This window comes from Girardinichthys multiradiatus, chromosome 8 (genome assembly GCF_021462225.1).
Source record: "Girardinichthys multiradiatus isolate DD_20200921_A chromosome 8, DD_fGirMul_XY1, whole genome shotgun sequence".
In the NCBI taxonomy this organism is placed as follows: Eukaryota; Metazoa; Chordata; class Actinopteri; order Cyprinodontiformes; family Goodeidae; genus Girardinichthys; species Girardinichthys multiradiatus.
The window spans coordinates 16,458,865-16,702,657 of NC_061801.1; the positions used below are offsets into that span (position 1 = coordinate 16,458,865).

General features: G+C 39.9%; 6 protein-coding genes and 3 long non-coding RNA genes across 26 annotated transcripts; 4 read left to right on the forward strand and 5 right to left on the reverse strand.

The window, feature by feature from the left end:
- Positions 1 to 82,134: 82,134 nt before the first annotated feature.
- On the reverse strand, positions 82,135 to 109,115 carry LOC124873101. Of its 2 annotated transcripts, none has more exons than XR_007039439.1 (3): positions 109,009 to 109,115; positions 108,778 to 108,936; positions 82,135 to 82,589 (listed from the first exon to the last, which is right to left on the reverse strand). It is a non-coding gene; the product is annotated as an uncharacterized LOC124873101 (long non-coding RNA). The 2 variants fall into 2 exon arrangements; XR_007039438.1 differs by having other exon boundaries at positions 108,778 to 108,911; positions 109,009 to 109,103.
- On the forward strand, positions 108,943 to 109,338 carry LOC124873102. Its single transcript, XR_007039440.1, has 2 exons — positions 108,943 to 109,203; positions 109,289 to 109,338. It is a non-coding gene; the product is annotated as an uncharacterized LOC124873102 (long non-coding RNA).
- A 20,058-nt stretch (positions 109,339 to 129,396) lies between these two features.
- Positions 129,397 to 180,793, forward strand: rapgef1b (Rap guanine nucleotide exchange factor (GEF) 1b). Of its 9 annotated transcripts, none has more exons than XM_047372257.1 (27): positions 129,397 to 129,668; positions 154,226 to 154,371; positions 155,502 to 155,680; positions 158,003 to 158,159; positions 158,251 to 158,339; positions 158,421 to 158,579; positions 158,975 to 159,025; positions 159,559 to 159,673; positions 160,002 to 160,182; positions 161,208 to 161,729; positions 162,938 to 163,140; positions 164,943 to 165,104; positions 168,520 to 168,666; positions 170,144 to 170,236; positions 172,771 to 172,856; positions 173,010 to 173,115; positions 173,742 to 173,817; positions 174,091 to 174,175; positions 176,506 to 176,598; positions 176,726 to 176,911; positions 177,081 to 177,165; positions 177,271 to 177,365; positions 177,452 to 177,530; positions 177,613 to 177,714; positions 177,791 to 177,888; positions 177,989 to 178,117; positions 179,575 to 180,793. In XM_047372257.1, the coding sequence occupies exons 1-27, from the start codon at positions 129,641 to 129,643 to the stop codon at positions 179,723 to 179,725; spliced, it is 3,603 nt and encodes a 1,200-aa protein (XP_047228213.1). In that variant the 5' UTR covers positions 129,397 to 129,640; the 3' UTR covers positions 179,726 to 180,793. The 9 variants fall into 9 exon arrangements, with proteins under 9 accessions (XP_047228213.1, XP_047228211.1, XP_047228209.1 ...); XM_047372255.1 differs by lacking the exon at positions 129,397 to 129,668 and adding an exon at positions 135,846 to 135,942; XM_047372253.1 differs by lacking the exon at positions 129,397 to 129,668 and adding an exon at positions 152,950 to 153,058.
- A 49-nt stretch (positions 180,794 to 180,842) lies between these two features.
- Positions 180,843 to 185,814, reverse strand: uck1 (uridine-cytidine kinase 1). The gene is made up of 7 exons (XM_047372266.1): positions 185,642 to 185,814; positions 185,069 to 185,228; positions 183,735 to 183,831; positions 183,510 to 183,652; positions 183,349 to 183,443; positions 183,217 to 183,265; positions 180,843 to 183,127 (listed from the first exon to the last, which is right to left on the reverse strand). The coding sequence occupies exons 1-7, from the start codon at positions 185,729 to 185,731 to the stop codon at positions 182,934 to 182,936; spliced, it is 828 nt and encodes a 275-aa protein (XP_047228222.1). The 5' UTR covers positions 185,732 to 185,814; the 3' UTR covers positions 180,843 to 182,933.
- A 436-nt stretch (positions 185,815 to 186,250) lies between these two features.
- On the reverse strand, positions 186,251 to 189,974 carry dnlz (DNL-type zinc finger). Its single transcript, XM_047372267.1, has 3 exons — positions 189,587 to 189,974; positions 189,303 to 189,442; positions 186,251 to 186,472 (listed from the first exon to the last, which is right to left on the reverse strand). Exons 1-3 carry the CDS (start codon positions 189,881 to 189,883, stop codon positions 186,322 to 186,324), a joined length of 588 nt encoding a protein of 195 aa, XP_047228223.1. The 5' UTR covers positions 189,884 to 189,974; the 3' UTR covers positions 186,251 to 186,321.
- Positions 189,975 to 191,484: 1,510 nt separating this feature from the next.
- Positions 191,485 to 192,247, reverse strand: LOC124872367. The gene is made up of 2 exons (XR_007039271.1): positions 192,217 to 192,247; positions 191,485 to 192,054 (listed from the first exon to the last, which is right to left on the reverse strand). It is a non-coding gene; the product is annotated as an uncharacterized LOC124872367 (long non-coding RNA).
- Positions 192,248 to 194,625: 2,378 nt separating this feature from the next.
- On the forward strand, positions 194,626 to 223,219 carry lrrc8aa (leucine rich repeat containing 8 VRAC subunit Aa). Of its 4 annotated transcripts, XM_047372264.1 has the most exons (5): positions 194,626 to 194,806; positions 194,874 to 194,986; positions 196,278 to 196,325; positions 208,632 to 210,750; positions 217,918 to 223,219. In XM_047372264.1, exons 4-5 carry the CDS (start codon positions 208,642 to 208,644, stop codon positions 218,191 to 218,193), a joined length of 2,385 nt encoding a protein of 794 aa, XP_047228220.1. In that variant the 5' UTR covers positions 194,626 to 194,806; positions 194,874 to 194,986; positions 196,278 to 196,325; positions 208,632 to 208,641; the 3' UTR covers positions 218,194 to 223,219. The 4 variants fall into 4 exon arrangements, with proteins under 4 accessions (XP_047228220.1, XP_047228221.1, XP_047228218.1 ...); XM_047372265.1 differs by lacking the exon at positions 196,278 to 196,325; XM_047372262.1 differs by lacking the exon at positions 194,874 to 194,986.
- Positions 223,220 to 229,287: 6,068 nt separating this feature from the next.
- Positions 229,288 to 238,264, forward strand: phyhd1 (phytanoyl-CoA dioxygenase domain containing 1). 3 transcript variants are annotated; one of them, XM_047372432.1, is made up of 12 exons: positions 229,296 to 229,449; positions 230,588 to 230,746; positions 230,852 to 230,857; positions 231,622 to 231,697; positions 231,786 to 231,833; positions 231,906 to 231,961; positions 232,046 to 232,108; positions 232,196 to 232,217; positions 233,770 to 233,898; positions 233,973 to 234,089; positions 235,316 to 235,442; positions 236,925 to 238,264. In XM_047372432.1, exons 1-12 carry the CDS (start codon positions 229,417 to 229,419, stop codon positions 236,971 to 236,973), a joined length of 885 nt encoding a protein of 294 aa, XP_047228388.1. In that variant the 5' UTR covers positions 229,296 to 229,416; the 3' UTR covers positions 236,974 to 238,264. The 3 variants fall into 3 exon arrangements, with proteins under 3 accessions (XP_047228390.1, XP_047228388.1, XP_047228389.1); XM_047372434.1 differs by lacking the exon at positions 233,973 to 234,089 and having other exon boundaries at positions 229,288 to 229,449; XM_047372433.1 differs by lacking the exon at positions 230,852 to 230,857.
- A 1,147-nt stretch (positions 238,265 to 239,411) lies between these two features.
- dolk (dolichol kinase) lies at positions 239,412 to 243,430 on the reverse strand. Of its 4 annotated transcripts, none has more exons than XM_047372430.1 (3): positions 243,152 to 243,430; positions 242,977 to 243,082; positions 239,412 to 242,579 (listed from the first exon to the last, which is right to left on the reverse strand). In XM_047372430.1, exon 3 carries the CDS (start codon positions 242,432 to 242,434, stop codon positions 240,863 to 240,865), a length of 1,572 nt encoding a protein of 523 aa, XP_047228386.1. In that variant the 5' UTR covers positions 242,435 to 242,579; positions 242,977 to 243,082; positions 243,152 to 243,430; the 3' UTR covers positions 239,412 to 240,862. The 4 variants fall into 4 exon arrangements, with proteins under 4 accessions (XP_047228386.1, XP_047228387.1, XP_047228385.1 ...); XM_047372431.1 differs by having other exon boundaries at positions 242,977 to 243,100; XM_047372429.1 differs by lacking the exon at positions 242,977 to 243,082.
- Between the last annotated feature and the right edge of the window lie 363 nt (positions 243,431 to 243,793).

A 243,793-nucleotide genomic window follows, 5' to 3' on the forward strand; every position in this document is an offset into this window, starting at 1 on the left:
GTTTTTGAGTCATGCTTCAGTTTATTATTTTTCTGGTCATGTTTTAGTCTTGTTCATGTTTTGTCAAGTTTGGTTTTTGGTTCTGCTCATGCTTTAGTTTTTGTTTGTATTCAAGAATCTCTGTTCTTGCTCCAGCCACGTTCTGTTCTGTATGTTAATTATCTTTATGCGGTTCACCTGCTCCAAACTAATCTGTCTCCTGGCTCCACCTGGTTTACTCTCCATATATACACACACTCCTGTTCAGTTGTTCATTGCGGAAACATTATTCAGATAATGCCCTTGTCCTGTAGTCACGCCACGCCTGTCTAGCCAGCCTGGCCAAGTCTGTTTTTTGCCTGTTCTGCCTTCCCGTTCGTTGTTTTGTTCCTGCCTCTTAGAGTGAATTTTTGTTAATTAAATTTTTACTTACCGACATGCTGCCTTCTAGTCTGCATTCTGGGGTCCTATATTTCGCAAATCCTAACAGAATGTTTCCGCAATGAACAACTGAACTGGAGTGTATATGGAGAGTAAACCAGGTGGAGTTAGGGGACAGATTAGTTTGGAGCAGGTGAACCGCATAAAGATAATTAACAGACAGAACGTGGCTGGAGCAAGAACAGAGACTCTTGAATACAAACAAAAACTAAAGCATGCCCAGAACCAAAAACCAAACTTGACAAAACATGAACAAGACTAAAACATGACCAGAAAAATAATAAACTGAAGCATGATTCAAAAACTGAGAGAGAAATATAAGAAAAACCCAGAAACCAAAAACCAAACAACCCCAAATCATAACAGTAACTGTCAGAACGTAGTCCAGAAAACTCAGTGACATAGATCCAAAGCTTAGGCTTTCAAAATCTGCAGAGGAGCAAAAAACAAAGTTAAACGAGGTCGAAGTACGAAGCATAACTTGGAGTGTGGCTGGAGTTTGTACCACTGTGGCAAAACACTCTCGCATTGAAGTGCTGGCAGCCTCTTGCTTGAGTACTCCTCCTGGCAATCAGTGGAATAAGTCACCCAGCACCCAAGAGCAACAAAGGAGGTGGACTCAGCTCCGGAAAGTTGCAGCAGCATTCCTTGGCAGACAGACTCAAGGAGGACTTCCCTTGTTGGGAAGATTTAGTGGCAGAGGTGATAGAAGCTAATTGCTTTTGTGCATAATCTAAATCATTAGTTTAAAAGTTGGGAGTGTTGAGCAAAAAGTTAGACTAAATGGAGGAAATCAGAAAACAGGGCACAAAAATGTAAAAAATCCTTAATGGTCTCAACACAAAAGTAGCTACAACACACATAAAACTATATGCCTTTGACCCCAATTTTAGGTTTATGCTGTATAGACAGAGTTGGGTTGTTTTAATCAAACATGGGCTCAGAATTGTGTCCATGTTTGATGAGTGAGAGAAGAGAATAAAATTTTCCTCACTATACTTCACAGATTGCTGTTTCGAACTATGCAACAACCATGGTTAGACTTCACTGAAACCATTTCACAGAATAAAACAGGAAATGTTAAGAGGGTACAATATACTGTAAAATAATGCTAATGTCAATGGGTTGTGTTTTTGACCTTATTACACATAAGAAAAAGTTTACCCGCTTACATAGCATTAACCTACTGTCTACTAAGTATTTAGCACAGGTTAGTGCTTGATATGTTTGACATTCAAAAATTTAGCAAATAATTTTTCATAAAGTCACAAAAACAGACCATATTTTATAAAATGTCATAGACTGATTGATTTTCATTTAATTTAACCCAATTATTACTGGTTTAGTAATCCAGGTTATTCTTTTTCAACCTCTCTTTTGTAAACTTAATGTTAGACATTAGTCAGTTTAACCCATTTTTTTAACTGAAGACCCAACCCAGGGCTGGATCGGTCCATTTTTGACCCGGGAACGGGTTAGTAAAATAACCCAAAATGTGTATTTTTTAATCCAGCAGTTTGTAGAGTGTAAGGTACAGGAACAACATGATTGTGCAAAACTACTCTAAGTACAGATTTGCATAACAGTAATTTCTAAAACAGTCTACTAGCAGCTATTTGCAACATGTTTCTTGTGGAAATAAATCTTATTTTAACAGTTTCTGACAAATGAAAAATGTAGAACCTGTTGAAGATGGGGTAACTCGCAGTTGATGTGGAGCCTTTTTACCTCCAAGCTGATTCAGTGTCAAAGAAATATGTCTCCCATTCAGCACAAAGCAGCTGTTGGAAACATCAGCACCTTGTCACAATGATAACAAAAGCCTTAACAGGTTGTCACAAACATCTCATTTGAGATTGCATCCATGTACAGAAGCATGCTGCTTAAAGGGGGTTATAGAAAGCATGCCATTTTTTTTATTTTAAGTGGTCCTAGTAGTTCTACAGAAGTGCTTGAAATAACCAACTATCCTTCTCTCTATCCCCACTGGTTCTGTGATGCTGTGCAACCATCTGAAGTGCATGTGTGTGATGATCATTCATTGCTTTGTCACATTTCTTGTACTACCACATGAAATGATGTGGAAACACTCTTTGTCAAACATTCGATTGATCGCTTACTTACATGCTCTGCAGTATGAGATCCAAAAAAGTGCTGGGCCTACAACAAACAAGGTTTTTTATCAATGTAGATTCTATCCAGTGTGTAGTGTAGCCATGATCGACTTGTGGTGGCCATTTTATTGTTCCGCTGGCAGGAAACAAGTTTTCCAGTTTGCACTCTCTTGCTCTGCCTCTTTGCTCTTAAAGTTCGTTGGAGAACTCACCCTCAAGACTCCCTTTGTGAATCTCATTACCGCTCCGCTGGCTGCTGCGATGGTTCTTGCTGTCAGGACCCCTTACCAACAATCCACCATTACTTATCTGTCTGTCCACCCTCCAACGCTTTACAACGTCTCACGTCTCCTCCTGGAAAAAAGAATAAGAAACTCTTTACCAACAATTTTCATTATATAGTTTCATTCTAAGTAAGAAATGGAAGTAGGGATGTACCTAGTGGGTGGAAAATATCTCCGCCTCAAGCAAACGAGTATACGTTTCTTGTCTTCTTCATAAGCCAAAAAGGAAAGTTCTTAATTTACTAGTCGCTCTATGTTCCAACCTTGACCTGTGATCATGATAAAAAGAACAAGACCCTGAACACCGGCGGCTGAAATGAATTTACTCTGAAAAGTGGAAGGACTCATCCTAAGGTTATAGTTTTAGGAGCTTTAAAGTCCAGGGGGTGCTTGGAGCAAAGCCGCAGGTCCGCAACATCCAAAGGAGTCAGTTGAGGTGGTCTGAGTGACTGATCAAAATGCTGGTTCCTCCCATAACCAGTTTTCTGAGTATGTCCCAGTGGAAAGAGATCATTGGGCAGACCCAGACCCTCATGGAAGTACTAGATATCCATGTTGTCTGAGGACAACTTTGGATCCCAGAGCATAGATGGATGGATGGATGGATGGATGGATGGATGGATGGATGGATGGATGGATGGATGGATGGATGGATGGATGGATGGATGGATGGATGGATGGATGGACGGACGGACGGATGGATGGATGGAAATAATAAAGTCTGGGCATGAAATAGGGTTCCGAATAAGCAAAGGGACAAATCATCCAGGAGTGTCAGGGTGGACACATCAGCAATTCTCTACTTAAGATCATGGACCCAGTCAAACCACAATTTAAAAAACAAATATACATTAAAATGTGTAAAAAATCAGTCTGTGTCCAAAATGCTCTAAACCAGCCTAAAGAGCAAATTCTCAAAAAGATAATAAAAAAAAAAAAATACAAAGAATCTGAACAAACAAGGGAAGTCTTAGGACTTTTTTCCGCAGTGCTGACATTGATAGAAATAGCTGGATTTTCTTCTGTCACTATGATCTGCAGGTCGAACTATGAAAGTGGATCTCTCATCTGGCCCGGTCCACTGTAACAATATGTATCTACATTATCTCATTTCCATGTACACCGATATCCTCAAATTCTCATTAAGACGCCAGACTATTCTCTAAATCCACCAGGGTTTCTTCATTAGGACATACAGGAAGAATCAATCCAGCGACTAAATTCACATCACATACACCTCCAGCTCTTTTCAAATGACCTTGACTGCTGCCCCCACCAGGTTCCCTGGGTTTTAGATGAGAGGCTAAGTACGATAGTAAGATGTGTGATGTTCAGATGAAGTGTGCTATTGTGCATAAGTGTGTCAGAGGAGTATAAATTCAGCCAGGCTAATGAATATGCCATGCTCACTAATTTAAAGTTCAGCCCCTATGTAAAGGTATTGAGAGCCTCTGCACTTGCAGTTTTTCACCGCAGGCCCAGGTCGCTGATTTTCTGAGGTTAGACATCTGCAGTCTGCTCGAGTGGACACGAAGGCGGTATGCAGAGTCTTAAAGCTGTTCGTTAACCCCATAGTCCAATATATTTGGACCCTGGTGGGGATTACCTCATCAGTGTGACACCACCTGATCTCTAGAGTCAGCTCTGAGATTGTAGAGGCCACATCTCCCACCATATGGAATTACAAAGACATGCAGCCTTTGCATTTTCAACAAACACACTGTCTGGGTGAGATTCCCCAAGCCTGTGCTGTTACCAACCTGGAATCTGAGTTAGCATGTGTGCCTACCTAAGCTCAGTGTCTTCATACGCAGCACATTCTGCTGATGGCAACAAGTGCAGGTTGTTTGCAACCGAGTTATTTTTGTAGGGGAAGGATGTGATAGCCAGCAGCTCTAACGTTGCAGGTGTTTTGGAGGTTGAGATGAACGTGCTTAAGACTGGACAAATGTCGCCATTACACAACTGAAGACTGATACCTGTGACAGGGGCCAACGTATCAGCTTTTCTTCTTCTCTGCTGCTCTGCACAGGAGACCAGGCAGAGTTTCAGAGCCTCCCATTTTCTCACTCTGACTCAGATAGAAGAAGAGAGAGGGAAAAAGTGTCACATGTACACAGGAAATGTCCTTTTTTCTGTGTGGACCGAAGGATTTTAGGAGCACTGTTCAGGACAATGTCACTCCCTGCGTGCCTCGACTGTTATCATTCAGTATATTGCACGTGGACATCAAATCTTAATATCGTAAAATAATAAATAATTGCCTCTTACTCTGGTACTTACGCCGCATGGGGAAAATAATATATATAGCGTCCACACAAAATACTAATTCATTCCCACGAAATACCAATTCATTCCCACGAAATACTAATTCGTTCCCACGAAGTAGGCATTAAGTGGCCTGTGTTGCAGGAGATATGTATCTCATTGGTGATGGAGCTCAGTGTATAGTGGGGGTGTAAATGTGTATTTGTGCATACGTGCGGTGGCGCAGTGCGCTGTCAGATTGGGACCACGAAGAAGAGTGCAGAGAGAGAAGAAGAGTGTGCATGCGGTTGTGTGTTTTGGCAATATGCATGACGGCAACCGGGGAGGAAGTTCAGCTGGCCACGGTACATTTAATGTGCAATCAGTGTGCAGTACAGTTATTAAAAACCCCGCTGCTTCAACAATCCAGTCCCATCAATATTATAGAAGTCTCACCCCCGTGACACGTAAGTACAGGGAGTTACGGTGAACAACCATTTCGGCCCTGGAGGAAGTATCCTCCCCTGTGTTTCCCGACCACAGTCAGGAAACGGAAGCAGGAAGGGTTAACACCTGGCTCTCAATATTCTATTTATGACTAATGACTCTACTAATGACTCTACTAGCCAGGCTTTTCAGAATCTCTTTGTAGCTCCTCCCCAGCCTAAAATAAAATTCGATCAGACTATCCGTGTCCATCTAGTTGTTGTTTTGTTCCTCCGTGTGTTTAAGAAAGTGCGCTGTTTTAGTATTTTGTGCACACGCTATATATTTTTCTTCCCCCATGTCAATTCCCGGGCGCCATAGGTACTAAATATGGCATAAGTGTTGTTTGCAAACACTTTAATAAACACTAATGCAATCGCTATAGTACCTTGCATAAGTATTCTTACCCCATGAACTTTTTTCATCTCACATTATATTCACAAACTTCAGTGTATAAGGTTAAAGATTTTTCTTTGATGGACTTACACAAATTAGTTCCTGAGCAGTTAAAAGCTGGTTTAGGTTATACAGCAATTTCTCACTCTCCAAACATCTCACAGTACACAATTTACCATAATTTGAGAGTGAAAGAGTATGGTTCAACTACAACTGTGGGAATATTTAAAAGTTGCTGTTAATGAACATTTTCCATCCAATCTGACTGAGCTTGAGCTATTTTGCCAAAAAGAATGACAGGCATGTCAGTCTGTAGATATTCAAAGCTGTTCAGACATACCTATTTAAAAGCAATGAAAGGTATTTCCACAAAGAATTGACTTGAGAGGGTTGAATATACGTATCATACTTTTCAGATTTTGTATTGTAAAAATATTTGACCATCATTTTCCTGTTACATCACAGTCATGCCCTAATTTGTGTTGGTCTGTTGTATGAAGACCAAATAAAAACATTGAAGTTTGTGCCTGCAAATGTTAAGAAGTTCAGAATGTATTAAGACTTTTGTAAGTTATGTACCCATCTATGCATTAAGTATTCCTTGGCTTTGTGTAATATGTGGCACCACATGATCCTTTTGAGTATAAGACCCACAGTTCTCTGACACACAGCTATGCACGCTGCAGCAAGATGTTGGGTTAGTTTTAACTATGCTCATTAGCTGCAGAAGGCGGCACAGGTTAATTAAAGTAATTCCCGGTTATCGCGCATGCTTCGGTCAGCCAAATGATACCGGGGGACTGCTATGCAGCACAGGCTGCTCTCAGACGGTGAACAGCACTACTCGACTGCAGCTAGCACCTAATTAGTGCTGGAGGAGGAATATTTTACAGCGAATTAACATGCCGCACTTCGGCCCTAGCTCTAATTGATAAGCCTCATCTGAGAGCTGATAGAGGAGAGCAGTTATGCATCGGCTCAACAGGAAAACACGCATAGAATGTTTAAGCATTTCATAATTAGAAAGAATCAAAAAGCTGCTTGTTTGGTGGCAGATTTAAGCATATTTTTCACGGGTGTTGCATACTGCCTCAAAAGGGCCTGCTTATACTCTCTAATGACCTCCACTGCATTTTACAGCGGATAGGGATGTTACACAAATTACAGGTCAGCAGTGGTAAATATCCTATAATATATGTTCAGTTCAAAACTCAAAAGATTCTCTATATAGTGAATGAGCCACAATCCACTTCAATAGGAAATGATCAAATAAACTGTCCTCTCATCAAGCTACTCTGATAAATAACATTAAAATCCACACAACCTTCAAAATACATATTCAAAATCCTGAAGTCAGCAGTAGCACACGGCAGTATTTTAGGAGAAAATTCCCGCTGTGCTAATAGTTCACTGAAGTTTCTTGAAGGGCAGAGGGATATCTTCAGGCTTTTAATAAGACGGTGGGATCAAACCTCATGATCAGGGTCGAGCTTTTCCTAAACCATCTTTCATATTCCCACAGATAAACTATCAGTGATGTGTTGTTAGACAGGCTTTAGAAAGTCTGAGTATTTATTGACAAGAAACAAAATCAGTCACAGAAAAGTAAGAATAATACATACTATACAAATTACAGGGATTCCAGAGACACAAGGTAAATCTGTCTGAATTTTGCAAGCAAAGACTACTGCTTATAGCTGGACTTGTTAAGGTATTCTCATGGGGTTAAAAGAACTGCTCATGAGAAAATTAAACGTTACTTAGAAATCAGCTGTTACTTAAAAAATATTTCTTCATTTTGGAATAATTTTGACCTTGTTGGGGTTAGAGAAAATAATCAATAAATGAAAACTTGTACAACTAAATCTCTTTTGAAATCGTTCCCCCATAACAAAAACACAAATAAAATGTATAAAGAAAAACCCTAAAGGAATTTGGTAAACAGTCATTCTATTGTCGTTGTCATGCCTATTTCAATCTGAGGTGGTCCTGATGCCAAACAAAAAGCATTGAATGTTTTCTTTTTTAATATTTTTCAACTAATAGGACAAAGGTCTGTTTGTGTGTTGTGTTTTAAATCATTTATGTTCTGTGCGAAATAAATCATTTCAAGTTTGACCCATCTAAGTATTTCGGATATTAAACTCAAGATTTAAAAACTGTGTTAGCCCTTTAATTTATCTTCTAATAGGATTTTATATATTAGATAATGGGCATGCAAGTAAGCAATAGATAATTCGTTAGGGGCACAACTGACATAGGCTATTTCATTTTTTGACTGCTGGTGCGGTCCTCTGATGGAGTTGTGCCCTGACTTTTGAGCCATATCACCCATTAAAAAAAAAACAACAAAAAAACACCACTGCTGGTAATTATACCACTGATATGTGTATGTAAACGTCTGACCAGTGTGGCATAAAAAGGTTAATTTAACTGAATGCATTGTGGAGTAATTGTTAGTTAAATTACTTTTGGTTTTGGTACACACTTCACTTTAAGTGCTCTCTTAAAGGGAAGTGTGTGTGAAGTGAGTTAAAGCAATTTTGTAAAATTTGGGGGATGTAAAAAGCTTATTTTTAAATTCTAAATCTAAGCAACATATTGTGAAACATCTTGAACCTTGAAGGCTCCAACCAAAATTGTAACTGAACTTCTGGTCCTACTGGGAAAGAGCTGTGCAGAATCATGACCAGAAACATCTCATGGTAACCACAGCCTGCATGTTTTTTAGGATATACGTAGGTGAGGTAATCTTGACAGGTCACAGGTTTTACAGTTACTCTGAAAGTGAAGCAACTTTCATTACTTTTTGATTAAGGGATTCATTAACAGTACAAGCACACTGTGTCGTCTGCTGCGTCTGAGAAATATTAGGGCAATATATTCTTCTGTTATAAGTTTAGGACCTAAAACCCTTTTACTAATATAATAAAAATAACAATATCATTTTAAAACATTGCTTATTTTACTAGAACCTATGTCTCTTTCTCTTTCCTCAGCTTTGTCTGGATGCAGAGCTGTAACATTTAAAGCATTTAAAGCAAGTGCAGACTCATTTTTCATCCATCTATTTGTGTGGCGTATTGTTTGTTCTCAGCCCACTAATCCAGCAGCCAACAGGTTTGAAACCCAAAGTGTGTATTTCAGAGACCTGGGGATCTTTTGATCAAACCTGGGGTGCCCGCAGAGCCGAGCCCCTCTGCAACCCCACAGAGACTTGTTTGCAGCTGTTCGCCTGTGTAGATGTTCTCACACTGGGACTCCATGCATTCGCGTAGGCTCACACACCTGAGCATTAGCATGTCGGAAAAATTAAGTTTCTTTAGCAGTGACTGAGTATTTAGTTTCTTGTTTTAGGAATTGCTCACATTCCTTCAGTAATTCTGCTCATCCAGAGCCTTTGTGAGATTTAAGCTGACGGGAGCCTTGCCCAAACCCTTTGCTATCCCCTCTGAAGGGACTACTCTGTGGATTTTGAGGTGTTTTGTATCATTATTCTGCTGTAGAAGCTATCCTCTTTACCTGTTCAGCATTTTAAAGACCTGTGTGTGATTGTTGTATCCAGTGAGTGGTGATATTAAATTAGTTCTCTCTGTGACACAGACAGCCTATTTCTATTTTAACTTCATCTGTGCACATTACCAAATTGCAACAAGCTCACTGTTTAGTGTTACTTGGGATCAATGGAGGATCATTTAGGATAAATTCTCCATGGAGCTATTCTTGGTGCACATATTACTCCACAGGGCAACTGTGTAATAAGTCTACCTGAAAGGGTTTAGTATTTGGGTTTAAACTGTAAAATTTAAAGTGTTGGTCTAAATTTAGAACATTTTGAAAAGAGATCAATGTGCACTAGTTTTGCATCCCTATCTCAAGTGAGGAAAAGCTGCTCATCCCACAGAATTTTTCAACATGTCCAAAAAAAATCATTAGCTACTTTGCCATGCTAGAAGTTAAATTATGTACAATATGCTACTTTATCAGATGCATAGAAAGATATTCCTGGACAATTTTTAATCAAAAGCTGCAATAGTAATGACAATGGTTTGTTGAAGCTTTTTATGGAAATTACTTTTTCTATTTTTTCTGTTTTCTACTGAAACAGATTAAGGTTTTTCATATTTGTTGCACATTTTTCTATGGTATTTTCCAAAGAATTTCAACAGAACTTAGATCAAGACTTTCATGGCCAGTTCAAGACTTCCTATTTTTTATTAGATGTGTGGTTTAAGTCCTTGTCCCAATAAAAGATCAATTTATGCCTTAAATCCGTTTTCAAAAACTTGTTTTCATGTCATTTTTTTCATTGGTATTTGAAAATATTTAATTCCTCATGTATTACAAACAACTTGATAACACATCCACATCATTTGCATTTTCAGTTTCCACATTTCTATCCATAAAGAAATATCCCAAAAAGACCGTGACCCATCAATTGTTGTTTAGCAAAAAAAATCTTTCTGCCTGATTGTGCTTCTTAAAATTAAAAACTGGTGTCTCTATTGGATTATTACTTAAGGATGGCTAGATTATTCTGTTAAAAAGGGTATGCCACTAAATGATACTGTCATGGTCAAAAGTTGAAGTTATTATTCAAAAGCATTAAAACAGTGTGAACCAATGAGGAAGGTTAAAAATGAAGTTTATTAAAAAAGTTTAAATAATGTTTTGATGTCTGAGAGAAATCTCTGACCTTATTCAGCAATGAGGAGAATGTTCTAAAGAAGACAAGAGAGAAAATAGTGAAGCACTGGATAATTAATCAAAGTTTAATTATTTTTTGAAATCCTTTAATAATTCTTCCCTGCTGCAGACCCAACACAGGTGAAGAACTGTTATTCCCAAGGTGGCTGAACCAGTCAATTGGCAGGTTTGTGGTGGTGAGTGAAATATCTGGCTCCTGGCATCTGTTTGGTTTTGCTACTAAGGAGCAGACAGGTATGGGAGTTATGGTGGGTTGAATTGATGAGCTGGACCAGTGACAAGTTCCTGTGGAAAGAGGTGAGTTTCCCAATTGAACATTAAAGGTGTGGACTGAACCCGAAGCTGCCCCGAGGATTTGTGGGACACTCTGGTGGAGGCTTGAGGTGAGTTTGAAGTAAGTGACTTTAGGACACAAAGAGGAAACAGAAGTAACAATCAATCACTGAAGGATAGTGAAAAATGGGTCTGGAGCAACCAAGATGAACAATCTGGCAGTGAATGGGAATTCTGCAATGTCCATGTACTTTGGCTTTGTGGAGCGGAAGGGGTAGAGAGGAGAAGAGAGACAACACAGAAAGGAACTAACAGGGCAACAACATATTGGTTCAGGACAATGGTTCTGTAAATTCTGTGTGGTCTAACAACATTTGCAGACTTCTATTATGTCTTTGTACTACAATCAAAAAATGCTTTATGACACCAAATAACTGAAGTGTCATGTTGTATTTAAATGTACTTTAAAATGAATGTTTTGTGTCAGAATAAATATCCAAAAGAACCAAAATACATAAAAGTTAAATTAAGAAACCTGCTGTTGGACAGAAACTTCCAAAATCTCAGAGAACTGAACTTTTAAGGTAATAAAACAAAACATCTTGCTTCTAAATGTAAATTCACCCTGTTTGGTCAAAGCTACATATGTTTTCACTGAAAATGTGTTGATGAAACAGACAGATGTCAAGAGCTGATTTTCCTCTGGAAAACAAAAATCACCACAAATGGGGATACAAGGCTTTTGTCCGTCAATAACGAGAAATACCAAGTATTCACTCATTAAATCAGGTTATATGAACCTTAAAGATCAAGACAATGTGTTCTTTATTTGATTCATTATTTTCTCATTCATTTGTCTATGTAGTTAAGATGTCCTCTTTTTAGTTCAGGCATTTTAGAATTGCTTACCAATTTAAGAAATAAGCAGACAGATTTATACACGGTACCTCTGTCTTCTAACTACCCTTGAATTGGAGACAAGCAACGTTAGACTACAGTTTACAGTGTCAAATTATTTCATTTTATATTTGCATTTAGGAGATAAGTACAAGCAAACTTCAATCATTTGTAGTATCACAGAAGTACATTTATACACACTGACTCATTACACACAAAATAATATATTTTAGGCATTTCTTTCTGTTAATTTTAATGATAGGATAATGACTTAGTTATGGCTTGCATCTAATAAAAACTAATCATAGGAAGGACGGATGCCTTGACAGTTTTCCAGCAGAGAGTCACTGACACGCACCGCAAGGAGCATAATCCACAACATCTCATTACTATGGAAGCTAGCCATTCACATAGTGCTGATTTCAAGCATATTTATGGAAAGTTGAGTGAAATAAAGAAGTTTGGTAGGAAAATGTGGACAAGCAACAGGAATAACAGCTTGAGAAGATTTTCAAGCAAAACCAGTGGAAGAGTAGTGGGGAGATTCACAAGGCTTGGACTGCAGCTGGAGTCACACACAGACATCTCTAGAACTCCAGTTGGGTGACAACTCTTGCATTTCTTTTATTAAACCATTCCTTAAACAGAGATAGCAGAAGCATCTTAAATGGGCTACTTAGAAAAAGGCTCAGAAAGGTTAGTCGTCCAAAATTTGGCACCAGCCCAAATGGCTAAAAGTATCAGTTCCTAGTTTAATGACTGTTATGTCCCTGTGCTTCGTTGACCAACAAACTCGCCTGACCTTAACCCCATGGAGAATCCAGGGATCGTTACTGTGTGTAACAGAAAATGTATTATAATATACATTTTCATGAAATTTTTATTTATTGAGATTGACTGAGCTCCAGACTTCATCCAGAAAACGCAGACATTTTTAAGCTTTACAATATTGTTATCAGTTCCTGGAAACATGGAATACATATGATAGGTAAAAAAGGAGAAATAAAGAATCACCATGCTCTCTTTGTGGGGTGGACATCCACAGCTGTACACGTGCTCATTAGAGCCCACTCACTGACACATGAAAGTAGACACGGAAACGAGCAGATCTCCGTGGGACTCGGAGAGCTCTAATGGCCTTGCAGAGTGCAGTCAGAGAGAGTGAGGGTGAAGATCAGGGCAAGGTGAAGGTGAACAGATCCACTCCCTGGGAAAACATACACACACACGCGAGAACATCTGTGCGCTAGAAGCTCAGAAACAGACACGGCGAAACATACAGGGAACGAGCTTCCAAACGTGCCACAACAGGCAGAACTCAGCACATCACTTACTCTCCTGCACAAACTCACACCAACACGCACTGCATTGCTACAGTGAAGCATCCCTGTCCTGATGAAGCTGCTGTTTCTAAAAGGAGCAGAACATGAATAATGCAGGTTCGTCTTCACATAAGGCGGTTTTTCTCCTTCTTTGCCGCATTCCTCTCAGCCAGCTGTTTTCTGTTTCTTCTCTGACTTTCCTCCACACTTTCACTCATTTAAACTTGTGTTCCAGTTTCAAACACTTCTGTGTCTTTCACTTTAACTCATGTCTTCCAAAAATCTGCAAATCCCCCTCCTTTTGCCTGCATGCTGCCCCCAAGGCTCCCTACACTTCTCCTTCTCTGCTCTCAGCTGCACCCGCTAACCCTTTTCCATCTCTTTATCTTTGTCTTGATGTTACACACACGCACACACACTGCCTTTTCTCCTCTTCTTTCCTCCCCATCATTTTTTGCTGTATTTATGCTCACTTATCCCAGTGGATGGAGTGCTAAGCAGAGGAAGAGAAGGAGGCCAGTGCTGCTCCAGTGGTATTGGATTCTCATAAGTGTGTGAAATCAGAGAAGCGGAAGTCTTCTGCTTTGTCTCCTGCCCCCTCTGCTCAAGTTTCCCTTTTAAAGAGGTCTCTAAGAGACATTCAGGGTGGTCCAGTGCCATCAGATTTTGCAGTGTTTGTTTGTGCAGAAGAAGTGCGCAGGCTGATAAAGGTACCGTCAAAAAAGGTTAAAGATGTGACATCCTACACAGCAAATCTGAAATCGCAAATTTAACACCCTCAGAGTTAAAATGAACACTTTCCCAGGGTTTATATGGGAACCACTGGCAAAGTGTTAAATTAACACTTTTTATTTAGTTAAAATTATTAACACTGTGACAGTGTTGTCTAATAAACTCTTACAGTGTTAAATATTAACACTACAGGAGGACTTAAAATTATTAACACTGTGACAGTGTTGTCTAATAAACTCTTAAGGTGTTGAATATTAACCCTAACCCCTAACCCTAACACCCGCTACACGACCGAGGACGTTTAGAAAAAACATTTAAAATTAATTGGCTACTTAACCTAAATTGTTCAAAACTATATTTTAGAGAGGAATTTAGTTTAATGTTAACCCACGATGTCTTAACATGACATGAAATAAACGCTAACGTTCGGGCAGGTCTGCTTAAAGTTAGTAAAAAACGGCGACGAAAGCTTGTTATAAATGCCAATAAATTTTAATCTGTCCCCAAATTTAGAAACAACAAGTCAGCGTAAACACATTTTAATAAAAGTAGCAATGGCACGATGACTAATTTGTGAAATTTTACTCACCAGTCTCTCCTTCTCATGCGCCATGTGAGTGTGAGAAATTGGCTGCTGACAAATTCCTTCACGGGGGGTACCTGTCCAAGTACCCGGATGTTCAAAGTGTCACTCATTAGTGTTAAATACCGTCAACTCCGTGATTTGACACCAACACTCTTATGTTTCATTAGTGGAGAGTTGATACTACCAAAATCAACACCAATACATCAACACTTCACTCTGAAAAAGCCTAACACCAGCTTATTAACACTGATGAATTTGCTGTGTACAGTTTAAGTTGCAAGTACAACGTGCATGCGTTAATTTATGTTAAAGGAATAATAACTCCTCGCAAATGTGCATTGTACTGCATTGTTGCATTGTAGATTTAAAGCATCACAACATCTAAACTTCTTTCTGGGATTTAACAATATCTCAAAGCAGATTTTGCAGGATTATGAGTGGATTCAGCTGCAGATGCAGCTGCAGAGTTTGGGGCCCCTAATTTTGACTATTTTTTGATTATTTATACTTGAATCTACTTAAAATAAACTGAAGTTAGCCTTGATATGATTTCCAGAACTGCTCCAGTTTATTAAAATGTATTTTTATCCACCAATCAACGAACTTGCTTTAAAGAAAATGTTATAAATATATTTGAAAACATTTAGCCAATCAGTCGTCTGCATACCATAACTCTCTTTTAGATTAACCACACCTATGCAGACAGGTGTACTCATAAAATTGCCTCACAGACGAATGATTACTTTAAAATTTAAATAAAATTTTAATTAGGATGAACCAAAGGGAAAAAAAATCTTTGAGTTTACAGCATTGTTAAAGATTGGAGCAACTATTTTTGCAGATTTAACAGTGTTAAATTAAACCAAATCCACAGTTGTGGAGCTTTTATCTTGTTCTTTATGAAGGCAAAGTAGGAGACAGGGCAGAAAGAGAACACTGCACTCTTTTATTAAAGAAGGTTTAGATGCCTATCTCCAGCAGTCTTCAGGTGAAAATGGAATATAGCTCCTCACTGCACAGCTATTTTGGAAAATGCATTTAATGTTCGTGTAAATTATGAAAAACCTGAAAATAACCTGTGTCCCAAACAGCATTGACCATAAATAAATGACCAGAAAACGTCTAAAATTTAGTTTAACATGGACATGTTGACCATCAAGTACGAGAAAAAACATGCTCTACGGTCTCTTGCAAATGAATTCATAGATCTTGAACACTTTCATATTTTGTCATGTGTATAACCACAAACGTTTGTATATTTTGTTAGGATTCATGCAACTGACCAATGCCATGTAGCTCATACTGTATCTATTAAGTGAAAAAAAAATTATAGATTTAAAAATCTAAAAAGTGAGGGATATGTATGTATTCAGGTCCTTTCACGCTCATAATTTCCAATGATACACAATGTAAACAACCAAATACAAAAGTCACTATTCAAATACCTTAAATTGTAAACAATATATTACGATCTGGAAACCTACAAAAACACAGCTGCCCACCTAAAATGACAGGTTGGGCTAGGAGAGCATTATTCAAAGAAGCAGCCAATAGACCAATGGAAACTCTGTGCCAGCTGCAGAGATCCAGAGCTCAGGTGGGGGAATCTTATTACCATACGATTATTAGTCATGCAGTTCACAAATATGGATTTTATGGAAGAGTGATATGAAGAACACATTGTCAGGGTTAATTTTGTCCAGACTCAACTTTCCAAAGTTTTCCATCCTTTAGGGAAGGAAATTGTGGTCATAAGGAAGGGTAGGGCACAATTAAGGAAGAACAGAACTTGATTGATTTAGAAAGTTGATTTAGAAAATATATAAGATATGTATGAAGGCAATATTTATGGGTATATAATAAATGTATTCCACTTTTGGTGTCCCAAATAATGAATAACGCCAACCTTATTTCATGTTGTTTGTCATGACCTTGCACTTTGGTGTAACACATGCAGTAAAAACAATTCACCTCCACTGCAAAAGTTTCACAGACACGAGTTCACCCCCTTCCCACTGCTGTGGTGGAAAGGCACCAGTGGGCCACTCACCAGGGCCATTTTCATCTCACTCTTAAAGCAGCAGCTGTGTCCTTGTGGGATCGATCTTCTATGCCACTGTCGGGTCGGTTCTACTGTGCCCCTGTCAGCAGTGAATCCAGGCGTTACTAACCAGAGAACGTCACATGAAGGGAGGCCGGACTAATTCCACAGAACATGTGGTCTGACTTGTGGCCAACTCTGCAGCAGCAGCAAAACATACAGGATCATAGTGAGTTCCTTGGTCTGACAGTTTGTGGAAAAAATGTGACAGAAGGCCCTCACATTGGAAGCCTTCTGTTCTTAAAACGGGTTCACTTAAATTATTTCTATACAAATTCTTAGCTGACTTTTGAGGCTAATTTCCAGACTCATGTTTTTTTTTTTGTAAAGCTGCTGATGCAGGTGTTAGCCAATTTAAGAACAGCATTAAACATATTTTCTTGCTTTTCTGCATGAGTGGCCATAACTAGTTATATTAGGAACAAGGCTATGGGCTGACCTGAGCTTCTTTTATTAGCAATTAGTGTGGCTGGCATTCCTAAAAACATCCTTAACGTTTGGATTTCTCCAAGATTTAGGTAATATTAGCAAATTGTCTGTTATTGATCATACTAAGAGGTGTAAAGCTCAATGAAACAGGAAACAGAGCCCCTTTCTATACTTCTTTCAGCCATCCTGTGGACTGCTGAAAGTCTTGCTGTCTCCCTCTTTGTCACAGCCTGAATTAACCGCAGACATGTCTCCACAAATTGTACAAAATACAATTTCTATTTAAAGAGCTTGTTTTGCTTCTTTTGTACTTACTTCCTAACCTTCGGTTGTACTTAAAATAGCTAATAACTTCTGGTCCCAAGATAGGACAAATTGAGATATTTCCGTGATGGGGTTGATTAAGAAGAAAATCTGCCAATTCCAGTCACCATCGTTTTTATTAGTGCAGTGCTGATTATATCTCAAAGAAAATGTTAAGACTTTTGTCGGACCTCTGCCATACAGAGATGTTATGGCAATAAGTCATATAGGGGTTTAACAGTGATTGTCAGGATTGCCTGATTGTTGTCCTGTCTCCTTGAGATAGGGGTGGGGAAGGTTAGATGAAAGACTGAAGCTGATGGTGACGATCTCTGAAGTGGTAACCTCACAGCACCCCAGTTGGCTCCACTGGGATTTAGACATTCTGCTTTCTTGTTTGTTCCATTAGGTTCCACTGATGCACTGTTGCCCTAACAATCTCAGCCACATGTCCAATTCATCCAGCAGAGTTAAGAGTTTTCTGCATAGGTTAGAGACAAAAGTATTGGTGGACAAATGTTGTTTTTAATCCCCCCCACCCCCACCCCCGCACACACACACACACATTTTATCTTGTTCTGCTTTTTTACCTTCCTCTACTCTTTCCCCTCTCCCTAACCCACAAAGATCCTCCCATGGCTATCTCAAGACCTGTTGCGTAAGGGACAGTAGTTTTTTTCTAGCTCTCGTTCGAACATCTTTTTGTGTTTAATCGTAGGAGATTGAAGGGATTAGGCTGGAGATTACATATGGCAGAGTTACACTGATGATAACAGGAGCCCTGTGAGGCGATTTGAGGGGAAAAGAGATGCGTGAGAGATGCATGAGGGAGGGAAGCATTTGACTTTCTGGGTAGTATGAGGGTGGAGTAATGACAAGAAGGATGCAGAGGAGAAAGATTGAGCAGAATCCAAGACACAGAATTGCTGTTAAGAATTAAAAGTGTTGAAGGTGGGACCACAGCAAAACAATCCACACAAAAGAAGAATAAGAATTATGAAGAACCCTTCATTTTGAAAGAGTGTGGCCTAAAAAGTGTGATCTTAACTGTTCTATTGTTGAGCTGGTTGTAAGGTTAAGGTCATTGCCCTGTTGGATGGTTAAATATCCGCCCCAGTCTCAAGTCTTTTGCAGTCTCACAGGTTTTTTTCAATTATTACCTTGTATTTAGCTCCATGCATCATCCCATCATCACTGCTTAGCTTTTGCACACCTGCTGAAGAAAAGTATCCCTACTGCATGATGCTGCCACCTCCATGTATAGCGGTGTGTTCAGAGTGAGATGTAACATGGTCTTCCAAAAAGGCAGTATTTGTAAAGTACATGACTAGTAGTTGTCCTCTCAACAGATTTTCCCACCTGAGCGGTTGATATCTGTAGTTCCTCCAAAGTTACCACGGGCCTATTGGCTTCTTCTGTGATTAATGCTTTTTTTGCCTGGCCTGCCAACTTAGTTCGACAACTATGTTTTGGTTGGTTTACAGTTAAGTCATTAAAAGGACATTGGAAAGCAGACTGTTTTGCTTTGAAGGAAAAGTCTAATCATGTGGGACTGTGGTAGAGGTAACAGGAGCTTGTTTGGCATCATGTGTCCTAAATGTTACGTCACCACTGCAAATGTGATGAGGTGACAATGTGTAGATTATTTTTTGCCTTTCATGTCAGATGGTATGTTTCCCTGGTCAGAAGTGATGAGAAAGTTTGGACTGACAAACAACTGCCACAGTTACCTCTGTATAATTGGTAAGAAACCAGCCTGATTACAATGAATTAAGTTTCCCCAAGGTTTTTACAACATGTGCCATTACACGTTCTACGAAGCGTGCTGATGCAGATTCTGTTCTGCAGAATCAAAAGTAAAAAGTAGCAGAGTTGCATGTGTTGTCTAACTTGCCTCCTAAAGTTTCCAAGGAAGACCAAAAAGCTGAACAGCAAGCAGATCATTCACTAGGTGGTTTGTTTCAGCAAGTGCTTTCCTTAATAGAAATTAAAAACAGTTCTCGAAGTTATTTTTTGCACAATGGGTTGTGTGGGATAATTACTAGAAAAATGGGTCCCTCACAATTACTGTTTTGTAGGAGATCCTGTTATTCAAGTTGTTTTAACAGCTACGTTTTGTGCCTCTGCCCTGAAAATGGGAAAACGGCTCATGATGACCATAGACATTGGGTGTCAAAAAACATTATGATGACATTTTGCGACCTTTAAGTGCAGGCATCATTGCTTACATTAAGACGTGTCAAACATTCCTTCTGCTCCATTGATTCCAATACCAGCTATCAGAGCCTTTTGAACACCTCATTAATGATTGTGTGGGCCCATTGGCCCCATTCCAAGTTTGGTGCAATATATCTTTTAACGCTTATGTGTCAGAGTACTTTGGAGTACTTCCAGCTGCATATTTGTTGTGGAAGATAACAGCAAGAGCAGTTGTTTGCGTTTCATTTTGGTTTTTGGTATTCTGAAAATTTTTCAAACTGATCAAAAGTTAAACATTTGTTTGCATTTGTTTGCACAGGTTTTGAAACAACTTCATGTTAAGAACTGGCAATCATCTCCTTATCATCCAAAAAGTCAAGGTGTTTTAGAAAACTTCTATAAGTCATTATTGCATTCTTATTGAACTTATTGAAGAAAGAGAAGCTGACAGGTTTCTCCTGTCAGCTTCAATGATGGAAACTCCAAAAGTAACGCAAGAGAGCACTGGGTTCAGTCCAAATGATCTAATCACTGGGCATGAAGTTTGCAGTCCACTTGCATTGTTGGCTGTTTACTGGAAGGAAGTGGAATCTCCTAAAAATGTCATTGACTATGTCAGTGTTTTTTATCACAGCTAACTGCATCTATCTGTTGCTGTTGAGTATGCTGCATTCTCTCATCCTGAGCAACAACGTGGTGACAGTAGAGAGAAACCGCCCCCTTTAATGGAAGACATCTTCAGCATAACATGGCTCAGTGTAAGCGGCCATCTAATGTGACCAACCTGTGGCAGAGAGGATAGGAAGGACTTCAAGAGAAAAACACAGAAGCACTTGTGCAGAAGTACTTTTTATGAGAATTAAAAACAAAGAGCATGTAGAATCAAGGATAGAAATGCCATAATCCAATGCTTCATCCAGGAAAAAGCACAGAGTAAGGAGTAAACTGCAAAATAAAAAGAGCACACATAATCTAATGGTAATGCTTATACATCAGGTGAAGTTTTAGAAGAATCCCAGGATGCTCTCCTGCAAATCAAGACGCCTGATCGGAAGGTCAGCAAAAATCTTTAGTAAAATTGTAAATTCAGCATTCTATTGCTGCAGAGTAAATTTATTCCAATCCCTTAAAGTTTCCCTTCATCATTTTTTAACCTTCTAGGCTTGTTTAATCGTTTTACTTCATGTGTATTAGGAGAAAATTACACATTGTCATTTTCTCCTATATTTTTTTTTAAATTGAGAAGTGATAAAAATGAAGGTTGATTGAACCTTCTAATCTCTTATCAGAAACAATGCCTGAATATGTTTTTCAAAGTCCACCACCTCATGTTCTATTCAGCTGCCTTTTCTCCTTTAAAAGAAAGAGGTTAGATAAAAAATTATCTGCACAAAGATCTGCATACGGTTAGTCACTAGTACATGGCAAAAATTCATTCGGTCATTTTGTTTGTTGCCGATTTGACCCACATGCAGAAAACACTCAAAAAGATTATAAAGTTTAAAGCATTTATTTTATCACAAGATCGTGGAAGGCGTGGTCCGGGACAGGAACTCCTCGGCTGCATGGAGAGGTAACAGGTAAGTGGTGGATTGTAACGGTTAGGATTTGCTGTGTAATGTATCTCACAGTTGTAGGTGTGGATGGCTCACTGGAGGAGATAAGGTTCCGGGTCTGGTAAGCTTGGTAAGCCTGGTTACGTAGGTTTGACTGATCCTTCCCAAGGACTTTTACAATGTTTTTAGTGCGGGAATATAACTGTGTAGACGTGAAAAATCTGCTTGATTTATCAAGACATTGCTTAATTTCAAACGTACTCCGACGTGTTCGGAGTTTTCCTCTCCCGCCGTATTAACTCCCGGCTTGCCTCGCCAGCCCTACCGGCGGTGGGGCGAGCTAGCCCGGTAGAGATCGGACGGGACTATCGGCACTGAGCTCCCGCTGCCAGTCATCACAGTGAACGTTAAACACAAGTGATTTCTAACAGTTTATGTTAGTATTATTTTAATGTATTGTGTCATTTGTTCCTGTAAGTCGATTTGACATTGCAGGTGATATTAAAGTTGAATAAATGGACAATTTTATGTAATCCTACCATATCGTTGGAGAGTGTGATTAAGAATAAATAAGCTTTTAAATATTCAATTTTGGTGAAGAAATGTGCTATATGTGTTTTTAAAAGTGTATTTATAACTCAGCTAGCATTATAATTCGTGATTCCAGGTACAGCTGAAAAGAAATACAATTTCAAATGCAAGCAAATCTCAGTAAAGAAGTTAAAAGTTTGAAAGAGCTTGTTTTAGGCATTTGCATAGAAATATTTTAATATGTTCTGCAAATTAAGACAAATGGAAAATAAAATAAAAAAACTTTTTTTACACTGATATTAAGCAAGATAGTTTTTTTTGTTGTTTTTGTTGTTTAGGTACAAAGGAGCAGAAGGGCCAGTTTATTAAGCTCAGGGGAGAGGATGACCACCTTTTTACTGGAGCTAAAAACTCAGCCACCGTGGCTTGGAGGTACAATAACAACATTCTTTGCAGTCAGTTTCTGTCCAGTTTCAATAACTCCTATCTTTCTAACTTCCATAAATATCCATCCAGTGATTAACATACTTCTTTTGGTTTTCCTTCTTTCCTTTTGTTTGTTTAGGACAATTCTGGAGAAGATGGTCCAACAGGGGAAGGCCAAAGAAAAGTGGGACAATATGAAAAAGAAATATAAAGTGTGTTCAGAAGTTCTCGTGTCACACAGAAATAAAAAATATTTCTAAAGGTCTTATTGGTTTCTCTGTTTAGTCAATTCTTCTTTTATTCCTTCTAACTTTAGGATTGCAAGTATCCAGGGTCAGGAGAGGGAGTCAGTGAAAAGCCCACTGCTGCTACTTGGCCCTGGTTTGTCCTTATGGATGAGGTGTTGGGACAGAGGTCTTCCACAATGCATCCTGTCCTAATTGCCTCCATCCCTGAGGACACTCCAGGGCCAAGCGGAGCGGTGGGCAACCAGATGGAGAAGGAAGAGATTGAGCCAGCAGGAAGGGGTCAGAAAAGAAAGAGGGACAGAGATGATGCAGTTGATCAGGGAGGACATGAGGGTACAGAGAATGGACAGACTGTTTTCCATCTTAGAAAGATTGGTACCGAAATAAGGTGATATATAATAAATGAATAAATATGTTTTGTTCAGATAGTTTCTTAAAGTTTTAAGATGTTCTAATAAATTTCTAAATTGTTTTTGTCACCAATGTATTTTATTTCCATTTGACCTAACAATACATTAACTTCATTTAAATTTCTAAACACAGTTTATTTTGAAAATTACAAATAGCACTTTAAACAGAATGTAGAAAAAAAAGAACATTTAAACAGATCAAGATTACAAGACAAAAGGCATAAAATAAAACTATGTACAAGTATTTACAACAGCGACAGCAGGATCAACCTGAGTGACCGGTTCCTGGAAAAACCTCTTGAACAGAACAAAAAGGCAGATGTCTTTCTGAACAGAAAGTGGCGGTGTGGCTAAATCTCTCGCAAGGTCAGAGACTTGGATGGGATGCTGCAACTGAGACCTGTGGTTAGTCTTTCTGGATGGTGAGCGAAGCATCACACAGGTGGTCTGCAGATGTTTGTGATGCCTCTTTCATCCATCAAGTTTAAAGGGCTGGCTGGACCACATCACTAAGATGTAATCAGAAATATGCAGAATTAGAAGATGGTGCTCACAAAATATGACAATTAGTTATACCCCTCAAACATTAATCACATCTATAATATTATACTTGCCTGCATACAGTAGTCATGTTCTGGTGGTGTGTGTATATATATATATATATATATATATATATATATATATATATATACACTGCTGAAAAAAATAAAGGTAACACTTAAACAACACAATATAACTCCAAGTAAATCAAACTTCTGTGAAATCAAACTGCCCACTTAGGAAGCAACACTGATTGACAATCAATTTCACATGCTATTGTGCAAATGGAATAGACAACAGGGGGAAATCTTTGGTGATTATCAAGACACACTCAATAAAGGAGTGGTTCTGCAGGTGGGGACCACAGACCACTTCTCATTACCTATGCTTTCTGGCTGATGTTTTTGGTCATTTTGAATGTTGGTGGTGCTTTCACACTCATGGTAGCATGAGACGGACTCTACAACCCACACAAGTGGCTCAGGTAGTGCAGCTCATCCAGGATGGCACATCAATGCGAGCTGTTGCAAGAAGGTTTGCTGTGTCTGTCAGCGTAGTGTCCAGAGCCTGGAGGCACTACCAGGAGACAGGCCAGTACACCAGGAGATGTGGAGGAGGTTGTAGGAGGGCAAAAACTCAGCAGCAGGACCGCTACCTCCACCTTTGTGCAAGGAGGAACAGGAGGAGCACTGCCAGAGCCCTGCAAAATGACCTCCAGCAGGCCACAAATGTGTATGTGTCTGCACAAACGGTTAGAAACCAACTCCATGAGGATGGTATGAGCGTCCGACGTCCACAAATGGGGGTTGCAGGACGCTTGGAAGGAAAAGGAAAGGAAGGAAAAGGAAAAACAAAATATATATATTTCTGCTTTTATTTTTCATTTTGTCAGGATCGGTCCTCCATAACTGACATCCTTCAGGTTGTCAGTTGGATTGACACACACACTCACACACACACACACACGCACACACACACACACGCACACACACACACCTCTGTTTAGTGTTTACTGTAAAGGCTCTGTTTTGCATTGGTTACAATATCTTGATGTCACCCATCGATTGTCAGCAGTTAGAGAGACGTGCACTATGCCCTGATTTGCATACAATTAGGACTGACCTGCCGCCCCTGGGACCGGACTAAGTGTGGGATGGATGGAGGTCTTCTGAGGGAGTGAGAGAAGGAGAGACGTAGGATCAGCCTGACACAGTGGCTTCTGTTTCTGCTGACATTTGCAGGACAGTGCTGGGGTCTCAAAGGGCACTGTAGGCCTAGGTGTGCCAAACCTGTATTGACATCTGGGAGAGGTGTCTCGACCGTGCTGACGGACGCCACTGTGAGGGCTTAATGATTGCCCCAGTCAAGGAAAAAGATGTATAAATATGCTTGCCTATATTCCTGTGGGGAACTTTTAAACATTACTTTTTCCTCAATATGCAGAGCTTACTAAACACTTTCAGCTTATTGTGGGACATTAACAGTTTTTCTGTATTCACTGATTTAGAGTTGAAACCAGATATTTGCATATACTTTATAACAGGACACATTTTTCTCACTAACCCTTTCCTGTTTTAAGTCAGTTAGGATTTCCTTAATAATTTCAGTTTGATAAATGACAGAATAATGCAAGAGTTAAGTTATTAGAAAATGTTTTTTTTTAATCAAATTTCTTTAAAGTCAAAACCTTGCATACACTAAGATAACTATTTATTTAAACAATATTTGGAAAGCTCATATTATGTCATGACTGTAAACTACAAATACATTAATTAAAATCATTGTATTTTTAAGGCATACCCTAAACACACTGCTTTCCTGTGTGACGAAAGTCAAAAGAAATCAGACAAGATATCTCGAAGGGAATTGTAGACATGAATGATTTTTGGGTATAATTTCCAGTTCCCTGAAGGTGATTCAACTGTATTAAACTATTAAACACAACTGTAAACACCATGGGTATGTCTAGCCATCATAGTGTTTAGTAGCTTGTCCCACAGATGAATGTGTTGTGATGTAAAATGTGTGTATCAACTCTGGAGAAAAAGGAAAAGATCTTGTGAAAATGCTAGCTGAAGCTGGTGAAAGGCTATTATCATCCACATTGAAACAAGTCCTGTACTGATAAGGGCTGAACGACCACTCAGAAAGAAAGAAGACATTACTCTAAATGCGACATTAAAATTCACACTACAGACTGCAAATGGAATGGTGAACAAACACATTGACCTATTGTCCTATTAAAACAAAAATTAATTTAACGTTTTCTGTCACAAAGACCATCATTACATTTTAAGGTAAAATGGGGAATGCTTGTAAGCTTGAAAATAACATCCAAACTGTGAAGGCAGAAACATCATCTTGTGGGGGCCATTCGCTTCAGGAGAGACTGGGGAACTTTACAAATAATAGTCAAAGTAGTGTCCCACGTCTTAAAAATACCAAACTAAGTGTTTTGGTGTTTGTTACAATGGACTGATCTCAGTCACATAGAAAATTTGAAGAGCTATAAAGGTCTGTGCAACCACCTAATACAGTGCTGGTTATATTTATTGCCACCCAGGGAAAAGAAGTGTAAAAACTCAGAATAAATTAATATTTGTCCCAAATCATAACACTATCTACATGCCAAGCAGTTGTTTTGGAATGATGCCAAGACAAACCATTTGCTGTCCTAGCATCACAAATATAAACATGAAGTCTGCTAAACTGTTCTGGGACTTGAACTCAAGCTGGGTTTGGTGTGAAAGAATTGATGAACATGTAATGGCCAATTAGCAGGTAAGAACAGTTAATGAGTACAGTTTTTTTGTTGTCTAAGGTCTGAAGTTTGACAGGACAGAATGTCTAAATGTTTCTTTAAGTGGGTGCGACTCAGCATATTTAAAGGCAGCTGGCACGTAGCCTGAATTAAAGGAAGTGTTTATTAAAAACAAATAACCTAATAGATTCCAAAAAAATCCTTAAAAAATGAGCAGGAACACTGTCTACAGAAGAGTTTGTGGGTCGCAGATGTTTCACAATGTCAGTTAAAACTGATAAAGACACAGGTTCTGTGGAAGAAGGGCGGTCTTATTACTGAGCTAAAACAATTAACACAAAACTCAAAGAAATCTCTCTTCCCAGCCTTCACGGGGGGAACTTTTATTTCTAACAACGCACAAAACATCATAAAAAATTCCCGAAGTTCCCTGCTTTCAGTCCTTACAGGGCGGTTTTTATACAGATACAAAGCATATATGTGTATTTGGTCCTCTGACCAATTGAAATCATCGTACTCATTTACGTAAAACTTTTGTCATCCACAACATTGATTCTTGGTCGCAGTTCCGGGAATACAACTCCAGCCAAACATCTGGAAAAAATCAGATTGGCCTACGTGATAGTTTACAATAACATTCTCATCATTTTGGTCAACTCCTCATTCCTGAGTTAAACTGGACTGCTGAATTGATGTCACAGTGACCTGGCTGGAGTCATGAGATTTCCTGGCTGAACTGCAATAACAAGCCCATCAATCATTTCTCACGGCAAGAACTTTTCCCTAATGTAATCTGTTTCCAGACGGCTTGCATGTTTACTCAGAGTGAACAATTCTTCACAGAATTCATCTTGTAATGGTATAAACAATAATAACACTTTTAATCTAATCAAACAAAGCTTTGAGCTTCCACAGTTCAAACTGGTAGCAGCAGATAACAATGGATAAGTAAGACACGCCCCAGCCAAAATGGAGGGATCAGTAGCTACTACACATAGTTAAATTGACAAAAGTCCTTCAATCTTATATATTCGCCACGAACAACTGTAGAAATTTTCACAATGTTCAAAAGCAGCTGTGAAGGCAAATAATTCAGAAGGATTTAAAATAAAGTTTTTAAACACTGAAAATAATTTGAGGCCTATGGCTGATTGAAGAGAGCAGGATCAAGGGAAAAGCTTGATTTAGAGCATTTGGATATTTATGCAAACAGTCTTCAAGATTCTTATAGACACATTAAGTTTGTCTTTTTTCCATCATCTCCCAGCTCATCTTCATTCACTCCTGAACTGACTAATTGATTCATTTAGCCAGGGCTCTGGTGGTGGTATATTTATTTTGTTCTTAAATGGAGCAACAGTGTTCAACATTTCTAAATGGTTGAAAATGAATTCTTGGTGAATACCTTCCAAGAAGCCCCATGGTAATTTATTTTTTTTTCAAAACTGCAAGAAATGTGAAGTGAATCAACCGATGATCATTAGCTTTTTACATTAATTCATATGAGCAGAGCCTTTCGAAATGTAAAAACATTCCTCTATAGAGCAGCCTTGCTCTGAATTATAGAAATTCATTCTAGCCTAATAAAGACCTCACATGACTCCAGTTGAACAGAGATGCATTTGTTTTAAACATGACCTTTCTTTTATCAAGGTGTTATCTTTGTCATCTCACCCCTCTCTTTCTCTTCTTCTCTTCTTACACACCTAGATGGTCAATCATCCTCTGTACGTTGCAGCATTGCAGCCTCAATAGGAGGTGTGTGTGTTCATTTTATTGAACCCAGATGTCCCATGGCGTCTCTTCTGGTTCATTGATGCACTATTGACATAAACAGCATGGCCAGCGGTGACAAATTAAAATGTCAGCAATGGCAAAGGTGAGCCTGTCCTGTCCCCTCTGTGTTCTCAAGCTGGGGTGATGGGCCATCGGGAGAACGGTTGGTGATAAAACGCTGACACCCAACTCAAATATATACACACACACACCAACAAGGACATCAGTGACAAGGGGTGCTGCCTGCTGGAAGAAAGTAAGCCAAGTGAGAGGACAAGAGGATGAATAACTGCAATGAAGTGGATTAAACATACATTTCTGGTTAGTGATTTTGGTTATAACAGAGTGTCCACTAAAAGCAGCTCCTGGTTCACTTATTACACCATGAATTACTAATGAGCCATTTAGGAACTACTTTGTGACTCAATAAAACAAAATAATGCAGTGATTACGCAAAAGTGAGCATTTTCCCTGGATTAGACAAATAATCCTGCTTATGAGATATTAAGCATGAGTAGGCCTGATGCACATTGATTTTCTGCAGAGTGTTTGGAGGAGTGAGATGAAATCAGGGCACAGTGACGGAGGACATGAGTCCTAGGCATGCTGTCAGCATTTAAATATCAGATCTGTTGGTTCACTCTCACCCATCTACCCACACAAAGAACACATACAGTGAGAGTATAGAATAATTTGAACAAAAATCTCTAATAAAGCCTTGCAAAAATTTAAATCTCTATGGCCAATCTGGCTGTCTTTAGACTATTTTGACACTTGTCTGCAAGTAATTGTGGCTGCTTCTAACTGTATGTGTGAGCACATTAATCTGTCAATGTCATTCCCCCAAAGTTCCAGCTGTTCTTAGGTTTTAATGGTGCTGCATTGTTGATGCCCTCAGTTCTGACAGTCAAATGTCCAGAAAACCCGGAACAGCCACCGCAGTCCACCCTCAAGAGAATCCTCATCAACCAACAGGGGTCAAGGACTCCCACTGATTGACAGCTCTGTGTTAGTCCGATCTGCATTTAGTCGTGTTTACATGACGGGCATCCTAACTTCCAGGGTGTAATGAGCGCCTCAACTGTGTAGGTGTCTAGTTTCCCAAGCCTGAAGACTGCTATATTTAATGGATGGAGGATGGGGTGGGGGGGGGGCTGTTCGTATCAGATATTTGGTTTATTCATGTTCTCTGCTGCAATATTAAGCCTGATATCGAGCCATCCTTGACTGACCTGAGCTCACTGGTGCCTCAGCAAAGTGATCAAATAAACACCTCGCCCCTGCAGCCATGATTCCACCTGATCATCACGTTGATGCATCTAATTTCTGCATCAACGTGCGGATTACACAACAGCGATTTGCATAGCATCTGTGAGGACAGTCCTGTGCATCAAGACAAAAATATGTAATATGCATCCATGTCATCCAACCTGTAACTTGTAAAATAAACCTGATGCAGACGATTTGTTAACAGAAAGCATTTTGCCATTAGAGATATTCCTTAAAAAATAGAGTACAAGCTGCTGCTTCCCTTCCCCCCTTAGTCTCCATTAGACAAACACATCAATTGTTCTGTCCTCTGTTGAAAGTCAGGTGTTGCTGAAAGTTTGGCATCATTCAAATGAATCAATTAAAACAAATAGGCCTAGTATTAAAAGGAAATTAGGCATTACACCATATACAAATTAGAAAAGCATCCATGTAAGCCATGTTGCTTTAACTTTACTTATTTACGTATTTGCAAGTGTTTGGATATTTAAAGGTCACGCCTTAACAGTACTCAATACGATGTAGTTTAATAGAGAACCATGTTCATCTTTGGGTTTGCTCAAATTGTGAGGGTAAAGTGAATAATTGTTTGCATCCTAAAAAATCTGACAGGAATATTAAAGATTTGAAATATTCAACAATTTTTTATTTGAAAGTAATATGTTAAGGCATGTACAGTCAGGTAGTAGACAAGGCCACAGCACAATTACTGCCATCACATCTGTTACATTAACATAATAACATACATCAATGGTGCATTCCTGGTAAAATAAAATACAGGCAAAGTAGGGACCTGTTGACTAATGTAACCCCAGACTGGGGTTGCCGACTTTTAAAATTTGCTATACATTCCTGTGATGAGCAGTCTTTTTACAGTACAAAATTTGTCTAAAATTCTATTTAAGGTTGGAGATTATTATATTTCCTCATCTTTGGTTTTATGTGATTTTTTTCTGTTCACCAAAATTGCAATAGTATTGTTTCCTTCTCTAATTAAACAGTAAAATGATGCTGGAAGAAGAAGCAGCAAATGAGTCATTGTTTTATAAGAGCTTCAGATTCCAATGTGTGGTTGCTTTTGGACTCTGTCAACACATTTGTGCTCAATGTTTCAAAGACTTTTTGGCTGTGAAATTTGCTGGCTTTGTGTGACTAAAATAGATTTAAAAAAGCAAGCTTTATTTCATCAGAGCATGCACAGTGCCAGCAAAGTGGCTTCCTGTGCCATTTTATACATATTTCTGCTTCAGTTTTAGGGACATTATGGTGTGAATTCTGATTGGTCCAGTTAGAGGACACCAAATCTCCAACAGCTTCACATCTTATTGCGAGACAATCAACAGATGCTCAGCTCATTTTCCACAGAAGTCATAGCTGTGATAAAGACAACTGTCATGTGTATTTCTCTTGCTGTTCTTCATTCAGTTTGCTTCACTGCCATATTGAAAAAGAGACACCACATAAGACTAAGAATAATTTATCAGCACCAATTTACGCTGTTTGCAGTACTTTACACTGCAACATTTTGTCTTCAGCATTCCCAGTCATCATGTTTTTCGGCAGGAAAATTATCCGGCTTCTATGCTTTATTATTATTTGTCCTGTTTGTATATTATCTTTATGATTGACTGGTTGGCTTCAGGATCCTGTGAGTAAATACTTCCAGTTCTAGTTTTCTGACTGGCCATTTCTGGTTTTGAACTAGTACCCCATTTAAAGTTGAGTAAAAACCCTTAAAACAAATAAATTTGTTAGCAGTAGCATAAACTCAAGCTTAGAATCTAAACTACATACATTAAATACATGAATTCAATAGTGGTGGGGGGAATCACACTAAAAAATGTTTTTACTTAAATACTGTTTCACTAATTTGTACCCTTGGAAATGTCTATAAAAGAAGCAAACTTATTGTTAAAATGCATTTTACATGTTTTAAATTGATCAGACTCTCTTGAAACATACCTAATAATCCAATTATAATCTTGTAAAAATCTCTATTTGGAAAGATTTGGAAATGTTATTGCACTGATAAAACAAGTAAGCTTTTTGAGACATTATTCAATATGTTCCTGCTAATTATTAGCTATGAAAACATTTACAGTAAATAGACCTGATATCAAACCAGTCCATGAAAACATGAATCTACAAGATATTTCAATTGTAAAGCAATTCCAACTCTGAGTGCCAATAACATTTTTGGGCAGTTGGATGGACTTTCACTTTATGCTCACACCTGAAATAGCTAGTTAGTAACCAAGATACTAAAGCTCACAGAGTGTGATGGAGGAAAAGTGTGAACTGTGTGTTAATTACAACCAGTGTTGGCTTCACAATGTGAAAGAATTTAGCAGTTTCACAAAATTGTTCAAGGGATTTGTAGCATTTAGCATTTCATACCTGTAAATTGGTCTGCAACAGACAGATAAAAAGTACTTTTTTGTAAATATATTGTTTTCTGAAGGAGAGCAAGCAGAGTGAAAAGTATGTTAAGTTTTTACACTTTTATTAAAACTTGATTGTTTCACAGATAGATCAGGTTATAAGAGTCTAGGTAGTGTTCCACAAAAAAAGTTGACCTTACTTTCTGATAAATGTTGATGTTCTAGAGTCCTATAAACCCATCAACAGGTGACATAACTGATATTTATATTTCATTATCACACATTATGTTTTTTTAGTCATATAAACTTCCATCCACTCAGTTTTCAACTCCTTCTGGGATCAACAGCCACTTGAAGGTTGCAGGCATCCAATGATATTTAAAACTAGTCACATGGCAGCCCATGAGCAAAAACAAAATCCAGTAGTAATTATTTACTATTCACAGAATTGTGCACTTGAGTGAAGAAAAATCAATAACCTAAACATTTTTTTTCCTAAACTAGGTACACTCCGCAACCACATTATCAGAAACATCTGTTCAATTTCTTGTGAATCAGGAAATCATACAGCAGCAATTCACAAGTCCAACCTTCTCATGTTTACATAGAATGGCCTGAAAAAGAGAAATTATCTAGTAAGGGACAGTTGTTTGGATAACAATGCATCGTTGATGTCAGAGGTCAGATGAGCATAGGTGGTTTGAGATAACGGAAAGGCAACATTAATGTAATGACTTGTTACAAACAAGGTATGCAGAATTCAAAAGCCTTGATGGAGATGGGCTATAGCAGCACAACTCTAAAGCAAGCGCTACTCCTGATAGCACACAACAGGAAACCTTGCCATCAATGTCTCAGGTTACTGGTGGTGGTATAATGGTATTGGGGTATTTATTTGACATGCTTTGAACCCATTAGTTGAGCATTGTTTAAACACCAGTCTGCCTGAGTATTGCTGCTGATCATGTCCATCTCTTAATGACCGCGGTGTAGCAATCCTCTGATGGCTACTTCCAGGAGGGTAATACAAGAAAGCTTAAATCATTTGAGTCTGGTTTCTTGAACATAACCAGAAGTTCACTGTGCTTCAGTGGACTCCACTCAGTGGAATTAATCCAAGCACCTTCAGGGCATGGTGGAAGGTGACATTCACATCATGAATGTACAGCCAACAAATCTGTATGATACTAACATATCAATATGGATCAAAATTCCTGAGGAATGTTTCTGATACCTTGTTGAATGTATGTCTCAAGAATTAAAGCAGTTCTGAAGGCAGAAAGGGCTCCAACTTGGTACTAACAAGGTGGGGCTGCTAAGATTAAACAAAGGTTGTTCTAGACACCTGTTTGTTGGAAATATACATTTTAACCTTGTCATTATCAACAAATGTAAAATTAATGTTGGCTAATGAAAATACAAATGTTAGCCAAGGATGTTTCTTTATAGAGTCCCTCTTGAGCAGGGGTGAAAGTAGTTTTAAATTCTTGCAGGTACTTAGGGGCGGAGCTAGAGGTTGGGGGAGCTAGAGGCTGGGGAGGCACTGGGGGCATATATATATATATATATATATATATATATACATATATATATATATATATATATAATGTGTGTGTGTGTGTGTTCCTGTCTTGGCATCACAGTGAGAACCATTTTCCCGATTTCACCATCAAATTGAGGACCGTTTGTACCAAAGTGAGGACATTTTGCTGGTTCTCACGACCTATTTTGCTAACAGTTAGGTTTAGGACTAAGGTGTGAACTGACTTTAGGTTAAGGTTAGGGTTAGGCATGCACTGGTAATAGTTAGGTTTAGGGTTATTGTCAGGGTTAGGGCATAGAAAGGGTTGAAAATGACTGAAAATCAATGGAAGTCAATGGGAGTCAACACATGGTCCTCACTACATTTAGCAAAACAAGAGTGTGTTTGTGTGTGTGTGTGTGTGTGTGTGTGTGTGTGTGTGTGTGTGTGTGTGTGTGTATGTTAATTGTTACTCTCATCTGTGGCCCCTCAAGACCTCTCTCTCTCAGCAAAGTCCAAACTCAAAATAATTAAAATGTAAATAGGCTGTCTGTATAAGGCAGAAATTAGAATCACTTGACAATGTAGAATATGTATATATATATTTCAATTGTTAAAGAACTGCCATGTATAATACAATGACAAACCATTTTCTGATGCATAACTTAATCTTCAGTTTCCGTCTTTTCAAACGCACCAATCTCCTTGGCAAGCGTTCTGTTTTGGAATTAAGCGCGCATGCGCTCTTGTGTAGTGTATGTGAAATCTCTGGTCATAAGCGGTGTTTTCGGGCTGTACTGTGTTGCTGTAATTCAGCAAAATAACATGAAACACAACTAGTTACTCTCTCTTTGCTTTTAACTGGGGTATTTAGCAGTGAGCGGACAGACATTAAACGTAGCGGTGCTCGTTTTAAAGGCTGGCCGTTCACAACAGCCTCGAGCAGAGAAGCAAAGCAAGAGCATTGAGGCTCCATCATAGCAGAACAGTTCAGAAACAATTTGGAATGAGGAGAAAATAACTATATTTATAGGCAGATTAAGTCGTGTTTTAGACTGCCTATTGGTAGTGGATCTGATGTTCTTTGTGTGCTCGTGAATTTTTCTGGATGATGGCTTCATAGCAGACAGCTGTTCTTCCCTCTTCCCGGTACGGCATACCGGCGCAGAATCTTTTAGTGGTACGCAGTACCGGACCGTACCGGCTCACTTTCACCCCTGCTTTTGAGTGCAAAACTAATAGTTCTGCAATCAACATATTGCCCCACCTGAGCTGTGGATCCTTCAGAGTTACCATGAGCCTCATGGCTGCTTCTCTGATTAATGTTTTTTTTGTCCAGCCTGTCAGATGTGTGAGATGTTGAAAGTGTGAGTTATCGTTATCCCTGCCCTGTTGGCTCTATTCATCGGTGTCCATAATGCTTTTTTACTAATGTTCTCCAACAAACCTCTGAGGACATAACAGAACAGCTTGATTTTTACTGACATTGACTTACACACAAGTGGATTGCATTTCCTAATTAGGTAACTTCTGAATGTTGCAGTGGGTTTTATTTTAATTAAAATTGATTCTATTAAAAAGAAAATCTTTGACATACTCCCGAAGATGATTACTTCGTCCTCAGCAAGTGACACAACATTGGAAGTAACTGCAGAACCTGATTTGTGTTTGGACTGTTTTGATCCTGAGAAGCTTCCTGAGTTATCAGAAATATTAGCTTCATCTAAACCTTCAACTTGTATGTTAGACCCAATCCCAACCAAATTATTTAAGGAAGTGTTCCCTCTGATTACCAGCCCCATTTTAGATATGATTAATCTCTTTAGTAAATGGATATGTACCACAAGCTTTTAAGGTAGCTGTAATTAAACCTTTACTTAAGAAACCTTCGCTTGATCGAGATGACTTAATAAATTACAGACCTATATCCAATCTTCCATTCTTATCTAAAATTCTTGAGAAAATAGTTGCTAATCAAATGTGTGAGCATTTACGCAGCAATGACCTGTTTGAAGAGTTTCAGTCAGGCTTCAGAGCTCATCATAGCACTGAAACAGCTCTGCTGAAAGTCACTAATGATATTCTTATGATCTCAGATAAGGTACTTGTGTCTGTACTTGTTCTGTTAGAGCTCAGTCCTGCATTTGATACAGTCGACCATAATATTCTCTTAAAAAGGCTGGAATATGCTGTAGGGATCAGGGGAACCGCGCTAGGCTGGTTTAAATCTTATCTGTCTGACAGATTCCAGTTTGTTCATGTAAATGATAAATCATCTTTAAACTCCAGGGTTAATTGTGGTGTACCACAGGTTTCAGCACTTGGGCCAATTCTCTTTACTATATATATGCTTCCAATAGGTCAAATTATCAGGCAGCATAGGATAAATTTTCACTGTTACGCTGATGACACTCAGCTTCACTTATCCATGAATCCTGATGAACCCAACCAGTTAGATAGACTACAAGCATGTCTTGAAGATATAAAAACTTGTATGACTTTAAATTTTGTGCTTCTAAATTCAGACAAGACAGAAGTTGTCGTCTTTGGACAGGAGTCTTTAAAAAAGAAACTGCTTAGTCAATCACTTAACCTGGATGTCATTAAATTGACCTCCGGTAATAAAGTAAAAAACCTTGGTATTATTTTTGACCAGGACATGTCATTTAAATCCCATATTAAACAGGTTTCTAGGATTTCCTTCTTTCACCTCCGGAACATTGCCAAAATTAGAAATATCCTATCCAGGAGTGACGCTGAAAAACTAGTCCATTAATTTGTTACTTCAAGGCTGGACTATTGTAATTCTTTACTATCAGGATGTCCACAAAATGCAGTTAAAAGCCTTCAGCTGATTCAAAATGCTGCAGCAAGAGTTCTGATGAAAATTAAAAAGAGAGATCATATTTCTCCTATTTTAGCTTCCCTTCATTGGCTCCCTGTTAAATTTAGAATAGAATTTAAAATTCTCCTCCTCACATATAAAGCCCTTAATGATCTAGCTCCATCATACATCAGAGATCTGATTGTTCCATATGTTCCTAACAGAGCACTTCGTTCTCAGACTGCAGGTTTACTGGTGGTTCCTAGAGTCTCTAGAAGTAGAATGGGAGGCAGATCCTTTAGTTATCAGGCTCCTCTCCTGTGTAACCTGCTCCCAGTTTTGGTCCGTGAGGCAGACACCCTGTCTACTTTTAAGGCTAGGCTTAAAACTTTCCGTTTTGATAAAGCTTATAGTTAGAGTGGCTTAGTTTGTCAGGGAGGGAGTCTTCTTCCCTCCCTGTTGGTTGGAGTAAGGGGCTCAGTTATGGCTGAGGTGCAAACGCACCCTCCATTTCTGCTACCTGAATGACCCCTTCTCTTTTCCAATGGTTATTATTAGTATGACAGAGAGAGGCATCCCAATCCTTGTGGTTTTTAGTATAACAATGACCATCAGTGGGACCCTTTGTGGGGTTCCTTGAGACGACATTGTTGTAAATAAGCGCCGTTTAACTAAATAATCTGAACTGAAACAATCTCTGTAGTTATGCTGCTATAGGCTCAGGCTGTTGGAGGACATAATGACCACTTTCACCCTCTTCGCTACATTCTCACACTACTCTCCAATTTTGCATTATTTGCTATTATTTCAGCTTTTAACTTTGTTCTCTCTCTTTTCTTTTCCTAGAAGCTACACCTGGCCTGACTCTGTGTCTACCTGTGACACCTTTCTGGAGAGGGGAATCGTCCGAGCTTCTGCTGGCAACAACTTAATGCTCACCCTCTACTGATGATCCACAAGCCTTGTCTTTTAGTGTTTAACTCTTTCTCTCTCCTAGACATGGCGATTGACTGAGCTTAACTGTAACTAACTCTATGTGCTCTCTTTCAGACTCTAACCTTGAAAACTGGCTCAGAGTTTATCTGTTCTTTCTTTCTAGGTGAATCGACTAAAGGAGCTACATCCATTAACATTTACTTTTCCTTCCCATAGAAAGTACTCCTGGATCAGTGCTTCTTTGTTCTCTTTGTGTCTCTGCTCTGTTCTCTCAAACCCCCAGTCGGTTGTGGCAGATGGCCGCTCACACTGAGCCTGGTTCTGCTGGAGGTTTCTTTCTGTTAAAAGGGAGTTTTTCCTCTTCACTGTCACTACATGCATGTTCAGTATGAGGGATTGCTGCAAAGTCAACGCCAGTGACTGTCCACTGTCTCTTCATGCTCATCCGGGAGGAGGGAATGCTGCAAGTCACTGACTAGATGCAATCTGCTGGGTTTCCTTAGACAGAAAAACTTTTTATCCAATTTGAATAAATAACTGAATCTGACTGCACTGTTCAATGGTTAGGATTAATTGGATTGTATGTACCTGACTGTTGTGAAGTGCCTTGAAACAACATGTGTTGTGAATTGGTGCTGTATAAATAAACTGAATTGAATTTGAAAATTAAATTCAAAAATACATTCCTAATCTTAAAGGGAAATTTTAAAAATGAATTTAGGGGCATCAGATTAAAGGTGGTTTGATACAAATCCATGCCACACTTTTTTATTTGTAAAATGTTTTGAAAACCATGTGTTAATTACCTTTCACTTTACAGTGATTCCCATTACATAATTTCCCAATAAAACACATTAAAACTTGTAGCAATGCAAAGAAAATTGTGAAAATGTCAAAATGTTTGCAAGGCGTTCTATAGACACCAAAAGCTTACATTTGGATGCATCAGCATATGGCTTTTTATGGATCTGCACAGTATTAGGCTACTCTTGCAAACAATCACTCTTAAAAACTTGGAGTGAAACCACTTATCAGTACTTACTTAACTACCATTTCCTTAATTTAACAACAAAGTCAGCTCTTGTTGCAGTGATTTATTTCTCCCTTTTCACCCTTTATTCCCATCATTTCACATTTATTACCATCTTTCTCTCATGTTTCCTACCTGCCTTGTCTTCATTACCGCCCTCTCATCTGTACTTTTCCCTCTCTAACTGCATTTTCCTCCTCTCATCCTGGTGGAAGAGTTACGGCCCGGACCGGAGTGGTCATGAGGTTCCAGATGGTCTGACCGGCAGAAGGTTCTGAACTGACCCTTCTGCAGCTGATCCTGTCTTACCTCAAACCCCAGGGGCTCTGAGTGGGAACTTGCATCTTAGGCAAGATGAGAGGCAGAGGACAGGAGTAGGACCGAGGCTGATTACACAACAGCCGAACCTGTCATACTGCAACTCATCCACAAACACTCTGAGATGGCTTCTTTGAAAGTGCTAGTGCTTCGGAGTTGTTTGAAATGCAAGCATGCACATTTTGAATTCACTCAGTGCTGTGTAATAAAAAAAAACTGGCTTGAACGTAGAAAAAGGAAGAAAAAGCAGACAGATCACATTACAGATAGAAATGTGAGGAAGAATTTAAAACAACGAAGGAGGAAGAATGAAACCAGAGACGCAGCGAGGCATAGATGACAGCTTGTGATGCTACATTAGTCATTGTACAAGAAGACGGAGGTGTCTACACAGCCTCTTTAGCTCCGTCTCGTCTAATGGTGGTGCCTGTTTGAGAAGGTGCAGTGCCAACAGCCTGTGTGGCGCGTCCTGTGCTGTTTAGACAGTGGCTGCAGCAGTTTTGATGGAAGCACACAGGGGAGGGATGGGAGGGAGGGAAGGGGGAGCAGGGCAGTGCTAATTGGGACAGAAGATCGGGGTCAGGAAGAAAGAAGGAGAAGGCAAGAAGAGAGATGGGGAGTCCTTGAGCCTTTCGGTGATGCTCTCTGCTTAATGATGCGTCCCTCTCGTAATTAGCAGACGGTAATTAACGGTTGTATCACCTGGGACTCTGTGGGTCACATACTCTCCCCTACCACTCAGCATCCACTCCACATGACAAAGCGCCAGCTACGTTCCTCTGGGCTGGACCGCCGGACTCCCTCTCAGACTTTGCTAATAAAAGCATCCTTTTCCATATGGGATGCACATAAATTTATGGCTCTGTCTAAACCAGCTTGTGTTTATTTGCCTGTTGCTACCTCTCTCTGTGTGTGTGTGTGTGTGTGTGTGTGTGTGTGTGTGTGTGTGTGTGTGTGTGTGTGTGTGTGTGTGTGTGAGTCTGTGTGTGTCTGTGTGTGTGTGTGTACTTAAGTGAGTTTGTACAGGAGGCAGCCAGTGTTTTGTACACATGGTTTGCCAGTCTGTGTTAGACTGGGCCTCACCTCCGGGCTGGTTTAAATATTAAGACCGAGCGGTGGCCCAACATGCATATTTTAATGCAGGCCTTGTGTGTATGCAAGACGTGGCACTTAACTGATTATTCTGTACAACAAATGTTTTTTATCGCTCAAACTTTTTCTTCTTAAAATCCTCATTCAAACTAGTCAAATTTTATTTTCTTACCTGAACTCAGTGGGCATGATTGGCAGAAACAGACTCCTGTAGACACACATTTGATCAAACACACAAACACATGCAAAGAAAAATACACACAGATGGTGGCGCAAGAGACAATATGCTTTTGCTGGCTCTCTGCGCGACCGTTAATAAAACATGTAGTTGCTGAGACATTCTTTCCAGGCGAGCCCATCTCCAAGCAAAGCAGTGTCCTTAATATTACAGATAAGAATCGTTTCCACATCCTGTCTGTTTCTTCATTTGTGTGCCCTGGGATTAGGTCGTGTTGAGGTTTGTCTCCCCCAAGGGGGTGGCGACTGCCCCTGGGACGTTCACTTTCTTATTAATTGAATTTTAAGGTGACCTTCCAGTGATATTGATCTGCATTTGATGAAACCCACAATGACACACACCAAGAGAGACACATCAATCCTGCCTTATGCATCCTTCACAAGCTCAAGGTTACCGTAGTACCAAAGTAAGCAGCAAGTCAGAGTGCTTCCTTGTGTGGAATATTTGTCAGAGTTGCGTGATGGCTGAAGTTCAGAAGTTGTGCTGAGCCATGCAATAAAAAGGAAGAAGGGGTCAGCTGAGGAGACAAGAGAGGAGGAAACTAGGAGGAGGGGAACTACGTCCAAAGTGCTCTGCAAAGCCTGAATGACTATGCTGGGGACAGGATATGGAATTGAAAGAGAAGGGAAGGGGGATTCTCTTTTTTTCCTTGATTCAAAGTAAGCGTAAAGGAAGGAAGCCAGGTGTGAGAAAGGAAGGAGACTGCTCTGACCTACTTTTCTGAGTTTGGATGCTGCTTGCCCTCAAGTCCTCCACTAGCAGCACCCTCTACTGGTTTGAAATTAGCAGCACACCAAGAAATTAGCTTTTATTAGGTGTTTTTATTCCTTATTAGTTGCAATGAGAGCTTTTTTTTATTTTTATTTACAAATTACTTGCATTGAAGCACATTCATCCATCTCTTTCCCTGTTAACAGCAGCTGCCAGAATTGATTCTAGCTTTTATCAGTGAAGCAGATGACAGCTGGGTCTGATTGCAGGGAACAGCTCAGAGCTCTACCTACATGACCACTGGGCTTCCAGATTCTTGTCCAGCTCATTTCAACCTCAATGCCACGATCATGTCTGACCACACGTGAAAGCGTGCGGGGCAAGTTTGCTGCATCTTTCAGTATCACACCTACGACTGCAAAAACAAGGCAGTGACTGCGTGTGCCTGTGCGTGGGGGTGTACCCAGCTGTCTGCATGGGGGTTTGAGGGCAAGGAGGGGGAAAAACATGGCAGCAGTAATTGGGATATTTTTCAAATTCATCCCTTTTGGTTTGCCACCTGTTTCAAGTCCAATAATGTCTTTTGTGGGTTCCTTCTTCATAATGACAAAATCTATTAAACTAATGTACACAAGAAAAGGCAAAAGGGAGAAATTAGAAACTTTCTCTTTGGAATGGCTCTGTGTGATAATATTTTTATTTTGCATTCAGTGACATGTTCAAGCAATCAGACACCTTTAACTTCTTTACGTTACCACAAACTTCAATGTATTTTCTTGGGATTTTATGTGATAAACCAACAGAAAGTAGAGCTGTGTGAAGAAAGCTGAAATAAAACCATTTTACATGTAAATACCTGAAAAGTGTGGTGTGTATTTGTATTCAGCCTTCCTGAGTAAACATTTCGGAGAGTCAACTTTCACTGTAATTACAGTTTTAAGCCTTTTAGACTATGTCCAGCTTTGCACATCAAGATGTTAAATGTTTGAATATTCTAGATGTAGATGTAGAGCATCTGTGAACATCAATCTTCAATTCTTGCCAATGATTCTCAACTGGATTTAGTTCTAGACTTTGAGTAGTCCATTTGAGCACATAATTATGTTTTGATCTAAACCATTTATGTTTTGATCTAAACCATCCCATTACAACCTTCAAGCTCAGTCTCAGACCTTCATCTAACTCCTACAGTTTTTCTTCCAGGATTACCTTTTATTTAACTCCCGCTTTCCATCAACTCCGACAATCCTCCCTGCTGCTGCTCCAAGAAAGCATCTCCACTACACAATGCACCAAGGTATGTCACAGTGGGGATGTTGTGTTCAAGAGTATATGTAATGTCAGTTTTGATTGTGGGCCTTCTTAATTGTGTTAACTTTGTCCCCTTGGGACTTCTTAAAGCGTTCTTTCAAAACCAACTTTTTTCTTCTCTTCAAGGATTCTAGGATTCAATGATTGTTATTGTCATTCCAGCTGACATTTACATGTTAAGGTCCGAAATTCGGACTCAGGTCCTGGTTAAGAAGCCTGGTACACATTATTGCCACTCTCTTGTAAGAGACCTCTTGGCTGCTTCTCTTATAAATGATCTCCTTGTCCTGCCTGTGAGTTTAGGTGGGCAGCAATGTCTTAGAAGATATGCACTTGTGCCATACTGTTTTAATTTTCAAAAGATGGATTGAACAGTGCTCTGTAAGGTCATGACATTTTAACACATGGTTTTATAACTTTTCCCTGATTTGAACCTATTCCCAACTTTCTCCCTGACATTTCTGCCATGTTCTTTGGTCTTCAAGATACTGTTTGTCTACCAAGTTGTCTAATATATTATATATTTCTACTGTAAATAAATTACACACAAGTGGACAAATGGATTTTCTAATCAACTGACTCCTGGAGGCAATAGGTTGTAATTGATTTTATTTAGGAGTATCACAATATTTGGTACTTAATAAAAAAGCACACCATTTGATTCAGATTTATTATTAGTGAATGAATTTGACAACAATGTGTAATTTTTCTTCCACTTCACAGTTATTCACTGCTTTGTGTTGATTTATCATCATTAAAATTTGACAATATGTGAAACAGTTGCAAGGGTACTAATGCTTTTGAGAGAGGCAGTCGGTCGGATTTGGAAACAGAGGTAAACTGAGTCAAACACAGGGCTCAACATTCTGCTTGTTGACATTTACAGAGACAGAAACTTGTTAAAGAGCCTCCAATAATTTCTGACATTCATCACAGAGTCAGTCCTGCTGATTGTGTGCTTCACTGCTACATGCAAGGGTTAATAGCCATTGATTACCGGTCGTTAATCACCGTCGCTCACGGTTACATGGCAGGGCTTATTGATTTCCCATTGATCAGCGAGGCTCCACCACTTCCACCACTTTGCCTGTGAGCTCACTGTCATTTAGCACTTTGCTGATGCAATATTGTCATCATGACACCCCAGGTATATGTATTGCTCAGTCACTCCCCGGTGGCACATGTCTGCTGCATTACAGAAGCACCATGGGCCAGTCAGCAAAACTCTGATTTGCACAAAAAGTAGAGTGAAAACCCAACAAAGTGAAGTTAATGTACCTGAGCTGAGCTGCATGTTTGTCTGTGGCCTTCAGGCTCACCTCTACTGGCTTGTAAAGGTGGAAGTTAAAGGCTTTGTTTCTTGACTTCTCAAAATTCAGCTCTCCGTCCAAGCACACTGAGATCATGGTGTGAATTAAGAATACAAGTTTACTGTCGTCTCCCTCCCTTTCCGTCTCTCTATCTCCATCTCTTTCTTCTCTGTTTTTTGGTGTGGCTCGCTCTTGCCTCCAATAAAACCTTGTCCAAAGTAATGAGTTTATAGTCAGGGTGTGTGTGCCTGTGTGACTAGTAAGACTTTGAGGTATCCTTTGACAGCTGCGAATTTAATAAGCAAATGTTAAAGGTAGGGAGGTGGGGGTGTGCGAGGCTGTGCTAATGAAATATGAATGACTGTATCTGGATCTTCTTCAGCAGGCCCCAGATAGTCTCTGGTTTGCATTTCCCCAACTTCTTGCTGAACAGGATGCAGCTTTTTTAGAAGTGATGCTGTACCCAATATAAATATCTTTTCATGACTTGACTAAATGAGCTGCAAAGAGTTTTAATAAGCTGCATCATGCTTTAGCATAAAGGAACGATTCACCTTGGTTTCTAACTTTTACATTTAGCTTAGTCACAACAATGTTAATCCACGAGAACAACGTCCAAAACAGTCAGCTCTTTAAACTGACCAGAATTGATAAATTTTCTCAATCTATGATTTGCAACAATATAGAAGATACCTTTAAAAATTAGATATGCCAGAAAAATGCTTAACCTCTTAAGCCCGAGGGTCTATTTTCCCAAAAATGCATACTCATATTTTACAAGGCATTTCTCAACTTCTACGATGCCTAAACTGCGGATCTTGGTATCAACCAACCGAATGGTCCTGGAGGATGATGTGGATGTGACAATTGGAGAGTAAATTATTCTGGACCTGGGAAAATGAGGTTAAAATGCCCAAAAAATAATTTCCACCTTTAAAAAAAAACAGATGTTTACATACAAAAGCTCTTACTCTTGCTGTAAAGAAGGAAATAAACACAATAAATTGTAACTAAAACAACTGAGTGACATCTGTAGCCAGTCTGGAGATAACACAACAAGCAGTTGAAAAGTTATACATGTTTAGACTGAAACAAATCCAGGCGGACCCCTACTGTGCCATTTTGGCACCGTTTGGCACAATTATTGAAATTTTGAACTTATTCTTGAAATTGAAAATGTGGGTTGCTATTATATATTTGGTTTAGTTTTTTCAAAACAAAACACAATTTTTATTTTTCCAGTACCCTTTATTTTCACACTCTGGTTCCAAACTATATATACAAACAAACTATAATGAAAAAGGATGAACAGAGAAAATGAAAAACAATTTAAAACTTTCAATCATGCCACACTGCAAAACAGTTCTTGGTCATAAGTTGCATTTTGGCTATCGGCTTTTTTGCATGGCGTTTGAGCTGTGGTCAGTGGATATAAGAATGAAGTAGATACTTTTGTAGAGGAGTCTCAGATGAAGATCTGGATATATGATAAGTGTGTGTCAATCTGAGAGTTAGTCAGCTAAAGCGGCCCGGGCTTAAGAGCTATGAATTTGTTGAGGGGATAAAACAATATGACTTGTGATAAAACAGCAGACACTTAAGTTCAGAATTTTAATGTCTTTCCACTTTGGGCTCAAAATTATTTTAATGCAAAACATTCATCTGGGGCCTGCACGGTTACGCAGCTGGTCTCTAAATTGCCCTTAGATGTGGTTGTGTGTGTCTGTTTTGCCCTGCGATGGCCTGGCGACCTGTCCAGGGTATACCCTGCCTCCACCCATAGACTGCTGGAGATAGCGCCCCCCCCCCCCCCCCCCCCCCCCCCCCCCCCCCCCCCCCCCCCCCCCAATTATAGAAGAAGTGGTAGAAAATGACTGACAGAAATTCATCTGGCTACAGTTGCTGTATCGGCAATGGAAACTCCTATTTGCATGGCAATACATTCTTATTGATTTGTTTATAGAATTATAGAATAGAACAGAGGAAGTTTTCAGTTTCAATCTATTTAGCAAACAGGAAAAATAAATTCTGTTTCTTATTGTAGGCTGATCATGACTCAAAGCTAACCATGGAAAAATTGGACAATATAAATCTCTGACTAACTGACTGGTTATTTCAACGTTAGAGTACTGAAATTGAACACAGTAATATTGCAAAGCCTGTATTTATTCTACATATTGTGCAGCCCTATTACCTCTATATTAAAATAGATTATTGGTTCATGATTTATTGATGGTCCACCTCTTGTGTTTTTGTTTTTTTGTTGTTTTTTTCTACCTTGATATATCATAGTGGTATCATTTAAAGGTATTTCAAGCCATTTGAAACTTTGTCCAAACTTTTGTCAGCACACCTGTTAATATAAGAAAACTGCTTTACTCTCAGAGACAATAATCCAAAGTTGAGGAGACAGTTACTTCCTTTATTTTTTGATAATGCTGGTTACAATTAACATGCTTTGGTCAAACACACAAGCAAAATTATTATTTAAATATCTCTGGTTATAATTCATTTTTTGGGGGGATATTGATTCTTCCTAGACACAAATAAACACCCAATGCACACACACACTCTCACACACAAGCATTTTTAAAAAGAGCCTGTCTCTGCCATTTATACCTGCGGCATGAGCACAAAGCTACCCGATATACTGTACGTCTAAAAGGGCCACCACAACCAACTGTTTCCTACATAGCTATTCATAAATAAGATTTGGAATAAATCAGAAAGAAGGCAGCTCTAATATTAACATTAGCTAATCACTTTCATCTTAATGAAAGGTAATGTTAGCTACAGCTTTAATATTTAGGACCATTGTTTATTTTTTTTTAAACAGAAAAAAAGTGATCAGAGGATTTGTCCAGTAAAACCCCAGAAGGGAGAAGCATACATCCTTTTTTATCTTATTCATGAAGATATTAAATTTTTTTTTGTTCTTCAGTCTGCAAACAGCCTGCGAGTGACTGCAAACAGAAGCACAACAATTTTGCACTTTCTAAAGCCATTTCTCCAGAAGCATTAATAACCTCTATACCCATTTGACCCTAAGCACGTTGTACAGTCAGACAGAGGGAGGGAAAATGAGGACTGCTAAAGCCTGAAAAGCTTACTTGTGAATTAATCTTTAAGTTTGCAAAAGTTCACACAAACACCAGAAATGCTGTATGTAGGTGTAAAATGTTAAATATTTAAAGAAAGCATCATTAGAATGATCACAGCATGTAAATTCACCTTTAGATGCAGAATACATTATTCTGATCTGTTGAGGCATGTACTAAAGTTTTTATCTTGAAGGCCACTTAATGTGTTTTAGCTGTTTGCAAACTGATCCTTATTTGATGTGGACAAGGTTGTAGATTAATTTTCTGCAAAATACCTGCTTTGGATTTCACCCTAAAAAATCTAATGATGCTGCTCCTCTGTCTTATTCTCCCTCCCTACTACTGATCCTTCCAGATGTTTTAATTTTTTTAAACAATTTATTGCAGAAAAGTAAAAGTGAGGTCTGCTTCATAGCTGTAAACACAAACACTCATGATGCATACACCAAGGATCCTACACGAAGCTACGCTGTCATTGTAACGTCCTGGTTTGACTCAGAAAAATCTTTTACACCCTGAATATTTATTGAAAAGTGTAGCTGTTGACCAAGAGAAGCTTCTCTTTGCAGCGGTGCCTAAAAACTACATAGGAGCAGAAACACTGATACACGAGAGTATTTCTTGGGTAGGTGTTAGGTTGCTCTGTATTTTAACATTTAACAACTTTGCAAAGTTCCTGAGGTTTAGAGAATAGTTTTGAAAATGTGAATAAGCCTCAAATGAAAATACTTCATTAACTGTCATCGTTTTTTAAAGGCCGATTTGACCCACATGCTGCGAGCACTCAGAGAAAATAATTTATTAACTACTTGTGAAATGTACAAGGAGCGAAGTTTCCAGGAAGGCTGTCTGACTGGAAGGGAAAACAACAAGGTGAGTTCAAATCGGGATACAGACTTGCTAATTCTGTGGTTAGGCTTACTATTCGGGTGGGGCGATCCACCAGGGGGAAGATGGTTGCGGGTCTGGGACACTGAGGTAGTGCTGATTCTGTTGGGGCTTCTTGATGATCCAGGAGGAACCATTGGAGGGTGGACAGGGTTTGCTTAACCTGACAGAGAGGTATCCAGTGCAGCCCGCTGCATGGAATGAATCCGTGACCAGAGGTTTTCTTGAGATCTCCAACATGGAGCAAGGCTGAGGTGCCTAAGACAAGGTAAACAGACTGTCAGTAAAAATCCTCGTAAAACAATCACCCATCAGTCTTCAATGACTATAGACCTGTTGCCCTGACATCCCACATCATGAAGGTCCTATAGAGACTCCTGTTGGCCCACCTGAGTAAGCAAACAGTAAACCATCAGGACCCCCTTCAGTTTGCTTATCGCTGTGGAGTTGGAGTTGAAGATGCCATCATACACCTGCTTCAACAAACCCACTGTCATCTGGACAAAGCCAGCAGCACTGTGAGGATCATGTTCTTTGATTTCTCCAGTACATTTAACACAATCCAACCTGATTTGCTTTGTCAGAAACTCCAGAAGACTCAGGTGGAGGCCTCAACAATCTCCTGGATCAAAGACTACCTGACAAACAGACCACAGTTTGTGAGACTGAAGGGTTGTGAGTCTAACCAGGTAGTCAGCAGCACAGGAGCACCACAGGGGACTGTACTCGCACCATTCCTCTTCACTCTGTACACCTCAGACTTCCAGTACAAGACAGACTCCTGTCATCTGCAGAAATACTCGGATGATTCTGCAGTCGTGGGGTGGATCAGAGATGGACAAGAAGCTGAGTACAGGAAGGTGGTGGACCGCTTTGTGGCATGGTGTGGAAACAATCATCTCATTTTGAACGTGACTAAAACAAAGGAGATGATTGTAGATTTTAAGAGAAATAGGAATAAGTCAAAAACTATTTCTATCATGGGAGAAGAAGTGGAGGTGGTGGAGGAGTATAAATACCTCGGTGTTCACTTGGACAACAGACTAGAGTGGAGATGCAACTGTGAAGCCATCTACAAGAAGGGACAGAGCAGACTGTACTTCTTGAGGAAGCTTAGGTCCTTTGGTGTTTGCAGCAAGATGCTGCATATCTTCTATAAGTCTGTTGTGGAAAGTGTGATCTCTTCTGCCATCATCTGCTGGGGAAGCAGCATCAGAGCCAGGGACTTAAAAAAGCTCAACAAGCTGATAAAAAATGCTGGCTCTGTTCTGGGGACTCCTCTGAAACCTCTGGAGATCATTGTGGAAAGACGGATTCTTCATAAAATGAAGAACATTATGGAGAACCTTGAGCATCCTCTTCATGAGACTGTCCTACAACAACAGAGTGTCTTCAGTCCTGCTGTAAGACGGAGCGCTACAGGAGATCCTTCCTGCCCACAGCCATCAGCATCTACAACGGCTCTTTGAGGAAACCCTCATAATATGAGCTACAACAACATTTAATTTCCCTTTGGGATTAATAAAGTATTTTTGAATTGAATTTGAATTGAATTGAATTGAATTGAATATAGTCCTCTGAACTGATGAGTCAATGAAGAACACTTGTCACACCTTAGGTCCTCCAGCTCCGTGGCCCCTAGAGGTGGAAAATGGAAGCAGCAGGCACAGAGACAACCAGTCTCTGACAAGTAACTGTATAATGGTATTATTGACTGAAACGTTGCTTGACAAGAAATAAAGATTGAATATATTTCAGTAAACTACAATGCCTTACAAAAGGATTTAAACCGCTCAAACCTTTGTACGTTTTTTTTTTTTATTTAATGTAATTTATTTTATTGGGATTTTATGTGATAGACGTACAGGTCCTTCTCAAAATATTAGCATATTGTGATAAAGTTCATTATTTTCCATAATGTCATGATGAAAATTTAACATTCATATATTTTAGATTCATTGCACACTAACTGAAATATTTCAGGTCTTTTATTGTCTTAATACGGATGATTGTTGCATACAGCTCATGAAAACCCAAAATTCCTATCTCACAAAATTAGCATATTTTATCCGACCAATAAAAGAAAAGTGTTTTTAATACAAAAAACATCAACCTTCAAATAATCATGTACAGTTATGCACTCAATACTTGGTCGGGAATCCTTTTGCAGAAATGACTGCTTCAATGCGGCGTAGCATGGAGGCAATCAGCCTGTGGCACTGCTGAGGTCTTATGGAGGCCCAGGATGCTTCGATAGCGGCCTTTAGCTCATCCAGAGTGTTGGGTCTTGAGTCTCTCAACGTTCTCTTCACAATATCCCACAGATTCTCTATGGGGTTCAGGTCAGGAGAGTTGGCAGGCCAATTGAGCACAGTGATACCATGGTCAGTAAACCATTTACCAGTGGTTTTGGCACTGTGAGCAGGTGCCAGGTCGTGCTGAAAAATAAAATCTTCATCTCCATAAAGCTTTTCAGCAGATGGAATCATGAAGTGCTCCAAAATCTCCTGATAGCTAGCTGCATTGACCCTGCCCTTGATAAAACACAGTGGACCAACACCAGCAGCTGACACGGAACCCCAGACCATCACTGACTGTGGGTACTTGACACTGGACTTCTGGCATTTTGGCATTTCCTTCTCCCCAGTCTTCCTCCAAACTCTGGTACCTTGATTTCTGAATGACATGCAGAATTTGCTTTCATCCGAAAAAAGTACTTTGGACCACTGAGCAACAGTCCAGTGCTGCTTCTCTGTAGCCCAGGTCTGGGGAATGCGGCACCTGTAGCCCATTTCCTGCACACGCCTGTGCACGGTGGCTCTGGATGTTTCTACTCCAGACTCAGTCCACTGCTTCCGCAGGTCCCCCAAGGTCTGGAATCGGCCCTTCTCCACAATCTTCCTCAGGGTCCGGTCACCTCTTCTCGTTGTGCAGCGTTTTCTGCCACACTTTTTCCTTCCCACAGACTTCCCACTGAGGTGCCTTGATACAGCACTCTGGGAACAGCCTATTCGTTCAGAAATTTCTTTCTGTGTCTTACCCTCTAGCTTGAGGGTGTTAATAGTGGCCTTCTGGACAGCAGTCAGGTCGGCAGTCTTACCCATGATTGGGGTTTTGAGTGATGAACCAGGCTGGGAGTTTTAAAGGCCTCAGGAATCTTTTGCAGGTGTTTAGAGTTAACTCGTTGATTCAGATGATTAGGTTCATAGCTCGTTTAGAGACACTTTTAATGATATGCTAATTTTGTGAGATAGGAATTTTGGGTTTTCATGAGCTGTATGCCAAAATCATCCATATTAAGACAATAAAAGACCTGAAATATTTCAGTTAGTGTGCAATGAATCTAAAATATATGAATGTTAAATTTTCATTATGACATTATGGAAAATAATGAACTTTATCACAATATGCTAATTTTTTGAGAAGGACCTGTACATAAAATTGTGCAAAATTGTAAAGTAGATTGAAAACTGTGCATCCTTGTGTTACAAATAAAACTCAAAGCAATTGTAGCATTCACATTTAATCAGCTTCCTTTACTGTGATACTTCAGCCAGTGGCCTTCAGACTAATTAATAGTAGAGTCCACCTGTGTGTAGTTTAATCTCAGTATAAATACAGCTGCTCCATGAAGGCCTCGGAGGTTTATTAGTAAATATGAGTGAACAGATAACATCATAAAAGGCAAGGGACGCACATAAGTCAGGTCAGGGATAACGCTGTGGAAACGTTTAAAGCAGGGTTGGGTTATACAACAACATCCCAAGCCTTGGATATCTTAAAGAGCTCTGTGCAATCCATCATCCAAACATGGACATCCACCTAAATTCACAAGCCAGGCAAAGAGAGCATTAATTAGAGAAGCAGTCTAGAGGCCTATGGTAACACTGGAGGAGCTGCAGACATCCACAACTCCGTTGGAGAATCTGATGACAGGATTACTGTTTGTCGTGCAGTCTACAAATCTGACCATTTGATGGGAAGATGGATGGAGTTAAACTTAAGAGTTTCGCAACCTCTAACGGGTTTAGAAAGCTGCAAACCTGTAAGAGATTGAGGCTGGGGTGAAGGTGATGACTTCCAATATAGATCAGGATAGATTCATGTGCTGGATTGGCCCAGTCAGTTTTGCAAGACTTGAAAATTATGTTCACAGGCACTCACTCTCCAGTCTGACTAAGCCTTTGTTATTTTTAAGAAGACAAGGCAAAATGCTGAAATTGCATGAAATGCTGGTCATTTTTCCTTAAATAATCCAGCAACATAGCAGTGTACTGTAAAGGGTTTGTCAGTGTATAATGACAAAGTGTGGCATTGAATTCAGACTGATTCTGTGAAAAATTCATTACTGCATTAGGAAATGCACATTAGTGCATTAGGAAAATAGTAATGAAATGTGAAAGACAGGGGCAAAGAACCAGGACCCAACTTCCCTGTGCCGAGAAAAGAGTTTTCTCTCATCTGTTCTACCACATATCGTAGTGCTCAGTGGTGTTTTAACCCCTCTACTGCTCTTTTTCGACCTTAATTACACACACACACACACACACACACACACACAACAAGGGATAATTTAGGCATGTTTTGGACTGTGGGAGAGCATGCAAACTCCTTGCAGAAATATCCCAGGTTGGGATTCAAACCCAGGACATTCTCTCTGCAAGGCAAAAATGCTACCATCTGTGCCATGGTGGCACAGCTGTGGCAAAATGAGGTGGTTTTTTTAAATGTTTTTTTTAATTAACTTTTACCCTGCCTCGTTTTTCTATCAAGCAATTAATCATTAAACATAAAATGGTTTCAATGTTCTTTTATCAGTACGTGCCTCACATGTTGGTGGTGCACTGCCACCCCTATAAATATGCTGGCCAGGCCACTGCCCCTTCCAGTCTTATATATAGATTTTATTTGTTAATATGAATTTAGAATAATCAAGTACCTATTTATTTATTTAATGAATTATTCTTGTGTCATTTATTTATTTTTTTGCCCTTTTTAAATATCTATCACTCATTTATGGCTCTGTCCCCCAACCCTCTATAAGACAACAGCATCTTAAAACCCCTGAAATTCTGGTCTTGTGGTTTTGGTGTGCCACCCCATCTCCAATCTAGCCATTCCTTTGAAAACTAATCACAGGCTCCCCTGTTAAACCCTGCAGTGAAACGTTGCTCTGTCTCCCAACATATATCATAAGCGGCTGATGCAGACAATCAAACAAACAGTACATACACATACTAACTTGGTTTTGGCCTCCCTTCTCTTTCCCACTCAATTTCATTCTCTCTGAAGTATTGCACTGCATCAGTAGCGGGTGTGCTGCTTTGAAAAGAAGCCAGGTACAACGTGAAGGCAGAGAAGACTAACACTAGCCTTCAAAGGATGAAATGTTTGGACAGCTTGTGAGAGCTCAAACGTTTGCTCGGTTCTGGTATGAGCGAGTGTTTGTGACATGATTGAGTGGACAAATGTGCATGTGGAGTGCAGGCCTGTCATGTAAAATCTATAACACAAAGCAAGAGGTCACTATAACATGAGGCTGTCTGTTACATATGACTTATCCATCACACGGTAGCTCCCCTAAGACTCAGTTTTTTTTTTTCCTTTTTGTTAAACTTCCCTTGCTTTTCCTGTGTGGTTTTGACACAATATGACCAAGGAATAGAAAAGAAAACAGAATATAAATCCTACATGTCCCTATGCTCCTCTTGTTGTGCACAGAGGGAGAATAGAGTTGCCAGAAAGTAACATACAGCTCAGCCCTGCTTATACAGCTTACCTCCCTTTAATGTATTTGATTGGGATGTTTGATGACAGACAGATGGCCTGCTAGTCCTGCTCATCACCTGTTCTCTGTGGGCCGTCTGAGGTCATTGACTGATGTAAATGAACAAATATGTGTTTAAGCCCATCTATGGCGTGTTTGCCCACAGGTGAAAAGACATGGACAGGAAGCTTGTTGTTTGACCAGCTGATCAGGTCAGCCACTTGGAAACAAAGCAGAAAAATACAGTTTTAAAGCTGTTACAGCTGAAAACATGTAGTCTGTTGGTGAATTCAAACCTCCCCATTGTAGAATTATTTTGTGTTAAATTTGACAGACCTTTGTAATCAGAGAGAGTTTTCTGAATAGGCAAATTCTCTATGTAATAAATTCTTTACGAAAGTGAAACATGCAAATGTTTATACTTTTAAATGTAATTATTAATTGTTGTTATAATGTTAGCAGCAAGAACATTAAATTACAACATTTTTTATTTTTTTTAAACGGGAAAGTTGCCCTTATTTTTGCAGTTACTAAATGAATTAATAAACCCCTTTGCAAATTTTCAATCATTTTTTTCAAGGTTTCTACTTCAATGTGCTCATGGAAAAGGTTTAAAAGACATTTCATGTTGATGTAAAATAGCTTTTAAAGTTTTTCATATTTTCTCACATTACAAGTGCAAACTTCAGTGTGTCTAACTGGGAGTATTCGCAGTAGACAAACACAAAGTTTCACAAGGAGGTGGCTGCGGCTCAGGGGAATGAGTAGTCGTCTGGTAATCTACGGTTTGGGAGTTTGATATCAGATTCCCCCATTGCATGTCAAAATATTTTACAAGTAAAGTTTTGAAAGGTGTTTGTATTGAATTGTTTGTATCATTTTATTAAAAAAGTTGTTTTCAGAACACATTGTTCTGATAAAGATAAAAGACTGGAATGCAACCAACTGACTTGAGAAGTCAACAAAGTTGTAAACAGAGGCAGAGAAGCAGAGTTGATGGGAAGATGGATGAGCTGAACACAAGGAAACCTCTAAATGGAAGAAAAGCTATTAAGCTTGGTAGTTCAAAATACTTTACTGGGATAAAGGTTCACCTTCCAGCAGCATAGCCACAGCCAGAGTTACAACTGAATGGTTTTAGATCAAAGTATATTCATAGGGATACGTTTGTAAGGAACTGTATGTAGAGCTACAATCTGCTCAGCTGCATAAAGTATGACACATTTGAATGTTTTTGATAGCTGTATAATACATGCTACAGTAACATATCATTTACATTTTAATACAGAGAAAACTGAAACAGTTTGTTATTCAAACCAGTTAATATGCTTTTTAATTCTGCAGCCACTCGCTTCCAAAACAGCCGTGTTGCAGGGCTGCAGATGGTTGCCACCAAAATGGCATGATTACAGAGGAAAGCTGTGGTGTAATTTGGATGCAGATCACTTTGAGGGCCAAAATAGCTGTACTGGTGATAAATAGATGGAAATAGCCTACAGTGTCCAGTTCAGAGGCCCCCTGCCACACTCTTTGATCTCTGGTCCTAATGAGTTTTCAAAACACAGCCAAAGATGAGAAGACAGGCTTTTTTTTTAAGGAGACATGGGGTAAGAAATGCTCTAAGCAGGCCAGAGATGTTGCTTCAGCTAACATTAGCATTCCCTTAAGTATTACCAGCTACATTAGTAAAACCTGCCTAAGCAGCTCTCCAGATGCAAGGTCACTATCATCATTACAGTACCAACAAAGTTTTAGCCTACAAAGGCCTTACAGGGAATTGAAAGCATACATTTGTTGATGATACAAAACATCTTTTCCACTGTAAACAGATAGCTTAATACTGTCAATAATTCCCTTTGTAGAGATGGCATCTCCCCGCCCACTGCTGGGTGGATCTCTTAGTTGGATTTGTTGGGAAGGATTAAGTACTAAACCACCAGTGGGCTGAGACGTTGCCAGGGGAGAAATATTTGTTAAACTGCAAAGTGCTTGTGTACAGCACATTCTGTTAAAAGCAAAAGCCCTGTGTGAGAATATGCAGCTGGATATGAAATCAAAAGGAATATTTAATGTATTTTTCCCCCTCGTTCAGATTCAGCATGCAGTGCACTTTGGAATGCTCACGCTCTCCTTTTACTGGGGACAGGCAGGCATTAGATCCCCACATATTAGCCTCATATCACTCACATGAATCACGCAACCACAGAGGTTTCAGTGATGAAGCAGCAAGAAAGACAGGGAAGGGGTGGGTTCTCTTAATCTTTTTTTAAACCATGTTCAAGGAATATAATTTAGCTAACTCTGGGCCAGGCTTTTTATGGGCAAATAAGTAAATTACAGTTAACTGCGGTTCCTGGTTGTGGGGGAAGCAGGCTCATCTTTACTGATGATGAAAAAAATTAGGGATCCAGTCATCTCTCTACATGGAATTCATTGAACGTGCCTAATCATATCCAAGCCCCCTCAAAGGCTACAGAGGAGGAGGGACATCAAAGAGCAGTTGACAGACAGATTCAGGGTTAAAGATGGAATTAAAATAAAACCAAAAACAAAGGGCAAACAGGCACACTGCCACATAACAAGTGGAACATGGTCTCCACCTTAAGATGTGCATGTTCCTACCATCCATCTTTCGTCAAATCTTTTTATTTCTCTTCTTTTTTTTTCTTCTTAGCCATCAAAAGGCTCATGCTCAGGCACAGCCAGGCGTTTTTTTGCATCATTAGAGCCAGTGGGTGTATTCTGAGACAGACTAATGACAGCTCGGCTTTTCCGCATCAAACTGAGCCATTGCTCATTCACACAAACATACACATATAGATAGATGGGAGTTTTTGCAATGATGGAGCCTTATCAAACATTTCCCTACACAAACTGAATGACATGACATTGTGGCTAAACTGTTTAAATTGTACATTTATTATGTGGGAAGTGTCGGTTATGTTAACATGGAAATCATACAGACATTGCTGTATGTGAGTGGCTTTCTCATGGATCAGATTCTATGAATTAATAGGAAAATTACCTTAAAAATTATCTCAACCCCCCAGTCGGTCATGGCAGATGGGCACTCGCACCGAGCCTGGTTCTGCTGGAAGTTTCTTCCTTTTAAAAGGGGGTTTTCCTTTCCACTGTCGCTACATGCACGCTCAGTATGAGGGATTGTTGCAAAGTCAATGCAAGCGACTGTCCACTGTCTCTACATGCTCATCCAGGAAGAGTAAATGCTGCAAGTCACTGACTCGATGCCATCTGCTGGGTTTCCTTGGATAGAAAAACCTGTAGTCTCTATACATGGGTTGCGCGCTTAACCCCTACACCACCTGCACCGCATCTAGAAAAACCTTTTAACTAATTTGAGTAATAAGCTGAATCTGACTGCACTGTTTGATAGTTAGGATTAATTGGAATGTATGTATCCGACTTCAAATCTGTATGATTCGACTGAATTAACTTTGTAAAGTGCATTGAGACGACGTGTGGTGAATTGGCGCTATATGAATAAAACTGAAATGAACTTGGTGTGTCGTACGTGATGAATCTGTCTCATGCTTCATGACTTCTCTGTGAAAACTCTAAACTCTAACCATTAATTTGATTACATTTATTTACTTGTATTTCTATGCTGTTTTGGCCAAATTGTCTTGCTGAAAGCTTCCAAGATTTTTTCAGTTTTTTGGCTTAGGCCAGTTTTTTATTTAAAATAGTCTGGAAAGAGTTAATTATTCTATGCACTATAACAAGGTTCTCAGGTCGGGAAGAGAAACAGGCTCATAGCTTTACAGATCCTACACCATACTTAATGGAGGGCATGAGGTGTTTTCCACATACTGCTAAATCCACCTGGAGTGTTTCTTGTCAAAAAAGGGCAATAAAGGGGATAAACCTGGATTCTCACCCAGTCCTGTTTCTCATGGTGCCACTTTAACATTATTATTGATTGGATATGATTAGTGTTTGCAGGTAGACACACATTTGCCTCACTTGAACTTCATGTTTATTTGTCTTTCTCATTTAAACTGTGGCTATGAGAATTGGACCTCTGTTTCAAGACATATTCATAATTTAGGGAAACAGAATTCACAAATTACTACTTAAGAGTTCCCAGATACTTGGATCAGGTTAAAAAAAGACTAAAAAGTATAAAAACTTTATATATTATTATTGTATTTAAAAATAAGGCATTAGTTACATTTACTTTATTGAAATTGTTGGAGGTGCCAATAAGTGTGGCATCAGTGATTTTGTAAAAAACAATAACACACAACTGATTTGTGTGGGTTTATTTTTGCAACAGAATAAATTACTCAAATTAAAAGCAGAATTTTCTCAATGTTTCAGTATGATTATACTTAAAATAAGGATATTTTTACTTTTAAAAGGAGTATCAATAAGTGTGGCGGTGATATATTTCCCATTTTGCCTACAGAAAGTTAATCATCGTAAGATGACGTCCTCCAAACCCTTTACATTCTAGTATTGTGCTTTACAATCTTTTTCTCCATTCATTTTCCTTGCTCTTGCTTTGCTCCGTTCTCCGCCCTAATTCCAATACAGTTTGCATGCCAATAGCAATGCTCCCCAAAAGAGCAAAAGTGTCCACCACTGCCATAAATCAACACATATTGTTACCTCACTCCCCTGCTTTGCAGTATCTCAGCTCTTTATCTCTCACTTTCGATCTCAAAGATGCTTGTTGAACCAAAATAACAACCTGTTTCAGCAGCCCATCAAGACTGTCCCAGTGGATAACCATGCAGGTGCAAACACCTCAAACCAAGTGTGCGCTCTGACCTGACCCGTTATAGAATATTAACAATCAAATGCAGTGGCCCTATTTTCCTGTGCCAGCTCCAGTTGGAATAACAACATGTTGATAACACTTCATAGACTCTCTCCCTTCCTTCCACCAACCCCAACCCACCAGACCTCTGCATTTGCTGCAGCCCACGGCGATACAGATTAGATCGTAATATGGACTGATCCCTGCTCCCGCTCCCTCCCACCTCTCATGCTCACACACAAATTATGAGTTTTTGTGCATTTCTGTGCCTCATTATTTGTGTAAAATTTGTGAGCTGCATTCACCAAAAACCACAGCCCGTTTCCGTTCCCTCCCCAGCTTTCTGTTTGGCTCCACTCGCCATTTATTATTTCCGCATTCTGGGCCTTTTTCATGAGATTAATTCCTCTCTTCCCATCTTTGGGCTGTCAGCTCATGGTATAGAGTCATTTTTTAAAAGGCTGCTGTTGCTGGGGACGGGAGACTGATTGAGTCGTGGCCTTTTTCTGAGTGGGTAAAGAACAGGATTAATGCGGAACTCTTGAAACCAACAAGTTGGGAGAAAGAAAATACACACGCCGAGAAAATGTCCTCTGGGAAAGACTTAAGTAATGAAGGTCTATAAACGAAAGAATTATGCAATGTATTATTAATTCTTCAAGGGAATACAAGTGCATGAAAATAACAGTGCAACCTTTTAAAATGAATAAATGATCATCAGACTGCTGTGACTTTATGAAGTGCTGAAGGTGCAAAATGTAACTGTGCTGCTTACCTCTGCAATTGACTTTTCACTAAACTCTCCCCGTGAACAGTGATTGTCCCATTGTGCCAGAGGGTTGCTTTTAAAGCTTTCTCTCCATGCCAAAGTGCTACTCATGGGGGAATGCTGAGAGCAGTGATGTCACATGGTTAAAAATATTAAATTTAGTTAAATTCTTTTTTCTCTTTCCTAAACCAGTTGAGGATGTACATTGCCTTGCAAAAAGACCCTTAAACTTTTTCACATTTTGTCACAATACAACCTTCAGTCTATTTTATGATGTAAGTAATGCGACACACCATGAGAAAATAGTATGAAAGTTAAGTGGTAGGAAGGTATTATCCGGTTTAGAATTTCAAAATGTGGCAAAAAAAAAAAACAACAACACCGCTGGTGATGGAATACAGATGAAAAGTATATTCATGTGTTAAAATGACAATGTCCAGGTCAAAGTTCAATTGAAAATCTGCAACAAGACATTAAAGGTTCCAAGTATCCTTTTTTTTGACTTCACAGGTTTGTCTCATAAAATCCCCCAAAAACACATTGTGTCTGGCTGTAGAGACAAAATGTGAAAAAGTTCAGAATTTGTGAATACTTTTGCTAAACGTTTTTAAGTTTCTGCGACGAATGTACACCTCATTGTCTAATATGCAGAAAAGAGTAATAGGCGGGAGCTGGGCAGGGGTCACCCGGGTCTGGGCAGTACCAGCGCTGTCTGCTTGCCTCTGCCCTAGGAGGGAAGGGGACCATCTCCTGGGTCCGGGGGCTGGTTGCCCTTAGGGGGTACCAGCACCTGGACCTGGGAGTATAGAGTATGCATGGGGCGTGTGAATGAGTGCATGACGTCCATTGTTGTTTATCCTTACATTGGGTGTGAGTGATTTTATGTGTATGCATGAGGGTGGGAGTCAGTGATTGTGACTGTGTGTCTGTTTTTTTTTTGTTTTTTTTGCGACAGGTTGGGTCTTGGACTGCTCCCTCTCCTGGATCAGCTTCCTCCCCGTCACACCGCCTACCGGTGGTTGGAGTCTCTGCCCGCTGGTGTACTTGTGGTTCTCGATGTCCGGGGCCGGGTGCTTTGGTGTGTGCTGGTTCACTCCCGGTGGCTGCTTGCCGGGGCCTGGCCCCCTGGGCTCTGTTGGGCCTCTGCTTGGGGGGTGGTGTGTCCTGGGGTCTGGGTCCATGGCTGGATCTGCTCGGGCATGGATGGCTGTCGGCGGGGCCAGTGGGCTCGTCACTGCGGCTCCCTGGGGCTTCTGCACTGTCGCTGCTGGGTGGTTCCCCTGGGACTCTCTGCTGCTCTTCTCTTGGGGGGTTGCGCTAGTCCCGGCGGTGGTTCTCCTGGGGTTCCTGTGCTTTGGAGGACCTTTAGATGTCTGTGGCTCGGATCTCCTCAGTGTCCGTCCAGGGACCATGGGGCAGGCCTGTCGGTCCTCACACTCGCTATTGCATATTTTTGTGAAGTGTAGAATATAAACTATCTATGTGTGTAACTGGAATGTGCAGATAGAGGAGAGGGGAGTAAAGCATAGGGAGTGAAGATAGAGGTCATAAATTGATGAAGGACAGGGGATTACCGGATGGGGGTTAAGAAGATAGGGGAGGATAAGCTTGCTAGAAGAAAATAACCAGAAGCACTCCTTATTTGGACATAAGGAACTGTTATGCTATACATGAGTGACATCATATATGTATATGTTGAACACACCCTTGAGACTGAATAAAACGAGCTGGAACCAGAGGGTAGCAGAGTTGTTGCTCGCAGGTGTTTGGCTGGGGCATCTTTCTCTCACTCTGCATAGAGGCGAACTTAAATTGATTGAACTTTGTGTTTATTTCACTCTTTTGAAACCTGTGCCCAAATCAACGGACCCGGGGAAGCAGAGACGGCTTCGACAGGAGAAACCTTGTATACCAAAGCGCGTCCACACCCATACTCACAGGTGTTAAGCTTCAGGTGTTGACAGATACACAGATGTTCTATATTGGGCTGCACCTCTCACTAAGTACATTTTACATTCAGAATTACCGTGTACTATTTTGTTAAAAAAAAAAAAAAACACAGCTGCAGGTGTATAAGCAAGCAGGGTCTTGTATTCTCTTAATCCTTCTTTCTCTCCTCCACTCTTTCCTCCTTTTCTCTCCTTTTTCCACCATCTCTCTCTTTTTTGAGCTTCTTTTTTCCTTTTCAATTCAGTCTCTGTGTCCGTAACTATTGAAATATTCCCAAAGAAGTTTATAATAAAGTTTATTTTATAAATATCAAGCAGAGCTTTAAAGCATTAGCTGTGATGCTCTGCTTGTGAAAGTAAATCTGTTGGGCAATTTCTTGGCACTCAGACAACAATTCTGAGCGATACTCTGCCGGACAGGACACGGTAAAAAAACAAAAATAGAAAAGAGTATTATGAGAAATATGACACTTAATGTTAGTTTTTGTAAAAAGTTTTTATCATATAAATGATGAAGTGAAATCTTTTCAAAACTCAGCTTCAAACTGTGCCAAGTACAGGTCCTTCTCAAAATATTAGCATATTGTGATAAAGTTCATTATTTTCCATAATGTCATGATGAAAATTTAACATTTATATATTTTAGATTCATTGCACACTAACTGAAATATTTCAGGTCTTTTATTGTCTTAATACGGATGATTTTGGCATACAGCTCATGAAAACCCCAAACTTCCTATCTCACAAAATTAGCATATTTCATCCGACCAATAAAAGAAAAATGTTTTTAATACAAAAAACATCAACCTTCAAATAATCATGTATAGTTATACACTCAATACTTGGTCTGGAATCCTTTTGCAGAAATGACTGCTTCAATGCGGCGTGGCATGGAGGCAATCAGCCTGTGGCACTGCTGAGGTCTTATGGAGGCCCAGGATGCTTCGATAGCGGCCTTTAGCTCATCCAGAGTGTTGGGTCTTGAGTCTCTCAACGTTCTCTTCTCAATATCCCACAGATTCTCTATGGGGTTCAGGTCTGGAGAGTTGGCAGGCCAATTGAGCACAGTGATACCATGGTCAGTAAACCATTTACCAGTGGTTTTGGCACTGTGAGCAGGTGCCAGGTCGTGCTGAAAAATGAAATCTTCATCTCCATAAAGCTTTTCAGCAGATGGAAGCATGAAGTGCTCCAAAATCTCCTGATAGCTAGCTGCATTGACCCTGCCCTTGATAAAACACAGTGGACCAACACCAGCAGCTGACACGGCACCCCAGACCATCACTGACTGTGGGTACTTGACACTGGATCTCTGGCATTTTGGCATTTCCTTCTCCCCAGTCTTCCTCCAGACTCTGGCACCTTGATTTCCGAATGACATGCAGAATTTGCTTTCATCCGAAAAAAGTACTTTGGACCACTGAGCAACAGTCCAGTGCTGCTTCTCTGTAGCTCAGGTCAGGCGCTTCTGCTGCTGTTTCTGGTTCAAAAGTGGCTTGACCTGGGGAATGCGGCACCTGTAGCCCATTTCCTGCACACGTCTGTGCACGGTGGCTCTGGATGTTTCTACTCCAGACTCAGTCCACTGCTTCCGCAGGTCCCCAAAGGTCTGGAATCGGCCCTTCTCCACAATCTTCCTCAGGGTCCGGTCACCTCTTCTCGTTGTGCAGCGTTTTCTGCCACACTTTTTCCTTCCCACAGACTTCCCACTGAGGTGCCTTGATGCAGCACTCTGGGAACAGCCTATTCGTTCAGAAATTTCATTCTGTGTCTTACCCTCTTGCTTGAGGGTGTCAATAGTGGCCTTCTGGACAGCAGTCAGGTCGGCAGTCTTACCCATGATTGGGGTTTTGAGTGATGAACCAGGCTGGGAGTTTTAAAGGCCTCAGGAATCTTTTGCAGGTGTTTAGAGTTAACTCGTTGATTCAGATGATTAGGTTCATAGCTCGTTTAGAGACCCTTTTAATAATATGCTAATTTTGTGAGATAGGAATTTTGGGTTTTCATGAGCTGTATGCCAAAATCATCCATATTAAGACAATAAAAGACCTGAAATATTTCAGTTAGTGTGCAATGAATCTAAAATATATGAATGTTAAATTTTCATCATGACATTATGGAAAATAATTAACTTTATCACAATATGCTAATATTTTGAGAAGGACCTGTATGTACTACAAAACTTCATTTCTGTAGCTATGTTTTTTGTTGCTAAGGTGTCAGTAAAAGTATGTAAATGAAAATAACTAACAAAATTTGTTTTCAGCATGTATTTTAAGATTATGCTTTGCTTATGATGCACAGTTAGACAAGCTTGCCCAACCATCCTATTAAATTCAGTTCAATGTGAACAGCCTTTCTATTGTGATCTAAAGTAGCTGGATTCTTGCAAAACAAGGAGAGAAAAGGAGAGAAATTCTTGAGAAAATCCTTGTAGCTAAAGTACTGGGGGTGCTTTGTTAATCTAAATGAAGATCAGTATTTTTTAACAGGCTGTGTTTTAAAATAATGGTTACTTAAAAAATATTGTACATCAACAAACAACGTCTGTACTTTGGCCTTTACTTTGCATTGGCACAAAACGAACTAACCTGAGAGGCCAACTTTATTTCAGCACAGTGTAGAATATAAACTATCTATGTGTGTAACTAGAATGTGCAGATAGAGGAGAGGGGATTAAAAGCATAGGGAGTGAAGCATAGAGAGTGCTAGGTCATAAATTGGTGAATGACAAGGGAGTAGAGGATAGAGAGAGTTGGGTGGAGGACAGGGAAGGCCGGAGATAGGGGAGGACAAGCTTGCTAGAAGAAAATAACCAGAAGCACTCCTTATTTGGACCTAAGGAACTGTTATGTTATACATGAGTGACATGATATATGTATATGTTGAACATACCCTTGAGACTGAATAAAACGAGCTGGAAGCATAGAGAGAGCAGAGTTGGGCTCGCAGGTGTTTGGCTGGGGCATCTATCTCTCACTCTGCGCAGAGGCGTACATAAGCTGATTGTACTTTGTGTTTATTTCACTCTTTTGAAACCTGTGCCCAAATCAACGGACCCGGGGAAGCAGAGATAGCTTCGACAACAGTCGTATCAAAATTACTGGTGAAGCAATGGAAAAAATGCCAAAGAAATCATTGTGTCAATATAATTAGGTGATTGCAATGAAAACAGTTGCTGATGTGGTTGAAATCATCGTCTTTTGTTTTCAATCATTATTTCCAAAGAAAAGTGTCATCAATGTTTTTCTACATCACCAAGAACTTCAGGGTCAAGTAGACACACAGACCCTCACCTCCTGTGAAGTTTGCTACAGAATCGTGATGTCACCAGTTCAAAGGTTTTAGGCAAGATTCATAAATAAAGAGTGGGATCCATTTTTAACCATTTTTACCATTTTAATGAAAAAATTATTATTTCAGACAAATTTAGTGATCATTAGCTTATTTACCAGGATGATGCAAAAGTGTGCCACTATTTTTTAAATCCGTAGTAGAAAATTGTTGTCTTATTCATTTTCTAAAAATCCAGATCAGTTGGTCCCAGTGGCTTAAGTTAATAGCTAGTCCAAAAGCTAGTCCAAATTTAAAAACAGACATAGTGACCTATGATAACTGTAACTTACTGTAGGAACCCTTAAATCATAGTGACATTGTTCCGCCAACGATCTTCCTGTTCGAAATACTTACTGAGAACTGAACATCTAAAACACTTCTAGTCCGGGTGACTGTCTGATGCATAAATAAAGCCATCAAAAGTATTATAAAATAATATAGTGATTTAAGTCAGTGCTATTTATTTTTACACTGCATTAGTTTCAGGGCAAGAAGAAAGACAAGAACAAACAGACTGAAAAAACAACTTCCACCCAAAAGCTGTTGTTGCCTTGAATGCTGCAAATTCATCCAAAACCTAAACAATTATAATGTTCATTTTCTTAATGCAATATTAATACATACAAGTGTAATATTCTAACATCTTGAACAACACATTCCAGTTGTTTGTTTATTATTTGCTTCTATCTATATTATGTGTATGTATGTATGTTTGTGTATATGTCTATGTACGTATGTATGTATGTACAGTACAGACCACAAGTTTGGACACACCTCATTCAAAGAGTTTTCTTTATTTTCATGACTATGAATATTGTAGCTTCACACTGAAGGCATCAAAACTATGAATTAACACATGTGGAATTATATACTGAACAAAAAAGTGTGAAACAACTGAAAATATGTCTTATATTCTAGGTTCTTCAAAGTAGCCACCTTTTGCTTTGATTACTGCTCCACACACTCTTGGCATTCTGTTGATGAGCTTCAAGAGGTAGTCACCTGAAATGGTTTTCACTTCACAGGTGTGCCCTGTCAGGTTTAATAAGTGGGATTTCAAGCCTTATAAATGGGGTTGGGACCATCAGTTGTGTTGTGCAGGAGGTGGATACAGTACACAGCTGATAGTCCTACTGAATAGACTGTTAGAATTTGTATTATGGCAAGAAAAAAGCAGCTAAGTAAAGAAAAACGAGTGGCCATCATTACTTTAAGAAATGAAGGTCAGTCAGTCCGAACAATTGGGAAAACTTTGAAAGTGTCCCCAAGTGCAGTCACAAAAACATTAGACCATCAAGTGCTACAAAGAAACTGGCTCACATGAGGACCGCCCCAGGAAAGGAAGACCAAGAGTCACCTCTGCTGCGGACGATAAGTTCATCCGAGTCACCAGCCTCAGAAATCGCAGGTTAACAGCAGCTCAGATTAGAGAACAGGTCAATGCCACAAAGAGTTCTAGCAGCAGACACATCTCTAGAACAACTGTTAAGAGGAGACTGTGTGAATCAGGCCTTCATGGTAAAATAGCTGCTAGGAAACCACTGCTGAGGACAAGCAACAAGCAGAAGAGACTTGTTTGGGCTAAAGAACACAAGGAATGGACATTAGACCAGTGGAAATCTGTGCTTTGGTCTGAAGAGTCCAAGTTTGAGATCTTTGGATCCAACCACCGTGTCTTTGTGCGGCGCAGAAGAGGTGAACGGATGGACTCTACATGCCTGGTTCCCACCGTGAAGCATGGAGGAGGAGGTGTGATGGTGTGGGGGTGCTTTGCTGGTGAAACTGTTGGGGATTTATTCAAAATTGAAGGCATACTGAACCAGCATGGCTACCACAGCATCTTGCAGCAGCATGCTATTCCATCCGGTTTGCGTTTAGTTGGACCATCATTTATTTTTCAACAGGACAATGACCCCAAACACACCTCCAGGCTGTGTAAGGGCTATTTGACCAAGAAGGAGAGTGATGGGGTGCTGCAACAGATGACCTGGCCTCCACAGTTACCGGACCTGAACCCAATCGAGATGGTTTGGGGTGAGCTGGACCGCAGAGTGAAGGCAAAAGGGTCAACAAGTGCTAGGCATCTCTGGGAACTCCTTCAAGACTGTTGGAAAACCATTTTAGGTGACTACCTCTTGAAGCTCATCAACAGAATGCCAAGAGTGTGTGGAGCAGTAATCAAAGCAAAAGGTGGCTTCTTTGAAGAACCTAGAATATAAGACATATTTTCAGTTGTTTCACACTTTTTTGTTCAGTATATAATTCCACATGTGTTAATTCATAGTTTTGATGCCTTCAGAGTGAAGCTACAATATTCATAGTCATGAAAATAAAGAAAACTCTTTGAATGAGAAGGTGTGTCCAAACTTTTGGTCTGTACTGTAATATATACTGTAAATATATATGTGTGTGTGTGTGTGTGTGTGTGTGTGTGTGTGTGTGTGTGTGTGTGTGTGTGTGTGTGTGTGTGTGTATGCATGTGTATATATGTATATGTATATGTATGTGAATACAACGCTTTATAATATTTGTTTGAACTGCACCTTTGTTTTTTCTTGCAGTCTTCAAGAGCTGCTATTTTAAAATTTCGTTGTGCTTTTTTGTACAATGGCAATAAAGAAATTCTGCTTCTGAATAACCACCTATAGCAAAAATAACATGCTAGGTTCATAAATTATCATTTGCATAAACCACTATGTCAATTTTGATATTGGGATGGTAGAAGTCCAATTTTGTCTTGGCCCATCTTGGATAGTTGTTCGCTTTCGCCTCCTGGACAAACTAATCTGTAATTATTCAAACTGATGATGCCAACAGAGTAGCTTGCTGCAGGTAAGATAGTAACTGCTTCTAACCCTTTAACAAAATCTCACCTCAAAACCACTGTACTATCCTTTTAACTCTATTGACAGCCTGTAGTGAATTGGAAAAAAAGCAGATTGATGCACAAAACTAACATACCATCATTTACCTGACAACTGACATCTATCTTGCAAAAGTCAGTGTAGCAGTTATAAGCAAGGAGGTTCAAGGCAGTAAATATTGACTCTTCACATGAAATTGATGTATTTCCCTAATAAAAGCCATTCAAACTTATAGGCAATGGGTTTAACACTGTTCCATATACTATACTAATGTTTTAATAACGGGTTTCAAGCCAAAAAACAGAAGTCAGCTTCTAAGCTTTTGTGCTTGATTGATTACAACTCTGCACCTTCAACTAGGAGGCAAAGTAAAGTTTTATGGCAAAATTACATAATTTAAACAATATAATTTAAATGTTCTACTACCACAGGAAGAAGTCATTATGTATTTATCTGTTAAATTCAACAATTAGGTTATTAAAACTGATGACAATCTTCCCAACAGTTTTCTTTCATAATGGAACAGATAGCCTATTATCTTATTATTACCTTTTTGATTGTGTATCATTAAATAAATTTTTTTTTTCATGTGTCCGGTCTTGGCATTTCAGGCATGCCATATATAAGAATAGATAGAAAGCCTGTAACGCACAGCACCCAAGAGCAGCAAAAGACAGGTGGACTTGGCTCTGGAGGGCCACAGCAGCCTCAGGCGGACAAACATAAGGCATCACCCCAGGGCAGCCATACGCCTCGCACAGAGGTAGGTCATCAGTGAAGCACAGGAGCAGGGTAGGGAGGGCACATTACCTAATGAGCTAGCTCCTGTGAGTTCAAGAGCGAGGGATGCCCACCAGAGTCCAGTCATTACTAGACAAAGTTCAATGTTTAATTATTTTATCTTAGATTTGGACTAGATAATAAAATTTACTTGATGATATTCAAAGAATTTATTTTTATCAATGTCATATGTATCATTAATCGTTACCATTAAATTATTTGAAACAGCTGCTGTCCTGAAAAATTTTTTTACATAGGCTGCTCAATGTCTCCTGGAAAGCACATTTGCATTCACCAAGGAGTTCCGAAGACCTGACGTTCTCAACAAAGGCAGTGAATTATAGGTTGGACCTGCACTTTCTCATGAACTCCTCCCAACACTCTGGGTGCTGCTTTCGTCCACCCTTCTTTTGCCCACTTAGAGCTGAAAAGCTGATTAAGCACACATTGATTGGCGCTGCCTTATTAGTATCCTGTTTGTGGTGACCCTCCCACCACCCCAATCTACCATTTACACACACACACACACACACACACACAAACCCCACAGCAGGCTGCCTCTTTCACCAAACCCCTTTGCTGCTCTGACTCAAATGGATTAACAAGCACAATATTTCTGCCAGGGACAGGAAATCACTGAACACTTGTCAGGGAGCTGGCAATCGATGGAATTCACATCACTGAGCCCCCTAACCAACCACCCCCCCCCGCCTTGCCCTTCTTACTGCATGTGTCCCCTAACTCAACCCCATCATCCATGTCACCGACCTTTCCACACCACCTTTATTTTCTTCAGCACTCAAATCCTCCTTGAGCATCCAGTGCTTACATTTAAATTTGCATTTCTTTGCATATCCAATCGGGCAGATGTTGAGCTCCCCTCATTGATACAAAGACGCACTGACCCCCCCCCCCCCCCCCCACACACACACACACACACACATACACATGCTCGTTCTTACACTTATATGAGCCAGAAGACTATCTCACACACTAACCCAGCTTAAGGTCTGTTAGTACTTTTTCCTACATCTTCCCATCATCTCATTCCCTGCTGAGTTTAGACCATCATACTAAATCCTCACCAAAGCACCATGCTGTGTCTCCAAGGTTAACTAAATACATTAAACCTGTATTTTTTTCTGACTATGGTCTTATGCAAAGCCTTTTTTTTTTTGCAGGTTTTAATTTTTCACCACAGAGTCTAAATCTTTAAATACTTGTGGGAAAAATCAAGTTATACCCAAAAGAAGGTTGCATTCACTTACTAAATGATGTAAAATTAAACTATCACCCTGGAACTGAGTCAACATGCACTAAAATATGTGTGTTTGGGTAGCCGTCCAACAGTGACACATTTTTTGGTAAAATAAAGGACAGAGAAAATAAACGTGTTGCTGATTTCTCCATTTGGCCATCTGTTGCTGAAAGATGCACACAGCAAGAGATGAGAAGAGCGGAGGCTGCTTTGACAATTGAGCTTAATGTATTTTGTACCTGCTTTTAGCTGGCTTATTGAGGAAGACAAACATTTCACTGATCTTGGCTGGAGTTACTAGCTCGTAAAGTAATAACCTTCAGATCACAAGCAAAAGAAAAAACCCTGGAAAAAATACAATGCACTTTCACATTTTATTACATCACACCCACAAATTTCAATTTTATTGGGAACTTATGTGATACATCAATACAATGAAGTGCATATTTGTGAAGTGGAAGGAAAGTTATGTATTATTACATTCTTAGCCCAGCTGAGGTGGTAATTTGTCGAAGCCCTTTGTACTGCACATACAGCTGCTGGTCTTTTGTAGTACGTCTTTACCAACGTTTCATTCTAGAGACAACAAAGATGTTTGCCCATTCTTGGAAAACTAGCTCAAGTTTAGGTTGGTGTCTTTGAAAGGCATTTTTCAAGTGTTTTGTCTGGACTTTGACTGGGCCAATCTAATAACCATTGCATTGTAGCCCTGGTTGTCTGTGTTGTTGTCCTACTTAAAGGTTAACCTCCACCCAAGTTTCAAGTCACCCCACAGCATGATGCTGCCACCACCATGTTTGGTAGTTTGGATTGTGTATTTTGGGTGATGTGCAGTGTTAATTTTTTGATACACACATTTTGCATGTAGGTCAAAAAGTTACATTTAGTTCTTATCTGCCTGGAGTTACTTCTTCCACATGTGTTCTGTTTGCCCTACATGAATTGTGACGTCTTATGTCTTTCTTTCACCAGTGCCCTCTTTCGTGTCAGAGAGACAGGGAGAGTGCATAAAGTTCTCCTGTCAACAGATTCTACCACCTGAGCTGCAGATCTCCACAGCTCCCATGGGTGTATTGGCTGCTTCCCTGTTTAATGTTCCCCTTGCTTGCCTGGGTGTTTTGGAGAACAGCCATGTCTCTGTAGGTTTACCAAGTATACTCTTTACATTTTCAAATGATGGCTTGAAGAGTGCACAATGAGATTTTTTGAAAGATTGAGACATGGTTTTATAACCTAACCCTGCTTCAGACTTCTCCATAACTCTGATTTTGGTGGGGTGTTCCTTGGTCTTCCTGATGCTGCTTGTTTAGTAGTGTTCTCTAGTAAACCTCTGAGGCATCATAGAACAGCTGTATTTATATTGAGTGTAATTACTAACAGTGTATTTTGTAATCAGGCATCTTCTCAAGGCACTGGATTTTATTTAGAGGTATCAGAATAAGGGGGGGCTGAATACGCCACACTTTGTGCTGTTGTGCCAAAACAAATCCCATTCAAACAGACTGATGTTTGATAATGTAACAAAAACAAACATATGAATCCTTTTACAAGCCATTGTATTTTTCAAACAATACAAAAAAGATTTAATATAAGGCACAAAAGCCACAAATAAATTTCATCGTTCCACAGACAAAGGTGATGTATTTTTCTTTTTAGATGAAAATGCTTTGCTATTATAGAGGTTTCTTTTCTGCCTGCTGTGAGCTTTGTGTAGTGTGACAAATAACCCAGGAGGTCTGGAGCCTACAGCTCAGTTAGTATTCCAACAATGCCATATTACTATATTAATATTTAAAGTCCAATGTTTCCCTAACTGGCCTTCAGACAGCAGACTAAGGAGCCCTCTTTACCGTAAAAGCCTGCTGCTCAGTGGAGTGTCATACATGTTAGTATTGTGTTCAATGTTTGTTTAATGGAAGGAAAAATTGATTAGTAAAAATTGTCGCTTCAAGAATTTCCACGCCTACATGCCACGTTCATCCCAAACTGTTCATTGTTATATGAAACAAGCTTTAATACTGTAGCTGTTTTAAATTTGTTTAGTTTTTAATCATGAATGAGATGTTATACAAAACTAAAATATGCCACAAAAATGCACCTTTTTCCACACTCTTTATATAACCTGGTAAATTCTCAAACAAGATTTGAACAAACTCAGGGTTTTTTAAATGTGCCTCCATTGGATTCTTAGACTCTCTTTACATGATACCAGCAGCAACCAGACATTGCAGAAAAGGTCCAGGAACAAAGGATACGGCCTATAAACGCTTGTTGACTGCTGGGGACAGCAGTGACCTGTGCACTGGTGAATCCAACGTGGTGCACAAAAAGAAAACATGGGAAAGGAAACTGAGGATGTCTGAAAATCTAGACCTTGATTGATCAAATGCTGGCAGCAATGGACAGCACTGTAGAGTATTGGTTGCACAGAAGACCTTCCCATCCAGCTGCCCTTAAAGAACAGAAGACCCTGGTAAACTACAATGTCTGAACCTCTTTTAAGAAGAAGAGATAAGCACCACATATGGAGAAGACTCAGATTTGCATACAGATTGTCTTGTGCATTTTTTAATGAGATCCGACTACTGTCTTTGTTTCCTTCCTTTTAAAGTCTTTCTTCAGACAACCTGTCCAAGGGGTTTTTCCTGCTGTCTCACAGTCTACAACACCAAGAAAAAGAAGAAAGACAATAGATGGATGACTCAACACTTACAACATCTCTGTGCTTTTTTTTTCATTCTAGATTACAGAAAAAATTATTCAACATCCAACAATCTTGTGTCTTTTGGAATGCAAAAAGACAAAAAACATCTTGTACTCTTGTTGCTCTGACCTCGACTCACCGACAGCTTTTTGGTTCTGGTAAAATCTCGTTTAAGTCATTATCACGCTGAGCGCTGCCAATGTGTCAGGGGTTTCATTACAAGACTGATTAAGAAAACATTTATGATTTGAGAAACATTCTCTGAAAACATTATCGGCCGCAGTCGCATATCATCTTGCAACATGCGTTACACGCCTTATGGCAACATGTTATTCTGCTGTTTACAACTAGGCCGTTTTCCTCCTGTTGCTGATTTTGCTTTTGGTCAAAGAGTCTGTGGATGATCTTGCTCTCTTGAAGTGAAAACTGTGGGAACCAGCAGCTATGTCTGGGAACAATCTGACGTTATTGTGGGTTTCGGTAACAGTAGCTGATGTTCATTAAACAGTAGTGGAAACTAATTGGATGCAATCAAACCTGGAGGCTAATTATATAGGATGGAGAGGAGGAATGTTGGGGGAGAGCTACTGCTGCATCGTAACTGAACTCAAAACTGCAGATTAGCAGGGGGCAAGTCTCTGACGTATGTGTATAAATGAACACTGGCGTACGTTCACCCGTGTATATTTTTGAGTGCATGGATGTGTGTACAGGAACATTTGCCATAGCTGCGATGGAAGGAACAGATGGGCGGGGGAAGTGGACTCCTGTGCCTGAGGAATACTGTGGCGCTGAGGATCAGAGTGCCGCCTACGTTCCACCCTGGGCCCCAGTTACCCACTACAGCACATGGAGCCTTTCCAGCACCAGCCCATCGTGGACCAGCCCCCCACGCCATCTGTCTCCTAGGACAGACAACAACCCCCCCCCCAACCTCCCCCCCCCCCCCACCCACTCCCCCACCCCTCCTGCTTCTCAGCGCTGTGTCTTCGCCAGCCCCATTCCTCTGCCACGCCACCCCCATGAAATGAAAAAAAAAAAAAGCTCGGTTACATGAATGTTACGTGTTGCTTTTTGGAGCTCTGGGAAGACAGAAGGAAACTGGAGGGATGACTCAAGTAGGAAAATAAGAGCCAAGTGCATATAATACCATACATTAAGAAGATGAAGCGAAAATGTATTCATAATACTGATTTTTCTTTTGATAATTTGTTTTTATAACAGCTTTAAATGCAGCTAAAACAAGGATGGGGAATACATAGACTTCAATAAAATCAGTAGTCATTGCAAAAAAGAAAAACAAAACTTGCAAAATTAAATACTGATGTTTTTTATGTTTACAAGCTTCGGGGCCCTGAGGTGCTTGACAACATTAAAGAAATAATGATGTGTGAAAAGGGCCTCAGGAGGGAATATGACCTGGGTCAATTTAGAACATATTGCAGTGGGCATAGTTAATTTAAACTTCTAGACACCTTCAGGTTTTACAACGTTTTTTTCAGCTTGACACCAATCCAAGTTATTTAAAAAAGACTTTTGCCATTACCAAGTGGGAGTCCAGTGTTTTATTTAAATCAAAGTTGTGTACATTTTTGAAAACTCATTTGCTTTAAATGCATGAAAATATTGCACTACATTTTATCAGTACTGCATATTCTACATAAGTATTAGGATTTTGTCCCACCTAACCCACTCACCGATGCTGTCCAGGATGCTGCAGCATCAGTGTTTCTTGATTAGAACAGAGGGAGGTTCCACATGTCTGCCTTTACCAGCATGGGTTGACTGTTTTATAAAATAATTATGTAAAGCATTACCTAAACAGCACACAGTTTCTAAATTGACACATACAGCAACAGTTTTCAATAAACTCTTGCTGCTGCTGATGTTTTTTTTCCAGCTCCCTTTGCTGAATTGCAAGGCTAATGCTAGCATGTGTACGCTGTGTTTTGATATGACTCATTGAAAATGTGACTATTTTAAGGCAGTTCTAGTTGATTGTGTGCAGACAAAACCTACAGAATAAGTTGTTCTTCTGCCTCAAAAATTTGTTTTCTTTTTAACATTTACATTTGATTTCGGCTATCTTGGCACAATAAAGAGCACATGGCAATTTGGGATCTGCTGTACAGTCTCTTTTTTTTTATTTTTTTTATTTAATTTTATTTTTTTTATCAATTAAAGGGTGAAAACACAGATTTTTGAGAAAACTAATTTCTTATATGAGTAAAATAATGTGGACCACCTAAAACACATGCCTAAGTGTTAGACTGAAATTAGCTTTTTCACTCTTTATTTTGATATAACGCCTTGATGAATTGGCCCTTGACATATTTTTATGCCGTTTCAGTCAATTCTGAAAGGGCAAAATTTAGTTTTATTGCATCATGAATTGAGTGATTTACTTTGACAGCTGTGGTGGTCCCCCTTCATAAGAAGGGTGTGTTCCAACTACAGGGGGATCACACCCCTCAGCCTACCTGGTAAGGCCTACGCCAGGATATTGGAGAGGAGAGTCCGGCCGATAGTCGAACCTCGGCTTCAGGAGGAGCAATGTGGTTTTTGTCCCGGCCGTGGAACACTGGACCAGCTCTATAACCTCTACAGGGTACTCAAGGGTTCATAGGAGTTTTCCCAACCAGGCCACATGTGTTTTGTGGACCTGGAGAAAGCATTTGACTGTGTCCCTCATGATGCCCTGTGGGAGGTGCTCCAGGAGTATGTAATCGGGGGCCCTTTATGAGGGGCCATCCGGTCTCTGTACAAGCAGAGCAGGATTTTGGTCCGCATTGCTGGCACTAAGTCGGACCTGCTGCCCCCAAGACCCGGTCCCGGAGAAAGCAGAAGACGACGACTTTGACAGCTGTAAAATTTAAACTGCAAGGGCTTCAGCTGCAGCTCTGCTGGGACAGCCGGGGATATTTGCTGTCAGCAAGTGACAGAAACACAGGGCGCTCCAGCTGCCAATACACTCTCTACTTTTCTATGGACATCTATTAAAGAATGAAAAATGCTTAGATTGTTAAGGAAAAACCAGATTCATTAGATCAACATAATATTCACCACCTATACATATTAGGTGCAGGTGACAACACAGACAGAAATGGCCTAAAAAAGATTTTTGCAAACTTAAGTTTACGCCATTCCATGGTTTGGAGTGAGACATCCCTAGGCATTGCAAAAATTAATTACAGTTTATGTGTTGAAATGACAAAATGACAACCTCTTATTACACAAACGTAGCACTGTGGTAAAGTAATGAGTGACATGTTAATATTTTAGCTTATTTAAAGACTAGAGATATGTGTGATCACAAACGTTTAACACAAACTAAAATGTTCACTGTTGTAAATTTAAGGGTAAATGGGTGTTTGACTCAAATGTGAAAGTATTGTTTTTGCTCTGTTTTTTTCCTTTTTAAACTTTAGCTCACAGTTAAAGCAAACATAACTTCTTTAGCAATGCTTTGCTTACTGATGCAGGCAAATATTTGGTGTCATGGAAAGCAAACCCATAATAGTGTTTGTGACTTTTTTACACTGGGACTTGTAACTATGCAGGCTGGTCTGGATGACACATGACTCCTTATATTTAGTCAGTTAAAATAAATATTGTGTTCTTTTGTATGTGAATACAGTATAAACACATTTCGTGCAAACAGATGTGGAAAATGAAAATATGTTGGTACTCTTTCATGATAAACAAACATATTTGTCTAAAAAACCTGAAAATGACTAAAGTTTAATGGCATGCCTTATTTTCCATTCAGTTACAAACAGAAATCAGACTTTGAGTACTATTTAAGTTAAGTATTTAAGCAAATGAAGAATGCATGGACATAACAGATGGTAACCTTTATTTATTATTTTAAGGCAACACCTTTCATAGAAACCACTGCCAACAATCTCTGTACTTCACAATACGATGTCTTTATTTTCCAAGATTTAGTTTGGTTCACTCTTCCTGAGCAAACAGTTCAAGCTGTTTTCGGTTTGAAAGGTGGCATCTGCACACTTCAGTTTTTAGATCCTTGCATTAATGTTCAGTAGGATTAAGATCTGAGCTCATGGAAAGCCATTTAAAATGAGTCCAATGTTTTTAATAATAAGTGCTTCTGGCTGTATGTTTGGGGTTATCCCTTTTTGATACTGGGCAGTATATTTCACCCCAGGATGCTTCAAGATGACACAAATTAAAGGTTACCATTGCTAGATGCGGAAGTCAGTGTTTTCACAGTAGTTATGGTGTGCTTTTCATTAAAAATTCAACTTTTGAGTCGGTTGGACCCATAAATCCAAAAAATATTCTCACAAAAACTTTGGGGCTTTTCCATTGAGTACATTATTGGTCAACATGTGATGGATGTTAGAATAAAAAACTAACTGTTGTTAGGTCTTTCATATCTAAACTATCCCTTTGATGAACCTGGGGTTGTATTTTCTCCTCCGTCCTTGTCCTGGAAGGTTGGTTAAAGTCCCATAAACCTTATACATTTGAACAATCCTAATAACCGTGATCAGATAAACAAGGAGCTGCTTGGAGATGACCTTGTAGCTTTTATGTTTTATCTGGGATGTCTGTAATGTTATTTTTCAGCTACTTAGACAACTGTCAATGATGCCAGGCTACCCAGTAGCAATAGGCTTAAATAGGCTGAAAAGCCTGAAGGCAACTGTGATACTAAGAGTTCAGGCGGACGGCCCGGAGGCCGTCGCCGACAGATCCAGAGTTCAGGCGGCCAGACTGGAGGCCGTCCCAGAGGCCGTCCCGGGCAGATTCGGCGTTCAGCAGGCCAGCGACGTAGGGGCAGGCGATCAGCAGGCAGGCGACGTAGGAGCTGAGCAGGCTGGTGGCGTAGGAGCCGATGATTTGATGGGCGGCGGCGGGATCAGGAGAACCCACGGTGGAGCTCAGAGGCGTGATGCGGAGACTGCTGGGACCTTTGCTGAGGCAGTGGAGATATGCGGCGGAGCTGCCGAGACACAGCAGGCGGAGAGGGTGTGTCCTCGCACCCCTCAGGGACAGGAACAGGGAGTGGAGACAGGTCCTCCACAAACTCCTCCGGAATGGGAACCAAGGATGGAGGCAGTTCGTCCTTGGAGCCCTACAGGACAGGACCGGGAGCAGGAGCAGGGAGTGGAGGCAGTCTATCCACGAGCCCCTCATGTAGCGACAGTGGAGAGGAAAAACTCCCTTTTAACAGGAAGAAACCTCCAGCAGAACCAGGCTCAGTGTGAGCAGCCATCTGCCACGACCGACTGGGGGTTTGAGAAAACAGAGCAGAGACACAAAGAGAACAAAGAAGCAATGAACCAGGAGTCCTTTCTATGGGAAGGAAAAGTAAATGTTAATGGGTGTAGCTCCTTTAGTCATTTCACCTAGAAAGAAAGAACAGATAAACTCTAAGCCAGTTTTCAAGGTTAGAGTCTGAAAGAGAGCACATATAATACGTCACAGTAAAAGCTCAGTCAATCGCCATGTCTAGGAGAGAGAAAGGGTTAAACACTGAAAGACAGGGCCATGTGGATCATCGGTAGAGGGTGAGCATTAAGTTGTTGCCAGCAGAAGCTTGGACAATTCCCCCCTCCAGAAAGGTGTCACATGTAGACACAGAGCCAGGCCAGGTGTAGCTTCTAGGAAGAGAAAAGAGAGAGAACAAAGTTAAAAGCTGAAATAACAGCAAATAATGCAAAATTGGAGAGTAGTGTGAGAATGTAGCAAAGAGGGGGAAAGTGGTCATTATGTCCTCCAGCAGCCTAAGCCTATAGCAGCATAATTACAAAGATAGCTCAGGATAACCTAAACCACTCTAACTATAAGCTTTATCAAAAAGGAAAGTTTTAAGCCTAGCCTTAAAAGTAGACAGGGTGTCTGCCTCACGGACTAAAACTGGAAGCTGGTTCCACAGGAGAGGAGCCTGATAACTAAAGGATCTGCCTCCCATTCTACTTCTAGAGACTCTAGGAACCACCAGTAAACCTACAGTCTGAGAACGAAGTGCTCTGTTAGGAACATATGGAACAATCAGATCTCTGATGTATGATGGAGCTAGATCATTAAGGGCTTTATATGTGAGGAGGAGAATTTTAAATTCTATTCTGGATTTAACAGGGAGCCAATGATGGGAAGCTAAAATAGGAGAAATATGATCTCTCTTTTTAATTTTCATCAGAACTCTTGCTGCAGCATTTTGAATCAGCTTAAGGCTTTTAACTGCATTTTGTGGACATCCTGATAGTAACGAATTACAATAGTCCAGCCTTGAAGTAACAAATGCATGGACTAGTTTTTGAGTGTCACTCCTGGATAGGATATTTCTAATTTTGGCAATGTTCTGGAGGTGAAACAAGGAAATCCTAGAAACCTGTTTAATATGGGATTTAAATGACATGTCCTGGTCAAAAATAACACCAAGGTTTTTTACTTTATTACCAGAGGTCAATTTAATGCCATCCAGGTTAAGTGGTTGACTAAGCAGTTTCTTTTTTAAAGACTCCGGTCCAAAGACGACAACTTCTGTCTTGTCTGAATTTAGAAGCAAAAAAAGTAAAGTTATCCAAGTTTTTATGTCTTCAAGACATGCTTGTAGTCTATCTAACTGGTTGGGCTCATCAGGATTCATGGATAAGTAAAGCTGAGTATCATCAGCATAACAGTGAAAATTTATCCTATGCTGCCTGATAATTTGACCTATTTGAAGCATATATATAGCAACTATTTTCTCAAGAATTTTAGATAAGAATGGAAGATTGGATATAGGTCTGTAATTTTTTAAGTCATCTCGATCAAGCGAAGATTTCTTAAGTAAAGGTTTATTACAGCTACCTTAAAAGCCTGTGGTACATATCCATTTACTAAGGATAGATTAATCATATCTAAAATGGGGCTGGTAATCAGAGGGAAAACTTCCTTAAATAATTTGGTTGGGATTGGGTCTAACATACAAGTTGAAGGTTTAGATGAAGCTAATATTTCTGATAACTCAGGAAGATTCACGGGATCAAAACAGTCCAAACACAAATCAGGTTCTACAGTTACTTCCAATGTTGTCTCACTTGCTGAGGATGAAGTAATCAACTTCGGGAGTATGTCAAAGATTGTATTTTTCATAGAATCAATTTTATTTAAGAAGAATCCCATAAAGTCATGACTGCTGAGAGCTAAGGGAATGGACAGAGCTATGACTCTGTGTAAGTTTAGCAACTGTACTAAAGAGAAACCTAGGATTATTCTCGTTCTCTTCTATTAATGATGAGAAATAAGCTGTTCTGGCTTGGTGAAGTGTCTTTTTATACAACAGTAGGCTATTTTTCCAGATTAAGTAGGAATCCTCTAGGTGTGTAGAGAACCATTTTCTCTCCAATTTGCTAACATTGTGCTTTAAAGTACGCAGCTCTGAATTAAACCAGGGAGCTAGCCTCCTATGAATAATTACCTTCTTTTTCAAGGGGGCTACATTGTCTAATGCATCACGCAATGATGAAGTAACACTATGAACAAAAGAATCAATTTGTGAAGGGGAAGAAACAAAATTATTGCCCTCCACTGTGCTTTTCAGTGATAACGAGGAAACTAAAAGTGGAACAGATTCTTTAAAGGTTGTTACAGCATCACCTGATAATGATCTACTATAATGAAATTTTCTTTCCGGTGTGGAGTACTCGGTTAAATTAAACTCAAAGGTTATTAAGAAATGGTCAGACAGGACAGGGTTATGAGAAAATATTGTTATGTCTTTACACTCAATGCCATATGTCAGCACAAGGTCCAGAGAATGAAGACAAAGGTGGGTAGGTTGAACCCCTCCGGAACAGAACCAGGAACAGGATCAGGGTGTGGAGGCGGTTCATCCATGAACCCCTCTGGAACTGAACCAAGAACAGGATTAGGAGTTGGAAGCAGCGGCGATGGCTGATCAGGAGCTAAACCATGAGACAGAAAGCCTCCTCCAGCTTCAGTGGAGAGTCGAGCAGAGGAGGGGGCAGGAGACCTCCTCATTGATGCGGTGATGTCTCCGAGGGCCCTTTGTCGCTTGACCTTAATGATATGGTGAATCCGAGGATCAGGAAAAAAATCCTTCCTCGCCTTGAGCCAGTCTTGAAGGCTGCCAGCTATCTCCATCCTCCTCCATGGGGAGCTGGGAGAAGTAGCAAGGTGGGAAAACAATTTGACCAGAATCTCACCCCTTTTGAAGTCCCTCACCATTTCTCCCGCTTGGTCCCGTTAGGCTGGTTCCTTCTGTCATATAGTGGGTTTTTGATGGACCAAAATGCAGGGAAGAACTCCTGTAGCTTGAGGTTTTCAGATAAGATGAGTCTTTATTATCCATTGCAGGATATAGACAGGGTGGCAAACACACGAGATCGCACATAAACTCACATAATGAACCTGCCGGGGAACAAAGGAAACAAACGAGCCTAAATACAAAACTGGACAGCAGGGGGAACCAATGAGAAACGTGACAAGACAATCAGGGGAAAACACAGAACAGGTGTGGGCTTGGGGTGCAGGGAGACAGAAAACAAAGGACTAGACCAGGTAATACAGGTCCTTCTCAAAATATTAGCATATTGTGATATTTTCCATAATGTCATGATGAAAATTTAACATTCATATATTTTAGATTCATTGCACACTAACTGAAATATTTCAGGTCTTTTATTGTCTTAATACGGATGATTTTGGCATACAGCTCATGAAAACCCAAAATTCCTATCTCACAAAATTAGTATATTTCATCCGACCAATAAAAGAAAAGTGTTTTTAATACAAAAAACATCAACCTTCAAATAATTATGTACAGTTATGCACTCAATACTTGGTCGGGAATCCTTTTGCAGAAATGACTGCTTCAATGTGGGGTGGCATGGAGGCAATCAGCCTGTGGCACTGCTGAGGTCTTATGGAGGCCCAGGATGCTTCGATAGCGGCCTTTAGCTCATCCAGAGTGTTGGGTCTTGAGTCTCTCAACGTTCTCTTCACAATATCCCACAGATTCTCTATGGGGTTCAGGTCCGGAGAGTTGGCAGGCCAATTGAGCACAGTGATACCATGGTCAGTAAACCATTTACCAGTGGTTTTGGCACTGTGAGCAGGTGCCAGGTCGTGCTGAAAAATGAAATCTTCATCTCCATAAAGCTTTTCAGCAGATGGAAGCATGAAGTGCTCCAAAATCTCCTGATAGCTAGCTGCATTGACCCTGCCCTTGATAAAACACAGTGGACCAACACCAGCAGCTGGCACGGCACCCCAGACCATCACTGACTGTGGGTACTTGACACTGGACTTCTGGCATTTTGGCATTTCCTTCTACCCAGTCTTCCTCCAGACTCTGGCACCTTGATTTCCGAAGGACATGCAGAATTTGCTTTCATCCGAAAAAAGTACTTTGGACCACTGAGCAACAGTCCAGTGCTGCTTCTCTGTAGCCCAAGTCAGGCGCTTCTGCCGCTGTTTCTGGTTCAAAAGTGGCTTGACCTGGGGAATGCGGCACCTGTAACCCATTTCCTGCACACGCCTGTGCACGGTGGCTCTGGATGTTTCTACTCCAGACTCAGTCCACTGCTTCCGCAGGTCCCCCAAGGTCTGGAATCGGCCCTTCTCCACAATCTTCCTCAGGGTCCGGTCACCTCTTCTCGTTGTGCAGCGTTTTCTGCCACACTTTTTCCTTCCCACAGACTTTCCACTGAGGTGCCTTGATACAGCACTTTGGGAACAGCCTATTCGTTCAGAAATTTCTTTCTGTGTCTTACCCTCTTGCTTGAGGGTGTCAATAGTGGCCTTCTGGACAGCAGTCAGGTCGGCAGTCTTACCCATGATTGGGGTTTTGAGTGATGAACCAGGCTGGGAGTTTTAAAGGCCTCAGGAATCTTTTGCAGGTGTTTAGAGTTAACTCGTTGATTCAGATGATTAGGTTCATAGCTCGTTTAGAGACCCTTTTAATGATATGCTAATTTTTTGAGATAGGAATTTTGGGTTTTCATGAGCTGTATGCCAAAATAATGAACTTTATCACAATATGCTAATATTTTGAGAAGGACCTGTATAACAAAAACACAAGCAGGTATGACACATATATACAGTCAACCCCAAAATGTGTCATGTCCATTGCAGATTTAGACTTAAAATGTTCTTTTAACTCAACCATCATATTTCTTCTAAACAGAAAGGTTATAAATATGTATCTGATACTACAATGTGCTATAGATTTCAGCAAAAAATTAAATATCATACAATTTATGTAAAAAAGCAGGAAGGAGGAGCAAGAAGAGTAGTGAGGAGATTTATGTAGGTGAGTCTTCCAATGAATTTTGAGAACTAAGAGGCAGAGGACTGGAACCCAGGAACCTTGGGACAGATAATAGTTTTCCTGAAAGGAGGACAAGGAGTAAGCTAGGAACATAGAATACCAACAAACTAAGTGGCGGCCTGATTACCACACAATGAGTAGGAACAATCTGGCTTCTGCCTCAAGGAATCCGTTCCTCTAAAAGCTCCTCTAGATTGGTTCTTGACAAGCTCCAGCTATTAGGACACACCTGCCAGTCACACCTGCAATCAGTGCACCCAGTGATTACAAGATTTAATTCGTGCACCCACACACACATGGGCACACACTCACAGACATGCACACAGCCTTGTGGATATAACATTCACACTTTACAAAATTGTGACAGTCTGTGGGAAAATGCCTATGTTATTTCCTATCAGAAAACAGTTTCTTCTTTGAATAGAAACAACTTTGTATCTAAAATTGCCAGGGATATGAATAATTTTGGGTATAACTGTACATACACATTTTTTGTTTCTAAATAAGAACAAAAAGCGAAATGAAAACAACATATGTTAATCCTCTGGTCACCAGTCTTTTCCTGTAACGCAAAACTAAGACATATTCCTTATGCCGCCTGTCTTTTGCTAGATGACAGCACAGTGCATGTTTTATAATGCATCCTCTCTTTATGACAGTTTGTGTTGAAACGAGGGGTTTCTTTTAACAATCCACACTCGAAAGAAGGAAAGTCAAGCCAGCATTACCTCATGTAAACTTTTCAGTCTGCGTCTTGGTTGTTTTGTAGGATTATTTTTCCAGAGGGTATATACTGTTAGCACAGCTATTTGAAGATGTTGATGCTTTGAAGCAGACAAAAATGACAAAAAAGCAAGACAAAAGTGTTTGAAAATCAACAGAATGCAGCAAATTTTCACAAGCATTGCAGCTATTTTTTATTCCCTGTTTGTGCCTCTTGCAAAGTAACTTTTAGATGGTGAGGTATAATTTAACTTTGTATTAAAGTTTAAATAAATTACAAGTATTTAGTCATTTTTGTACTAAACAACCCTTGAGCAACAGTTCCCTTATTAATTTTGAGCATGTAAGTAAACATCCATCATCAAGGTTAGCTGGTAAAACCTTTGGTCCATCTCAGTCACCTTTTATATCCACCAGCGTTCCCATTCCCACTAACCAAGGGGGCGTGTTCAGTGTCCTGCGTTGCCCGGATCCTCTGGTGTCTGTGGAGATAATGGGGCTGGATAATGAGACAATGCTGCACTGAAGCTCTGGCAACATGCTGGGTGGGAAGGTTGGTTTGGGGTGCAGTAAGGACTGATAATGAGAGACAAACTCTTCCAGGCATGGTGGTGGCGGCGGTTGTGGGAGGATGGCGTTTGGAGGTAACCGCAGCAGGAGGCTCAATCTGAGCTGGAAACAATGTGGAGGGAGAGACGAAGGAGAGAAAAAAATGGGAACAAAGACGAGCAACAAAATGGTTTTAACAAGTGTGAGATAAAACACACCTCACAACAGATTAAAGAAGACAGTGAACAGCTGGACATCTGATACTCTGTGAACATACATTATGCATGTATGTGTGCATTTAGACAGTGGCTTAGAAAAGTATTCGTACCCAAAGAACATTTTCACATCTTGTCACACTGGAGCCAACAAGTAGTGCAGTTGTAAATTGGACATAAAAGGACATGTGGGTTTAAAATGTTTTACAATTAAAGATTTGAAAAGTAAATATACCATCTCCATGTTTCATCATGTTTCACCACTCTTCTATAATTTCCTGGTTTGTACAGTGCACAGCAAATCGTTGTTTTGTCAATAGGTTCTATCATCTGAGCAGTGAATCTCTGCAGCTCCTCCAGAGTTAACATGGGTATCTTGGCTGTTTCTTGATTAATGCCCTCCTTACTCAGCCTGTCAGTTTGGGTTAACAGCCATTGTACCCTTTCCAGTTGCAGATGATGGATGAAATAGTCCTCTATAATATGTTCTAAGCTTGCGATATTGTTTTGTAACCTAACCCTGATTTAAACCTTTGGAGAACTTAATCTCTGACCTTACAGCTATGTTCCTTGGTCTCCATGATGCAGTGTGTTTACCATTATTGTTCTCTAATTAAACTCTGAGGAAACCATAATTTTACTTCCAATTCACAATTATGGAAGCACTACTTTGTGTTCAATCTCACATAAAAACATAGGTAGTTCTATTAAGAAAAGTTTTCAAACACAGTAGGACTACTTTTGCGGGCACTGTACTGAGAGTCTCAAACTTGATCTTAAACCAATGACAGAACAGAGCAAACCTTAAACTTTATAGTTTTGTGGAAGCGTAAAGCTCTGTTTGACTAGATAAAAAGTGTTATTATTGTCTTTACCAAAATAAAATGAATTCTGTGATAAGTTCACTCTGAGTGGAGACATGCAAGCTGTCTGGTTGGGAAACACTTTTACATTAGAGGAAAGTTCTTGGCGAGAGGAAAGACAAATGAGCTTGTTATTGCAGGCAGCCAGGAAATCTGGTGAACACTGCCAGGTCAACTGACCTGAGAGTTTGCAATCCAGATAAAGTCATGAGAGTGTTATTATAAAATGTCACGTACGCCAGTCTGATATTTTCCAGATGTTGGGCCGGAGTGTATTCTCGGAAAAAGTAGAAATAACAGTGTGAATGTGCCAAGGAATGTTACGTAACGGAGAATAATGATTTCAATTGGTCAAGAAGACCCCAATACACACTAATGCTTTGTAACTGTATAAAATCGCCCTTTAAGAAGTGAACGGGGGGGAGACTTCTGTAATTTGTGATGAAGATGATGATGTGCGCTTTTTGAAGAATAAAGTTTCCCTCTGGTGAGGTCTGTGTGTTGAGAGATATTTCTGAGTATTGTGATAACTATTTAGCTCAGTAATTGAACCGCTCGCTCTCAAAGTTTCATCTTCAGATTTTCAGCTGAAAGTAACCTGGGCTTATTAAGTAGGAAGACAAACATTAACCTTAATTCTATTCATACTTTTCTTATAAATACGTGACTTTTATGATAGTAAGGGGTGTTAATTTAGTCCAAAACAAGCAACGATTCTTTATCTACCCCCTCTGTGTTTTATTAAGATAGCTGTGAACATTTCTTCTAAGGAGTCACTGTTGAGCTCAAGACTCGGACATGCCACCTTCATTTGTGCTTCTGCAGCATAATCCAGTGAGCTTTTGTCCTTTTTTCTCCTTCAAGCTTTAATTTTTTTAGATTTGTATCTCAGCTAAAAAGAGTTTAGATTTTATTTGGCATGAATAGTTCGTGGAGCCTGCAATAAACAGAGACCCCATTCCTTCACAGGCATGCAGGGCCAACAGAGTTACATTAATTCTTTCACCCTCAGGAGAGCCGAGTATTGATTGGGTCTCTGTGCGGTTTGTCACAGGTGATCACAGTGATTGGAACACTGCTCAAGCATGTTATCCGGCGATGGCCCGGAGGAGGCAGTTAAGGACCTAAAGAGCAGAAACTGACTGGCACTAAAGGAGAATATGCTTATTTTATGAGTCACTTGTCTGCCCTGTCAAATGAAGCAGAAAAATGACTGACGGATGCTAGCATATCAGATGAATGTGTTTGTTCCTGTGGACAATGACAGTTTGTACACGAAATCTTTGGCTTACACTACATGTCATTAACCATCAGTCAAAATGAAAGCCAGCCCTAGTAGATTATAAGGTGCACCATATCCAAGTCTACATTCTCTACATATGTTTCTGACGTTGTCCTGCCAGCGTACATCATGCTAGACTAACACTGTGAAGTCCCCTGTTCTTGTACCAGGATTTTCACTTAAAGATTTTCACTCAAGAAAAAAACTCAACTTATGTCCATTCTCACCTCTTCAAAGCCCTGTCTTTGTTCATGTCACCCTTGTTACACTCTCTCTGAGGGACCATACACGTTCATGCATGTGCAGCCACTTCTACAATATTTATATATTTTTTTCTATTGGATAAAAAAAAATTCCATTGTTATAACTAATGTGGTGCACCATTTAATTAAATTCTGGGTAGAGGATGGCGCCCTAGATAATTGTCTTCTCCACTATACTGGACATCAGGACACCAAAAATGTTGACTTACCTTCCACACGTTACAACTACAGATGTTCCGGTCAAGACGTTTTAAAATGATCAATACAGAATTAAATAATGAAATTTAAAAATCATTAGTTAAGACTTGAATTCATTGCTCGGTAAAATTATACAATTTAGAATATTTCAGAATATAGTTATTTCAAATTTCCTTGCTATACTATTTAATGAAATAATCTTAGCTGAGACAATGATCTGATTGGTTAACGACAGACTTTGATGAATAAGACTGACAGATTAAATAAATGTTTAAGATGCAATACAAGATCAATCATATGTACAGGACTCATATCTAGTGGTTTAAGTACACCACCAGTCCAAAGTTTGGACACACCTTTTCATTCAATGGTTTGTCTTTAGTTTTATTCCTACCTTTGGAAACTCCTTCAAGACTGTTTTGAAAAGCATTTCAGGTGACTACCCCATGAAGTTCATCAAGAGAATACCAAGAGTGTGCAAAGCAGTAATCAGAATGAAGAATGTAAAATATAAAAGATGTTTTGAGTTAGTCACAAACTTCTGTTTGCTACACAATTTAATACACACTGCCTGGCCACAAAAAAAGTCGCCACCTGGATTTAACTAAGCAAATAGGTACGAGCCATTGGATAATTACTGCATGTTTCAGCCGTCAACAAGTTATTTAACCCCAACTGGTGCAATGAGTTGCTTCTTATTTTTTAAACAATGATGTCGAAAGACACATCCTGTGGTCGTGGAAAAGATGTCAGTCTGTTTCAGAAGGGTCAAATCATTAAACTTGCATCAAACAGAGAAAACATCTAAGGAGATTGCAGAAAATATGAAAATTGAGTTAAGAACTGTCCAACGCATTATTTAAAACTGGAAGGATAGTGGGGACCCATCGTCTTCGAGGAACAAATGTGGCTGGAAAAAAATCCTGAATGATTGTGATCAGCGATCCCTTAAATGTTTGGTGGAATAAAATCGAAGAAGAATGTTAGGTATTATTTAGTCAAGTCAGAGGCAAGAACGATACAGTCAATTTACTTGCAAGGGTAGCTCTGCAGTACAGACTACAAAGTGTTGGCACCCTTCTCTTTATTTATACATGCTGGTTCACACACAGTTCAACAAACATTCAGGGTGTGTGCGTGTGTGGGGGGGGGGGTCAGAAAGGTTAGGGTTCATGTGTCTTGATTTTAAACAGAGAGAGGGAGTGAGGACTCGGTACCAGTCCCTAGATGTTGCTGATAAAAGCATAACTCATTCCTCTCCCCATCTCCCTTTCTGTGACATGTAAGGAGGGAAAAGCACTTAGAGCAGACATGAGTGATAAACAATACAAAAGTTTTCAAACTCTAACAAAGAACAACAGTAGACCACCGGGTTATGTTTAATAGTGAAAGTAAGAGCATTTCCACATGCATAATGCGAAGGGAACTCAAGGGATTGGGACTGAACAGCTGTGTAGCCTTAAGGAAACCAATAATCAGTGATGCTTACCGGAAAAAAAAGGTTTCAATTTGCTAGGGAGCATAAAGATTGGATTCTGGAGCATGGATGAAGGTCATATGGTCTGATGAGTCCAGATTTACCCTGTTCCAGAGTGATGGGCTCATCAAGGTAAGATGTACAGTATGCCTAGTGCCTACTGTACAAGCCTGTGGGGGCAGTGCTATGATCTGGGGCTGCTGCAGTTGGTCAGGTCTGGGTTCCATCAGTGGATGTTTTCTTCCCTGATGGCACGGGCATATTCCAAGATGACAATGCCAGGATTCATCGGGCTCGAATTGCGAAAGAGTGGTTCAGGGAGAGACATCATTCTCACACGTGGATTGGCCACAAAAGAGTCCAGACCTTAACCCCACTGAGAATCTTTGGGGTGTGATGGAGAAGGCTTTGCACCCGTGGTCAGACTACCATCATCAATGCAAGATGTGGGTGAAAAATTAATGCAACACTGGGTGGGAAAAAATCTTGTGATGTTGCAGAAGCTTATTGAAACAATGCCACAGCGAATGCGTGCTGTAATCCAAGCTAAAGTCGGTCCAACGAAATATTAGAGTATGTGACATTTGTTTTTTTGGTGGCGAAAGAAAGTTCTAGCATCCTGTCACAAATTGATGCGTCCCTGGAAAAGCATTTTACCCCAAGTTTCCTACTGATCATTTACCAAGTATATCTTTTGAAAGAAATGATACAGCTCGGTTCATATCAGGTGATCTGTTTTGAGAACATCATGATAGCTTTCCTAGCCTAGTTGACCCTGAGCTATTTAGGATGACCTGCAGAAAATTTGGGAAAACCCTGTTTTCCCTGGAGAGGTTTTAAACTGATTTCTGATCTTAAAGTATTAGCCTACTGTATTGATGTTGGAAAGTTGGACACACAAAAAGAGCTGATATTAAATTGCAGTAGACTGAAACCCAGTTTTTGCACTCCCAGTCGACCATTGCAGCATGGAGTCAGTCCATTTCTAGGGGAGTCTAAAAGCATCATCAGTGAAACAACAGCAACAAGGTGGGATACAAATAAACAGTGTAACACTGAATATTGTCATAAAAAAACAGAAAGAACTAATAGTTCTCAACTTCCATTTCTGACAGGCATCTGTAGAACCTGCTGCAGTTACAGGATTATAAGCATCCACATCGGCCTGAACTTCAGTGATCCTCTTCACCCTTTTTCTATGTGTGAGTGTCATATAGATCTTCATGGTCCCACAGGACCAGGATGAAGCCTTCACTGTCATGGCACCCTGTACTGAAACTGACTTAAATTGGACAAATTACTCACCTAAACATGCTGACCTTTCTGCAATCCATTTTACTGGCATTGACCACATTATATTTTAACCACTGTGACTGTTTTTAATTAGTTGTTTTCCCTCAACTTCAGCCACAATAATTACAGGCGTCACACTATGGTTTCTTAAATTTATGACTTTCGGTCCCCATAGAACAACTATTCTGTATTTATTTATCTTATCTTTCCTCTCCAGTGATGTATTTTGTTTTGTTACCATGTCACGTCTGCTCCTTTTATAGGACACTTAGTTCTTGTCACATATTTAAATTTTTTATTCTATACTTCATCCCATACCTTTAGACTTTATTTGCATAAACACAGTGATAGTTAAGCAGTGGAGTAATGGTAGTTTATTTGATAAAGTGGGGCAAAAAAGTAATTTTAAAAAAACACGTTTGTGTATCAAAATTCCTTAGATTTTGACTTGTGTTTTTTTCTGTGATTGCTCATTTTAATTTTTGTCACAGTTTTGAAGCACTAAAAGACTGTTTTGTAACAGACATTCCGCGTGAACTCCGCGTTGCCAAATGTCAACAAACGGCAACGTTTCGCCGGGTCATCAAGTAGGAGGAGCTTCCATTTCCTGCTTCTTGGTTTCAACTGAACATGGCGGACATGGATTTCACGGATAATCACGGTGTTTTACCTGTGGAGAGCCGGAAAACTCCGCCGACGTCAACGTTCCTGGGTTCACCAGATTCTTCAGGGACAGGAACAGTTCGGAGATTACCACCACCTACTCCAGGAGCTGAGTCTGGATGACAGTCGATTTCAGCGGTACTTCCGTCTATCCAGGACCCAGTTCGAAGATCTGCTGTCCTGCGTTGGGAGACGAATCGGCCTCCGGGACACCAACTACTGGCGCTATATCCCCGCTGCTGAATGCCTGTCCATCTGTCTTCGGTGAGTAAATACATCTCAGCTAGTTAGTTGAGTCATATAACTCAGGCTTGCTGCACACTGAAAACAGCTTCTTCTCAGCTGCGGTCTTTCACCCTACGTCACAGCCACATCCAGTCCCTGATTGGTTGACGCGACGCGAATTTAGAAAAAAGTTCAGATTTTTCAACTCGTCCATCGCTCCTTTGTCTCCTTTGGACCGCCTCGCGCCACTCCGCTCCTGAACGCGCCTCTACATAGGGATAACATGTAAATCCGCCGCTCCTATCGCAGAATCCGCGTTCGGTGTGAACGCACCATTAGAAGGTTCTAAGAGGGAACTCCTGGTTCCCTGGTCAGCCTCCAGACAATGTTATTTGTGAGTTCCCCCAGTTCTCTGGTCAACTTCCAGACTACTGGTGCTGCTGACCGCCGACCTCCAGACCTCTGTTGCCATTTGTTTTTTATGCCCTTTTTCTGGTGCCTCCTCCAGCTGCTCTATCCGTGTTGCTTTATTTGTTTGTGTCCTGTTTGCACTTTGGACGTGCAAATACCATAATAAATACGACACTTGTTTACCTTGTTTTTACATAAAGTGTGCTGTATGAAAAAGTAATATTACAAACTAGCTACTTATGCACACACAGATATATTCATTCACTGTATAAAAAGGCCCATGACCTTTTTTCTTTATTTCTGACAATAAATCAGACTACACATTACTTGTTTTAGGTCAGTTAGGATTACCAGAAGTATGTCTTTTTGCTAAATTCCAGAATTATGAGACAGAAATTTTTTTATTATTATTTTTAAACCATCCTTATTGACCTTAATAATGTTCAACAAATAAACTGTTTCATTAAAATGTTTTAAGAATTGAAACAATCTAAATAATTCATAAACATTAAGCAGAAACATAATAGCGAAAACCAATGGAGAAAATAAACTACCATTTAAATAAACAGTATCAATAAACAAATTTACATGTTTCCTTAAAAGAGCACATTGTGTAGATTAACTCCTTAAAAAAACTCAGTTCCTAGAATAAGATGAGACTGCAGATTATTCGCCCAGTGGTCAAAATTAATGCTGAACCTTCAATATCACCAAGAGCCTCCAGAGATCTATCAGAATTACCATAAGCAAATTGGTTAACAACTAGACACATTCTTTACATATGGGGGTTGCAGTGAATGACACTCCCGGCCTTCCGGGACTGATTCTGTTCCCTCTCGACCTTTGGCTCAGTCAGCTGATCGAACACATCCCCTCTATAAGCGTGGTATAGGGTAAGCGTATAGGACTTAGGGAACAAAAAAAAAACTATCACGTCTGCATTACATCAAAAATTCATTAACTGACCTTGCACAAAAGCGGAAGCTCTTAAAAAGCCTTGAAACATTCCAACACATTAATGGGAGGGGGGGTGAAGGTGTTGTAGCTTTATGAACTGATGTGAAACAGCAAAAAATGGGGGTGAACAGCTCCAAGATATTAAACTTGTTATAACAGTTTGATGGCTTAATCGCCAATCAATAGCATTGTGCAGCAGCAGTGACTGGGTGGGAACAGGATGGTGGTGATGAAAAATGCATGAGGCCGGAGCTGGAGCGAGGGCCCAGAAAATTAAACCTTGCACACCACATTTGCTGAGTTGCAGCTGTGGACCTGGGATAAGTTTGAGCTGAAAGGATTGTGTGCGGATGGGGGGAGTTGTGTTTCCTGGTGGTGTGTTTTGCACCTGTGTGAAACAAATAAGAACTCTCTGGAAAACGAAAACGTGACCAACACACTCATGCAGCCTTCAGCAAAACAGTAGTCCTTTTGAATTGTTTTTATGAAAATTTCAGTCTATTTCAACCTAAGCTTTGGTCCATTTGAATTTATTCTTCAAAAAATCGATAAAACTACTCAGGTGAAAATAAATCCAAGTAAAAAAGGAATCCTAATCCTTATCTCCAAGGAGAGACAATGATTAGAGATGAGATGACTTCTTCTTCTTCTTCTGATGACCTGCAGCTTGGTTGGGGTATTTTGAGGTCTCCTGCTGGCAAACAAATGGAAGTAATGACCCTAAAATCCAGTCTATTTTTGATGTACTCTTAATTCCTCTCTTTTTAACAGAAGTACTCAGGCTCCCTCGGGTCATGAAAGATTAATCACTCATTCTACACAGATTAACCCAACAAAATTATGTTTGGACTCAAAAATCAGCTTGCATCTCATGGTGGAGGTCTTAGTTTTAGTTAGATGGACATAAGTTCAAACTAGAGAGAAGATTGACTGTAACCAGAATAATTTCACCATTTTAATGTCACAACAATGATTATGAAAGTTGTAATGCAACTTGCATCTGACAACGACACAACAAATACCAATAAATCCATTAAGGGCTAGCTGAGAAATAAAACATGGAAAATGCTGGGTGGCATCAAATCCCAGATCTTGATCTCAATGAGGTGCTGAGGAGGTACATAAATGGGCTGTACATACAGGAAACCCCTCAACGATCACATAGCTGAAAATGAGAAATAGGGCCAACGTCCTTCAGACCAATGTTTGGCAAGATTGCTATAAGCACTGCATCCCGTAAGTTATTTTAGCAAAAGATGGTAAGACTAGCCTTTAGGGTGTTGGGTGTCCTAACCTTTTTCTCAGTTAGGATATATTTTTTTGCTATTTTTGTTTTAAGATATAAAGCAAGTTTAATTTTGTGGTTTACCTGTAATTAAATCACAAACATTTACTCAGAACTGTCACTATGGAAATGAACACCTTTCAAAGCTGCTCTGCCAGCTCTGTTCTGACCTGAATTTTCAAGTATCACTATCTTTACAGACTTGCTAAGACAGTAATGAGACAGAACTTGAACTTTTTCAGTTATCATAAAAACAAGAAAATGGAAAAAATGAAGCTTTACTATCCACTGGCACTGCATGATTGGTTTAAGGATGCAATGTAGTTAAGTGTTTTATTTTTGCTCAACTTAAAATGTCTAACTTTGGAGTTAGAGTTAAATTTCACAAAAAACGTCCAAAGTCAGAGGTTTATCACAAACCTCAGCCTCAAAATCTAACATGGCCTTGCAAATAAAACAGAGTGAGAGCCACAGTTAAGAAACATTTATTTGACATTCTGACAATTTGTTTCTCATAAATTGCTTTACACACCTTTACATGTGGCAACCGTGTACAAAACACAAAGAAAATCCTTATTAGGTTGCATTTCGAATCGTAGTTAGCCTGTACACAGGAGAGAAATAGGATTCAACCTAATAATGGATGTTATCTCTACTGACTGTCTTTAATGTTTAATGAAAACAATGATTCTGTGTAAAAGGTGTCTGTCTGTCCAACGCTTCCTGGCTCAAACCTTCACTTTTTCACTCTGTTGAAAGCCCGTCCAGCCTTATAACCCATTTGATATTTTCCCATTAACATTCTTGTTCCTGAGCTGTAGTGCAAAGGTAGGTCCTTTGAGGCTGAGCTCCGACAGCCTCGTGCTTCTTGCCTCTCTGCTGGGTGCAGTGCCCCGCCACGAGGCTGTGATCTCACCTGTCAAAGTGAATTTAGCGGCAGGTGAGCTCAGTCGGTGGCTACCTGCAGACTACAGTCTTGTTTTATGCTCCAGTTGGCTGTCTCCTGCTGAACGTGATGCAGGAGAAACATGGACAATGACCCATCTGACCCCCCCCCTTGAAGTCAATCAAGTATAAAGTCTTGGCTAGAGCGTAAGGAGTAGAGAGGGGTTGAAGTAAGAGCAAAGAAGGAGATTAGGTGGACAAGAACCATTCCTGCCTGGGTTTCCCTGAAGTGTTTCTCTAAACTAACAGAACAGCAGGTGACGTGTTGCAATCTGACAGTGATGTAATTGTCCCGGCTGGTAATGTGCATAAAATCTCTCACAATTAATCCACTATACACTTTCAGGGCAGTAGACTATTTATAGGACAGAAAGGGAGGAGTTTGTTCGAGCATTCAAAGCTTTTGTGGCCTTGAACGGTCTGTCAGGTAAGCTTGTTTCTCTCATCCTGTCTGAAATAAACTGGGTCCTGCCCTTGACACGAAAAATAGCTTTGTCATTGATCAGAACGCATCCCGGCAAGCAGGCATAACTAAAATAGCATCGCCATTGATTTTGAAAGGAAGGCTAATCAATCTTTATTAGTTCTGAACAAAAAGCTTTGGAGGACCAACAGAGCACTTCCAGTTTTTATGTGAAAGAGGCTACCAGAAAGCCTGCTGACGATCAAACGCTGTCACCAGATTTGCGCTTTGCACTCTCAGACAGCTCAGACAGAAGGCCTGAGTAACCTCTTCACACACACACTGAGCCTGTGAGAAGACAAGTCAGACGATCCAACGAGCAGACAGAAGCATGCAGGGAAGTGTTTCAGTCAGCAGGAACTGGCTGTGTTGAACAGCAGCACCTGGCTTAAAGGATAACACTTTCCCTGATCACCCGCATCTACGGGGCCAGATCAGCTGAATATACCATCTCATAACAACTGAAAGAGGTTACCTACAGCAGCCAGCATTATATCTCAGAAAAAAAGAAATCAAAGCTTTCTATGACAGAAACTGTAGCTGTTAAGGGACTGGGGACCCATATGTGTCTGATTACAAGCTGTAAATCTGTGTAAAGCTTATTTCTTACTGTCCAAACATATAGCCCGACATCTTTATTGATCTTTGTGGACACTGTGTGACAGACATTCAACACACAGTGCCTTGCCAAATATCCACGCTGTCTGAACCTTCGGACATTTTGTCACGTTAAAACCACAAACCTTAAGGTACAAAATGTTGTGCATATTTCTAACCTGGAAGGTAAGTGACACATAGTTTTTCACATTTTTTACAAATAAAAATCTGAAAAGGTTGGTGTCCATTTGTATTCAGTCATCTTTACTCTGACCCCATAAATAAAAGCATATCCAGTATAAATCCAGGTGTTCTGTGATCCTTCATAGTTTTTTTTTTTTAGAGAAAATTAGTGAGCAAACAGCATCATAGAGGCCAAGGAATGCTGCTGACATTTCAGTCGATAACGTTATTGAGAAGCTTAAGCAGGGTTAGGTCAAAACACAATTCTAGATTTGAATATCTCACAGAGTACTGTTCAATCAATTATTCATAAATGGAAAGAGTGTAGTACAGCTTTAAACTAACCAAGGCATGCTCATTCACCTAAACTGGCATGGTGAGCAAGGAGAGCATTAATCAGAGAGGCAGACAAGATGGTAACACTGGAGGAGCTGCATGTGGGAGAATCTAGTAAAAGTACAACTATTGATTCTGCACTCCACTAATCTGGGCTTTTTGTAAGAGTGGCAAGACTGCCATTTGTTGAACGAAAGCCATCAGATAATGCTCTAGCAGTTTACCACAAACCATAAAGAGGACACAACAAACATGTGGAAATAAGGCCTCTGGTCAGATGAGAACAAATGTGAACTTTTTGCCCACAAATAAAATGTGCAATGTGTTTTGGGAAACTAAAATGCACATAACTACTGTACAAAAACACCAACCCCTCAGTGGTGGTGGTGGCAGCATCATGCTGTGTGAATACTTTCCTGGAAACTGGTCAGAGCTGTATTTGTTAAAAAATAAATTAAAAACATATAACTTTTCCCTTTAACAATTCTGTCCTAATTTTAGTTGTTCTATCATATAAAATCCAAATGAGTGATTTGAGATTGCAACCTAACAAAATGTGGAAAAGTTCAAGGAATTGTTTGCAAGGCACTGTACACACATACAAATATCAGTGCAGCTTTTAAAAGCTAATATAGAGAGTCTGTGAGAACTAATTGCAACGTAGTCCCCCTTAAAACCCAAGTCAAGGTTAAGGGGAAAAGAAATTAATCTGTTCATAAAAATGGCTGCTGGGAAAGGAAGTAAAGACAAATTTCAAAAACAGAACCTTCCTCATTATGTAGACATTGAAATAATTATCTGAAAGAGCTGAAAAGAGAAAACAAAGCTGTGTAGAAGAATCAACAGCACCCTAAGGGCAAAGAGAAGAGATGCAAAGTGACAAAGAGGTGGAGAGAGACAAGAAGGGGGAGGAGGATGCTGCATTTAGTCAACTTCCTGTTCAATGTATGGAAAGTTTTGGCAGCAGAAATTAGGCAAAACAGGGAGGAACAAAATACAAGAAGGGGAGGTAAAGAGGGTAAACAGAAGCATCTTTGATCCAGGAAGACAGATGTTGAGGAGAAGCTGTCTTTTTTTGTGTAAAGGCCCACCTGAGCTGACAGGTAGCTTTGCCCAGATGGCTCTTTGTTGAAAACCAAGCACTAATGAGCTGAAAGAGAGGCAGGGAAAAAGAAGGGAAGGGACTTTGGCAATTGGCTGAGAGGAGGGTGTAAGAGATTTTGGGTAGCATGATTGGATGTTTTTCAGCTGGCACGGACACAGGAGTGCTGTAGTGTCGAACTGATTACATTTCATTTACAAGCCTCTTGTGTCCTGTCTGGATATCATAAATCAAACATCTGCAAGTTGGAGATGATGTCAATGGCAGCCAATCACTGCGGTTTTGAACATTCATTACACATTGCCATGCATCAATGGATCAATGGTAAGGCAGGCTTTACTATGCATAGAGCCCACCTAAGTGTACAACACATCAATCACCCAGCAGAATAATCAAACTGCATAATGGTCCAAGGGTCAGTGAATGCTACACATGGTGGCAATGCAATTACACTGCAGGTGTTTTTATTCAATTTAAGGGTTCTGGATTTTATAGTGTGCTTATATTTGTTCAGGCTGTGGCTGAATGTGGACCTTAAGTTATGCATGCCAAACTCCTATACAAACAATCATTAAGGCCACATAAAGATTTCATCTATATCTTCCACTGAAGGGCTGGATATGTAATCTACTGACTTTCCAAAGCTTTTTTTTGTTTTGTTAAATGTAAACAAAGAAGGTGGCTTATCAAACACTGTGTTCTGTTGCACGAGACTGCAACGTAAACCATATATCGTGAACCTGAAATACTGCTCCAACATGCAAGAATGTTTTAATCTACAGACATATTCAATAAATCAGAATATGCATTCCGATAAGTCTCGCTTGTTAGATTAAAAGTCAGTCAGTCAGTCATTTTCTACCGCTTTTTCCATAGTGGGTCGCGGGGAAGCTGGTGCCTATCTCCAGCAGTCTATGGGCGAGAGGCGGGGTACACCCTGGACAGGTTGCCAGTCCATCGCAGGGCAACACACAAACAACCATGCACACACTCATACACTGTGGGCTGCATGGTGACGCAGTTGGTAGCACTGTTGCCTTGCAGCAACAGTGCTACCAACTGGGTTTGATTCCTGGCCGGGGTTTTTTCTGCATGGAGTTTGCATGTTCTCCCTGTGCATGCGTGGGTTCTCACCGGGTACTCCGGCTTCCTCCCACAGTCCAAAGACATGCCTGTTAGGTTAATTGGTCACTCTACATTGCCCTTAGGTGTAGGTTAAAAGTACCTTTTTAAAACGCCAACATTTATTTTTTAAATAATTTAAAGTTTTAATGTTTTATTGTTTTAAAATGTGACAACTGAGTGACATTGTTTGTAACAAAGTAGTTAAATTACAGAAAAAAAATCAACATTATTAATTTGAGATACTTCAAGTAAAGGTTTTACATTCAACAGTGTGTAGGAATGCTATTTTAGTTTAAGATGTATTGATGTGATTTGTTTTCTCTCTCATCTCAATAAGGTTTCCCTCATTTATAAGGTTTGACTAACAGCTCTCAGCTGCATCCTTTTTTTTCCTCTCGGTACTTTAGTATGTGAAGTTTTTTATGGCTGTTTACAAGCCAGAAGATAAAATAAAATGAAAATGTAACTTGGTTGACCCAGATGGTGCATCAAGCAAGACCCTAAATGAAAAAGTAAAAAACAAAATATTTAAATTGCATTTTGTCAAAGTTTATGACAAAGTTTAGAAGTGCAGACCCCACATTTAGAGATAGAAGAGTAGGTAAGAAAGCAGAACAATGAGAATTTAGCACAATACGGAGACAACTTGTTTGCTTTGAACAGAGTACTAAACATTACAAGGTATGCAACTTCTTCTTAAAAATACATGTGACTTCATGGTTTATTGAATTAAGATTTTTATTGTAGTTTGGCTCAAACAGATGGGGCAGCCTACATGACAGTCTGCCTTTTCTCTGGAAACACAATCTGTTGCTTAAAGTTGGTGTAGTTGGTTTAACATGGCTTTGAGACTGGGGGGAGGGGGGGGGTATTCAAAAAGCATAACTTGCAGCATTTTATATACTTTGCAAAGATTAGGAAAAGGTATGTGATTACAATGCAAATCTAAAGAGAGAAAAACCGCCCTGTACCGTTATTGCTTCGTCTTAGCAATGCAGTAGCTGGGGATGTTAGCTTTTATCTAATTATAAGTTTATCATCTATTTTTAGACAATGTAAAAGTATACATTGTTTTTAAAAATAAATCAGAAAAATTGTGGTGCCACCCCCTGCAACAATAAGTACAGTCAACGGTTGGAGAGATATCCGGAAGCGCTCAGCAAATGTTCCTATTGCTAATCAGTTCTGCATTTGTTTTAAAAAAGTGTTTAATTGGTGCTATGAAAATAATGCAAATGGCTACTGTTATTCTTCTACTGTACATTCAGTTTAGTCATACATGAAGATTGAGCTCTAAACATAATTTCCAATGCCTATTTTTTCATTCTAAATTGAGTGATTGACTGGAAGCCTTCATTGCACCAAAACTAAAGTCACACTGCACTTCAGGAAAAAAAATCCGAACAGTATGCAGAAACTGCAGCAGAGAACTTCCATGTAAGAAGTGATTTCCTAACCACCCCTGAGAGTTTCCTCTTCTGATATTCTTGCATATATTAGTAGGTATCAAACTAATCCACCCCAGCTGCTCATCCTCCAACTGTTCAGCATGGTAAAAAAAAAAGCTTTTAAAACCACTGAATACTTAATTAGTTTAGGTTGTTGCATTTACATTTAACCACCAGGTTTCTCTAAGTACCTTAAGTTTAATCTTCAAAATCAGCCCATTTGCTATTTCTGTTAATATACTTTATAACTTTTTTTAGATACAACCCTATGTATAGGATATCAGAATTTGCATATTTTGTGTGACTTCCTATATTATTAAACATATGTAGAAAATGTGAAAAATGCCTTAAAATAATAAGAAAGTTACATTGCGTCTAAAAATATTTATGCAGTCACCTCTAATGAGTCACACTGATCCAGCAGAAATCAGTCCTCTAGCTGTTAAAAATGTTTCTTATTTAGCTTTGACCTGTTGATGGTGTGTCAAGGGGTGTAGTGAATGAATCCCACAAGAGACAGAAGCAAAGACTCAGACAAAGAGACTCCTGGTCAATAGCACCTTAATGGTCAGCTTTATAGCTGCCCACTTGTCCTACCAGCCCGGTATTTTTTCTGCTCTCCCCGTTTGCTCTTGGGGCAAGACGGTAGCCAACCTGTCTCGCTGAAGGACGTCCGAAGAGTTTCAAAGGCGATAGCAAATCAAACTGTTCCCTGAATCTAATATCAAACAGGCCTGGTGTCAGCATTTATTAGAGAAATCAGATTCCCCACTCGTCCAAGCCCTCTCCCTCCCTCTACTGCTTCACTCCCACTTGCAGTATTCCAACACACAGCAGCCCTTTGAAGTTGAAAGAATGCAGGATTGCAAATTACCCAGGAGACGTAGCTGATAGTCTTTGAAGCCCTCCTTTGATAGTGTTTTCTGAGCTCCCCAAGCATCTCTCTTCTTCTGTCTCTCCCTTGCTTTTTCCTTCTTTCCACGGACAATGCGCTGCGGCTTACAAACACAAATCTGATCCATCTAATAGGAACGTTACACACCGTGACATTGACTGTTATCCATGGGCCAAGAACCTTAAACACAACATACAAAACAATACCTTCATCCTGATCACAAAAGCTGTACTCTACACAATTTCAAATTTTACGTTATAACAGGTTTTGTCAATAGCTTTTTTTAAGGAGAGGAATTTGATGAATCTTCCAGTGTTACAGTTAAGCCCAAAATTATTCATACTTCTGGCAGAAGTAGATTTCTAATTACTTTCACTCAAACAAGAACTATGTTTCTTAGAGGTGATGAGAATATTGACATCTCTCAAAACATTGTAAGATTGTGAACCTTTATAAAAGGAATATCTCATTTACTCTGTTTTTGCTCACTTTTTTAAATGCCGAAAATTATTCATACCCTTTTTAATAATCAATGGTAAAATCTTGATTGCAAATACAGCAATCAAACCCTTCTTGTGATTTGCTTATCAGCTTTTTGTGTATTTCCACTTGATTTTGTGATAAAATTAGTGATGAGCACTAAGTCTTTAAGATCAGAAGACCTTCCTGCCTTCACCCTAATCTTTAACTCCCTCCACAGATCAGTTTCATATTAGGATTCTGGCTCGTCCACAACAAAATAATAATATTTTATTATTTCCACTCAGAGGAAACATGTTGATAAAATTAAAAGATCACTTTAAATCCAAATTTGAGTAAGAATAATGTTCGGCTGCGTAATAATAATTCATTCGATTTATTAATTGTAATTATTAAGTGCTAGTAGCAGAATAATTAGAATTTCATAGTCTACTTCAAATATCTAAATATTGAGGATGATTTTACTTAGGAATTATAAATAGTTACATATGAAGTAAATTATAACTTTTTATTAATATTCATGATCAAATAATCATAATTTCACAACAATACACAGTGTTACATCCAGCTTCGCCAGGCTGTCATAGGTCTTTTTGGACATGTTGAACAATTTCACTGCATGAGCGTTATGATTCTAGGAGTGCCATAGATACCACACACATGCACCACTGCTATCGAATCAGTGCAAGTTCTTTTCAAATGTTGCAACAATAAATAACAACATTACTTATGTCTTGCTACACTGCACAGACAGTCTACAATGAGGATGAATCACTCACCTTGGCATGATGAATGCTGGTAGCGCCTTTAAAAGACACACTCTAAGCTGTACTTGTCGGGTTTCGACATTTTGGACTTTGTGTGGTTTTGTGTTTGTTTACTTTTTGTGTAGGTGTTTTCTAGTTTGGGTTTTGTAGTCATGTTTGTTTGTTTATTTCCTTTTGCTCCCTGATAGCTTTGTTCTCTCTCCTGCCTCCTAGTGTTTGTTGTTTTCTCTCCCCTCGCTCTTAGTTCCTTTAGTGGTTGCTTTCTTATTACTTTGTATGGTTTTCTTATGATTATGATTATTATTATTATTATAGTTCTTTGGCTTCCTTGGGTTCTCTAGTTTAGTTTCCCGTTTAGTATCTCTGTGTTTATTTATGGTTAGGTATTTGTTCTCTTTGCACTCTTCTAGTTCATTAGTTTATTTTTTCTGTTCCTCCTCTTGTCTTTTAGTTCCCCTTCTGTGGTTGTTTGGTCGGTGTTTGTTTCTCTATTGTTTATAGTTCATTCCTAGTTCAGTTCCTCGGTTTAGTCTCTATTGTTCCAGTCCCTCCTTATAGGTTAGCTTTAGTTATTGTTTACATTTAGTTTACATTTATTCTAGTCCTCGCTTTCTCTGCTTCCTTCCCAGTTAGTTCAGTCAGTGTTGGTTTATCTTTGTTTTCTTCTTATGGTTTCTTTTGTTACTTCATATTTTGCCAGTTTCTTAGATCTTAGGTTGTTGTGTTCTTCTGTTCTCTCCAGTTTCTCAGCTTCCTTTAGTTCATGGTTATTCCTGATTCTTATGCTTCATTTGGTTATTTATCTTTGTCTATAGTTTTGCTTAGATTGTTCTCTGTATTGTTTATTAGTCCCTTCTCCAATGCTTTAGTCTTTGTATTAGTTTCACCTGTTCCTTTAGCCTCCCTGCTTCCATGTCACACCTGTTCCTAGTTCTTTTGACTACCTGCTCTTTGTTACCCTCTGTATATTAGTTGTTCTAGTTTCATTGTTCGTTGCTGGTTCCTCCTGTTCACTACCTCTGATTAAGTTCAGTGTGTGCTACGCGCCTGCTCTGAGAATTCATGTAAGTTTTGGGTTCAACTCATGTTAATTCCTGCAGTGACTATGCTACGTTTTTGGATAACCTTTGAATAAAGATGAAGCCTGCCTGTAACATGCTGCTGCCCAGCTCGTGTCTGCATTTTGGTCCACTTAAGCCGCAGAACGTGACAGTACTGGGCTTTATAAATAACTCAGTCAATAATTATTTAACAGCTTGGGGACTCTCATAGACTGTGTATAGGGCTGGGTTCCAAACTCCACTCCTTGATGACTGGTGTTCTGGAACCTTTAGACGTGTCCATGGTCCAACACACCTGAATTAAATGGCTGAACTGCCTCTTCAACATGTATTGAAGTTTTACCAGGTTCTGCTAAGGATCTAATTATTTAACTCAGACTTGTTAAATCAGAAACACATCTGAAAGTTGCCGGACAATGGCCCTCAAGAGCTAGAGTTTGATATCTTCAAGATAGGTCATTGAACTTTCATCTACAGACCATCAGGTATTGGGGGAAAAATAAATAAACAGTGAGAGTGCTTTTACACCATCCTGACATAGTAGAACACTGAATTTTATACTATTTTTCCTGTATGCACACACAACACAAAACCTGCTTGAAGGTGACACATACTTTGTAGAAGTGACTGCTGGACTTCTATTTTAGAAAATACACTTAATTATTTTATGTTACATACATAGCAAGAAACCAAACCAAAACACATAACCTATAACATGAATTCCTGACTTTTGGTCCCCTGAAGAAAAAACAGATGCAGGGCTTCCACTACAGGTCCTTCTCAAAATATTAGCATATTGTGATAAAGTTCATTATTTTCCATAATGTAATGATGAAAATTTAACATTCATATATTTTAGATTCATTGCACACTAACTGAAATATTTCAGGTCTTTTATTGTCTTAATTCAGATGATTTTGGCATACAGCTCATGAAAACCCAAAATTCCTATCTCACAAAATTAGCATATTTCATCCGACCAATAAAAGAAAAGTGTTTTTAATACAAAAAACGTCAACCTTCAAATAATCATGTACAGTTATGCACTCAATACTTGGTCGGGAATCCTTTTGCAGAAATGACTGCTTCAATGCGGCGTGGCATGGAGGCAATCAGCCTGTGGCACTGCTGAGGTCTTATGGAGGCCCAGGATGCTTCGATAGCGGCCTTTAGCTCATCCAGAGTGTTGGGTCTTGAGTCTCTCAACGTTCTCTTCACAATATCCCACAGATTCTCTATGGGGTTCAGGTCAGGGGAGTTGGCAGGCCAATTGAGCACAGTGATACCATGGTCAATAAACCATTTACCAGTGGTTTTGGCACTGTGAGCGGGTTCCAGGTCGTGCTGAAAAATGAAATCTTCATCTCCATAAAGCTTTTCAGCAGATGGAAGCATGAAGTGCTCCAAAATCTCCTGATAGCTAGCTGCATTGACCCTGCCCTTGATAAAACACAGTGGACCAACACCAGCAGCTGACACGGCACCCCAGACCATCACTGAATGTGAGTACTTGACACTGGACTTCTGGCATTTCCTTCTCCCCAGTCTTCCTCCAGACTCTGGCACCTTGATTTCCGAATGACATGCAGAATTTGCTTTCATCCGAAAAAAGTACTTTGGAACACTGAGCAACAGTCCAGTGCTGCTTCTCTGTAGCCCAGGTCAGGCTCTTCTGCCGCTGTTTCTGGTTCAAAAGTGGCTTGACCTGGGGAATGCGGCACCTGTAGCCCATTTCCTGTACACGCCTGTGCACGGTGGCTCTGGCTGTTTCTACTCCAGACTCAGTCCACTGCTTCCGCAGGTCCCCCAAGGTCTGGAATCGGCCCTTCTCCACAATCTTCCTCAGGGTCCGGTCACCTCTTCTCGTTGTGCAGCGTTTTCTGCCACACCTTTTCCTTCCCATAGACTTCCCACTGAGGTGCCTTGATACAGCACTCTGGGAACAGCCTATTCGTTCAGAAATTTATTTCTGTGTCTTACCCTCTTGCTTGAGGGTGTCAATAGTGGCCTTCTGGACAGCAGTCAGGTCGGCAGTCTTACCCATGATTGGGGTTTTGAGTGATAAACCAGGCTGGGAGTTTTAAAGGCCTCAGGAATCTTTTGCAGGTGTTTAGAGTTAACTCGTTGATTCAGATGATTAGGTTCATAGCTCGTTTAGAGACCCTTTTAATGATATGCTAATTTTGTGAGATAGGAATTTTGGGTTTTCATGAGCTGTATGCCAAAATCATCCGTATTAAGACAATAAAAGACCTGAAATATTTCAGTTAGTGTGCAATGAATCTAAAATATATGAATGTTAAATTTTCATCATGACATTATGGAAAATAATGAACTTTATCACAATATGCTAATATTTTGAGAAGGACCTGTATAATGATGTAATTCTTCCTCACGGCCAAGCTTTTTTGTACAACTTCCTTTAGCATCGTCCTTGCAGATGTAGCTGTCACAGATCATTTCTGTTTACTCTGGTCTCTCCTAAGCCCATCTCTGGAGGATGAATGTAAAGGAAGTCACATGTTTTTTACTTCTTTAAAGCAGTCAGTCTGACAGTTTATGTGAGAATGTCTGCTTAGGAGAAGTAACAAAGTCACAGTTGTCAAATGACTGTTATTTGGTTTAGAGCCACAAGAGTGACAGCTAAAATGTATTTCTTCCAGCACAAGTAGGAAATGTTATGATGAAACTAAATGGAAATGTTTTGCAGGTAAATGGTAAAATGACAGGTAGTCACAGCCACTAAATAAGATGGAATCATACTATACTTTACCAGATGATACACTCACAGGCCAATTAATAAAATAAAACTTGCAAGTATCAATTTGGGTCCAGTTTTGCCTTCAGAGCTGCCTTAGTGGTTTGTGGCACGGATACAACAAGGTGTTGTTGTCCCTGAGATTTTTGTTCAGATTTACATCATAGAATCACTATAGAGTCGCTATTGTGATTGTTAGGTTATTTTTTAGTGTTTTATTTTTTTTTACAGCTTTCTTTAAACAGCTCAACATGTAGTCTCAAATTGTACTCAAGCCTGTGAGCCAAACTCAATCTTTTCGCTGCTTATGCAAATAATGTTTCCCAAATCCAGCTTTTAAAAACTGAATATACTGCACAAGCTTTTTTACCAAGGCATGCTTTTTTTGGTTGGTATAGGAAAAGGGAAAAAGTAAAAATCTGTGTTGATTTTACATGTCTGGTAGCATTTTGGGGTCCTCAAAAGTCTATCTCCAGCAACAGCCCTGTCTTTTACAAAAATCAGCACTGAGCCAGTTAGAATACCTTGGCCTGGTGAAGAAAACACCCACTGACTGCAAATCCAAATATGATTGGCTGATCAAGATGTCAATCAGAACATTTGGCATTATTTAGTTTAATGTTGATTGTTTTCAGACCAGGCTGCAAAGTACTGAGTAAACAAACTTTGCCTTGTGACTGCAGACAACAGTGTCTGAGTGGCTTACATATGTTTTACATAAAATCATAGTAAAGCACACATCTTGGACAGAAAAACTAGGGCAGATGCACATCACTATTAGTGGGTGCTAAATGTTTGCAGACCTAAGTTTGCAGGGATTTACAATTCAGAAAACAGGTGCAAAGGCAGATTTGCCTCAGAAATCGTTCTCCTAAGCAAACAGTGTATTTCTGCGCTGACGCAGTTTGCCCACATTTTAATGAGGCATTAGGCATGCAGAGAATACCCGCCCATATTTATCTGCGTTTATGTAAATCATAGCCACAGCAAACAAGTCCCCATGTATGCAACAGAAGCTGCCTTTACAAGAAACAGGTCAGGGAACTAATCCTGTCTAGCGAGGTCTGCTTAATATATTGGCAATTCATTTTCTATTGAAATAAGTGATCTAATCTGAGTTAAAATCATTTTGTGGCTCTTGCTAATTTTAAAATGCAAACCTTAAAATTATGAAGGGTTCCAACAGATGCTTCACATGTCGAGTTTATTAAAATGTTTCCCAATAGATTACCTCCGTAAAGAAGATTCGTCTGTTGTGTGGTAGGTCTGTTGTGTCATGGGTGAGGTGCAATGGGGATTCCCTGCGGCTCTTAATAGTTCTGCTGATGGTGAGACGAAGGACCGTGATGAGGAGTAGACAGCAGAGATGGGGGCAAGCGAGATGTGGGGAAGAGAGATGGGTCATGTACAATATAAACTATCTATGTGTGTAACTGGAATGTGCAGATAGAGGAGAGGGGATTAAAAGCATAGGGAGTGAAGCATAGAGAGAGCAGAGTTGTTGCTCGCAGGTTTTGGCTGGGGCATCTTTCTCTCACTCTGTGCAGAAGTGAATATAAGCTGATTGTACTTTGTGTTTATTTCACTCTTTTGAAACCTGTGCCCAAATCATCGGACCCGGGGAAGCAGAGACGGCTTCGACAGTCAGCAAAACCCTACAGAAATTACATACCCATTTATTTATGGTAAAAATTTAAAGGATGGTATTATGCACAAGTGTTTTTTCATTCTGACATAATTATAAAAAGTTGTAACATTTGTACTACATTTATAAAGACCATATTAATTTACTAAAACTGATACATTTATAATTTCAGGCATTGCTTCCCTGCTTTTTATCTCTTATGTTTACAATCTGCAGCATTATTAATTAATTTAGAAACACTGTTGTAATGTTATTCTTTCCCTCAAATGCTATTTTTTAAATTCAGAGGAATGCCTCATCAGGTCAGTGCCTGTAGCTCTCTGTTATTTCCTGGAGATCTCTTCATTTTATGCTCCACCTTTGTTGCTTGGACAAGCAAAATGCTTCTTTTAAATATTGCCATGAAAAAAAATGTATCAACGTATTTTTCCAATTACTGTAAAGAATGAAATTATTTCCTTTACGCCCCACCATACATAACAACAATAAAGTTCAGAATGTCTAACCCTTTAAATGTTACTTTTAGTGATTGAAGTCTCTTTTAGAAAGAATAATCTCAAAACAGAAAAAAAGTTATTTTTGACTTGCCATACATAATTGGTCAATTTAAAGTACATAAACAATAGCTTTGTCTAGTGAAAAACAACAAAACATGAAATTATGAAGGGATTCAATACCAGGAATTTAAAACTAAATTAAAAATAGAAAGCAAATTTCAATAGTAATTTAATGTGAGTCAATAGGACAAAAAATCAAAAAGGCCCTAGGACGGTTACTTTAAAATAATAATGAATAGGTAAAACCTTTTCTCTTGCATCTACTGTGTTTTTGCCTAAAAAAAAGAATTGCGACCTGACATAAAAAATAGGAGCTCAATTCTGGATTTGGTGGGCTGGATAGCCTCAGCATGTATTTAGGGCAAACTGCTTTGTAAATCCAGTGCAGAAAAAAGGCAAATAGTGAGAAAACAGGTGCAAAAACTGGAGCAGATTGCATTGCTTTGTAAATATAACCCTCAGAATCAAGCTTATTTACATTGTCTGATTACAATGTGGTTTTCCTCTGATATTTTACTTTATTTTTAGAACATTTGTGAACATTTGCGATTTTGCGTGTATTGATTTATTTATGGGCTGCACGGTGGCGCAGTTGGTAGCACTGTTGCCTTGCAGCAAGAAGGTCCTGGGTTCAATTCCTGGCCTGGGGTCTTTCTGCATGGAGTTTGCATGTTCTCCCTGTGCATGTGTGGGTTCTCTCTGGGTACTCCAGCTTCCTCCCACAGTCCAAAGACATGCCTGTTAGGTTAATTGGTAACTCTAAATTGCCCTTAGGTGTATGAATGAGTGTGTGTTTGTGTGTTGCCCTGTGATGGACTGGTGACCTGTCCAGGGTGTACCCTGCCTCTCGCCCATAGACTGCTGGAGATAGGCACCAGCTCCCCTGTGACCCACTATGGAATAAGTGGTAGAAAATGACTGACTGATTTATTTATGTATTTATTGTCTGATTTCTGGGACCTCTTCTGAATACTTTCAAGGCCCTGTTGTCTCACCACTTGCAGATCAGCAGTTTCTGAAACACTTAGAAAAGCCCCTCTGACATCAAATATAATGTTTAGTCAACTAAATTAGTTTTCTATCCCATTCTGAGGATTTGTTTCAACTTCAGCACAACCTTTGACATGTGTAGATGCATAAGTAAACAATTGAACAGTACTTAATAGTGTATTTTTAAGTATTGTTTTGTGTTTTTATCATTATTTGCTACACATTTAAAGTCTGAATTAATGGTTGGCTGGATTAATGTGTAAAACAGACCATTAGTTCCTATTGACAAGTTTCCTCCCATGGGAAACAGTGGGATTACATCTGCTGTCTATCAGTGCTGTGTCATAATCCAGTCAATACTTCCAAGGACACTTTTACCATCTGCGTCCTAAGCAAAGGCGTTTCAGCGGATGCAGCACAGAATAGACTGTCGTGACTCACTGGCGCCCTACATTGACTCATAATATAAATGAGGGACAGAGGACACTCTTAAAGTTTGAAGTAGTAACTTTTTTCCTTTTTGTAGGATTTCTTTTAAGTTTCCTTTTCATTTCCCAAGATCTGAAAATGTATTAATAGTTCCAAGCAGGAGTAAATCTGGTATAGCACCCATCTTTTTCTTTTCCTTTTAATCACCTGAGAATTCGGAGCATCAGTCTTGTAATCCGTGCACAGATCATTTCCTAAGAGATGATGTAACTATTTTGATTTCAAGTGTAATGACAGTCCATTGTAGTTGGGTTTTAAAACCCCTTTCATAAATCTTAAATGCCCTCTGCCTCATTAAAGACACGCTGCTCAAGAGCTTTGTGTGTCTTTGTGTTTGACAAGTTTGACAAATGCTGGTTTGGTTTTGAACAACGATGAAGAAAACGACTCCCTTCCGGTGAGCTTCGCCCTCACTTTGAAGGGCATAATGTCACACGGTTTATGTTGATGGTAATACAAAAATGCACCCAAATGTTTGACTACATTTACACAACATTTCCAACACCAGTTTGATAACTCATATGCACACCATCTCCTGACAAATTCTGCTTGCAGCATTGCTCTGGCGGTTTGGGAGCTTCACGTCCACTTAGGTAATTAACACTGATCAAGGGTCGTCCTGCCTGTCATAGTCGCCTCATGTTACTGCCTGTTCAAAAGGATTCAAACTCATTGGCCAGAGCTGAGAGGAAAGCTACACACAAGCTTATACTCACATTCAATAAGCCCCCAGTGTAACTGCGAGTCGAGGTTTTGGAGGTGGGGGCTCATATCTGCCTTATTTAATATGAACAAGGGAAGATCAAGAGCCATCCACCCACATCTAGAGCAGGCTTTGAAAGGGACCCAAAACATAAAACACTCTCAAGCAGTGTCATGCAGCACTGACTTACTAATGTTTAACTAAAAAAACACTCATAAAGAAGTTTTTTTTCCTAAACATTTTATCATTGCACTGTTTAATTTAATAATACATCTTTAAAACCTATGTGCAGTGTGGAGGAAAATTAAATAATTAATTTGCCGTATTTTTACACAATTGTAGGTTTTTGCAAAGTATTTTCAAAATCCATTATTATAGTTCAGATAAACTTTGGTACTGTGGCTTTTTGTCTGAACCAGAGAAAGGGTTGCTGACATGGTGGTTTGATATCTGGAACCTGTATTTTATAGGCCCTGTGCTCCAACTGGATAATGTAAAATACCTCAAAATAAAATGTTATATCTGTCTATCTATATATATATCCTTCTATCCATTGTCTGTATCCTGCTCATCCTTGGAGGGCTGTGAGTGTTAGGAGTGTGTTCGGTTTGGGGGATATGTTTGTGTTCACTTACTTTCCAGAGTCAGAGTCGCATGGGCGGAGTTTTTCAATCTACACACCTGTCCTGGATCCTGCTGATGAGAGCAGCTGGCATTTAAGCTCCTGGAAGTGATCCATTCCTCGCCGGATTATTCAGTGACATTGGTACTGAGTGAGACAGCCAACAATTGATCTTTGAGACCTTCTTGAGTAACCTTGTGATTTTTGTGTTTCCTAAGGACACTTGGTGGAGTTTGGAACTCACCTTTTGCTGGAGCTTAAGGACTTGTGTATGTGGACTCCTTCTCCTGGAAACTCTCACAAGGAAGCCAACAATCCTCCGTCCTGCCACTCTCTCTCTCCCTTGGACCTGGAACACAAACGGACTCTGAAACCTGAAACACTTACTTCCTGGATTCCTCTGCCTCCTCCTCTGAGCTTACCTCCCTTCCAAGAGCCTGTAAGAAAGAAAGAGAAACTCTCTTCATTATACTCACCATTACTCCTGTGGATAGTCCATTTAGCATCTTCCTATTCCTTTGCAGGACGAATCAACTTCCATCATTCACTGTAAATAAACATCACTTTAACTTTTCATCTTGCCTCAGCTTCATTGTTCTGGTTTTGCCTGAACTCGGGTAATCCTCCAGTTAAACCTCAACAGTGAGGGGGCTGGTGCCTATTATTTTTATTAAAAACCTCATGAATCCATATACCTCTACTACAGATTTCTTTTTATTTATTGATGCATTTTCTTCCTTTAATTTCATTTATCTACATAGACACTGCAAAACGAGTGATCTCTATTTAGGGGACTGAAAGCTTTTGAGAATATATAGTTCTTCTTGGCCTTCTATGACCTTTAAGTTACTTTGGCAGTTTTTATTTAAAGCACAGTCCATGACTTTACCAAATGGGATTGAGACTATTTTTTTTCTAAACTGAATTCACAAAGCAGTTTGCTCTAAATACATGCATGGCCATCAGTCCTCTATTTGTAGAGTCCTCTACTCTGCAATGCTCTGTAGATGCACAATACAGACAGATCATCTTAACAGAATTCATTTGTTTGTATGTTATATTGCAATTTTATTGATTAACCTTTGCATGTGAAGTAAGTCTCGGATCGGAATGCTCCACAATCATAACTTTAAACAATTTAATTAAAAAACATAATATATTTTAGACAATTCATTCGATTAGATAAATGATTTGCAAAAAATTCAGGGTAAAAGAAGGAAGGATTTATGACATTCAATGTCATACATTTCTTTTTTTTGTGAAGCCAGCAGCTTCTTTTTCATCTCCTGCACCAGAACAACCTCCAGCTTTCATCAGATGGTATTTTTTTCACTTAATTTGCATTGTGCTTTTGTCTTGAAGAATGTGATGTTCTTTGCCCATGGAGTAATTTACACAACTTTACATGAATATACGTGTGCATTCTTTGAAATGCATGTATATTAACCTATCTAGATAAACAGACAGACACTGTTTGCTTGGTGAAGCTATTTAGGGAGCAATGCAGTCCTTGTGTCTAGTTTCATAATTTGCCCACATTTTGCATCACTAAATATGGACAACTCTTTTTTGAGTATCTATGTTGACTGGATATCTGCATACAGTATTATTAGACAGTTACATAGAGGCCAAATTTGTGCATGCCCATCATCACTTTCTGTGCTAGAACCCACAACACTTTAGTTTGTGCTTTGGGAATGCTCAGCACCTTCTATTGAAATGATATCGCACCTGCGCATCCAGCCAAGGTATTTCAGCAATTCTGACTAGAAATCCAGAGGCTGTGTAGATGCAAATATTTTTTTCAAAAAAGGAAGAATAAGTTTCCATTTAAAAGAGCAAATTAAGTAGCATAGCTAGGGCCTCAATCTGAGAAAACATCTTCCTTAATATCCCTGTGCATGTACCAGCTTCTTATAATGCTATTAGTAAACATGACTATGTTTCACATTTAGTATTAATCACAGTGACTCTTCATGTTTCACTGCATGTTGTATCTTTAATTTATGAGCTGCTCCAAATTTTCTCAATATATTTTACCTACCATCTTTTTGATAAAGGCGAATCTTAGCATTACTTTTCCAAATTAGGTGAAACAGAATTTCTATGAAACTTTCTTTGTCATGGTTGTCTGCATTTGAAGTCTTTTGCATTCAGGTGTATCAAACTATTGATTTGGCTTGTTTTAATATTTCCTTTTTAAAAAAATAATTCATAAAATATTTTTGATAAAAAAACATAAGAGCGTCTTGCACCTGTCGTCAAAACAGCTTTTGAGTCAGTTGTCTGATTACATTTCAACCTTTGAAACAACAGTTCGTTCAACTGGAAAATAAATTAAAGCCGTACATTTGCTCCAAATTCCACAGTCCTCCTGTGACTGACTAAACCCTCTTCTGATGGATTTCTGTATATTTCAGTATTTTATATTACACAGCAACACAGCAATAATAAAATTCCCATCCTATTCAAGATGAAAAACCAACCTACCAAGGCACGAACGCAATGAATTTAATGGAGGGTAACTTTTTTTCAAGGCGGAAGTGTAAACTGTCAGAACCACGGCTGCTTTTAGCACCTCTCTGAAAATTCTCCAAGGAAAACAATATGAAAAGATGGTGAGGAAAGCAGAGATGAGCCAAAGGGCATACCACACACCGTGCCATTACATCTTCAAACTGTACAATCGATGGGACTGATTTGCCCAATGAGAACATAAGTTTGGCACTGGAATAATAGCGATGATAGTAGTCATAATGTTCAAAATAAAGCAAACGCGCTTTTATTTACCCTTTTTGGTGCTGCAAAACCTTTCTTTAAAAAGCAACAGCACCAAATGAGCAGGTCCAGTAATTGAAGACTTAATGAAATAAGCAAAGGGTAGGAAATGTGAGGCTTATTCCCAAAAGTCCTTTTTGTCAAACTGTAGTTGGGAATTTAATATTAGTGCTTTATTTGAAGGCCTCAGTGAATCAAGGAAGAGCTGTCTGATCAATAAAACAAAATGTGTGGCAAGTGAGGTCTTTTAACTAAATGGCTTTCATTGTACTACCTCCGCACTTCAATTAACATTTTCGGGGTCACTGAGGGGCTGAAATCTATCCCAGATGTTCATATTGGGGTCAACACATTGGCAAATAGGACAGACCGTCATGCACACAAGCAATCATTAGTTAACCTAACGATTGTATTTAGACTGTGGGAGGACTCCAGAGTACCATGAAAATGTTTACAAATTCTTGAGAACATGAAAACCAGACAGGAAGGTCTGCAGGACCCTAGCTGCTTCTTGCTGTGAAGAAGTTACCCAATGCTGACCACTAGCCACCCTTACAACATGGCAACCAAACTTGCAACATGATGCACAATGAAGGGAGAGTAATTGGGTCTATAGTTAGAGATAAAACATTTTTTGTGTATTTTAGTGTATTTTAGCAGATTTTAGTGTATAAATACAATAACTATATTTAGTAAGAAATATTGCTTCAGATGGAGAAGAAGATCTACTTGAAGATAAATACCTGCTTTCTAAAGTGTAGTGAACATTCACATAGATTGAGAAGCCACTCATTAATTTCGGTCCTTATTTATGTTGCCAGTAAAGGGCTGTCCTAAAGAGAAACTATTCTCCTGTGGCTGGAATGCCCCCTGCCTTCATCAAAGCATGTTAAAAACAATGTCAGAGGGACTGCTGGTACAGGAATGCATACCCCGATCTCACACAATACAGCCCTACGTACACTGGAGAGTTGTGCCTTTTTATCCCCACATTACCGGTGTGAGAATGCTAATGAAGGCTGTTGTTTTGGCCTTTAGACCCTAGTGAGCATGCAGCGAGATCTCTGGTACAGTGGGAGTTGTTAAAAAATAAAACAGAATGTGTGTGTGTTCTTGTACTTGTTGCTGAGTGAGAACCATTTTTCGTATTTTTATTGCAAAGTGAGGACATTTTGACACAGTGAGGACATTTTCCTGGTCCTCACTTTTTCAAATTCCGTTCTTGGGACAGGGGTTAGGTTTAGGACTAGGGTATGAATTGAGTTATTGTAAGGGTTAGGGTTAAGTATTAACTGGTTAGGGTGAGTGTTAGGGTCAGGTTTAGGCACTAAAAATCAAGGAAAATGAATGGAAGTCAATGGAAGTAGCCGAAAAGTCCTCATAAAGACAGTAAAACACGGATGTGTGTGTGTGTGTGTGTGTGGGTGGGTGTGGGTGGGTGGGTGTGTGTGGGTGGGTGTGTGTGTGTGTGTGTGTGTGCGTGGTTGGCTCTGTGTTGCCCTGTGACAAACTGGCAAGGTTTTCCAGAATACCTTACCTCTTGCTCAATGACCCTAGAGATATGGACCAGTGCCCCCACGACCCTGAGAAGTTATGAGCAAGTAGAGACAATGGATGGATGGATTTTGCCATGAACACAATGAAGAAATTGGACTCAAAATGAATGACAAAAATTTTCAGTTTTTTGCTCATTATTTGTTATCTCACGTTTTTGTGAAATAACAAGAATGCAGCAAAGAACAAGCTTTTTTATAATGTAATCTTGTTACTACTTAGAAAATATTTTTAAGAAAAATACTAAGTGCTGCTTGCTTTTTTGTACGAACCGCATTGTTACGAAAAGAAAAGAACATGTAAAATATAGATAGAAAAGTAAGGCAGTGTAAAAATAGTGTAATTAACAGAATATTTTTGACACATAGATTACTTTTTTGTTTCTATATTTTACACCACTTGTTTCAGTTATTCTTTCTGGAAAACCTTTACATGTGCTGTTCTTAGTACATGTTTAACACAGGAAGATCAATGGTGGTGCACCATTGGAGATGAGACCTCCCAAACAAGCCATTGGATGTCATTGGAACTCATATACAGATGTAGCTTCCTTGGTTAAATCAGCCAAAGAGTCGGTGTTGAAAATTGTCAACACAGACTTTGCCAGAGCTGCTGTTTCTCTTCTTTTGTCTGTTTTAGTTGACTTTTTTTCTTCCTGTTGCCTAAATATGTAGTGTTTACCAACTGAATGTGGGAGAGATAATGACAAGGGTGTTGTTTCTTTTTGTCCTTGTTTCCATGTCCTCCTTACGTAATGCAACACACATTCATTATTCAGAGAATTACAACACAGTATGTTTGTGTGGAGGTTGTGTCTGTATGCACGAACGTGCTTATATTACACATTCTTTTTAAGGATCATATTAAAAGAGTTTTTTGACTGCTCTGTAGCAAGAGAAGAGGCTGTCATCACAAAACTCACACAGTCATATGTATTTTCTATTTACATGTCATATATCATATTTATATAATATTTGTATAATGTTCAAACCACATGCCCACATTTTAGATGCTGAAGTACTGCTACTTGGATCAAGCTAAGTTCAACTAATTTTTCATTTTCATATATATATATATATATATATATATATATATATATATATATATATATATATATATATATGATCTAAATGCTCTTCCTCCATTCAAATTAGATTCTACTAATTTATCTGCCATCTTCTCACAACCAACAGAGGAACAACCAGGTGGATTATAGATTATAACCAAAAGCAAAATTCATCCCTTTCTCTTTTATTAGCCTTCCCAAAGAAAGATCCTACAAAAGTCCTTCTGCCTGTTTCTTTCTTTATTAAAAATCTCATCTTTTTAATGTGATCCAGTCTTGCTTATACTTTTACATTTTTAAATGATTTGTAATATTGCTGTCTTCTGCAATCTGAGTTCTGAGAGAACGTTTTCTTTGCCAAAAAAAGTCTTACTATAATCTGAGCAAATCTAGTTATTTATTTAGGTATATAAAACCAACATCGAGTAGCATGCTTTTTTAAATAATTGCATGAATTTGTTTTATTGTGAAATAGCTACAGAAGTTATCACAAGTTCAGAACTGGGGCTTTAGATAAAGATCGTTAAAAAGTGCATTACTTTTACTGTAGTAGTATTATCTAACATTGAAAAATAAATAAAAAATACATCCTTTTGTTTTAGTAATTCTTAAGTTGAGGAAAAATACCTCATACATATAAATGTTTTTCTTTTTCAGATCATTTCTTAAATCATTTACAGGGTTGAATAATATTTAAACAGTAATGCATGACTTTCCTCGAGGTATAACTGTTATATTTAAAAAAACTCAACAAGCTGATAAAAAAGGCTGGCTTTGTTCTGGGGACTCGTCTGGAACCTCTGGAGATCATTGTGGAAAGAAGGATTCTTCATAAAATGAAGAACATTATGGAGAACCCTGAGCATCCTCTTCATGAGACTGTCCTACAACAACAGAGTGTCTTCAGTCAGAGGCTTCTTCAGATCTGCTGTAAGACGGAGCGCTACAGGAGATCCTTCCTGCCTACAGCCATCAGCATCTACAACGGCTCTCTGAGGAAACCTTCATAATATGAGCTATAACAACATTTAATTTCCCTTTAGGATTAATAAAGTATTTTTGAATTGAATTGAATTGAATATGATGTAAAGACCCATTTCTCTTCAAAAAGAGAAAGACAAAGCACATGCCATTCATGTCATACTTGCTTGTGTTTTGAGTTCTTGAGTTTGTGTTTCAGTGTTTTCCCCTGATTGTCTGGTCACATTTCTCATTGGTTCCCCCTGCTGTCCTGTTTTGTATTTAAGCCCGTTTGTTTCCTTTGTTCCCTGGCTGGTTCCTTATGAGTTGTTTGTGTTTGTGTGCTCGCCTGGTACCCTGTCCGTGTCCAGCCATGAGCAATAAAGTGTCGTCTTACCTGCAAACTTCGAGCTTCAGGAGTTCTTCCCCTCATATTGGTCCAACAGAAACCCACATTATGACAGAAGGAACCTGCCAACAAGACCAAGCGGGAGGAATGGTGAGCGAATTCAAGAGGGGAGAGGTTCTGGCCAAATTATTTTTTCACCTGGTGACCTCTCCCAGCTCACCATGGAGAAGGCTGGAAATAGCTGGCAGCCTCCAATACTGGCTCGAGGCGAGGAGGGATTTTTTCCCTGATCCTGGGATTCACCACACCATCGAGGCCAAGCGACAAAGGGCCAAGATGAAATCGCCGCATCTAGGAGGAGATCTCCTGCTCCACCTGCCACTCCACCGAAGCTCGACACGGTTTTCCGGCTCATGGCTTCGCTCCTGAACAGTCATCACCGCTGCTCCCGACTCATAATCCTGTTCCTGGTCCAGTTCCAGAGGGGTTCATGGATGAACCGCCTCCACACCCCGATCCTGTTCCTGGTTCTGTTCCGGAGGGGTCCCAAGCCGAGCCGCCCTCAAACTCTGTTCCTGTCCGTGAGGGGCTTGTGGATGGACTGCTTCCACTTCCCGTTCCTGTCCCTGAGGGGTGCGAGGACGTACCCTCTTCGCCTCCTGTGTCTTGGCGGCTCCGCCTCAGATCTCCACGGCCTCGCCGAAGGTCCCAGCCGTCTCCGCACCGCGTCTCTAAGCTCCACCGTGGGTTCTCCTGGTCCCGCTGCTAGCCGTCAGATCATCGGCTCTTACGCCACCGGCCTGCTCAGCTCCTACGTCGCCGGCCTGTTGATCGCCTGCCCCAACGTCGCCGGCCTGCTGATCGCCTGCCCCAACATAGCCGGCCTTCTGATCGCCTGCCCCTACGTCGCTGGCCTGCTGATCGCCTGCTCCTACGTCGCCGGCCTTCTGATCGCCTGCTCCTACGTCGCCGGCCTTCTGATCGCCTGCCCCTACGTCGCTGGCCTGCTGATCGCCTGCTCCTACGTCGCCGGCCTTCTGATCGACTGCTCCTACGTCGCCGGCCTTCTGATCGCCTGCTCCTACGTCGCCGGCCTTCTGATCGCCTGCTCCTACGTCGCCGGCCTTCTGATCGCCTGCTCCTACGTCGCCGGCCTTCTGATCGCCTGCTCCTACGTCGCCGGCCTGCTGATCGCCTGCTCCTACGTCGCCGGCCTTCTGATCGCCTGCCCCAACATCGCCGGCCTTCTGATCGCCTGCCCCTACGTCGCCGGCCTTCTGATCGCCTGCTCCTACGTCGCCGGCCTTCTGATCGCCTGCTCCTACGTCGCCGGCCTTCTGATCGCCTGCCCCTACGTCGCCGGCCTGCTGATCGCCTGCTCCTACGTCGCCGGCCTGCTGATCGCCTGCTCCTACGTCGCCGGCCTTCTGATCGCCTGCTCCTACGTCGCCGGCCTTCTGATCGCCTGCTCCTACGTCGCCGGCCTTCTGATCGCCTGCTCCTACGTCGCCGGCCTTCTGATCGCCTGCTCCTACGTCGCCGGCCTGCTGATCGCCTGCTCCTACGTCGCCGGCCTTCTGATCGCCTGCTCCTACGTCGCCGGCCTTCTGATCGCCTGCTCCTACGTCGCCGGCCTGCTGATCGCCTGCCCCAACATTGCCAGCCTTCTGATCGCCTGCCCCTACGTCGCCGGCCTGCTGATCGCCTGCCCCAACATCCCCGGCCTTCTGATCGCCTGCCCCTACGTCGCCGGCCTGCTGATCGCCTGCCCCAACATAGCCGGCCTTCTGATCGCCTGCCCCTACGTCGCTGGCCTGCTGATCGCCTGCTCCTACGTCGCCGGCCTTCTGATCGCCTGCTCCTACGTCGCCGGCCTGCTGATCGCCTGCTCCTACGTCGCCGGCCTGCTGATCGCCTGCCCCAACATCGCCGGCCTTCTGATCGCCTGCCCCTACGTCGCCGGCCTGCTGATCGCCTGCCCCAACATCGCCGGCCTTCTGATCGCCTGCCCCAATGTCGCCGGCCTTCTGATCGCCTGCCCCAATGTCGCCGGATTGGCTGGGGACGGCCTCCTGGCCGGCCGCCTGAACTCTTACCTGCAAACCTCGAGCTTCAGGAGTTCTTCCCCGCATATTGGTCCAACCGAAACCCACATTATGACAATTCAAGTGTGGTACATTCTTGTTGATCCTAATAAATCAGGATATGGATACAAGAAAATATCTGCTCCTTTAAAATTGTCCATACCTACAGTCGAAGCAAAAATTACAAATAGTTTAACCCCCAGTCTGTGACAAACAGAACTGTATGAGTTTATCTCGCAACTATGTACAGTGAATAGGGAGATGAAGAAGGTGAAACAAGTCTCCAAAGCTCAGTTAGAGAACTGCTGCAAGATTTTCAGTGTGAGATTTTGTTTCTGCCAGTATTTTTGCAGGTGCCCTTTCATTCTGTTGTGCAGCAGGATGTTTGAGAGAACATCATTTTTTCTTGGTTTACAACATTAGCCCTATTAGCAGAAAAATATTCTTGTGAATATAAGCACACAAAACACAGATCTTACACCAACTAATTTTAAAGGGAAATTTCAGTGTTTCTAAGTACAGATTTTTTTTTCACTTTTCTACAAAGTTATTCCAAGTTCACACCACTCTACTACAGCTAAGGGAACTAATAATAACTTCACAGAATTTTCAAAACTGTCTATTTAATTGAATTTCTAAATAACTTTAAACAGTAAAAAATCCATTAAGCTGGGCTGGACCCCACATGTTTCCTAGTTCACCCTGAAGGAAGGAACTCACTTTTTTAAATATCATTTGTGTTAAATACTTTACACCCAGTAAATACAGTATGTCAGTCAGTTAACGTTCTAATTTATCGTCTATCCCATCACCATTCTCATTGTTTTGAAAAGAACAATCACAGATAATCTAATTTATAACAATGTCATTTTGATCTAGACTATCAACATTAGATTTCATATCTGAAAAGCTGTTATAAGAATATAGTTAATCTCCAGTAAAATAAATATTAAAACATAAAAAGCAAGAATTAAATAACATAACTTCATGATTAATTGTTTCAAAATCTCTGTTCACATTAAATAAGACCTCACTTGTAATTTTCAACCCAGGCAGTTGCCGTTTATTCTTACTTTGTATATTTACATGCTATACCAAATAAAGATATCTCACTTGCCAATTAGAAATCAGGAAAGGAAGCAGTGATGGTAAAGATGAGAGGTATATATGTATCTATATTGAGATAACAGTATACAAACCTACAATTAGGTTTGTGCATTATTGTTAATGGGCAATTTTAAATGAGGAGCGAATGGGACAAAAACATATAAGTACAGGCTAATTGGGCGGGGGGGCTCAGGATACTGAACAGTTACAAAAAAATGAATCTATGTGTCCAAGTTAGTTTATTGGCAATCTTCATAAATTATTTCATACCTCCCAGTAAATACATAGTGTTGTTTGTCACATATACTCACCGGCCACTTTATTAGGTACACCTGTCCAACTGCTCATTAATGCAAATTTCTAATCAGCCAATCACATGGCAGCAACTCAATGCATTTAGGTATGTAGACATGGTCAAGACCATCTGCTGCAGTTCAAACCAAGCATCAGAATGGGGAAGAAAGGTGACTTTGAACGTGGCATGGTTGTTGGTGCCAGACGGGCTGGTCTGAGTATTTCAGAAACTGTTGATCTACTGGGATTTTCACACACTACCATCTATAGGGATTACAGAGAATGGTCCGAAAAAGAGAAAATATCCAGTGAGCAGCAGTTCTGTGGGCGCAAATGCCTTATTGATGCCAGAGGTCAGAGGAGAATGGCCAGACTGGTTCAAGCTGATAGAAAGGCAACAGTAACTCAAATAACCACTCGTTACAACCAAGGCATGCAGAAGAGCATCTCTAGACGCACAACACGTCGAACCCTGAGGCGGATGGGCTACAGCAGCAGAAGACCACACCGTGTTCCACTCCTGGCAGCTAAGAACAGGAAACTGAGGCTACAATTCGCACAGGCTCACCAAAATTAGACAATAGAAGATTGGAAAAACGTTGCCTGGTCTGATGAGTCTCAATTTCTGCTGCGACATTTAGATGGTAGGGTCAGAATTTGCCTTGTATCAACAGTTCAGCACCAATAGGGCACCTTTCGGATGTGGTGGAACGGGAGATTTGCATCATGGATGTGCAGGCGATAAATCTGCAGCATCTGTGTGATGCTATTATGTCAATATGGACCAAACTCTCTGAGGAATGTTTCCAGTACCGTGTTGAAACTATGCCACAAAGGATTAAGGCAGTCCTGAAGGCAAAAGGGGGCCCAACCCCAGAATGTATGTTGTCCACCTGAGAGGAAATGTGAACCCAAGGAATTCTTATTCTTTTTTCATCCTTGAGAAATTATTGAAAGCACTTCAGCAGCACTCACACACTGTTCTCCAAGTACGCTGGAATATGAAAAACACATTACGAGGGTCTAACAATGAGGAAATTAAGGAGATTTTGTGGAACATCAAGTCCTGTCATGTCTTTTAAGTATGTGTCTCGTATTTGATGTGCTCCCATTGTGAAAAAATTTCCAGCTGTAGTTTTTGGACAACCTCGAAAACTTTGTGGTAGGCTGGTTTATCTGGCAATCAAAGTGTGTATTTTACAGTATAAAATGTATAGAAGGAAGGTGTGGGAGAGTTATTGTCCGATGGCACCATGTCGATGAACGCCATGTGAAAATGAAAAGTTAATGAGCAACAATGTGTCACAGGTAGTAAAAAACAAAATTCACAGTCAGGATTTCATAATTTATGCAAGAAAGCATATGAATACAAACCTAATCAAAGGATATATCAAATCAATTTAAACAAAAATTTAAACTGCTGTGAAGAAAAAAATCTTGAATAAACTTAAAAGTTAATAAGCCTAAAAAGTTTAATTTATCAATTCATCATTATTCTTGAAATACATAATCATGAGTGAAACAACTAAATAAGTCACTCAGTAAAACAATTATTTTTAACTAAAGTGTCTGTTCGTCAGTTTGGCCTCAGCCTACCGTCTTTATTTGATTACTCACAGACTTAATCAGTGACCCTGTTAAATGACCCTTTGTATAACACATTTACAGCCACGCAGCTGAGGCATGTTGCAGAACTTTTCTGGCCACCTTACAGGTACCCTTCTCACCAAGGAGCTGGCACGAGCTGAAACGTGACACCCACAGACCGGACCGTTTCACTCTGCACCTTCGTAATAACTGCTCCTGTAAAAAACCAGGGTGACCCAATGTGCATATACAGTGACGCATCCCTGTCAACTGCTATAGTCACTTACAACACCTGCCAGCTGATACAAATGACCTGTGTTACACTCTAAAATGACATGATGAGTTGCGTGAAGAGGCAGGCAAGCAGAATTTTGTTTAAAATGCAGCAATAGGTATGTCTCTAAAAATACAAAATCTTAAACATAAGGTGCATAAAACAGGTATAAACCCAAGAGACACGCGTGGAATAAGAAAATGTTAAGTGTCATAAAGGTGGTACCCTTAAACAGCCATTAAATGCCTCTGACCTGCTGAGCAATACAAAGGAAAGGATGAACGATGACATTTAGCCCTCCAAAGTAAAGAGTGGGAGGTGTACAGGAAGCAAGGACTCAGTGCTTAGCTGATCATCTAAAGAACTGTAATTGTTCACTGCGTCACCACATCACAGAGCAGCTTCAGAGCTGCTTTGTGTGCTTTTGCAACCAAAGGGCCTCCTGCTCACAGGCTGAGGGTGTTTGCAGTCCCCCCGTGGACTCAGGCAGCTAATGGAGGTGCAAGATGGCAAGTGGTCAAGGCTCACTGTGACCTCCCACAGCGCGTCTCATTTTATGCTCTTTGCCCTTGTTACCCTTGCCTCAGAGTTAAATGTCAGTGGAAGGATGAACGTCGCTTCTCCGAGAAAGGTCGACCCTGCCATTTAAAGAAACCTTGAGGAAAAGAAAGATGCAGTTTAGGGAAGAAGAGCAGCAGTGTCACAGTGAAAGGATGTGGCCATGTTGAAAGACAAGCAGCTTTCCAAAACCAGCAGCCGCCACCCTGTAGAGCTCTAAAGAGCACCACAACAAAACCCTGTGTCAGCACATAAATAATTCCTTACTGTATGCATATAATGTCGACTCGTGTGTTTCCTTTCACTCAAAAATTTACCATAGATCAGCTTTAAGTATTATGAGAATAGATTGCTTGCAGTCCATTGTTTGCTGTTTACAGTTTGAAGTCGGAAAACCAGTGGGATTTATTAACTTATCCGTTCAGTGACCAGGCTAACTGCTATTACCTTCGGAAGCAAGTAACACTGCATGTCTCTGCATTCCTTCTTTCTAACACTGCAGCAACGTGTACATTTATGGAGGTTTTATATTACAGTGTGTGTGATTTTTTAATGAAGGAAAACTCACTTTTATATGCAGTGTGGCCATATTGGATTCTAAGATTAGGGTTGGTTTTTAATCTGATTTAGGAGCGGTGTCTTAATTTTTCCAACTTCATTCTTGGAAAGTTTAACTTTTAAGTAAAAAAGGAACATACATGCTACATGCAAACTACATGCATCCTTCAACCAATCCTGCAGTGCCTTTTGTTCTTCTCTTTATTTTTGTTTCTGTGACACAACAGAACAGCAAGTAAAAGTCCAAACTCTGTTGTTCTACTGTTCTAAAAAGTCTGTGAAGGTGGTGCTTTCCAATGCTTTCCCCATTGAATTTTGACCTGTCTGTTAATTTTTCCAGTTTCAAACTTTTAGGGGAAAATGTAACACATAACTAAATTTCATTCTTCAAATACTCAAATTTGCCAATGAATTTGAGACAGAAAACAACAAACAAAAAAGTGTCTGACTTCTGTAGTCCTACTCTTTTTAAAAGTTAGTCAAGATGATTTTATATAGAAGGTGGCCATATTTGATTTTGAGATCCCTCTGACATTCCCGATAAGAAATCTGACATTTAGAGACCTTTTGATTATTTATAATAAAATTTAAAATGTGGAAATTTAAGCCTCTGAGTAAAAATGGAACTCATATTTAAGCTGCATTCTTTATTTAATGGTGCAGTTCCAAAAATAAAGCTTTTTTGGTTTGTTTCTTTTATATTAAAAAGTGCAAGTTCTGTGTTCCCATTGTTAAAAAAGTCTGTAAAGATTGAGATACTTTGAAAATGTAAGTGATATGTCATGATTTGCAGATGTTTGAGGTTTTCTTTGGGTCATTTGGGTTTATGTTTTCCAGGTGGTGCTTTATTAGTTCTTTCCTTTAGGTTTACTTTCTTACCTATTCTGTTTATGGTGCATTTTAGTTCTGTTCCTTCTGTAAAATTTGTTCTTTGGTTTTATTGAGTGTTTCTATCATTATTTAGTTCCAATCATGTTTTGTTTCTACTCTCAACCACTGCTGCCATAATCAGCTTCATTTGGTCTACCTCCTTCATGCCAATCTTCCTGTTTTTAGCCTTTGTGTTGCACTATTTAAACTCCTCAGTTCTGCTCTCTAGTCGCTGATAAATACTGTTTTGCTCATGCTATGTTGACCCATGTCCATGCCTCCTTCTGCTACCTCCTGCCTGTCTGTAAGTTTTCTTTTTTTTTTTTGTTATTAAATCGTTTTCTACACACCGTGCTGCTTCTGCCTGTCTGCATTTGGGGTCCATTTCGAGAACCACATCCTGACATGATGCTAGTATTGGTCTCTTGCTTTACTTTGTCAAGTCTTCTCTCCATTTTTGCTGAATTTGTAGAAACTAAAATAAAACAGAACATTGTCTGTCATACACTACTGTGTAAGATTAATGTATGATCAATAAACTATATACTGATATGAATGAGATTTTACTGCTCTATTTAACTAAGAACAAGTTATGAAGAAATGTTTTGCATGTGTGTTATTTCTAAATTTATTAGGAAAAATGTTTCTAAACTTTTCTTTTATAAATTAGCTTGAAAATGAAAATGAAATCAGTCTAATTAAATGTTATAAACAGTTTTTTAAGGATTATCTGTAAATTACATGTCCACAAGAAAGAGAGGGCAGCCATGTTTGTTGTTCAACGTCAGGTGTCAGTGACCTCCCTTATCTGATTTTCCCTGTCTGTGTCAACCAGAGCCTGAGTGTGTTTGAGGCCGTGACATAATGCTTCTTTTTCATGAAGCATTGACCCGCGACCTACACACCTTGTGTTCTCCAACCATTGCCTCTTATGTTCAGTGTCTTCTACTAATGCCATCGCTGACATTGATACCTCTGTCAACCTTACCTCGATTCTGTCATGAAAAGCTAATTAAAAATCCTCTTCTGACAAAAGGGACAAAGCCAGAGGACCCCAACTGTTGTGAGGGTATTTTTCCCTTCAATTCATTTAAATGTATTCAGGCATTTAAGCCTCACTGATCCCACCCCTCTGTCTCCAAGTCCCTGGTGTTCGACAGACGGAAGGGCCTGACCGCTGGCCAAGGTTAACAGAGCCTTAAACTGTGTTTGAGCTCTGCATCACAAGGCCCACTGCCACGGAGATCAAACATGGTTCTTCCCCAAGCTCACAGTGACAACTCTCAGCAAACTAAACTGCTTTTCTTCACCTTTGTTTCTCCAGTCTGCCCAGGAAGCGCATTCAGCCCACAGCAGACTCCAGTCACAGTGGGAAACTTCCCAGTGTGCACCAGTGTGAACCTTCCAAAATGTAGAATGACACTGAATGATGTCTTTTAATTCAGCGATAACAGTTACCACAAAAACAGAAAGATGATCTTTCGAGATGACAACTTATCATCATAAACTCTTTTTCACATTTTCTGATTACTTATTACTTATTTCAGTTTCTAATGATACATTTTTACTAGCAAGCTTATCAATAAAGTAACAGTTTTATCCGTTCAAAGCTGCAACTAATTCCTGTTTGATTGTAATTTTATTAGGATCGTCTTTCTCTGGCCTTTCCATTGCAACACCTAGTAAATCCAAAGCGGGGTTTAAAAGACTGAGCGCCAGGATACAAAATTGATCTGTAGTTCACCAGCACCACCTTGTGGTAGAATGGAGAATGACAGCGTCTGGTTTGCACAGCTCTACATGACTAACAGATGGCAGCAAAGAGCTACTTTGTTTCAAATTATAGCTCTTTGGAGATTAACATGATTTATTATGAGTATATTACTAGTAAAATTAAAACAGGAGAGCATCTGTAGTATGTGTGCTCTAATATAATGTTTAATTCTATCTGACCTCATTAGTAGAGCTTGTCTTATGCTGGGAAACTGGCAGTTTTATGTTAAGAAACTTCCGGACAAACCTGCTGTGGTTGTGCTATTAGGAAGATAGTGGCATACAAAAGATTGGGTAAGCCTAGCAGAGACGTTTGTAACGTTAATAAATGAATAAACACATTAGTTTGATCACAAACTTAAACAACACCCATTATTTTCACATTTTTCTTGTGGGAATTTGGCTTGTTTGGTGTACATTTTGTACACTGGCTTTCAAAAAAGTATGCATACTTTTTAAAACGTTTTTGGTGATTAAAAAAAAATTAAAATCAAGATACATAATTTAAAATCTTTTTTTTTTTCTTTTTTTTTTACCTCAGATGTTATGTTTATTCTGTATAAAGCTGCAACTGATAACCTGCAAAGGTAAAAACCTAACTTTTATTTTATGGAAGCATTTTCAATTTCTGTTTCAGCATTCAGTCTTCTTGAGTTCACCCCTAACATCAATAATAAGGAATCTGATTAACCTGACTTTTCTACATTTGCATTCTGTAGCTAACGTCATAGTTTGCAGAGGTTACAATTGAATGCAAGAATCTCATTGTACAAAGGTATCAGTCAGAAGAAGCGAACAAAAAGTCCCACAGTATTACTTATATACTATTATATACTAAATTTCAAATCTTGTCATTTTCTCAAAAACAATTAAAAAGACAAGTTAGAAACCGTGGTCAGGGATGCACCCAAGATCCAGACACTAATGGAACTGCAGGAATTTCTAACAAGAACTTGGTGTGTTTTACATGTCACTAAATCTCATGTATTCTCCATATATATCAGCCAGGTCAATTTCATAGAGTTCTTACCTTTTCAGCATTCCCTCATCCTGAGCAAGCATGGCGACAGTGTAAAGAAACACCTCACTTTTAACAGAAGGAGACCTCCAGCAGATCCAGGCTTAATAAGAGCAACCATTTGGAACGGCCAAATGGGGATTTAGAGGACATTTAGAGGGTCCAAGAGTCCTTACTATGTTAAAGGAAATTAGAATAAACATAATTCAGCATTTGGAGAAGAAAAAATTCAAACCAGGCTGAATGTTTTTGAAAACAGTTCTGTAAGGTGATGAAGTTAACATGCCACTTTAAATAGCAATGAAATGATTGGAGGGAAAAATATGGTAGATGACATATAGCTTCTTAAATTTCAGTGTGTAAGGGGATCAGTCATGTTTTGAGTTTTTGTTGCCGCCAGTTGGAACATGGATTGACAGAGAAAGGAAGTGATTCTGTAAAGTTCTGCTGCAAACATCACATCACTTGCAAAATGCCTGAAAATAAAAAAAATAAAAAGAAGAAATGCATGAGATGTGGAAAACGCGTCACATTTGCACATGTCGGTCTATTCAGAGAGAAACACTGAGTCTTATTGGAAAACCATCTATGGAAAAACAAAATAACTGGCTAATAGCAGCTTGCTAAAAAGTGTTTAAAAGATGGAAAACAAAATTACTTCTGGTTCAACCAGTCAGGATTTTATCTTCTTTTATTTTACTTATGAGGCTTTTAAAGTAAGGACATTTTTGAGTGTTTCATGCCTCTACATCCTGCCACAACTAGTCTCTTACTACTCAGCAGTTCATAGTCTTTCGCATGTGAGTTTTGTCATAGCCTCAGGTAAGGTATTTCACTCTTTCCACACCTTCCCCCTGCACAACAAACACACCCACAATGCTCTCGCTCGTGCACAAACAACAGGCACTTTGCACTCTGGGTGTGCTCTGCTGTGCAAGCAACAACACAAAGGAGGCATAATGACAGCCGATATGAATATGAATTCTTGACACTCAAGGCCTAGGTTTGATCACTGATTAAAAAGAGCTGATGATGGGGTAAACTGCACAAGCCTTGGAAGAGAAGCATCCAACAACACATAATGAACTCCTTATCTCAGTGTTGTAATGCATTCCCCTGCTTTCAGGAGCGCGTTGCCGGAGAACTTGCTGACCAAGATCACTCAGAGAATTAAGATCATTCTAACAGACAGATCAATTATTCATAAAAATATGACATTGAATGCTTACTTGAAATGCGAGAGACATAATCCAGATGGTTGTTACTCAAAGGCCGGGATAAGAAGGCAAGAGGCATGGTCAGCAGTTTACAAAAACCGAGGTTGTATTAGCAGTAGTCGATCTTACCACTCTTTCAGTCTTTTTTATTTTCCTGTTATGGAAACAAGTGATGGTATGTGGAATGTAAACAGCTAGAAGGGTTTTCTAATTTTTTAAGTAAAAACAAAAGCGCTGATGGAATAAAATAAGATTCATTACTATGCTTTCTTAAAAGGTTTCTTTTTAAAAACGACTTTATTTCATGATTATTGTGCAGGAAACATTACATATTGACTTTTAATCATGCATTTCAAGTTAAGAAAGAGCAACAACAAAAATATTAAAAGAACAAATAGAACAGTTGTGTTTTGCAAAGAGCAGCTAGTGCTTCTGCTAATTGAATCAGTTATAATCTGTTTGGAAAGTTTTACTGATGGAAAATGGAAACATTCTTACCAGAAACACTGACTGGCTCATCTGTTTCAGAAAAGGAAAGTTCTTTAATGGAATAAAGTATTTATGGAGAATGAAAGAGAGAACATTTTTACATCAAGTAGCTAGAATTAATGATTGTTCTGACTTTTCAAGCCCTTTCAGTGAGATGTAATGGAGCACCACCACTTTCATTTCGCAAGAAAATACTAGTGAAGATTAATGTGGTCGAAATGTTAAATTCAAAATACAAGCAGCTTCCCAGAGGACCCTTTGATACATTTTTAATGTAGATAGATAGATAGATAGATAGATAGATAGATAGATAGATAGATAGATAGATAGATAGATAGATAGATAGATAGATAGATAGATAGATAGATAGATAGATAGATAGATAGATAGATAGATAGATAGATAGATAGATAGATAGATAGATAGATAGATAGATAGATAGATAGATAGATAGATAGAAAATGTTAGTATAAACATTTCATAAATCACAAATCGTGGTGACTGTGTTTTAAGTCACAGCACAGGGATGCGCTCATTCCCACTGAACACAAAATAAGCAGAAAATAAACAAAAAATAATAACAGTATCAATGACAAATTACTTTTGCTGCCCTGGGCAAATAGCTAATATAACATCCAGGACTGAAAATGCGGAACCTACATCAGTCTGTTACAGTGGTTCTTAAACCTTTGGTAATAAGTACCAACTCAGTAATATTACCAGTGGTAATATTCACCAACAGTATTTTGTATATTTTGAGTTTTTGAGGTGTACATCGTTTTCTCAAACCTTTCCCTTTTTTGTCATCTTTGTTTAATAAATGGTGTCATGGTGGAATCTGTATGTTTTACTACACTTGAGGTTAGATTAATATTAGGAACCAGATAAACCAGAAAAAGCTTCAGAATGAGCATTTTCTGTGCCCCAACAACTCTTAGTTTGAGAAGTAATTTAGAGAACTGTGTGCATTTGAATCAAACCAATTATATCACATAATTCATCTAATGGTTTTAGTCAAGACTAGAGCTCCAAAACCATAGTTCTCAAACTTTGGTACAAGAACCTCTGCTGGGCTGCCTTTAGATGTACTAAGAAATCGTGGCAATAATTCTTTGCGAGCTAAATACAAATGTATTAACTGTACAGTGGCGGTGGTGGCTACTTATTCTGTATTACATTGATCCCTGGAATTGAAATTTGGATCGGGGAATGTTATGGAACAAAACATAACTGTTTCAATACCAAGTTTGTAACCATTGACTAATCGATATGTGAAGCATCCAAGAGAACGCCTATTAGCAATTCAAGTTAATGACAATGTATTTATTCTACACTGGAATAACATGTTCCCAAAATGTAGCTGCATAGCAGCTGTCTGTGTGACTGGTTCAGCAAAAATAAAACACATAATTAAACTGCCTCCTTGAACCAAGCCATGCTGAACCATTGTATCAAATTGTTTTTGTCTTTTTTATCACATATCACAAATTGAATTAAGCATAGTACTGATTGATTGATTGATTGATTGATTTTATGCCTATTTGAGGGTGCTTTATAGTGAGCCACTTTTAAATACCCATCCTACTATATCAGATCAGAATGTAATTTCCCCTTTTATTGTCATAGAAAAACATATGCCAGTTAGATATAGTTTGATAAATACCAGTCACATACATATATGTGGCGACAGTAAAATAAAACTCCTAAAAATTCTAGTTATGGTTTGCAGTTATTTGCGTGTGAACGCCAGGTTATAAATGTCCGGCCCGTTAAAAATGTGTTTTGCTATTTTATTTAGACTTAATTGTCTGACCTTTCTCACCTTCGGCGCCATAATGCAAAGCCTTGTAGGTTCGAGTGAATTTTAAAGCACCACATGTATTTCCTTTGAAAAAAAAAACAAAAAAAAAAAACAGACTAGTGAGGACTAGTTTCCAACTCTGAATTGAAGTGACGACACGCCCATCGCCTTGTTGTCAGACTGACGTGGTCAATTCCTACCACCAAGGGGCGCTGTTACACCAAATAGGTTTTTTTTTTTCTTCTTTTTTCCTGCCCGAGTCTGGGATCAGGGCATTAACGTGTGTTGTACGTGTGTGTGTGTGTGTGTATATCCAGTGAAAATTACCCGGAGACGGACGGAGACCGTTTTTGACCGTACCAATGTGTCTGGCCTGTAAATACAACGTATTAAACCCCACGGAATCATCTCATGGACTCGGCGGGACATCGAAAATGAGGGAATAATCGGAAGAGTCGCGCGGGGAGGCTCGTCAGCAGCTACCGTTTTTATTGAAGTGAGAGCGGGGATCACAGCTGCCCCTGCTGCTGGCTACGAAAATGTCGAGAAAAATCGAGAGCAAGCAAGGTAAGTCCTGTTTAGACTAGACTCAATGCACACTACTCCCACATCGGGATAGTGTAAAAACTGGATTCCTTATGGGGGGCTGTGGAGGGATTTAACGCCGGATATATATGGGTAAATCATCGGGTTCCGGATAAGGCTGCATGGATGTGTCCAATGTAAATGGTGGTTTAATTGGGCCTCTTGGATTGCTCTTTTCTCGGCTATTCAATTGAAAATAAAACATCAATGTATCGTGCTCGCCGGTGTTAGCTGATCTAGTATGCCAGTGTATTGTTAGGAAGAATTAATATCACATAAAGATGCTATGATCCTTAATCTGGCGTGGGACTTGACCGGCATTTTACCAGTATGTATTTTTTCCCAACGGTCACATAATTATCATCGTTTGATTATTTGAACGCGTCCACAAATCTCAGCTGTTTTTTTTTTTTTTTTTTGTGAGTTGAGGTTATATACAAGAAACCTTCGGTAACTCCGTATGTGCTACTGAAAATATTTTCCCTCGGTCTATCCTTATCTAATGTAGGTCTGTTAGGGAATGGGGCTGGAAGCAGCAGCTAGAGGTTAGCTTTTTGAGGCTAACGTTAGCTGCGTCAACACCTGGAGTTTGTTCACGCCCAGCACCTCCGTGTGTATTTGTGCTAAACTAATTTCAGCGCTGTGCATGTGGCGTTTTTCTTACATGGCTTTGGCCGCTTGTTGTGTCTGCCTGCGTGGCTCATTTTGTATGCAGGCGAAACTCAAATAAAGCAAATAAAGCACTGCATTACACTCTTGAGTGTGAGTGCAAACAGGGGTCGTCTTAGGTATGTATGCCTTTGGGAAGGAAACTTTATACCCGCCTGCTACACTTGCATCCCCATTCCAGCAGCTGTCTCCCTGCCTGGCCTAGTTTGTTATACACAGTCCTGCCCGGTGACGCCTGCAGTAAATGGGACTCCCATTAACCGACAGGCGGGGAGGGACTGTCATCAACCACCACCAGGCTCCGTCATTCCTCAAAGGCGTAAAAGTTTCCGATTCCTTGCATGTCTTGCGGACAGATGACTACATATGGTCACAGCTAAATGAAAAGTCAGAGGCAGTGCAGTTTCTGACTCTCACATCTGCTTTCCCAAGCCTTTTTAATTGGATTTATGGGGTAACTTATCGGTTTGTTTTCATGGCACAAACCCATCCTACATAAGTGCCCATTTGCATCCGATTCCGTCAGCTGTCCGACTTCTGCCTATTTCAGTGTCTGTTTAAACGCTGTAAACAACAACAACATAAATCTTTCTATTTCCTCGATAAATATATAAATGAGCTTTGCTTTAAAAAAAAAATGTTTATCGCAAAAATAGACATTTTCTCAAAAACAACCCAAACACACATCACCAGATTTTAATTTCAGGATAAATAACAGTGGTATGGATCTTTTTAATATTTTAGGGGAAAACCATCTCCCTTACTTATTTGTGAAATTGAAATTTAAAGCTGTCTATAGCATCATATACTAGTTATTACAATAGTTACTAACTAGATCCTCACTTTGTATTTCCTGTAAATTTAATAGCCCTTACTAAAGCAGTATGATCTGTTACAGATAAAATAACTCTTCAAAGTGGTAAAACAGAGCAGCTTTGCTGTGAGCTTCTTGTCAGTTTTCCTTTCTAAAAGCTTCTCAAACTTTTTGTGCTTCCTCTGATGCCATGTTAAAACATGAAATATTTCATTTTTCTTCCTTCAGTCTAACTTCCACACAGTGTGCCTGTCGGTGCGACACGGTAGCTCCTATGTATGGTGTATTCACTGATTTAAAAAAAAAAGGGGCACTCAATTTATGTGACGTTCCCAGTTGTGAGCAGATGTTGTCACGTGGATTTAACCATGGATTCAGGAATTAGATCTGATGCATAAGATTAACTGCGTAAATAGTTACCATAGTGTACAGTTTGTGTAGGATTATCAATGCAATTCACACATGGCCAATAAACTCCCACAGGAGAGTAATGGCTAGATTCACTAGCTACATAAACATACTCCCTCCTCACCATGGTAACAGTGTCCTAAAGTCACTGGCTTTTCCTCTACAGGGATGTTAACACCCAACGTGTGACCTGTTTAGAGTTGGTTATGTAACCTGTTGTGTGACTCTCAATTTGGATGTCACATCCAGTAACAAACAAGCAAAAAACATATTAGTGGGTGGTTGATTTATCTGCTGTAGCATTAAACCTCGTTCTTTACACACGCACCCACATGACCTCATCAGTTCGGCACCCGGGACTGTAGTAATCCATAAACAGATACCGAGTCTTGAGTGTTGCCCAAAAACCTCGGAGCAGCTGACTTGCAAACTTGCTGCTCTGTGATTTCCTTGAGGGAGAATGAACTGGGTGGAGAAGAGTAGAAATTTAGAACAGTTTTGTCAGTTTACATTTGGTATATTGTGCTCTCTTCGCATATGGGCCTAATAGTTTAGTATGTTTTGTGTCAGCATGTATGACAGTTATGAAAAATAAACGGGTGATGAGCCAATAAAGGTTATTTGATGTAGTTTTTCTGATTTTGTAAATCTTTACTGAGATGTATTAGACACTGCATGCTTTATAAGATTGTCCATTTTCAGCTCTCTTCTCTCTGAGTCTTATTTTCATTTCCAGACAGTATTCTCTTGTTATGGGTTGGATTAGCTACTTTTAAATTCATCACATTGTAAAACTGTGAATCTGAGACACATTTTAAACACATAATGGTTTGAATATCTTTTTGGAGATGAAAACACTTTCAGAGCTTTTCAGTCAACAATCAGTAGATTCTTCAGTGCACATAATATTAGACCTGTGTGCAAATGATGACAGGTCTTTGTTTTTCCACAGTTGTTGTCCATAAAGGTGAAAATGGTAAAACAAGGAAGACATGCAATGTAAAAGGATATGGTTATTGTTTTTATGGTCTATGTTTAAGATTATTTATGATAGACCATAGACCAGCACAAAGTAGAGCGTCATAGTTGTAAACTGGAACAAAAAAAGGAAACATGATTTCATTGTTTTTAATAAAAATCTGAAAATTGTGGCGTGCATTTATCATTCCTCAGCTATCTTGTTGACGTTGTTAAATAAAAGCCAGATTTTCGGAGTGCACAGCCAATAGTTGTCCTTCTGACTGATTCTCACACTTGTGGATCTCTGCAGATCCTCCAGAGCTTTCATGGGTGCCGATAAGAAATGTATAATGATAGCCCGTCAAATGACTATACTTGAGTTGCTTGTGTAATGAACAAGAGCACCATTTGGACAAAATTAATTGCCATCGAAATATGTCAGTTATGTCACCGTTTTGCTTTGAATTGACTCTACAAAAACTACAATGTTGTAAATTCCTGTTAATATTTATTTCCCTCCAGCAGGTAAGAATAGCCTGTTTGCAAGAAATCTGTTGCTCAGGTAACCTTAAGATGACCCTCTCAGGTACATTAAATAACAAAGTCAACTAATGCTAATGGAAAAACTATTTTTGGCATATGTAAACCTATTCTGAATAGCAGAAAATGAGATTTGGGTAGTTCTGTAAAAAACACTGTTTTGAATGCCAGGATGTTGTGCCCTTTTTTTTTTTTATATGAGCAAATCCATCCACAGCCCCCCTATGAGCAATTAGATGCATTCTAAAACATTTTAAGTACGTTGTTTTTTGAATGTTAGTTACTCAAGTGGATGAATTTGACGGCAACCAATTTTATCCTCTTTTCCTCGATACCTTTTTAGTAAAACACTGCTAATAATTTCAACTACCATAGGGTGGCTATGGGCACCAAATTGTACGATATTCGCCACAATACGTTTTTTGACAAGGGGGGCTAATTTCATTGCCCCTTCCAATCTTATCATTGTTTTATTAGGAAAGGAATACAAAGTTAAAATTACATTCATGGGTGAGTTACACAATTACATTATTAATACATAACCACTGTCCCACACTGATTATATGGGCTGATTAAATTTATGTCCTTATATATTTATATTAGTATTACCTTTTCTGATATTTTTGGAATTGGAGATGTGTCAATCAAGGCTGGACGGTGTCACAGTTGGCCGCACTATTGACTTGCAGGAAGGTTCTGTATTGGAATCCCGGTCTGGGGTTTTTCTGCACGGAGTTTGGATGTTCTGCCCTTGCATGCAAAGGTTCTTTCCGGGTGCATGACGGTTAGGTTAATAACCTTCTCTAAATTGCCCTTAGGTATGGGTGTGCATGGCATGGATGTCTGTGCTGTGTCTCTGTGATGGACTGGCAACGTGTCCAGGGTGAACCCCCCACACATCAGAATAGAGTACATTTCCTTCAGATCAAATACTGCAAAATTTTCTCTTTCGTTTGTTTTACTTCTAATTTAAATGCAACAGAATATTGGTCAATGCTGCTTTTACTCATTTATTCCCAATTAATATAAATCTTACTCAGCCACAATCACAATTGGCAGGTGACTTCAAAGACGAGTACAAATTAGCATCGGCAAGGAAAAGCCAAAGAGGTGCATCTTTTGTCTGTCTGAGCTATATAACCAATTGTCGTTTCAAGGAAAGGATGAGGTAAATTTGTAGTTTTCTGTGCGAGTTAACATTTAGGAGAACTTGGTAAAAGTAGGAAGAGTACTGAGATTGTTTACTGTTTCCTTTTTATTTTCTCCCTAGTTATTGCAAAATCTGCTTTTGTTTTCCACATGGAAACAGAAATTATGACACAAGTTTTGGCTCAGCAGCGTTGGTAACAAAGCTGTAGGGAGTATCACAGTGTTTTAAAATTAGCTTGTGGACTCCTCTCTGACTGGACATGATGGTAGTAACCAGCCACAGCAGAATTGATCCATCAGTTTCCTAATTTAGACTCGCTGCCCGATCCCCCCCTCCTTGCAAAGAATGGGAGTGTGTATCTGCGTGTTTAGCTGCAATGCAAAGATTTTACTCTCTAGCATTCCTAGAGCTAATGCTGAAGTGTGAGTTATTTAGATGGCTTTGTGCTTCTGAAGTGGTGACTGCAATGCTTTAAGCCTGAAATATATTGTTGTGTGATGTACAGAAATAGCAAGGCCTGCGTGCCAGAACTCTGAGCAAGAGCTAAAGAAGTTATGATTACACAACGCTTCCTGAGACAATTTGGTCTGCCCACATTGCTGATGAGTTATTCCACTGTTGCACAGGGCAGGCTACGGGTCCGGGTTTGACATGCTGCAATTTTTGAGGTTTGATGGGAGCAAGCTTTTCACCCTCCCTCTACCACAGAATGAGAGGCCTGCTGTTCCCATATAGGTTTAGCAGTGTTGTAATTAGATTTTTTTTATGCGTGTGTTCTGCGTATGGGAAAGCAAAGAAAAGGGAGGGAATATGGTTCAGAGAGAGAAGAAAGAGGGTGGAGAATGATGAGAGGAATCGAGGCTGAGCACTGAGGGAGAATCGGGTAGAGAAATGGATCGATTGCACAATTGGTAATGACTGTGCCGAGGCAATCGATGGGAAGTGGAAGCAGTCAGACATTTGTAACATGAATATTTTCAAGTCTTTTTGTCTTCTACATCTTCATCAATGACGTCTAAGGAGCTGAAGACTGCGGAAAAAATAGTTTTCAGAGATCTCATTTGTAAGTCGATGCAAGTTCCATTTGCAGGTATTTGTCTCAGCTTTTATTCATGCATCCATCGAGATGTCGCATCTGGGCTTTAAGATGATGCTTCACTTAAGGTCACAACCCTGTGTTGGCCTACATGCTAGATATGTCATTTATTCCCACAAGTGGACAGCTTTCTTCATCATGGCTGTCCCCACTGCAGATAATTGGGAGTTGGATCCCTTTTATGGACACTGATGCCAACGTAGACTTCTTGACTCAGACCAGTTCAGGATTAACTATTTCTTCTGTTGCAGTTTTCAAGGTTTAATTTTTAAAAGCAATTGTTCTGGTATAGGAGCACTGCTTTTCAGTTCCTGCTGACTTGTCAGGGCTATTTGTGGATCTTTCCCTTGAGGTGCTACATAACATGGGTGACTCAAGTGAAATTGGTCACAAGGACCTGTGAGTTCATGACTAACACTCAGCAGTCCCATTGAGTGATGGCTGCAAAAACGCAAGGTTGATCAACGCGTCTCAGAATACGGAAGGTGTGACCATCAATAACACCTGCACCAAACTCAGTGGATTACAGCTTCCTGCATGGGCAATATAAGCTGGAGGAGCCAGGGGTCCTCTCAGGACACAGACTCCTCTCTACGGGAGGATGTGGATGAGGACACCGGTAAGGAAACTGCAACACAAGCAGAATATTATTGTAGATATGCCTCGGTCTGAATTCTGCGTCTGATTTCTGGGATTCGAAAACTTTAACCCACCAATACTAATTTTAATTTTAGATTTCTTAGAGCTCTCTGTAAGGCCTATAGGAAGTCCAGCTTTGAGAATACTTTGTAGCCTTACTGCCACATGTGGTGATAAATTATTTATATTAAGAGCAGAGGCAGTGTATGTGTGTGAGATGAACCAGTTGCTTGTAAAACAGGGTTTTAGACAGAAAGATTACAATGTTGACATATAAAACTGGTTTTGATGTCTTACATTAATTGTTATTGTGGCTAGTATTGCTAAAACAGTAGTCCATGCTGGAATCGTTGAGAATTTGAGTTCCTACCTTTAAGTCAGAGATCTCCAAATGGTTGCTAACATTTCCAGATCCAACATATTCCATGAAAGACAAAGATTGAAAACTCTAATGGATAAAACTGATCAACTTTGCTGCACTTCATTTAGCCTTCCCTTTATCTGCTACAAGTCTTGCTCTCTCTCGCTTTCTCAATGCCTGAATGAATTGCAGACAAGTTGTACAAAACACAGTTGCGATTTAGAAAGTGCATCTCTCTGCTTCTTTTGAAGTAGGACTGTACAATATAACGCAATATATCGCAAACGATTGGTTGGATGCAGTTTTGGTTAAGTATTACATTCCAATTGTCAGGAATTCACATTTTGCATGGAAGGTGATTCACTGTAGTAGATGTCCATGGCTGACACAGATGAGGATGCCCTAAACATCACACAGAGGGTTAAAAGTACTCTACAGATGAAAGAGTGGGGCAAATGTGGATTAATCGCACCTGATATCGAAAAATGTAACCATATTATTGGCATCACATGATTTTCTCTGATTGTCCAACAGTACTCTGAATTAATTTAAAACAACTTGCTGATACTGAAAATGACGGACTTTGAATGTCCTCCGTCAATAACAACTACCACACTGAAGAGCATTGTTGTCGAACCTCCCTGGTTGCTTTTACATATGGTGTGTTCGCTGATCAGAAAAAGACCAGATTTGATCGTTTGTGACTAGCCAGTCCCAGGTCAGAGCAATCAAACTGAAGAGAAAAATATCCATGTGATTTCTCAGTGGATTTCTAGCTTCATCGTACCTTTGAAACATGTTAAGATCATATCTTAGCTTGTGCTTTCAGGACACTGGTGAAACAGCGGCTAAGTGAAAAGTTGTCAAGTAGTTTGTATATCATTTGAGTATAAATGGCAACAGCTTGATAAAGGTATATTAGGAATCAGGCTTTGCTCCTGTACCGAAGCATGGAACTGTAAATGAACTGACAAGAATGCAGACCCTTGACTTGGAAATATAATTAAAGGCTTGTTTCACCAGACTCTTGCAGAAGTTTTACTATATAAAAATGTTGCAGCAATTTTTCTGATTTAATTGCTTAGTTTCATTGTTTTTAATGGGTGTGTACGTCTTTATTTAAAGCTTTTGTTAACAGTTTGGGAGCCTTTTTTTTTTTTTGTAAAATAGGTTCACTGGCAGAATAAAGTGCAGGGTACATTCCTCGCTGTGCTTTTTGTGTCATGTGGCTTTATAGAAAGTGCTCATTTGTGCTGCTGAAGCCTTGGGTGTACCCAGCTTTAAGAGGTTGCTCTGCAGGCCCGCAGCTTTCCATCAGAGGCTGCTGCTCGACCTTTTTCTCCAGAATTTGTAGACTGAAGCCATAGTCTCTCTAATCCTAGCACATCAGGTGGCAACTTGCCACAGAGCTTGTATGTCATCTTTATAATCCTGTTGCACAATATAAAGAAATGGCATTGGTTACACAGCCATACCTGCTTTGCTTCACCATGGTAGCTGAGTATGTTTGTTGACCCACATGTAGGGGGTTAGCACTGCTTGGTTTATTAATGTTTGTTATGAGCTTGTGCTACCTCTGTCACACTGTGTTAAATGATCCATCCTGGTGAGCTGGTAGCACGTACAGGCTCCTAAATTAAGAGAGTTGTGTCCATTATTGTGTAATTGTACACGACTGAGAGACCTAATACCTTGTTTTGAAAACACACTCTCTGGCATGATCAACCTACAGAATTCATGTATTTAGGCACAACAGTCGGTGTTTGTATGTGTTTGTGGATCATTTGTCTACCCTGATTTTTCTAACAACATTAGGCCTCTATAGTGACACAGATTAATCATTAGGTTTAATGGTATTATAGGTAAAGAGGTCCATCATCTGATGAGCAGGTGGTGGCCCACTGATATTATTGATACTTTGAAACCAATTGGTTTGTTGCAGCTCATTTTAATGAAAACCATTTGGTGTTTGCTGTGAAAATAAACTCAAAGAAGGAATGTAATGAAAATAAATAAAATGCAAAATAGAACGTGATTAGCCATCATATTTTCATTATGTTGCTCAAAAACTACCTAGATCAGACATCTGCAGCACGTTGTAGCACAAAGTGCTACATTCTTCTTTCTTTGTAGTAGTTTTAAACAATTAATTAGCGTATAACTTGTCTTAATTCTCTTACGGACTATATCGCAACCATCCCAAACCGTTTTGAATTCAGCTTTTGTTTTTGTTTTTTTAAAGAAAATCCAAAATATGAACATCCAGTAAAAATGTTTTATGTCTGCTTGTGCAAGTGTCTGCGTCTGGGCCGAGTATGTCTGGTCATTAAGACAGTCAGGGATCTGGCGTACAATGAAGGGGAAGCTTTACAGTTGCTGCCCGTTTCCGACGCCAGTCTAAATCAGGGATGGAAGGAGAAGTTGGCATCGCTTGCAAACAAGTCACTGCTGTTGTCAAGGTAGCTGTGAGTATCGTCTCTATGTTTAGATGCCTTTGTTTGTCATCGTCCATCAAATATATCATTCCTTAGATTGATATCTTTTAAACCTACCAGAACTGTAAATGATATGGTGACTGGCAGACACACAAATTGTGTCAGCATGCATTGACCCACATTGGATACACTTTTAAATTACTAAATGTTGGCAAAATATAAATTCTGACTGCTGTAGAATATGGGCAAAAAAGAGTTTGTTTTGAGTTTTCATTCTGATAAGTTTCTATTAATATAAAGGTTACACACCTGATAAAAATGTAATTATTTACCTGCTCTTAATCTGTAAATTATTTAGTAACAATAATAAATAGTGTGGACAGAGAAGCTGTTGTAAAGATCACACTAGTTTTCAGCAAAACCACAAACCTTTATTTGCAGGAATGTCTTGATATTATTTTTGTCAGGCAGCAATACTGATCAGTCATTTACTGCATTTGGTAATACCAGGTCCAAGCCCAATACGCCCCGTGTAGTTAATAAAATAGCACACACTGTTTCATAAGTATTATGTTTACTCACCAACTGTTTTGGATGCTGCATTATCTATTGGTCTTGACAGCGTTAATAAGACATTCCAACACGGATTATCTGGATTAGGAAAGCTATAATGTCCTGAAAACACGCTGTGTAAAACTAACATGGCAGTATCATTTAAGTGACTCAACACATACAGCCGCAGCAGGAAACTGAAACTCCTCAAGGACTTGGTCACTGCAACCTTCAGATGTGTCTATCCTATAACACACCTTACTCGGATTATTAGTTCATTAGCAGAGCTCTTTAGAGATTGACTGCATGCTAAGGAGGCAGTTTAGTAGCCATTTGGTTCAGGCATGTAGGCCCTAACCCTAATGCAAGCATGTTTGCTCCCTGTTTTGATATTACTTGTTGATAAATTCAGCTTGTAACACATTTCACTACAGTTCCAGTTACTCGTGTGCCGACAAAACTCGCAGGAAAAGATGTGCCCGCTTGATAAATGTAGCACTTTATTTTGAACATCCCAAAATGCGATTACTGAATTTTGATGAGCGTTTCAGCTGATCTTTTCACATTTCTCTCTCACGTTGTAAAAATCTGGTATTTTGTTGTTGAAACCGGGGTTTGTTAGATCAGTGAAATAATGTGCACAGTTTAAAATCCAGTCTTTGCATTGGAAAGTGGCTGGATTCTCATTAGAATTGCAGAATTGCCTTTTTTTTTTCTCTTAATCAAAATATATAAAATAAATAATTTAATGAATGTTTATAAAACATTTTATTTTAAATGATGGTTCTCTGTAAAGGCTCTGTTAGACTTGCTCTTACGTTATGACTAAAATCAAATCCAAAGGTAACTATTATCTCCAAACATAACTGCTCTAAAACAAGCCAAAAACAATAGGTTGTGAAAGTACCTGCCAGCGTTTTATGGTGATATATCAGTTATATGGCATCTTCCTGTCAGTCCTGTCCGGCCTTTGTGCACAGAGCGTCAAGAGGTTGACAAGTAGGCCACTGTACAGACAAAATGAGCTTTGTGCAGCACTCTAACAGCAGGAGAGTGGTACCACTTCTCACTGCTTGAGGTCATTTACTGCTTCCTATGCTTCTGTCTCTCTGTATCTGTGTCTTCTACTCAACACTGAAGTGATGGGTTGTATTGTGGCTGTTAGTCTCTGTGGGCAAGATCTGTCTTGTTTCTCAAGTGCCTTATAGAGAACGTTTGCTTTGTGTTCTCCTGCCAAACAGCTGCTGTCCTCTCAGAACTCCAGGTTCTACCAGCAAATCAGTGTTGTTTTATTTTAGCTGTCGCAGTGTCTTCTATGGTGCCATTTGATGTCAGAGATACTGACAAGAGGGGGTATTTATAGCTCTTTGTGGTTCTTTAGTCTCTTGTTTTCACCCAAGGGAAACCTGCTGCCTGCCAGACGGTGTATGCGCTCCTCTGCTGAAGGATTCATTTCAAAAAGTGAGCTTTAAATGGAATGCTACAAACATTGCAGCAAATCACTGCAGCCGGAGGTTCACATGAAGGATTGGGCTGCTTTGAGCCTTTTTTGTGTGTCTGGGACAGTTGTGTGGCACAGAATGCTGCTGTCTTCTGGACGTTTCTGTCAGGCCAGGACTACTGAATGAGATGAGCTGTTTGAGAGATGCTCGAGAAACCCAGAGACTTACCAATTTATAGTCAACTCTTGACTGTGAAGAGGGAGCGGCCCTCGATGATTGAGAAAAGGGACAGGAAATCGTACCAGTGGCTTCGGCGTCAGTAGGGAAGGAACAGGAGGGGTACCCAGGATGGCGTGTATATGTGTGTAGTGGGATTTCCGATTTTCAACAATTTGCATCACACAAATTTACACCCCACCCTGTCAGGAAATTTGGTGAAAGTGTGGCAGTCATGAGTGTTATTTGTTGCACTACTTAAAAATACAATCATTACTTGTATTTGTTGAGTTAAAGTAAAAAAAAAAACGTTCTGCCCTTTGGTACATGACAAAACAGGTAAAATTACTACACTCTTGGTATTTGTGTTTTGATTGAAAAATACCAAAGCACCTCTTTATGAAATTTTTTCCACATACAGATTTCCAGCAGGGATTTCCTGACCAGGACTTTTTTTTTTCTCCTGAGTCTCAAATAAATACAGTATGTAGGATCCAAGAAGTTTGTGCATTAAACCTTTAAACTGATCAGCCTTTTCTGCATTTACAAGTTTGATGTCCACTAGCTGCACAGCACCTTATCCAGCCAATGTTTACTGGAAGATGCCCAGAGAGGCTCAGTTTTCTCAAATATTACTTTAATGAAATCATCATGATATCGTCAGACACTGTATTTCATCAGTACTACAAGGTCTACTAGTGTGATTGTGTAACCCTGAGCTCAGGGTTCAGGATGCTAGAATATCTTTTTTACAGCAACAGGTATTTTGTCCAAACAGGAGATTGTGTAAGATAACCTTATATTCCTAGAGATACATTATATTGCCAAAAGTATTTGTCTGTCTACTTTAACCTGTACATGAACTTTGGTGACATCCTGTTCTTTATCTATAAGGTGCAATTTGTTGATGAACTCACCATTGTTAGCAATAGCAACATTAACTATTCTTTAAACATCTCACACAAGGCTTAGGAGTGTGTCCATAGTTCAACTAGTATATAAATATCAAACCTATGAACTTGAATGTAAATGTTTTGAATTTTCTTTTCACGGGGGAGCACTTCCACAAGAGAGTTTTATTTCTGAAAACCTCATTAAACACATATCCAGTGTCTGATGCTGCAGGTACTTACACGTTATGAGCTATCACTGATAGGGTGACCTGGTGCAGAATATCAACCCAGTCCAGATCAGCAACAGGTACGGTATAAAATAACAAGCAGTTGTTGCGTAAAATGGTCATATCTGCCTTTTCAGGCACTTTGCGTGAACGTTGTATGCGTCTCCTGCAGTGGAGAACATGCGTTTGCTGGGTGTAGAAGAAGTTTGAATGGATAAATATGAGAATGCGAGATCTGACAGCAAAGGATACGTTTTTCGTTGGTTCCACCACCATACAGCAGGGTCCTCAGACATAACGGAGCAGCACACTGTGGAGTCTGGTCAACTGCCTGGCTAACGTTGGCAATTTCAGGTCGTTTTGTCTAAAAAAAAATACATAGGCTAATGTTGGCCGGGTAATTGCATTTGAGATGAACCACCGTTTTAGGTAGTATATAACTTGTTAGCTGCTTTAATGTTGGTATAACATGTATTTTAGTGGTTTACATACCTGATTCTGACTGCAGTGCGGTCTGACTGAGTGTCGGTGTAATTCTTCTTTCTTGGTGTTCGGCGGCTTTTTCTTCTGGTCTGCGGACTAGGTATCGAAACTAGGAATTGAAATTTAAAAGTTTGAATGATTCAGGGAAATTCAGAATGTTAGTTCCTGTTCCAATCAATTCTTGGGACTCGGTACCCAACCCTAATCCCAACGGTGTTCAAGAAGGTTGAGGTCAGGACTCTGGAATTCATTGATTTGGTTATGTGACCCTATACCATGTTAATACCTGCTTTATAAACTTGGTGTTTTGCATTGAAGGTCATAACATTTCTTGATCAGTGTTTCAGCTGCTCACTGCACAGCGCTCCTGCATAGGAACTGCTATCTGGCCACAGTACTGCCACCAATACAGTCCCTCTGTCACTGTTGGCAACTGTGGAAAAGGTGATAGCAATCTGACAGCTGCAGTAAATTTCAACACAGACTTTTTTTGATAAATGGATGTGGGGTACACTTAATAAATATCGTGAAGAAACAGAAGCAAGATAAGTGACAGAGTTAAGAAACATCACAGGATTTTGCATGTGCTTATTTAGTTCATTGTAGAAAAGCAAGACCTAAACAAAGGGACGAATTTGAGTTTTCTAAATGTAGTTTTGCAGTTTTAATTACATACAATACTTGCTGCCTTTCCACTGAATGTAGAGTAGAAGCATCACAGAACGAAATTGTGTTTGCAGCACAGTCAGTCAGTCAGTCATTTTCTACCGCTTATTCCATAGTGGGTCGCGGGGGAGCTGGTGCCTATCTCCAGCAGTCTATGGGCGAGAGGCAGGGTACACCCTGGACAGATCGCCAGTCCATCGCAGGGCAACACACAAACAACCATGCACACACTCATACACCTAAGGTCAATTTAGAGTGACCAATTAACCTAACAGGCATGTCTTTGGACTGTGGGAGGAAGCCGGAGTACCCGGTGAGAACCCACGCATGCACGGGGAGAACATGCAAACTCCATGCAGAAAGATCCCAGGCCGGGAATCGAACCCAGGACCTTCTTGCTGCAAGGCAATAGTGCTACCAACTGCGCCACCGTGCAGCCCCTGTTTGCAGCACAATGTACAGCTTATACATTACATAGTGCATTACAGTCTTGCTAGTAAAGCATTCAGACTTTCAAAGATTGTGTAGAGAAAAGAGCAAATGTTGGCCAAATGATTTAGAAATATTTTTTTGTTTGTGTGTGTTTTACAGAGCTGAGTCAGAAATATTCCTAACGCAATTGCAAACCAGCTAACATTATTATCTCCTTCTAGCCCAGCAGTTGGAATGGCCATTGTAGTGTCATGCCTCAAATGCTTCATTTGATAAAGCTGCTGCAGTCAAGTAGTGAGAGCAATTCAAATGCAAGATTCAGGCAAACTGAGAATCTAAAATTAAACAGAACTTTCATTGAAATGATCCAGCGCCGAACATAGAAATTACAGGCAGGCAGCATACTGTACCATAATTAAACATGTCACAAATATGAGTATTATTTCATTTGGAAACTCATTCATTTTATAACTCATCACAAATGCTTTACAGTCTCATCCAAAAGTTTCATTTTCTCAGCCTCTATATCAATGGGTTTAAAAAAAAACTGGGACCACCAAAAGCTTAACATTCATGTGCTGTAGACTATATTCTGCTTGCCACCGGTGCTGCTGAAAACTCGGGCCCCGGGGCCATTCGCTCGGCTCTTGCTTGCGGTGGAGTCCCTTTTAGAGTCTCTGTCCTGTGCTTATTTGTTTGTGTCACTAGAAGCGGCTGCGTGTGTGAAGGCGCGTTTGTTCTGTTGTACACAGGACAATTGAATCAACTACACCTTATGGTTCACTGCATAGCTTTCAAACCAGCCCCAATAAAGGGCTTTGCCATGGGCTCACATGAACATGTTTCCATTATCCTGTCCAGTGGCCATAATGAGATGTCGACCCATATTGAAACCATCCGATTTGTACTCCAGTTATCAGAGAGGGTGGATTATTTGAGCACACGCGTGCTATCGTAGAGGTCAGTCGCAGCCCAGAGTAAGTACAGTGTGTTATGATCTGGTAGCTTGCATAGCAAGTAGGACTGTTTTTATACAGAAAAATTATTTTGTTAAAAATTGTCATGCAAAAGCAGCGGGGGAACAATAATTGAGGGATGATGGTACAAACCCAACTAGCTTGAGATAAGCATTTGTGTTTCAACTGAGCCAACAAATGGTGCTTCTGAACAATTCAGAGGAACAGATATTTGGGGTGTACTTATTTGCTCACGCCCTCCATAAGTTGTAGTAATTGGAGGACCTATGAGGGTCCAGAACATTTCTGTGTGTCCTAATGTGTAAACTCTTGAAAGTGAATTGAAAGAGGATGTGGTTACTTTTTTTAGCATTACCAGATACTGACATATCCTCATTTGTGGACCTAGTAAAGTTTGTTTAGTTTGTTCTCAAGAGGAAAACAAAAGCATCAACTTGCTTTTGGACATTTCATCTTACAATTTAAATTTTATAATTTAATATCATAAAACCACTTTGTGTAGCAAAAGCTAAATTAATGCATGACTGTCAGTCTTTGCATGTTGAAGAAATCTTACTGACCCACTGCCCTCAATATCTGAACAACATCCATCACATCTCATGCATCCCTCAATGAACACTTAGAGAATATAACCCCAGAAGCCTTAAGATCCTAAATTGTAGCTTATGTTAAATGGCTGTGTTGTGGATATAATGCAGGATTTTTGTTGTTCTGCCTTGTTTGTTATGTTGCTGCAATGGTAGACTCCATATAAAATAACCATGCAAATTTGCCTGACAGAAAATACAGATGGCAGTAAATGTATTATCTTTGCTTCTGTGTGATAGCCCACGAAAACCAAATCAGTATTTTAATGGGACACGGTCCATCTTGCAATGCTATGTTTCCCAAGCTGTAGTTATTATTTGAAGAAACACACTGAAGGACCCTAGGTCCGTCGCCTAGGGCAGTGTTTCCCAACCCTGCTCCTCAAGGACCCCAGCCCTACATGTTTTAGATGTGGCTCTGTTCCAGTACACCTGATTTAAATTATTGCATGACCTCCTCACCAGCCATCGGGGCTCTAGAAACCTGTTAATCACTCTTTCATTTAAGTCAGGTATGAGGCTGCAAGGAGGCACATAAAACATGTAGGGTTGGGAAACAGCAGTGGGATAGGTTGGATTTGGGGATAAGTTTGTTTTGTTCAAGCATTACGTGTTCATCAGTCTAGTCCTCTTAATACAAGTCTCAAGAGTGAGTATTTTTTATTCATTTTTAAACCTAGTTGGAACCAATAAAAATATGCATGTTGCAATTGTTCTGTTTGTTTTCTAAAGGTTGTTAAACCATAAACATATCTTATTAGTGGCAAAAAAAAAAAAGAGAAAGTAGGTCAGGTAGCCTTTAATGTAAGTGTAATATTGTTTCTTTTGCCTTGTGTTCTCAGGTATTTGTTTGCTGTTTTGTGACTAATTTGGGAGATTTTTCCCCCTCTCAAACGTTATCATACCAAGCAGTTATGTTTCTGGTACGTTGTGTTGTAATATGGATCTGCATTATAGATCGCCTGTACTGTGTGGCGTGCTCTGCTTGTCAAGGATGACCAGGCTGTTTGTTCTTATACAACGCAGCATGCAGAGAACCTCCATCACCACACTATTTACTCCTGAACTGACCCATGGTTGCTGGTTCTTGCTTGCTAGTCAATGAAATACTGAAGGGCATGTTTGTGGAAGCAGCTGACAGCATTTCGTATCATAGTGGCTGTGGTGAATGTTATCGATGTATAGATGAAGAAAACCAAGACAGAACACGTACCTTGGACATGCTTGGACAATGACTGAAGAAATGTAATGTTTCTCTTTGGTAAATGAATTCCGTATACGTCATGTTTTAAAAGCTGCAAGGAAATCACTTCAGTGAAACACTGCTTAAACACCACCTCGTTAGTTTTTATTTTTGAGCACAGTACAACATTAATAAATCTTTCTCTTATTGTTCAGGCCTGTTTTGACTCCAGAGATCATTATAAAGAGTGCTCATGGGCAAATTCAGTATTATTCATTGGTAACTGTATATAGACGATATAGAAAGCATCTATTGCCTCATTTACTATTTGGTTTTGCAGAATACAATATGTGTTAAGTGGACTGAGCACTTAGCATCTACTGTATGTCATTTAGTTACTCAGTAAGAGGACCTGATGCTCTCAGTCTCCCTGTGGCTCTCTATTGAACATCATGCCTAAACAGCACAGCTGGAAAGCTATAAAACACACCATTGGCCTTCTGCCTCCATTACTTCGTAAATCAGCTGTAAGCCATGTTCCACACAAGGGCTTTTTTTTTTTTTTTTGCTCCGCAACCACCCTAACAGGGTTACTTTGCTTTAGATACCCACAGTTGCAAAATACAGTGTTTCTTGCAGTGCTGCATGTCTGTTTTCAGGAGATCTATGTGAAATTGTTTTGAAAAACTGAACACAGCAAAACACTAAGGAATATAGACATGAAATAATCAGAATACAATTTTGATTTTCCTACTTTCCAGTTTGTCTGATTGGTGTTCCTTTTGGTGTTTGTTTCTACCTTTTTAGTCCACATTGCTATGGACACTCACTGTGTTATTTAAAGACCAGAGAAGTCCTATGATAGTTTTTTTTGGTAGATTTCAGATCTATGTTTTATCCAGCCAGACAGGACTGATCAAGCAGAAAATTAGCTGATTCTGGTCACCAGCCAACTTCAAAGTATAAAGTATTACAATAAATGTGTTATTTTTTGTACAAAAATATAGTGAGAGAAAATTGATCCATTTGTTATTAAATTAACTAGTAACAAAAAATGTATTAAGTTATGGTTAAGAAAATATTTTGATACAAAACTGAATTTCTCTTGTCTGGCGGAACGTGGAGTAATGTCTTTCTTCAGATGTAGGGAATCAAACAGCCCTTTGGAGTGAAGCAGCATCTGACACAACTTTTGATGACCAAGCAGCAGAGGGAGTTGAAATCAGTGCAACACATTGGTCAGCAATGTGTTTCCACCAGCCTGCACCATATCTCTCCATGGTAACAGACTGCCTTACTGGCCGATGAGTCGCTGTAGTCCCCACTGTTTCCATTAACGTCTTGGGTGTTTGCTCAGATATGCACCACAGCACCAGGAAATAGGCTTTTGAGCAGACAATGTACAATGTTAGCTGCCAGCCCGCTTGGACCTCTTGCTCTGTTCAGAGATGTTGCCATGGAATCAGTCCAAAACAAAAACACAGCCAACTCTTACTTCCAGGTTTGTGTGCTACATGTGTACTCCTTGCTCAGCCTAATCAGCAGGTGGCCCCACTGCTTCTCTTTACTATCAAATTGTCTATTATTGTTCATACATACAGTTTTTCCTAGTCTCCACTGGGGAAACAAAGCCTATATATTGTAGAGCATAAACCCAAGATAAACAAACGTGTCTTAGAGTAAGGGTATAATCTTTTAATTTTCTTTTATTTATATAAAATGATCTGTGGAGAAAAGGAAGAGATTTCAGTCCGCCTGTTTATTCATTCTTTAGGCAGAGTAGTTAAAGTGCTCTATTTCTTTGGAATATAATAACACTTGAAATAATTGTTTTGGCCTTTTTATTGCATTTATTAAATGCAAGCTTTCAGATCAGTTTTTGTTTTTTTTCCATAAGCTGCCCAAGCTCAAACAATGACCTTTCAGACTCTTGTCTCACTCCTCCTGAAGCTGGCAAAACATGTCAGTTAAATGCAGGGCTCACACACACTTTCATAAACATGAAGTTCAGGAGGAGATGGCAGCTGTTTGTGTAACTTGAATCACAACCTCTCTTCTGTGTCCTTTCACCCTGTAATCATCCTGTTGGTCAGAGTGGGAAGAACCTGTGATGGACCTACCAGCTGTCTTATATTGATAACACCACAACTTAGCTGTTTTAATTCTTTATACAGCCCTGGGCAAAACACACAGCCAGTAAACAAGTGTATTTACTGGCAAGAATGTTGTCTACATTAAAGATCAGTATTTTGTGGCCAGCTCTGATGTCTCTTCAAGAACTATAATTTAAGATATATTTTCGGCATTGATTTTAGTTTATTTTCTTTAGCCTTCCTGACATGGGTGGTTCTTATCACACTGCCTGTGTGAGGGAGCCGTTGCTGTAAAACAAGATTCCAGTAATATTTTAAAGCCAAGGCAAAATATTATGGGATTGATATTTTAATCTAATTTTAACATTAGTAATTAGTGCAGTTAGCATTATGAACATGACTGTCTCTGTGTATATTTACTAGAGAATGTACATTCATAACTTATCTGTGAGATTCCGCTAAAGGCTGCCTCTCTAAATCCAACATGTTCCACAACAGAGGCTGAAACCTTGAAAAGGATAAACCCAAGCAACTATAATTTATTTCGTTCAGCCTTCCTGTTATCTGCTGAAAGTCCTACTCTTTTTTTCTATCAGTGCTTGAATGAACTGGACATGCAGTCAAAAGGGGTTTCTTTTAAGCAGGTTGTTGCATCACTGTGCCTTACCCGACTTATGATGAAAGACTTTGTTTCAGTAATGGCATACGCACTGAAGAGTGTTTGATGGACACAGTGTCTAATCCAATAAACCAGCATTCATAGAGATCAGGTTTACCTCCACCCTAAATTAGTAATTAGGTTAATGCTGCTTTAAACGTAGTTTTTACTAGGAGCATCCATAAACTAACGTTCTCTACATTGGGTATGCGTTTGTTTACCTATTGTGCAACAAAGCCTTGCCTTAAGCAGCTTGAATGCTCTCTAGACTACACCACTAATCAGTGTACAATGTTTTGTTAAAGATTTGTATGTGTATTGTTTTGAAAGGTCTACAAGTATCAAAGTATTAAAAAATAATGGCTTTAAGACAAGGTTATCTGCTCAGTAGCTTACCCAGTCTTATTGTCATGTACCCATTTGACTTGAATTTAGGCCACTTCACAATACCTGTGTATGGGCCTAGATGGCTGGAAGAAATGTTTTCACTCCAAGCTTTCTTTCACTCCTCTGCTCAGTCCATGACTAGTCCGATTCAGTACATGAGACATTACAACCCATGACCCCACCCGCCTATAACTCTGGCCAGCAGCAGACAGGAAGCCACAGAGAGCAGGAGCGATGGCCTGGTTGCTGAATGGTGAACGCCGAGAGGCCTGCTTGACTATAACAGAGAACCTCACTGTATTCCCCTCTTTAGTCTTTGTACCTCCCACTGAGTTAGTTTCACACAGCTTATTTTATTTCTTTTGTCCATGTAGTGTTCATGCTGGAAGCTTGACTTTCTGATGTTTCTGACCAGAGAGCCATTCTCAGACAGCTAAGCTTCAGGGACTGTGATGATGTCTGGGGGACCAGCTGCACCGAGCATGGCGGTGAATCATTTTACTCATGTCAGTGTTGCTCTACTCTGCAGCTGCAGACTTGGACATGGTTCTTGTGGGTCTTTTCAAGCTGGAACTAAATGTCCAGCAAATTGTGAACTTCAGTCTCTGCTCTTATGGTTGTGCTTTAGTGCAGTCCCACATTTAAAGTTTGAATGGATTAAAAATATTATCACTATAAATTATGACCTTGGTAATTATGAAATTGTACAGAACAGACCAAACGTTTGGACACACCTTCTCATTCAAAGAGTTTTATTATTTTCATGACTATGAATATTGTAGCTTCACACTGAAGGCATCAAAACTATGAATTAACACATGTGGAATTATATGCTGAACAAAAAAGTGTGAAACAACTGAAAATATGTCTTATATTCTAGGTCCTTCAAAGTAGCCACCTTTTGCTTTGATTACTGCTCCGCACACTCTTGGCATTCTGTTGATGAGCTTCAAGAGGTAGTCACCTGAAATGGTTTTCACTTCACAGGTGTGCCCTGTCAGGTTTAATAAGTGGGATTTCAAGCCTTATAAATGGGGTTGGGACCATCAGTTGTGTTGTGCAGGAGGTGGATACAGTACACAGCTGATAGTCCTACTGAATAGACTGTCAGAATTTGTATTATGGCAAGAAAAAAGCAGCTAAGTAAAGAAAAACGAGTGGCCATCATTACTTTAAGAAATGAAGGTCAGTCAGTCCGAACAATTGGGAAAACTTTGAAAGTGTCCCCCAGTGCAGTCACAAAAACCATCAAGTGCTACAAAGAAATTGGCTCACATGAGGACCGCCCCAGGAAAGGAAGACCAAAAGTCACCTCTGCTGCGGACGATAAGTTCATCCGAGTCACCAGCCTCAGAAATCGCAGGTTAACAGCAGCTCAGATTAGAGAACAGGTCAATGCCACACAGAGTTCTAGCAGCAGACACATCTCTAGAACAACTGTTAAGAGGAGACTGTGTGAATCAGGCCTTCATGGTAAAATAGCTGCTAGGAAACCACTGCTGAGGACAGGCAACAAGCAGAAGAGACTTGTTTGGGCTAAAGAACACAAGGAATGGACATTAGACCAGTGGAAATCTGTGCTTTGGTCTGATGAGTCCAAGTTTGAGATCTTTGGTTCCAACCACCGTGTCTTTGTGCGGCGCAGAAGAGGTGAACGGATGGACTCTACATGCCTGGTTCCCACCGTGAAGCATGGAGGAGGAGGTGTGATGGTGTGGGGGTGCTTTGCTGGTGACACTGTTGGGGATTTATTCCAAATTAAAGGCATACTGAACCAGCATGGCTACCACAGCATCTTGCAGCAGCATGCTATTCCATCCGGTTTGCGTTTAGTTGGACCATCATTTATTTTTCAACAGGACAATGACCCCAAACACACCTCCAGGCTGTGTAAGGGCTATTTGACCAAGAAGGAGAGTGATGGGGTGCTGCGCCAGATGACCTGGCCTCCACAGTCACCGGACCTGAACCCAATCGAGATGGTTTGGGTGAGATGGACCGCCGAGTGAAGGCAAAAGGGCCAACAAGTGCTAAGCATCTCTGGGAACTCCTTCAAGACTGTTGGAAAACCATTTCAGGTGACTACCTCTTGAAGCTCATCAACAGAATGCCAAGAGTGTGTGGAGCAGTAATCCAAGCAAAAGGTGGCTACTTTGAAGAACCTAGAATATAAGACATATTTTCAGTTGTTTCACACTTTTTTGTTCAGCATATAATCCCACATGTGTTAATTCATAGTTTTGAGGCCTTCAGAGTGAAGCTACAATATTCATAGTCATGAAAATAAAGAAAACTCTTTGAATGAGAAGGTGTGTCCAAACCTTTGGTCTGTACTGTATAAATAGACTATTATTATTGTTATTATTATTATGTTGGTGATGGTGCACCTGTTTGTCAGCAACACAAACACAACAAATATCAGCATACTTTTCAACATGGTTGAACATAAACGCTTTAATATGTGTAAATATTTCTGTTCCTCATCACCATTAGGGCTGCACAATGTTTAGTGAATATATCACCATCACAATACCAGTAAGCACAGAATAACTGTGGAACTATAACTATGTAATAATATGCAGCCTGTTAGATGGAGTGTTTTTAAAAAGTCGAAATAATACAGGGTTGGGAGGAGAAGTAAAATCCTTTTGGTGTTTCCCCTAACCTTCTCATGCAACGAAGCACAACATTCCCTGTGGCAAAGTTATAACTCATTGTTTCAACAGTTGTTGACATAAGGACGTTTTCTCTCTCCTCAGGCTGTTTATTGTGCCCTGTCACGCCACATGTCTGTTTTTGTTTTTTTCTTTTTATTAAACTCTTACTATTATGTCTTTGCTTCGTCTCAATTAACCCTGCCAGATTGACAAGATGATGTTTTTTTTTTTTTACTGTCACATTTTAAAAAAAACAGCCGTCGTTAAACGAGTCCGTTACACATAGACGTTTTGCCTCTATGCTGTTTGGTGATATAATGACTACTTATGAAACTAGCTATATATCATTTTTTTATTTGTTTTCGAACTAGCAGAGGCAGCATATTTAAGTGTGGGGAATTATTTTGGCTTCCATGTGCACGTGACTGATTTGACCCATTTGGAAACTGAAAACTAGGTCAAATGCATTTTAAAGGTAAGGATGTGCCAAGAGGTACATTTCCAGTAACTCTGCAGATTTTTTAATCAGCTTTGCAACATAAATTAGTCACTCCCCCTTACAAAGCAGCCAGTATTGCTTTACTTTTTGCACTAGATTGCAAAATACTTTTTATTTTTTATTTTTTTTTACAAGTGTACAATGTAAAATAAGAAGCATACTTTTCCTATATCCCTCTTGCATCTCCGAATTAGGAAGAATTGCTACTTGGACCGTTCCTCATCAACATCTTTAATGAGACACACCAGCCGTCTATGGCGGCTTCAGTGCTCTTTGGCTTTTACTCATGGTTGAGGATGAGGAGGATTAAGGGTGAAGAGCGGGAACAGAGGGATGGATATGTGCACGGTACGTTGATCGATGACGTACACGAAAGCACAGTGTGGCTGGAAGTGTGTTGTGTGCCGTTTCCCGGCTGTTGATTGCTGTTCAGCATTGAGTGCTTTTTTTTTACACTGCTGGCCCTGGAATGCCAGATCCCGCTGTCGTCGAACTAAGGGGAGATAACAGCAGATAGAGGAGTAATTTTGTCACTGATAAAACCCACGCTTCCTGCTGACTCCCAGTGCTGTTATTAGTATTTATCTCATGAATTACTTTGGGGTAGAGATAGAGAGAGGGACAAAGAGGTGAAGGCAGGCAGTGAGTGAGCAGACAATTCTACACTCTTTAAATGCAGCTATCTGTCACTTCTGTGAACGCATCAAATTGGTAAATCATTTAGCTATGTTAAAAATGTTGTTAGTAGTGCGCCATGGAGCAGTTTCATTGCTGTTATCATCCCTCTTGAGTCAATGCTATATATAACAATGTTTCGCTGCAATTACACTAGCGACAAGTCTTTCGGGAATCTCTACTAGATTTTCGCAGAGACAGAAATTGTTGCTCTTCCTATTTTGCAAAAGTAATCGTAAGGTTGGATGGAGAGCATCGAACAGCAGTTGTCGTGCCTGTATTAAGCGCTATCATCCCATCAGTTCTGACCAGCCTTCCTGTCCCTACTGAAGAAAGACATTCCCACTGCATCATGCTGCTACAATTTTTCTGCAGAAATATTCTCTTTAAATGCTGCTGTCTCTGTCTTATGAAAATGCAAACTGGTAAGTAATGTAACTATAGAAAGCTAGTTAGTGCAGCACAGATTTATTTTGATGCCATTGCTTTTATTATGGCCAGGTTTATCTGCTCTGCCCTTGCCTTTCACACGCACACATGTTGGGGCTGCTGGAAGAACCTTGACTGCCTGGCAGATTTATATGCAAGACAAACAGAAGAGATGAAATACAGATGCTGCACATACTTGATAAAAATCCCTGGTGTATCCCAGTCTTAAGATTCCAGTTTCGTTCCGGCATCTCGCTTGTGTCCACATCTGATCCCCTCTTTAGCTCAGTTTCACAAGAGCGCCACTGTGCGGTAGTGGCGTTAGCACTTCACTGAGCTTGTGCCCCCCACCCCAAACATGTTTACGCCATGACTGACCACTCAACTTCCTCTGTTTTCCTCTGTCCGCAGATTCGCAACGGTCCCATCTATCCACTCTCACCATGATACTGAAGGACAAGTTTCACTCACCCAAGATCAAAAGGACTCCATCCAAGAAGGCGAAGCAGCTGCAGCCAGAGCCAGCAGCCAAGAGTACTGAGAAACCTGCTAACAAGGTGGTTATGCACCTTGTTACCCAACTCTTATGGGAAATGCATATCTTTCCTACCTATTCCGTGTTTTTGTGAGTCTGTTATTTTCCCTTTCTGTGTTTTGTGTCCCTGCATTCCCTTGTGTGTGAGAGTTACCCTGCGGGTTCCCACAGTGTTCCAGTTGCTGTGGAAGTTAGCTCCATTACAGCTGGCGTTTTAATTTATAAAGACCCGAGTAGAGCATCCATCCTTCCTGAATGAGCAGCTCTGGTCCATCTTTCTTTAGGGTACAGAGTGATTAGTATATCAGGGTATTGCAGAGACTTAGAGGTAGGGGTTAGGGACAGTCTTTCTTGATGGATGCTTTAAAGTAGGCATGGGTCGGTTACAGTAGGAGTTGGTCAAATTATATGAAAGTTTTTAAGATGTACATTCAAAACTATGAAAAAGTTTCCATCACTGTTTCTATGATCGTTTTGTCTCTTTAATGAGATCCCACAGAACGCCCAGAATGTTCTCAGATTTTTTTGGGACCTGCGGTCCATATCCTCATTGCTGTCTAAAGGTAAAGGAGGGTGGGACTATAATTAAGCAGTCATTTCTCATACCTATCTAAAAGTCTGAAAAGAATAAACAAAGACTTTAGCAAACTGATAGCGGAGGATGATCAGATTCCTTTTTTTTTTAGGTGAAAAAAATGATTTTCGCAGAAACATCAATTTGCTTCCACTTTGAAAAATGGGGAAGCAGATATATAAACCAAGGCAAATATATTTGAAGCAGAGCTCAAAGTAATGGTGTATGAGCCTTGTGATGCTGGCTGTCAAATAGATAAACATCGTCCTAAATGACAACACAAACGGCATCGACAGCTTAGATGATATTTTATCATATTTGTAAGTACAGTTTTTCTATCGTCACTAACATCTGCAACAGAAATATTTACTTTCTCGTTCTCATTTTTGATATTCACTTACATTTCTGATGAGGATCTTAAAACCAAACCGGGAACCACTGACTTAGAGAATTGTGATTCTAAAAATATTGATTTGTCATAATAAAAGTGTGAATTTTTCTTAGTTGGCATTATAAATGTCAGTGGTTACATTCAAGGGTAATAGTTGATTACATGTCCATTTTACTTTTCTTCTCAGAAGGTTAGCAGGCTTGAGGAGCACGAGAAGGAGGTGGTCAGTGCTCTGAAGTACTTCAAGACCATCGTGGACAAAATGGTGGTGGAGAAAAAAGTGCTGGAAATGCTGCCGGGCTCAGCCAGCAAGGTCCTGGAAGCGATCTTGCCTCTGGTCCAAGTAGAGGCCCGGATACAGCATAGGTAAGTCACTGGTTTCTGCAAGAGTTTTCAAAAAGATGGAGGTCAGTCTTCAAAAGTAATTATTGCTGGAAATACTATACGTATTTCTTGAGCTGTTTTCTTCACTGTATATCTATATTTAGGCAGCGTATTATTTACTGCCTTTCATTTTGTCTCTTGACACAGTTTCTCTGCATGATAAGATCTGTAGGATATTGATTTTCCATCCAAGACTGATAATGTTTTATGGCTGATATTCCTCATCTTAAGGCTTCTTATTCTTTATATCTGAATATTGTGCTTGCTGTTGATGTCTCGTAACCATTTAGGTACAAGGATTATTCTTTTCAGTCATTTTGTTTTACTTTCTGTACTTCTGTCTGGCTTGAATGAGCCAAACCTTTGAAAGAATTCTCATGGGCAGTTTTTGTTGACTGTCGGGGCATGTTGGAACCTCTCTGTCTTTTGTCTCTTTTATCCCTTGCATCTCCATCAGTACTTGTAAAGGAATGGAGGTCAGAGGTGATGAGCTGCTGCCTTTGTTAGAAATACAGAATACCCAGCTACACTGCAACCCATTGCTCATATCTTTCCCCCAATCCTTCTAATTCCAGTAGATTCAGCTGTAAGCCCTGCAGAGACAGCTGAGGAATATTCCTGTGGCGTGAATCATTTGCTACACGTTGATACAGGCTTATGCCACACCTTAGCATTGGGTCTGAATGTACAACGAGCCACTTGGAGAAACGACACCCCGCTTCTTTGTGTTGCTGTTAATGCTGCCTTCAAGGCTACGAAGCTTATTCCAACTGCTGAGCTTGCTGTCAGTCATTTGTTTATGCCCTAGAATATGTTTTATGATGGATGTTAGATGCACTAAGGTAGGGTGCCTTACAAAAGTATGCCTGCTCCTTAACCTCTTTCACATTTAGTTTACACCCTCAACCTATTGTAGTGTATTTTATTGGGATTTTGCATGATGGACCAACACAAAGTAGGACATAATGCATTTATTTAGCCTTTCTGAGCCAGTAGTTTATAGAAACATCTTTTGCTGCTTTTGCAGCCTCTCGTCTCTACCAGCTTTGCATATCTAGTGACTGAAATCTTTGCCCAATCTTTTCCTCAGGAAGGCTAACGGTTAGTCATGTTAGGTGGAAAACATGTGTGGATAGTAGGGATGGGTGATATGGATTAACCACTTTATCTTGATATGATGATGTATTTATTGCGATGCGATCACGATAAAAGTGACAGTAATAAGTATTTAAACGTTTCCCGTATGGCTGTGTCTGCAGGTCACTGCAGTCACAGCCTAACAAACAAACATTGGTCTTTAAAGGTTGCATGAAATGGGCTCCACACAATGGCAACAATACTGTCAGTTTTTTGTGTATTCAGACAGTGTCAATTCGAATTTAGCCTTTTATTTTTTATCCTAACAAAGAAATCCTGATAACAATAAACAATTCTATAATCTGCAAATTTTAAGCCCTTTGGAGCCTCTAACTTTTTTCCCTTCTAAATTGCCCTGTATTTAGCTACTTCCAGTATCCCACAGACTTCCCATACATTATGTTTTGCATGTAGGCAAATAAAGTAACATTTTGACGTGACATGTTTGCTGTATTCCCTGCATGACTTGTGCCAAAGTGTTCATGGATAACTCCTCTGCCTTCCTTTTTGCTGTTCTTTCATAGAGTCAAGGTTTGTGGAGTGCACAAGTAAGAGTTCCCTGCAGCTCATCTAGAGTGAATATGGGGCTCATGGCTGCTCCTCTGGACACTGTTAATAGGTTTTTAGTCATGCCATACACTATTCAAATAATGGAGAGCACTGTTCAAGAACAGAGGGGTATCTGGGAAAACCCCAAACACCCCCATGTCTGGGGTGTTCCTTGGTCTTCGTGAGTCAGTTTTTTTGTTTGTTTTTTTTATAACCACCATCAAAGTTAGCTGTGTTTAGGCTGAGTCTACGTCAAGGCAGACTTTTTTTCCTAAGTAGATGATTTCTGAACATTTTTATTTAGAGTTAAGGGGACTGAATATAAGAGCATTTCCTCACTTTTGAACCATGTAGACTTTTCCTGCCTGTTCATAACGATACACTACTTTGTGTTGGTGTGAAAAAATCTCTTTAAAATACATTGGCATTTATTTGTTTTACAAGGTACTGCAAGTCAGTTTTGGTGTTGCTTTTGGGGTTGTTTTTACTTCCTGTTGAATATGTGCTCATCTAATACATGTCTTATTTTTCCAAGTCCCGCTTCATCTTCCAATTTCTCTTGTCTGCACCTTTAATTCACGTGAACCCTCACCCTGCCTCTCTCATCGTTTTTGGCAGCTCGGCGCTGTCGTCATGCCATAGCCGCGTCTATCAGAGTCTGGCCAACCTCATCCGTTGGGCAGACCAGGTGATGCTGGATGGCATCGACTTGGACGACAAAGAAAGCGTGATCGCCGTCACAAGCGTTATCAAGGCAGTGCTGGATGGCGTCAAGGTACAACGTTAGCTGCTTTTGCCATTCTTTTCCTCATCCGGCGGGGCTATTAATGAATGAGTTGTAAATGTTGAGGTATTTCTGCAAACAGGAACTGGTGAAGCTGACCATCGAGAAGCAAGAGCAGCCATCACCCACCACCCCAAATAAACCAGCACCACCCGTCACCACAGCTGAGAGGTGGACATAAAGCAAAACCCACTCGAATAAAACAAGCACTCAAAGCAGTTCATTTACACGGGTGGCTTTTTGTGTGTGCAGCAACGCATCCGTGGAGGCACCCTCGATAGATGGCGGGCGGGATGTCTCTAATAGGACGGCTTCAGCAACCTCCCCTGCAAAGGCTGCCCCTGAACTACACGATGAGGATGTAGCCCCACCCAAACCTCCACTTCCTGAAGCCAAAGTGGCAGAACTCAGGTGACTATCTCACACACTGTATTCACAATATTAGTCATTTTTCTGCCTATTGAACAGAATACTAAAACCCCAATTTGGATTCTGATCCAGACCTTATTAGCATTTACCTACTCTGCATTTATTCATTGTACATTTATTCATAACTGTTGCTTTTCTCCAACATACCTTTGCAATTTTCCTTTGTAACTCAGCAAAATAGGAATAAAGTAGTAAGGAAGCCTTAGATATAGGAGTTTTTCTTTCAGCATTTTTGTTGTTTCTGTTCCAGCTTTAGGGTCCCAGGTTCTTGCACAACCTTCAAACTTTTTAGAGATGTGCTTCCTTTTTTCTTACTCTTCCTGCTGTGTCTCTTATTTATTTGTTTGTTTCGTCCTTGGTCTCCATTCTGGGAACAGAGCACAGTTGAGTGCTGACGCTGGCCAAAGGAGACCCGCTCAGAAGGAGAAGTATGTCAGCCCATAGGGTCATCTGATTTCATAATAACATCCCACCCTCAAACCTCACAAAGTTTCTGGATTGGATGAAGGCATTTGGCTTGCATGGTTGCATTATCCTAAAGTTTGTGCCATCCTTGGTAACTTGCTGAAGACCTCCTCATCCAATCAGAAGGCCGTCTGGTGCATGAGAGTGTGTGACTGACCAATGAATTATTTTGCTAGCTTCCATATCATGGTCACCTTTGTTGGCTCGCTCCCACCCCTACCCCATTTTGACCTGATATTAACTCTCTGAGAGTATTTAGGTGTGATGGGCAGGATGACTCCATGCCATATATGAGAGCGGCTGTCATAAAACATTCTTGATTTCATCTCACCGTTACAGAGTAGGAAAGATAGTGTCTGTGTTCATGTATCTAAACATGCGTAATCTATGTGCACACATACTTAAAGGTTTTTGCGCTTGTGTGATTGTCTTAGGTCACTTTCCATCTATCATTGCATATCTGTACATTTTTTGAATGTTTTTCTTTCCCCTATAGTCCACCACCAGCACTTCCACCTAAGAAACGTCAGTCAGCCCCTTCCCCGACACCAGTGGCAGTGGTTGCACCAATGAGCCGTGGCTCCAGTTTACCATGCAACGACCACAGACAGGTGACGGGTTGATTTGATTCTGGATCCTGGTTTCCTAGAGTAAATTCACAATTCTGTTACAGTGTCCTGTGTTAAAGCATAACCCTTAAATTTAAGTCTCAGGATGTTTAGCCATACTCCAGTACTGTACTTTAACTAAAAAGGTAAGAAGCACCAAGGAGAAGAAATCTGATTTGTCTGCTGAAGACGTTAGAACAGCAATGGCCAGAATGTGTCATATAAACATTATCACGATCTTTGTCCTTCAACATGTTCTCATCCTTCACAATCTAACGAGCAGGTTCTAGTTAAGAGAGTCACGACGTGTGAATCTTCTCTTTCTACGCAGGAATACGAGCACGAATTCTTTCAGAGGCGTTTTTCCGGAGGTAGCCATTCCTACGGTGGAGACTCCCCTCGTCTCTCTCCCTGCAGCAGCATGGGGAAACTCAGCAAGTCTGACGAACAGCTTTCTTCCATGGATCAGGACAGCGGTCAGTGTTCTCGTAACACCAGCTGTGAGACGCTGGGTAAGAACACAAACACGAGTCCAGCGGGATTTTCACATAGGTACAGTGTTGAGGACACTTATTGGTGGGTTGTTGATATGCACAAAATTACTGTCTAAATTTTTTAAATTAATTTTCCTTCTGTATTTTCCGTTGAAATAGCTTGCTTCTGACAAATTTTTAAAGCCATATTCTATTCTATTCTATTCTAATTTTAGGAAAACTAACATTTAAACTAACACTAATCATCTGGTTGCCACATGATGTTATGCAGTAGGCTATTTACAAAATGCTTTGTTTCTACAAACTCTTAAATAGTATAAAATGGGAATTTAGATAACTGTCAATTTTGGATAAGTATAGAAAAAGAAAATAGTTCCATATTCAGACTTTCTTTTCATCCTGTTGTCCAACAGCTGCTCACGTCTGTTCATGCATCCATCCATCTGTCTAGGCATCCATGCTTCTAGTCATTCAGCCATCCATCCATCTTTCTGTCTATACATTCAGCCATCCATTTCTCCATCCATACGTACATAAAATTTCCACATCTGCCTCTCCTTCCTTCCTGCCTTTCTTCCTTTCTTCCTTTCCTCCAGTGCGAGCATTCTGCAGCCTCCATACTTAAAGCACTGCACTGCAAAAATATCTGCCATAAATTCATTGTGAACCTTTGTATTCATACTTTTAACAATTGCTTATAAAGGGATTGAGAGCTGTGGAAACTTGCGCCTGAAAAAGTATGGAGTTGTGACATGAAAAATGTATGGGAACCTTTTTGACTGCTCAGAGATCAGTTTTGGTGGACCTTAACTTCATGAGGTGATCATAAACGGGTGCAAAAGAGAAAGCTTTGTAAATTTTTCTAACTTGAGTTGTTGAGGGGAAAGAAATGAAGTAGGGCAATTAAATCTTCTAAAATAAATATTAGCTAACCTAGCAAAAACTACTTTTCTTTAGGGCTAGGACGTTTAGCCAGCAGTTTGAAGTATCTTCATTTTATCATAATCACCTTATTAACATTACCCTTTTCTTTACCTTTTCAGACAACACTGAGAGTTATGACCCAGATTATGACTTCCTCCACCAGGACTTGTCTGCTGGGGACAACCTACCTGCAGCACAGGTGGGGGGCTGCCTAAGCCCCCTGCCCGAGTCCCACAGCGAGTCCTCATCCCCTGTTCCTGGACAACATCTCACACACCCCCCTCTGAGTGCCCCTCCATCCCAGCAGCCAGAATTCTGGACTACCCAACCCAAGCAGACTAATCCGCTACAGTCATGCCGCACCAGCGCTCCCCCTGCCCTGCCTCTGAAAAAGCGACGCAGCACGCAGACGTCCTCCTTCCCTGACGGAGGCTCCAGGGTTCTGTATGAGCGCTACCCCTCCCAGTATGACAACTTGTCAGAAGAGGAGCTTAACCCAACACCACCATTTCCCCTTTTCACACCCATCTCCCCCATGCCCCAGACGAATGGGGGAGTTTTTGTCTCCCAATACATGGCCAGTGAGAGCGCAGATGTCCCCGCCAGCCCTCCGCCGCTTCCTGAGAAGAAAAACAGACACAGTAAGTTTTAGGGGTGAGGTAAGGCTGTGGACGTAACAAAGGAGAAAGGACAACAGAAAACGCTCTCTGAATCAGATGAATGTAGGACAAAGGAGTAGAGAGCAAAGTAACGAACAAAGGCTAATCATGGGAAGAGTAAATAATGAGGTTAATTAGGAAAAGGAAAGCCGGACATGGACAGCGCTCGATCATCAGCTTCTTGAAGCATAGCTTATGTCAAAGAAATATTTAGTGTGAATAGAAACAGGAAGTAAATACTAGGATGTGCCACAATAGGGCTGGGAGAAGGACCGTAGCGAGTAATATTTGGTCACTTCCTCACTAGCTACTATATTATGTCATCCATACAGTCAGCCATACCTCATTGTCAAAGTCCTTTTTACAGAGTATGACCACAGTCATGTAGAATGTCAGAAGTGTAACAAGCTTCCTGGAGTTTTGTCCCCTCTGAGAAACTACGGGTGGTTGTCATAACAACGTAGTCTGGGTTATTTATTATTAACAATGTTTTGGAAAACGTTCTTATAGGTTCTGTTAAATGTATATGGATGATAAACAGCTGCTGAGGATTGCTGAGACATTTTAATGAGCAACGTTTTCAGGAAATAGCAGAATATTAGACAGTTTTTTGGGGGTTTTTTTTTTTACATTTCTTTGTGTTACAACAACAATCTTCAATGTATTTTATTGGAGTTTTATGTCATAGACCAACACAAACAAGAACATAATTGTGAAGAAAAAGGAAAACATGATTTTACAAATAGTTTTTCTACTGAAAGTCTGAAAATGTGGCCTGAATTTATATCCAGTCTTCCTGAGTCTGCTTTATAGAGCAACTTTTTGCTGAAGTTGCAGCAGTGAGTCTTATGGTTTATGTCTCTACCAGCTTTAGATGGCGGGCCCTTGTGACCAGCCAATTTTTAAGACTTGCTACAAATTCAAATGTTGGATTTAAGGTAAAACTTTGAATGGGACCTACTAACATCCCACAGCATCATGCAGCCACATCCTTGTGTTATTGTAGGGATGGTGTGTTCAGGCACTACTTTGTTGGTGTATCACATAAAGTCCCAGTAAAATATATCAAACGTTGTGTAGTAATATGACGCTACAGGTAGACATTTTAAGATGTTTGAAATAAAACCTCTAGAATAAAATGCATGTATAGGATTTAATACTGTTTCATCTAATCCTTCTTCCTCCTTCAGTTCTCCAATATATGCAGTTTATGGAGGACTACTCAGAGCCACAGCCCTCCGTTTTTTACCAGATGCCACAGAGTGAAAGGATCTACGAGCAACATAACAAACTTTTCCAGGAGGTCTACGGCTTCAACGACTCCTTCAGCAGCACCGACTCGGTTCACGAGCCCCTACAGCCGCCAGCGTTGCCTCCGAAACAAAGACAGCTGGTAAGAAGCGCTCCATGTGGGCAGTCTATCCTGAGGTTTGCAAGCCAGTTAGTTTCATACTGCTCCCTGTCTCATATACCACTGTGCTCGGAGTACATAAACAGCCGGATTCATCCAGTTGAACTGTGTGAGCAGAGCTGTAATTTAAATTCCTCTGTTTTTTTTTTGTTTTTTTTTTTCCAGTTTAGACTGAGTGGATGTGAAATGTTCATCAATGAAACTATAAGTCTTTATTCTTGTTCATTTTTGTAGCCAAAGCAGACATTTGAGTGAGCTCCGAGGCATTAGCCGCCAGCGGCAGACAGAAAAAGATTATATCTGCTGCACATCAGATCCAGAGATTTTATCTTACTCTGAGGTGGTGTTTGGGTTAATTGAGACAACTGCCTGCCAGTGAATCAGCGGCGAAGGAGACACAATAGGATAGATCATCGCAAACCAGGTTTTTCGAGTTTGATGTAAAACGGTTTTGAAGAGAGTTTAAGGCCCTAGACGTTTTTCTTTATTTTTCATCATAAAAATGATTGAATTCTCCTCTAGATGTCCAAACGGACAACTAGATGACAAATTTATCCAGCCTTAAGTTTTCTGTTAGTATTGAACTGTCATATTTGTGAACCATAAGCAGATAACACACTTCTTCAGGGTATATTTCTGGTTCATGGCTTGGAAAAGAAGATGGATTTCATGAACTACCTCCCATTTACGCCCCCCCCCCCCCCCCCCCCCTTATCATCCTTTTGTCTGCGAGCGATATGGTCACACTGCACACATTTGTGCCACTGCAGCAGGCCTTAATCCGGCCTCGTGTTTTTGGACTTGATGTGCTCGAGGCCCGGTGGAATAAGCCTGTTTGCCCCATGCATAAACCCATGTTGCGGCCTTACATGCTTTGGCGACTTTACACAGCTTTGCAGGGGAAAAAAAGTAATTCCAGCTGCTGGGTGGATAAGGGCTGAAAATAAAACCCTAGAGCAGATCATATTGGCTATGTTTGGACCATGTAGCAGTTGGGCTGGTTTTCTGTGAAGCTTCAAAGCAAAGGATATCAAAAGGTTTATTTGATGATTTGTGATACCTGCACGCCTCATGTGAACTTCGACTACCAACGGTTCGACTACCGACTACCGAACTCCCCAGTCTGTTCCATTGCCTTACGGAAGAATTCATATCTGTTAACTTTTGATGAAATTTTATGGGAAACAAAAATCAGTGTTTAACTGTGAAAAATAAAGAAAAAGATTGATGCTTTTTGACTTTCTTTTTTTTTTCAAATACACAGAAAATTATGTTTGGTGGAAAACTATCACTGCAAATCACCTCAAACACACCATCCTTATTGTGATGCATGGTGGTGGCGGTATCATCCTGTGGGGGCGCTTTTTTTCCATCAGGGACCAGAAAGCTAGTCAAAGTTAATTTCAGCCTCTAGATGTGCAAAGTTGGTTGGACTAGCTTTGGAGTTTTAATGTGATAAAATGCAGAAAACTTGGAGGGGTGTAAAGAGTTTTGCAAAATATTGTAAGTCATGATCCATGAATCCCTCCATCTGTCGTCTGATTTGTCTCATCTTAGCAGTAGGAGTGTTCGCAGCTTATATCACTTTGAGTTTACTATTGTGCTGCTTCTGAGCTTTGATTTAATCTGCTCTAACACAGTCTTGCTTACTAGAGTAATCAACTGTTCATTCTTTTTCTTTTTCCTTTTAACACCATGTATTTCTTCTTCGTCTCCCTTAACCCCAATTACTCTCTATTTCTTTTTGTCTTCTTTATGCTTTCCTTCTTTGTTTTCCTCCTCAGGCCTCCCACTCCTCTTCCCCTTCTTCCTCTTCCTCCTCTTCTCTCTCTTGCCACCTCCAGCCGTCTGCGGCGGCCATGGAGGAGGCAGGCTCTGGGCTGGGCCTCAGCATGTCCGTCTCTAACTCCTACCTGATCGGCCAGGCGTCTTTGACCACGCCCACGGTGAGTCGTGACCCCCCGGAGGGAGCCCGTTTCTCTCCAGTCCTTCCCATAGGCGACTCCAGCATGGGTGCTGTGTGGTAGAGTGGTCCTAAGGTGACTTGACCTTTGATTGTTCCAGATGTGCGAGTCTGTTCACCTGCATTGGTTCCTGACAGAGCTTCATGTGTCGGGGCTTTTGTCACTGTGGGACCCTTGATTTCATTCATCCACCCATCCATCCATGTGCACTTGTAGCTACTTGTTGTGATTGTGTGCTTCTTTTGGCTTGTTGTTACCCAACTTTGTGTGTGTGTCTTTGCTAAACTAAAGCAGTGTTTCCCCAAGTTTGGGTTGGGGCGCCACTGAAGGTCCAAATTCAACAAAAGTGGGGCGCTCTTGAGCTCCTCTTCAGAAATCAAAGTATAAACAAAAACTCTAATTTCAAAAAGTACATTTCTGCTGCAGATGTTGCAGAAGATAAAATTTGTTGTCATTATAAGCTTTTTTTAATGAATTTATAAGTAATGATTGAATACTCAACCTACAATCAAGGTCACAAATAAGGCTACACGATTCTTATATATCATTATAGCAATATTACCGTACGCCAAAACTTGCCTGGACTGCAATTAGTGTTGGCTTATTTTTTTAAGTACCATCCATTCAGGCTTCCTATGCCTGTAATATATTCAGTGACACTTTAACCCAGCATAAGATGTTTTAGAAGGTAAAGAGATGGAACGGTGGTCAGGTCTTCAGCAGACTACAACCATTGGAGTCTCTTAAAGGAACAGCAGACTTCGGCCTAAAGGAACTTTTTCAACAAAACCTCCTCATTGGGATGGACATAATGATTTTTATTTTCCCGTAGCTGGTTGGACTGCTCATTATCTGGGTTCTGTATGCAGTGAACCCAAAGCAGAAAAACATTCACACTTTTCAGTTAATTATTTGTCACAAGTCATATCGTTATCGCAGCTAAAATTGCAGCACATCGCGTGTTTTCCTGATATCGAGTAGCCCTACTCACAAGTGTCTTTCACTGTTATTTTGGGGTTGGCAGCTGAAACGTTAGGGAACCACTACACAAAAGCATTTTTCCTAGAGGGGGAATGAGATCGCACAACGTTAAAACAAAGCATAATTTCTCATCAAAATGAAGTCTGTTTTGTGAAGGTTGCTGTCATTCTGTCTTCTGGTTAAATGAGTGAATTTTCAACATTAAAATTTGAATTTTGCAAGCAGAATAGATGTATTAGATGTTTGATATGAAATCTGGAGTTAGTATTTGGTCACATTTGTCACGATTTGCCAATTCGTTACTTTATAAATGTTGAAACAGAGGTGATCTGAGTTTGTTGAACCACAGATTATATGCAGCACTAAATTGTTTTGGGTTTAATGAAATACAGCTTGTCAGAAATGATTAGTTTATTGTTAAAACTGGCAAACTTCACTACATTCTGTGTCTGCGCAGCCCTATTGGACCCTGAACTCAGGGTGAATCGGCAAACTTTGACTTTTCCAGTGGCAATTCTGATTTCAGGGGGTGTTCTTGTTGTTTTCTTGACTGTGAAATTGGAAAATTTGAGTACAGGGTTTAAGTTATACAAATTTCAATCTGGAAAAAATTGAATTTTGATCTGGAAAATGTGTAGGAATCCTTGGTAGGTTAGTGCTTAAAGCTCGACATTCCTCTCTGTTTGAGACTCCTATTTTGAAGTAATAGGGGAAGTAGTTTTTGAATTGCCCTGTTGAAGTAAATAAATGATGACTGCGAGTCAGGTTGACTAACAGCAAATACAAAAGGATTAAAGAAGCCTCAACTGATTTTAAATGGTTTGAGTATTTTGGGTATCCAGTACCGACTGAGAGTGACATACAAGATATAAGTCGCTTGGAAGCATTTTGAGAATAGGGACTAGGCACCGTGATGCCACAACGCTCCCACTAATTTGCCTCACAGCCAGGTCTTTCAGGGAAGAGTATAGGACAAAAACCTACCTTCAAAATAAAGGCACACAGTTTCCAAATAGTTAAACCTTCTTTGAAAAAACCAAAGCAAAGGTATTTTATGCTGTGTGTTGTAACATCACTGGCTTACCATTGTTTTTAAATGTGTAAGTCTGATCTGCTTATGTTCACCACTATTTCAGATTACTTAATCCTTAAAACATTGATTAAACTAGGACTGAATCATTCTACAGTGGAATTCTTTAAAACACATTGTTTTGTCTCGTTAGCCAGATGTGTCGTTACGCCTCTTATTTCTTCACATGATGCGTGGAGAAATAGGTGTTAATGACCCCCTGCTTTTTTCTGCTTATGTCAAAGCCACAGTTCTGGACCGGGTCTAAAAATCTAGTTGGAATCCAGCTCTTATTTTGGGATCATAACTAACAAACGTTCCAGCCTCTAACTTGTTTGAATTCGAGATTTTGTGGCCAAACGTGTTATTTTTTCCGTCATTATTTAGGGCCTGACCCCCCACCCCCTTCAGTATGTCTGTGAGTGTCGACCCATGACGACATCATGACACGGTGTATGAAGCACGTCCAGACATGGCGTGAATCTCCCTCAGGATATCTCTGGTGGAATGCAGCAACAGATGGACCTGATGGAAAACACATTCCCTCTGTTTCATCCGATCTTCTTTTGTCCGTCCTCCTCGTCATCATCCTTCAGCGCCAGTCGCTGTCCTCATTCTCCACCGTGTCGACTTACCCGCCCACCCGAATTTTGCGCAAACCTCCCTTTTGTGAAATTCTGTGGAATAATTGCGTCCCTCGGCTCATTGGGGTGTTATATTTGGACACGTTTGCTGAAGGATTTTTAAAGAGAGTTTTTTGTTTCGTTTAGATTTTTTTGGGGAAAATGAAAAAATGTAGTCTACTTGTGCATGATCATCGGCATCCATTTGTGTGTGCATGAGTGTGTGCCGTGTTTACCACTGATCTGTGTCTGCATGGCCCTGTGCCGTATGCTCAAACAGCGCTGGTATGTGAAACATGTTATAACAGGTTACTGCTACCTTCCTGCTGACAGGCATCTCTTATGCTGGCAACACACTTGTTCACACTGAAACATCTCTGGTCTCAGTAATTTATAAAGGAAGCTAATCGATGTCTGCAAGATTTACACCTTTTTTTCTTTTTTACTGTAGATCTATTGTTTTGTCACTGTCTACAACTTTATATATACATATGTATGTGTGCATGCTGTGCGTTTCATGTTCAGGCACATTCATCCCATAACTCCGAGTTAATAGAGGTGTTAGAGAATGAGGTGATTCTACTTCCCATCTGCTTTCTATTCTGTTTCTGTTTGCTCTGACTTCTCCTCTTTGATCTCTCAGTTCTGTCCTTTATTTTATTTTATCCCTTCTTTTTTTTTTTTTTTTTTTTTTCCTGCTTTGGTTCTTCTCCACCAATCGCAGAGCTTGGACCAAGTTGCCTTGACCAATGCCACCATTCTGGATGGCAGCGGGGGTGGTCCCAACGGTTCTCTGACTGGCTCAATGGGCTCTATGGCTGTCTGTCTTCCCTCTGAGTCTTCTCTCACTGACTCTCTCCACACCTCGGCGGTGAGCTCATATGAAGGAGTTCTTTAGGCCCTAATAAAATCTGATCATGGACCTCTTCCCTCTGCAGATTCAAGTCAGATAACAGCTGTTTGAGTTTCTGTACTGCTGCACATATAATGAAAAATATAGTGACTCATTTGCTTTGTGGCATCTTGGTATCATTATCACTTCCCACAATCTGTGTCCTGTCGTATTATTAGTGTTAAAAGAATCCCAGTGGACCATGCTCCACTGCATGTTCTTGCCAGTAGGAAATATTTCTTTTGGATATGATGCACACCAGTGCCACCTGTTGGTCATGATGACTCAGAGCAGGATAATGCTGCTCCTTGTAGAATTGGTACACCTCAATAAATTAATGTTATTGAAAAGTTAATATACTTCAATAAATAACTCAAAACGTGAGACTTGTATAACTTAATTACAGATAGGATGATATATTTCAAGCATTTATTTCTGTTCATTTTAATTTGTAGCTTGTAGCCAATGAAAGCACACAATTCAATTTCTCTGAAAAATGGACCTATAAAAAGGTCCAGGTTTAGGTCAGGCCAAGTCCTTCTGGAAGATGAAATCAGCATCTCCATAAAGCTGGTCACCAGAGGGAAGCATGAAATGCCTAAATATTTCCAGCTGTGCTGACTTTGGACTTGATAAAACACAGTGGACCAACACCAGCAGATGGCTTGGCTCCCCAGATCATCACTGACTATGGAAACTTCACGCTGGAGCTTGTGGACTGTGTGCCTCTCTATTCCTTCTCCACGCTATGAAAACTTGATTTCCAAATCATTTGAAAACAAGACTACGAACCACTCAGCAAACAAAAGAGATGTAATTTTCTCCTGAACCCAAGAAAGGCACTTCTGACATCGTCTGGTTCAGGAGTGACTTAGCACAAGGAATGTGACAATTTTAGCCCTCATCATGGATACATCTGTGTTGTGGCTCTGCTTCCAGCCTAAGTCCATGCCTTGTCAATCTTCCCCAAAATCTTCAATTGGCTTTGCTTTACAATCCTCTCATGGCTGTGGGTTGTCCCTGATGCTTGTTCACCTTTTTCCTTCCACTCCACTTTCTATTAATATGCTTGGAAACAGTACTCTGTAAACATCTCCTTATTGAGAGTCTCAATTCAGCAGTCTTCCCCATGATTGTGTAGGCCATAACATTTCTGTGTTAAGAATCTTTTTCATTGGTTTTATGTAATATTTAGTTTTTTGAGAAACTTTTCTTTTAATAAAACAGGAAAAATGCTTGAAATACAGCACTCTATTTTTGTAATAAATGAGTTTCTCTCTTTGAATTAAATTATTGTGACAAATTAAGTTTTCAGTGATATTGTAATTTATTGAGATGCACCTGAAACTGACCTCAGCCAGCTGCTGTCTCTCCTTCAAGCCCTCAACAAAACACTCTGTGGCCCTTTCTCCTGCTTCATGCCTCGGTCTGTTTCCCTCCTCTTTCCCCCCCGTAGAGCGAAAGCGTGAATGACGAGGGCGGGGAGGGGGAGTATGTCAACTTATACTCGTCCAGCCAGGCCAATGGGGAGCTGCCTCTCTCCCTCCGAGTAAGTAGCTGATTGCCACGGGTGAAAGGTCAAACCCATTTGCACGTCCCATCGCCTCGGGGTTTGAATCAATTCAGATGCAGGGAGCAATTCAAAGTAAAAGAGCAGGCCTGCTTTACTTGGCACATTTCACCCTCACATGTTGCACTGAGCACCCTCTTTTGATTCATCCCCTAAAAAGCGATCGGCATGGAATGCGAGCGGAGCCACCTGACTGAGCATGACTTCAGCTTCACAGGTTCGCCTGTGACTGAATCATGTGCTGGTGTTTGTGGGAGAGAAAAAAAAAACAGATGTCGATCTGTTTGTTGTTTTGACTGCCTTGCTGGTGGCTGCTGTATCTCTGGCTGCGCTTCAGCTGTGATGATCATTTAACCTCGTTCTGCTCTAACTCCTGACATCTCTTTGCTCCAAAGGAAGGGTTCTCAGTGGGCTTCGAGTAACATCCGCCTTAATGAATAACGTGCACCTGTGCATGTGTAACGGCTTACTTGTTTGTGTGTTTTTATTTCTTTGGGTCAGCTTGTGCACTTGCTGCAGGTTTTTTTTTTTTTTTTTTCGCTTTATATATGAAAGGAGGCGATGCGTGTGGTAGCATTATGGTTCAGATGGTGAATTTTCCTCCTTTTGGTGCTCTTCTGTTTTGGCTTTCATGTGTTGGGTTTTCTCACACTAAGTAAACACTTTACACCCACTCTGCATCACCGCTAACGGGACAGTGACACACTTCCATTCTTCTTTTTCTCCACCAATCTGTTGCATGATACCCTGGTGGTTTATATGATCTCATCTGTAGCTAGCTTGTTGTTGCTGCATGAAATCATTCACAAATGTTGTTGTACATGCAGTGCTGGTCAGAGGTTTGCATATATCCATCATATGCCTGAAGAGGGTTTTTTTTTTTACGAATTCATTTTGGTGGGTTTTCTTTCCAGGGTAGAATGATTAGTCATAACTGCAGTGAATTTCAAAAAAGGACTTGGGTGTACAGGTTTGAATTTGTTGTGGATTTTCTCTTATCCACATATGGTCAAAATTGTACACACAAGCTTAAATATGCACATACACCCCAAGTAATATATATTTGTTTTGCAGTTTATACCCAAACTATGCTTTTTGTAGCCATCAATGAGCCTCTGGCGTAATTCTGGCTGGATATTTCACCACTTTTTTGGCAGAATTAGAAAATGGTTTATTTAAATTGGTTGGTTTCCAGGCACAGAATTAGCTTTTAAACATAGCCTGGTAATTTTAAATATGGTTGAGGTCAGGGCTATTTCAGAAGATTGATTTTGGCCTGCTTTTATCACTTCCAAGATTATTTTTTATGTCTGTTTGGGATTATCTTTTTGGAACATCTGATTGTGTCCAAATTTTAATTATCTAACCCAAACTGTTATTGTCAGACGAAGAGAAATTGGTTAGGATGTTCAAGAATAACCCAGAATAAAAAACCAGGGTTGAAGTCTAACTGGAAGCTGCTAGAACACCAGTGTCCCTGTCCAGAACATCAGTGATTGCACTGAGAGGGAGCCAACAACATCTGTTCCAAAATCAACATCTTCAAGCTTGGCTTAAAATTGCATCTACCCACATGGATGAGCCAAATGCCTTCTGGAGAAAAGTTTTATTTTTAGGGGAGTCAAAGATTTTGCTATTTGACCACAATGACAAAAAGTATGTTTGGAAGAGTCAAAATGTGGGTTTCAAAGCACAGAACACCGTATTAGCTGTCAGGTATGGCGGTGGCAACATCATGTTGAGGCTCTGTTTTAAGGTCTGTGGTACTAGTGAATTGCCCAAAATGGACAATCTCCAAATTCCTTAACTTCACCTCAAATTGAGAAGTAGATTAGGGATCTGTAACCCTCCCAGTCCTTAAGAGCCACTGTCCTGCAGCCTTCAGAGACATGCCTTTTCACATTAAATTACATCAGTGGATTATGGTGAGGAGGATAGGCAGCCATCGGATTCAGGTGCGTTAAAGCTGGGATGCATCTAAAAGTTGCAGGACAGTGGCTCTCCAGGACTGAAGATGGAGACCGATGAACTAGTTGGTTGAAACCTGGGCACAAGTGAGTGTTTAAACATATCAAAACCAACTTTGGAGTAGGTTAAGCAGGCTAAAGATAAGCTTCTGTAAGGCTCAACTGATTTAAAATGTATGACCATTGCCAAAAGGCCAAGTTAATGCCGGACAACAACCCAATTCTACCAATTCTGACAAGAAAAGTACCCAAATCTCCAGACAGAAGATTGCTGATGGTTGCAAAAAAGATTTAGTCTCTTTGGAAACTTGCTAAGGGACATTTATTCAAATATTCCTGAGGATGTATTATTATATCAAGCCTGTAAGTATAATTTTGTCTGTGCATTACAGAAAACTAACTGGTGACCTATATCAGTGTTTACCAAAAAATAAATAAAATCCCAACATTAATGACATTCATGCCAATGTGGGGTATATGCAAACTTCTCACCAGAACTGCAAACATTAGAAGCTAATGGTTTTTTTTCTTTCCTCCATCTGTTAGGAAACTATTGCAGCTGATGACGTACTTCAAGACCCTGTTCCTCAGATGCCATCCAGCAATAGTAAAGAGGCTTTAGACAAAGAAAGGTAACAGTGATGATGCTCACTTGCTGTTTGTTGTAAATTGATTGAAACAAAAAATGGAAAAATGGAAGATTAGTTTTGGGTTTGTAAATAAAGCGAACTTCAGATGGATGCCAGGCTGTCTGTGTTGACGGTGGTTGTGTGGGTGTGCTCTAGGAGGCAGAAGACGACAGAAACAGCCGGGAGCATCGAGGAAGATGTAGATGAGCTCTCCCTCATTGACCACAAGGAGATCATGAGCAGGATAACACTAAAACAAGAAGTAAGTCAAGATCTGCTGGTGCTTCTAGAATGTTTTTTAGACATCTCTTACAACAAACCTTCTCGGCAGCAGCAGCACACCAAGCATATTTTACCAAGTTGGTCTTAGAGCAAAGGTCATTGTAAGTCACTCAGATGTGCAATCAGATCCTGCCTGTCATCACTGATAGCCATTGCTGCCCTCTGGAGTTTAACCTGTTAAACTGCAGAGCTAAAACCTCCTCCGCCTTCTCCAGCACCACCACCTCCTCCTGTTTTGTCCTGAGTGGTGCAGTCTGGTATACAGATGTGTGAAAATGCTGTACGCCTCTCTGCAAGGTTAGCGCCATTGTGAGAGCAGCTGTTTACACAGGTAGAAGGAAGGAGATCAGACACACAAGGAGCCTTCTGACCAGTGTTACAACACACACATTGCAGTGATTTTTATTTATTTATTTTTTATTTTTGCACAAGTCAGACGTTTTCATCGTCATCAGTGGAGCTGGTGCAGGAAAAGGAGGCTTGGTGGGGGAGAAGAGGAGAAAATGTGCATGCTGCGTTTTGGGCTAAACTGCATCACTATCGGAGATTTTTCTCTCCATACTGATCTGCTTTTCATCTTCTCCTCATCACTCTGAATCTTTCCAGAATGACGATGGTCCCGATGTGCGTGCAGGGTCAGGAGACATCCTATTAGTCCACGCTACAGAAACAGACCGCAAAGGTATGGTGTTCAAACTGTCTGTGTCCAAAATTCCTACCATGTCTCATCTTTTCTTGATAAAAGGTCAGAATTCATTTCACATTTGAAAGCTGATTGGTTGAGAATATTTTTCTATGTCTGAGCAGCATCAAATAGCCTCAGTCTGGTGTTTAACAGCCTGTCAGTCTGTCCATGCAGCAGTCATGTTTGATATGTTGTCAGCTTTTATTGGTTAATCTCGGCTGCACGTCAACTCAAAGATGCTGCTCTGTTTGTCCTGTCTTTGCTTCACAGATCTTGTTTTGTACTGTGAAGCCTTCCTGACTACATATAGGACTTTTATAACCCCAGAAGACCTCATTAAGAAGCTACACTACAGATATCCTTTCCAAATCACTCGACATGTCACTCTGGCCTAATCGCCTTTTTTTTAACTTTGTTTAGTTTTTTTTGCTTTGATCCTTATTTACTTAGAAAAGGTTGGCCTGATTTTTACTGATGGATACTGAAGTCTCAGCCATAGTTGAACATTTTCGGTTCTGAAAAAAAACTAAATTAATGATGCTGTTTCCAGCATGCAGTGCCTTGCAAACATTCCTACCAGTTGAACTTTTCCATTTTTGTCATGTTATAACCACAAACTTCAATGTATTTTACAGGGATTTCATGTCATTGACTAATGTCAAGTAGAGCGTAATTGTAAAACAGAAACAAAAGAGATGTTTTTTAAAATTATAAGAAACAACAATCTGAAAAATGTGGCAGGCATTTGTTTGCGTTCATTTTCTCTGATACCCACTGGATTTAATAAAATCCAGTGCAACCCCTGCACCTAATTAGTAAATAGTCACCCATGTGGACACATTAGTGAAAAAACAGCATCATGCTGACCAAGGAACAAAGCTTTCTGTTCTGTTCAGTTTGCCTACAGGGCTAACAGACACTGAGGATGCAGTAGCCACAGCCCTCCATGCTGCGCTGTCTAGAACAGCGGGGGGAGCTACGTACGGTTGCTTTTTGTGGACTATTGCTCAGCATTCAACACCGTCATCCCCCACGGACTGGTGGACACATTGAGGGACATTGGACTGCCACACTCCACCTGCATGTGGATCCACAGCTTCCTGTCGGGTCGCAGCCAGAAGGTCAGACTGGGTCAACATACATCTTTGGCCTTTAGCATTGGCTCTTCACAGGGTTGTGTGTTAAGCCCCCTTCGCTACTCTCTCTACAAAAGATCGTTGGCAGTTCTCTCCCCACACCTGAAGAACTTTACAGTTCTCACTGTCTCCAAAAAAACCCAATAACATCATAAAGGACAATTCTCACCCAGTTCACGCTCTGCCTCTGTGCCCAGAGGCACATAAAGACAGTCACGAAGTCAGTTTTCTATCACCTGAACAACATTTCCAGGATTAAAGGACTAATGTCCCGGCGGGATCTAGAAAAACTCATCCATGCTTTTATCTTTTTTAATTACTGCAACAGTGTCTTCACAGGTCTGCCTAAAAAGTCAGACAGCTGCAGCTGATCCAGAACACTGCTGCCTGCTTCGAAACTAAAACTTAAGAAAGTGGACCAGTTTTAAAAGCATAGACATTCCAACCTTTCGTGCTTTCATACATATTGCCACATTTCAACCACAAATTTCATATACTTTATTGTGATTTTATGTGAAAGATCAAGACAAAGTACATTTGTAAAATGGCAGGAAAAGTATACATCATTTTCAAGTAAAAATCAGACAAAATATGGCATGCATTTATCTTGAGCTACCCGAGTCAAAACCGCATAGAAACACCTTTTGCTGCCGACCCCATTATTAAGACGAATAATTGGTCCAAACAGTTCCAAGAAATTGGCTCCTCCCCCAGGGAGAAACGTTTGATTTTATGTTAAGAAAATATGGGCCTAAAAGCATAGAGTGCATTCATTAATTTCAGTCTTTAGTCCAACTTTTCTTTACCTTGTCACTGCAATGACCTTTTTCATCATGTAAAGCACTTTCAATTGTCTGGTTGCTGAAATATGTTATACAAATAAATTAACATCGCCTGTTTAATGCTACAGATCAGTTGAAGCAAGGAAAAAGAGATTCAACAACAGTTTCTATCTAGCAGCAATAGCTCACCTCAGCACAGTCAGAATGTATAGGGAGATGCACTAATGGGACTGTGTAATCAGTACGAATGTGTGTACACCTGATTTATTTAATCTTTTTAACAACTGTCTCTATTTTTCTATTTCTCATAAATTATTTATTGCTCATGCACTGACCAGATAGCTTTTTGTTTTCTCAGTTTCATTGTACTTGTGACAATAAATATTCTGGGGATGGAAATGTTTAAAGCAGGGTTAGGTTATAAAAATACATCTCAAACTTTGAATATCTCAAGGAGCACTGTTGGCACAGCAGCCAATATATCGTCACCTTGCTGTCCACCTAGACTGACATACCATGCAAGGAGGTTGTTAATCAGAGATGCAACATAAAGAACTCTGGTGGAGCTGCTGAGATTCACAGCTCAGGTGGAGATTCTGATGACACAGGAAGTACCTGAACACGTCACTACGGTGAAACGTTGTTGGTCTAATATATCAACATTTGTGCTTATTACCTGACAAAATGTGAAGACGTTGAAGTGGCGGGAATACTTTTTGGAAGGGACTGTATAGACTTGTTTCCATTATCCTTGACCACAGCAGCACATATACCACATTCTGCCACAGTCCAGACACCTTCAAGAAGCGAGTCAGCAAGAACACGTTCTTTGTTCTGGTCCGTGTTGTTGACGAGCTGTGGTGAGTTGAGCTGCTGAGTCCTTCAAAATGAAGCCTCATTCAGTTAAACTAGTTAGATGTCTCTTAGCATTTTTGCAGAATGATCACTTTAATACAAAATGGGATCATTTCCACCTCTGTCTTCCAGCCTGGTGGAGCTGACTGAGGACATCTTGAAACAGCTCATGGACCTGGTGTTCACACTGGTGTGTAATGGCGAGCTCAGTCTTGCCCGTGTGCTCCGCAAGAACATCCTGGACAAGGTGGAGCAAAAGAAGCTCCTGCGTTACACCAACTCCCTCAAGCCGCTTGCTGCTCGAGGGGTCTCTGCAAGGTACTGTTGTCTGAGTATGTCGAGTGGAAAACAAACCTGATGCAGAAGACATCTGCCATCTTTTTTAGCTACCTATTGGTCACGTTCTATGTACTCTTTTCCAGTACTACAGATAATGTGTTGTAAATAACTGGAGCGCAGATGCTTAATGGTTTGGGTTTTTTAACAGGCCTGGGACTCTTCATGACTTCCGCAGTCATGAGATCGCTGATCAGCTCACACTTCTCGATGCCGAACTATTCTACAAGATTGAGGTGCAGTATTTTCCCTTCTTCTTATTGGTTGGAATAACTCTGCTTTAACTCTGGGGCAAATGGACAATAAACTTGGTTCTGTATTAACCTCTCCTCTCCTGTTAGATTCCAGAGGTTCTGCTTTGGGCAAAGGAGCAGAATGAGGAAAAGAGTCCAAACCTAACTCAGTTTACAGAGCACTTTAATAACATGAGCTACTGGTAAAACAATAATTGGATCATCATCTTCTTATGTTTGTCTCTTCCTAAATGCTGATACCTTAAGGTTTGACCTTTCTGGCCCACAGGGTGCGATCTTTGATAATTCAGCAGGAGAAAGCTCAGGACAGAGAGAAGCTGCTTCTCAAGTTCATTAAGATAATGAAGGTAAGATATCGTACTTTTTAAAAGGCAAACTCATATGTTTGTATGACAGCATTTAACACTGATTTTCCTCTTCTTATTCCAGCACTTACGGAAGTTAAATAATTTCAACTCGTACTTGGCAATACTGTCTGCTCTGGACTCTGCCCCCATCAGGAGACTGGAGTGGCAGAAACAGACCTCTGAGGTGAGAGGGCTTATTTTTTCATAACAGTTAAAAACACACATCTATCTATTCACTTATCTCTGATTCTGTTTTTAAGGGTTTGGAGGAGTATTGCACGCTGATTGACAGCTCCTCATCCTTCAGAGCTTACAGAGCTGCTCTGGCTGAGGTGGAGCCCCCCTGCATCCCATACTTGTGAGTAAATCTTCCTGCTCAGACTTAAAACAGATCTGCTGCTCAGTACAACCTGGTCTGGTTGTTTGATTTCGGTTCCTCCTTTCCATCCTCCTCGCAGAGGCCTCATTCTCCAGGACCTGACCTTTGTGCACCTGGGGAACCCCGACCTCATTGATGGGAAGGTCAATTTCTCCAAACGCTGGCAGCAGTTCAATATTCTGGACAGCATGCGCCGCTTCCAACAAGTGTAATTCAACTTACATTGTCTAGCAACACCATTAATACCCCTTGAACCTTTTTTTGCATTTGGTCAAATTACATCCACAAACTTTAATGTACTTTAGTAATGAGTCCACCTTTGCATAATGTAGTCTCAGTAGAACTACAGCTGGGGAGAGAAGACCTCAGACATTTGTTAGAAACAAAGAAGAAGACAGGTTAGGGTAACGTTGTGGAGTATTTTAAAGCAGGGTTATGTTATAAAAGAAATATCCCAAACCAATTTATGTCCTAGCCATTGATCCAAATTGACAGGCTGTGCATGGAGAGCATTAATCAGAGAAGAAGCCAAGAGGCCCATGGTAACTCTGGTAGAGCTGCAAAGATCAACAGCTCAGGTGGAAGAATCTGCTGATGTCCATGAGACAAACTGACCTTTATGGTAGAAAGGCAAGAAGAAAGCCAGTGTTGAAAGACGGTTGTAAGAAATCCTATTTAACGATTGCCATAAGCCCTGTAGGTGACAGAAGGTATGAGGAAGAAGATGCTCTCGTCGGAAGAGAACTTAATTAAACTTTTAGGCCTACTTGCAAAACACTGCACGGTGGCGCAGTTGGTAGCACTGTTGCCTTGCAGCAAGAAGGTCCTGGGTTCGATTCCTGGCCTGGGGTCTTTCTGCATGGAGTTTGCATGTTCTCCCCGTGCATGCGTGGGTTCTCACCGGGTACTCCGGCTTCCTCCCACAGTCCAAAGACATGTCTGTTAGGTTAATTGGTCACTCTAAATTGACCTTAGGTGTATGAATGAGTGTGTGCATGGTTGTTTGTGTGTTGCCCTGCGATGGACTGGCAATCTGTCCAGGGTGTACCCTGCCTCTCGCCCATAGACTGCTGGAGATAGGCACCAGCTCCCCCGCGACCCACTATGGAATAAGCGGTAGAAAATGACTGACTGACTGCAAAACATTGTGCGGCTGAAAACAAACCATGAACACACCATCCACACTGTGAAACATGGTGATAGCAGCACCATGCTGAAAGGAATGGTTTTCTTAAATAGGGACAGAGAAGCTGGTCCAGGTTGATGGGAAGATGGTTGTAGCTAAATATGGGGCAGTCCTGGAAGAAAACCTACTAGAGGCCGCTAAATACTTAGGACTGAGGCAGAGGTGCAGGACCCAAAACATACAGCTGAAACTACAATTGAATGGTTTAGATCGAAGCAGAGGTTAGAATGCCATAGTCAAAGTCCAAACCTGAATCCAATTGAGAATCTTGAAAATTGCCATCCATCCAATTTGACTAAGGTTGAGCTAATTTGAAAAGAATGAGACAAATTTCTAGATAAAGCACATTAAAGTTTGTGGTTGTAATGTGGCAATACGTGTGAAAGCACCAAAGGTTTAGGCCATAATTTCATTTCACCATGAGATGTTTGTTCAATAAGTAATAATTTTTTAATGCATCCCACCTGTTCTGATCTCAGGCATTATGAGCTGAAGCGCAATGAGGAAATCATCTGTTTCTTCAACGACTTCAGCGACCACCTTGCCGAGGAGGCCCTCTGGGAGCTGTCTCTGAAGATCAAACCCAGAAATATTGTCCGCCGCAAGACTGACCGTGAGGAGAAGACCTAGGGCCCTGCAGGCCTTCGACACTGACCTTAAACTGTGCTTCATGACACTAACTCCACTTTATTACACACTAAGAGAAAGACGCATGGAAGCTATCCACTAAAGGTAATGGGAGACTCGTTTGTGAGGAATCCAGAACAAACTAGACAACTGAGATGTCACTGAGGTTTACAAAGAACTCTGCCGCTCTGGGAGATTATAATTGGGATTACTGTTGCTCTGACTTGGTAGCTGAGAGACTGTGGTGGAACCACAGGGAAGCTAGTGCCACGAAGGAGCAAGGAGTCAGAGCAGATAGGGAGACACTACAGAAATTACCAAAGTCTGCTCCCTGGACTCTTTATTTTAGAGTGGAGCTGTTGCGTGTATGAGAGGATAATTTGAATGGTCCATATTGCCCCCCCCCTCCCTCCCTCCCAACCAACTCTCTTCTTCCTCTTCCTTATGTATGTGCCATTTGCTGGACACCTTCAACGCTAACCCCAGACTTGCAAGTTCTCTTCAAACAGCAGAAGCAAACCTGCCACGAACTGTGGCGTCCACACGCTGAGGATCTGCTGCGACTGAATTTAAAAGGGAGGATGGCCCCTATAGACTGGACTTGGAGTTCGTTTTGAAACATTTTTGTGTAAGAATCATGTATGGTTATGACATTATATACAGTGCTCCTTTTGTTCTTAAAAAGGACATTTATGCTTATGAGAAGAGCTTAGCTTCTCCTAAGTGCCGTATGTAGTATGGGCACTAAAAAAAAAGAAAAAAGCAAGGCAAAAAACACGAAAAAGAAAATTACTAAAGATGCTGTGATCTATGTATGTCATGCTGAATCATGGAGTGCCGTGTTAAACAGTAGAAAACCACGAAGCAATCACAATCATGTCCCGGTCATGTGGGTTCGTAAGTGTGTGCGTGAGAAGTCCTCTGTGACTTGTGTGTGTGTCGTTCCAACGTGTGCTGTAGGAAATCATTGAAACCGTTTTTGGGATAATGGTCACCAACCCCCCCCCCCCCTCAACACATCACACTGTGCTCTAAAACTCCAATAAAACAAAAGGCTCTGTTTCTAGGAAAGTCGTGTCTGCAAGAGTTGTGTTTGTTTCTCAAGGGAAAACTAAAAAAATACTTCAAAAGAGGTTTCCATTTATTGATGCACACCGCTGTACAAAAACAGTTGAAAATAAAAAATAAGACAGACTTGGCTGAAAATGATAATCAAAGTGCTCTAGATTCATTCTTCCACTTGCCTTGCAAAAGTATTCATATCCTTTTAACTTCCTATACATTTTGTCAACAGCCAAAAACGTACTTCAACAGAATCTTCTGTCAAGACCAAGAAAGTGGTAATTGAGAAGGAAAATGTATGATTTTTCAAGCATCAGCAAATACAAATCTGAAAAGTGTGGTGAGCATTTGTATTCAGCGCCCCTGACTCATCATTGACATTAAGGGTACGTCTTTAGCAGCTTTTAATATCTAAAGACAGAGATATTTATTCTTCACCATTGCCACCCATCTAATTTTAAAGTCCTGCCACACATTCTCAATTGAATTCACACCTTGGCCTAAAAGTTGATGCATAGTCCACACATACAGATCATCATATTGGAAGCTCATCAGAGTTGTTCCTAAATCTACATCTGTATACACTACATCCAAATCCTTCTACTTAATTTAGCATCTCCTTATTCACACTGACTGATGCAAGCAAGAGGTTAAGGTCTGGACTTGAACCCCAGTCTCAAATCTTTTGCAGCCTCTTAACAGGTTTTCTCTCCAAATTGCTCTGTATATAGCTCCATTTATCTTCCTGTTATCTCTGACAGCTCGATGCTGTCGCCCCGACATACGTAGCGCTGTGCATTTAAGACAAAAAAAAAATGTATTTTATGGGTTTTGGTAGGATTGCTGTTTATGCTTTCAAATTTATTAATGAACAGTGCTCTGAGATGTTCAGATTTTTATATCCCAACCTTCCTTTAAGCCTTATCCCGGGACTGTCTGGTATCCTCCTTGGTCTCCGTAGTGCTTTATGTTCACTGATGTTCTCTAGCAAACCTCAGATGCCTTCACAGAGCAGTTGTATTCAAATGAACTGACTCCCTAAGACAACTGGCTGCACTGGATATTATTTAGAGGTATTGGGAGCAAAGGGGGGTAAATACAAATGCATATCACACCGGATTTAAAAGTCACATATTTTTCTTTAATCACTCAATATGTGCTTGTCATAAAATCCACTTGTAATGTGGCAAAATGCAATAAAGTTAAATCGATCTGAATACTTTTGCAAGGTAGTTTAGGAATATAATTAATACAAATACCACATAGTTAACTTTAAAATATATTATTCTAAATTTAGCGAGGAAGGTAAAGTCAGTCTACTTGCATGGTCACTTTTAAAAGTGCAAAAGCACGACTAAAAATAAACATTTTTACTATCAATTATAAGACCTGGTTGGGTAACAGGTTATTTATCCATTTAAAAAGCAAAACAATGTGACAAAGCCTATGAGAATACTGATTACCTATGACATAAAGACCTCCTACTTCTCCAGACTCAACATTCTAGAGTTTTTAGTCATTTATGTTCATTTTCAAATATAAAATACTATAGTTTACAATGAGTTTATGGTTGAGATTTCCAGAGTGTGCAGGCTTTAAATATGGAACCTGGAAAACCAGAAACAAGGAAGGTAGGTGGGACACAAGGATGGAACGACAGAGGGAAGGGTGCTTGATGAAGGATGGAAGGAAAGAAAGATAGAAGGAACAAATAAAGGCAGGTAGCATACAAGGAAGGAAGGACAGACAAGAAAGAGGGAGGGAAACCTGTAGAACAGAAGAAAATGAAGAATTGAATGGAAGAAAGAAGGGCGTAGGGTAGGGAGGAGGAGGAAGGACTCGAGATTTAGACAATGAGATCAGGATTAAACTCTAGAAATTAAAAAGTTTTTTCCATACACCTATTTTCCTTTTCCATATCTTTCCAGTCCTGGAAAATACTGAAATCAAATTCCATACTTTTCCAGACTATGTAGGAACCCTGTTAATAACTCATAAAACATGGTTGCAGATTTCATTAGCCGTCACATTGAATCACTGATATATTACCCAAAACTGAAGTGTACCCAGCAGCAGCAGTTCTCACTCGAGCTCCACAGTCTTGACCTGTCTGTTCCCACTCCTTCACACACATCTACATCTCCCAGTCTCAGTGAGGCCGACTACTGGGCTCCAGCAGGACCCTCTTAGTGGGAGGGTTAGTGGATCCGTTCTGCAGGTCGCTCTGCTCAAAGGTCCCCCTTTTGCAGCCTCGTCCATGGCCATTGATGTTTCCACGCTGCCACTTGCAAATATCACCATTCAGAATATCTTGGATGTGCTGCACGATGAGGTTGATGGCCACTGATGACGAGACAAATTAGGAAGTTATTCAGGGCATCGCCTATGTTGGTGATATTGACTATTAGCTGGTCTATTTTAGGATTACTCACCCATATTGTCAACCCCCCTTGGAATGATGACATCTGCATACTTTTTAGTCTAAAACGCAAAAAAAAAAAAAAGTACTTAGAAATAAAGTCAAAACAACCCAGCACATAATCAGTGAGGACGTTCATACTTACAGGCAGGCAAAACTCCTCAAACGCGGGCTTTACAAATGTTGTATACTGATTCAGAATCTGCTCCAGGTCCCTCCCTCTGTTCATGTCTCTCAGCACTACAAGAAATATTATTTAAAACCCACAAGAAAATCTGCAAATATGTGTGGTGGAGGCTCGAGTACCTCTTCGGGACAACCTGACGTCTGAATCCGTGTCCACAAACAGCTTCATGTGGAACATCTCGCGCACTTTCTGGGGGTAGAAAACAAGGATGCCCTCAAAGAGGACAACGTCTGCAGGGTAAACGGTGATCCTGTCTTCCAACCTGGAAACGCACAAAGAGCTTTCAGGCTACAAGAGAACAAACGATTTTTTTAAATCAGGACTTAAAGTGTTTTTGTTCCAACCTGGAATGAGTGACGAAGTCATATGTTGGCACCTCAACCGCCTTCCCCTCCGCGATGTCCTTCAAGGTTTTGTACATTAATTCATTATCGAATGCCTCTGCAAGATGTTGAAAAAGCAAAATATCCATTGAACCGTCTCCTCAGCCTCTATCTAAGACAGAGCAGGGCATCCTACACAGGAAGTTTATTTTACTTCCAGGATCTTCAAGCTGCGATCCACAACTACAGATTGAGAGCTGGAATGTGGATGGCGCAGTACATCATGACCTTTCCCTTTTCTACTCCGCTCCTTCTTCACCATGAGTGACAGGAGCACTCGTATTAATTACGTATTTGCTTCCCATTGTCATCAACCTGGTGATTGAACCCCACTGTTCAAATCAGAATCTCACCACTGAACCAGAATGGACCAGAATTTCTAATTTATCTATTATTAGACATGATAAATAACATTTATGATGATGTTGTTGAAAATATGGTGAACATGGTGAGATTTTATTGGTTTTTATTGAGTTTTACAATAGTCATAAATTATATTATATAGTGTGCATAAATAGACACTATATAATAACATAATGAATTTGTTGTCAAACTGGCCTCTTTTAATTGATTTATTAGCAATGTTTGCCCACATTGCAACCATCCCAGTTCCCAGACCCATCACATAAAGTCAGGCCAAGCAATCCAACACTTGAAGCTAAATAAATCTGGGACATTTCACTGCTACGTAGTTTGCAGCAAGACTTTTTTTTTTTTTACTAAACATGGATAAATTCCTACCAGCCAGCGGGACCTCTTGTACCCCCTTTAACAACAGATGATTTAAAGCAAGTTTAGACAATCTCCTCATAGTCTTCTGAGAAGAAATGAGGCTATGAGCATTTTATAAATAATGTCTACCACCAGAAAGTTGCTTTGAATTAGTGTGGCTTGATCTGGGGTCGCAGGAGTCAACGGACTCAAACAGGGTTGAGAACCAAAATAAATGGAAATAGGAGGACTAGCCCAGAGCAATAAAATCTACAGATGCACCAAACAAACGAACTAATTAGGGTGTTTTTGTTTTTTTTAAATATCACGGCTGCATAAAATTTGTATAAAATAACTTTATATAATTTCTGTTTTGTATAATATGTGTATAATTTTTATCCATGTGTTCAATAAAAGAAGGGAATAAATATCTAAAGTGTTTCAATAACAACTTAAAAAATAATTAATAGTTTAAAGATTGCATTTTTATCCACAATAATCACTTCTAAATGTCTATTAGACCTCGCTTTTCATTAAGTTCATGTATTTCAAAAGGTAAAAGCGTCAGGTCTGGATTTATTTACCCGGGTGATCAAAGTTGTACTGTCCTTTAAGGGCTTTAGCCTTCTGTTCTGGAGTCAGCACATTGTAGAAACAGTCCTGGCTGATGATGGCCACTTTTCTCTGGCGGTGGTCCACTTTGTTCTGCCCCAGCAGCTCCATGATCTTGGCGCATACCGTTGACTGGAAACAATACATCTCAATCATTATGTTATTAGCCACGATGCTGACATAACACAGCAATGTCATTTTCCCAATGCATTACTTGAAACTGTAACAGGAGTCCTGACTGAACACGGTGTCTGCGTTCTGGGTCGGTTCTGTGACCTGAGTTCAAAGTTTACATCCTGACGTCAGTTCTGTTACAAACGCGATCTGTGTTGACTGTTTTTTTTTTTTTTTTTTTTCTTAAAAACTCAGCAATAACAAACATGAACAGTAGAACTGAGTCAACTTAGCTTAAACAAGGAGTGTTTTAGCAACATAATTAAATACTAAACTAGTGGGTGTGACTCTGGTTTTGACAGATGGATAAATGCTAACATTGACCCCGAGCTAAAATAATCGGTATGCTAATTACATTGCTCGTGATTTACCTTTCCGCTGGCCGTTCCTCCGCTAACACCAATTAAGAAAGGCCGATGTCTGGGCTTTTCTGCCTCCTCGGTGACTCCAAGGTCTTCCATTACGGTCAGTCCAACAGTGGTGACAAAAATAGATGGCGTGTTACAACAGCTAACCGCCTGCAAACAGCTACGGCGAGAAGTGTTCTCGTTCTCGCGAGAATTTAAGCTATCTGGGTCACTTCTGACGCCGGCGTTACAGTCCTTTTAGTGCATTTATTCGTTTTTGAGAAATTAGGATGTTTTTTTTTTTTGAATTTCGGATTTATTATATTTCAAAAGAGAAGCTGAGGTATGTTATTCCTAATAAAAACAACAGCAACACAAAAGAAACTAAAAACGACCTGGAATTACTGTTTCTCGCTTGTTCAGATGAAATAACCATGTCTGGTAGAAAGTATTTCAAAGAAAGCCAAGCAGGGCATATTTGAAGGTTATTTTTTCAAACATTAAGTTTTTATCTTTCTGTTATCATGATTGTGTTGCTTGTTTTTAGTTTCAGTGCCACCAAATCAAGAGCTGTTCCAAACAAGAAAATTGGTTTGAGATATATTTACACACCACACTGATCAATCCACAAAAGACCAAAAAAGTTGCATTTATTGTAAATTTTAATATACAAATATACAAAGTGCACATGCAATTAAGTTAAATCATGTTGTTTCTGGCTCATTTTCTTTCTCTTCTCTGTCAGCTTTCTGTAAACCGTCTATACTCGATTCCTCCACAACTATCTCCAAAGCAGCACTTCCTTCAACCCTCTTCACGGTCTCCCCTTTGGCAGCGAGGATTTCCTCAATGTTTCTGAAACACAAAGAAGCAGAACGAACGTAAGCCATCAGCAGTGTACTGTGGGTGCATCTGACTGAAAATCATTCAGGTCCTTCTCAAAATATTAGCATATTGTGATAAAGTTCATTATTTTCCATAATGTCATGATGAAAATTTAACATTCATATATTTTAGATTCATTGCACACTAACTGAAATATTTCAGGTCTTTTATTGTCTTAATACGGATGATTTTGGCATACAGCTCATGAAAACCCAAAATTCCTATCTCACAAAATTAGCATATCATTAAAAGGGTCTCTAAACGAGCTATGAACCTAATCATCTGAATCAACGAGTTAACTCTAAACACCTGCAAAAGATTCCTGAGGCCTTTAAAACTCCCAGCCTGGTTCATCACTCAAAACCCCAATCATGGGTAAGACTGCCGACCTGACTGCTGTCCAGAAGGCCACTATTGACACCCTCAAGCAAGAGGGTAAGACACAGAAAGACATTTCTGAACGAATAGGCTGTTCCCAGAGTGCTGTATCAAGGCACCTCAGTGGGAAGTCTGTGGGAAGGAAAAAGTGTGGCAGAAAACGCTGCACAACGAGAAGAGGTGACCGGACCCTGAGGAAGATTGTGGAGAAGGGCCGATTCCAGACCTTGGGGGACCTGCGGAAGCAGTGGACTGAGTCTGGAGTAGAAACATCCAGAGCCACCGTGCACAGGTGTGTGCAGGAAATGGGCTACAGGTGCCGCATTCCCCAGGTCAAGCCACTTTTGAACCAGAAACAGCGGAAGAAGCGCCTGACCTGGGCTACAGAGAAGCAGCACTGGACTGTTGCTCAGTGGTTCAAAGTACTTTTTTTGGATGAAAGCAAATTCTGCATGTCATTCGGAAATTAAGGTGCCAGAGTCTGGAGGAAGACTGGGGAGAAGAAAATGCCAAAATGCCAGAAGTCCAGTGTCACGTACCCACAGTCAGTGATGGTCTGGGGTGCCGTGTCAGCTGCTGGTGTTGGTCCACTGTGTTTTATCAAGGGCAGGGTCAATACAGCTAGCTATCAGGAGATTTTGGAGCACTTCATGCTTCCATCTGCTGAAAAGCTTTATGGAGATGAAGATTTCATTTTTCAGCACGACCTGGCACCTGTTCACAGTGCCAAAACCACTGGTAAATGGTTTACTGACCATGGTATCACTGTGCTCAATTGGCCTGCCAACTCTCCTGACCTGAACCCCATAGAGAATCTGTGGGATATTGTGAAGAGAACGTTGAGAGACTCAAGACCCAACACTCTGGATGAGCTAAAGGCCGCTATCGAAGCATCCTGGGCCTCCATAAGACCTCAGCAGTGCCACAGGCTGATTGCCTCCATGCCACGCCGCATTGAAGCAGTCATTTCTGCAAAAGGATTCCCGACCAAGTATTGAGTGCATAACTGTACATGATTATTTGAAGGTTGACGTTTTTTGTATTAAAAACACTTTTCTTTTATTGGTCGGATGAAATATGCTAATTTTGTGAGATAGGAATTTTGGGTTTTCATGAGCTGTATGCCACAATCATCCGTATTAAGACAATAAAAGACCAGAAATATTTCAGTTAGTGTGCAATAAATCTATAATATATGAATGTTAAATTTTCATCATGACATTATGGAAAATAATGAACTTTATCACAATATGCTAATATTTTGAGAAGGACCTGTAGATATGAACCTCTCCTTTCCACATTTGTCCCAAAGATTTTAAGAGAAGCAGTTTGCTTGTTGTTTTGTGTCATTACTTAACTAAAACTTCTGGATATTAATAACTTTCTTTTACAAGTACTCACCATATTTCATCAATTGTTAATCTTCTAATTATAGGACAATAAAATACTGCTAGATAAGTAGGGACAGAACATTTCTTGGATGGATGGATGGATGGATGGATGGATGGTGGATGGATGGATGGTCACTTCAGTCTTTGTTGGAGGATAAAATAAAATCCTATTAATTCATTTACTATGAATGCAAAACTAAGATAATGATCATGTATTGTGGTAAAATTATAATATGGGACAATGGGAACGCTATAAAATAACAAAGAAAAGACAAAATAATAGAGTTATCCCTCCATTTAAATGGAGTCCTGCAATAAAATGTACTTGTACACAGGACACAACAGGAGGTCCCTCAAAAAGTAAGACCCACAGACCATTTTCATGCTTGAGATTTTGTACTACCACTAAAATACTCTATTCGATCTAACCCAGCTGAATACAGATTGAATTTATATTTAAATATCCAGGGCCTTGCAAAAGTATTCCTTCCATAGTTACCCTGTATGTAGCTCCAACCATCTTCCCATTAACTCTGACCAGCTTCCCTCAGCATGTTGAAGAAAACCATCCCCACAGCAAGATGCTGCCACCACCATGTTTGATGGTGTGCTCAGGTTGATCCACAGTGTTAGTTTTTTTTTGCCACGCATAGCATTTTGCACGGTGGCCTAAAGGTCTTTATTTTGTTCTCAAATGCTAAGAACGCCTTCTTCCATGTGTTATCATGGGCTTCTCGGCTGCTTCTCTGATCAACGCCCTCCTTATCCGGGCTGCAAGTTTAGGTGAACAGCCAATTATTGGTAGCTTCACAGTTGTGCGACACTTGATGATGGATTAAGCAGTGCTCTACGAGATGTTCCAAACTTGGGTTCTATAAGATAACCCTTCCTCTAAATTTCTCCAAAACTTTATATTTGTACTGTGTTTCTTGTTCTTCGGGAAGATGTTTGTTCCCCATTCATACCTCTTAAACCTTTACAAAATGTAAAATCATTAAAGGTGTAAGTGTAAATGCCACAGCTCCACCGACCTCTTCCCCTCCAGATCTGAGAACCAGCTGAGGTTGTCAGCGATGATGTGGTGGTTCTTGCACCCTGGACATGTCACGATCACCACACCTTTATGGTAAGCCACCTTAGAGACCCTCTGCATGGACCTGGTGGAGCAAACCTGCAAACACGACACCGTCAAGCACCTGAAATACCAGTTACCTAAACGAAGTCACGCAGATTACACCACACAGCTAAAGTTTCAGACGAAAGAGTTTGGGGGAAATGAGACTGAAACAAACCTACAGTCCAACAGATGTGCTACCTTGCATGTGTAAACAAGATGATAATGTGTTGACTGGATGTTTCCCACAGCGTCTCCTCTGGCTGGTGGAGAAGATGAGAAAACTCTGAAAGAGCTGGGATGAGCAGGTAGGAGATGATGAAACACTCGCTGGTCCTGCGACGACAGCAGACTTGTCCTGGTTCTGGTGGTCGGACGGTGAAATGCTACACATGATCTGGATGCATCCCGACTGTAGTAACACCGCAATAACAGGCTGCCAGAGGGCCTCCCTCTGATGAACTGTGTCAAAGTAAGACATCCCTGTAAGACTAGCATAATTATGGCTGTTTTTAGGGAGACAGAAGAGAGTTTGAGGGCACTAAAGGTACAGTTTAATCTACAGGAAGATTGACGCGCTTTGATGACATCATTTATCCGTGGATTTTCAAAATAAAAACAAATTGATCTGATCATTTCTCGAGAAATCACTGCTGATGCACTAAATGTTGTTTAACAAAATATGTATTTCAATTATCAGTTTGATCGGGGTTTAATTCCTCATTATACTTCCTGTAAATGACATAGAATCTGCTTTACTCTTCTGATGAATGTCTTTTTATTTGGTAACAGTTTAACATATTTTTTTTTGCAAAATTACCTTTTCAAACCAATTGGAGTTCAAGACGGCTAGTGGTTTCACAAAGATCATCCGAGCATTTAGCTACAACCAAAGACCTATTTTAGGTGCAATCCTCTACATCAGGTGCCCCAGACAGGTTTAGCAGCACTGATCTGTGTCTTAACATCTTAACACAAAAGGTTTCAGTAAAGAAGTTTTGTTTTGTAACGAATACAAGGCAACTGATTACTAATTAACTGTATTTCAGCAGAAAACCCTGACGTAGTTTCTGCCATCATTTTTCAACGTTCAGGGTTTGTTTGCTACAAAGCACACAGCACAATCTTAACAAATTAGTCAAGGTGGGGCTCATTCAGTCAAAAGGGTGAGGCATAAAAGGTCAGATAATTATAGGAAACGTATTTAACAAAAAAACTGAGCAAAAAAAAAAAAAAAAAAGGCATTTGGCTGTGTGGCCTCGGTAAGTTTAGAGCTGCCACTTTAACAATTTTAACTAAGATTTGTTTTTTTATTAGTTATTTCTTTTCTTAAAATTGATATGCATATTAAAAATATGTATCTTTTTTGCCTGGCTTTTACTTGAACTTCAGTAGTTTTATTTCTTAATTTTATGCAAATTGTATTTTATTTTTTTGTATTTTACTAATCTGTTTCTCAAGTTAATTTGATCTTTATTTGGTTCTATTTAATGTGGTATTTTAATTCCAAGACCATTATTTTTGTTCATCTTTATAATCATGTTTTTACTACTTTAAGATTTCCTCATAAATTATTATTATTTTTTAACTCAACGAGGTAATTTGACTGCATAAAGGGTGAAAGATGTTTTAATTTCTGGTTCAGTTAAAATAAGCAAGGCTGAATAATTGTTTTCACACCTCACCACCAGGGGGAAACTAACAGACTTAGATATCGCCTCTCATTTCGAAATAAATACTCCTGCAGTCTTAGTTTGGCTTGTATAGTATGACTATGTATCGAAGTATTATATCAAGTGCGTCAAAAACTTTCATTATGCACTCGACGTACCACAGTTAGAAATAAACAAAAGCATGAACAGATTGCAAGTATGCGTTCAAACATTTACTTTCTCTAAGGCAAGGTTTAACCCTTTAGGAACCAAGGCTAAAATACCGATTTTGACATATTTTGCTATTATGGCTGTAAAATGGTCAGGGAATGCCCCAAGTCTAAGAACTTTGGCCCCTCTTGCCAGGTGTACTTGAACTTGACTATCCAACACCTGGTTAATGACTATTGCATATTGTCAGCTCTTTAAAAGAAGAAAAATGCTAAATTAAATTTGTTTTTTAAGGCTTTAATGAGAATACATTTTCTGATTGTTATTGAAGTTTGTTTTGATTTGACATTTGAAATGTGTGCCTACACATGTTCTGAACAATCACAAGTCATTTTTTGAGTCTAGGACTCTGGGTGTGCAAAAGATGCAAAAGATAACTATATACACACTGAGAAAATAGTGCATGTTTAACATTCAGTCAAAAATAAAAACAATAATATAACAATACTTTATAACAACAGAACTTTGTACTATCGCTACTATCTACACAGCTGGTAGTTCAATAAGGAACTGCTTAAAGCAGACCCTGTCTGGTTGCAGACACTGTGGTGCATTACAAAGTTTGCACATCCAGCTGCTGCACCTTTTGCAAAGTTTGCAAATACGCTGTTCCTTGGTCGAATGCTGGGAAGCTGGATTTCCACTGCTTGTGGGGTCAGGTTAGTGGTGGGTGACTGGTGGGATGGGACGAGAGCGTCTCCCTTGCATCTCCCTCTCCCTTGTGGTGAGATGTAGTCACCATGGCTGGGACCACTGCAGGATGGCTGCTCATCAGAAGAGAGAACACTGATGGAAGAAAATGGTCAAGTCCCACACTCAAAGTCATTTGCAGTGTAGCTTGAATTTCTCCAAACTGAAAAAGTTTTTTTCAATTACAAGTGCTTCATTTTTCCTCATTTTACACATAATGAGAAATAAATAATTATATACAACGCACAATGTCAGTACCTGTCACTGGAGGACTCTTCATCTAAGGGCTGAAAGTAAAATGGATAACAAATGAAAATATTTCATTTTTACAGTAGCAGCAATCATTGTAATATGTACAAATAATAGATGTGTCTCACATCATGTTACATAAACACTCTCTGGCAAATAATTATAATGATAAAATTGAGCTAAACACAAAATTTGTTCTAAGTCTTACAAACAATTTATGCTAAAAACAACATACCTCAGTTCAGAAGAGGAATCCTCCACATCTCTCTCCTCCTCTATGAACCGTAGCGGCCGTTTTATAGTCTTTGCCGGTCTTCCATACATTATATATGTGTCTTATAAAATGTAGACACAGCCAGAAACACACAGAAAACCTACTATATAACGTTATCTAATGCTGGCTGACTTCATACTTCTTTCTCTCTCCTTTTCTCCCTCTCTCGTCTTTTTTCAAAGCTGCGGTTTTCGCGGTAGTGTTCACATTACCGTAATATACACCCAAGATTATATATTGACAGGAAGCAGTGATTCTCAGCTCTCTGTCAACGTTGTAATTTTTCAGATTGAGTGAACATTCACGGAGTTACGGTAATACTACTCCGGCCGCGCCACACCTGTGCTATGGCGGTACTTAATTAAGGCAGAATATCAGAGCTGATCTTAAAGACAATAGAAATGTTAAATTCACTGAGACTGATGACTGAAGTGCTTGTTGCTTAATCCTGTTGAAACAACATGGGATGGTGGGTGAAGGGGTTGTTTTAGAGACACTCCACTTTAGCTGAAACTGGGAGGCCACTGAAACTGAATAATCAGAATCAGCTTTATTGCCAAGTTCGTACATACAACAAACAAGGAATTTGACTCCGGTACACTTTGCTTTCTGGGATTCTTTATTTTGTTTTTTTAATGTTATAAGATATATTCTGTATATATCCTTATGTTCATAAATACATATATACAATATACACATATACAAAGGTGGATTTGCAACTTCAGTGTGAGGTTGTTCTGTACTCTATTAAATGTTCAACAGAGAAACAGCCTGGGGGAAGAAACTGTCTCTGTGGCGGCTGGTTTTAGTGAACAGTGCTCTGTGGCGACGGCCTGAAGGTAAAACTCTAAACAGTTTATGTGCAGGGTGTGTGGGGTCTGCAGAGATTTTAGCAGCTCTTTTCCTGACCCTAGACCTGTATAAGTCCTGGATGGAGGGAAGGTCAGCCCTGATTATTCTTTCTGCATTCCTGATTATTCGTTGCAGTCTGCACCTGTCCTGTTTTGTGGATGAGCCAAACCACACTGAGATGGATGAAGACAGGACAGATTGAATGATGGCAGTGTAGAAGATGACCAGCAGCTCCTGTGGAAGGTTGAACTTCTTGAGTTGCCTCAGGAAGTACAGTCTTTGCTGGGCCTTTGTTCGAACAGCGTCCATGTGTGAAGTCCATCTCAGGTCCTCAGAGATGGTGGTTCCTAGGAACCTGAAGTGGTCCACAGCCGACACGGTGTTGTTGAGGATGGTGAGGGGGGGTGTATGGGGGTGGTGTTCTCTGAAAGTCCACCACCATTTCCACAGTCTTGAGTGAGTTGAGTTCCAGGTAGTTCTGACAACACCAGTGTACCAGCCGATCCACCTCCTGTCTGTATGCAGACTCATCACCGTCCTGGATCAGTCCAATGACGAGTCCGCTGAGGTGCAGTCATTTGTGTACAGGGAAAAGAGGAGTGGGGATAGAACACACCCCTGGGGGGCACCAGTAGTTATTGATCTACTGCGGAAGAAGATGCTCCCCAGTCTCTCCTGCTGCTGTCTGTCTGTCAGGAAGCTGTTGATCCACTGACAGGTGGAGGCTGGGACGTTGAGCTGTGTGAGCTTCTGGTGGAGGATGTCTGGTATGATAGTGTTGAAGGCCGAGCTGAAGTCTACAAACAGGATCCTGGCATACGTCCCTGGGTGGTCGAGGTGTTGCAGGATGAAGTGTAGACCTAAGTTAACAGCATCATCTGCCGACCTGTTTGCTTGGTAAGCAAATTGCAGGGGGTCCAGCAGGGGGCCTGTGATGTCTTTCAGGTGCTTCAACACCAGCCGCTCAAAGGACTTCATGACCACAGACGTCAGTAGTCATTTAATCCTAGGTTGGTGGGTTTCTTGGGCAAACATGGTGATATGCTTACTCTGATAATCCTAAAACACCCGCTGGAAATGTAGGGCTAGTTTACAAGACACATTTAAATCTTTGGCCATCTCACATAGTACTGTTCAGTCAAACATTTAAAAATGTGAATAGTAAATCTCAACTGCTAACCCACCAAATGACGCTTGCTCCTTAAATAAAGTGACGTAAATACAAGCACGTCACACAGTACCCTGTTTACATCCGTGCTTTTAATTTGAAGGCGGGACGCTTACAGCACTTCCGGTTGCTTTGTAAAAACGCCGCTCCGCTCCGGCTCGGATCATCATGCTGTTTATCTACAGGAAATTTTGACGAGGCGAGGCTCCGGCCTGGTGTCCGACCGGCCCACGGTAGAGAAACCGGTAGAGAAATGTATCACCCGTGCACGGAGGAGGCGAGAGACACAAGTATTAAAACCACTGGTGAGTTTTGTTTGTTCCGTCTCTTTATCATGTGTGTATTTTTCTTAGTTGAGTGTATTTTTCTTAGTTAGCTGTGAGAGGATTCACCGCCGCAGCGCGCTGCCGTGGAGTCGGGATGAGACATCGTTTCTCGTCTCTAGCCGATAGGCTGTTGTTCTGGAGAAGTCCGCCCGAAGAAAGGTCGCTCTTTTTTGGTTAAACTCCACCAAATTCTCTCTAATTAAATCATTGTTAGAGCAAGAATCCTCTTTTCATATAAGATAAAGAAAACTGAAAACTCTTTACAGCTAGAGGCCAGGAAGGGGTTTTTGTTAATTTGGCCCAACGACATATTTCTGCTTATCCTCCGGAGGCTATAAACAGATAAAATAAAAACCTTCTGTATTAAATTGTTTGTTTTATCTGGTCGATAAAATAATTAAACCGTGATAAGAATGACAGTTCATTCTTAGACCTGGTTTTAATGGTAAAATAGAGTTCTAATTAGTTTATTGCCTTAGGCTATTACTGCTGATACAAAATAGATATTGGTATCATATTAAGGGATGCCATTTAAATAAATTACACATACAAGGGCTTTCATGAATATGCTCAGTGTAAGATATATCACAGCCATGTTACTGTTAAGTGTAATAAGAAGCACATTTGCTGCTATTGGTAATTACTAAATAACAAATAAGTTAAAATTGGTTTTAATTATTAATAGGCTTGGAGAGCTTTAATCAGAGATCAAAAGGAGCTGCTGAGATCTACAGCTCAGGTCGACAAATCTGTTGACGAGTGAAGGGATATTGTTGATATAAAGCTGTTAGAACTCACATTTAAAGCTATTTACGAACTAGGGAGCAGACACAGCACACATGTAGAAGTAGGGCCTCTGTTCAGATGAGATCAAAGTTTAACTTCTTGCACTGCACCCTGAACATGTGTGTGACAAAATGTTTCAGGCTGCCCTAAGCACACCATTCCCGCCCTGAAACATAGTGGAGACGGCATCATGCTGTGGGGAAGTTTTTTGCTGTGTTGGGAAGGGATGTCCATTAAGCAAACTGCGCATAGAAGAGCTTGTCAATATGTAAGATCTTTAAAAGCTTTGTAGAAGTCACTTTTAATAAGCTGGAAATTTATTGATATTTAAAATGAATAAATTATTAAGAAGTTAGCCATTTATCAACATTTAATGAAAGGTTTCCTAAAGAGTTGAGTTAACTATGTGCTAAAATGTGTGTTATGGGTATTTCTGTGTGTGGGTGTATATGACCTCAGCAGAGCTGTCGTAAAAAAAAAAAAAGAAGAAAGGAGTCAGAACCAGTTTGGCCTAGTTAATACAAAATCTTGCATGTTCCACTTTTTTACTCTAAGCATTAACAGGATTAAACAGATAGGCTCAGGGCGTTTTGTGCTGAAAGGAGACATTAAATGAATCATTTTTCATATCTCGAACAAGCTGATTCCTCTTATTTGCTTGCAGGATCTTTTCAAACCCACATGGTTGGTGAAGGCGTACGAGTCAAAACAAGTAAGAATAAAATCAACTGCAGTATTTTTTTTTTTGGCTTTGGTACAAATCAAAAGAGACCAAGCAGACCGATTAGAGTGATGTATGAATATATTATAGATGCAAAGTAAATGGGACAACACGAACTTGCTTGAGAGCTGCTGAACCGAGGGGCAGTGAGAACAAACCACAGATTTATTAAGCTGGTGGTGACTGAAGGGTGAGTTACCTAACCCTGTCCGGGGAGGTGATGGGAGGGGGGAGGTCTGTTTGGGAGAAACTCTAGTCTGTCTAAACCTTGGAGGCCTCTTTCTGTCCTTTTTTGTGTGGATTGTTGCCGTGCCAAGAAGTATCTGAGTTTAAAAGCTGCGATAACTCTGTTTAGTAATCAAAAAAGGATATCCTGTTCTCAACAAATCTCTGTTTCTGACCCAGTTTGTTTTTGTTGTCAGTATCAAGCATCTGTTTGCCTGCAGCTGAAGCCCAAGAAGTTTCTAGAAAACCAGTTAGTCTTTAAAACGTAATGCATTCACATGTTTTCAATGCTTGCCTTTTTTATTCACTTTTAGGCAACCATGTTATCTACACGTAAAACCTGAACAGAATACCATGCATGCCAAAAGTGAAATTTAACTTCAGTCCAATTATCCTTGTACACAGAGAACAGCAGCCTCTTTCTGTAAATCGGCAGATGTGGTATAAAGGAGTCAGAAAGCAGTGCTGATGAGGCTTTCGGGTCCTGTGGGTGTTTCCAAGCACTAAGTTAGACGTTGTTGCAGGAAAAATGTTAACAGTTGTGCTTTACATAAATGAGCCTCAAAGCCCAGGGGAAGTGCCAGGATTGTTGGCATTCACCCGTCTCTCAATCTATGCATTTCTCCAAACCGCATTTCCTGTTCAGCTAAATTGAACCCTGTTTGTTTATGGTTTCCTTGCAAGTAGATGTGGACCTTTAAAGAGAGCTGCCAGTTAAACCCCGAACTGACGGAAAAACACTCAAAGACAGAACAAGGCTGATATGGAAAATCAGATATAGAACCTAAAACATTCTCTAGTAAAGCAGAAACTTTCATCATAAATGCTCCCACCTGGCATTATTTATTCAGCATGTTTGTGCTACCGAACCTCAATAAGAAAAACTGCTTTAAATTATTTTAGGTGTTTTCTAGAGGAGCTCTAGTTTATTTAAAGGGTGTTTAAGAAATATTGAACCATGCATTGTTTTGCTTTTAGCTCACACGTATGCTCTACTTTGTGCTTGTCAACCATATAAAATCCCAACACGGGACGTTTGCGGTGGTAACGGGACAAAATGCTGTTTGCCGCCGTCTCGGTGACACCGGTGTAGACAAGTTAATTCGATCATCTCCTTTTAAAGGCTAGCTTTGCCTGCATCGCTCTCGCCCCTTGGAGCAAAGCCTCGTCGGCAGGAATCAATGGGACAATGGCTGCTCTGTTTAAGAAACAATTTTAGAGGAAATGTACTGGGAGATCCACCAGCAAAGTCACGTTATAATCCAGTTTTGACCTTCTACTTTACAATCCACCTTTACATCAGGTTAAAGACCGGGGGGGGGGGTTTTAGTGGGACTGTTTAGTTTACCACAGAAGTTAAACTTGGGTGTTCTCCATCGGGAGATTTGCAGCAATATTGTCAGATAGCAGAAAACCCTTACAGAGTTGCTTATCTGAGAAATACATTATTTTATTATTTTCGCTTTATGACAAACATACCACTGGCTGTGATAATGTCACACACATTGTTTAGATCAAAATACCTTTTTGCTGTTGTAGTTTCCTTGAACGCGTCAGTCCATTCCACTGTTTGCAGCTTGAATTACAAAGTTTATTTATTCAAGTCCCCAAATAGTTTTTTTGTCCACCAGAAGAAAATGAATGACTACAGTTGGAGAAAGTTATATGGTTGTAACTTCAGTATGGCAAGCTGTCAGTATAAACATTTCTAATGTTGTGTCTGGTGTTAGATGTGCTTTTAATTGGAGGATTACTCTAGAATAGAAATTCCCATTTGTGTCACAGATTGAGTCTTGCTGTTTAATACCATGTCAATTATCTTATTGAAGGCTATTTTAGCAGCTGCTGGGATCTGTGTTGAAGTCAGACCTAACATAGGAGGTCCTATAACTTTTAATCTGGCTGGAACTTGTTAAAACAATACTTTAAATGCCTTACCAAGCTTAAATATCTTTGAGTTACTCCTTGGTGCAGAGATACATTCAAGCAAACAGAATGATAATTATGGTGAGGCTTTTTTAGAGACATCCCTGAATGGTGACCAGCCAGTTGGAAGGCCAGGAGTTGAACCCAAGACCTTCTTGCGGCAAGGCAACAGTGCAACTGCGCCACCATGCAGCCCCAGTTGGAAACTCAAACATCAAATATTTCTTTCTGTTAGGTATTATTTAGTCAACTCAGAGGTAAGAACGATACAGTCAGAGTTACTTGTGACAAGGGTAGCCCACTTTGCAGTGAAACTACAAAGTTTTTGACACCCTATCTCTTTATTTATATGCACAGTTCAACAGACAGTTCAGACAGGGTGTGTGTGTGTGAGACAGAAAGGAGGCTGGTTCACACAGAGATAACAATGATCTCACACACACAGGGAGGAAGGCATAGTGCAGGTGCCTTGCAACACAAAGTTTTTACATGAGTGATAACAAGTTTTTGCACCCATCCAACAGTCCCTCCTTTTATCACAAGTAAAAACATTTAATATAAAAACGAGTAAGAAAAATACTTTGTATGAGCGAAAACCCACGGACGGTAAACAGATTATATTTTGTGGGAAATACTCATACGGTCCCGCCGCCCTCGGCGACCATTAAAAGTTAAATGTTGATTAATACTTGAAATCATAAAAATAAAAGAATAATACTTGAAATCATAAAAATAAAAGAATAATACTTGAAATCATAAAAATAAAAGAATAATACTTGAAATCATAAAAATAAAAGAATAATTCTTAATGAAAACAGTGAAACATAATAAAGGAATTTCAAAATCTGCCCTGTTTATGTCATCATTGTACTTTTTCTCATTTCACTTAAGCAACAACTTCTTTCGATTTTCTGCTGTAAGGTCATTTTATGAAATACAATGTATGAGTACACTCAGGCTTTTGATGTGATTTATTTACAACATGTCATCATAATCGTCCCCTTCATTTTCGTGTATTTCTACCTAGTTCAGTGTTGCATATGTCACCATGAACAATACCAGATATTCTGTAGGAATGGATGTGCGTCATGTTCTTCCGTCAGTGTTCTGAGATGGGTCCCGTCTGATGTCCATCTCTTCTGGTTCGATATCACCTCCTGTGGATCCTGCTTTAGATAGAGAAAGAGTCCTGCTACCAGAATTAAGCTCAGGCTTATCAGTCCTGTCCACATGTTACAGAGAGCCATTTTATAATTGGGCGCAGATCAGCTGTTTTCTTCACCGGTTTGAGACGCTGGGCCATAGGGGTCCTCCAACTCCTTTGAACCCGGACTTCCTCTGCTACCCCGTCGGTTGGTTTGGCTCCTGTAACGGCAAAACTGGCTTACAGTGGCTTTTATGGATCCAGGAAGGCCTCTCTGCTATTTTCAGAGCTCTGGGCGTTGTCAGGAGTACTTGAAACGGCCCTTTCCACCGAGGTGTGCTCCAATCCTTCCGGTGGAGTGTCTTAATCAGGACCAGGTCTCCAGGCCTCAGGTTGTTCTGTGGGTTAGGAGCAGAGATTATCGGCAGACCACTGGACATTTGTGTTTCTTTTGTCTGCAACATTTTATTCATCCACTCAGCTAATGAAGTTTCCTGTTGTGCTTTCTCTATTTCATTCATGTCAGAGGGCAGAGAAAACGGTCTGCCATGTACTATTTCTTTGAGAATACAAAGTTACATCAGCAACTTGGTGTCACGTGATCTCAGACTCAGAATATAGTGGGTGGAGCCATACAATGATGTACAGTAGGTGGCAAATGGAGTAAGACCAGTTTGATTTGGAGTTATTCTCATCCATAATTTAACCAGGGTTAGGCATCCGGGCCATGGCCTCCCTGTTTCTTCCATTGTTTTCCTTAATCTTTAACTGAAACCCTAATGCATTAGAACTTAGTTCTATTAATTTATTTACAAAATGAGTTCCATTATCTGACCTTATAATCTGTGGGATACCATATGTGGGGAAGAAATGTGTCACTAGGTTCATCTATTACAACTAGGCAATATTTCTTCCCCCGTGTTTGCAACAAATTATGCATGATCTGCAAAAATTCTTTGCATAGTCAGAAAAATTTATAGTGTAGCATTAATGCTTTACCAGATGTGACATATTCCCCCCTTGACACGTGGGTCTTCCCAATGTGTCACTGTAGCTGCTGTGTTGTATACATTTTTTGGGAGGATTGGTTTATCTTCTATCTGATAGATGTCATCTTTTTTCTGTGCTCCTCTCTTTAGCCAGGCCTTTATTTCTGTCTTGGGTGCTGACTGTTGGGCGTCTTTCAGCACGTCTGTGTCTATAAATAGCAGATCTGACATTTTCTCTTTAATAGGTTGAAATGAGTTAGTTCTGTCCCTGATGATGTTTTAAAACCTCTATTTTGCCAAATCTTAGCATGGTGATGTACTGATCCGAAAACGTATTGGCTGTCTGTGTATATAGTAAGTATTTGTCCCTCATGTAATTCACATGCTCTTACTACAGCATATAATTCTGCTGTTTGGGCTGAGCATGTATTGGGTAGAGATTTAGCTTATATTATTCTGTCGATGGTTGTTATTGCATAACCAACTCTATTCTTTCCATATTCATCTTTAGATGATGAGCCATCTACAAACACAACACATGAATCTGGTATAAGGGTTTGAGAAATGTCTTGTCTGGGTTTGGTGTCTTCTTCAACTTTTGCTTTATAAGAATGTGGTTTTCCATCTTCTGCAGTAGGTATTAGAGTACTTGGATTTAAAGGGCACATCTTTTTAGAGTTATGTTTGGCTGTGATAATAATAGTGATGTCAGTGTGATATGCCTTGCATGTAGCGTCAGGTGCTTCTCTTAATATTCCTGACTTCAACATATCTTGTATTACTGACTTAATACCTTCTTCAGCTTCTGGCTTTAAGGGGTATTGACGGACTAATGGCCTTTTTTCAGATATTAGTTTTAACCTTGTATGGTGGGAACCCCTTTATAAGCCCTACATCAGTTGATGATTGGGACCATAGTTCAGGTGGGACAGCAGCTAGGGCAGGATGCATGTTGCTCTCTTTGCTCTCAGCTAAGCCCTGTATTTGTCCCTCTGCCTCATCTAAATGTATCCTTGGATGGACTTTGACTCTCCACGCCAGAATGAGCTTCCAGATTCCTGTATTAGGATCCACTTTTGACAGTGTCAGTGCTGTTCCTGCAGAGGTTTAAAGCCTCTGTTTTTCCAAATTCTTATTATTCTTTTTTATCATATTTTATAAAGTAAGTCCTTATTACATTTAAAAATGAGATCAATATTTTTGGTAGTTGCTATTATAAATAATGCTTGGTTTAGTTCTTATTAAAAATAAAAAATAAAAACTCACTCACTGATGAACACAAAAAATGAAGGGCATATTATATCTTATAATCTTAGTTTATCTTACCCAGTTTTATAGATACAACATACAGTTTCAGTCAGCTTTGTATTTAGTTCAAGTAACTAAAGTTTGTTTCAATTAACTCAAGTTTTCTCTATTTCAGTCCAGTCCAGTAATTCTGTTAAGGTTAATTTAATCTTATGTTAAGTTTGAGTCTAATTCAATCATTTTGAACCTGACTGGAAAAAGTCTAAACATCTGTTAAAATCTTTTTGTTTTACCATAGAGAACTGACCTAATATTATTATGGTAATGTTGAGGACTCTAATTTTTACATAACATGAAACAGACATTTATTTCACAAAAACAGAAAGTCAAACACAGACATTTGGCCACATGAAAGTTTAAATACCCCGTTTGTAAAAGAATTATGAAAAATTGAAGACGGGTCTATGAGCTTTCTTATGGTTATCAGTATTTTCAATAGAGGTAGAACCTTTGCCACCTTTATATGATTTTTCGAAAAAGATTCTGGAAACCTTATTAAGATATAAGTTTGGCAAAGATCATCAGAACATCAGACCTTTATTAGCGCTTTTAAGGTCCCTCAAAGATGCATTACAATGAAATCAGTCATTCCCATTCACACACATTCACACACTACTTACTTATTTCTCTGTCAGAGTAATTTTTATTTGCAAAAATTTGAGCATAAATTGACTTCTATTATTCTTAAAATGCACATTGTTTCCTCATAACCCCTTTTGTTTCCACAAGGTCTGTTTTGAACGCTTCAATTCTTTTTTTTTTATTCACCAAGAATCAATAAGGTGGTCTTAGTGGGTCCACCTTAAAGGTGTTATCTGTTGGGTGTCATGTTATCATTGTCAGGTCAGTGAGGTTCATAAGTCAGTCAGAACCTTGGTCATTTGTTATGTGCACATAATGTTTCATAGATCCAGCCTATGATTAGTCAGCAAAACTTCCACCTATAGGAGAAAAATTGATTGTTAATGAATGAGCTGCATTTCCTAGGAACACTGTCTTCCTCCTGGATGAGCATCACCTGTTGAAAAACTTTCATCATTGTTTGTTTCACATATTCAATCAGATCTTTATATTATACCAGTAGGTGAAGTTGTTAGTATCTCATGTAGACTGACATATACTGTTGCATTTGGAGAAGATCTCAGATTAAATAAACATAGTTAGAGCTTCAATCCAGGTTCATTTTGTGTCTGCAGACTTTAGCCAATTTTTCTTTTCTTTTTTTTTTTTTATACATAAAGAGCAAGATTCAAAACATTTTCAAAAGGCAAATTGTGGCAGAATGTAGACAAAACTGCTTATTGATTGACAAAATAACATTCAAGCACACAATCATCATATTAAAGGCTCTACTTCTAGAGAATCACTAAACTCCTGGGGTCTGGTTTTGGCCCGCAGATCCCAGTTTGACACATGCAGGGTAGAGTTACAATTTTTCTTTTTTTTTTTTTCAGACCTTTCAGCAGAGACAGACTTCTGCTGTTTGCAGAAGTTTTATCTTTGTTTTCAGGCAGCTGCATCTCTTTGTCAAGGTCGTTTCACAGAGCTGAAATTTAACTTCTCTCAAAGAGGAAAAATCAAGAATGCACACAATCTGAGCCAAATATGGAATTATTTCCCTGTAAAATGAATCTTTTGCATTTTATCATGATATTGTTGGTAGTATAACACCATAGAATGATTTTTAAAGCACCTGTTTCTCACTAATGCTTGCCTACAAAATCTTTTACTCTCAGATTACTTCTTTAACAACTCTAGTCATTGTTCACTGGGTTGTCCAGTTGGACAGTTTCCATGTTGTCCACATTGTCACCTCCTCTTTTAACTTCTTTTACCACGTCCTCTAAAACCACCTCTTAGTCTTTATAATTTGGGGCTACCTTGGTATTCTAACCTGGGATGGGTGGTGGTCTGCCCCCCTTTATTTGTTTTCAGTTAAGCTGAAAGTTTTTTCCTGTGCTTTTCTTAAGGCATCAGTATTATGGCTATGTCAGTTAAAAGCTGCTCTGATTGTTGTTTTTTTAATTAAACTTTTTGTTTTAATCTGTTTATCAACTGTGAGCACTCAGGGACTGAAAAGTCCCCTTTGAAATTATAATCTGGCAAGGTTTTTTATTGTCTCTTGAATCTTTTGAATGCATAATCTCCAGTTTAAGATCCCCGTGTAGTTTTAGGATTTCAGTGATAATTAAGTTACCTGAAAATCCGTATTTTTATGCCATCGTGTACATATTTCTGTTAAATCAGAGATTTTTCTCTGTTCTTTCCCCATTGTTCTTTGTTATTTTTCTCTTTTTAGTTTTCATTATTTCTAATTTTAGATCCCCTTGTAATTTTAAGACATCCTTTGTATCTAATTTGCCCAAAAACCCATGTTTTTTATTTTTTATTCCATCTATGACAGATCATACCTATTCCTTTTACATAGTTCTCCATAAACTTTACCTCCCATTCTAAGTCAATTAGTTTACTTTGTTTCTTCCCCATTATGTTTTATGTTAGTTTAATTGTAGTATAAATGTCCCAGATAAAAGGTCACTGGCATGAGACTTTAAGGAGAGGACATTAACACGGCCTTCTACTGCGACTAATTCGCAGCGGTGTTAATTTTCTGGAATGAAATCCGACCTGAATCTCCAAAGTCACCAGTACGTAGTTTTAATCTGGGCAAAATAAAACACAGGACTAGCAGAATCCTGCTATGATTCTATTAAAATGCTTAGTCCTCCATACACACACAACACAGTCACACAGTTAGTTTCAGGTACCTTGTAATTTTTCTAAGTTAACTTGGTGTTATTTTATGAGCTCAATTTACTCCGTTCTTTTTACTTTTATAGCGCTTATGCTATTCCCTCGCAGGGGAATAACCCTTAGTCGTTTTATTTGGCCCCCTTCTTGGCGGGGCCCTACCTTAATTTGTCACTATTCCTTTCACGGTGGAATAAAACCATCCCAATGCAGCGTCCTTACCGGCGACGCACTACCAACGACTTTTAAGTACTTTTCTTCTTTTATTTATATAGCGCTTACTCTATTCCCTCGCAGGGGAATAATCCCCAGTCGTTTTCTTTAATCCCCTTCACGGCGGGATTGTACCAAATTTGTCACTATTCCTTTCACGGTGGAATAAAACCATTCGAATGCAGCGTCCTTACCGGCGACGCACTACCAACGACTGTTAAGTACTTTTCCTATGAACTGTATTTTAAAACTGTCTCACCTCGGAGTTGACTTCTTGGTGACTCTCTGGACCCTGTGAGAGTCACCCCGCGCCGAGGAAGGCGATAACCCACTGGCCAGGTGTGAATTCATACACACCGGGACTTTCAGCCACTCCGGCTAATGGAGGCTGTGCAGCGGTGCTTCGCTCGACGTCAGGCTTCCGCCACAGATCCCAGAGTCACTGTTAAAGCAAAGAGAAATAAGGTTATTGAATTAATCCGGCTACGAAGGACCAATAAATGTTAGGTATTATTTAGTCAACTCAGAGGTAAGAACGATACAGTCAGAGTTACTTGCAGCAAGGGTAGCCCACTTTGCAGTGAAACTACAAAGTTTTTGACACCCTATCTCTTTATTTATATGCACAGTTCAACAGACAGTTCAGACAGGGTGTGTGTGAGACAGAAAGGAGGCTGGTTCACACAGAGATAACAATGATCTCACACACACAGGGAGGAAGGCATAGTGCAGGTGCCTTGCAACACAAAGTTTTTACATGAGTGATAACAAGTTTTTGCACCCATCCAACACTTTCCATCAATAAACGGACCATACTTGTAGGGACAACAACACTCTTCAGAGTGGAGGTTGTTACTGAGTGAAGAAGAAAATGAGCTTCTATCAGTATCAGTTGAGATGTTTAAAATGAAGTCGGAGGAAGCACAGAGATGTAAGAAGCTGTTTAAATGGATGACATATTGAGACTTATCTACAGTTAATTTAGGCTGCCATGAGAGTGAGAGAGAGCAAGACTTTCAGCAGGTAACAGGAAGGTTGAAGGGAATATAGCAAAATTGGTTCTTTTTATAATTCTGAGCTTTCTGCCTTTCTCTTTCATGGAACATAATGGATTTGGAAATGTTGGCAGAGTTAAGGGAATGGTCTACTTTTTCTGTAATACACACATGGAAACTGCTTTTCTTGTAATGCTAGCCTATAGTAGCTAATCATTAATATAATGTTAGACCACCTAAAATGTCTGCTCTGTAATAATTTTGCTCGGTTTAAAATAATACTAAAACCTTGTTAGTGGCTGTTCTCTCTTATGGTGTAAAGTTGCCAATGTGTCACCCAATATTATTAATTAATCACCGCTTATTGCAGGAGGGCTGGAATAATATTTTGAATGATTTTCTTATATCTCATGTTATAGTTCTTAAAGAGAAATCAGAATGGGCTAAAATCATTACTGGCAAAGCTTTACCAGACACCTGGAATCAACCACAACACATCTATTTTTGCCTTTAAATTTTTTGCCAACATTTCTTCTTTGTGCTTTGTAGGTCAGTCAGATCTTATTGGAAATCTTAGTTATAATGGTTGTTTATATTATTGAGCAAGTTATAATACATGTAAATTTGACTGTAAGGTTTAATTGTTTACAGTATTGTATATTAGTGGTAATACTAACCTATTTGCCTATTGGGGCCTAGTTGTGTTTTTGCAGTCAGGCTATGGCATAGATTAAAAGCTGAGAAGCTTTGCTGTTTTGTTAAAGCTGCCATCAGCATAAAAAGTTTCACTTCCATTTTTCTTAGAAAGTTGAAGTCATTGTCTATTTAAGCTGAGTTTCCTAATGTCATATCAGCATTTTCTGGTTCTCCTTAGCCTTGATTTATCAGTGAAAGTTACCTGATTGACATAGATCATCAGAAGGTGCATGCATTGTGTTGACATGTTAAAGTGGGATTCTACATAGATCCACATTATCCTAGAAAAACAAGCTAATTTTGATAATTGTCTGAACTACTGTATCACAGCCAGACATCTGTTTAACCAATAGCATGTACATCCTGCTTGGGCTGTAAGGATGGCGGTACTTATTTTGGACTTCTCTGCCTATTTAGCATTTGTCAATTGCTAATTAGTGAGAAGAACTTGTTTTAGAAAACCGAGGGTCGCGTTGTAAAGATGCATGAGCTTCATTCAAATTTCAGGGGAAAAAAACCTCCGACGAATCAATGCTGCTGTACCTCAGAAGATTGGTTCCAACCTTTTTGTAAAGATTTCACATAGTTTCCTGAATTCTTGATGCAATATCAGTTACACACTGTGGCGACGATGAGACAAAAAGGTCATAGTTCCAGTGCACTTATTTAGAGCTGTTTCCTCAGCAGTGAATTTTAGAGGACATAGTAATTTACCCTACTCTTCTGGATGGTGTTTCTCTTTCCGTTGACTTCACAGCTTTGCGTCCCACTAACAACTGTAAATTCATTCATTATGATGAAGTACGTGGACCTCAAATCATTCATTATTGTTAGGGGTGACTGAAGAAATGTATCTCTCATTCTCTTGTTATTCTACATCAGCAGACAGCAGTATTTGATGCAAGATAGCAACCACATGGCTAATTTGCGAAGTTGCTGCATACTGCACATTGTTGAGGCACAAAGGAAGTTACATGATGATGTTTGATCTGTGCTGATACTTAAACAAGTCATTGTTATACAGCGCCTTGTAAAAGTACTCATAACTCTTGAATTTTCTTTTGCTTGAAGGTTTGAAAGAAAATGATGCATGGTATTGAAATATTTTTACAAATAAAATGTGGCATATGCATTCAGCTCTCCCAACTCTGATATCGCTAAATAAAATTATGTGCAACCAAATGACTTATATGAATGTAATTTAATCTCAGTATAAAGAGAGCTGTTCCCTGAACTGCTCAGAGGTTTCGTAGAGAACTTTATTAACCAAACATCTACATGGAGACCAAGGAACACACCAGAAAGGTCATGGATATAGTTGGGCAGAAGTTTAAAGCAGGGCTAGGTGATATGCAAATATTGTAATCTTCAAACATATTATCATTCAATCCATTATGCAAACATTTAAATAGTATAGCATAGCTCCAAACCCACCAAGACATGGTCGTCCATCTTAACTGACAGACAGAAAGGCATTAATCTGTGGAGCAACCAAGACGCCCATTGTAACTCTGGAGGAGTTGCAGAGATCCACAGCTTAAGTGGAAGAATCTGTCAACATGTGAACTATTAGTGCTGCACCACATACATCTGCTATTTACAGAAAGTGGAAAGAAGAAACTGATCTTCTTTATTGGGATCAAGATAAATACAGGACACCCCTGGAACAAAAACGTTCAGGGGGCTGCAAAAGGCTTGAGATGGGGGTAAATGTTCTCCGTCCAGCATCAAAACGACCCGAAACATTAAAGCAAGAGCTACAATACAGTGGTTTAGATCAAAGCATATTTATGTGTTGAAGTGACCCATTCAAAATCTGGACTTAAATTCAGATTAGAATCTGTGGCAAGAGCAAACGTTAACCGAGCGGAAAACTTATTTAACACTAATTCATGACTCAAATATTCAACTAAACAAACAGATTAGACCTTGGTTCACTTTTGCCTATAAAGAGCAGCGGATACTTAGAATTTTGGAGGAACAAATTGTATATTTCCTCTAAGCCATAACATATAAATAAAATTTTCATTTTGTTTCTGCTCTTTTACAGATAAACCATCATGATTCCCATCACAGAGCTTCGGTACTTTGCCGACACCCAGCCAACATACCGCATCCTGAAGCCATGGTGGGACGTTTTCACCGACTACATCTCCATCATCATGCTTATGATTGCAGTGTTCGGTGGGACGCTGCAGGTCACACAGGACAAGATGATCTGCCTGCCTTGCAAGTGGATCCTCAACGACACTTGCCATGCCATGCCAAACACGACGGGCCCCTACCCACCAGAACCCAAAGGCATTCAGTACGACCTGGACCGACATCAGTACAACTACGTAGATGCCGTCTGCTATGAGAACAAACTGCACTGGTTTGCTAAATATTTCCCTTATCTGGTGCTGCTCCACACCCTCATCTTCCTGGCCTGCAGCAACTTCTGGTTCAAATTCCCACGCACGAGCTCCAAACTGGAGCACTTTGTCTCCATCCTACTAAAGTGCTTCGACTCACCGTGGACAACGAGAGCTTTGTCAGAGACTGTGGTGGAGGAGAGCGACCCCAAACCGGTGGGAAAAATGAACGGTTCCATGGACAAGAAGACCTCGAGTGTGAGCGAGGACGTCGAGGCCAGCGTGCCCATGCTCCAGCGAACAAAGTCCAGAATTGAACAGGGAATTGTCGATCGATCTGACACTGGGGTTCTGGACAAAAAGGAAGGGGAGCAGGCCAAAGCACTTTTTGAGAAGGTGAAAAAGTTCAGGATTCATGTTGAGGAAGGAGATATAGTCTACCGCCTTTACATTCGTCAGACCATCATTAAAGTAATCAAGTTTATTCTGATAATAAGCTACACGGGTTATTATGTTGGACAAATCAGGTTCAGCGTGGTGTGTCCAGTGAACATTGAGAAACTAACAGGCTATCGCCTGTTTCATTGCGCGCACCCATTAGCAACGCTTTTCAAGATCTTGGCCTGTTTTTACATCAGCTTGGTTGTAGTTTATGGTCTCATCTGCATGTACACTCTTTGTTGGATGGTCAGACACTCCCTCAAACGGTACTCCTTTGAGTCGATCCGCGAGGAGAGCAGTTATAGTGACATCCCTGACCTCAAGAACGACTTCGCCTTCATGCTACACATGATAGATCAGTATGACCCTCTGTACTCGAAGCGCTTTGCCGTGTTCCTGTCAGAGGTCAGCGAGAACAAGCTGAGACAGCTGAACCTCAACAATGAGTGGACATTAGAGAAGCTGAGGCAGCGGATCACCCAGAACTCCCAGGACAAACTGGAGCTGCATCTCTTCATGCTCAGCGGGATCCCCGAGACAGTATTCGATCTGGTCGAGTTGGAGGTGCTGAAGTTGGAGCTGATCCCAGATGTGACCATACCCCCCATCATTGCCCAGCTGTCCAGCCTGAGGGAGATGTGGCTTTACCACACCCCAGCTAAAATTGAAGCTCCGGCTCTGGCTTTCTTAAGGGAGAACCTTAAGTCCCTCCACATCAAGTTCACAGACATCAAGGAGATTCCATTGTGGATCTACAGCTTGAAGAACCTCAGTGAGCTGCACCTGACTGGAAACCTGAGCGCTGAGAACAATCGTTTTATTGTGATCGATGGGCTCAGAGAGCTCAAAAGTCTGAAAGTGCTGCGTTTGAAAAGCAACCTGACCAAGCTTCCTCAGGTGGTCACCGACGTGGGCGTGCACCTTCAGAAGCTCTCCATCAATAACGAGGGCACCAAGCTGATGGTGCTCAACAGCCTTAAGAAGATGGTCAACCTGACAGAACTCGAGCTCATTCGTTGTGATCTCGAGCGCATCCCACACTCCATCTTCAGCTTGCACAACCTGCAGGAGATCGACCTGAAGGACAACAACCTGAAGACGATCGAGGAGATCATCAGCTTTCAGCACCTGCACCGCCTCGTGTGTCTGAAGCTCTGGTACAATCAGATCGCCTACATTCCCATCCAGATCGGAACGCTCACCAACCTGGAGAGGCTTTATCTGAACAGAAACAAGATCGAGAAGATTCCCAGCCAGCTTTTCTTCTGTCGCAAGCTGCGCTTCTTGGATCTGAGCCACAACAATCTGACGAGCATCCACCCAGACGTAGGCTTCCTCCAGAACCTGCAGTATTTTGCCGTGACAGCAAACAGGGTAAGAACTTAAAACATTCTTATTTATATGTGCAAAAGTATTTGCCCCATTACAGGTTTCCTTTAAAAAAAAATTCAGGTAACCAAACACATTTTTAGATCTAGTAAAGATAACATGATTAAGGACAAAAAGCAGTTTTTCAAATGATAGAAAACATATCCAGACCAACTTGGCCCTAAGTCAATAATTAACTTCCTGAATCATTTAACTGTGATTATTTTGTTCTTTTTTTTTTAGACACCTTCAGGCCTGATTACTGACAAAACTGTAGAAATTACTCAAATAGAACCTGCCTGACAACATGAAGTAGGCTTAAATATCTCAAAAAGAAACACATTATGTTCCAAACTAAAGGAGTCAAGAACAGATGAGGATCAAGCTTATTAACATCCTTCAGTCTGGAAATTGTTAGGAAGCCATTTCTGAGACTTTACGTCACCAGCGTAAAGACGCAGTGAGAGCCGTTAGAGTGGTGAACCTTCAAACAGTGGCTGACCTTTAAAAATTATTCAAGAGTGCATAAACGACTCATCCAGGGGTAACAAAATAACTCAACCTCTAAATCTCTGCACACCTCACTTTCCTCTTTTGAGGTCAGAGTGCATGATTCTGCAACAGGAAAGAGTCTGGCCTCCACTGTGCAGCAAAAATATAGCAAAGGCCTGTCTTGTGTTCCAAAACACGTGTCCCATTATGCCTGGTGTAAAACTAACAGCATTTCAGAAAGAAGCGAAAGAAATGTTGGTAGAAGTGTAATGGTCTGGGTCTGCTTTGTGTCTTCTGGACCTGGACAATTTCATGTACTTGATGGAACTGTGAATTTTACTCTCTACCTAAAAATCCTGATGGAGAATATCCAGTCATCAGTTTGTGACTTTAACCTCCAGCACACTTGGGCACGGAGGCAAGTCAACCTCTGTATGGCTTTAAAAAGGAAAATGAATGTTTTTGGGTGGTCTAGTGAAAGTCTGGACTTAAATCTGATGGAGATGCTGTTGCACCTTAAACAGGCCATTCATTGGTTGAAAACCTTTCAGGTGCTGTGAGTGAATTAAAACAGTTCTGCAAAACAGAGTGGGCCAACGTTCCTCCACAGTAATAAAAAATACTCAGTGTGAGTCTTACAAACACTTGACTGTAATTTATGTCACCAAGGGAAAAAGTAATTGGGAGGTAATTACTTTTTCCACATAGGAGCAAAGTTGGTTTAGATTTTCCTAATGAATGAGATCATCATTTGAACACTGTTTTTTGTAATTACTTAGGCTATCTTTGTCTAAAATTAATATGTGTTTATCTGAAACTTGAAAGTCTGACCAAAAACAGAATCTATAAGGGACCAGTCACTTCACAACACTGTTAGAATTGTTTGTTTTGTCTTTTCACCTTTATAATTTCTTATGTACAATTCTTTATTTTGCTTTTGAACATGATCATCCACAGATGAATAAGCTTGTCCTTTGAACTGATTTCTGGGAAATGTCCTGTGACACAGTGATATGTTAGCTTCCCATTACAAATAAATAAGAAGTAGCTGGGTTTGGGCTGCTAGGAGACTCTCTTGGTGTTATAGCCTTGAGTAAAAATGCTGCAGTGTCACAAAATCATTTAAAAGAATAATGTATTGTACGGTTATTTGGGTAGGCTACACATATTTCCAGACTGTCGAATTTGTCTTTCTTGAATGCAAAGAAAGATGTAGTATCCTCCTTTCAGCCAGCTGACCAGAGCCAGAGCGATGCTGCTCTTCCCTGTGCTGGAACTTCTGGTCAGTCCAGCATTTTTTGACCTTTTATTGAAGGGACTTTAAAGCACAGGAATGATTTAATGTCAGATTTAGCCGTTTTATTACCGCGCCTTGATTAAACCTCAATGCCTACATGTTGAATTTAGCTTCTCTCCTTTTGAGGAACATGTGGAACAGTTTCTGTTTAAGAAAACCATTCTTGGGGTGTGTTTACTTATTATGAACACATGACCAGTCATCGCCATGCTATTCCATATGATCTTTGTCAAAAAAGATCATACTGAACAAATACAGCAAAAGCACCTTTGGATTGATAAAATGCTATTTGAGAGTTGAGAGCTCCTCCTAGAGAAACGCTGCTTTGAGCTCACGAGCGTGCAAACAACGTGGTGTGTTTTTAGTTAAGGCTACTATTACTGCTGTTTTATGGCGCTGGCTCGTGTGGCTTCTAGCTGAAAATAACCTCCAGCAGGTCTGTGAGCAGCCGCGAATAGCTCAGGGCCGCTCCTTGGTGCTTCTTCTCTTAGTCTGTTGACACATTCATCCTATTATCAGGTCCAAATAAGCTTTAATGGTGAATTCATGTTAATACTGTCCATAATGCTGCTAATTAGATGTGATTCCTATAAAAATTAAATGTCACTGAATCTATTTTTTGAGGCTTTTTTTGTACTCCATATTTTTAATGAGATGCCAAAGATGCAAGCTGTGTTTTAAGGAGGCTTTTATCTTGCTTAGTCAGGGCCTGTTTTCAGGCCTGGTTTGTGTTTCTTTGTCTGCCTTCTGACATGAGGTGGAAACAGCTGCCTTTTATTTTTATTATTGCTTACTAATCTGGGTAAACAGTGCCTGGCAAAAGTATTAATGCCCCTTGAACTTTGTCAGGTTACAATCTCTTATTGGGAGTTCATGTAATGGACCAACTCAAAGTAGAACATAACTATGAAGTGAAATGAAAAAGGACACTTTTCAGTAAAAAACAACAAAAATCTTAAAAGTTTGACTTTTGTGCTCACCCTCTTACTTTGCCCCTGCTAAATAAAAGCCAATACAGCGGATTTGCATTCAAAAATCACCAAATTACTTAAGAGTTCACCCTTAATTTAATCTGAGTATTAATCAATCTATTGTTTGAAGGCCTCAGAGGTACAACAGCATCATAAAGACTGAAAATGGTCAGGGATAGATAGAAATGCTCAAATGTTTATAACAGTGTGAGGATGTAAAACAATTTATAAAGCTTTGGACATTTCACAGAGGTCTGTCTGTTCAATCCATCATCCCAAAATAGAAACAGTATGATACAACTGCAAACTTACAGGCAGCGCAAGGAAGCCTTAAAGAGCATCAAAGAACGTTAAAAGGTTAGTTTGGATATTTTGCATTCAGATTCTGTGAAATTATTATTGATAATAGTGCCTTTATCTGTTGCAGAAAATCAATTAAGTTTCTTCAAAAGTTAAAATTATAGATATTTGGTTTGGTGAAAAGCTAAAAGGCTCTCAGACAAGCTACATTTTCATGAGATGTTGTTAAATATGTTGTAGCTATTGATTGTTCTGGGACCAATCAATAGCTACAACTCTTTTGAATATTTAATCCTTAGTTTTCCTCATCTAAATTGCAAAGCACTAAAACCACTTCTGTTTTTTGTTTTGTACCGTCCACCAGGCCCTTACTCTCAATTTTTAGATCAGTTTTCAGACCTTTTATCTGATTTAGTTTTAAATACAGATAAAGTTATTATAGTGGGGGATTTTAACATTCATGTTGACACTGAAAGTGATAGCTTAAATATAGTGTTTAATGCTATCTTAGACTCAATTGGCTTTGCTCAAAACATTAACAAACCTACCCACCTTTGTCTTCATTCTCTGGATCTTGTGCTGACATATGGCATTGAGTGTAAAGACATAACAATATTTTCTCATAACCCTGTCCTGTCTGACCATTTCTTAATAACCTTTGAGTTTAATTTAACCGAGTACTCCACACCGGAAAGAAAATTTCATTATAGTAGATCATTATCAGGTGATGCTGTAACAACCTTTAAAGAATCTGTTCCACTTTTAGTTTCCTCATTATCACTAAAAAGCACAGTGGAGGGCAATAATTTTGTTTCTTCCCCTTCACAAATTGATTCTTTTGTTCATAGTGTTACTTCATCATTGCGTGATGCATTAGACAATGTAGCCCCCTTGAAAAAGAAGGTAATTATTCATAGGAGGCTAGCTCCCTGGTTTAATTCAGAGCTGCGTACTTTAAAGCACAATGTTAGAAAATTGGAGAGAAAATGGTTCTCTACACATCTAGAGGATTCCTACTTAATCTGGAAAAATAGCCTACTGTTGTATAAAAAGACACTTCACCAAGCCAGAACAGCTTATTTCTCATCATTAATAGAAGAGAACAAGAACAATCCTAGGTTTTTCTTTAGTACAGTTGCTAAACTTTCACAGAGTCATAGCTCTGTTGAGCCATCCATTCCCTTTGCTCTCAGCAGTCATGACTTTATGGGATTCTTCTTAAATAAAATTGATTCTATTAAAAATAAAATCTTTGACATACTCCCGAAGATGATTACTTCATCATCAGCAAGTGAGACAACATTGGAAGTAACTGTAGAACCTGATTTGTGTTTGGACTGTTTTGATCCTCTGGAGCTTCCTGAGTTATCAGAAATATTAGCTTCATCTAAACCTTCAACTTGTATGTTAGACCCAATCCCAACCAAATTATTTAAGGAAGTGTTCCCTCTGATTACCAGCCCCATTTTAAATATGATTAATTTATCCTTAGTAAATGGATATATACCACAGGCTTTTAAGTTAGCTGTAATTAAACCTTTACTTAAGAAACCTTCGCTTGACTTGAAAAATTACAGACCTATATCCAATCTTCCATTCTTATCTAAAATTCTTGAGAAAATAGTTGCTAATCAAATGTGTGAGCATTTACACAGCAATGACTTGTTTGAAGAGTTTCAGTCAGGTTTCAGAGCTCATCATAGCACTGAAACAGCTCTGCTGAAAGTCACTAATGATATTCTTATGGCTTCAGATAATGGACTTGTGTCTGTACTGGTCCTGTTAGATCTCAGTGCTGCATTTGATACAGTCGACCATAATATTCTCTTAGAAAGGCTGGAATATGCTGTAGGGATCAGGGGAACAGTGCTAGGCTGGTTTAAATCTTATTTGTCTGAAAGATTCCAGTTTGTTCATGTAAATGATAAATCATCTTTAAACTCCATGGTTAATTGTGGGGTACCACAGGGTTAGGGTTAGGGGACATGTCATTTAAATCCCATATTAAACAGGTTTCTAGGATTTCCTTGTTTCACCTCCGGAACATTGCCAAAATTAGAAATATCCTATCCAGAAGTGACGCTGAAAAACTAGTCCATGCATTTGTTACTTCAAGGCTGGACTATTGTAATTCGTTACTATCAGGATGTCCACAAAATGCAGTTAAAAGCCTTCAGCTGATTCAAAATGCTGCAGCAAGAGTTCTGATGAAAATTAAAAAGAGAGATCCTATTTCTCCTATTTAAGCTTCCCTTCATTGGCTCCCTGTTAAATTTAGAATAGAACTTAAAATTCTCCTCCTCACATATAAAGCCCTTAATGATCTAACTCCATCATACATCAGAGATCTGATTGTTCCATATGTTCCTAACAGAGCACTTCGTTCTCAGACTGCAGGTTTACTGGTGGTTCCTAGAGTCTCTAGAAGTAGAATGGGAGACAGATCCTTTAGTTATCAGGCTCCTCTCCTGTGGAACCAGCTTCCGGTTTTGGTCCGTGAGGCAGACACCCTGTCTACTTTTAAGGCTAGGCTTAAAACTTTCCTTTTTGATAAAGCTTATAGTTAGAGTGGTTTAGGTTATCCTGAGCTATCTCTGTAGTTATGCTGCTATAGGCTTAGGCTGCTGGAGGACATAATGACCACTTTCACCCTCTTCACTACATTCTCACACTACTCTCCAATTTTGCATTATTTGCTGTTATTTCAGCTTTTAACCTTGTTCTCTCTCTTTTCTCTTCCTAGAAGCTACACCTGGCCTGGCTCTGTGTCTACCTGTGACACCTTTCTGGAGAGGGGCATTGTCCGAGCTTCTGCTGGCAACAACTTAATGCTCACCCTCTACCGATGATCCACAAAGCCCTGTCTTTCAGTGTTTAACCCTTTCTCTCTCCTAGACATGGCGATTGACTGAGTTTTTACTGTGACTAACTCTATGTGCTCTCTTTCAGACTCTAACCTTGAAAACTGGCTCAGAGTTTATCTGTTCTTTCTTTCTAGATGAAACGACTAAAGGAGCTACATCCATTAACATTTACTTTTCCTTCCCATAGAAAGGACTCCTGGATCAGTGCTTCTTTGTTCTCTTTGTGTCTCTGCTCTGTTCTCTCTAACCCCCAGTCGGTTGTGGCAGATGGCCGCTCACACTGAGCCTGGTTCTGCTGGAGGTTTCTTCCTGTTAAAAGGGAGTTTTTCCTCTCCACTGTCGCTACATGCATGCTCAGTATGAGGGATTGCTGCAAAGTCAACGCCAGTGACTGTCCACTGTCTCTTCATGCTCATCCAGGAGGAGTGAATGCTGCAAGTCACTGACTGGATGCAATCTGCTGGGTTTCCTTAGACAGAAAAACCTTTTATTCAATTTGAATAAATAACTGAATCTGACTGCACTGTTCAATGGTTAGGATTAATTGGAATGTATGTACCTGACTGTTGTGAAGTGCCTTGAGACAACATGTGTTGTGAATTGGGGCTATATAAATAAACTGAATTGAATTGAAATATGGTGGTTACACAGGGTGGTGGCAGCGTCATCCTGAGGGGATGCTTTTCTCCACAAAGGACAGGGAAGTTGGAGTTCATGGAAAGATGGATGGGGCAAAATACAGATCAATCCTGGAAGGAAACCTGTTAGAGCCTTTAAAAGACTGGAGGCTGGGATTGACGTCTTAGGACAATCACCATAAACATACAGCCAGAGCTACAATGAAATGGTTTACATCGAGGCACGTCAGAATGGTCCAGTCAAAGTCCAGACCTAAATCCAGTTGATAATCTGGGAAAATACACAAAAATTGACACTCTCCATTCCAGCAAAGAAGGATGAGCAAATTTCAGTCAAGATGTGCAATGTTGGTGGAGACATAACCCAAAAAACTAATCTGAATAAAAATGCATGACACATGACCCATTTTTATTTACAAAACAATTTTAAAAGCATGTATCATTTTCCTTCCAACTCACACTTATGCTGTAACTTTGTGTTGGTGTTTATCACATAAAATCCCAATTAAAAACATTGTAGTTTGTGGCTGTAGCACAATAAAATATGAACAATTTAAAACAAGGCCTCCTGGTTACCCCCCTTAAAACTGCTTTTTTAATTTCTCTTTCAGATTGAGACTTTGCCCCCTGAGCTGTTCCAGTGCAAGAAGCTCCGCACCCTGAATCTGGGAAACAACTGCTTGCAGACGCTGCCGTCGCGCTTCGGGGAACTCACCGGGCTGACCCAGCTGGAGCTGAGGGGGAACCGTCTTGAGTGCCTCCCCGTGGAGCTTGGCGAGTGCCGGCTGCTGAAGAAGAGTGGCCTGGTTGTGGAGGAAGACCTGTTCAACACGCTGCCAACGGAAGTCAAGGAGCACCTGTGGAGAGCTGATAAGGAGCAAGTTTGAGCAAAAAAAAAAAATGCTCACAGGGATTAAAGCAAGATGTATCAGAGGCTTGTTGAAGCCTGGACAGCCGTAAAGAGAGATGCAGCTGTGTTGACCGAGAAGGCAAAGAAACTGACTGCTTGTCTGCTTCAGAAGCAGGCAGGACGATAAAAGTAAGAATGTGGAAAATCTACACATTTGATTGATTAGGAAGCTTTTCCTGATTACAAAGCTTGAGAGATGCTGGAAGTTGCTGTTAAATATGCATGCCAACAGTAGGATCAGTCTGAAGGAAAACCCGTTCATTGGACAACTTTGCACGACTCTGCTCTGCCAGTGAGGTAAATGTGCTCCTTATGAATTATTTTACGGAGTACAGGATTCTTTCACAAATAAAACATGTTTAAAGCTGAATTTGCCCATCCCTCCTCTGGACTCTGGACAAGTTTGGCCTGTTTGGTTTCTTTTTTGTCCTTCAGGCTCTTTATTCTCAGAGTGCTTGGAAGCATCTTTTTAGGGGAACAAAACAACTCTGACCACAAACAAATCATGACACAGGTAAAGAGAACCAGTGGAAAAGATTGCAAAGAAGTGGCTGAAAAAAATGGGAACACATTCTATGACTAAACATACCCTGCAGTTGTAAATTCAAGCATCAGCTCGTGGCAAGCTGTAACCTGCACAGAACGCTGTGGTACCAGCTCCGCTACTCGCCTCTGGCTCCGTTTTTACGCCGCCAAACACCATCTTTGCTTAGGCATGCAACAAAGAAATAACATGACTTAGAATCAAATATCATAAACGTTTTGTTGATGTTTGACATCGTTGGGGGAGGTAAAGTATTATTACGATGTAACGTAAGAGAGGAAAGGATGCTGGTGGGTTGGATTCAGAGACACATGGCAGCCGCAGACTGAACACTTCCTGTGAACGTCTGGAACATAAACACATAGTCAGATAACTTAAGTGAGCTTGGTTCATTTCAGAGCATATTTTGAATAAAATTACAAAAATGTAACTATAGATTTAGCCAGATGTTGAATCAACCATGTCCTTCCAACAGTTCTGCTTGTTTGTCAGATAAAAACATGATGTCATAAAAAAGTATTTAATGCTCCTACAGATTTCTTCTGGGTTTGCTTTTTTGTCACAATTAAATGTTTGAGATCATCAAACATATCTTTAATATTAGACAAACATAAACAAAATGAAAGGCTGTTTTCAAAAGGGGATTTATTACTTTCCCACTGCTGTCCAAACCAGTGTGGCCCTATGTAGAAATCAAATTCGCTGTGATAAGGCCATTTTCTTAGTTCAGTTTCACTCGCCAAGCACAGGCGTAATTACTGTCTGTCCTATTTAAAAATGAAATCATTTAAATAAAGCCCAACTTGAAATGGGCTAAAAGATGTCAAAATGCAATACATGATGCGCCGTTCTAAAGAAATTCAAGAACTAACCAAAAGGGCACACATAGATCGCAGGCCTCGTGGGAATTCTGAGTTGTCGCATCATGGTCTGACAATGATAAAAAGCTGGATCCAGATGGTTCTCCAAATCACCATCAAAATCTAATTTTTGGTTCCTTGTCTCAATACGCACCTTGTCTGAAAATTTCATCCAAATCCGTTCATAATATTTGGAGATATTTTGTAAACCGACAGAAAAACGCTAAAACATAACCTCCTTGGCGGAGGTAAAAAGAAACAAACTCATGGGCTCAGAAGCTTTTTCAGAAGCTTTAGGACTCCAGCCAACCACAATGAGAGCCATCATCCACTAATGGAGAAAACGTAGAACAGTGCAGAACCTTCCAAGGATTGGCCGGCATACCAGAATGACCTTAGGAGGGCTCTAACATCCCATCATGAAGGTTATAAAAGAACCAAGCACTATATCTGAAACACCGCAGTATCCATAATTCAGTAAGAGGATGGGCAATTTTTCAACAGAACCAGGGTTTGGATAGAGATTTTTTTCCCTTAATAAATAAAATCATCATTTGAAAACTGTGTTCTGTATTTGCTTAGGTTATCTTTGTCTTATGAACAAATATGTTAAATGATCTGAAACATTAAAGTGTGGCCTGAAACACAAAAAGAGAAGAGATCTCTAAGGGGGCAAATACATTTTCCTGCCAATGTGTGCTAATCATGCAAACCATTAAGCAAGTTGATTAACACCAAGGGTTACATTTTAAATCAAGAGATCTTAGAAATGTATTTTTAGAAGAACTGAAGATGTGAACAAGTGTGAAGGAGAGAGGAGTTGTCTGCAGTTCTTTTTCCAAGCAGACTTTCACTGTATAGTGCTCTGGTTGCTCCATTGAACCCCAGTGGACATTTGTCACTAATGTGCTCATTCATTCTTGAAGCCGTTGAGGATTACAGGAAATTGTAAAGTGAAGGGAACTGGTTTTGATCGGATTGGACAAGGGAAGCGTTTTTTTGTCGACCAAGATTGTAGAGCGAGCAGTATCCACCATCCATGCTCCAAATTAGTGCAGCATGCTTTGTCTGCTTGAAATGCTTTTCCTGTTTAGGCTTGGGAATTAATAGCATCGTGTGGAGCAAATGTCTTATGTCTTCTCCTGCCAAATATCTCTTATTGCTAATGTAGCCTTCCTTTTTTACCGGCTATATCCTGTTAGTAATCACAAACATCGTCAGGGGCTTTTAATCTTGTGCCTCATAACATGTAGCTCAGATATTTAACGTTTTTTTATAATTTACATCTGTTTTCTTTTTATTTGTGCCTTTTTAAAGGTATAGTTTGAAATAGGCATGGACTGATATGAGACTTTCCCAGGATAACCTTGAGTGAAACAAAATTATCTCACATGACCTCATTTCTTTTACTTAAAACAGAAAAGAAACATATTCCTTTTGCTACAGAATGATAAAGATATTGCAAAGATATGTGATTGTTATCTGTAACATATTTGTTATTTTCTTGTGTTACAACCCTTTATTAGCTATTTAATCAGTCAGATTATCAAATCGGGTAGCTAGTCTGCAGTCTGCTGCTTTACAGGCATGCCCCTTAAAACATGACCTTATTAAGAGGCATTGGTGGAGCTCCTTTAGTTTCCACACCATGACTGTTTGTGCATCAAAACAGTTGCTGCCTCCTTTCAGCCAGCTGATTGGCAGTGCCCAGCAGCATGTGGGGGAAGCGGTACTCCATGCTCTTTACAGTTAAAGAAAATTCAGGTCAATCTATAGCTGACTTTGGCAAAATTCCTTTAAACCCCCAGAACAATAAGACCGAACATTTTAGTGGGTTCTTCTTCTTCTGCATGTTTGCAGTGTCTCTTACATGGGTTGTGTGCATAAGGGACTTCTATTTCCTTTCTTTCAACAATGGCCAGTCTTCCTTTAAGGTCAGATTTGTGACAAATTACGATGGAATACACTGAAGTTTGTGGTTGCAACGTGACAGAGTGTGAAAAGGTTCAAGAGGCATTTGTGTTTTTGCAAAGCATTGTATATTGCAGGTAAAGATGGAGGGCCTTTTTGGTGAAACCATTGAAATACATGAAGTAGGAATTTATTCTAGAGCACATAGACCTGTTTAGACAGTTGTGCTGTAGCTGACTAGGTACAGGGAGAGGCTGTTGGAGATGTCTGATGTCACTCCAGAGTAAATCTGATATTTTAAGCGATTGTTAAGGTACTGCAGTGCAGTCCCCGCTCCTGCAGCCTTCTGCAGAGTGTCAAATTAAAATGTAATTGCAGCATTCTTTGTCACCAATGGTTTTGATTTTAATGTGCTGCTATTATGTATCAAGTTGTCCCACAATGTCTAATCTAAATTTCTTGCTCTGTCAAGAATATTTAGTCAGAAATACTCTTCAGTGCTACGAAATAGAAAACCTTGCCAGGACATCACTTGCAGACGATCAAGATTTGATCTAATCAACATGTCTGTATATTGATATTGGTGCATGTTTTTGTTCCTCTGACCTCTAGAGCTATGCTCAGCCATCATTTCATCTCTGAGTCATGCATTTTACTCGCAGCGTGCTCTTTTTCCCCTTGTGTCAGCGTTTGGGAATCAGGGGAAGGTCTGAGTTAAGGTCAATCAGATGCTTGTGGAAAGCCAGAAATGGGAAGTTTTGGTGACTCACTACTTGGTTACAAGAAAACTCAAGCACTTATGTTTAATTTGTATGGGCTTCCAGTTCCTATTTAAACAGTTATTTAAGTCATGTAACAGATTTGTTGTTGATCTGTGCAAATGTGCTAAAATTGTTAATATAACGTCTGCCTTTTTTTGTGTAAAATCTCAGAAATGGTGCCCTGTGTGACTGTTCTGTATGCGTAAGTAATTTTGTTTGGGTGAAACAGCATGGCGAGTGAGTGTTTACTTGACAGGTTTAGATCCACATTACCGTTACAGCAGACTGTCTGCATTTTTAAAATCTTTTTCTTAGACAGATATTCTGACATGGCTGAACCGAACCAGAATCAGCTCACGACAGTCTTAACTGGAAGCGGAAGGTGATCTCTGCCTTCTGTGTTGACATCTCTCAATACCTAAAATACATTTTTGAAGAGGTCACATTTTCATTTTCATTCCTCATAATTCCAGTATTAACTTATTATTAAGAAAATGTTTTGTTTTTTTAGTGCTGAACTGCCATTTCATTTAATCTCCGGCTATTTGTGTATCTTTTAAATACCTGATTGTATTTACTGACTGCAGTGAGTTTATCTGTGTATTCTGATGCCTGAATGTCAGGGACATAGAAAAACTGTCGGTTTTTGTTTTTCTTCATGTGACTTCTTATTAAAGCATTTGTTAAATCCAAACTGATGTGCTGTATAGCCATACTAAAAACAACATAACTAACCCTTAGAAACCGCCTCTTTGAATATAAACTCCGAGCTGAATGGACAGAGTTCTGTCTGGATCTTACGTGACGACGCCTTTACAGTGACAGTTTTTGACAAGTGAATGAAACACTGGCTTTTTAGGCGTCTGTAATGGCGAGGTTCAGATCCTACTTTTGTACACATGATAATAAAATGAACAGTTGACACTATTTCCTGCACTCGACTGTGTTCATTTGTCATCTGGGCTGGTTCCCGTTTCAAAGAGAAGTTATCTGCTGAGAAATTATTCTTACACATCCAATACGGATGATGGGTTAGGGGTGCATCCAAGGTTCCAACATTAAATTCTGAAGACTAAAACAAATAGCTTGTCCTTGTTCTTTAATAAGGTGATGGGATGGCTTCAAAAGAAGGGGGAACGCTGTAGTTACAGCTTGATATCATTTAATTCAACAGAAAAATACTTCTTTCCCATTCTGTCAGTCACATTGAGGCATATATGGTCCGGGGTAAATACAGTTCTCACATAAAGCACCTTCCAAAATGATAGCTATTCCTGGTGAGGAGATGAGAAAACATAATTTGTATTTATTGCAGCAGCATAATTTCACAGATAAGAATTTGGTAAAAGCCCTGGTGTTGCAGGGATGTTGCAGGAAGCAATTATTCTAATAGATTTCAGTAAGTTGTAGCAAACAGAGCGCCTCTCTGTTCTCCTCTCTAATGATTCTGGTCTCTCTACAGGTTTGTTTTGTTGGATTTAGGTCTGGGAACTTGGAGGATCGTGGTGGATGACACATTTTCTGACAGTCCACCAGATTTTTATGTAAAATGTTCTGATTTGTAAAAGGTCCATGATGCCATCCATTCCAACACGACCGATATGTAACAGGCCCACAGCATCATTGATCCCCGTCCATACTTAACAGTGGGCATGAGGTGCTCTTCCATATATGAATCCTTTGTTTCCCTCCACACCTGCCTGTAATGTTTACTGCCAGTATACTCAGTCTTGGTCTCAAAGCACACAGCATCAGTTTAAATCCTTTTAGAGCCTATCAAACTCCATCTGACACATTTACGTTTGTAGGACAGACAAGGCTGATTGCTTGCTTTCTCCAAAAGTAAGTTTTGGATCCTTTTTTAATATCCTTACCATCTTTTCTTACTCTGTTGGGTTGCAAAAAACATTTCTGTCTGTGTTTGAACCTTTTTATTACAGTTCCGGTTGTTAAAGCAATAAATACCATCTTTTTAACTGTGGATTTGCACAGGTTTAAGTTTTGTATCTATTTTCTTGTACCATTTTGCCCTTCTTCATCAAGCTGTTACATTAGACTGCTACTAAAGAGACATAAAATAAATGTTCCAAAAATAATCATGATACATAAACCAAAGTGGCTTTTTGTGTCCTGTGAGTCATACATTACAGGTCCTTCTCAAAATATTAGCATATTGTGATAAAGTTCATTATTTTCCATAATGTCATGATGAAAATTTAACATTCATATATTTTAGATTCATTGCACACTAACTGAAATATTTCAGGTCTTTTATTGTCTTAATACGGATGATTTTGGCATACAGCTCATGAAAACCCAAAATTCCTATCTCACAAAATTAGCATATCATTAAAAGGGTCTCTAAACGAGCTATGAACCTAATCATCTGAATCAACGAGTTAACTCTAAACACCTGCAAAAGATTCCTGAGGCCTTTAAAACTCCCAGCCTGGTTCATCACTCAAAACCCCAATCATGGGTAAGACTGCCGACCTGACTGCTGTCCAGAGGACCACTATTGACACCCTCAAGCAAGAGGGTAAGACACAGAAAGAAATTTTTGAACGAATAGGCTGTTCCCAGAGTGCTGTATCAAGGCACCTCAGTGGGAAGTCTGTGGGAATGAAAAAGTGTGGCAGAAAATGCTGCAGGAGAAGAGGTGACCGGACCCTGAGGAAGATTGTGGAGAAGGGCCGATTCCAGACCTTGGGGGACCTGCGGAAGCAGTGGACTGAGTCTGGAGTAGAAACATCCAGAGCCACCGTGCACAGGCGTGTGCAGGAAATGGGCTACAGGTGCCGCATTCCCCAGGTCAAGCCACTTTTGAACCAGAAACAACGGCAGAAGCGCCTGACCTGGGCTACAGAGAAGCAGCACTGGACTGTTGCTCAGTGGTCCAAAGTACTTTTTTCGGATGAAAGCAAATTCTGCAAGTCATTCGGAAATCAAGGTGCCAGAGTCTGGAGGAAGACTGGGGAGAAGGAAATGCCAAAATGCCAGAAGTCCAGTGTCAAGTACCCACAGTCAGTGATGGTCTGGGGAGCCGTGTCAGCTGCTGGTGTTGGTCCACTGTGTTTTATCAAGGGCAGGGTCAATGCAGCTAGCTATCAGGAGATTTTGGAGCACTTCATGCTTCCATCTGCTGAAAAGCTTTATGGAGATGAAGATTTCATTTTTCAGCACGACCTGGCACCTGCTCACAGTGCCAAAACCACTGGTAAATGGTTTACCGACCATGGTATCACTGTGCTCAATTGGCCTGCCAACTCTCCTGACCTGAACCCCATAGAGAATCTGTGGGATATTGTGAAGAGAACGTTGAGAGACTCAAGACCCAACACTCTGGATGAGCTAAAGGCCGCTATCGAAGCATCCTGGGCCTCCATAAGACCTCAGCAGTGCCACAGGCTGATTGCCTCCATGCCACGCCGCATTGAAGCAGTCATTTCTGCAAAAGGATTCCCGACCAAGTATTGAGTGCATAACTGTACATGATTATTTGAAGGTTGACGTTTTTTGTATTAAAAACACTTTTCTTTTATTGGTCGGATGAAATATGCTAATTTTGTGAGATAGGAATTTGGGGTTTTCATGAGCTGTATGCCAAAATCATCCGTATTAAGACAATAAAAGACCTGAAATATTTCAGTTAGTGTGCAATGAATCTAAAATATATGAATGTTAAATTTTCATCATGACATTATGGAACATAATTAACTTTATCACAATATGCTAATATTTTGAGAAGGACCTGTATTTTGTGTATTACTCCCACATTTCTTTGTAATTTTACAAAGAAATGCTGATTCCTGGTCTTACAGTAATGAGGAACATTTGTGTGGCAACCCTCTATAGCAAGTCTAGGTTCAGCAATAGGACAAATAAACATTTCATAAAAAAGCTGCTGATGTTTGCCAACAAGAAACTAGACACCATACCAATATAAACTCACTAAAATCAGGGCTTGCAACAGTCAGTTAAAAAAAGGACATTTAAAGCTTATAAGATTAGGATAAGTAAAACTACAGATAATATACTTGAACTAACCCTAAAAATACAAAATTACATAAGTTGGTCATTAAATATTTTTATCAATACATATTTATGCTCATTCCCAAATAGTGCCACAAAAGCTAGCAGCTTGCAGCTGGAGATATGGTACATTATAAGTGAGTTATTCTCATCTGTTCTTAGCAGCATCTGAGTCAATGAGCTAAAAAAGCTGGGCAAGCAGATAAAGAAGGTTTGTGCTGCTTTGAGGACTGTTCTACCCTTAGGAGAAGATTTTGCAATAGACAACACTAAGCAACCTCTTTACAAGACAATATTTCAGCAGCAGAGTGACTTCAGACAGAGGCTTCCTCAGATATGCTGCAACACAGACCACTACAGGAGATCTTTCCTATCCACAGCTACCACCACCTGTAATATAAAATAGATAATTATAGTTACACCATTTTTTGTCCATTTAAGAATAATAAAGTTTATTTTAATTGATTATCTATTACCATTTATCATTTTTAATAGGCTTATTATTTTTCAACTTTATTTTCAGAATTGAACTGAACCTAGAACCTAGGACATCATTGATTCAATTGCTCCAATTAAAGTGAAAGTCGTTTCTGGGAAGAAAATGTCTTCATGGAGAAGTGCTCCACCAGTTAGAAGTGAAAAACAGGAGTGTCGAAAAGCTGAACGCAGGTGGTGAAAGACTGGACTCCAGGTTCACTATATGATCTATAAAGAGAGACTATATAGATATAACCTACAACTGAAAAATGCAAGGGAATCTTTCTTTTCTGAGATCATCAGCAAAAACATGAACAATGCTCGTACATTATTTGCCACGGTCAACAGGTTAACAAACCCTCCAGTAACTGTAGCATCTGAACTCCACTCTACCAGGACCTGCAATGAATTTGCTAAATTCTTTACTGAAAAAACCCAAAAGATCAGAGAGGCAGTCAGCACATCCACATCAACTCCAGTACCAATGTTGTCTCCAACTAGAACTGACTTTGACAAAATTTCACAATTTCACCAAATAAACTACAAAATCTTAGAAGAAATCGTACAGCAACTAAGCTCTTCTTCCTGCTGTCTCGATGTTTTACCCACAGCTTTCCTTAAGAAAGCTTTGCCTGTAATAACATCTGATTCAACAGAAATAATAAACACGTCCCGTTTGTCAGGTGTTTTCCCCCATGGTCCTGAAAACAGCAATTATCAAACCTCTATTGAAAAAGAGCAACTTGGACAAGCTGCTACTACAGAACTACAGGCCTATCTCAAACCTCCCCTTCATCAGTAAGATTATTGAAAAAGTTGTGTTTCAACAGTTAAACAACTTCCTAACAACGACCAACCGCTTCGATGTCTTCCAGTCAGGCTTCCTGCTCACCACAGTACAGAAACTGCTCTTGTCAAGGTGTTCAATGACATCCGTATAAATGCAGACTGTGGAAGAACCACAGTGCTGGTATTATTGGACCTTAGTGCAACATTCGACACCGTTGATCACTCCACTTGATTAGAGCGCCTGGAAAACTGGATCAGCCTTTCTGATACAGAACTCAACTGGTTTAAATCCTACTTGAAGGACAGGGACTTTTTTGTGTCAGTAGGTAACTTTACATCAGAGACCACAAAAATCACATGTGGCGTTCCCCAAGGATCCATCTTAGGGCCCCTCCTATTCAATATCTACATGCTCCCCCTAACTCAGATTTTAATAAACAACAACGTAAGTTATCATAACTATGCAGACGACACACAGCTATAGGTTACGATGTCACCAGGTGACTATGAACCCATTCAAGCGCTGGGTAAATGCTTAGAAGAAATCAATGCATGGATGGGCCTAAATTTTCTTCAGCTGAATCAAAACAAAACTGAAGTTATAATCTTTGGACCAAACAAAGAGCGTTTAAAAGTTAGCACACAGCTTCAGTTAATACAGATAGAAACCACCAATCATGTTCAAAATCTGGGTGTAGTGATGGACTCAGACCTGAACCTTCAGAGGCACATAAAGACAGTAACAAGGTGGGTCTTCTATCACCTAAAAAACATCTCCAGGATTAAAGGACTAATGTCTCAGCAGGACCTTGAAAAACTAATTCATGCGTTCATCTTTAGTAGAATTGATTACTGCAACGGTGTCTTCACAGGTCTGCCTAAAAAGTCGATCAGAGAGCTGCAGTTGATCCAGAACGCTGCTGCCCGCGTCCTCACTAGAACTAAGAAAGTTGAGCACATCACCCCGGTTCTAAAGTCCTTACACTGGCTCCCTGTAGCTCAGAGAATAGACTTTAAAATACTTTTGTTAGTCTATAAATCACTGAATGGCTTAGCACCAAAATACATTACAGACTTGTCAGTGTATCAACCACCCAGACCTCTCAGGTCATATCGCTCAAATCTACTCTGCACACACACAGAACCAGAACCAAACATGGAGAAGCAGCTTTTAGCTCTTATGCTCCACTAATCTGGAATAAACTGCCAGAAAACTGTAAAAGCGCCGAAACCCTAAGTTGCTTTAAATCAAGATTAAAACTTATTTGTTTAGAGTGGCCTTTGACTGTGCCATCTAAACATAATTAGTTATCAGTCCAACTTTCTTTTCATTTTCTTATCCATCATTCTATTCTCTTTATTTTCTAATTACCTTTATGTCACTGTAATGTACTTTGCCTATTATGTTTTTTATTTTTATTTTTTCCTTCATGTGAAGCACTTTGAATTGTCTTGCTACTGAAATGTGCTATATAAATAAACTCGCCTTGCCTTGCTTAGAAAAAAAAAGTACTGATCATCACATAGTTGTATAAACTGAACGTATTTGTATTAAAGTGACCACCATAAAGAATAGGTTTTATTCTTGAATTTGTTTATGTCGCATCAGTGACATCTAGAGGCCATTTTGGTACACTGCAGCGGCACCACGCTCAAGCTTTGGGTCGTCTTTTGGTGCAACGAAAGAGTTAAAAGTGCTAAATCCTATTACACTACTGTTTAAATTGATTTTGACAGCTCACGTGTTCAAACTGTAGGTTACCCGGATGATAAAGATAACACACCGCGGTTCTGCCTTCAACAGGATCACTTCTTAGTAGATCAGTATGGATTTTATGACAGATCACGACGTGCAAAAGGTGAGGATTGCTTTTACAAAAAAAAATTCAAGATTAAAATACTCTAAAAAATCCCGAAGCTACTACACTTTTTTCTGAAATGCGCTAATAAAGGTGCAATAAAGTATGCCTTCTGCAGGATTATACTGCGCGAAAAAAGTGAAAATGTTTTGGATCATTACGTGAACATGCTGCACCCACAAGAGGCCGCTTGTGGGTGCAGCATGTGACCAAATGCGCCCTTTTGTTTGACAGTTTTAAAGCAACAGATGGGCTGATTTTTCATTCAATCAGAAAAACTTTAATCAGAAAAACATGCCACAGCATTCCACCAGTAGGGAAAACAACATATCATAGATATGGCTCAGCTGGTTACATAATTCAACAGAAATTTGTTAACATTTCTTCGAATTGATTCTAAAGCAGTTACTGTCATCAGTGTTTGATATCCAGATCAGCTTTGTTCTGCACAGTTTTACCAGTGCAACTAGAAATGATTCAAACAAACTCAGGATGTTTAAATAAAAAGCAGAATGAAAAAATCATTCATTTATCAAAAGAGGTTACAGATTGCTTTCTGAAGATGCTGTAATCTAGAAAAAAACAATGGGGTATGTGTAAAAAGCAGTTAAAACTGCCAAAATTTGATTTGTATATGTTTGTTTCTTCTTTCTTAAATAGGTGATCTTATAATGGTGTTACTTATTTTTACTCATTGTTTTTACATTATTCTCTAAATGACCAGACTTTGCTCAAAACTTTTTTGTCTGTCTAAATCGATCATTTTCACAAATTAAATCAGATGTTGTTTTCAAACAGTTACTCACTACTATAGTATCTTTTTTACCGAATGAGTGAAACTTTACAGAGGTGGTGCTGCTTTTACTTGGGTATAATTTTTAGCTACCCTACCAAATACCTCTTTGAATCCTGAAAAAATCTCTTAAATGCAGAGAAATACAGAAAAGTGAAAATAATTAGAAATTTCATTTGTGCCTACAGATGATGTTCTGTTGATTGAGGGCTTGTTTTTCAACCTTCACCTTTGAAAAAGCACCCAAAGTGTGTGCTCTTTGAAACGTTTCTACTCCCAAAACAAATGTCAGTTGCAAAACATCCTCTCCAAACTTAAGTAACAGCATCTTTTGACGGTTTTTAGTACAAGGAGGATGGATATGTGGTTTTGGACGGGCTGCTGACCTCTCAGGAGTGCGATGAGCTGAGGCAGAGAATGGCTGAGATTGTGGACCGGATGGACGTCCCCGAGCACTGCCGGACCACTTTCTCTACCTACCATGACGAGCAGCTGAAAACACAGGTAACTTATTAACAGAACAGCACGGGGTTCATCTGTGGCAGCTTTGACAACTCATTTAACCTGACTTTTTTTGTCACATGCTTTCCATTACATCGCTGTGTAAAGATGCAGGTAGGGCTGCAGTCCCATCACAGTTACAGTAACATGCAAAAGTGTTCCTATCCACTGAACCTCCACAAAGTTTCTGTTATTAAAAGCATAACCTTTTATGTATTTTATTGGGAGTAATGTGATAGACTCATTTTTTGGTAATTGTGAAATGTAATCATTTCCATGGTGACACATGGAGGGATGCTGTAGGGATGCTTTTCATCAGCAGGGATAGGAAAGCTAGTCAGAGATGCATGGAGCTGAGTATAGGGAAATCCTGGGGAAAAAAAACAATAGACTCAAGACTTGGCCTGAGAATCACCCTCCAGCAAAACAACAACCTGTTAAAAAATACTCTATGCATTCACACTGAGTTTGGGCTATTTCCAGTTTCAGTTTCCAAATGTGCAAAATGGTAGAAATATACCCCACTAACTTGCAGCTGAAAAAATGAAAGGTGGTTCTGCAACGTATTGACGTAGAGGAACCTAATGTATATTCTTGCCAGCCACACTTTTCAGATTTGTGTTTTTTAAAACATTTAAAAAGCCATGTATATTTTTTCCTTTAGTTTTACAACTAAGTACACCTGTGTGTTGGTCTGTCGCACAAAATACCAATAAATACACAAACATTTATGGTTATAATATGACTTAACATGAAAACATTTTGGAAGGCAGACTTTGCCCCAAATGCCCCCCTGTGTGTTTAGAGAGTGTACCTTTCACCTTAGTAGTGTAACAGTCACCAGATGCGCTAGTTAACCAGTGTTAATATTTTGCCAGGGGAATGCAGATTATTTCATCACAAGTGGAGATAAGATCCGTTTTTTCTTTGAGAAGGGTGTTTTTGGTGACAAAGGTGAGCTCTTGTAAAACTCTTTCTGTCCTGTCAAATATTTAACAAGTAATGAAAAGCCAAATGAGCTGCAGCATGTCTTGATCTCCAGGGGAATTCGTCGTACCAAAGCAGCAGTCGCTCAATAAAATCGGACATGGTATGACATCTCGATTTATTTATGTTCAAAAATGCCGTCACTGACACACTGACACAAACTTTCTCCTTTTAGCTCTGCATGCATATGAACCTTTGTATAAGAACATTACACATTCACCCCAGGTTCAGGTGAGTAAGCTGTAGAAAAATATCAGAGATTGGTGTTAAAGGTCAAACAACAATCAGCACTTAAATCAAATATTTCACTTTCAGGGAATAGCCAAGAAACTGGGTCTGGTCAATCCTGTGATACTGCAAAGCATGTACATTTTTAAGGTAAAGATTGTGTCTGTCTGAATACATAACCGAGTGAACGACACAAGAGTACATAAAGAAAATGATCCATAACTGTATCTTTTCCAGCAACCAGGAATTGGTGGCGAAGGTAAGGGAACTTTTATTTCTTCCCTTTAATCTTATAATTATTAGCATCGTTGTCACCAGAAAATAAAATAAACATTCTAATCATTTAAATTTGTAAGATAAATTATTATGCTTGCTCCAGGACGTGCCCGAGCACGATCTCTGACTTGGACTAGTAACAATGCAGGAATGAATTATTATGAATACTTAATGATTTCACATTTCCATTGTTGTTTCTTTTATTACATTTCATAAAATCTGTCACTGTTGTATTTGCAGGTCAGAAAAATAAACTGCTTTCCATTTAAAATACACACAATTTTATGTTGGTTTATAGTCCAGATGGTACTCTGGTATTTCCAATTTGAAGTTTAATAAAAAACAAAATTATCATGGGTGTGGTGCTGGTGGTGTAGGGGTTAAGCACATGACCATATATAGGCTATAGTCCTTAATGCGGCCGTTCTGGGTTCGAGTCCTGGACCCGGCGACCTTTACTGTCTGCCTACTATCAAAAATGAAAAATTAAGGCCTCTAGTGCCGAAAAAAGTAATGCTTATTTTATCTAAATGTTCAGGTTTCACATTAATTAAAAAATCATTGTGGCATACAAAAGGATGCTATTTTTTTACTGCTACATCATTAAAAAAAAAGCATGCATATGCTACACAATGTGTGAATACATTGATACGTTTATTTATAGTTTAATACCTAGTAGGTTGGAATGGCAAAGTTTAAAAATAGATGAAAGGAGAATAACCAAAAGCATTCCACTTCTTTGCCTTTATCCCATTTTTCATACTCAGGTATTTAATGTGCATCCAAATGTGATTACTGTGTCCCTTTCTTGATAAAACTGGGTAAATATTTCTTGAGTGTATTTAAAGCAGCCAAACTAAGTGCCTTTTGCTTATTATGACACTGTGTTTCACTGTAACAGGCTGCGGTAAATCGGTCATCCTGACTTATAATACAGTTAGCTATACCACTCGGGGGGCCGTGAGCCATATCACTCTAGTAAAAAACCTCCACCGGGCCTGCACGGTGGCCCTCCTACCTTACAGGAGGACAAACTGGGTTGAAACTTGTTCTGGGCTCTTTCTGCAAGGAGGTTGCATCATCTCCCTGTGCGTATGTGGGTTCTCTCAGGGTACTACTGCTTCCTCACACAGTCCAAAAACATGACTGTAACTCTAAATCTTCCTTGCATATGAGTATGTGTGTGCACCTGTCCTGTGTGGCCCTGTGTCATACTGTCAACCTGTATAGGGAGTATCCCACTTCTCGAGTACATTTCACCAAATTTCTTTAAAAAATAACCGAAGAAGCACAAGGACTGTTAACAATTAAAATAAATATCTACAAGCAAGGTGCCCATGCAAGAGATTTGCATGGGCACCTAACCCTCTTTTTCCTAGATCTGTAAACACTTCAGCCAATCTAATATTTAAAGGTTTATCTGTGTTTATCCACATCTGTGTGCTTCAAGCTGCCGTCTTTGAGTTCTTTGCTGACTTGATGACATGATACATTGTACATTTAAAGTCTGCAATAGCTTGTTGTGTGTTGCATAGTGACGCCACACCAGGACGCCACGTTTCTGTACACGGAGCCTCTGGGCAGAGTTATGGGATTGTGGATTGCCCTGGAGGATGCGACTGTTAACAATGGCTGCCTGTGGTTCATACCAGGATCACAGAACAGTAAGTACAAAACTGGACACTTGATGCACTTGGAGTTTACCTGTATTCCTCATGTTAACACCTCATTTTCCTAGGTGGTATTTCCCGTCGAATGGTGCGCACCCTAAAAGGCATCTTCCCACTGACAGACTTTATTGGAAGAGAGCGAACTTATGATGAGGAGAAGTTTGTTTCTGCACCTGTTAAAAAAGGTGAACAAGTCAAAGCAGTTTTGATAAGGAATTAGTATTTGGATAAAATAAAGATGTGTAGAAGGACAAAGTGCCTGATTTCTAAAATTATCAACATGCATAATGTTCTCTCCCTGTCCCTGACATAAGTTTTTAATCCACCTACTTTATCTGTACAGATTGGCCTATTTTCATTTGTATGTCTGAGAGAAGAAAATTATTACTTATTATCCCCCAAATGGATTCATTCAATTCAATTGAGTTTTATTTATATAGCGCCAATTCACAACACATGTCGTCTCAAGGCACTTCACAACAGTCAGGTACATACATTCCAATTAACCCTAATCATTGAACAGTGCAGTCAGATTCAGTTATTTATTCAAATTGGATAAAAAGTTTTTCTATCTAAGGAAACCCAGCAGATTGCATCCAGTCAGTGACTTGCAGCATTCCCTCCTCCTGGATGAGCATGTAGAGACAGTGGACAGTCACTGGCCTTGACTTTGCAGCAATCCCTCATACTGAACATGCATGTAGCGACAGTGGAGAGGAAAAACTCCCTTTTAACAGGAAGAAACCTCCAGCAGAACCAGGCTCAGTGTGAGCGGCCATCTGCCACGACCGACTGGGGGTTAGAGAGAACAGAGCAGAGACACAAAGAGAACAAAGAAGCACTGATCCAGGAGTACTTTCTATGGGAAGGAAAAGTAAATGTTAATGGATGTAGCTCCTTTAGTCGTTTCACCAAGAAAGAAAGAACAGATAAACTCTGAGCCAGTTTTCAAGGTTAGAGTCTGAAAGAGAGCACATAGAGTTAGTTACAGTAAAAGCTCAGTCAATTTCCATGTCTAGGAGAGAGAAAGGGTTAAACACTAAAAGACAGGGCCATGTGGATCATCAGTAGAGGGTGAGCATTAAGTTGTTGCCCGCAGAAGCTCGGACGATTCCCCTCTCCAGAAAGGTGTCACAGGTAGACACAGAGCCAGGCCAGGTGTAGCTTCTAGGAAGAGAAAAGAAAGAGAACAAAGTTAAAAGCTGAAATAACAGCAAATAATGCAAAATTGGAGAGTAGTGTGAAAATGTAGCGAAGAAGGTGAAAGTGGTCATTATGTCCTCCAGCAGCCTAAGCCTATAGCAGCATAACTACAGAGATAGTTTCAGTTCAGATTATTTAGTTAAACGACTTTATATGGTTCTCCTGCAAATACTTTAAAATGGTTAAATAAAAGTTTCTCCTCCATCAGGTGGTGTGGTTCTAATTCATGGGGAAGTGGTGCACAGAAGTGCTGAAAACACTTCAGAGGACTCTCGCCATGTCTACACCTTCCACATCATGGAGGCCCTGGACACTCGCTGGAGCCCTGACAACTGGTGAGAACAGTATATTTCTGTCATTTATTCTCCATGTGTTCCTGGTTAATAAGTGTTGCAGTACACGGTGGAATGAAGGACCAATGTTACTGTGCAAAAGTTTATTTTTCATTTCCAGTGAACCAGACTATGATGCAATCTTGAGCAAATCGGTTGCATATTTAGCTTGATTGCTCATGCGATTAATAGAAAACATGGAAATGTGAACATAATTTGGTATTTGCATATTTAACATTTTTTGTGTACTATTTAACTTCTTAGATTATATCAGGTTCATTTCTTCAACACGCAGTGCCTTGCAGATATACTTAAAGGGTTATCATTTTTTTTCTCCAAATTAAAATCTGATAAACCAGTTCAGATCAGTACAGTGAGAATGGATGGATGGTCTCTTGCCCCAGATTCTCAAATAGATTTAGACCCTAGGCTTGAACGGAGCATTCTGACATAAGACTATCATTGTAACGTTGTACATTTAGAGTCATCCTGATTAAAATGTAAACCTTAAGTCTTTTCTGACCTCTAACGGGTCACTATGAGGATGGTGTGTTCACCACACATTGCATTTTGCATGTACACCAGAAAGTTATATTTTGGTCTCAACTGACCAGGAGCTGTTATCTGGGATACTTGTGACAAACTGCAAATGAGGATTCCTGTACCTTATTCTTTCAAGAATGGTCTTCTTCTTGCCACCGTTGCATACAGACCAGATCAGTAAAGTCCATGACTGGAGTCCATCCTGAGTCATGAATCTCTGCGACTCCTCCAGAGTTATCACTGGCCTTGTGACGGCTTCTCTGATTGATGCACCTCTTGCCTGGCATCTGATTTTAAATGGATGACAATGTCTTGATAGATTTGCAATTGTGTCACACTCTATAAATCTATAGATGATGGATTGGACCGTGCTCTGGCAAATATTTTAAGTTTAAAAATCTGAACCTGCTTTTAACTTCTGCAAGACTTTATCCCTGACCTGTCTGCTGGGTTCCTTGGTCTTCATGAGGCTGTTTTTTCACCGGTGTTCTCCAACAAACAGCTGTATTTGTACTGAAATCCAGGCTGACTCTGTTTACGTATGAGTTGACTTGTTGACTTTGTTGCACTGGATTTTTTAAATGGGGCTGAATACAAATACAAGGCACACTATTCACATCATTTAAATAGTTTTTTTAAACCATGTATCAATTTTCTTCCACTTCACAGTCCCAATAAAATACATTAAAGTTTGTAGCTGTGGCATGACAAATTGGTGTGAATAATTTTGCAAGGCAGTGTTTACCCTGGAATATTATTAAAAACATTAAGACACTAACTGGGGTCTGAGGTCTTTTGTGTTTATTTTCCTACTTGTTCTGAATCTTATAATTCCACCCAAATTTGTTTTAGAAAAAAGTATTTCATTTGAATTTTTCTGTCCCCTGTGATCTCCAAATTGTAGCCCATCAATCATATTTCCGTCTGTTTTTGTCTTTCAAGGCTGCAGCCCACCGAGGAGCTGCCGTTTCCACCTCTCTACACTAAATGAACATCTCTGGCAGCTGGGACTGAGCTTACAAAGATGGACCAACAAGTAGGAACAGTTTTACTCAAAGAGGACTTTCAACAATGTCTACAGCAAGTTTTTTAAAACAATGTTTTATGACTTAGTGTCTTTGGTTAATGTGCAGACCAGCATGGTGGTTTTTCAACTTTTCTGGGTCACAGCTTCTCAGGTTGGCAGGCTGGTTTAAAATAGCACCAGTGACTTGTTCTAAAAGAACCTTGATTTAAAAACATGCATCCTTTTTTAAAATAAATGCAGTTTTAAGTGGTTTTTATTTTTTCACATGCAGACACTTCAAAACTGGACACCATGGTTGCTTGTCAGGAGCTAATTCTTCTATTAGTTGAACATGAACAGCTGGTGCTGTTGCAATACTTTTAATGAGTTCCCACTTAATACACTGAGGTCAAATGGTCAAAACACATTCCCCCTATCGCTCTTTCCCATAAAATGTTTCCTTGGTGATGTCTGAAAAGACTAATTGATTACTTGAAGAGAGCAAACCTGTAAGGACTCAAAAAAGTATTGCAACAAAAATCTAACTGCAGCTCTGCAAAAGTTGTGTTGTTTGCACTGAAACCAAAATGTAAAAACTACTCAACTAAAACTAGATTAGGGTAGGTAACTCAACTGCTGGGAAAGATGTATAAAAGGTTTTAACTAATTTATATTATTGCAGCAAAATCACACCAAAACTTTTGACTACATTTATTTAGTAAGGGAAAAACCTCCAACATCAAGAATAATTGTTTTTCAAAATTTAAGGTGGCACAATTGTTAACAATAATATTCATCCATTTTCTTTACCCGCTTTGTGGGGCGCTAATGCCTGTCTCAAGCGGTCAATGGATGTCATGTTAAAGGAAGAACTTAATGTCCCTTTTTTATAAAATGCAAAGATTATGATCATCCCTATGGTCACTAAATGGGTCACTCTTTGTCTTTCAGTTTCTCTCAGAAACCTAACCCCTAATTTAATAAAAGACACTTTGAACAAACCCCTTTTGTTAGCTCTAGTGTTGAAGAAGGTATTTTTTGTGTTTGATGTAAACTGATTTTCAGGCAAACCCTTAGGAACAAAACAAAAACCAATTATTTAAATAAAAAGCATGTCTGAAAGCTTAAACTTTTCTCCATAGCCTTCTGGTAACTCACTAAGGGTTGGGACCCTGAAGTTGAAATCCACTGCAGTAATATGTAGTCTATAAATAATGGTTAAAGACTTTTTTAAATGTGACTAATAATTACTGGAATAAACATTTTTAACAATTCATTAACTGTCTCATGGATGCTTTTTGCTTATACATTTTTTGGGGGAGGATTTCTAGTGAGCCACTTTACATTTATATTGTCAGCAAGCTTCATTTTGTAAACAACTGTCATGTGCCTCGCAAAAGTATTAAAACCTCTGGAACTTTTTCAAATTTTGTCACGTTACAAACACAAATCTCAGTATATTTATAAGGATTTTATTGAACAAATCCAACACTTACCAAGACAGAATTATGAAGCGAAAGCAAAATGATACAAAAGAAAGTGTCATGTGGATTTGTATTCAATTTAACTAATGTATGACTTTACTAAAACCGCCTTTTGCTGCAGTTACAGCACATCTAGAGACCAATAGTCTGTTTTGCTAAATGGTTTAAGCTATGTCAAATTAGACAGATACCAACCTTTATCACCAATTTTGAAGTCTTGCCAGATTCTTAACCGGATTTAGGTTTTAACTTTGATCATCAGGCAATTCTAACACATGAGTAAGCTTTGATATAAACCAGGGGTTTGAAACTCTGTCCACAGGGGGTCGGTTTCCTTAAACTTTCATATGTGTCCCCGGATCAATGCATTTTTCAGATCTTTCAGAATATTTTAGTCTAATATGATTTTAATCTGATCTAACATGTACCTGCTGTGTCCCCTACTTCTCCCACTGGAGGTGTGGATCTCTGTAGCTCCTCCACAGCTACCATACCCTCTTGGCTGGTCCTCTGATTAATGATCTCCTTGCCCAGCCTGTCAGTTTAGATGGATTTCCATGTCTTGGTAGGTTTGCAGTTGCATCAGTCTTTCCATTTTCAGATGAAAGGAAGCAGTTGCGTTCTGTGAGCTGGTTGAAGCTTGCAGCGTTGTTTAACAACCCAATCCTGCTGTAAAATTCTCAATAACTTTATCCCCAAGCTGTCTTCTGTGTTCTTTGGTCTTCATGATGCTGCTTGTTCACTAATGTTCTCTAACAAATGTCTGGGGTCTTCACAAAACAGATGGATTCATACTGTGATTAAATTGTGCACAGATGACTATTTACGTATCAGTGGAAATTAGTTGCACTGCATTTTGTTTTGAGGTATCTGATTAAAAAGCACTGCATGCACTTGCATGCAACATTTTGTCAGAGTTTTGTTTGAAAGAACAAAAACTTCAAAAACCATTTTTTATTTTCCTTCTACTCCACATTTATGTTTGTTGCCTTGTGTTGGTTCATCGCATAGAATGTGATTGTAATGTGACAAAATGCAAAAACATATTGTTTTCATGCATGTTCATTATAAGATTCAGCTCAACTAATTAAACTTTAAGACCAAATGATGAAAACATCAACATGTAAACCTTTTTTTTTTTTTTTTAATTGAGAATAAAAATAAAAATGAGTCTATTTTTGTGATTTTTAGTCCAGTCATTCAGTCACATGGGAGGCATAACAGTTATCTTCTGTGATGTGCTCATCATGCAATAGTACATTATTAGAAAAAGAAAGAATAATGAAACCAACAGCATACTACTATCCTAATAAACATAACTTTAAAATATAGATATAAAACAATCATCACATACTAAAATCAAAGATTGAACAAAAAACTGAAGCCTCTTTATGTATAAATGATAATATCTAACATCATGACATTTGAGAATACTTATATAAAGCATTTTAAATAAAAACTCAGGTTTGTTCATTAGTTTGACCCAAAACATACATAGAGATTCCAAATAATAATAACAGTGGTTTGAAGGCTCAGATTTACAAGAAAATGTACATTTGAGTTTACCTATATTGGTCCAATTAAACCACAAACATACTGGGCAAATGAAATATTTAGAGAGAAATATACCTCAGGAAACCTGCACATAAATATATATTACAGTACTGGAGTTCACATTGGTGTCATGCAGAATCATAAGGAGAGCCAGCCCTTCATAATAATAAAAAAAAAGGGTTGATTTGGGCTGCCATGCTTTTATCTACAACTTCTACAATAACTGATCACCTGTTGGACAAAAAACACTTAAGGCATTTTTTTTAGCGTGAGGTCCTTAATATCGCCAGCAGGGAGTCCAGAGTAGCAATCGAAGAACGAGAAGGTTCATAAAGACGGAAAACTTTGAATTAGGTTTTTCCAAGGCAATGCAAGGACATGTATTGGATGCACAAAAACTAAATCAAGAAAACAATTTATATTATTCCATGTGAGACTTAAGTAATGCATTTCCACTGTGCTAAAGTTAATCTTTATTTGCATAATTTAAGAGTTATAGGTGTCAGTGGTTGAGTTCTTCAGAATCAGGACAGAAACTTACACCACCACTGACACTGGGCTTGTATTTCTTTATAACCTGTGCTAGACCTACTGATAGCAACGTTGAGGTGTAGAGTGACTGACTTTATGCATCATTGTATGCATCATTATCTCCTGTCAAGTTCAAGTGCTAGCAGATTTTTTCTCTCAGTTTTTTTTGTTTCCCATTCCACTAAATCCTAAAGGCCTTCGGTTACTTACTTTTCTTTGAGATATTTTATTCACAATTTGGCTTCCCCACAAAAAATGTCTTAGAAAAGACAGATAGGAAACATCTGTTTCAGCTATTTGTTCACTTAAAGCAACAACAGGATGAAGAGGTAGAGTGGGAGTAGCAGATTGTCTATCTGGGAGGTGTAGGCTTCCAGCAATGCCACCAGGGTGATTGAGCCAACAATCCATGAGTAGGTGGAGTTCAGATTTATGCTTCCATCGACGATGAGGAACATCGCCACAGCGATAATCTGGGCAAACACGGACGTTGCAGTCCCCTCCAAGGTTTTCTTGGTCCCGGGCCAACGGATCTCCCCCATGGTGCTGCCAAAGACAGATGCCACGGTGTCTCCAACCCCCACTGACAGCACACCTGCATAAGGTACCAGGCCCCCCGCCCCAGTAAGGATCCCCTTAGGAGCACAGGGTCCAGGAAACAACCAAATAGGTAGAGACATGCCCAGCAGCAGGTAAATATGGGTGAGAATGAGAGGACCAGAGTCCCGCTCATCCAGGAACAAGGTGAGAAGCTGTCTGAGCAGCTGGCCGAAAGGCAGGATTCGAAAGTACCGCACATACTCCAACAACAAAAGAACTGCCAAGCATCCCACAGATGCCACGTGGAGCAGCTGTCTGTCATATATCAGTCCTGGAACATAGGTGGCCACTACGATCAGATGGAAATACTTCCTGACAATAGTGGAGGCCTGGTACTTCTTGGATCCCGACTGGCGCTGATAGTTCTGATGTAGCACAACACAAGTTGCTACAACTGCCAGAAACACCCAATACCCTAGCAAACAGAGTCTTCTGTCATTCAGGGTGAGAAAGTCCAAAAGCCACATGATGGGGTGCCGGCCGATGAACAGCGACAGCCACGGCATCAGGATACCCAGAACCAGAACGGCTGTCATCATATGGAAGAACAGGGATGACACCCAAGTCTCAGACTCCATGAAGCAGAAGAGCAGGGCAAAGAAAACACCCAACAGCAGTGAACCCACCACTACCACTGGCAGAAAATAGTTCACTGGATCACCTTTGACCTCTGCCATGTTCAGCGAGCGCTTGATGAGCTGGTTCAAGATAAAACTGATTCCACCGACAATGAGGAGGGCTTCTCCGGGTGTGAAGCAGCGTGGCAGCAGGTACAGCACAATCAAACAGAGATAAACAAAGATCAGCAAAACCTCTAATACCTCGATGACCTCGGACACCGTCAGGGTCTGCTTTGTTGTGTAGAGGATTGCGCTGCCGGCCAGTCCTGCAATTATGCAGGTGTTAGTTGGAACGGGTCTCGTAATACCCAATGCAATCAGGGAGAGGAACAGTGCCAACACCATGCCTGTGATGGTCATCACCATGGAGAATCGCTCGAAATAGACATTTCCTGAAGCAGAGCACTTTTCTCTCAACACCAGGCCCAACAAAGGCATCACCATGGAGGCTGGGACAATGCCGCTGTTGGCTGACAGGCGAAACTGGAACACAGCAGCTCCCGACTTGAGCAGACGGTCCCATTTGTACTGGACGTAGAATGCCTGAATGACGAGGGCTACACAGCACCAGGAGTGCTGGTTCCACACTGCCATGTGAACACAAAGCACCACAGCCAGGATGACTACGGACTCCACAAGAACTGGGTTTACCTGCATATTTTCAGGGAGGGGGAGCCCAAAGGGTGATGGGGGACCAGGGTTGACCTAACCAGATGGTCTGAAGCAGTTCAAAATAGCTTGTCACTTCCTTTTTATGTCGCTCTTCATCACTTGGTAGGTGTGTTTCGCATGCTATGGATGTCTATATAAAAGAGGAAAAGTAAATTAATGAAAAGATTCAAGGTCATGAAGGTTAATCATTAGTGTTATTAGATTCAATACAGTAAAACCACTTTTTTCGATCTAAACATGCCTTTTATTCTTGTTTTACTAGCGTTTTCTTGCATTAGCTCTTGCAAAACTAAACACAATATGGTCAGTGTGAGAAATTCACAGCCTGAGCATATGTGAGAAACCCATGAGGCAAGGGTGATGTTTTCACACCAGCTGCAACCTTTGTTCCAGCTGGGGTGGAAGTCTGGATGACCCGGATCAACTGTCTGTTTTAACTCATGGTCGCTGTCCTCTTACAGATACTTAAAAAATAAAATAAAAACAATACAACCCCCCCCCCAAAAAAAAAAAAAAAAATGTCTTACATGCTCGCAGAGACGGGATCGGTGGGTGTAGTTAAAGCGAGGATGCTGCAACCTCAGACGTCACAAAGCTAACAGTAAAATCCAGCTGATCGTGGCGAGTTAGCCGCTGAGAACCGACAAAAGGCTTTGTGGAAAAATAAAACACTGGCGGACGAAGAGAAACAAGGGTACTCACCACATAAATGCAGCTATATCTGGACGAACATGCGTTCAGACAAGAGGAGCTGCTGTCGTTTCTGTGTAGATCTGTTCGCTTTGTCAGCTGTCGCTCCTCTCACGGCTTGCAGGAAGGGGCCATGTTTGACAGCCGGGTCACGTGGTACTGTAACGACGAAGGAAATGAACCATTTTTATTTGATCATTTTTCATAAAAATGTTTGTGATTGCTATGAAATGGGAAAAAAAACGCCACCAACAACAGCGGCACCAATAATAATAATTATTATTGTTGGTTTTTATATTATGGTTGGTTTTTAGTCTCGAATTTGAATATATTCCAAACAGTTTAGGGATTATTTGCAGATCGCCTTATCCAGTAAACGGCTTCGAAGATTACACTAAAGGTGAGACATACGTTTTGTTCAATTTAACTAACAATTTATCTGAGAACTGCGTATTACTGTGAATTCAGCTCTTTATAATATTTGACAAAATATAATAGATAGTAAAACAGAATTCTCCCGGTTTTGAAATTGATTCAAAAATGTATAATTTTACAGTTTGCCTTTAAAATAATAAGTGATAAAAACTCCAACAATAATTGAAAAATGTAAGATTATATCCTGACGTTGTCTTTTCTTTACCTTTGCTTTTTTTT

What these genes read in the sequence shown, in the direction of transcription:
- rapgef1b (XM_047372253.1), top strand. Translation starts at nt 152,965, where the DNA reads ATGGCGGCTTCAGTGCTCTTTGGCTTTTACTCATGGTTGAGGATGAGG. An exon ending in ACTCTCTCCACACCTCGGCG is followed by an intron (nt 168,667 to 170,143) that starts GTGAGCTCATAT and finishes TCCCCCCCGTAG; the next exon opens with AGCGAAAGCGTGAATGACGA. An exon ending in ATGCGCCGCTTCCAACAAGT is followed by an intron (nt 178,118 to 179,574) that starts GTAATTCAACTT and finishes TTCTGATCTCAG; the next exon opens with GCATTATGAGCTGAAGCGCA.
- uck1 (XM_047372266.1), bottom strand. Translation starts at nt 185,731, where the DNA reads ATGGAAGACCTTGGAGTCACCGAGGAGGCAGAAAAGCCCAGACATCGG. An exon ending in GAGGAACGGCCAGCGGAAAG is followed by an intron (nt 185,229 to 185,641) that starts GTAAATCACGAG and finishes TATTGTTTCCAG; the next exon opens with TCAACGGTATGCGCCAAGAT. An exon ending in TTGAGGAGTTTTGCCTGCCT is followed by an intron (nt 183,266 to 183,348) that starts GTAAGTATGAAC and finishes TTTGCGTTTTAG; the next exon opens with ACTAAAAAGTATGCAGATGT.
- dnlz (XM_047372267.1), bottom strand. Translation starts at nt 189,883, where the DNA reads ATGCTAGTCTTACAGGGATGTCTTACTTTGACACAGTTCATCAGAGGG. An exon ending in ATCTTGTTTACACATGCAAG is followed by an intron (nt 189,443 to 189,586) that starts GTAGCACATCTG and finishes TCGTGTTTGCAG; the next exon opens with GTTTGCTCCACCAGGTCCAT. An exon ending in TCAGATCTGGAGGGGAAGAG is followed by an intron (nt 186,473 to 189,302) that starts GTCGGTGGAGCT and finishes TTTGTGTTTCAG; the next exon opens with AAACATTGAGGAAATCCTCG.
- lrrc8aa (XM_047372264.1), top strand. Translation starts at nt 208,642, where the DNA reads ATGATTCCCATCACAGAGCTTCGGTACTTTGCCGACACCCAGCCAACA. An exon ending in TTGCCGTGACAGCAAACAGG is followed by an intron (nt 210,751 to 217,917) that starts GTAAGAACTTAA and finishes TTTCTCTTTCAG; the next exon opens with ATTGAGACTTTGCCCCCTGA.
- phyhd1 (XM_047372432.1), top strand. Translation starts at nt 229,417, where the DNA reads ATGGATTTTATGACAGATCACGACGTGCAAAAG. An exon ending in CACATTCACCCCAGGTTCAG is followed by an intron (nt 231,962 to 232,045) that starts GTGAGTAAGCTG and finishes TTTCACTTTCAG; the next exon opens with GGAATAGCCAAGAAACTGGG. An exon ending in AAAGCATGTACATTTTTAAG is followed by an intron (nt 232,109 to 232,195) that starts GTAAAGATTGTG and finishes TATCTTTTCCAG; the next exon opens with CAACCAGGAATTGGTGGCGA.
- dolk (XM_047372429.1), bottom strand. Translation starts at nt 242,434, where the DNA reads ATGCAGGTAAACCCAGTTCTTGTGGAGTCCGTAGTCATCCTGGCTGTG.